At 40.9% G+C, this 288,358-nt stretch overlaps 2 protein-coding genes, 1 long non-coding RNA gene and 1 pseudogene across 4 annotated transcripts; 2 read left to right on the top strand and 2 right to left on the bottom strand.

Moving 5' to 3' along the window:
- Positions 1 to 15,568: 15,568 nt before the first annotated feature.
- LOC114641172 (pituitary tumor-transforming gene 1 protein-interacting protein-like) lies at positions 15,569 to 19,583 on the bottom strand (annotated as a pseudogene).
- Positions 19,584 to 105,816: 86,233 nt separating this feature from the next.
- On the bottom strand, positions 105,817 to 148,622 carry LOC114641141 (uncharacterized). The gene is made up of 7 exons (XM_028790244.2): positions 148,404 to 148,622; positions 147,925 to 148,254; positions 129,266 to 129,304; positions 127,094 to 127,120; positions 122,001 to 122,060; positions 112,734 to 112,789; positions 105,817 to 106,159 (listed from the first exon to the last, which is right to left on the bottom strand). Exons 1-7 carry the CDS (start codon positions 148,447 to 148,449, stop codon positions 106,052 to 106,054), a joined length of 666 nt encoding a protein of 221 aa, XP_028646077.1. The 5' UTR covers positions 148,450 to 148,622; the 3' UTR covers positions 105,817 to 106,051.
- LOC127527406 (uncharacterized) lies at positions 120,323 to 273,376 on the top strand. Its single transcript, XR_007934728.1, has 2 exons — positions 120,323 to 120,352; positions 273,293 to 273,376. It is a non-coding gene; the product is annotated as an uncharacterized LOC127527406 (long non-coding RNA).
- Positions 173,572 to 230,203, top strand: LOC114669697 (CD276 antigen-like). Of its 2 annotated transcripts, XM_051926031.1 has the most exons (5): positions 173,572 to 173,714; positions 184,438 to 184,487; positions 189,119 to 189,439; positions 196,183 to 196,326; positions 230,159 to 230,203. In XM_051926031.1, exons 1-4 carry the CDS (start codon positions 173,686 to 173,688, stop codon positions 196,320 to 196,322), a joined length of 540 nt encoding a protein of 179 aa, XP_051781991.1. In that variant the 5' UTR covers positions 173,572 to 173,685; the 3' UTR covers positions 196,323 to 196,326; positions 230,159 to 230,203. The 2 variants fall into 2 exon arrangements, with proteins under 2 accessions (XP_051781991.1, XP_028681715.1); XM_028825882.2 differs by lacking the exon at positions 230,159 to 230,203 and having other exon boundaries at positions 196,183 to 196,333.
- Positions 273,377 to 288,358: the final 14,982 nt, after the last annotated feature.

Below are 288,358 nucleotides of genomic sequence, written 5' to 3'. Positions count from 1 at the left end.
TGATTGCCAAGACTTTTGGGAAAATACCTTGTGGACTGATGAGTCAAAAGTTGAACTTTTTGGAAGGCAAATGTCCCGTTACATCTGGCGTAAAAGGAACACAGCATTTCAGAAAAAGAACATCATCCCAACAGTAAAATATGGTGGTGGTAGTGTGATGGTCTGGGGTTGTTTTGCTGCTTCAGGACCTGGAAGGCTTGCTGTGATAGATGGAACCATGAATTCTACTGTCTACCAAAAAATCCTGAAGGAGAATGTCCGGCCATCTGTTCGTCAACTCAAGCTGAAGCGATCTTGGGTGCTGCAACAGGACAATGACCCAAAACACACCAGCAAATCCACCTCTGAATGGCTGAAGAAAAACAAAATGAAGACTTTGGAGTGGCCTAGTCAAAGTCCTGACCTGAATCCAATTGAGATGCTATGGCATGACCTTAAAAAGGCGGTTCATGCTAGAAAACCCTCAAATAAAGCTGAATTACAACAATTTTGCAAAGATGAGTGGGCCAAAATTCCTCCAGAGCGCTGTAAAAGACTCATTGCAAGTTATCGCAAACGCTTGATTGCAGTTATTGCTGCTAAGGGTGGCCCAACCAGTTATTAGGTTCAGGGGGCAATTACTTTTTCACACAGGGCCATGTAGGTTTGGATTTTTTTTTCTCCCTAAATAATAAAAACCACCATTTACAAACTGCATTTTGTGTTTACTTGTGTTATATTTGACTAATGGTTAAATGTGTTTGATGATCAGAAACATTTTGTGTGACAAACATGCAAAAGAATAAGAAATCAGGAAGGGGGCAAATAGTTTTTCACACCACTGTAAGTATTCACAGCCTTTGCCATGAAGCTCCAAATTGAGCTCAGGTGCATCCTGTTTCCCCTGATCATCCTTGAGATGTTTCTGCAGCTTCATTGGAGTCCACCTGTGGTAAATTCAGTTGACTGGACATGATTTGGAAAGGCACACACCTGTCTATAGAAGGTCCCACAGTTGACAGTTCATGTCAGAGCACAAACCAAGCATGAAGTCAGAGGAATTGTCTGTAGACCTCCGAGACAGGATTGTCTCGAGGCACAAATCTGGGGAAGGTTACAGAAAAATTTCTGCTGCTTTGAAGGTCCCAATGAGCACAGTGGCCTCCATCATCCGTAAGTGGAAGAAGTTCAAAACCACCAGGACTCTTCCTAGAGCTGGCCGGCCATCTAAACTGAGCAATCGGGGAATAGGGCCTTAGTCAGGGAGGTGACCAAGAACCAGATGGTCACTCTGTCAGAGCTCCAGAGGTCCTCTGTAGAGAGAGGAGAACCTTCCAGAAGGACAACCATCTCTACAGCAATCCACCAATCAGGCCTGTATGGTAGATTGGCCAGACGGAAGCCACTCCTTAGTAAAAGGCACATGGCAGCCCGCCTGGAGTTTGCCAAAAGGCACCTGAAGGACTCTCAGACCATGAGAAAGAAAATTCTCTGGTCTGATGAGACAAAGATTGAACTCTTTGGTGTGAATGCCAGGCGTCACGTTTGGAGGAATCCTGGCACCATCCCTACAGTGAAGCATGGTGGAGGCAGCATCATGGTGTTGGGATGTTTTTCAGCGGCAGGGACTGGGAGACTAGTCAGGATAAAGGGAAAGATGACTGCAGCAATGTACAACAACAACAACAACAACATTTATTTATATAGCACATTTTCATACAAAAAGTAGCTCAAAGTGCTTTACATAATGAAGAGAAGAAAAATAAAAGACAAAATAAGAAATTAAAATAAGACAACATTAATTAACATAGAAAGGAGTAAGGTCCGATGGCCAGGGTGGACAGAAAAAACAAAAAAAAACTCCAGAAGGCTGGAGAAAAAAATAAAATCTGTAGGGGATCCAGGCCACGAGACTGCCCAGTCCCCTCTGGGCATTCTACCTAACATAAATGAAATAGTCCTCTTTGTAGTTCGGGTTTTTCACGGAGTCACTTGATGCTGATGGTCATACAGACTTCTGGCTTTTAATCCATCCATCATTGTTGGATCATCATGGTGCTTTGGGTAGATGGTGGTGGCGCACGCCACCACCAACAGGACACCGGAAAAGGAAACAGAAGAGAGTAGGGGTTAGTACAGATTTTGAATGAATAGTTATTATAATGAATTAGATATACAGAGTATCAGGATTAAATTACAGTGAAGTTATGAGAAGGCCATGTTAAAATAATGTGTTTTCAGTAGTTTTTTAAAGTGCTCCACTGTATTAGCCTGGTGAATTCCTACTGGCAGGCTATTCCAGATTTTAGGTGCATAACAGCAGAAGGCTGCCTCACCACTTCTTTTAAGTTTTGCTCTTGGAATTCTAAGGAGACACTCAGTTGAGGATCTGAGGTTACGATTTGGAATATAAGGTGTCAGACATTCCGATATATAAGCCGGGGCGAGATTATTTAAAGCTTTATAAACCATAAGCAGAATTTTAAAGTCAATTCTGAATGACACAGGTAACCAGTGTAGTGACATCAAAACTGAAGAAATGTGTTCAGATTTTCTTTTCCTGGTAAGGATTCTAGCAGCTGCATTCTGCACTAGTTGCAAACGATTGATGTCTTTTTTGGGTAGTCCTGAGAGAAGTGCGTTACAGTAATCTAGCCGACTGAAAACAAACGCATGAACTAATTTCTCTGCATCTTTCGATGATATAAGAGGTCTAACTTTTGCTATATTTCTTAGGTGAAAAAATGCTGTCCTAGTGATCTGATTAATATGCGATTTAAAATTCAGATTACAATCAACGGTTACCCCTAAGTTTTTTACCTCCGATTTGACTTTTAATCCTAATGCATCCAGTTTATTTCTAATAGCCTCATTGTATCCATTATTGCCAATCACTAAGATTTTGGTTTTTTCTTTATTTAATTTGAGAAAGTTACTATTCATCCATTCTGAGATACAAGTTAGACATTGTGTTAGCGAATCAAGAGATTTGGGGTCATCAGGTGCTTTTGATAAATACAGCTGTGTGTCATCAGCATAGCTGTGGTAGCTCACGTTGTGCCCTGAGATAATCTGACCTAATGGAAGCATGTAGATTGAGAAGAGCAGTGGACCCAGGATAGAGCCTTGTGGAACACCATATAGAATATCATGTGTTTTTGAGTTATAATTACCACAACTAACAAAGAATTTTCTCCCTGCCATGTAGGATTCAAACCAATTTAAGACACTGCCAGAGAGGCCCACCCATTGACTAAGGCGATTCTTAAGAATATTATGATCAATGGTGTCAAATGCGGCACTCAGATCTAAGAGGATGAGAACAGATAAATGGCCTCTGTCTGCATTTACCCGCAAGTCATTTACTACTTTAACGAGTGCAGTTTCTGTGCTGTGATTTGTTCTAAAACCTGACTGAAATTTATCAAGAATAGCAGGTTTATTGAGGTGCTCATTTAACTGTATAATGACTGCCTTCTCTAGAATTTTACTTAAGAAAGGCAGGTTAGAGATGGGTCTATAATTTTCAAGAGCAGAGGGATCGAGATTATTTTTCTTAAGTAGAGGTTTAACTACCGCAGTCTTAAGACAGTCTGGGAAGACCCCCGTATCTAATGACGAATTTACTATGTCAAGAACATTATCAATAAGCACGCCCGATACCTCTTTGAAAAAATTAGTTGGTATTGGGTCAAGGGCACAGGTGGAGGGTTTCATTTGAGAAATTATTTTATGTAAATCAGGTAAATCTATCCTAGTGAAAGACTTTAATTTGTTTATTATGGGGTACTGGGGTTTAGGAGGATCCTTAGTGTTGGGGAGATATACTATGTTATTTCTAATATCATTAATTTTTTGATTGAAAAATACAGCGATAGCCTCACAGGTTTTACTGGAAGTACTTAGGAGGCATTCCTTTGAGTTACCTGGGTTTAACAGATGATCAATTGTCGAAAATAAGACTCTGGGATTACTAGCATTGTTATTTATAATCTTAGAGAAATAGCAGCGCCTCTCAAGACGGGCTGTGTTATTGTATTCTGTTATTTTAACTTTTAATATTTCATAGTCAATAGTTAGTTTAGTTTTCCTCCATTTACGCTCAGCTCTACAGCATGTTCTCTTTAAATCAGACACTCTTTGGGTCTTCCATGGTATAACAATGCTAGAAGATTTTTTAACTGTCTTTGTACAGAGACATCCTGGATGAAAACCTGCTCCAGAGCGCTCTTGACCTCAGACTGGGGCGACGGTTCATCTTTCAGCAGGACAACGACCCTAAGCACACAGCCAAGATATCAAAGGAGTGGCTTCAGGACAACTCTGTGAATGTCCTTGAGTGGCCCAGCCAGAGCCCAGACTTGAATCCGATTGAACATCTCTGGAGAGATCTTAAAATGGCTGTGCACCGACACTTCCCATCCAACCTGATTGAGCTTGAGAGGTGCTGCAAAGAGGAATGGGCGAAACTGGCCAAGGATAGGTGTGCCAAGCTTGTGGCATCATATTCAACAAGACTTGAGGCTGGAATTTCTGCCAAAGGTGCATCGACAAAGTATTGAGCAAAGGCTGTGAATACTTATGGACATAGGATTTCTCAGTTTTTTTATTTTTAATAAATTTGCAACAACCTCAAGTAAACTTTTTTCACGTTGTCATTATGGGGTGTTGTGTGCAGAATTCTGAGGAAAAAAAATGAATTTAATCCATTTTGGAATAAGGCTGTAACATAACAAAATGTGGAAAAAGTGATGCGCTGTGAATACTTTCTGGATGCACTGTATGTGTTCAATAATCTTATTTCAATTATTTAATCTTATTTAATAATCTTCAGTTATATACTGAACTAGCCGTCCCCTGTGGCTCTGCCCATGCAGTAGTGAAACAGGACAAACTTTAAAGATCAATAAACAAACAGGCATCGCTAGCTAAGCGGAGGTAAGGTACCCTCCAAAACGCAGAGGTTAGAGCGACTCGAATGGTGGCTGGCGCATCAGTGAGGAGGGCCCTACCCAGCTTCCCACTCCTGACGTCACGCTTCCCACTCCCAACATCAGTCTCAGAATATATCACTCCTGGAAGTGAACTCTGATTCTTAGCTCGATGAGAAAAATCGCAAAATCAACCGGAATGTTCAAGCAAATTATATAAAAAAAAAACAACAACAACAACAACAACATTTATTTATATAGCACATTTTCATACAAAAAGTAGCTCAAAGTGCTTTACATAATGAAGAAAAGAAGAATAAAAGACAAATAAGAAATTAAAATAAGACAACCTTAGTTAACATAAAAAGGAGTAAGGTCCGATGGCCAGGGTGGACAGAAAAAACAAAAAAAAACTCCAGAAGGCTGGAGAAAAAAATAAAATCTGTAGGGGTTCCAGGCCACGAGACCGCCCAGTCCCCTTTGGGCATTCTACCTAACATAAATGAAATAGTCCTCTTTGTAGTTAGGGTTCTCACGGAGTCACTTGATGCTGATGGTTATACAGACTTCTGGCTTTTAATCCATCCATCATTGTTGGAACATCATGGTGCTTTGGGTAGATGGTGGTGGCACAAGCCACCACCAATAGGACACCGGAAAAGGAAACAGAAGAGAGAGTAGGGGTTAGTACAAATTTTGAATGAATAGTTATTATAATGAATTGGATATACAGAGTGTCAGGATTAAATTACAGTGAAGTTATGAGAAGGCCATGTTAAAGTAATGTGTTTTCAGTAGTTTTTTAAAGTGCTCCACTGTATTAGCCTGGCGAATTCCTACTGGCAGGCTATTCCAGATTTTTGGTGCATAACAGCAGAAGGCCGCCTCACCACTTCTTTTAAGTTTTGCTCTTGGAATTCTAAGGAGACACTCAGTTGAGGATCTGAGGTTGCGATTTGGAATATAAGGTGTCAGACATTCCGATATATAAGACGGGGCGAGATTATTTAAAGCTTTATAAACCATAAGCAGAATTTTAAAGTCAATTCTGAATGACACAGGTAACCAGTGTAGTGACATCAAAACTGGAGAAATGTGTTCGGATTTTCTTTTCCTGGTAAGGATTCTAGCAGCTGCATTCTGCACTAACTGCAAACGATTGATGTCTTTTTTGGGTAGTCCTGAGAGGAGTGCATTACAGTAATCTAGCCGACTAAAGACAAACGCATGAACTAATTTCTCTGCATCTTTCGATGATATAAGAGGTCTAACTTTTGCTATGTTCCTTAGGTGAAAAAATGCTGTCCTAGTGATTTTATTAATATGCGATTTAAAATTCAGATTACAATCAACGGTTACCCCTAAGCTTTTTACCTCCGATTTGACTTTTAATCCTAATGCATCCAGTTTATTTCTAATAGCCTCATTGTATCCATTATTGCCAATCACTAAGATTTCGGTTTTTTCTTTATTTAATTTGAGAAAGTTACTATTCATCCATTCTGAGATACAGGTTAGACATTGTGTTAGCGAATCAAGAGATTTGGGGTCATCAGGTGCTATTGATAAATACAGCTGTGTGTCATCAGCATAGCTGTGGTAGCTCACGTTATGTCCCGAGATAATCTGACCTAATGGAAGCATGTAGATTGAGAAGAGCAGCGGACCCAGGATAGAGCCTTGTGGAACACCATATAGAATATCATGTGTCTTTGAGTTATAATTACCACAACTAACAAAGAATTTTCTCCCTGCCAGGTAGGATTCAAACCAGTTTAAGACACTGCCAGAGAGGCCCACCCATTGACTAAGGCGATTCTTAAGAATATTATGATCAATAGTGTCAAATGCGGCACTCAAATCTAAGAGGATGAGAACAGATAAATGGCCTCTGTCTGCATTTACCCGCAAGTCATTTACTACTTTAACGAGTGCAGTTTCTGTGCTGTGATTTGTTCTAAAACCTGACTGAAATTTATCAAGAATAGCATGTTTATTGAGGTGCTCATTTAACTGCATAATGACTGCCTTCTCTAGAATTTTACTTAAGAAAGGCAGGTCTAACCCGATCTAAATCATTACGTGGTTCTGTTGTTCGCTAGCTAAGTGGAGGCCAGGTACACGTCCCGAGGCAGACGTGTGAGTGAGGAGGGCCCCGGTGCGTGTCAATTGGATTCGCACAAATAAATCGGTACCACAAACGAACTATGATACATAGCGCAATGAGAAAAGTCGCAAAATCAACCAGAATGTTGAAGCAAATTCTAGAAAAAAAAAAACGATTTAAATCTGTTAAGTAGTTCTCTCGTGAAAAGCGGACAGAAAGACAGATGTTGGATTCTATATACACAGAGATTATTTTTTTGCCTGTCAAACAAACTGCTGCAACTTTTTTTGGCAGGCCGAGTGCAAGAAAAGCAGCACTGACGGCGTTTGACCCCCTAGGTACAGATTCAGAAAAAACGGATTGATTGATAGAAATGTTGTAGGGGCCGCCTGGTGGTCCTGATCAGCGGTGAGGAAACCATCACAAGAAGAGGTATTCTGAAATTAATCATTATAACATAAAAGAGTCATTTCTATTCAGGAAAGCCCCATTGCTAAATAAAAGGAGCATTTAAAGTGAGTTCACTTTAAAATAACACCTACAGAATATTCTAACTACATTATTAAAACAAAATAAAAAAAATAACTGTATTTCATAGTACATAATTAGACGCCTATGCATTTCATTAATATATCGCCCGCACTTTTTTCATGAGGTTTATCAATTCACTTTGTAATTGTAATACCTGAGCAGAAATTTTACTATCTATCTTTAAGTTGTCGTGAAGCACTTGGAGCCAATGTTGGGTGTAAGACGGTATAAGAAACGTATAATATATAACAAAGATAGATAGATATGAAAGTCACTATGTAGCAGTGATAGACAGGCACCGAATACCTTAAAGGAGAGCTGGTGGGACTTTTCATTCTTCATTTCCTGTCCCTTGCACTCCTTTTTTTTCTTTAGAACCTTAGAACACTCTAGACGAGAACAGGCCATTCAGCCCAACAAAGCTCGCCAGTCCTATCCACTTATTTCTTCCAAAAAATCATCAAGTCGAGTTTTGAAAGTCCCTAAAGTCTTACTGTCTACCAAACTACCTGGTCGCTTATTCCAAGTGTCTATCATTCTATGTGTAAAGAGAAACTTCCTAATGTTTGTGCGAAATTTAACTTTAACAAGTTTCCAACTGGGTCCACGTGTTCTTGAGGGAGCTGGGTGGTCTTATGGTCTGAAGCCCCTGCAGATTTTATTTTTTCTCTCCAGCCGTCTGGAGTTTTTTTTTTTTTTTTTTTTCTGTCCTCCCTGGCCATCGGACATTACTCTTATTTTATGTTAATTAATGTTGTCTTATTTTAATTCTTACTTTGTCTTTTATTTTTCTTTTCTTCATTATGTAAAGCACTTTGAGCTACAGTATTTGTATGAAAATGTGCTATAGAAATAAATCTTGTTGTTGTTGTTGATGAAGTCATTTTAAAGTCCACTGCACTAATTCCCTTCATAATTTTAAACACTTCAGTCAGGTCTCCTCTTAATCTACTTTTGCTTAAACTGTAAAGGCTCAGCTCTTTTAATCTTTCCTCATAATTCATCCCCTGCAGTCCTGCAGTCAGCCTGGTCGCTCTTCTCTGGCCTTTCTCTTGTGCTGTTATGTCTTTTTTGTAGCCTGGAGATCCAAACTGCACCCAGGACTCCAGATGCTGCCTCACCAGTGCGTTATAAAGCTTTCAGTTCTCTCTCTTTGCAGATTGCCTCCTCTTTTGGCTCGTTGCTGTTATTTGTCCCGAGTTGCCAATGGCCTCTGGCTCAGATCTGTTGGTGTCCTGTAATCATCACTCCTACCAACTCTACTGGTTCAGACAGCAGCACCCTGGAGAGGTCCCAGTGCCCCTTATACATACCTATGGACCAGGAGACGATTCAGCCTTCCGCTACCCCGGGACCTCAGACAGATTCTCAGTGACATCAGAGGGCATGCTGGTCATCAGGAATGTGAGTGAGGAGGACGAAAACTTTTACTATTACTGTGTGGTGAAAGACCAAGGTGGCAAGATCTTATTTAGAAACGTTAGTAAACCTAAACGGAAAGGTAAGACTCGCGTTTCATTTATGATGTTTCTTTAAAATTTCACTTTCATCTGAGCTCTGAAAGGGGTTGTGAATATGACATTAAGGCCGTCCTTGCTTGTAATACATTTCAAATCATTTTTCATGTTAATTGTAATATGATACTAACGTACCTGCAACTTTAAATTGAAGTGAGTGTGCCCAGTAGAGCACTAGTGTCCCATTCAGGGTTGATTCCCACCCTGTGCTAAAGGAGGAACTGTAGGACTGTAAAGGATTTCAGTGTTCACTGCACAGTTCTAGTCAGAATGCTAGTAGAGGATTCAGAGAACTCCACACAGCAGCCATTTAATGAGGTTTTACTATTTAATGTTAAGTTACAGAGCAGCAGGATGTGGATTTCTGCACACAGATTTATAAGCGTGTGTGTTTTGCTATTAAATGCAGACTTTCTTGGAATATCTTTATGGTATAAAGACAAACGGCCAGTAATTCACACACAGAGATGACTAGCCGTTGTCACGCACGTGCGCATGGGAGACAACTAAAAGGCTCAAAAGACAGTAATTCCTCACCAAATCAGGGGGTGGCAGAGTGTATTAATCTTTGCTCTTTTCCGTTGACAGACCGATCATGGGAAATTCAACTTGAGTCCGATGACGTCACTTTCGGGTCCGGTATCAAGACGACATTTCCGGGTTCCTGCCAACTACGCCACTGTGAAATGATTCGGCCAACAGAGGAAAGAGTTTGGAAGAAGCCACCTATATACTTGAATTTGGCTGTCAAATAACTGCAAAGGTGGTTCAAGTTGGTACAGTTTAGTACATATGTGACTATCCGGGTTCTGCTCCACTCTCCCATCCGATTTCGGGGAACTCTTGAACCCGACACCATCGATAATGTCACCGAGATGAGCTGACAAATGAGGACAATTCTCTAATGAAGCCAGGAGATATTTCCAAAAAGTGCCAAAGTGCTTTTATTAAAACCAACAAGTGTCCAAAGTGCAGTGCATCAGGTTCAATAAATCCATAAAAACAAGTGTTCAGTGGGGATAAAAATAACAATAAATAAATCCGATAAAACCCGAGGTTAAAATGCAGTCTCATTCCGATCTTAGCCCACCTCCGTCTCTCTTTCTCCCCGGTTCATCCATAACTCCCGCAGCCGGCGGAGACCCAACAGCCAAAAGCTCCTATCAGCTGACCTCCGTCTTGGCTTCCATTAAGGACATCACTGCCAGACCGTCCGAGGTCGGCTCTCCTCCCTTCATCCTTTGCGCTCACGCAGTCGCTCCTCAGATCCCTTGGGAGGACACCTGCCCCTAGAGTGCTACCAACAAATGCTCCTTCGCGGGGCCCCAGCTCGTGCTGTCTCCTCCTTACAGATGGCCAGATCGTACTTCCAAAACAGCCATTCATGTCCTTTAACTTCCTGTTTTCTTTCTCGATCCATCTATCCATCTATATATCTCTCCATTTCCATCTATATTTCCTCTTTCCTGGTGTCGACCCGTATACATAGCCCAGTCTCACTGTGCCTTCATGGCCGCAGTGCCTTAATCACATGCCGCAGGAAGCCAATGAAGCAACTGAGAACGAACACATCCACACGTGCAGGTGCGACTCACTCCAACTACCTCATTAACTCCTCATGGTTGTGCAATTGCGCCCATGGAGAATGACACAGCTATTTGGATTTAAAACCCGGACCTTTTTTGTAAAGCTGCGGACCCACTATACCACAACATAGCATAAGAACAAACAGTATCTCAAACATGGTGGTTATATATGAGGCAGACGGGAAATGATGTCATCAGGTAGGAGCCGGAAGTGACACCCTCAGGACCGGACACGGAACTGAGGTCCTCAGGACCGCAACCAGAAGTGTCATCTTGATACCGGACCCGGAAATGATGTCATTGGATTCAAGTACAATTTCCAGTGATTGGTCTGTCAATGGAAAAGAGCAAAGATTAATGCACTCTGCCACCCCCTGGTTTGGCGAGGAATTACTGTCTTTTGAGCCTTTTAGCTGTCTCCCATGTGCACATGCGTGACACCCTGTATGATTTCCCATTGGGATTAATAAAGTATCTATCTATCTATCTATCTATCTATCTATCTATCTATCTATCTATCTATCTATCTATCTATCTATCTATCTATCTATCTATCTATCTATCTATCTATCTATCTATCTATCTATCTATCTATCTATCTATCTATCTATCTATCTTTTTCAACTAATTCAACCAAAAGACTTCAGCTACACACCTCCAGAGCTGCACTTCATTGAGGGGGCTGTCGCTTTATATGTTGGCCTGGCTGTACTATGCTTAAAATTAGGGATGGGGGAGGGTTATCTGACTCAAGTTAATTAAACCAGGTGACAAAAACCTTCAATCTAATTGGTTGTACAGTGGAGTTACTGAATCGTAGAGCTATGGAGGTCCCACAGGCGGACCCATCTCAATGGATGCTGGGATGTGCACTCTTGATTCGCTTGGCCTTTCTAACACACCCTGTGCCTGATGCTGGTGGGGTAGGTTTCAATACCTTTTGACACTGAAGTGGGTTAAGCAGGTTCAGAAAAAGGACAGACAGATGCATAAACTGTTTGAGGAGATATCAGGGAAAGGGCATCCTCAGGTTGGCACAGCACAGTCTCTAAATTCCTCAGAGCCTTCAGGAGGCTTTCATCGCCCTCAGAAAGGTTGCCAGAGGGCAGTACATACTGTGCATGTCTGCTGAGGGTCCTGGGATGACAACGAGGATGGGCAACATCACATAGAGCCGAGGACTAAGGTGGTTCAGGGAGGCGTCCTGCGGAGAGGTTCAGGGACCCAAACCAGGCGCAGAAGGTTGGCTGAAATGCCGATTAGGCGCTTCCTCGACTGCAAGGAACCCATTTGGGGTTAAACTGAGGAGATGTCCATTTTAAGGGGATACATCGGGACTGCATTTTTAAAGGATAGATACCTGCCTTGAGTTTTTAACCTCGTTTTTAAAGGATTATCGATTGAACTGTTTTAAAAATTGATTTGGCACCGTTTTTAAGGATTATCTTACATATAAACGTCTACGCGTGGAAGTGTGTGTGTCTGTCTGTCTGACCCAGAAGTGGGAGATGGAGACGGGGTAAGGACTCCAAATCTGAGGATACACAAGCAATGCCAGCACGTCAGCAGGCAAAAAAATACCTCGGAAGAAAGAGTCACTCACTTAGCCGCTATTACACAAGTGAGGCGAATACATCAGCAAAACGAAACCTCCTAGGAGAAAGATGCCCAGAGTAGTTCCTTTCAATTACCTGACATCTCTACATTTCAGTTTTTTTTCTGACGATTTCAATAGTTTCTAGGACCCCGGGCTTTTTACAGCACAGGCTTACACAGCTAGTTAATGCATGTGTAATGGATGGAGCACTGCACTGTTTAATTTGGGCACTTTGTTTTGCTTGTTTTAAATAAAAGTCACTAATCACTTTTTGCACCCACCCCTTGTCAGGCTGCACATGTCCTCATCTGCCCGACTCATCTCGGTAACGTTACAGATGGTGGTGGGTTCAACAGGCCCCTGGACACAACACCATTGCGCTGTCGCAGAGACAAGCAAAATAGTTTGCACATAGGGCAGATACACAAGCTGTGGTCTTCAATAGGAGGGCAAGGCCAGAATGGACAGGCCACCTCCAGGCCACTAGAGGACACACGGTGCTGAGTTGGACTTTAGGTATCCTCTTTATCCCACTGCTAACACCAGTGTTGCACTGTGTGCTGATCTCCGGTGCTGAACCAATTGATTTTTTGGTCATTTCATTGTTTTTTTCATTTAGGTAGCTCACTGTCTTTACAAGGTATCTTGTTTTTACCACACTAGAATGGAGATCATGTGACTGCATCGGGCTTGCTGTTTTTATGAGCTGACACTGATGCTGCGTGTTTCAATGTGAAATGGCACCTGATGCTACTGCTCAGTCAATAATGAAGTCATCCCCAGATGATTCAGGGAGCTAGCATTGCTCCACTCTCATATTCCGTGTTTGAGAAGCTGAGTTTAGTTTTGTTACGTATGTTTTACACCATTGGTGTCGAACTCCAGTCCTGGAGGGCCGCAGCGGCTGCAGGTTTTCATTCTAACCATCTTCTTTAGTGATCAATTTTTGCTGCTAATTAAATTCTTTTGCCTTAGTTTTAATTCACTTGGCTCAGACCCCTTAGTTGTCTTTTCTTCCTTAATTAGCAGCCAAACAATAACGAGAAACACAACAAGCTGTCACATGAACACCTCAGATGTGTCCATCACACAATATCTGAAAAGAAAGAAAGGTAAAGGTCTCAGTAAGGTTGATCTCTCAGGTCACCAAAACATTTTGACGTTGTTCTTAGAAAAAACAGAAAAAACAACAGTTTCAGAAATGTCTGCTGTGGCAGAATGAGAGCAGCAACAAGCCATGGAATTAAATAGCAAGTTTAAATAACAGCAAGAATCGGCTTCTCATTAAGAAAGTGATTGGAGTGAAACTGGTTGGAATTTGAAGCCCCAATTTAGCTGGTCATCTGTCGGCTCGTTTTACGTCTCATTTCTGTTTGGCTGTCATTTAATGAAGAAAAGAATCAATTCAGAGGACTGAATCCTTAAACACAGGGCTATTAAAATGAAGGGAAAAGGAGTTAATTAGCAGTGAAAACTGATCACTGATTAGGAAAAGGGTTAGAATGAAAACCTGCAACCACTGCGGCCCTCCAGGCCCCGGAGTTCAACACCCCAGTTTTACACCGATCACACTCGATAGGAGCCGGAGGTCAGTTTGGCACACCTAATCTGCTCTCCTCCTACTGCATTTGTTTTTGTAATTGCATTTAATGTGGCTTACATAATCACGAGTGATTTTTGACAGTTTTGTGAGTGTGTGAACTGTGCCTGTTTTCTGTTTGATCGTGTCACCTTCTGTAAGCAGACAATTTTGCTTTGGTGCAGGGCTGTGTTTGGTGTCACCCGCTGCATTCGGGTCCCAATCCAGGCGGTTCATCGTGTGGTGGGTGCAGCAATGCTCTGTCAGAGTACGCTCCCAATTTGAATGCTGCTCCTTATTTAAGGAAACAAGTTTAAACTATTCAGAAGCTTATAGGGGAGTTGGGTCTGCCAGGCTACAACACTTCCCTGTTCAACAGGATCCTGGACCTCCTGACAGGGAGACCCCAGACATTCCATTTTGGAAATGCCATCTCCAGCACCATCATGCTGAGCACTGGTTCCCCCCAGGGCTATGTATTCAGCCCACTATGTTTTATTTTTGTTTTGTTTTATTTGAAAACTAGACAAAGAGCCCGTTTCGACAACATAAGATGAAACGGGCACGAGTGCAACAGTAGTAAGTATAAGCACCACAAACCTGATATAGGTGTATTGAATAATAATAATTTGCATTTATATAGCGCTTTTCTCACTACTCAAAGCGCTCAGCAATTGCAGGTTAAGGACCTTGCTGAAGGGCCCAACAGAGCAGAGTCCCTATTGGCATTTACGGGATTCGAACCGGCAACCTTCCAATTGCCAGTGCAGATCCCTAGCCTCAGAGCCACCACTCCGCCTGACTGTGTAATTAGGCCTGGAGCTGTAGTCGAAATCGCCTTTCAGGCCTCTAGAGCTTTAATCAAAGTTGCCTTTCTCTTTGAATTTTTGCGGCCGTAAATCCGCCGCATGCCGCGATGTTGGTCGAAGTCGCCTTTCTCTTTGAATTTTCGCGGCCGTAAATCCGCTGCCTGCCGCGATGTCGGTCTTGTAAAGTTTTTCGGGCAGCTGCGCAGAAGTCGACTGCGTATTCCGCACCACAAACCTGATATAGGTGTATTGAATGAATGCGTAATTAGGCCTCGAGCTGTAGTCGAAATCGCCTTTCAGGCCTCTAGAGCTTTAATCGAAGTAGCCTTTCTCTTTGAATTTTAGTCGCCTTTCTCTTTGAATTATCGCACCCGTAAATCCGCTGCCTGCCGCGATGTCGGTCTCATAAGGTTTTTCGGGCAGCTGCGCAGAAGGCGACTGCGCATTCGGCTTCGGACATGCACAAAAGGCGGCGTGCGCAGAAGGCGATTGCGCATTCCACACCACAAACCTGATATAGGTGTATTAAATGAATGCATAATTAGGTCTCGAGCTGTAGTCGAAATCGCCTTTCATGCCTCTAGAGCTTTAATTGAAGTCGTCTTTCTCTTTGAATTTTCGCGGCCGTAGTCGCCTTTCTCTTTGAATTTTCGCGGCCGTAAATCCGCCGCCTGCCGCGATGTCGGTTTCATAACGTTTTTCGGGCAGCTGCGCATTCGGCGACTGCGCATTCGGCTTCGGACATGCGCAGAAGGTGACGTGCGCAGAAGGTGACGTGCGCAGAAGGTGACGTGAGCAGAAGGCGACTACGCATTCGGCTTCGGACGGACCTGAGTAAGTGAGTGAGTGAGTGAGGAGACATGGCAAATTATGTATTAAGATTGAAAAAAGTCTCTCAAAATGACTTGTGTTACATGTTCTAGAACACATTCAAATGGAGTATCATAAATTGCTTAAGTAGATCAGAAAACAATAAAGAAGAAATACAGACAGGAATGTACATAAAATGAGATCTCAGTTTGAAAAATATTCACATGGTTCTGCTGACACAGAGATATCTGCCCTTGTGGAAGTAAAGAAAACGGTACAAGAACAGAAAAAGCATCTACACAGCACAACAAGAACTAACACTTTACAAACATACAGTATGTCCTGAAAGAAGATCAAGTTGCAGCTACAAGGTTCATACTGTCACACAGTTATCACTTTCTTTTTTGTCAAATGTTATGATAAGATGGTGGGGTTCAGCTTTCAAAAGGTGATGATGTTCCCTTCATGGTTTAAATGATCCATTCTCAAATCGACTATATGGATGATCAGTGTCTCGAACAAGGCCATATATCTTTCCTCACTGTTTTGTCTTGGTACAGTAACATACCATGTTTAGTCGAAAATAAGATAGGATCTTATATTAATTTATCCATCAAAAGATGCGCAAGAGCTTATTTTCAGGAGATGTCTAGTTTTTCCATGAACAACAATCTACATTTATCCATCCATCCATCCATTTTCCAACCCACTGAATCTGAACACAGGGTCACGGGGGTCTGCTGGAGCCAATCCCAGTCAACACAGGGCACAAGGCAGGAACCAATCCTGGGCAGGGTGCCAACCCACCACAGGACACACACAAACACACCAAGCACACACTAGGGCCAATTTAGAATCGCCAATCCACCTAACCTGCATGTCTTTGGACTGTGGGAGGAAACCGGAGTGCCCTCTTGAACAAAAATCTACATTTATTCAAATACAGTCATGTCATCATCTTCTGGAACATCATCATAATTTTCCAAACCCTGAATTCCATTATGAATTTCTTGTGACTCCATTTCCTTTAGAACAATTGGCCCCAATCTCCCATGTCTAGCAATAGATCATTCTTTAAATGAGCACCTCTTGGCCATGTAGCCTGGTCGTAGTGCATTCGGATATCCAACTTCATCTCTTTGCAGAAAGCAGTAAGATTTTTGCTCTGGGACTCCTCCACAATTCCTTTCTTGTACTCGACAGAATAGCTCTTTCTATTTGCACTCATCTTGTCGGGGGGTCAAAATACCGGTATTATTTCCAGTTCATCTGTGTACATACGGTATTGGGATTTAACGCTCATCCAAAGGTGCCTGCGCCAGATCATAACTGGGACTTATTTTCGGAGTAGAGCTTATATTACGAGCATCTTGAAAAATCATGCTAGGGCTTATTTTTGGGGTAGGTCTTATTTTCAGGGAAACACAGTATTACTCTACTTTCCCCTTTTGTATTATTAATATGTAGCCTTTGTCAAAATTCCTGAAATCTAACAGACTTACCACTGTTTATACCATATAAGTTCTCCTCACCTTCCCTTCTACATTTATAACCTCAGGCAATTAGGTGCAGTAAAAGACAAGCAGGAGTTAAGTTAAACTTTAAATAATGTATTATTGGTAATATTCATTAATAATAACAAAATGCAAAGTACAAGTGAACACTGGCAACCATACAACCTGATAAACGCTGACGTGTAGTTTCAGGTGGCACATGTCATTTTAAATGTCTCTAATGAAGTCCTCGTTTTTGGTCAGCTTTCTTCAGAACAGGCTGCATGCCTGTCTCAATATGGCTGCCAAGTTGTGCTCCTCATGTCAATGCTATGACAGAGAGATTCTTCTTCATGGTGGTGGTGTGAGAGAAGAGGGAGAGGTAAAGCAAGCAAATTTATAGATTTTCTGTCCAAACCCTACAGCCAATATGGCGTCATGGTACTTAATGGCTTCAGGCAACTTTAGACCAATAGAATTCTGGTGTGACACAATGGTTTCACACCTGCCCTCCAATACCATTTATTAAGGTGACGTTTGTCAGCTAGGTAGCTGGCCTCCATGCATGGGTTGATTGAAAGGGTCCTGCAGAGAATCACTTGTTAAACTCGTTTCAGGCCCATTTCCCCAACCCTGTTGTAAAATTACATTTACATTTACATCATTTAGCAGACGCTCTTATCCAGAGCGACTTACAACAGGTTTGTTAGTTTTTTCGCATACCCCTTGGGGTCAGAGCGCAGGGTCAGCCATTGTACAGCGCCCCTGGAGCAATTACAGGTTAAGGGCCTTGCTCAAGGGCCCAGCAGAGTAGGATCTCTTTTTGGCAGTGACAGGGATTCAAACCGGCAACCTTCGGGATACCAGCGCAGATCCTTAGCCTCAGAGCCACCACTCCGCCCTTACAAACACTCAGTCCTAAAAGGGGGGGTGGGGGGGGGTTCTTAACCATCAAACCATTGCTATTTTTATCAGTAATAAACATTAGTGTTATAAATTACAAATAAAGACATACAAAACATCTATCAACTTATATGCAAAATTTCACACCACAACAATCACTTTATATTATTCTTTCTGCTTTCTTCTCCTCTGCACGCTGCTTTCTTTCTTCACGTCTTTTAGCCATTATTTCTTCATCTCAATCAACTCTTGAAGAGCTACTTCAACAACCGCAACAGTAACAGCACACTATGACACTCAATAAGATGATCCCACCTACAACTGCCATTGCAATGATGAGGGCCTCAAAGTTCACCCAGCAAACACCCCAGACGGAGGGCATATATTAGTGGAGGGAAGTAAAGTCCTCATGGGATAATCCACACATGTGTTGTTGCTGTAACACCACAGGCACGATACATTCATCAAACATTGTTCACAGGAACCCCCAATATGAATTGCACATGGTGAGATACCAAATGCTTCAGAAAATAAAAAGCAACCAACAAATAACAGGAATAAAAATGATGTTCTTTGAAGTAAAGTTTCTTCTGTAATCGTTTTTATTGACGGTTTCTCACATTGATATCTTGTAACTTGTAGCAAAGCGGAGGGGATTCCGGTAGCTTAAAAGCCTCTCCCCTTAACGCAACACGCACTCTTCCCTTCCTGATTCTGTTCTCCGGCACCATCATGATCAATTACCGCAGGGGAATGCCTTAAACGCCAACAAAACTAACGCGACCATACATGGAAGTGACGTCACATCCTCTCTTCAGACCAATTCTGTTCACTCTGCTGACTCATGATTGTACGGCTGCATACAGCTCTAACACCATCATTAATTAATTAATTAAAAAAAAAAATTAACAACAACAACATTTATTTATATGGCACATTTTCATACCAACAGTGTAGCTCAATGTTATTTACAAGATGAAGTAAAAAGGAAGTTAATATAAAACATAAACAAACTAGATTAGCCAATGATATTATACAGCATGTAACAAAGGAAATGGTAAGGTCAGATGGCCAAGAGGACAGAAAAAAATTAAAGAAACTCCAAGTAGGCTGGAGAAAAAATAAAAATGAAAATCTGCAGGGGTTCCAAGGACAAAAGATTGGCCATTCCAAACTGTTTGCAAGTTTGCAGAGGACACAACGGTGATGGGTGTCATCAGCAATGGTGATGAGTCAGCGTACAGAAAGACGATATGGCGAAGGGTGGAATGGTGCAAGTGCAGCAATCTGTTTCTTAATAAGGTGTGAAAGAACCAGCCTCGACACACATAAAAAAAGGTTTGGGGCACCCACCCGTATATTATCCCTGGCTGCAAAACGGTAATGAAAATCACACGAATGTGCATAGATTGGAGTCCAAGAGTGAACTGAGGTGCATGGAAGTTGGCTGGTCCTTTAAGGCAGGGAACCAGAAATGACGTCATTCTTGGGGTCGGAAAACCAGAAGTGGTGTCGTTAGGGCTGAATCAGGCAGAATTCCCCATATTTAGTCTGCAGAAATTACAGAAGAAGGTTTAGTGCACCCTGCCACCACCTGGCCTGACATGGTATTACCTTCCTTTGGTCCATTCAGCTTCCTCCTATGCGCATGTGTGTGACAGTGGACAAAGTCGAAAGAGATGATTGTTGTCTTCGGGAAGGCCCATGCTGTCCACACACCGCTGCACATCGAGGGCTCCATAGTGGAACTGGTGATGGGCACCAAATTCCTTGGTGTGCACCTGGAAGCTGACCTCACTCGGTCAATTAACACCACCTCCATAGCTAAGAAGGTGCAGCAGTGTCTCCACTTGTTACAACGGCTGAAGAACACAAGGTTACCTCCCCTCCAGTTCTCACCACATTCTACAGGGGCCACCAACAAGACCAGTTGTTATCACTTTGGTTCTGTTTATGAGGTCCAAAACATCAGCGTTCTTTATTTCTCCTCTCTTCATTCTATGTATTGTACTTCCATGTGTGCACTGATTGCTTGTCAACACTCACATACGCAAAGCCCATCCTAACAACTGGAAACAAAATCTTTGTGGTAATCGATTGGTAGCTATGAAAGACATTATATAATAATTAGAAAAAGTGCTATAGGATTTAGTGAGAGAGATTATAAAGCCACTCCATTGCAGAGTGAAAGGTAGATATCAATGGCACTATATAATGGATGGAAAAGGCCGCATTTGGTAGACTGAGAAATACATGTGAAAGGTGCTATACAGTATAATAGGAAAGGCACTATATACTAGATAGATAGTTAAGAGGGGCACAATTGTAATTGGAAAAAGACATGACAATGGAAGCAGTGTCAAGGTCAGAAGAGACAACGGTTTGATCTGGCAGACCATCATTCAGATAAGCAGCTTCACCATCAGCCATGGTGCTGTGCCTGCAAGAAGACAAACCCACAGTGACTAAAATGTCACCATCTTAGCACAAGCAGTCCTTTTAAGAAAAGTAAGCTAATGCAACAGCAATAAAAATGAGTACAAATTCAGAGCATCACCACAAAGGCACTATAAAATAGATAGACACTACTGAGTTTGCCAGCCCTTCTTTGGGTCTAAAAGTAGACAGGTGTCACTTGAGTCACTTTTTCCTCTGTAAATGTCTCTTATTTTCAGATACCACAATGAATGCTAACCCCAACATCAGAGGATACTCCACTTTTATGTTGTCTTTCAGACCTTTGGTCCTTCCGTGTGATGATATCTGACAGTCCAGGGTTGAGATGAGACCTGCACAACCGACATCCTGACTGCAGCAACTCCCAAACATGGAACCCTAGCAGATTTTCCAAAACTCACTTTACCAGACCACTTTCCTTAAGTTCAAAGTAGAGTTCTTAAATTTAAAAGACAAAAAAAAGCCCCTGGAGTGGCTGGACAGCAGCAAGTCCATTTTGTTCCCTGGAGACACCATTTGAATGAATGTATGGTACCAGCATTGTCATGTACTGTGAAAGGCACTATATTCCATCCCCAGGTTATGAATGTTGATTTCCCTTTCATTTCAGCCTTACCCGAGAGATGCAGCTTCACACTGGCAGTCAGGGCTTCCATTGCACTAGGGGTGCTTCTTTTGATCCTCAGCCATGCCCTGATTTATACAGCATACGTCCTGAAGAGTAAAGGTATGTTGGTGCAGACCACCACCATCTTCATGAAGGTTAATAGTCTACAAGTTAAGTGCATTTGGATACTGATGATAATATTTTTAATGTCTCCTAACAGATAGTAAGAAACAGCTGCAGGTGAGTAGTAACAGTTCATTGCAGCAAGTCAACCTGCGTTTGATATAGTGCCTTTCATAGTGAGGGTACATGAATGAAGAGCAAACATCTGGGAGTCACCATGGTCACATCCCTGCCTGGATATTCTGTTCACTAATAACAGAGGGTCGCCATTTTAAAGTGGCTGAGTAGTTGCTGATCTTTTACTGTCACAACTTCATTTCTGCTTTACCTTGTTTGATCTGAGAGCTTCTTCTTGTCTAATAATGGAAGAGGAACTGCTTCAGAAGCCAGAGCACATGCATGGGATTGGCAGGTGCAAAGACCGATCAGAATGCTTGGCATTCTGGTCCTGTGGGTATCTCTGTATGGAGGCTACCGACAGTTGCTGGGTTCTCTTTACCATTTAGCTGAGTGTTCATAAGATGAGAAGACCTAAACCCTCGTGCCTGATGACGCAGCTATATGGCAGGATCCTTCAAGCTCCTTCTCGCTCCCTTTGACCTTCTGCTTTACGGATACTCTATGCTTCCTTTCAGAAGTCTGCAGACCATAAATTGATACAAAGTCATCTGCATCACCCAGTCCTGCTACTCATTTCACGGTGAAGGACTTGCACCTTTCAGATGCCACATTGCACTTGGTGGCCTTCAGATGTTATTCTTTCCAATTTTCAGCATGATAGCTCAGTGCTTACTGCTGCTGCCTCATGGGTGCGGTGTCTAAGACTTCAAGACCTGGCCCGGCCGCTGCCTATATAGAGTTCTGTCATCAACCCTGTGTCTGAATGAGATTTTCCTCAGGTATTCTGTTTTTTGTTCCACATCCTGAAGATTAATTTATGAGTGGCAGAGGTGCTTGCCCTTACATGACCTGGTGGCTTGTCATGGGTTGGTGCCCGAAATCTCCACAGTAGGCATCTGCCCTCCATGACCCTCAACTGGGTTAAGTGAGCCAAAGTACATCATGTTGTAATGTCTCGGTATATATCGTTAGATTACACTCATTTTATCACAAAAAAGCTGACCATAAGAGGGGAATATCAATATTGAATGGGACAATGTTTTTCTCAGTAAGTATATTTCTAATGGGACTATTGACATGAAATTTACATCAGATGTCGATAACAACCAAAGTAATTCACACATACAAAGAAATCAAAACAAATAAGTCCATAAATTAAGTTATGTATAATAAAGTGGAATGACACAGGGAATAAGTATTGAACGCGTGAAGAAGAACAGGTGCAAAAGAACATGGAAAGCCAAAAAAGCAGCTGAAATCTGTCAATCCTGATAGCCCCCTATTAGTGTAAATGAATATCAGCTGCTTTAGTCGTAATTGATGCTTTCTCAATCCCAAGGTGTCACACAAGCAGCATCTCATGATGGGTAACAGCAAAGAGCTCTCTCAAGACCTTTGTAACCTTATTGTTACAAAACATACTGATGGCATTGGTGACATACGTATTTCTAAACTTCTGAATGTTCCAGTGAGCACCATTGGGGCCATAAACCAGAAGTAGAAAGAACATCATTTCACCTTAAACTGGCTGGACCAGGTGCTCCTTGCAAGATTTCTGTCAAAAGAATAATCAGCAGAGTTGTCCAAGAACCACTCGCAAGAGCTTCAGAAAGACCTGGAATTAGCAGGTCCAGTTGTTTCAAAGAAAACAATAAGTAATGGACTTGACCACCATGGCCTTTATGCACGCTCACGACACAAAACTCCACCGCTGAAGAAAAATGAATTTTGAAGCTCATTTAAAGTTTTCTGAACAACATTTGGACAAGCCAATGAAATAGTTGGAGAATAGAGTCTGGTCTAATGAGACCAAAATTGAACTCTTTGGATGTCATTGCACACACCATGTCTGGTGGAGAAATGGCACTGGACACCACCTCAAAAACTTCACACCAACAGTGAAGTTTGTAGGTGGGAACATCATGGAAGGATGAATGGAGAAATGTAGCAGGACATTCTTGATAAGAATCTGCTGCCATATACCAGGATGCTAAAGATTAAATGAGGGGGGACATTTCAGCAAGACAGGGATCCCAAACACACAGCCAATGAAACTCTCAATTGGTTTCAGAGAATTAAGAAAATTAAGCTTCTAGAATGGCCCAGTCAATCACCTGACTTGAATCTGATTGAAAATCTATGGAAAGAACTGAAGATCAGAGTTCATAGAAGAGGCCCCTGGAACCTTCAAGATTTGAAGACAGATTGTGTGGAAGAATAGGCCAAAAATACCACCTGAACAATGCATGCGACTCATTTCTCCATACAGGAGGCGTCTTGAAGCTGTCATTATCAACAAAGGCTTTTCTACTAAGAATTAAATAAATTTTAGTGAGCGTGTTCAATACTCATTCCCTGTGTCATTCCAATTTATTCCAAATAGCTTCATTTCTGGATTTGTTTGTTTTGATTTCTTTGTATGCGTGGATTACTTGCGTTGTTAAAAACATCTGGTGTAAATTTTATGTCAATAGCCCCATTAGAAATATATTTACTGAGAAATACATTGACGCATTCAATACTTATTTTCCCCACTGTAAGAAAGAAATCAATGGCTTTTCCACATATACAAGAGATGAAATCCCAAGTTCTCAGGCCCCTGGGCACCCCTGACCCAAACTCTGCCACCAGACAGAACCAATCCCAGAAAACAGTCAAATACAAGTATGTTATTCATCCAAATGCCAGTGCTTATTTGTAGGACATCAGAAACAAAATAATAACTTCATATCTGAGTAGATAGCACATACTAGATTAGATAGATAGATAGATAGATAGATAGATAGATAGATAGATAGATAGATAGATAGATAGATAGATAGATAGATAGATAGATAGATAGATAGATAGATAGATAGATAGATAGATAGATAGATAGATAGATAGATAGATAGATAGATAGATACTTTATTAATCCCCAAGGGGAAATTCACATACTCCAGCAGCAGTATACTGATAAAAACAATATTAATTAAAGAGTGATAACAATGCAGTGCAAGTTAAAAAATGCAAGGTGGAGAGTGAGAGGCAGGTATAATAGTCAATAATCTTGTATTGTGTTAACGTTTACCCCCCCAGGTATAATTGAAGAGTCGCATAGTGTGGTGGAGGAACGATCTCCTCAGTCTGTCAGTGGAGCAGAACAGTGACAGCAGTCTGTCGCTGAAGCTGCTCCTCTGTCTGGAGATGACACTGTTTAGTGGATGCAGTGGATTCTCCATGATTGACAGGAATCTGCTCAGCGCCCGTCGCTCTGCCACAGATGTCAAACTGTCCAGCTCCGTGCCTACAATAGAGCCTGCCTTCCTCACCAATTTGTCCAGGCATGAGGCGTCCCTCTTCTTCATGCTGCCTCTCCAGCACACCACCATGTAGAAGAGGGCGCTCGCCACAACCGTCAGATAGAACATCTGCAGCATCTTATTGCAGATGTTGAAGGACGCCAGCCTTCTAAGTAAGTATAGTCGGCTTTGTCCTCTCTTGCACAGAGCATCAGTATTAATAATAATAATAATAATAATAATAATAATAATAATTCTTTGCATGTATATAGCACTTTTCTCACTACTGGAAGCGGCAGTCCAGTCCAGTTCATTACTATTATTACTACTAGCAAAATACCCGCGCTTCGCAGCGGAGAAGTAGTGTGTTAAAGAGGTTATGAAAAAGAAAAGGAAACATTTTAAAAATAACGTAACATGATTGTCAATGTAATTATGTTGTTATTGTTATGAGTGTTGCTGTCTTATATATATATAATATACACACACATAAATATACATATACATATATACATATCTACATATACACATATCTACATATACATATATATACATATACACATCCACATATATATACATATATATATATACACATATCAACATATATATACACACATACAGTACATACACACACATATACATATATACATATACACATACATATATACAGTATATATATATATATATATATATATATATATATATATATATATATATATATATATATATATATATATATATATATATACACACACATATATATATATATAGCAAAATACCCGCGCTTCGCAGCGGAGAAGTAGTGTGTTAAAGAGGTTATGAAAAAGAAAAGGAAACATTTTAAAAATAACGTAACATGATTGTGAATGTAATTGTGTTGTCATTGTTATGAGTGTTGCTGTCTTTTATATATAAAATATACACACACACACACACATAAACATATATATACATATACATATATAAACATATCTACATATACACATATCTACATATATATATACATATACACATCCACATATACATATATATATATATATATACACATATACATATACAAATTTACATATCTACATATATATATATATATATATATATATAGATATAAATATAGACATACATATATACATACATACATTCATATATATATATATATATATATATATATATATATATATATATATATATATATATATATATATATATATATATATATATATATATATATATATATACATATCTACTTATTGGCTCCTGTATTTAGGATATAGTGGGTTGGATAATGGATGGATGGACATCTGTATGCATAGCCCTATTTGCCCGTTTTCGTTTTTTTTCTTTCTTCAGTAATATTTCGGTAAACCCGGAGCTTGTCAGTTCAAATCCTGGTACTGACACCACTGTGTGACCCTGAGGAAGTCACTTCACCTGCCTGTGCTGCAAAAAACAAAAGTAATGTAACAAATTGTACCTCAAATGTTGCAAGTTGCTGGAATAAAGGCATAAGTAAAATAGATAAATATGTATTATACACATAGGAACTATTCATTTATTTTCAGTCAAGTCATCTGCAGCAAACCTTTATAAATGAGGGTTTCTCCTTTTTAGATAGTGCAAACTGTTTCTTCTTCATTGACGTTTTCTCTTGGAGAGCTTTTTTCATTTCATTGAAAATTAAAGCAGCAGCTGCCAAAATATGTAGCTTTCTTATTAATTTTTCAACATTGTGTAAAATAAATGTATAAAGTAACATAAAAGCTTTAAATACTGGTTATTCTTTTACACTAAAATATTACTAAAGAGATACAAAAAAAGTAAAATGGATATGTTCTTTTTCTTTAAGGAGATTAAATATTACTGAAGAAAGAAAAAAAAAATTAAACAGCCAAATGGGGCTATGCATACGAACTTAAAAGGTTTAAATAAAACAGAAATATATATTTTATTTTTACTTGCTTAACTTGTGGAGGGTGTATCCTGTAGCAAAGCCCTAACTTTTTTCGTGAAAGCCCGTTTCAGTAAATAAGTGTTAAAAACAGGTGTAAAGATATTGACAATAAGCTAAGCAAACCCAGGAAGACATGCAATCGTTTAAATCAAGTATCATGACATCTTCCTTTCTTAAAGAGAAGTAAGGCAGTACTTATAAGCTTACATATTTATATATAGACATACATACATATATATATATATATATATCTATATCCGAAACCGTGCAACAACACTCTTGAGAATGCAACATATAGTTGAACAGAAGAAAAGCAATCTTGCCTCAAATGAATGGCAGCCTTTTGTAGGTCTATGAACTTAATTTAAACTTTAGGTTTACACGGTGCTTTCTTTCCGAAGTACCTGCACTCATGAATATGTCTGTATGTGTCAGTCGGTCAAATCCACACGCTTCGCACCGGCGAAGTACCGCTTTTAAATTTTTATTAAGAAGAAAACAAAACCTTTTTAAATTGAGGGAAAATATACTAATAACAGTTTGTTAAGGATCTGTTTTTTTGTGAAGCTGCCTTCATTCGAGTGATCACTTCGACCTGACTTGGTGGCCATCTATAAGCGTTACCTGGTTGGTAACCACTCATACAATCAGATTGTGAATCAGACTACGAATGCCGTGAATGTAATTACCCCGATCTACATGTTGTCAAATAAACGAACCACACGCCGTGGCGCAATTTTAGGGGCTTTGCCTGTAGTGCTGACGTCCGAGTTCGATTCCCGTAAGGGAGTGAAGTGAGTGGCTGGTTACCTACCAGGTAACGCTTATGGTTGGTCAGCAAGTGAGGTAACATCAGCCACGGTGCCTTCAGTTGTGAGAAGCCGATCATACAATGGTTGAAAATAGTTTACTGTCAAATAATGCAAAGAGTACGCGACACGTCTTTCCCCCTTATTCTTGGCTCATCAGGCGTACACACTCACTACACTTGCTTACGGTAATCGAACCTCGGACATCAGCGCTAGAGGGGCTTAGCAGCGGTGAAGTATTGCTTTTAAATTTTAATCAAGAACAAAAGAAAACCTCAGAGGTTCGATTCCCGTAAGGGAGTGAAGTGAGTGGCTGGTTACCTACCAGGTAACGCTTATGGTTGGCCAGCAAGTGACATAACATCAGCCACGGTGCCTTCAGTTGTGAGAAGCAGATCATAGAATGAATGAAAATAGTTTTGCATTTACCTTTTTAGTAAAAGGCGAGCTTTTAAGCCTGAGAAATCACCTCGTAAATGCACACGTTTAATTGCACATGTGTTAATATGTATGCTTACACAGTATTAAAAGACAGTCAAAAATTAACGTCATTTACCTTCGTTCCCGCGTTTGACTCGTGCTGTAGATCTCTTCCTTGTTTTTAGTTCACGTGATTACGTAGGAGGCGTGATGACGCGATACGTGACTCCGCCTCCTCCATTAGAGTATATGGACAAAAAACATGTTCCAGTTATGACCATTACGCGTAGAATTTCGAAATGAAATCTGCCTAACTTTTGTAAGTAAGCTGTAAGGAATGAGCCTGCCAAATGTCAGCCTTCCACCTACACGGGAAGTTCGAGAATTAGTGATGAGTCAGTCAGTCAGTCAGTCAGTGAGTCAGTGAGGGCTTTGCCTTTTATTAATATGTATAGATTATTTACACAACAATCATTTTTCATTATGATTAGTGTGAAGAACTGACAACTGGGGACAAGTGAAAAGCCAATGCACAGTTTGCATTAAAAAAAAAAAAACAAGACAGGTATGTGAAAAAGTAAATGCACCCCAAGATATTTTTTTTTCTTTTTTAACAAATGTGAACATATCAAGGTTTAATCTTCATTTAAACAGTATCTTTAGATAAAGGTGATGTAATTTTAAAAAAATGAATTTGCAATAAGTTATCTAATGAAAATATACAGATATGCCATCTCCATCTGTACGAAAGGTCTGTCTTTGGTTCAAATAGCTGGTATTACCCCCTGAAGTCAGCATTTCCTAGGATGGTCTAGTAGTCACTGCCCCCGAGTTCATTCCTTCATGCAGAATTCTTTCATCTGTGTGATGTCTGAGGGGTGTCTAGTGTGCACAGCCCATTTCCACCCCAAACCATACCATCATGGTTGAAGTTAGATCCAGGCTTTGACTTGGCCATCCCAGAACCCTCCATGTTCTTTCTTTTCCACCATTTCTTAGTAGATTTACTGGTATGTTTAGGGTCATTGTCATGTTGTAAGATCCCCTTTTGGTTAGGTTAGGTTCTATCCTCTGACAGATGGTCTTGCATTATCTTCAAGCCTCATCTGGTAAAACGAAAAATTCCTAGTGGATTCCATGATGGTGAGTTACTCAGTAGCCCCAAACCAGCACGTTTCCACCAACATGTTAGGTTTCCGCTAAAAATGTCTTCTGGTACTGTGGCCAAATAATTGCTATCTTTGCCTAATCTGGCCAGTGCACATTGTTCCAAAAGTCCTGATCTTTGCCTAGGTGTTCATGGGCAAACTTTTTTCTTGCCTTTGTGTTCTTTCTGGTTTCTTCCTGGCACACCTCCAATGTAGATCTAATTCCTACGTTCTCTTTGTAATGGCGGACTCCTGAACTTTGACATCAACAGTGGCACAAGCTACCTTGAGGGTCTGTGATGAAATACTTAGAGATTTATTTCAAAATCTCGCATTCTGCTTTTGTGCTGATCTTGCTGGACGGCATGATTTGGAAATCTTCTCCATTTGTAAGAGATCTTCTGAATAGTGGAATGCTGTTTCCAACTGTTTGGAGGTCTTTTTAAGCCCCTTCTCAGACTTGGACATATATAACCTTCTTTGTGAAGCCATCAGACTGCACTTTCAGTATAATAATAATAATAATAATAATTCTTTACATTTATATAGCGCTTTTCTCACTACTCAAAGCGCTCTCCACACAGGGAGTATCAGGATGGTGATAATACACACTTCAGCACCAAAGTAAATGTCTCAGGTTAAACAGGAGGATGGGTTCCTTCAAGATCCTCTGTAATGATGTTCTAATCATTTGTACATGATTTGGTGTTCCTGGTTTTAATTTTATGCAAATTAGGAAATGACAACAATAGGGGTGCACTTTTTCTCAATTAGACATTTTCATTGTTTATTTAAATTATAAAAAGGACTACAACTTGTAAACGTGGCACAAAGTTTGTTTTATCACCTTCATTCATGCATTCTGTTTAAGTGAAGATCGAATTTTGATATGTCAACATATAGTAAGAAAAGAAAAATACTTTTCATGAGGTGTGCTTACCTTTTCACATGGCTGTATACAGTGAAACTCTGAAACAGCATGACCAGGGGCGGACTGGCTATTAGGGCATTTGGGCAATGCCCGGTGGGCCGCGGACTCTGGTCTGGTCATGGGCCGGCCGTTTCATGAAATAAATTTTATGCACTGGTTACTGTTTGACATTAAAATATATTTCCTAAACTACTAAACATTATCTGTCCGGTACTGCAATTTGTATCGTCCTATATAATATACCTTATTACGTCATCAAGTTGTTTTAGTTCTCAGAACACAATGTTGCAGCGAGAAATTTGGTCAAAACTGCCTTTTGCCGATTTCTGTTTCGATACCGCTGTAGTTCGGTTAGCATATACCTGTACATTATTGCAATTTTTTTATCTCATATCTAGTATTTAAATTCTTTGATACGAAAAATTAGATTAGATTATGTATTATGAATTTTATTGTTTTCAGGTCATTGGCATGAGCGATAATTAGTGGTTTTCAGCTGCAATTATTAGAATGATGAAATAAAGTTATAAAGCACAGGATAGGAATTTTTCCTATTAGGATGGAACATTTCTAGTTTATCGTTAAGTTAATGGAACATTTCAATCATAAGAGGTTTTCATTATAACCTTGGTTATAATTTATTCCATTGTAAATGAGCAGTTTGATTATCGAGTTGAAAATAATTGTTTCATGCCAGTAATCACTTACTTTGCTTTAGGCAGCCTAACCGCATATGTGGGTAATTATTTGGCATTGAATTAAATAAACTTCTGTTAACACCCACTCATGACCTCGTCCTCATTTGACCTCATAACATTGTCGTTCATTTCAGCCATTTAGTGTCTGTTGCCAAATATGGATGAAGCAAAACAGACGAGGAGAAAAGGTGGGGATCAGAAGGCTTTGTCGCAAGTGCAGTGTGAAAGATTATTCTCTGCGTTGAAGAGAATCAAAAGCCTCCTGAGAAGCAGAATAATGCAAGAACATCTTGAGGTGTTCATGTTGATGTTGGTGGAGAAAAGTATCCAAGCCAAACTTGACACTAACAGTATTGCTGATGATGTGGCTGCTAAAAGCAGCGAACTGTGTAAGCTACTAGGGTACTGTCATTTGGACATGACATTGACATTTGACATGTACTCTAATAACGTGTGAGCCGTGTTACTACATTTTTAATTTTCATTAAATTTTATTTCTAAGCATGTCGTCAGATTTTAAGTTGTGTCTAAACAACAGTGTACAGATTAAGCTTTCCAACAGTTTAGATAGAGTTCATATCATAGGCTCATAGCAAGTAGCGAGCCGCGTACTCATCACAAATTTTAAGAAAATTAGAAGGAATAATAGGCCATTTGGGTTGACCTCGTCACCTCACTCGTTGAAGAATGCCTGGGCCAGTTTTGAGACCCAGTCTGCTCCTGAGCATGACCTGTACTAATACAAATTGGGTTACCTTCCTTCCCCACCACCGATCATGAAAATCGCAGTCACCACTTGACTTGACCTCAGGCTGTCCTCGCTAAAGCCAAATGAATGGAATGGCGTGGCGGGTTGCCCACTCGTAATGTACGGAACGGAAGCTGTTGAGGCCGACAAGTTGCTCCCTGGATATGGTGGACATGGACTAGTGTGATGGATCGCATGGAAATCAAGTATCAAATAGGCTTTACTGATAGTTACTTTTTTTTATTTCTCCATGTATTTTGGACTAACTGCTTGATAATATAATTTGGAAATTAGCTTGTTTTCTGGTCCAAGGTCTGTGCTGGGTAAACTAGCAGAACACGGCCAAAATGGCTAACATGGTCTTATTTTCATTTCAGGATGACCCTGGTATGAAGGATCCAGAAGGCAATCATCAGGTATAGATGATGGTGATTGTCATCACTGTTGGGGCTTCTCGCTCTGATCTAGGGGTGTGAGTTCTACTTACCCTGTGTCCATTTGTCCATTTTCAGTGTGTTAATAATTTTTCTCTTTGTTTCTGTGTCTACCATTGTTTTGTCTCTCTTTGGTATTATGGAGACTGTTATAGTTAAAAATGTCAAAAGGACCAGGAATTGAACAAATCAGTCATAATCTTAAACAAGTGGGGGTCAAAACTGTGCGATCAAAAGGTAGAACCAAACAACTAAACACCAAACCGAAGTCAAAAGTGTGTTATCCACAACCCTGACTAGGTAGACAGAACTTTATTTCTCCCCAGGAGGATATTTGGCTTTTTACAGAAGCTCCTTAAATAAATACATACGTAAATAGACAGATAGATAAATATATACATACCCATTATGGCCATCCAGTGGAGGTTATTCTGTCTGTGTACCATCTCCGCTAAGCCTCTCGCTGGAAATTTCCTGACTTGCTTTCTGTAAACTTCTGGAAATCCTCATTTTTTTAATTTAACTTTAGATAGATAGATCTTTATTGTCATTGTCACTTTTACAAAGGAACAACGAAATTGAAGGAATATAAGGAAATGGAGAGCTGCTCTGTGTTTGGTTCAGGGCTGGTTGTCTGGGGGTCCGCCACAAATCTTAATCCTTAATTTGCCCATTCTCTTATTCCTGACTATGTCTGTCTGTCTGGCCTTTCTCACCAGTCTACAAGGGCATCAGTAAATTTAAAACCTGTATGAACAACATTTAGGGGTGGGTGGGGGATTGGGTGTGGTGGTGGTTGGGTGTGGGGGGGGGGGGTAGGGGAGGGTGGTGGTAGAATGTTGTTCCTTCAACTATGGTTAATTTGTTTTTCTCTGATTCCTGATTATTTTTCTGCTTATTGAACTTAAAATATAAAAGAGATTACAAATTAAAGAGATTAGAAGATCTGAACACAGTTGGGAGTTTGTGCTAGGGTGGTTACTAAAGAATACAAATGAATCAATTATCATATTCAAAATTCAAGGCAAACAAAAGTCAAAAGAAACAAACCAATTTGAAAACCAGAGAGAAAACTCAAATATACATCAGAACATAAGAAATCTGACAAATAAGAGGAGACCATTCAGTCAGTCAAGACCATTGTATGGTAAGGATGCACATGTCACTCTTTATGAAGTCGTTCCAGTGATGTCCCAAAAAAAAAAACAATGATGCCCATAACAAAACAAATAAACCCCCATAGCAAAGTAATAATTTTCTTCTTTTTCAATATGAAATACAATGTAAAACTAACATTCTATTTGGATTTCTTAGTGTCCAAAACAGTGATGGGCATTTTGATTCACTTTATTGATTTTATTCTTTCAAACTATTCATCTAAGTGAATTGATTTTTTTAATTCATTTAGAGTGTGGCATGCATGGAAAGCTCCTTGTCCCCTCTGGTCATATTACAAATAGTTAACTTAACTAACCGTTCCCCATGGCTCTGCCCATGTAGTAGTGAAATCAATAAATTAAAAGCTACATGGAGACAAGTTACGTTCCAAAACACAGAGGTAGACCGACTACCCACTCCTGACTTTACGCTTCCCCCTCCCCTCTGCCCGCAACCTCTGTCCTGGATTAGCGCAAATATTTCGCTCCTGCAAGTGAACTATGATTCTTAGCTCACTGACAGAAGTGGCAACATCAACCGGAATGTTCAAGCAAATTCTACAACAAAACCCGATCTAAATCCATTAAGTAATTCTCTCGTTAGCTAGCTAAGTAGATGTAAGATACACCCTGAGGCTGGAACGTGACTGAGAAGGGCACCACCCCTCAGCCTGCTGCCTCTCTTTTTGATTTGCGTAAATAAATCGGTACTGCAAGCAAACTATGATAAAGCACGATGAGAGAGTTCACAAAATCAACCGGAATGTTCAAGCAAATTCTAGCAAAAAACCTGATCTAAATCCGTTAAGTAATTCTCTCGTAAAAAGTGGACAGACATACAGACAGACAGATGTTGGATTTTATATATATAGACATTATTTTGGTATGTATATATGTATGTGTGTGTGTGTGTGTGTAAGTGAGTGTGAGAAGGTAAAAAATAATTATTTATTAATTTATATATAACTCATAAACAATTGTCCCATTTCCATCCACAAAAGCATGCCAGCATATTTAGGATGCATAATTAAGATGTTTCATTACTGAATCACAAGCAGATGAGAATTGTTCAAATTGTAACGATTCATTTGCAAATGAAATGAACAAGAGCTGATTCTCAGGTAGTGATTTGTTTGTGAATCAAATACGTTAAGACTCGTGATTCTGGCAGGCTTTACACATCCACTTTTAACACCAAAATGAAAGACACTGACGACATCAAGCAGGACACACGTGTCTTTTAGCAGCCCTCGTTGAGCTTCCCTGATTTGATTTGTACATGCTCATGAATTGGTTCATAAGATTCCTTAAAAAGAACAAATTGTTCTCATCACTAGTTCAAAACACCCCATGCATATTAAAAATTGGTCCAGGACAACGTATGAAAAATAAATAAAGATAAATGCTTTTATCGTACAGTGAACCCTCGTTTATCACGGTTAATCCGTTCCAGACTCTACCGTGATAAATGAATTTTCGTGAAGTAGGATTCTTTATTTATAAATCGAATATTTTCGCAGTTAGAGTATAGAAAACCTGTTTACGACCTTCTAAATACGTTTTTTAACATTATTAGAGCCCTCTACACATGAAATAACACCCTTTAGTCAGCATTACACTCGTATTACCCAATATTAGACAAAATAAGAGAAAATAAGACATTAGACGTTACAAATATCATATTATTACTAGGCTCACCCGCCTTTTAAGGCGACCGACTTTTATCCTCAATTTGTGTGCGCTCCATGTGTACATCAGGCATGTAAGTGTAGGGAATGAGAACATCAAAGTGCCCATTCATAACATCTCCTGAAAACCTAAATTTTTTTATCCCCTCGAGTGCCTGTCCAAAGTCGGACAATGTCAGCCCGAATCTGTACCGCTAAAGACGGAGTTTCATGCACTAAATAAGCTATAGATGAGAATAAGCAAGCACCATCTCCCCTGATATTTACTATGCGGTGTGGCATTTGTACTCCATCAACATTAATTATTTCCAGAGACATAATTTTGTCTATTTTTCCAGCGCATCACACACAAAAGCAAGGGAACGATGGGAGCACCAGAACTCTGCTCACATCGCGTCGCTTCGTACCGCAAGCCGCAAGTAGTAAGTCTGTGATAAGCGGAGTACCGCTACGCTTTGCACTCACGGGACGAAAGAACAATCCCGACCGCTTTTATATAGTAGATTATTGTACTGTACATTTAATTACACACACACACACACACACACAACCACTAACCTATCAAGGCACGACCTCAGTAGGAGAGTCTTCAGGTGGTGCAGTATCTTCAGGTGGTGCAGTATCTTCAGCAGGTGCGTCGTTGTCTTCTTCCGCTGAAGGAGTACTAGGAGTAGGCAGTGGGTGTCTGGGTGCGCGGCTGCAGAACATCTTGATAGGCAGTTGCTGCTGCTGTTTTTTCATATGCGTGAGGAGGCTTTTGTAGGGTATTGTCATCTTTGATCATATCCAAGAGTTTCACCTTCTCCTGTATAGTAAGCATCTTCCTCCGGTGCTTAGTTTTATTGTCAGAAGGCTTAGAAAAACCAGCACGTTTAGGAGCCATCGTGGGGCTTAGATAAAAGTTCTCAGAAAGCGCATGAGTAGTGACATAAGCATGTATGAGAAAAAATCGCGATAGAGTGAAGCCGCGAAAGTCAAAGCGTGATATAGCGAGGGATCACTGTACTCGCCTTGTATTATTTCCACTTTAGCATAGCACAACTAATGTGCAGTAGACCAGTAAAATCAATCCTGTTCTCTAGACCCTGTTCATAACGTGTATCATTTTAAAAATGGGGCATGCTGCATATTTAACAAGCATAGATGCAGGAAAAATAAGCATCATGCATTTTAGGGCATTTTTGTTCTGATCAGTCAGCACCAAAGGAAAAAAAAAACTCTCAAAAAGGGTTCAGGCCTCAAAAAGAAAAATCAGGCCTACACAACATAGGCCTGGACTAAGAGTGTAGGCCTCACCACTTCATGCGGCCTATGCCCAAACTAAAGATGCAGGCTTTACGGACTATACAAGCCAAAAAGTGGGGTAAAGGTTTAAAAATCTAAACAGTTCACAAAAATGGGAAGAGAGAAAAACTGTAAAACCTCAGGCCCAGAAAAAATAAAGCAGAGTATTTTAAATAGTTAAGGATTTATTGAGGATTCACTAGTAAAGCAAAGGAAGCAAAAGTAGAAGACTGGCAGAAGAAAACAAAACCAATCCAAGAGCAAAATCGTACTGCACCGTAAAGCAGAAGAAAAAGATCACTAGCAAGGAGAACTCCGAAAAACAAATGTGAAAAACCAAAAATGGATACCTTCTGGTTTTTTTTTGTTTTTTACAGACGTGTCTTTCATTTGCACTTGTGATACTCAAGATCTTAGAATGAGAGCGAGAAGTCATCAGTGCAGAGCAGTGTCCAGGGATGTGGTGTATGTGCATCTGTCGTGACCATGTTAATGCAGACAATGGATAGTTAAGGAGGAGGGGACCGATCCATGGTGACAATGAAACAAGTAAATAATGAAACAAACAAATACATGAAGAAATAAACAACATTTATTTATGGTCACATATGCCAAAAAAGAGCACCACATATGTTTGCACTGAGGATGTTGATGGAGAAGTATAGAGAAGGCCAGAAGGAGTTGCATTGCATCTTTGTGGACCTGGAGAAAGCATATGACAGGGTGCCTCGAGAGGAGTTGTGGTATTGTATGAGGAAGTCGGGAGTGGCAGAGACGTATGTAAGAGTTGTACAGGATACGTACAAGGGAAGTGTGACAGTGGTGAGGTCTGCAGTAGGAGTGATGGATGCTTTCAAGTTGGAGGTGGGATCACATCAAGGATCGGCTCTGAGCCCTTTCTTATCTGCAATGGTGATGGACAGGCTGACAGATGAGATAAGACAGGAGTCCCCGTGGACTGTGATGTTTGCTGATGACATTGTGATCTGTAGCGATAGTAGGGAGCAGGTTGAGGAGACCCTGGAGAGGTGGAGATATGCTCTAGAGAGGAGAGGAGTGAAGGTCAGTAGGAACAAGACAGAATACATGTGTGTGAATGAGAGGGAGGTCAGAGGAATGGTGAGGATGTAAGGAGAGAGATGGTGAAGGTGGATGAGTTTAAATAGTTGGGATCAACAGTACAGAGTAATGGGGATTGTGGAAGAGAGGTGAAAAAGGAGAAGAGTGTCAGGAGTGATTTGTGACAGACAGGTATCAGCAAGAGTGAAAGGGAAGGTCTACAGGACGGTAGTGAGACCAGCTATGTTATATGGGTTGGAGACGGTGGCACTGACCAGAAAGCAGGAGATAGAGCTGGAGGTGGCAGAGTTAAAGATGCTAAGATTTGCATTGGGTGTGACGAGGATGGACAGGATTAGAAATGAGGACATTAGAGGGTCAGCTCAAGTTGGACAGTTAGGAGACAAAGTCAGAGAGGCGAGATTGCGTTGGTTTGGACATGTGCGGAGGAGAGATGCTGAGTATACTGGGAGTAGGATGTTAAAGATAAGGCTGTTGGGTAAGAGAAAAAGAAGAAGGCATAAGCGAAGGTTTATGGATGTGGTGAGAGAGGACATGCAGGTGATGGATGTGACAGAGCAAGATGCAGAAGACAGAAAGATATGGAAGAAGATGATCCGCTGTGGCAACCGCTAACGGGAACAGCCGAAAGAAGATTTTATTATTTATTTATTGTCACATATCACATTACATTTATTTAACTTTAACTTTTAACTTAACATTGCTCCATAGCTAGCAGTCACAGCAATATTAATGTCCTGCTCTGCATTGTCCTGAGCTGACTTGTTTCACTTCCTATGTTGATTCCTGATTTTCACACTGGCATTCCCATGATCCTCTGGAGGATGAATTGAGTGTAGAAAATTGATTGATGCTTACTCCTGATGGGCCTCACTGCTGATCCTCTCTGTCAATTATGCCCCTGTTGGTTTACCTGGCACTTTTCTCGTCATCTTCTGCCGCTGTCCCCCCAGACTCCTGCCTTTCCATTTTGGACACACGTATGTCATCAACTGTCTTCCTTTCTTTCCTGCAGCATTCCTCTGTTACCTCAAATGTTTCTTCTTTTAGACCTTTCTAGGTTTCCACTTCGACTCTCTGAATGCATGTTATTCTGTCTGGGTACCCTGGATGCCAGACTTATTATTGCCTCCCACAAGAAGACCCCTGAATGCGTCACTATTGACAACTGGCAGTCCTCCATCTACAACTTAATACATTTGGAGTTGTCTGTGGTGTGGATTAATGGTGCTTCCAGTAATGCAATTGAATCCTGGTCTGCTGTGACTCAGGCTTGAGTTACATTGTATGTTATGTCCATTTATTCCTGTCAATTTGTTTTTGCTTAATAAAAAGTTGATCACAAAAAAAGAATATAGAAAATTGATTGATTGAAAACAATAAAGTACAGTTTAAAGTATGGACAATTTATATAGGCAGGAGGGCAGTGGACCACTGGCTATACCATGAATCTAAATCTCATCATCTTGATTTTGTTTTTTAGATGCTGTCTTGTAAAGATGCTGAAGATTATGATGTGTGCTCCAAAGAGGCAGATATGGAGAAGAAAGGTGATCAATAAGAAAGCTGCACAATCGAGTGGAGGAAGAGTCCAGTGAGCAAATGGAGTAGAAGGGAAATCTGGGCTCAGTTTCCAGTTTGTACCATTACTTACTTAGTAGTCACTATAAGAAATAAGCAAATGTATACAGTGAATGGGTGTGTGTTTATGAAATCTCTCGTATTTAACTATTCCCTTTATTTTCCTTCTTTTTCATTATGAGGCTACAGAGCCTCCAAGCTTCCTTTCTTATCTACTGAATTCTGCATGTGCTCTTCTTATTTGATTTCCCCCTAAACGGCGCTTCACGCCTTGTTGCTTTTTGGCATTCGGGCCCTGCTCTATTCTCAGCTAGTATACCCAATCTGTGAAGTCTGTATTTTCTCCTCTTGTCCTCTTTGGTTTCCACCAGAAGTTCAGAAGACATACCATTGATGTAAACCTGTGAATGGGCCACCATTAAGGTGAATTAGGCATTCGCCAAGGGCGCAGATCATAAGGAAGTGAAAAACACAGCCGCACAGGTTAGCCTTGAGGGCCATTTTTTGATAGACATCTGAAGTGGTCTGTATTCGTATTTATTTATAAACCAGTAATTAAAAAATAATAAAGAAAATATAGAAAATGAGACAGGGTGATACATTCTCACGTTGTACTTCAAACGTTGCAGCTACCACTCACTACACACACTAAACATTTTATGGGCTTCATGTCTCTATCTTCTTATCTTTTCCGTGCAATCAGACTGCACAGATGTCTCGTTCGTCTGTCCCACCTGGTCCACTACATACCTGATGTTTTCTTGGCCTTAAGAATACTGCTAAACATTTCCAGTTTCAGAGGCAGTTGAAACTTAACAAAACTTACTTTGCACTCAAGTCTGTGTTGCAAAACAGACTTGTAGACTTGGCAACAATTTCAATTAAATATGACCTAGCTTCCACACTGGATTTGAAGGATTTAGTGCAAATGTCTGCTAAGCAGAAGACAACAAAACATAATTTTGATTCTGTAATCTATGTGTAATTTTTTTGTGTAATAAATATGCCAATAAATATGTCAATTTAAATTATTGTTTCCTTTTTCTATAATTTCAATTAAAAAAAAAAGAAGTAACTTATTTGTAAAACAATGGGGTGCACTATAATAAGCTTGGCCTAGGACACTAAATAGCCTAGGTCTGGCACTGCCTGTGAGGTTTAGGCTCGCTGTTTGAGTGACTCCGCTTGCACCATTTGTTCATCCACTTCTACTAAGGACGATAAGCACAACCAAGATGGGCTGTTAAAACATTTGAACAGTCAAAGAACGATAGAACAGAATATAAATATCGATACAATCGTACAAAAGGGATAAATAATAACCTGCAAATTAATAAAGGATAGATATGGGCTGTTGGAAATCTGAACACCATCAAATACTTTGTAAACGATTTGGTGTATAGTTCATCATATAACCAATCCCAGTGTTCAGTGTGCGTCTCCACTTCCTTCAGGGGCTGAAGAAAGCAATCCTACCTGCTGCCATACTCAGCACATTCTACAGGGGCACCGTAGAGGGCGTTCTCACCTGCTGTGTCATCGTCTGGTTTGGGAAACACAGTGCCTCTGACCGTAAGGTCCTGCAATGGATAGAAAAGATTGTTGGGTCCTCTTTAACCTCCATTGAAAACAACTTTGTAAAGCATTGTAAACGGCAAACTTACAGCATTATGGAGGACTACTCCCTCCATTCTCACAGACTCTTTATCTCATCTGGCAGAAAATACTGAAGCATCTGAACCAGTTCTGTCAGGTACTACAACAGCTCCTACCCCTTGGCGGTCCGGACTCTGAACTCTGTGCTGCCCCCTTACCATCAGATCTGCCCCTAGTAGCGAATAGATATGCAGAGCATTTGTTACACTTGCCACTGTTATTGTTTTTTATTATTAGTTTTGCAATTATAATTTGCAATATTTATTCTTTACTATCAATCTCAAATTATTACTATCTATTCACTTGCCTATTATTTATTTTTAATCATTTATTTATCTGTTATAGTATTGTATAGCTCTTTATCTGTCTTGCACTTGCCCTGTGTTTAAGTGTATGTTGCATAGTGGTGGTCCAGTTATTTTGTGCCACTATATGCTGCAATACGCTGTATGAATGGTATGACAATAAAGTGACTTGATTTGATTTTAATCTAACAGACGTACAGTTAGGTCCATAAATATTTGGACAGAGACAACTTTTTTCTCATTTTGGTTCTGTACATTACCACAATGAATTTTAAATTAAACAACTCCGATGCAGTTGAAGTGCAGACTTTCAGCTTTATTTCAGTGGGGTGAACAAAACGATTGCATAAAAATGTGAGGCAACTAAAGCATTTTTTAACACAATCCCTTCATTTCAGGGTCTCAAAAGTAATTGGACAAATTCAATAACTGTAAATAAAATGTTCATTTCTAATACTTGGTTGAAAACCCATTAGCTGGCAATGACAGCCTGAAGTCTTGAACTCCTGGACATCACCAGATGTTGGGTTTCCTCCTTTTTAATGCTCTGCCAGGCCTTTACTGCAGCGGCTTTCAGTTGCTGTTTGTTTGTGGGCCTTTCTGTCTGAAATTTAGTCTTCAACAAGTGAAATGCCTGCTCAGTTGGGTTAAGATCAGGTGACTGACTTGGCCATTCAAGAATTTTCCACTTCTTTGCTTTAATAAACTCCTGGGTTGCTTTGGCTGTATGTTTTGGGTCATTGTCCATCTGTATCATGAAACGCCGCCCAATCGATTTGACTGCTGTATTTAGCTGGATTTGAGCAGACAGTATGTCTCTGAACACCTCAGAATTCATTCGGCTGCTTCTGTCCTGTGTCACATCATCAATAAACACTAGTGTCCCAGTGCCACTGCCAGCCATGCACGCCCAAGCCATCACACTGCCTCCACCGTGTTTTACAGATGATGTGCTATGCTTTGGATAATGAGCTGTTCCACGCCTTCTCCATACTTTTTTCTTGCCATCATTCTGGTAGAGGTTGATCTTGGTTTCATCTGTCCAAAGAATGCTTTTCCAGAACTGTGCTGGCTTTTTTAGATGTTCTTTAGCAAAGTCCAATCTAGCCTTTCTATTCTTGAGGCTTATGAGTGGCTTGCACCTTGCAGTGCACCCTCTGTATTTACTTTCATGCAGTCTTCTCTTTATGGTAGACTTGGATATCGATACGCCTACTCCCTGGAAAGTGTTGTTCACTTGGTTGGCTGTTGTGAAGAGGTTTGTCTTCACCATGGAAATGATTCTGCGATCATCCACCACTGTTGTCTTCCGTGGACGTCCAGGTCTTTTTGCGTTGCTGAGTTCACCAGTGCTTGCTTTCTTTCTCAGGATGTACCAAACTGGAGATTTTGCCACTCGTAATATTGTAACAATTTCTCGGATGGGTTTTTTCTGTTTTCGCAGCTTAAGGATGGCTTCTTTCACCTGCATGGAGAGCTCCTTTGACCGCATGTTGTCTGTTCACAGCAAAATCTTCCACATGCAAGCACCACACCTCAAATCAACTCCAGGCCTTTTATCTGCTTAATCGATAATGACATAACGACGGACTTGAACACACCTGCCCATGAAACAGCAATTGAGTCAATTGTCCAATTACTTTTGAGCCCCTGAAATGAAGGGATTGTGTTAAAAAAATGCTTTAGTTGCCTCACATTTTTATGCAATCGTTTTGTTCACCCCACTGAATTAAAGCTGAAAGTCTGCACTTCAACTGCATCTGAGTTGTTTCATTTAAAATTCATTGTGGTAATGTACAGAACCAAAATGAGAAAAAAGTTGTCTCTGTCCAAATATTTATGGACCTAACTGTAGGTGCATACTGTGTATGGGACATTAGATCATCCTGTATGAGGGTACACCGAGGTACCTGATGCCTCCAGAGTCTTGCTAAAGGGACTGCATACTTGGATGAGGTCATCCTACTTAGAGCCATTAGACAAAAGGCGATATAAATGAAAAGATTAACAGACTGAAAAATGTTACATAAAGGATTTTCCCCTTTAGTGTACAACTTGCTGCGGTGGGTTGGCACCCTGCCTGGGATTGGTTCCCTGCCTTGTGCCCTGTGTTGGCTGGGATTGGCTCCAGCAGACCCCCGTGACCCTGTGTTCGGATTCAGCGGGTTGGAAAATGGATGGATGGATGGGTACAACTTGACATAATTTTAAAAGTCCCACTAGTGGTTGGACTATAAACTGCAACACTATCAGTATAATAACAGGCCCCTCCGTCGACTCAACTAAGTCAATTCATCAGCAAGAGATCACACTGAAGAGAGAGGGTAACAAATATGATGTGCACCGTTATTGGTAGTGATGAACAAACCTCACTAAAGTCGAGTTTGGCCAAAATGCGGAAATGTTTGTGAACTTTGCAAAATGGATAAAAATGAACGGGGAAGGAGACACTGAACTAGTTTTGAGTCGATTCTAATGGTGCGGTGGAGTTTCAAGTGTCCCTGAAGGCTAGGGAAGCGTTCGCCAACAGATGCTGGATTGATTATCGTGCCCAAAAATGTGACCTGATGCTGCGCTCACAGACGGTGAGTCCGAGTTGTTGAGTGGGAAATACCACATCATGACAAACTCAGCATTACAGCTCGGACAAAACAAAGTTGCCTGAATTGTCCACTGAACTCTCACCTTAGTCAATCGTTTAAAATCAAACATCAAACCTCGTCATCCTGAAATGCCATTTTTGGTCAAAATGCATTTGGAGTGAAGTGATACATATTCCATACATTTATTTAGCTCTTTATTTCCAAAAACAATGACATTTATCTTTAATAGCATTTTTGTTTGTATGTCAGTGATCTAGTATTTTTCCAAATCATCAGATGGGAGAGCCACATGAATGCTCTTTACTGGGAAGGTGAAACTTCACAACTCTGAATTCTGAACAATGGTGGACATACAGATTTGGGTCCCTGAAGCTTACACTGTTATGGGGGGAGGAGGGGGCTTTGAAATCAGCAACAAGGTTAATTTTTATTTTAATTATTATTTCGTATTGAATTACACTTCTTCTTCTTTCAGCTGCTCCCGTTAGTGGTTGCCACAGCGGATCATCTTCTTCCATATCTTTTAGCCCTCATCATCTTGCTCTGTCACACCCATCACCTGCATGTCCTCTCTCACCACATCCATAAACCTACTCTTAGGCCTTCCTCTTCTCCTCTTCCCTGGCAGCTCTATCCTTAACATCCTACTCCCAATATACTCATCATCTCTCCTCTGCACATGTCCAAACCAACGCAATCTCGCCTCTCTGACTTTGTCTCCCAACCGTCCAACCTGAGGTGACCCTCTAATGTCCTCATTTCTAATCCTGTCCATCCTCATCACACCCAATGCAAATCTTAGCATCTTTAACTCTGCCACCTCCAGCTCTGTCTCCTGCTTTCAAGTATCGGGATGCCTGACCGTTGCAGCAATAGGAACTGTAATGACATTGCATTCAGATACATGGACTTTAATATGGAGTTAGAATATTCCCTTTTTTAGCTATAACAGCTTCCACTCTTCTTGGAAGGCTTTCCACAAGATTTTGGAGCATTCCTGTGGGAATTTGTGCCCATTCACTCTGGAGAGCATTTATAAGGTCAGGCGCTAATGCTGGACGAGAAGGTCTGGCTCGCAATCTTCATTTCAGTTCATCCCAAAGGTGTTCGGTGGGGTTGAGGTCATGGCTCTTTGTGGGCAGTCAAGTTCTTCCACACCAAACTCATCCAACCGTGTCTTTATGGACCTTGCTTTGTGCACTGGGGCACAGTCATGCTGGATTAGAAAAGGGCCTTCCCCAAACTGTTTCCACAAAGTTGGAAGCATAGTGTTGTCCAAAATGTCTTGGCATGCTGAAGCATTAAGATTGCCATTCACTGGAATTACGAGGCCTAGCCCAAACCATGACAAACATCCCCACACCATTATCCCTCCTCCACCAACCTTCACAGTTGGCACAATGCAGCCAGGTAGGTAGGTAACATTCTCCCAGCATTGCCAAATCCAGACACGCCCATCTGACTGTCAAACAGATAAGCCTGATTCATCACTCCACTGAACACGTTTCCAATGCTCCACAGTCCAGTGGCACTGTGCTTTACACCACTCCATCCGACACTTGGTACTGGACTTGGTGATGTGAGGCTGGCATACAGCTGCTCGGCCATGGATACCCATCCCATGAAGTTTTTTTGTGTTTATATTAATGTCAGTGGACGTTTGGAACTCTTCAGCTATAGATTCAGCAGAAGAGTGTTGGCGACTTTTATGCAGCATGCACCTTAGCAGATGTTGACACTGCTCTGTGACTTTACGTGGTCTTCCGCTTCATGGCTGAGCTTTCAAAACACTTCTACTGTCCAATAATACCACTTACCATTGACCATGGAATATTCAGTAGGGGTGAAATTTCACAAACTGTCTTATTGCAAAGGTGCCATCCTATCACAGCACCACACTTGAAGTCAGTGAGCTCTTCAGAATGACCCATTTGGTTTCACAAAGGATTGAAACTGGAGACTACATGGCTAGGTGCTTGATGTTATACAGTCTTATGAAAAAGTCTGGGAACCCCTCTCAGCCTGCATAATAATTTTCTCTACTTTCAACAAAAAAGATGACAGTGGTATGTCTTTCATTTCCTAGGAACATCTGAGTACTGTGGTGTTTTCCAAGCAAAGATTTTTATTAAAGCAGTATTTAGCTGTATGAAATTAAATCAAATGTGAAAAACTGGCTGTGCACAAATGTGGGTCGCCTTGTCATTTAGATGATTTGAATGTCTGTCACTGCTCAATGCTGATTACTTACAACACCAAATTGATTGGATGAGCTCCTTAAGCCTTGAACTTCACAGACCGGTGTGTCCAATCATGAGATATAAAGGTATTTAAGGTGGTCAATTGCAAGTTGTGCTTCCCTTTGACTCTCCTCTGAAGAGTGACAGCATTGGATCCTGAAAGCAACTCTCCAAAGATCTGAAAACAAAGATTGTTCAGTCTCCTGGTTTAGGGGAAGGCTACAAAAAGCTATCTCAGAGGTTTAAACTGTCAGTTTCAACTGTAAGGAATGGAATCAGGAAATGGAAGGCCACAGGCACAGTTGCTGTTAAACCCAGCAGGTCTGGCAGGCCAAGAAAAATACAGGAGAGGCATATGAGCAGGACTGTGAGAATGATTACAGACAACTCGCAGATCACCTCCAAAGACCTGCAAGAACATCTTGCTGCAGATTGCGTATCTGTACATCGTTCTGCAATTCAGCGCAATTTGCACAAAGAACATCTGTATGGCAGGGTGATGAGAAAGAAACCCTTTCTGCACTCACGCTACAAACAGAGTCGCTTGTTGTATGCCAATGCTCATTTAGACAAGCCAGATTCATTTTGGAACAAAGTGCTTTGGACTGATGACACAAAAATGGAGTCATTTGGTCAGAACAAAAAGCACTTTGCATGGCGGAAGAAGAACACCGCATTCCAAGAAAAACACCTGCTACCTACTGTCAAATTTGGTGGAGGTTCCATCATGCTGTGGGGCTGTGTGGCTAATTCAGGGACTGGGGCCCTTGTTAAAGTCGAGGATCGGATGAATTCAACCCAATATCAACAAATTCTTCAGGATAATGTTCAAGTATCAGTCACAAAGTTGAAGTTACTTATGCAGGGGTTGGATATTCCAACAAGACAATGACCCAAAACACAGTTCAAAATCTGCAATGGCATTCATGCAGAGGGAGAAGTACAATGTTCTGGTATGGCTGTCACAGCACCCTGACTTGAATATCATTGAAAATCTATGGGATGATTTGAAGCAGGCTGTCCATCAAATTAAACTGAACTGGAGAGATTTTGTATGAAGAATGGTCAACAATACCTCCATCCAAAATCCAGACACTCATCAGTGGCTATAGGAGGACAGCATCTAGAGGCTGTTAGATTTACAAAAGGAGGCTCAACTAAGTATTGATGTCATATCTCTGTTGGGGTGCCCACATTTATGCACCTGTCTAATTTTGTTATGATGCATATTTTCTGTTAATATAGTAAACTTAATGCCACTGCTGAAATACTACTGTTTCCATAAGGCATGTCAGATATTAAAAGGAAGTTACTACTTTGAAAGCTCAGCCAATGAGAAACAAAAATCCAAAGAATTAAGAGGGGTTCCCACTCTTTCTCATATGTCTGTACACCTGTGGGTCTGATTGAAAAATTCAGTAAAAAGAAAATTCAATAATAAAGAGGTGTGTCCCAATATTTTTGTCCATATAGTTAGATTTATATAGATGTGGGTCCTGTTAGTGCTCTATTGTTGGATAAACAACTCAATTCAGTTCATTTTTTGTAAAGTGCTCCTCACTGAGTGTAGGCACAGAGCAAGTATACATTTTACAGATTATGAAATGCAGAATTCTACACATGAAGACACAGATTTGTTTAAGCAGAGTAAAACAAGTTTAAAAGTGATTGATATAAACAGAAACAGTTATCATTTGTCCATTTATTCATTGTTGACCTATGGATGAGAGGAAAAGAAAAACTCAGTCAGCAGCACCAATGGAGAAAATAGGCCTCTGGGGGTTCCATGGTTAACTGAAAGAGAGGAAATCAAATACAGACAGACAGTCAGATCTCTGGAGACCTCGGACAAATATCCCCAACTCCCTGCTGAACATTCTGTGCTGGGCTGATCAGTCTGATGATACAATCCTTTTATTCGATGATTCCAAATCTCTTTTATTTGAGATGACTCTTCTAGGCAGTTTGACAGTGGCATCAAGTGCCATCTCAAGACACAGAGAAGAAAAACAAAATATGAACACAGACATCCTACTCTTGTACTATACAGTTAGCTATGTAGAATGATGTGAGTTAGAATAGTAAATTATTCCATGTAGGAAATAAAATTGTAAGGTTTGAATAAATAATGGGAGGTCTGAAAATTGAGAGCACATGATAAGGACTTAGGAGTCATGGTGGACTCGACACTCTCAACTGCCAGACAGTGTTCAGAAGCCATTAAGAAGGCTAACAGAATGTCAGGTTAAATAGCACCTTGATGTGTGCAGTACAAGTCACAGGAGCTTTATAACACACTGGTGAGGTCTCATCTGGAATCTTGTGTGCAGTTTTGGTCTCCAGGCTACAAAAAGGAAATAGCAGTGCTAGAAAAGGACTACAGAAGAGTAGCTAGGCTGATTTCAGGGCTACAAAGGATGAGTTATGAGGAAAGATTAAAAGAGCTGAGCCTTTACAGTTTAAGCAAAACAGAGAAGAAGAGGTGACATGAGTGAAATGTTTAAAATGATGAAGGGAATTAGTCCAGCGGATCGAGACTGAGACTTTAAAATGAGTTCATCAAAAACACCGGGACACAGTTGGAAAATTGTTAAGGGTAAATTTCACACAAACATTAAGAATTTGTTCTTTCCAAAGAGAACCTCAGACACATTTAACAAGTGACCAAGTAGTGTGATAGACAGTATGACCTTAGGGACTTTCAAAACTTGACTTTAGATAGAAGAATTAGGTAGATAGGACTGGTGATCTTTGTTGGGATCAGTGATCTGTTCTCAATACAATACAATACAATATAATACAATTTATTTTTGTATAGCTCAAAATCACACAAGAAGTGCTGCAACAGGCTTTACCAGGCCCTGCCTCTTGACAGCCCCCCAGCCTTGACTCCCTAAGAAGACAAGAACAAACTCGCAAAAAAACAGTTGTAGGGAAAAAATGGAAGAAACCTTGGGAAAGGCAGTTCAAAAAGAGACCCCTTTAAAGGTAAGTTGGGTGTGCAGTGTGTGTCAAAAAGAAGGGGGTCAATACAATACAATACACAGAACAAAACAGAAGTAATCCTCAATACCAGTATAAAAATAAAAAATATTACAAGTACAGAGCAGAATTTAACAGTAGATGATATCACATAATAAGATTTGGATTTGTTTAGAGTCCTGGAGACCTCAGCCATCAAGCTGCCTCCCCCAATTGGCCATTCCACAGCTGAAACAGTGCTGGACCAGCCAATCTGATGAAAGGACCCCTCTACCTAATGATTCCTGAGTAGTAGTACATACAGAAAGCAACTGTCAAAGGAGGTGTTAGATTGATTGATGACTTTAAGCCCCGCCCCAAATATGAAAATATGAAAATATGATTTGTGAAAATATGAAAATATAAAAATATGAAAATATAAAAAATATGAAAATATAAAAAATATAATTTATGTAAATATAAAAATATGAAAATTTATGAAACTATAAAAATATGAACTATACCCCGCCCCTGGGGGGTTGGACCACCGTCATAATTGATCATCTCTAAACCACACCTTTTAGGGTGGGTCTTTCGTAAATCGGACACCTATCACGCCCCATTAACAATACTCGCGCCCCCGAGGTACGCCTTTATCTCTCAATCCGCCTATAGGGTTAGGGGTGAGGCGTGTCTCTCACCCCCGACTGTGGGAGGAGACGAAAGAGTTCTTGTATAAAATTCTAGTCATTTAGTGAAAACGCCACGACACACAAAAGCAAACAGAATGGCGGTCTTGTGAACGCTCCTAAGAAAGCAAACAGGGTGTCCAGAAGAACGTTACGGGAGTTACGGGAACCACGCTTCAGCTCAGTCTGGTACGACTCTAACTGTGCTTTGTGCCGGGTAGAGGTGAAAAGAAATGCTGAGGGACAGCTCACGATCGCTGTTTCCAAGAAGGAGCCTATCCTTCCTGAATATAACGAGGCCAGTCACGAAGAGGAGGAAGATAAAGAAAATGTGATAAAGGAGCGAGTGAGTGAAATTAATTTTTCTATAAAAGACTCTCCGGTATCCAGCTGTTAAATTTTTCTGGCCAGCCGAGCCATTTGACTAAAATGAGTCGTTTTTTATTCTTAACTTTCCTAGCCAGTATTTTTTCAATCCTGTAAACATCTGTGGATCCGACTTTAATTTTTTGTAATTCAGGGTCGTAAAAGGATCCTACAATCTCTTCACCATCGTAGTCTTTCAGTTTGTACACCGCCGGTTCCCTAGGTACAAGTTCAGATATGGTAAAGATTTCATCTGAAAATGTTTGTTCATAACCTTTCTCAAAAGGATGTCTGGTTTCAGACACCCTAACTGTGTCTCCTACTTTGAACTTAAACAACGGCGGACCCGGTGGGCTGGCTACGGCGTATAAGTTTTTGAAAACTTTCCAGAAATTTAACGTGTTAACATCGGAAGGAGCCATTTTTATGCTTCGATGATAACTTTTGTTGTAAGAGTATACTAGATCCGGCAATTTATCGATGTAGGCTCTTGTGTTATAAGCGCTGAAATATTTCCACATTTTACATTTTAGTGTGCGGTTAAATCTCTCCACCACAGAGGCCTTTAATTCGTTTCCTGTGGTGAAATGTTTTATTCCGATCTTCTTTAACAGCTTTTGAAAATCTCGGTTGAAAAACTCTTTGCCCTTATCGGTCTGGAGCTTCTTTGGAGTTCGACCGGCACTGAGAATGTCTTGGAAGGCTCTTATCACTTCCTTACCCGTTTTGTTCTTCAGGGGTCGTACCCACGCGTACTTAGAAAGTACGTCGATACAGGTTAACAAATATTTATAACCCAGATTATGCTCGGACGCATTTGTCATGGCCGCTAAATCCATCTGCCATTGCGAGTCTATATCGGATACATAAACCTTATTTCACCTAAAATGCCTTCTAGCGGGTTTGTGAATTGTATAAGCATATTGACCGGATAACCATTCCGACACCTGTTGGTCATTACTTTTCTGACCCGAAACCTCAAGAGCTCTTTTCAAAGAGTCTTTTCCCCCAAAGCTACCAGGATTTGCCGGGTTATAATAAACTTTTTTCAAGTAACCCTCCATCGCCGACGGTGAAAGAAAAATGTCAATGGTTTAAAAATCAAATGAGTCTTTATTGTTAATTTTCAAAACAACATTGTTTAAATTTCAAAACAGCTTGATTAAAAACATTATTAAAATTTCAAAGCGGCAGTATTAAAAAACATGATTAAAACATTTCATATCACAGGAACATTGAGTGCAGACACTTCGTCTGATTTTTCTAAGTCGTACTCCCCATAAAACCCCAAAGGTGCATCGGTCGTGTTCGGTTCAGAAAAATGTCTTTTAGAAAAGGCATCGGCTATTTCACGTATTTTCGAGTAAGAGGGATCGTCCATGTTGTGAAAGGCTTGTACAATGGCTTCGCTAATAGAATGTTCTTTTTCCAGTTCATCGACGGCATTTTGAACAAATGAATGAACCTTGTGAAAAGGCGGAAAGATGTTGAAGCAACCCAGAGTCTTTATGACCAGGCTCCTGAGCCAAGGTTTGCGGAAAACAGTCAGAACCTCTTGAAAGCGACCAACCCGATAAACAGAGTCAGGCTCAAACAGACACGTATGCTGCGTCTGGCTGGGGTGATCTATGAAACAGCCCTGACAGGTGCTTTTTAGGTCCCGATCGACTATTATGTCCAGCAGAGCCGCAATCAAACTCTTGACCAGTTTTAGAGTCTTTCGAAGTGTTTGACCCAGGGGCCCGTCAGTTTGTTCAAGGTCCATACTCTCATAATCAGCATCCCGGGACGATGGCTTCCATGCGGACAGAGCATCTACCAGTTCGTCCATGGCCTCTTCTTGCCGCATGGCCTGCACGGCTATCTCCTCAGCGCCCGTTAGGCTCCCCCAAGCATCCTCAGCAGGGACAAAAAGGTCAGGTACTGTACGGTTCTCCAGGAGACTGTCCAGCCAATACATATCATCAGGGGCGGGTAACTGAGGTTCGGGCCAATAGATCTGGTCGTTTGAGGGCATCAGAAGATCCGGCCAAGACGGTGGGTCTGAAGGAGAGTTGTTAGGAGCAGAGTACCCGGAGTTAGGTACGATGTCGTCGGGCCAAAACAGGCCGTTGCGGAGCGCCGTCTGTTCCATAGACCAACAGGTCTGATCAGGAGCGTAGCCGGCGGGGTGTTGGTTGTCACCCGACCAAAACACATCGTTGTCTGTCAGCATCTGGTCTGCAGCAGAGTAGCGGGGCTGTAGGTTAGTGTCGATCATCTCGTCGGGAGTAGAGTAAGCGGTGTTGGCTTGAAGGTTAGCCGGCCAAAACAGGTAGTCAGCGGCGGACGTATGTTCCATACCTCCGGAGCTTGGTTAGATAGATAGATAGATAGATAGATAGATAGATAGATAGATAGATAGATAGATAGATAGATAGATAGATAGATAGATAGATAGATAGATAGATAGATAGATAGATAGATAGATAGATAGATAGATAGATAGATAGATAGATAGATAGATAGATAGATAGATAGATACTTTATTAATCCCAGGGGGAAATTCACATACTCCAGCAGCAAAAAATATTAAATTAAAGAGTAATAAAAAGTGCAGGTAAAAAACAGACAATAACTTGAATAATGTTAACGTTTACCCCCTCTGGTGGAATTGAAGAGTCGCATAGTTTGGGGGAGGAATGATCTTCTCAGTCTGCCAGTGGAGCAGGACAGTGACAGCAGTCTGTCACTGAAACTGCTCCTCTGTCTGGAGATGACAGTGTTTAATGGATGTAGTGGATTCTCCATAATTGATAGGAGCCTGCTGAGTGCGCGTTGCTCTGCTACGGATGTCAAACCGTCCAGCTCTATGCCAACAATAGAGCCTGCCTTCCTCACCAGTTTGTCCAGGCGTAAGGCATCCTTCTTCTTAATGCTGCCTCCCCAGCACACCACTGCGTAGAAGAGGGCACTCGCCACAACCATCTGATAGAACATCTGCAGCATCTTACTGCAGATGTTGAAGGATGCCAGTCTTCTAAGGAAGTACAGGCGGCTCTGTCCTTTCTTGCACAGAGAATCAGTATTGGCAGTACAGTCCAATTTATCGTCCAGCTGCACTCCCAGGTATTTATAGGTCTGCACCCTCTGCACACAGTCACCTCTGATGATCACGGGGTCCATGAGGGGCCTGGGTCTCCTAAAATCCACCACCAGTTCCTTGGTTTTGCTGGTGTTCAGTTGTAGGTGGTTTAAGTCACACCATTTAACAAAGTCCTTGATGAGGTTTCTATACTCCTCCTCCTGCCCACTCCTGATGCAGCCCACGATAGCAGTGTCGTCAGCAAACTTTTGCACGTGGCAGGACTCCGAGTTATATTGGAAGTGCGATGTATATAGGCTGAACAAGACCGGAGAAAGTACAGTCCCCTGCGGCGCTCCTGTGTTGCTGACCACAATGTCAGATCTGCAATTCCCGAGACGCACATACTGAGGTCTGTTTGTAAGATAGTCCACGATCCATGCCACCAGGTATGAATCTACTCCCATCTCTGTCAGCTTGTCCCTATTGAGCAGAGGTTGGATGGTGTTGAAGGTGCTAGAGAAGTCTAGAAACATAATTCTTACAGCGCCACTGCCTCTGTCCAAGTGGGAGAGGGATCGATGTAGCATATAGATGATGGCATCTTCCGCTCCCACCTTCTCCTGGTATGCGAACTGCAGAGGGTCGAGGGCGTGTTGGACCTGTGGCATCATGTGGTGAAGCAGCAGCCGCTCCATGGTCTTCATCACATGTGATGTTAGAGCGACAGGCCGGAAGTCATTCAGCTCACCAGGACGTGATACCTTTGGGACTGGGGTGATGCAAGATGTTTTCCAAAGCCTTGGGACTTTCCCCTGTTCCAGGCTCAGGTTGAAGATGCGCTGTAGAGGACCCCCCAGCTCTGATGCACAGACCTTCAGCAGTCGTGGCGATATTCCATCTGGACCTGCTGCTTTGCTGGCACGAAGTTTCCTCAGCTCTCTGCTCACTTGAGCTGCTGTAATTGTGGGTGGGGATGTCTCTCCTATGTTGGTATCAGCAGAAGGATGTGTAGAGAGTGCAGTACTCCGAGGTGAGAGTGGGTTAGGGTGGTCAAACCTGTTAAAGAAGATGTTCATTTGGTTTGCTCTCTTCACGTCTCTCTCGATGGTGGTACCCTGCTTCGAGCTGCAGCCAGTGATGATCTTCATCCCATCCCACACTTCCTTCATGCTGTTGTTCTGCAACTTCTGTTCCAGCTTTCTCCTGTACTGCTCCTTCGCCGCCCTGAGCTGGACTCGGAGTTCCTTCTGCACGCGCTTGAGCTCATGCTGATCACCGTCTTTAAAGGCCCTTAAAGGTTCTTCGGAGCGCATCAAAATGTCGAGGACTTCTGCCACCTCAGAGGCCGAGAGAACAGGGAGACGACCGGACCAGCTAGCACCAGCTTTGGTAGGGTAAGTAGTTGAAGACATCTCGATAGGTTTTTAGGTTAATGTAGACTGGGGGAAAAGACCTCTGTATTTATCCCCACTCACTTAGGGGTGGTTGCCTCCCAGTTTTCTTCCTCCTCCTCCAAGCATGAATTATTCAACATGCTAAACTCCTCCTCCAATTTTCTTTTTATTCTTTTCATCTGGTCAGACAGTTTCCCTTGGTAAATAGCTTCATCAATATTTGGCATAAGAGCTTTAAAAAAAGTCCAGTCTTTTATAGAAAAATTAATTTCACTCACTCGCTCCTTTATCACATTTTCTTTATCTTCCTCCTCTTCGTGACTGGCCTCGTTATATTCGGGAAGGATAGGCTCCTTCTTGGAAACAGCGATCGTGAGCTGTCCCTCAGCATTTCTTTTCACCTCTACCCGGCACAAAGCACAGTTAGAGTCGTACCAGACTGAGCTGAAGCGTGGTTCCCGTAACTCCCGTAACGTTCTTCTGGACACCCTGTTTGCTTTCTTAGGAGTGTTCACAAGACCGTCCATTCTGTTTGCTTTTGTGTGTCGTGGCGTTTTCACTAAATGACTAGAATTTTATACAAGAACTCTTTCGTCTCCTCCCACAGTCAGGGGTGAGAGACACGCCTCACCCCTAACCCTATAGGCGGATTGAGAGATAAAGGCGTACCTCGGGGGCGTGAGTATTGTTAATGGGGCGTGATAGGTGTCCAATTTACGAAAGACCCACCCTAAAAGGTGTGGTTTAGAGATGATCAATTATGACGGTGGTCCAACCCCCCAGGGGCGGGGTATAGTTCATATTTTTATAGTTTCATAAATTTTCATATTTTTATATTTACATAAATTATATTTTTTATATTTTCATATTTTCGTATTTTTTATATTTTCATATTTTTATATTTTCATATTTTCATAAATCATATTTTCATATTTGGGGGCGGGGCTTAAAGTCATCAATCAATCTAACACCTCCTTTGACAGTTGCTTTCTGTATGTACTACTACTTTCCTGTGATCCTCCATCGTGGATGACTTTACCTTAGGCAGGCAAAACAACTTGGCAGGTGGGCCGTGGCACCAAGTGCCACATTTGATTACAGAGAAGAGAAACATAATAGGTGAGGGTTAATAACAAATTATAACTGTCATGTTACTTATGTTTTAGTGCCAATGACAAACAACAGAGATGCAGTTTGTACAGCTAATCAGCAGCTCTAGTTGGGGTGTACTAAACTGAAGTAATGAGTCTTCAGCCGGGATTTGAAAGCTGAGACCGAAGGGGCATCTCTTATACTAGCAGGCAGACCACTCCACAGTTTAGGGGCCCTGTAACTAAAAGCTTGAACTTCCACTGTTATTTTATTAATCCTTGGAACCATAAGCAGACTGACATCTTGAGATCTTAATGTGTGCTCTGGTTTGTAGGTCATGATAAGTTCAAACAAGTAAGCAGGACCTTGGCCATTTAAGGCTTTATATGTTAAAAGGAGAATTTTGAAATCTGCCCTAAACTTAACCGGGAGCCAGTGTAAGGATTTAAAAACTGGAGTTACGTGTTCGTATTTTCTTGTTCGTGTAATAATTTTTGCAGTAGCATTTTGGATTAACTTTAGGTTGTATAAAGAACAGTTTGAACATCCAGTGAACACAGCATTGCAGTAGTCAATCCTACTAGAACTAAATGCATGAATTAATTTCTCAGAATCCTGTTTATTTAAAAAGCGCCATAATTTTCCAACTATTTTAAGATGGAACATGATTTGGACAACTTTGTAATGTGCGCTTTAAATGACATGCTAGAGTCAAAGATAACACCGAGATTGCGGGCTGATTCAGTAAAACTAATGGGGATTCCAACTGAGTTAAATGATGACAAAATATTGTTGTGATCAGCGTCATTCCTTCAAACAATTAACATTTCTGTTTAATCTGTGTTTAAAGACCAGTAGTTCTCATCCATCCACTCCTTTAATTCACTAACACAACTAATTAAAGACAACATTGTGGAAACTTAATTTGATCTAAAAGAAAAGTATAACTGGGTATCATCTGCATATGAGTGAAAATTAACATTATGTTTCCTAATGAGAGATCCCAGTGGAAGCATGTAAAGTGAAAACAGTAAAGGTCCCAGTACTGAGCCCTGCGGGACACCATATTGAACTTCTGTGTATAATGATGGAGTACTGTCAGCACATTTCTGTACATATTGGAATTGATTTGATAAATAAGAACTAAACCAAGTGAGCACAGTGCCTGTAAGGCCAACATCATTTTCTAGCCTGTGCAGTAAAATAGAATGGTCAGTGGTGTCAAATGCTGCGCTTAAGTCTAACAATATAATTACAGTGCAGTTTCCTTCATCATAGGATTCTTAACTAGCCAGTCACTCATTTTGTATCCCATTTATTCCTGAACAGGGTCACAGGAGGTGCAGCAGTCTATCCCAGCCAGCATAGGACACAAGATGGGAACAAACCCTGGACTGGGACGCACACATTAAGGCCTATTTAGTTTTGCCAGTCCACCTAATCTTTGGACCATGGGAAAAAACCTGAGCACCTGGATTAAACCCACACAGGCACAGGAGAACACACAAACTCCATACAGGGAGGACATGGGATATGAAGCCCAGTCTCGTTACTGGGAGGCAGTAGTGCTCCAACTGCGTCACCGTATGCTCTCTGCCCATCTAGATTGTTCTAATATTCTAATACACCTATCTTGAGCAAGCCGATCACTCAGTGTGCAAGATGGCTCAAGGTAATTGTAGAATGAGTGGTCTGATGTGGGCTGTACACAGACATCTTTATTCAGATAGTATGGAATGCTCAGTTAGCTCTATCAAATATTATTTTTTAAGACTGGAGGTCTCAAGTTCAGTCCTGAAAGCCCCTTCAGCTAAAAGTTTCCAACCAATATCTTCTTTTTGTTGGACTCCTACGCTAACTAGGTAAGCTGTAGCATCACAGTTTGTGTTGCTAATTTTTTTATTTTCATAAATTACAAAATGTTTATGATAATTTAAAGACAAATTGAAATTTGTACCTACTGAAGCAGTAATGTTAATGCTCAAGAATTTTTTTCTTTTTGTTAGTAGGATGAGTACTACTACTAGTACTGTCGAACTCCGGGGCCTGGAGGGCCACAGTGGCTGCAGGTTTTCATTCTCACCCTTTTCTTGATTAGTGACCAGTTCTCACTGCTAATTAACTCCTTTCCCTTCATTTTAATAGCCATGTTTTTAAGGATTCATTCCTCTGCATTGATTCTTTTCTTCATTAAAAGACAGCCAAACAGAAATAAGACATGACATAAGCCAACAGATAACCAGAAACATTGGAGCTTCAAACTCCAACCAATTTCACTCCAATCACATTTTGCAATGAAAAGCCAGTTCTTGCTGTTAATTAAACTCATTATTTAATTCCTTGGCTTGTTGCTGCTCATATTCTGCCACAGCAAACATTTCCAAAACTGGTGATTTTTCTGTTTCTTTTTTTCTAAGAATACAGCCAAAATGTTTTGGTGACCTGAAAGATCAACCTTACTGAGACCTTCACCTTTCTTTATTTTCAGATATTGTGTGATGGGCACAGGTGAGATGCTCCTGTAGCAGCTTGTTTTGTGTCTTATTATTGTTCGGCTGCTAATTAAGGAAAAACAAAACAACAAAGGGACCGAGTCAAGTGAATTAAAATGAAGGCAAAAGAAGCTAATTAGCAGCAAAAAATGGTTACTAATTAAGATGACGGTTAGAATGAAAACCTGCAGCCACTGCGGATCTCCAGGAGCGAAGTCACCCGTGTACTAGAGACGTTCGGAGACTTTTATTTTGATACAACCCGTTGTCAGTACAGGAAGTCCTGGTTTTGCGTCCGGCCGGCTGACTTTACAGGTGGACCATTCGGTGCATCACGTTGTTACATGTTGCAAGGATACAAAGTGAGTGTCTCTTTATTAAATTACGAGTTTTCTTTTTATCACACTGTCGCGTTTTGTGCTTTTTGACAGCTTGAACAGGGACGATTGTGTGAGGTTTAGGTGGAAATTTCAGATAGAAATCGAGTCAGGCAAACTGTGTGTGTGTGTGTGAGAGAGAGAGTGTATTTGAATTTTGCGTGACCTTTTCTTTTGAAAGCGCTTTATTTTATTCGTGTGCGATTCAGAAATGCGGTGCTTTGCAATTCGTGAGCTGTCCGTTAAATTATCGGTACTGAACGACGTCTCGTGTCCGGTCTGCGCTAGCTGTGATTGCGGATACGTTTGCATTATCATTCAGATTTAAAGAGCGGTATACCGTTATTGAAAGTCTTGTTTTGTAAGGGAGCACAAAACTCTGCTGTAAGAACTTGGTAACCTTTATTTAACAAGCCCCGACTTACAGCCCCAGAACTCCATGCCTGTGCCGTGCTCCGCTCTCTCTTCCGGCTCCCAGCATCCCTCTTCCTGCTGTCTACGTCACACCCCTAACGCTTAATGGTATCCTATTTAAATCATCCCTAGAAAACACCGACATTAAACATCACTGGGGGTAAAAAAAAAACACGTTTGACTACAAAAGAAAAAAGGCATTTCGGAGGCGACGAAAGAGAGCAGTGCAGGCCCATAAAGTGCTCCGGTATACGTTTAAGGATTCGAAGGTGTCCCCCCACCCAGGGTGAAGAGAACTTTCTGAGTGCAGGAGATACATCGCTAACGTTTTATTTATTCATAATTTAAAAAAGGACCATTGCAGACAATTCAGATGTGCTGTGTTCCCCAGTTACCTCTGACATCAAAATCGAATCTGTGTCAGAAATGTGGAAAAGTCAGAATGGAGTGACCTGGTTTAAACGTGGTCCGTTATTGATTACCTGGATTGCAAGTACCTTTACAATAAAGCAGTTAGTTTTATTCAAAGTTGACTTACAAATCATGGGTACCCAGGGTACCCATGACAATATGTATATCATGTTTCCACAACTAGGTGGCTCAATGCTAGCAGTGCTTGGGCTCAAGTCCCAGGTGCACACAGCTTGAAGTTTGCATGTTCTCCCCGTGTTTGTGAGAGTTTTCTTCGGATCCTCAATTTTTTTTCCCCACAGTCCAGAGGCGCACAGGTTAGCTGGACTGGCATTGGCAATGTGTGTGTGTGTGTGTCCACCCTGTAATGGGGTTATGTGACTTACTAGGTGCTTAGCCCCCCCCCACCCAACCCCAGTTAATGCAGCTACCCCCTTGTATTACTGTGCAGTGAAAGGGTGGGTTTGACCTCCATGAACAAAAGTGTGTGGCGAGGTGAGGGTTTCCCACAAGATATCCATGAATGTCAAAACACATAACGGTAGGAAAAGGGACAGGCCTCCTGGAAGATCACCTGAAACCAACCGGGGGGGGGGGGGGGGGGGGGGGTCTTTAACTCGCACCTCCAGATGAATTTGTCTTGCTAAAAATCTGATTTTTTACATATATAATATTATAAAAGCCTATATTCATCAATATATTATCGCGGATATCTATTATATTATATATAAGATAAGTAAGCAATTTAATTTTTTTATCTACCATAAACATCCTATATTTATTTTGTGGATTCTGTGGCTCTCTGCGGTTTTTGTTTATTCATTAAGGAAGGAAATGTCATTTGTTTCGCAGCATCGTAGCAAACGTGTTGGTGTTGGAATTTTTTTGTAAAAAACTAATGTGTTTTTTTTTTTTTTTTTAATATAATCAAAAAAACTAATTTAATTAAGTTATTGAAATCAAAGGTAAAGTGTAGACCAAATATTACCTGTTCATTTGGCTTTTGCCATATTGATAAATAAATCTCAAGAACAATCATTGAAAATTGCTTGAATCAATTTGGACACGGCCCGTTTCTCACATGGACAACTTTTATGTGTTCAAGGGTGGGATGTCCTAAGAACCTTTATATATTGGCTAAAGATGGAAAGACTAAAAACATTGTATAGAACAAGGTACTTAAGTAAACAATACAAGCACATTAGTGAGTCTTCATTGTTTATTTATTTTTATTTTTAAAGTTGTGTTTTTTTTTTTTTTATTATTTTTATAAATTATATTTTTCTCAAACAATTAAAAAAAAAAAAAAAAAATTACAAAAACTTTATTTTCCTCCCAGGCAACGGCGGGTATTTCAGCTAGTACAATATAAAATGTAGAAACACTTGCTACTGGTTTATATGCATCCTGGCTTCTATGTGCTCCCAGTGTTGTTTTGACGTGTACTCTGAGCACGTCTTCAGAAATTAATACAATGCGTGTGAGAGTTGCAGTACCAGCAAAAATATGGGTGGCGTGCGTGTGTATAAGTCTTGGCACGTGACATCAGCATCGTTGTTTACTATCAACATCTGACGGCAGGCTTATAGCTTCAACATCTGCATGCTTCGATGTGTGATGAATGGATTGATGCAGTGAAGAAAACCATCAAACTTAAATGCTGACGTGCAGGTGTCTTCATGGTGCTTTTCTTCATCTATTTGTTGCATAGGCAATACAGCTGTCACATATTCCCCATGGTAATGACGTGATAGGTTTAAAAGTATCACATACTGTCTTGACATTCTGTGTCGCTGTTAGCATCTTTGATCTAAAGCCTCTTGATCTGTGACCCAGTCCTGCTGCTGCTTCTCTGTAAGTTTAATCTGATAAGAGAAATGGTATAATCTAGTGGAGCAGAATTCTGACTCCAAGGGTCCATTTATCAGTAACTTGCAAGGACATGGAAAATAAAACTAATCAGCTACTTCAGTAATTAACATGCAAATAATTTTTTAGTTTTAACATCTTTCTTCCCTCAACTCACAACACAGTGACACCGGTCGTGGCACAGTGGTAGTGCTGCTGGTTTGCAGTAAGGAGATTGTGGGTTCGCTTCCCGGGTCCTCCCTGTGGTGGAGAGCGCTTTGAGTAGTGAGAAAAGCACTATATAAATGTAAAGAATTACTATTGTTTCCTCTAGCTTTTCTTAAATGATGCACACAAGTATAGACAGTATCTGTTTCCTCAAGCTCATGGGTTGTGCAGCGTTAAGTATATCCCTGGCCTAAAAGACACTGGTATGTAAGTAGTTACATAAACTGGGTTTCATAAATATCAAAGTACAATGCCTGGGTTGAACTTTTAATGTGTGGCAGAGAGGTGTACCCCCCAGTGTAACAAGTGGGTTGTTTATTATCTTTTGGGGGATTTCAGTTTAGGGGTTATATAGAATCTGTCAAAGTTAATTTGTCAAAGCCAGTTCAGGATGGTCAGAATAGCTTTATTATTGACATACACGTGGAGTCACCCATTACAAGGAAGGAGGTGACTGAATTATAGCTGTTGATTACACTTCTGAAGTACACCTTAATTGCAGACGTACCTGATTTAGTTTCATTTTCCATGTCCTTGCAAGTTACTGATAAACAGACCCTTGGAGTCAGAATTCTGCTCCAGTAGATTATACCGGTTCTCTTATCAGATTAAGCTTGCAGAGAAGTAGCAGTGGGACTGGGTCACAGATCAAGAAGCTTTAATTAAAATTGCCTGCTGTGAGTTCGAAAGGCAAAGGCTAATAGTCAACACCTACAGCTAACAAGGATATAAGTAATTCAATATGCAGTATAAGCAAATAGTGAAAGTAATATTTAACAATATAAAGTCAATGCTAACAAATGACATGTCATGAACTACCCGATTTATCCTAGCATGTGCACATTTTACATTTATTATTGTACATTTTCTGTCCAGCAACTGAGAAATTAAGAAGAGAAAGCTGAGGGTTCTTACAAACATTTTAACAATATGTTAAATTATTGAAATAAACTTATTACATAGAAGTCTTGTCCTTAGAAGAGTTATTCATTACACAAAAATTGTGTAAGAAGTTTGCTGTTCTTTCCCAAATCCTTCCCTTTTTCATAAATTGCTTAAGATATTGTTGTTCTGTGCAGGTCATAGATGGAGCTGACGAAGTTTGACCGGGGCAGGGTGGTGGGAGCGTTATTGGCAGGGAAGACACAGAAACAGATTGTTGAAATCTCAGGTTTACCGGAATCTTCAGTGAATAAAGTCATTGCTGACTGGAATCAAGGACTCATTGATGTAAGCATCTTTTCTTTTTGTTTCATTTGTGCAAGGAGCATTCATTAGGTAGTGCTGGTTAAGAGGATATTGCTCATTTATATCTGTTGCTATCAGAAAATACATTGTAATTGTAGTAGTAGGGTGATGTACCACATTAGCCATTATGGATGCAATGAGAAGTGAAGTAAAATGACACCTTGTATTGGCTAACTAAAAAGATCACAATATGCAAACCTTTGATGCAGCTCAGGGCCCTTCAGTAAAGGTATAATACATTGAAAACTGAGCCATTGAAAACTCCTAGGTGGAACTTGAGTTTAAGTTTCAGTCCCACTAAGCCCTGCAATACCAATGAAAACTCTGCAGTAAAATGCTGTATATATAAATACTGTATATAAAGGCATACAGATTATTTCATTAATTGATATTTCATTATTTTAATTATTACCTCTGCTCAAACAAAACTTAAGTGTGTTGTATTGTTGATTTACTGCAACATCCACCTTCCTTAACACTAGACTCCCTGAAGCCTACGAAAAAACTCGTAATCCCAGCCCACCTTAAATCCCTTCGCACCTCTCTATCAGCATCTTTTGTTTTGAAAATGTGTGTCAATCAGCACAAGCAGCAAACCCCCAGTGAACTGGGTAAGTATAGGATGACAGGAAATGCAAGAAACGCAACAGTAAAAGCGGCTCACTACTCAAAACATTTATTCTGGGAAGTGGCTAGGATCGAACCCGCGACCTCTTGATTATTAGTCAGCAGTTCTTACCATTGTACTACCAAAGCAGTCGTGTCAACAAAGTACCCTATCCCAATTTCTTTTTTCTTCGGTTATAGCCTTGTTGTACTTGTACCTTTGTTGAAAATGTTTATTTGATATTTGGACTTCAGTCTTCACACATTATACACTTCATGTTAAAATTTTGTCGTTAATACTTGAACATGAAAGAAGTTTGTGTTTTAGGTATGTGTTCAAAATTTCTTGTATTTCCTGTCAATCTACACTTGCATAGATCTTTGTAGACACAGAACACACAGTTAGCCTCACTGGGTATTTTTTCTAGGCTGTGGAGGAAGAATATGACAGTTGTTAGCGGCAGTGACCTTTCTCAGCCCTGGGTGGTATTACACACCTGGAAAGAGCTTGGATGGTGATCCTCAGATGGTGCCTATGTGACACCCCTGAATATCGAACCAAAAACAATGAATTTTTTTACCAACAAAAATGTAATAATGTGTAACAGAAAGATGTAAATACCAAAATGTCAACATAAATACAGTAGGAAAAGTCTGAGTGTCCACTTATGTACTCATGCAGATTTAGTAGATCATGCACTCCTGCAGATTTCACATCCTTCGTGTGATACATTTCGAGACAGTCACCAGCGAGAGAGTCAAAGCATGTCTCTTTACGCACTTTTCTTATAATGTTTTTTCTGTCGCTTGTGGATAAGAGAATAGAATATCAATGCCTTATTCACACGCTGCTCAATGTGTTATTAGGGTCCAGCAATGAAAAGCTTAAGTGACTTCCACATTTCCTCAGCCACAGACGGTTACTGTATTGTGGACAGTGCTTAGCGGCCTACTGTCTTTCTTGTCCTCCTGCTTAATTGCAGTCTTTTTATCACATAGAGGCTGCTCCCTGCTTTAGCTTTACCCAATTGAAGTCACTAGGCATACTGCAGCGGTTCAGTTGTACAGCGCCGTATGAATCAATTTCACTCTCTATGTCAACATCTGATGACCAATTCACATTGTCATTGTACTGACTAAGAAAAAGGGAGATATTAAAAAAAAAAAATAGTGAGGAACAGGAGAAAGAACGGAGTCAATGGCAAAGCAAAATTCAAAATTGAAGGTCAAAAGATAATCGTCAGAGCCAAATCCTAAACCAGCGACAAAGAACAGAGCCTTGTTTCAAATAACCAGTAATCAAGATCAGAAAGAATCAAGTAGTTAGTGTCTGCCCCATCTCGGATAGTGGTGACTGGTTTTGGGTGACCCTTATACTGGCTCACAAACAGTACAGCCCCATTGCATCGTGGAAAAATCCCAGTGGAAACGGGTGACATAAATTCCACAAAATGAAGGCACTGCTTCAACAATTGCACTTGATTGCTACCTTGCTTAGGCGATTTGCCCTCGATTCACCAAGGGTTCTTCACCCTTTGGTGGGCCATGAAGTTGTTTTCTTGGAGAAAAAGTGAGTCACTACACCAAAAATGTTAAACACTTTTCTAGACCGTTGTGTTTCACTGTGGATTTTGCTCTGTGCTTCATGTTGGGTCCTGTTGAATGAAAGTGTCTGTCCTCATTTCTCTCTTTCAGCCTAAAACAGGAATGTACGTTGAGCCGAACCAACAAGATACAGAAGTTAAAACAGACATTGGTAAGAAGAAAAAGAAATGAGGCCTCATTGGGGAAGCAGTTGATGGACTCTGTTGGAACCCAATGTTTAAAGACATGATTATGGAACAGTGGACAGAAGTAAAATGGACTGCAAGCTTGAGGCTGCAGTGTTCCGATTCCAAGAAGATGTGATGGGGACTCCTGGTTGGAAAACTTCAAACTTTTTGTTTAGGCCCTTTTTTGTGGTGGTGGTGAATTCAGTGAAGTGGAATTGGGCACAGTGAACAGTTTTCAGTTACTGTGTCACTAAATATGTGGCCTGACTGAATTTGTATGCATGTTTTCTACCTTTGAAAGCCACATCTGTTTTCTCTGAGGTCAGGTTTCTTTCATTCATTGACTGTTTTTGAGGTTGGGGTGTCATTGATAGGCAGATCTGAGTATCCCCTCCATTTGAGTCGAGGTCAGTGTTACAGTATTGCAGTGGTCTCAAACTCCGGTCATGGAGGGCCGCAGTGGCTGCAGGTTTTCATTCTAACCCTTTTCTTAATTAGTGACCTGTTTTTGCTGCTAATTAACTCCTTTTGAATTCATTTTAATTGTATTGCTCTTGAAGACTCGGACCACTCAATTCTTTCTTTCTCCTTAATTAGCTGTCAAACAATAATGAGATACAAAATGAACCAAACAATATGTGAAAATAAAGAAAGGTGAAGGTCTCAGGAATGTTGATCTGCTCAGGTCCACAAAACATTTTATCTCTTAAGAAAAGAGAAAATGTCTGCTATTACACAATGAGAGCAGCAACATGCCATGGACTTAAAGAACAGGTTTAATTAACAATGAGACTTGGCACCTAATGAAGCAACTGGTTGGAGTGTGAGGCCCTGACTTAGTTGGTGTTCTGTTGGCTCACTCACTTCACATTTCATTTCTGTTTGGGTGCCATTTAAGGAAAGAAATGAAGCAATTCAGAGGAATGATGAAGAATTTCAGGGGAACAAATCTTTCTTTTATATAAAAAAATCTTGGGACGACACGTGACTTTCTTAGAAAGACACTTTCACATCCTGCGAGACAAGACTTTGTGCCATGAGATTTAACCACGCCCGGGACCGGAAATAAAAGACAAAGAGTAGATGACAAAGTAGAACATCATAAAGAATTCAAAAACGTTGGTATGATACACATGCACAGCAGGTCAGAGATAATGGAACTAGGAAAATTTGAAAGTCTCAAAAAAAATGATAGTAAAGATCACATTAGCTCAAACAAACAGAAATTATTACTCGGTGAAATAACGTAACAGCAAAAAGAGATCGAATAGTGTTTCTTCCCAATCAAGAGGCATATCCATGAGAATTTAAAGATGTGTTGTTTGGTGAACGTGAAATCCACATATGCTGTCACGCTTGGGTCACGGAGTTACACAGATACACAGGAGATTTTAGAGACAGAAACGTTATTGAAACACTTCAAACAAACATAAGTCTCTTTCAGGGGTGAATCGAGCTCCGTGTGTAGTTGGAGGGGACAGTTCTGTCTCTCAATTAAAACAATAGAAAATCTTCCTCTTCATAGGGGCGTGCCTCGGAAGCGGGACTCCCAACCGGAGCAGAGGATGTCTGGAGGAGAAGAAAGATGAGGCAGTGAGAGAAAAGGACAGCTGCTGTACAGGCTTTTAAATGTTCGAAGCGCTGCAGCAGCAAACCAGCAGCAGATCGAGCAAAGAGGAGGAAGAAAAAAAAACTTATTTGTTTCCCATTGTTTAAGAGGGGTTTCGCAGGTGTGAGCGAGCAGGGGGTGAAGCCCCCTAGTCTTAAAACCACAAGTCAATCTGAATGAAGGGAAAAGGAGTTAATTAGCTACGAAAACTGATCAGGGTTAGAATAAAAACCTGCAGCCACTGCGGCCCTCCAGGACCGGAGTTTGAGACCACTGCAGTATCGTGGCACCCTTTACAGAGCAGATTGGTCCCTAGGAGACACTGCAGCTCAGTGTTGGGTGATTTAGCCTTTACAGCTCTGGAGATTGGGACCATTTTCCTGGTCCTGTCACCATTGACATGCAGTTTCTGACCATTTCCATGTATATTCTATTCAGAGTATCCCACTTTCCTTCCACATCTTAAAGAAGTGCATCTTGACATAATCAATATCACCCTGGAGTGAGTTGAGTGTAATTTTGTACCTGCTTGTGCCCCGTGATGGGCTGGTGTCCTCTGAACAGTTGGTTCCTTCCTTGGCTATGAAGGGAATGGAAAATGCTGGGTTAATAAAATGATGATTAAAGTCTGTAAACTTTCATAAAAGACTCAGTTTTGTACTTGAAACACACATTAAAGAACTCAGATGTTTGAAAACAGTTTGTAAGAAGGTGATGTATGCATGACATGAATCGAGTGGAAGTGATTTAAAAAATTCTGACTGCACACAGTTTTGCTTCAGAATTTTCTCTATATCGGCATCAATACAACCTAAAATGAGATCAATTTGTTTGTGTCAAGTCCTAAAACTACATGAGGAGACCCTACTTAAACAAATGATGCAATAATATTGTGTGTTCATGTATTTAATGAAGAAAATTATCCGGTGTTATATATTTGTTGTGTGAAAAAGTCTGGGACTCTCTAGGATTATCAGTTGGGTATTTCAATCAATGTAGAAGGCTAACCCTTATTGAAAGAACACCCATCTTGGTCTTCACTATCCGTCTCATCTTCACCACACGGGTTGGTGGAAGTGCATCATGCCTAAAGCAAAAGAGGTTACTGAGGACCTCGGGAACAAAAAAGTTGACGCTCACCAGACCACTGTCGGGCATATTGTGTACAAATGGAGGAAATTCAGCACCATTGGTACCCTCCCCAGGAGTGGTCGACCAGTAAAGAACACTCCTAGAGCAAGGTGTACAATATTCTCAAAGAACCCTTGGGTTATGTCTTAAGGATCTGAAGGCCTCTCTTGCAACGCCTAAGGTCGTTTTTCATGAGTTCACCATCAGGAGAACACTCTTCAACAGGGGTGTGGGTTGAAGGTTTGCAAGGAGAAAGTCGCTACTCTCTAGAAGAACATTGCTACCCTTCTAAACTTTACTAAGGACCACATGGATAGTCCAGAAGGCTTTTCTGCGGATAGAGGAGTTCAAAATAGAACTTGGATGAGAAGTGCTACATTTGACGATAAGCAAACACTACATTCCGGCATAAGAACCTGTGAAACGTGGTGGTGGCAGCATTACTATGGTTTGCTGACTCTGGATCAGGATGGCCTGCCGTCATTGCTGAAAGTATGAAATCCGAATTGTACCAGCGAATACTATCGAAGAATGTTAACTGAAGTTAAAAATAACTCGTGCATTAAGACAACAAAACTAAACACACAAGTCATTCTACCAAAGAATGGTTCAAGCAGAAGAAATTTCCATGTTTTGGAACAGCCGAGTTAAAGCCCTGACCTTAATTCATGAGAAATGTTATGCAGTGCTGACCAACCTTTAGCAGAAACGTTTAGCTGGTGTTACTGCTGCACAAGGGGGTCACACCCATTACTTAAAGTGAAGATTTATACTCAACGTGTGTAACACTGGATCATTTTCCTCAATAAACAAACATTAAATGCTTTTTTGGCATTTGTTTAATTGTATAAAAATCTGATCATGTTGTATTGTTACAGTCGATTACGTAAAAATGGAGAAAATTCTAAAGGGTTCACAAACCTGGTGGCACCACTCGATCTGTCAATGATATTTTTTCAGTGAGCTCGTTTTCAGTCTAATAGACTTAAATGTGATGTACTTTTCAGTTTGGACAGTTGGTGCAATGAAACCGGCCACAAGATGGCACTGTCTGCCAGTTTTCATCTACTGAGATGAACAGAAGTAAGTAAAATGTATTTATGAAGCGCCTTTCGTAGACGTGACACCACAATACACTGTACAACAAAAAAAAACACAAGTGCCATCCAACTCTAACATAACTAGAAAAATGAATAGAAAAAATAAAACAGAAGTACAAGAACAAACTAATAATAGAGACCACTCGGCTGTGTTCAAAAGGCTGCTTAAACAAAAATGGCTTATGTTGTTCACTAAAAGAATCAACTGACTCAGCTGGGCACAGTGCTAATGGAAGACCATTCCAGAGCCTCGGTGCAAAGGACCAAAAAGCACAATCGCCAGATAGCTTAAGGCGGGTACGAGGGGTGTCTAAGATGCCCTGTTGCCCAGACCTGAGTGCCTGAAAGGCTGTATGGTGGTGCAGGAGGCCAGTGATATACTCGGGGGGGGGGGGCCTTGTCCATACAGAGCTCCATAGCAAATTTTATAACAAATTCTTTAATAAACGAGAAACAGGTGCAATGCATACAAAATGCATTAATATGCATCCTATGACTAAATCGAGTTAAAAGCTTATTAGCTGCATTTTGGACTAACTGTAGCTGAGAAACAGAGGATTTATTCAGGGCATTACAGTAGTCAAGACACGAGGAATTAAGAGCATCTCCAGTTCTGGTGTTAAGACTTCTTCTTTGTTCGGCTGCTCTTGTTAAGGGTTGCCACAGTGGATCATCTTGTTCCGTATCTTTCTGTCCTCTGCATCTTGTTCTGTTTTAACCACCACTTGCATGTCCTCCTTCACCACATCCATAAAACTCCTCTTAGGCCTTTCTCTTTTCCTCTTGCCTGGCAGCTCTATCTTTAACATCCTTCTCCCAATATACCCAGCATCTCTAATCTGTTAAGACCACAGACCTCAATTTAGAAAGGTTTCTTAAATGAAACAAACTGGAGCAGCGAACAGACCTTACACATGAATAACCACCAGATTACACAAGTTTCACTTGGCAAGTGGAGAGACAGAAGTTGTCTTGAGACTAAATCTCAGAGTGAAGGCAAGGTGGAGCATTTGGGGAAAGGCGCTATGAAAAAATAAAATGAAGTGAATTGTCATCATACAGTTAGGGCCTCCTTGGCCATTTTTAATGTTCACTGTTCGTTGTAAAACTGTTAATGTTTTGCATGTAGGCAATTGACATGTATTCTTATACGATAATTGCAATGTTGGTGCACACTTTTCGTGTGATGGGCTTCTCCTGCCAGTGTTTCTTCCTCTTCTTGTTTCAGCTGCTCCTCTTAGGGGTTGCCACAGCAGATCATCTTCTTCCATATCTTTCTGTCCTCTGCATCTTGTTCTATTACACCAATCACCTGCATGTCCTCTCTCACCACATCCATAAACCTTCTCTTAGGCCTTCCTCTTCTCTTCCCTGGCAGCTCTATCCTTAACATCCTTCTCCCAATATAATCAGCATCTCTCCTCTGCACATGTCCAAACCAATGCAATCTCGCCTCTGACTTTGTCTCCCAACCGTCCAACCTGAGGTTACCCTCTAATGCCCTCATTTCTAATCCTGTCCATCGTCGTCATACCCATTGCAAATCTTAGAGCTGGAGGTGGCAGAGTTAAAGAGGCTATCTCCTGCTTTCTGATCAGTGCCACCGTCTCCAGCCCATATAACATAGCTGGTCTCTCTACGGTCCTGTAGACCTTCCCTTTCACTCTTGTTGATACCTCTCTGTCACAAATTACTCCTGACACTCTTCTTCGCCCATTCCACCCTGCCTGCACTCTCTTTTTCACCTCTCTTCCACAATCCCCGTTACTCTGTACTGTTGATCCCAAGTATTTAAACTCATCCACCTTCGCCAACTCTACTCCCCTCATCCTCACCATTCCACTGACCTCACTCTCATTCACACACATGTATTCTGTCTTATTCCTACTGACCTTCATTCCTCTCCTTTCTAGAGCATATCTTCACCTCTCCAGGGTCTGCTCAACCTGCTCCCTACTGTCGCTACAAATCACAATGTCATCAGCAAACATCATAGTCCAAGGGGACTCCTGTGTAATCTTATCTGTCAATCTGTCCATCACCATTACAAATAAAAAAGGGCTCAGAGCCGATCCCTGATGTAATCCCATCTTCATGTTGAATGCATCCGTTACACCTACCACAGACATCACCACTGTCTCACTTCCCTCATACATATCCTGCACAACTCTTCCGTACTTCTCTGACACTCCCCACTTCCTCATACAATACCACATCTCCTCTCAAGGCACCCTGTCAGATGCTTTCTCCAGGTCCACCCATACTTCTCAATCAACATCCTCAGAACAATCATTGTATCTGTGGTGCTCTTTCTTGGCATGAAACCATACTGCTGCTCACTAATCATCACTTCCCTTCATAACCTAGCTTCTACTACTCTTTCCCATAAAGTCATGCTGTGGCTCATCAATTTTATCTCCCTGTAGCTACTACAGCTCTGCACATCCCCCTTATTCTTAAAAATCAGTACCAGTACACATCTTCTCCACTCCTCAGGCATCCTGTCTTGTAACTCTTCACTGCCTCCCAGTCCCTGTCTTACCTCCTCCCTGAACTCAACCTTGCCGTCTTCCTTATTCAGCTTCCACCATTTGATCCTTGGCTCTGACCTCACTCGCCTCTTCTTCTTGATCTCCAACTTCATCCTACAGACCACCATCCTGTGCTGCTTAACTACACTTTCCCCTGCCACCATTTTGCACTCTTCAATCTCCTTCAGATTGACTCTTCTGCATAGGATATAATCTACCTGTGTGACTCTTCCTCCACTCTTATATGTCACCCTATGTTCCTTCCTCTTCTTAAAATACGTATTCACCACAGTCATGCCCATCCTTTTTTGCAAAATCCACTATCATCTGACCACCTGCATTCATCCCCTTGACACCATACCTACCCATCACCTCCTCTGTTCCCTTCATCAACATGTTCCTTGGGTACACTATCCATCACTTCATCCAACTCACTCCAGAAATCTTATCTATCGCACACCAGGCTTGTGGGGAATATGCACTAACAACATTCATCATCACACTTTCAATTTCCAGCTTCATAATTATTACTCTGTATGACACTCTTTTCACCTCTAAAATACTCGACATACTTTTCCTTCAGAATAACTCCTACTCCATTTCTCCTCCCATCCACACCATGATAGAACAATTTGAATCCACCTTTGATCCACCTGGCCTTACTCCCCTTCCATTTAGTCTCTTGCACGCACAATTTATCAACCTTCCTTCTCTCATCATATCTGCTAACTCTCTTCCCTTACCAGTTAATATGCCACCATTCAAAGTTCCTACCCTCAGTTTCACTCCCTTTACCTTCCTCCTCTCCTCCTACCTCCGGACAAGTCTCCCCATCTTCTTCTCCTTCTTCGGCCAATAGTAGCCCAATTTCCGCCAGCACCCTGTTGGCTAACAGTACTGATGGCGGCCGTTGTTAACCCGGGGCTCACCTGATCCGGTATGGAAATCTGTATTGTTGTCCGCATATTGATCTGGCAAAATTTCACACCAAATGTCCTTCCTGATGTAACCCTTTCCATTTATCCAGGCTTGGGACCGGCACAAAGAAACACACTGGTTTGTGGCTGGGTTTCCTGCCAGTGTTTCTACATCACCATAGTCTGATTTTTTTCAGTGAACATAAGAACATCAGAAATCTAACAAATGAGAAGAGACCTTTTAGTCTATTTGTCACTCATTTGTTTAGCTAGGAGCTAAGATGTCCCAATATCTCACGTAGATTTTAAAGGTAGTTAAGGGTTCTGCTTCAACACAATGATTCATTCCCACAGCTCTTTGTGTAAAGAAGAGCTTCCAGGCTTCAGTTGTAAATGCACTTCCCCTTCATTTCCACTGATGTCCTTGAGTTTGTGATTCATACTTAAGCTGAGTGAATGTTGCTGGATCTCCTTTATGGATGTCATTGAGAATTTTGTAGACCAGGATGAGGTCCCCACACTGTCTCCTCTGCTCAGACTAAACAGATTTAATTCTCTTAGTCTGTCACAGTAGGACATGTCCTTCAGTCCCATGACTGTCCCATAATTGCTCTCCTCTGCACAGGTTCAGGTGCTGCTGTGTCTAGTAGTGTGGAGACCAGAACTGCACACAGTATTCCACATGTGGTCTCCATAATGTTATTTACTTTGATCGTAATGTCCCCTGATGTATACAGTATGATACATTTTTTATATTAAAAACTAACATTTTATTTGCCTTTTGAATTGCTTCTGCATACTGCATAGACAATAAAAATGTTTTGTCAACATAAACCCCAAAATCCTTTTCACAGGGCTGTTCCTGTTGCTCAGTGTCTCTCATCTTGTATTTTTAGCTGATGTTCCTTTTGCCCACATGTAGCATCATGCGCAAGTTTCACAATTTTATTAACTGTAGCTGAATCAATGCCATTAATACAAATTATAAAAAGTAATGAGGGTCCGAGGTTCAGATCTCCTGAGAGACTCCACTGATGACCTCATTCTCTTCTCATCTGGGCTCTTTGTTAACCAACAGGAGCTGCAGTTTTGTAGGTTAACCTCTGGTGCTAATGGCTTCTAGTTTCAGATTTAATCTTCAGGGTCAGACTGAGTCAAGGGCTTCTGGAAACCAAAGCCAGTTCTGCTGTGTGCGTTGCTTTTGTCAACTGCTGCTGTTGCCAGTTTCAAAAATGTAAAAGATTGTTTTGGCAAGATCTTCTCTCTCAACCACATTTTGGCTGTTAGTTTGTATGTTATTTTCCTATGGGTGCTTTTCTAATTGATTTCTTATTATAGGTTGCATTATTTCGCGCTGTATAGAAAAGTTCTCTTTGAGATTAATAAAGTTGACCTAATCTAACCTAAGTAGGACTTATTGGTTTCTAATTACTAGAATCCTTATTGTCTCACTTCTTGATGATCTGAGTCACATTTGCAACTTTCCATTCCTCAAGTACTTCTGCCTTTTTAAGGGACTGCCTGTGGACCACCAGGGGTATGCACCACTGCACAAACCCAACACAGACAGGTGTGGGACACAAGTTCAAGGCACACACGTTTTTTTAATTTTCTTTTTTCTGTCGTGGGAAATGCCTTCTCTCTCCGACACATTCTGGCTATTATTTTGTTTGTTATTCTCCTATGGGTGCTTTTCTAATTGATTTCTTATTATAGTTTGCATTATTTTGCATGGTACAGTAAATTTCTCTAGAAGATTAATAAAGTTTACCTAATCCAACCTAAGTAGGACTTATTGGTCTGTAATTACTAGAATCCATATTGTCTCACTCCTTGAAGATCGGAGTCACATTTGCAACTTTCCAGTCCTCAGGTACTTCTGCCTTTTTAAGGGACTGCCTGTGGACCACCAGGGGGGCACACCACTGCGCAAACTCAACATAGACAGGCATGGGACACAAGTTCAAGGCACACACGTTTTTTTCATTCATTTTCTTTCTTCCATTGTGGGAAACACCGTCCCCTGTTTCCCACAGGCAGAACACAGTTCAGCACAACAAAAACACACAACAAACTCTTCTTCTTTCTCTTTTCCTCCTTCACTCCTCCAGATGAGCTTCATCTACTCCCAATGGGCTCCCAGAGTAATGGCTGCTGGCTCCTTTTATAAGGCACCCAGAAGTGCTCTAGGTGCTCGTTATTCCACTTCCATAAGGGGTCAGCAGCAGCTGTAGAAACCCCTGGTGGCACCCACGGATCCCAAACAGGGCCCTATCAAACTCCAGCTCCCATGGAGCCCTGTGGGAGTCCGAGGCACCGCTGCAACCTGAGGGGGCTGCCACCTAGTGCTCTGTAGGAGGTAATGCTCAGGATAGTGTAATAAGTGTATAAGTTTAATATGTCACTGTGCTCTGTGCAAATATATTTTATAAATCTGCCTTTTTCTACTCACATGCACAATTTACCCACAGCCAGATTTAGCACAGGGGTTCACCAAATAAGAACTGCTAGGCTAGCATTATAAGAAAGTACAGTTAGGGACAACTGCAAAATGGGCAATCAGACTGAGAACCATTATATACTATTGTTTGTCTGTCAAAGTCAGCATGAAACTGTATCCTCTTTTGCCTTGTTTCGAATTGCATGTTCACTCAGTGGGGTTCTGCACATGAAGAAAGAGTATAAACCCTTGGAACATTGCCCGGCACACCTTTGAAGCCGACAGATGGATGGGAGATAACGTCATCCAATCCTGAAAATCCTTCCAACGTAGCAGCGAAAATGGCAGACTATACACATCTGGCCCCCGCTGGCTTCCTTTGTCTGTTATGTAGCGTAAGTTGTCAATAAACAAAGCTGTTATTTCTTCAATGTGATTTCTTACCGCGGTATCACTAAGGAAGGGGTATCGTCTTTTTATATTATATCTATATAGTTTTGGGTTATGTAACTATTCAATTACAAATGAACTAATTTCCAGGGAGCTAACACTCTCTGCTGGATACAGATACGCTTTCTTCCCTGGCTCTTCGAGCGTGGAGGCATCCCAGCCATCTGCCTCATGCCTAATAAAGGTTTATAGATGACGTCTTTCATTTCTTTCGGTAGGAATTTCTTTTGTAAATTCCCATCAGGTCCAGGGGTTTTATTGGTCCTCAATGTATTGAGGGCTTGAAGCACATCTGACTCTTCTGTTTTAAAAGCTATAATCTCATAGCTATAAGCTATGTTTTCACTTCTGTATGGGCCATTCCACTTGTTTCTTCCTTTACAAATATGTCAGTTGTGAGGGAAGCTGGTTGTCAGGGAGCCCGAAACGCCAGCACGAATACACGCAGAGTCCCAGGTTCAAATCATCAAGTGGTTTATTCCACACAAAGTAGGAAAGCACTAACTACAAATCACTGGTCTCTCTCTTTCCTCAATACCTCTCTTCTTGTCAGGTCTAGTTAAGTGTTGCTGTACATCCTCCCAGCATCCAACTCGCCTGGACAAGGAAGTGCAGACCCTTTTAATTGATGGAAGTACTTCTGGGTCACGTGGAAGTCCTGTGAATTGGGGAGCACATCTCCCTGCAATGCCCTCTTGCAGCTCCTATAGACCACAGCAGGGCTGTGTTGCCGGACTACAACTCCCAACATTCCTTGCTGGTTCCCGAGTGGGCGCCAGTATGTAGGGCTGATGCCATCTAAGTCCCCAGTAACATCTTCCACTTCTGGTGGGCTGTCCAAGCATCATCTCTGGCCATCTCTTCTGGGTCTGGCCCCTTTCTTTTCCTGGCCGGGATGCATGTCTGCCTGCCATGAGCCTCCCAACCCCTCTTCTGATCGGGATGCCCATCCAGCCCATGTAACATATACACAGTGAAAGTATTCTCTTGGTCACCTGACCCAAAGGGCAACAATTGCAAGAAGGAAAAATGTGCACAGTGTCAAACATACTCACATTCAAGGCATCAGCTCGCCATTTTTGCCAGACGGTCACAAGTCATGTTTACTACATTGCAAGCAAAACTGTCCTCCCAGTAGTCCAGCGAGTTTATTCATTTTGGTCCATCACAGCAGAGAAAAGAGCAGAAATTTCATTTAGTGGATGCTTACAAAAATGAGAAAAACCTCACCTAGACAGTATTACACAGTACAGAAATCATTCAGCAGAAATGTGTTGGGGAAACTGCAGCAGCATTTCTTTCGGTAGCACATTTTCATACAAAGAATGGCTCTCAAAGTGCTTTACACAACGAAAACGTTATGAGAAAAGAAAAACAAATAAGGTTAGGCAACAATAATAATGAATAAGTAACAAAGACAAACTAAATATATCTATAGAATCTTATAAAACGTAGGTATGTAATTAGTAGAAGAGTAGTGTCTTATCACACACGTGTACATAGGAGGCAGTTGAAGTATTCACAAAGGGATAATTCCATGCCAGACCAGGGGGTGGCAGAGTGCGTTGATCCTTCCTCTTTTTCATCGGCAGACCAACCACGAGAAATTTTGCATGGACTCTGTGACATCATTTCCAGTTCCAGTCCCACTGATGTCATTTCCTGTTCTGGCCCTATGACGCCACTTGTGGTTTCAGGCTCGATGACATCCCTTCCAGGTTACTGTACCAATGACATCACTTCCTCTGCCTTACTTTAAAACCACCATGTTTGCCTATCTGTGTTGTTCTATGTTGGATTGAAGTTTGTCAATTTTGAACCAAAACCTTCACATTCGGCAGCCTTTTTCAAGTACATGGGCGGCTGCCCCCCAAACCTTTTCCTGTGTTGTCTGAATTCTTTCACAGTCTTTATATACAACTAGTTGTGTAAGCCTATGCTGTAAAAAGCCCAGGTTCCTAGAAACTACTGAAATCGTCAGAAAAAAAATTGAAATGAAGAGTCGGCGGTTTTGTTTTGCAGACGTGCTCACCTCCATTGTCTATCAGTGGCTAAGCGAGTTTCTTTCTTGTTTCTCTATCCTCGGGGGTTTCATTTTGCCAATGTGTTTGCCCCCCTTGTCTATCAGTAGCTAAGCGAGTTTCTCTCACGTTTGCCTTTCCTCAGCAGTTTCACTTTGGCAACGGGGTCGCTTTCTTACATCTTCATGCTATAGCCTCGTACTTCTCTCTTCTTCCAACTCGTTAACTTCGTGGCTGTCTGGCTGGCTCTTTGCACTTCTGGGCAGACACACACACTTCCACGTGTAGACGTTTATATAGAAGATATGACATGGAAAGTCTCTAGGGGTGACTCCAGTGATAAGGTCAAATGGTTGGGAGGACAGAAAAAACGTAAACAAATCTGCAGGGGTTCAAGATAATGGCCAAGGGACCCCCACAGAGCATTCTACCTCACATACATGTTCTTAAGTCGTTCCCCCGTTGTACTAAGGTTTCATCTGAGAGGATTTGATCTCGTGGTGCCTTGAACAGGTGGTGGTGGCACAGAACAACCTGGAAAGAAAGCAGAGAAAAATGAGACTCATAAAGACTGGAAATCCCTGAAGAGTATGATAATTCAGTGCCCATATAGTCTATTATGAGTACAACTAAAAATATAGCCATGAAAAATCCAAATTAAAATAATGGGGTTTTAGCATTTTTTTAAAAAAAATTCACAGTATTTTTGTGGCTTATCTCCATTGGTAAAGTATTCCAGCAAAAGGCCGCCTCACCACTCACCGCTTCTTGTAAGCTTGTGTGGGATTGATCAATTTAGTCAGCCCACACGGTACATGTGGTTGGTGAATAATGTGGGCGTTGTCTCTTTGACAGACTAATTCACCCACGCGTATAAATCGGCCTAGATTGGGTCACAAGCCCAGTGTGTGTGAGGAGAGCAACAGCTGACTGGGAGTTACAGTAAGGAATCAAAATCTGTGCCTCAAATGTTCACTTTTATGTGGTAGGCTTTAATTATTTTAAAGGGACTTGTTATGGGAATTTTAAGTATTTCTATACATGTATTTTTTTTAAGAGACAAGGTGTTTTAACTAATTGTAAGTTTTATTTTGTAGATTCACTGGGGCTTATCACGTTTTTCTTTACTTTTTGCAATATTGTATTGTTAGATTGATTTGCTGTGTGTTGTTGCTGCACTGTTTGTTTATAGATTTTGTTTATTATCATTTCACTGGTTTTTGGGAGGTTTGTGGGGTTTTATTGCACATTACGAAGTTCATTAGCATTCACGGTCTAACAGAAGACTTGACGAGTTGTATTTACTATTATTTATTATATATTATTATTATTATATATTATTTATTATTTATGTTTGTGAATTTCCCATTGGGATTAATAAAGTATCTATCTATCTATCTATCTATCTATCTATCTATCTATCTATCTATCTATCTATCTATCTATCTATCTATCTATCTATCTATCTACTTGTTGTCTGTAATAAATGTTATTTATATGACTCTTGTGGACGAAGACTCAGACAAGACAGCAGGTGTGGTTATATAGCAGCTTTATTCTTCAGCGTCACAGTGAGCAGAGTTTCAGAAAGCAGGCAATCAATATTACTTGACAGCGTCAGGGCTCTTCTGAACCCCGTCTGTCGGTGGGGGCAAAGTTTTATACCCCTAGAATGCGTGATTTAATATCATTATGGAATGCAACAGTCGACACTTTTATCTTACACAATCCTTGAGCCAAGTATTATCTCAGACCCCAGAGTTTCTTCTTCTATCTTCACCACAAGTTCAACGCCCCTTATGCAACATTACTTCTTGGCCCTTTTGTTATGGCGTTCAGATGTAAATAGAGGAAACGGGATAAGGCAGACTCATGTGTGGAATGCTTAGACCTTGAGTCCCTTGGACAAATATTTTTCTGTTTGCTCATCAAAGCATGCTTTTACATAATGTATGGTTTCATAAAGCTTACTTCTGCTTAACTTCTCAGACATGGATTAGTACAAGGGAACGAAGAGAACATTCATCTTCCACACTCTACAGTCACGGCCAAAAGTTTTCAGAATGACACAAATATGAATTTTCACAAAGTTTTTATGATGGCAATTTGCATCAACTTCAGAATGTTCTCAAGAGTGATCACATGAATTGCAATGAATTGATGCAAAGTTCCCTTTTGCCAAGAAAATGAACTTCATCCTAAAAAAAACACTGCATGTCAGCCCTGCCACCGAAGGACCTGCTGACGCCATATCAGTGACACGGGTGAGAGAAGGACAAGGCTGGAGATCACTCTATCATGCTGATTGAATTACAATAGAGAGAAGGCCTCAGGGCACCCAAGAAAGTCCAGCAAGAGCCAGGAGCATCTCCTAAAGTGGATTCTGCCACCAGGGCAGAGCTTGTTCAGGAATGGCAGCAGGGAGGTGAGAGGCGAAGACTTTTGGAGGATGGCCTGGTGGGTGTCAAGAAGGGCAGCAAAGAAGTCAAGAAAACCATCAGGGACAGACTGATATTTTGGGGTTGGACTGCTGAGAACCTCACAAATGCTCTTCAGAATGAATGGGCACACATTCCCACAGAAACACTCCAAAATCTTGAGTAAAGCCCTCCAAGAAGAGTGGAAGAAGTTGTTATAGCTGCAAAAGGTGGGCTGACTCTATTTTAAAGTCTAGGTATTTGAATGCAATGTCATTAAAGTCCATGTTGGTGTAATGGTCAGGGGTCCCAATACTTTTGTCCATATAGTGTACATGTTTCTAATTTAGATTTCAACCCATCTTAGATGGGCAGCACAGGTAGTTTCTAATAATTAGTAAACATTCCTAAAATCCTATTTTCACTGTCATTTTGGGGTATTGAGTGTTACTTGATGTGTAAAGAAAAAAATGATTTTAAACAATTTCTGGAGAAGGGGACTTCTGTAAGCAGACGGTTCTGTGGCCGCACAAGTGCCTGCAATCAAGGAGCACAGGGTCATGGAGTTCTACATGTCTTGAGAAAGTAGAAGCCAACGTCCTGTGTAGATTTGCCGCTAGGGGTAAATTAAGTTTATTAGCTTGCCAGAAAAAATAAAAGCTGTAGGAGAGTTAGGGGTCCCGGCACAAAATGTTACAGGAGTACTTACTGGAGGGCGAAGAGTTGAAACTGTATAGAGGAGACCAACAAGGTGCAATTTAGGACTTAAGGGCATGTCATACTGTGATGGACTTCAAGAATTAAACCTGTTTGGTCTGAGCAGAGGTGACTGCATGGGGACCTCCTCCAGGTGTTCAAAATCCTCCAAGGCACTGATAAAGGAGATCCAGTAGAATTCTTTTGAATAAACAGTGAATCACATACTTGATGACATCAGTTGAAAATAAACAGAAGTGCATTTAGGACTGAAGCCTTCTTTACGCCGAGATTTGAGAGAATCTGGAGTGAGCGACCAAGACATGGAGAAGAAGCAGAAACCTTGAGAACTTTTAAGAAGAATCTGGATGAGACATTAGGACGGCTTAGCTGTTAAATATTGAGGTGGATGGACTGGCATCCCAGCAGGGATGGACCCTACACCCTTGCCTGGCCTGGAGGCCAATATAATGGGTTGTCATGAAGGCAGGTTCAAATTTCCCCAGAATGAAGGTGAGCATGAAGGGTCACTGTGGTAGTGGGTGCACTGGGTCTGGTGTACCAACAGCCAATAATGGATGCCCTGGATTTCCTAGTCAGCAGGCCAGAAATTTGGGATAGTGGGAGACTGTCTCCCATGGACAAATCATCCGCCCATACACATGGCCCCACTATGGGGCTAGCATAGGAGTTGTGGTCCTATTGGGCTGCACTGTTAAGTTCTATGAGAAGCTGTCATGAATGGAGTGCTCCAAGGCTAAGAAGGTTCCACCTGACCCAGAAGTGCTTTTCAGGAGTGTCAGGCCCTCGGGTCCTCACCAGATAAAACTGGCGGACCTCAAGTCCTTGATAAAGGGACCGAGGTCAGTGAGGCAGTAAGAGAGGTGCAATTTGACAAAAGGTACAATAAATGGCTAGAACAGTCCAAACATTGGACGTAGCAAAAAGGCAAAGGAGAAAAAAAAGGCAAAGGAGAAAAAAAGGAGAAAAAAAAGGAGAAAAAAAAATCCAATAGCTTCTAGAATGTACTAAAAATGCACAAAAAAAATATCTCAAGCAACAAAACAACAAAATTATTGTGAAAATTACACCAATCCAATTGTTGTTCTATTAGGGTCCTTCACATTTCTATTGTTAACAGACTCCTGGTCTCAAGCAACCCTGGACGTCCTACCCTTCACTCACCTTATCCTTTTCCCCCTTTGCTACTTTCCCGATAGGCTTTTATAAGTTCACTTAGCAATCAGCTGACAAGGGACACCCGTTCCCCTGTCTTGCGTCTCATGCCCGTTTAAACCAGGGAGTTATCCGGGCGAACGCTCACTTGTTCACCAGATGCTGCTAGTTTTTGCTCACGTACACTTCATGAGGGATTCTTCAATTGCACATCCTCAGCTGGCAATAAAAGCAACAATATGTGTATATATATATATATATATATATATCTATACTAATAAAAGGCAAAGCCCTCACTGACTGACTCATCACTAATTCTCCAACTTCCCGTGTAGGTAGAAGGCTGAAATTTGGCAGACTCATTCCTTACAGCTTACTTACAAAAATTAGGCAGGTTTCATTTCGAAATTCTACGTGTAATGGTCATAACTGGAACCTGTTTTTTGTCCGTATACTCTAATGGAGGAGGCGGAGTCACGTATCGCATCATCACACCTCCTACGTAATCACTTGAACTAAAAACAAGGAAGAGATTTACAGCACGAGTCAAACGCGGGAACGAAGGTAAATGACGTTAATTTTTGACTGTCTTTTAATACCGTGTAAGCATACATATTAACACATGTGCAATTAAATGTGAGCATTTACGGGGTGATTTCTCAGGCTTAAAAGCTCACCTTTTATTAAAAAGGTAAATGCTAACTGTTTTCATTCTGAAGGGCACAAACCACGTTGGATTTTGTAATGATAGTTGATTAGTAAGGTCTATTAAGGGATACTTACAGAATGATTAGTAATGCGTGTGAATGCCGATGCAAGTAGGAGAATGGGTGTGAACTAAAGAACGATTAGTAACTTGTACAGTAAATGTCTCTAAAGTCTGTCTATTAAAAAGTTATTATATCTTTCAATCCTGTGTATTGATTAAACTACGAACCTAACAAGATCACTACATGGTGTCAGAAGTGACGGATTGGAAGAGGAATGTGAAGAAGAGGTTCAGCTTTTGAACGAGTCGCATGTCTGTGAGTAACCCGAAAACGTGATCAGAAAGCGCTAAGACGTTCTAGCAAAAGAGAAAAAAAAATATGGAAGGATTACAGCCCCCACCAAATATCCAGTTAAAGGGAAATATAGCAGAAAATTGGAAAAGATTTAAACTGAGATTCGAGTTGTATCTTGCTGCGATTGAAGCAGATAGGAAAAGTGAAAAAATGAAAGCGTCTATGCTTCTACATGTAATTGGCGAAAAGGCGCTAGAGGTGTATAACAATTTTCAGTTTGAAGAAGATGGAGACAATATGAAATTGAACAAAATAGTTGAAAAATTCGAAACGTATTGCAACCCAAAGCTCAATGTGACGTTTGAGCGGCACAAGTTTTTTTACATGTTTCCAGAAAAGCGGAGAAACAATAGACCAGTATGTGACGGAATTGCGTAATAGGAGCTGTTCTAAGAAGAAACCGTCAAGACATTAAAGGACCAATAACCTCTAATCAGAACACTAACACCAGCGAAACAAGTATTAACGAGAAAACAAGTATAAATCAGGAAAAAACATCTCAACTGCAAACACAATTAACCAGAATATCAAAATGTCAAGTAAAACCACCAGAACGACTCATTGAGACATGTTGAGGATTAAAGGAACATTTTCAATTAAGAAATGCTGAATTCCTTTAACAGTTGTGCTTTTTATACATAGTTTGAATGCTGGATGTATGCCTGAAATGTTCTGGATAGTTCAGTTGTTTGAAGTGATAAAGAATTAAACGTGTGCATTTACGGAGTGATTTCTCAGGCTTAAAAGCTCGCTTTTTATTAAAAAGGTAAATGCAAACTGTTTTCATTCTGAAGGGCACAAACCACATTAGATTTCAGCCATTAAACGCGCAAAAATGTCGGTACACCAGATAAATAAGCGCAACATATTATCAGTTGTATTGTATGCTTACAATACATATAGAAATGTATTAATCGTTAACTAATAGTATCAGATGGTGTTTTTCGACTCGCGCCTTGATTTAAACGATTCCATGTCTTGGTGGGTTTGCGTAGCTTATTGTCAATATCTTTACACCTGTTTTTAAGACTTATTGACTGAAACGGGCTTTCATGAAAAAACTTAGGGCTTTGCTACAGGATACACCCTCCACAAGTTAAGGAAGTAACAATAAAAGGTATATATTTCTGTTTTATTTAAACCTTTTAAGTTCGTATGCATAGCCCCATTTGGCTGTTTTAGGTTTTTTTTTTTCTTCAGTAATATTTAATCTCCTTAAAGAAAAACAACATATGCATTTTACTTTTTTGTATCTCTTTAGTAATATTTTAGTGTAAAAGGATAACGAGTATTTAAACCTTTTATGTTACTTTATAGTTATTTTACACAATGTTGAAAAATTAATAAGAAAGCTACATATTTTGGCAGCTGCTGCCTTAATTTTCAATGAAATGAAAAAAGCTCTCCAAGAGAAAACCTCAATGAAGAAGAAACAGTTTGCACTATCTAAAAAGGAGAAACCCTCATTTATAAAGGTTTGCTGCAGATGACTTCACTGAAAATAAATGAATAGTTCCTATGTGTATAATATATATTTATCTATTTGACTTATGTCTTTATTCCACCAACTTACAACATCTAAGGTACAATTTGTTACATTACTTTTGTTTTTTGCAGCACAGGCAGGTGAAGTGACTTCCTCAGGGTCACACAGTGGTGTCAGTACCAGGATTTGAACTGACAAGCTCCGGGTTTGCTGAAATATTACTGAAGAATGAAAAAAAAACAAAAACGGGCAAATAGGGCTATGCATACAAATGTCCATCCATCCATTATCCAACCCACTATATCCTAAATACAGGAGCCAATCCCTGCCAACACAGGGCACAAGGCAGGAAACAAACCCCGGGCAAGGTGCCAGCCCACCGCAGGGCGCACACACCCACACACACCCACACACCAGGGACAATTTAGAATCACCAATGCACCTAACCTGCATGTCTTTGGACTGTGGGAGGAAACCGGAGTACCCGGAGGAAACCCAGACAGACATGGGGAGAACATTCAAACTCCACGCAGGGAAGCGAACCCGGGTCTCCTAACTGGCACCTTTCACTGCACCACCATAATGCCCGCATACAAACTTAAAAGCTTTAAATAAAACAGAAATATATACCTTTATTTTTACTTCCTTAACTTGTGGAGGGTGTATCCTGTAGCAAAGCCCTAAGTTTTTTCGTGAAAGCCCCTTTCAGTCAATAAGCCTTAAAAACAGGTGTAAAGCTAAACTTGCAGCACCGCTATTCAATTACACTTGCCTAACGCCTCTCCTAAGGGGAGATACTGTGGGATCTGGGTATCAGTCACAGCACCAATCACAGGCCCGATTAGAAAGCGGGAAGCTGTGATTTGTCATCTCCCTCCCATGTAACAATCACAGCCCGTGTTACAACGCACTATGTATGTATGTATATATGTATATGTGTGTGTGTATGTATGTGTATATATATATATATATATATATATATATATATATATATATATATATATATATATATATGTATATATATGTGGATGCGTATATGTATATATATATATATGTATGTATATGTAGATATGTGTATATGTAGATATGTATATATATGTATATGTATATATATGTTTACATAACCTCTTTAACACACTACTTCTCCACTGCGAAGCGCAGGTATTTTGCTAGTATATATATAAACTAGGGGGCTTTGCCCCCTGCTCACTTCGCTTGCCAACCCCTAAATTGCCAGTGCTACGCGCCGTTGTGAACAGGGGGGCTGAATGCACCCCAAGGAGATGCGGTTGCTCCTCTGAAACCACACTTAAACAGTGATACAATGGGAAACAAATAACAGTTGTTTAGTTTACCTCCTCTTTGCTCGATCAACTTCTGGATTGCTGCTGCTGCCGTGCTGCGTGATCTGCATCTCTGTGCAGCGCTTCGAACATTTAAAAGCCGGTATAGCAGCTGTCCTTTTGTTTCACTTTCTTGTCTCTCTTCTCCCCCAGACATCCTCAAACACTATGCGATCTCTTTTCGCTGTTCCATTATTTCATCGAGTAATATTTTCCATTTGTTTGCGATATTGAAATCTTTCCTCTCATTTTTTGAGACTTTCAAATTTTCCTACTTCCATTATCTCTAACCTGCTCTGCATGTGTATCATGGGACTTGCTTCTAAAGGTTATAAGTATGACTTGACTTGTCCATCTTGCAGGACATGAAAGTGTCTCTCTGTCTCTCTTCCAAAGATCACAACTCATCGCAGGAAAAAGTCTTGTATCATCACAAGATTTTATTTACAATAGAGAGATACAGTGGAACTTCAGTTTGCGAGTAACTTGGTTTACGAGTGTTTTGCAAGACGAGCAAAAATTTGTAATAAATTTTGACTTGATAATCGAGCGAGGTCTTGCAGTACGAGTAGTATGTATGCGCTTTGTCTGCTGAGCGTCATGTGATCACAACTGAGCTGATGGTTCTTCTCTCTCTCTCACTGCGGGATTGTGGGCAATCGTCTCCTATTCTCCGTCTGAGTCGGCGTGCCTCACTCATATAGTCAACATCCATACGAGTGTATACTGTTTACTGCAGCATTAGCATTGTGACTGTGTGTGTGCGCGTGTGCTCGCTCACTCGCATGTGTGTGTATGTGTATGTGTGTGTGCTCGCGCGTGTGCGTGTGTTTGTGTGTGTGCTCGCGCGCGTGCGTGTGTATGTGTGTGTTCTGTGACGTGCGAGTCCCCTTCTTGCACCCTAAAACACGAAGCTGAGTCTCAGTACTTTAGCAACACCAGCTTTATTCAGCTTGAAACAGCAACAGCGCGGTTATTTATTGTAGCGGGATCTGCCGCGCTCCTGTACAAAGACACAGCAGTCAGGCAGGGCCCTGTGCATTTATAATGTTCCTTGTTCCTTGTATCACACATCGACAGCAGGCGAACTGCTACAGTGCTGGGAGACTGCGATTGCTTTGGGACACTCTTCCACGTGTCGTCCCGTTGGGTGCAATCCCACAAGAGTTTAGAAAGTCACTCACACCAGCCATGATTCTTTTCAAAGGTAAAGTGCAAGTTAATTTGTTTTATGTATTTTCACTTTATATTTTGTATTAATCATTTTTATATGAATAGTTTTGGGTTGTGGAACAAATTATCTGAGTTTCCATTATTTCTTATGGGGAAATTCACTTTGATATACGAGTGCTTTGGACTACGAGCGCATTTCCGGAATGAATTATGCTCGCAAACCGAGGTTCCACTGTATATAAAAACCTCTGGCTAGGACATTGGATATCTCTGAGTCCACGGTTCTTGAGGCTGGTCCTCCAATTAGCTGTGAACCACCCAATCTCACTGAGATTGCACAGGTGGTGAACCAGCTGGGTTGGGGGAGGCTGCAGGGATCTGTGGTATCTACGGTGAACTTCTCCAGGCTGGTGGTAAGGCTGTCCTCCTGGCATTGCAAGCAATCTTTGCTTCCATTTGGGAGACTGGCATCATCCCAACTGACTAGAAAACGCGACTTGTTGTCCCTATCTGGAAAGGGATGGGTGATCGCCTGGATTGCAGCAACTACAGGGGAATAACACTGCTCTCGGTGCTGGGGTAAGGTCCTTACTAGGGTCGTCCTCAATAGGATCCGTGATCACTTGCTCACCTACCAGCAACCGGAACAGTCTGGTTTTATGCCTAAGAAGTCGACCACCAACCACATCCTGGCACCGAGGGTTTTCATGGATCGTAAACGTGAATATCGGCAGAGTTTCTTTTCAGCCTTTGTTGATTTTCTTAAAGCGTTCAACTCAGTTGACCGAGCTGCCTGTGGGATCCCTTCGAGGTTGGTACTGGTACTGTGAGTGCTGTGCAGACTGGAGAACCTCTGTGTTTTTCCCAGTTGATTCTGGGGTCCATCAGGGGTGTGTTCTGCTCCTACTCTGTTCAATGCTTGTATGGACCGGGTATTAGGCAAGGTCGTGGAGTCCAGCGGCTGTGATGCATCTGTTGGTGAAGAAAGATTCACGGACCTTGAGTTTGTCAACCATGCAGTGATCTTTGCGGAGTCAATGGAGGCTCTGTTTGGGGCGCTCGAGAAACTGAGTATCTGGGCTTGCGAGTGTCCTGATAAAAAACAAAGATCCAGTAATTTAATGACCTCTTGGGCACGGCCATCAGCAGTGTGTCTGTCTGTGGAGAAAGTGTTGACCTCATCAAGAGGTTTACTTACCTCAGCAGTGACATTAATGTTTTTGATGACTCTTCCTATGAAGTCAGTAGACAATTGGGAGAGCATGGAGGGTCATGAGGTCGCTGGAACGGGGTGTGTGGCTCTCCCGATATCTATGCAAAAGGATGAAGGTCCAAGTCTTTAGAGTCCTGTTGCTCCCTGTTTATGAGACATGGACACTATCCAGTTACCTACGACGAAGACTGGACTCCTTTAGTACTGTGTCTCTCCTTGGGTACCGTTGGTTTGACTTTGTGTCAAATGAGCAGTTGCTCATGGAGTTCCGAATGAGGCACATGACCTGCATTGTGAGCGAGCGTCAGTTACGGCACTATGGCCATGTGGCGCGTTTCCCCGTTGGTGATCCGGCTTGTAAGATCCTCATTGTTGGTGACCCGAGTGGCTGGACCAGGCCAAGGGGTCACCCATGTAACACCTGGCTGCGGCAGATAGAGGGTCATTTCCGGAGGGTGGGACAAGACTGCCTGGGGGGTTGTCAACCAGGATCCCGAGTTGTTTCATCTTGTGGTGGGTGTGGCAACACGCTGTATCAGTGTATACTCCCCAACTTCACTTGACTTGACTTGCAGTCTTTAAGGCTTTATTGCAGTTCCCTATTCTTGCTGCCTTGAAATCCCCAGCAGCAAGCAAGCACCTACTGAAGAAACAGATGAACATTTGCTGATACAACTCCCCGAGAGCCCATCGAGGAGAGATGCCACCAACGCTATCTAAAATCCTCCCAAGACGCGTCACCTGGGGCCTCATGTATAAATGGTGCGTATGCACCAAAATGTTGCGTGAGAACGTTTCCACGTTCAAATCACGATGTATAAAACTAAACTTGGCGGTAGTTCATACCCTGTCATACGCAAGTTCTCTGCTTGGTTTTGCAGACTGGCGGCACCCAGCGTCAAAGCAGTGCTACTGTTTCTGTGTGGTTATCCTTTCTTTTTTAGATCCAAATCCCTGACGCGGCTTTATAAATACACTAAAATTAACCGCATATTGTTTATTAGTTTAATGCATATGATTGTAATTAACCAGTAACAATATAATGGTCCACAGAATGGTCAAACTATTCCAAATACCATAACTGCTTTAACGTTGGTACTCTCACTTCACCTTCTTCATCTTCTTTCAGCTGCTCCCGTTAAGGGTTGCCACAGCAGATCATCTTTTTCCATATTACTCTCACTGCACCACTCGGAGTATTTGTATCACTGTATCAGAGAGTGAATCACAGCTTTACAGCAGCTGATCGGATAGAAAATTATCATAGAGTATCAAGCACACGCTGCCTCAGCCATGCTATCTATTGAACTGCTCTCATAAGGCAAACGCTTCAGAGCCTTTCTGGTACGAACCTCGCAGTTCAGAAACAATTTCATCCCAAGAGCTCTAAACGCACTCAATTAGTTCATCAAGTGCTCCTTGTAGAACTGTTTGTACTTATAAGTACAATCACCTCACTGTAAACTTGTGATACAGTTATAATATTGCACAACTTGAGCCACTTTATGAAGTGCATATTTACATATGATGACGATATCATTTTTAAAATGAAATGCAGCAAAATATGTTTATTATACAGATAAAACTTTAACTTGATTTAAATAATCTATATTGTTAATAATTAAACATGTGAGGACAGCGCTAGTGAGCCGCTGGTGCTCCGTTCACGGATTGTTCCTGCCTCGCGCTGTATTCTTGCAGGTGCTGACGCGACACTAGAAGGATAGATGGATAGAATAATTAAACATGTACTACGAAGATACTTCAATGTTCCTTAAATGTTTTTAAGAATCTGCGTTCTAAGCTTACAGATGGCTTAACGTCTATTACAGAGCTGATTGTGTGGCGATTGGGTATTTGGAGAAAGAAAAGTAAGGACAGGAATTGGAGGTTAGTACGTTTGAAAGAGACAGTACTGCTACAATAAAGAATTTCATCGAAGGTCGCGCATGGTGCAGCAAGCATCTTGCGTGAGACATGAACAAGCACTGTGCCACCATGTTCCCATGTTTAATAACATGTTTTAACTCCTATCATCATGAAAATGATATCATGTATACATCTCAGTATTTTAATTATTCAGAAAGCTGTAATATCACAAATGTAATGGATTCCGTGTCCTGTCGGAGGAAGAGAAAGCCCTTTTAAGAAGCACATAATGATTCACACACATAGAGCACATAGAAGATCAAATACAAAACAAAGCATTTAACGTGCTACTTTGGTTACGATGGGATTTGAGAAACTAGTACATTAAACAATTTTAAGATGAAGTTTATGATGTTCTACTTTAAGGACAAAAAAAATTATGTGATTAAAGTGGAAATTTAGATATTAAAGTTGACATTTCATGCTTTTTTCACACTGTGTGCCTTTTTTTTTTCTCTGTACCCTAATAAGCTTTCATATGACACTCAGGCGGTGGGCTACGACTCGTCTTTTTATGGTGACTTTGATATCTGACAACTTCTTTTTTATTTCGGGCACTGTGCGACTTTGTGAACTTGAGGTTTCGAGTTTCTCCGACACGCTATGTCACTCAATCAGCTTCCTTTTGTTGTTTATACCACTGTTTAAACCAACAAATAGTAAGTTTTTCTTTGCCTCCACTTGGTATTTGCTGAAATTCTATTTTCCCTCTTTCTTTTGCCATTGCCTTTTCACAGAAAGCTGAGCTTAAGGCCAATTTATATTGATTTGCATATTCAAAGAGGCGTAATTCTGGGAGGAGTTGGGGCGGGACAGAATGCGCGTGCATGTGCGTTAATTTTCACGCTGATCGGGATTTATGTAGCGGAAGAACATGGAAGGTGGCGTTCACACAGATTTATGCAACTGGATTTTTTTGTGCGTAAGCACATTTCCACTTTTGTGCTTACGTCATGTTATAGTGTGAATTCTACGCATGGCATTATGCATGAGGCTCCTGGTGACCACTGACTTTGTCCTACACTCCTTCATGTGCACCAAAAAGGATGCAGCTATGCGCCATTTCTCAAAATTTTATTTATATTACCAAAGATGGACAAGTGTTAAGCATTCCATGATGGAAAGAGCCTGTGCTGCATATGCGCTCGGCTTCACTGAACACACTGCTGACTCTTTCCAACTAAGATTACGTAAATGAAGGCTCAAGTCAACTAATGTGACACAGGCTTAAGTTGCTAAACACACCTTGTAAAAATACTGCAATAGACAAAGGAAGAGTTGGGGTAACTTCTGGTTTTCCCTATTTAATGTCCGAGAGATTTTTGCTTACAAAAACAAAGTAAGGGTGCAAAGAAATTACGTCACTCAGGTTGTGAAATGATTGCTTGCTCCTTTGGCATCTTTTTTTGAGTTTTGGTCAGCAACAATGAGAATTCCTGGAGTTGATTGGTATTTGCGATTGTAAAACGTTATAGCATGAGTCCCTGGGAAATATCTCCTCTACTCGAAAGCAGACCGAAACCACTTTATTTTAAGTACTGTCAACAACAACATTTATTTCTAAAGCGTGTTTTCCTACAAACAATGGAGCTCAAATGGCTTTACAAGATGAAAAAAGAAAAATATAAAAGATTAGGCAATACTATGTAACAAAGAATAAAACAACTCCGGTATCCTCAAAGTCTTCCCAGTATCTCCACTCAGTCCCATACCTACAAGGCTCGTCTGCCTGATGACTGTGTTACACACATGCAACTTGAAGACTTTTCTAAAGGTAGTTCTACCCTGAGTTTGGGGGATGGCACTGTTGCCTAATTCTTCTCTGCCTTTCTCTTCTACAGATCTGATGTTTGGCATTCCCAAATGATGTCACTTCCTGGCCCCACCCCTTCCAGTCTGGCTTTCTCTTAAGGTACCGACCAAGGGGTGTCAAACTCTAGACCTGGAGGGCCGCCGTTGCTGCAGGTTTTCATTCTGACCCTTTTCCTAATCAGTGATCAGTTTTCCCTGCTACTTAACTCCTTTTCCCTTCATTTTAATAGCCCTGCTTTTAAGGATTCAGCCCTCTGAATTGATTTGTTTCTTCATTAAATGGCAGCCAAACAGAAATGAGATGTGAAACAAGCCGACAGTTTATCAGCTAAACTAAAATTTCATTCCAACCAATCTCTTAATGTGAAGCCGATTCTTGCTGTTAATTAAACCCGTTATTTAATTCCATGGCTCATTGCTGCTCTCCTTCTACCACAGCAGACATTTCCAAAACTGTTGATTTTCGTTTTTTTTAAGACCACAGTCAAAATGTTTTGGTGACCTGAGAGATCAACCTTACCGAGACCACCACCTTTCTTTATTTTCAGATATTGTGTGATGGGCACAGGTGAGCTGGTCATGTGGCGGATTGTTTTGTGTAAGGAGCCGAGTCAAGTTAATTAAAATTAAAGAGAAAGAAATTAATTAGCAGCACAAACTGGTCACTAATAAAGAATGAAAACCTGCAGCCACTACGGTCCTCCAGGACCAGAGTTGGACACCCGTCATGTGACTCCAGTCTTGAAAGACCTATTGCAGATTTTCTTGTTTTTTCCCCAATTATGCAGGGTTCGCCTTCATGGTGCCCCAACACTTCATCTTTGTCTTGTCATATCTTTACAGTCTCTATTGTATGCCCTGTGTGTATTGTCCAAACTGTTACAGTATAATACGCATTTTTCTTCTACCGTCCGACTTCATTGCCCTTCATATTTACTCTACATGTTCAGTGAGGCTGTGGCTTCATTTAACTTCTAAAGTACTTTCTAGTCATTCTTGCTGTGAAATGTGCCTTCACTGTGTAAGACAGATTGATTGTAAGTTTATTCCTGAGACCCCGTATGCCAGAGAGGCAATTTTTCATGCAGAACAATTATACAGTGGTGTGAAAAACTATTTGCCCCCTTCCTGATTTCTTATTCTTTTGCATGTTTGTCACACAAAATGTTTCTGATCATCAAACACATTTAACCATTAGTCAAATATAACACAAGTAAACACAAAATGCAGTTTGTAAATGGTGGTTTTTATTATTTAGGGAGAAAAAAAATCCAAACCTACATGGCCCTGTGTGAAAAAATAATTGCCCCCTGAACCTAATAACTGGTTGGGCCACCCTTAGCAGCAATAACTGCAATCAAGCGTTTGCGATAACTTGCAATGAGTCTTTTACAGCGCTCTGGAGGAATTTTGGCCCACTCATCTTTGCAAAATTGTTGTAATTCAGCTTTATTTGAGGGTTTTCTAGCATGAACCGCCTTTTTAAGGTCATGCCATAGCATCTCAATTGGATTCAGGTCAGGACTTTGACTAGGCCACTCCAAAGTCTTCAGTTTGTTTTTCTTCAGCCATTCAGAGGTGGATTTGCTGGTGTGTTTTGGGTCATTGTCCTGTTGCAGCACCCAAGATCGCTTCAGCTTGAGTTGACGAACAGATGGCCGGACATTCTCCTTCAAGATTTTTTGGTAGACAGTAGAATTCATGGTTCCATCTATCACAGCAAGCCTTTCAGGTCCTGAAGCAGCAAAACAACCCCAGACCATCACACTACCACCACCATATTTTACTGTTGGTATGATGTTCTTTTTCTGAAATGCTGTGTTCCTTTTACGCCAGATGTATCGGGACATTTGCCTTCCAAAAAGTTCAACTTTTGACTCATCAGTCCACAAGGTATTTTCTCAAAAGTCTTGGCAATCATTGAGATGTTTCTTAGCAAAATTGAGACGAGCCCTAATGTTCTTTTTGCTTAACAGTGGTTTGCGTCTTGGACATCTGCCATGCAGGACGTTTTTGCCCAGTCTCTTTCTTATGGTGGAGTCGTGAACACTGACCTTAATTGAGGCAAGTGAGGCCTGCAGTTCTTTAGACGTTGTCCTGGGGTCTTTTGTGACCTCTCGGATGAGTCGTCTCTGCGCTCTTGGGGTAATTTTGGTCGGCCGGCCACTCCTGGGAAGGTTCACCACTGTTCCATGTTTTTGCCATTTGTGGATAATGGCTCTCACTGTGGTTTGCTGGAGTCCCAAAGCTTTAGAAATGGCTTTATAACCTTTACCAGACTGATAGATCTCAATTATTTCTGTTCTCATTTGTTCCTGAATTTCTTTGGATCTTGGCATGATGTCTAGCTTTTGAGGTGCTTCTGGTCTACTTCTCTGTGTCAGGCAGCTCCTATTTAAGTGATTTCTTGATTGAAACAGGTGTGGCAGTAATCAGGCCTGGGGGTGGCTACGGAAATTGAACTGCATTTTGTGTTTACTTGTGTTATATTTGACTAATGGTTAAATGTTTTTGATGATCAGAAACATTTTGTTTGACAAACATGCAAAAGAATAAGAAATCAGGAAGGGGGCAAATAGTTTTTCACACCACTGTAGTAATGTCACAGTGTGAAAGGTGTAAAACCACAGTTCACACTCTTGTATGACAACCTCCTCACAATGGCAGGTACAAAGTGAGTCAGATGTCCACATATAACTGCTCATCAAAACCAAAGCTCATAAAGTAAAGCCCGAACACAATCAGGTGTTTAAAAAAGAGAAACACCGGAGACAAAAATAACAAACAACACCGGGCTTAGATAAAATAGGGCAACATGTGCAATCTGTGTAAATGTGGATCTCGCTGCATGTCAGCTGTCTAACATGAGAGTAGGCGGAAGTTCTCTGCTGCACAGGCAGCTCTTTCCATTATAACGCTGGTCAGGACCACAGATGACTTGCGGTTTGTCAAATGTGTCACGTGGCAGAAATGAGAGGGCCATGTGAAGAAGTGAGACCGGGTGTCTGTGTGCGCCCCTCTCACGTCAGGTGCTCTCAAGTGGTTAAGTGATCAAAACTCAGCACTAAGCACATCTAGATTCAGAAACCTGTTGGATGATGAACACAGATAACTGAAGAGGAAGAGCGAGAGGAGCTGTGAAACCACACTTGAGGGGGGCTGCTTTCCAAAATCTGTAGTTGTTTGTGCTTTGCATCAGAAGCCCACATTGTGCAGAAAATGTCTCCTTTCCTTTTCAGCTTCTCTGTCATGAAATATGATACCACAGGAGGGATGCCATCTCTGGAGGGCATTAGGCGTACTGTAGTGGAGACCCTTTTGCTCACATCACAAGAAAGGATCCCACATACATTTTCTTAACCTACTGATCTACACCAGCAGCATCAGACATGTGGCAGGAACCACTGTAAGACACAATGACAGGCCATCAGATTGAGAAATTCACTTCTCATGGGCCCAGATCGATAGATAGATAGATAGATAGATAGATAGATAGATAGATAGATAGATAGATAGATAGATAGATAGATAGATAGATAGATAGATAGATAGATAGATAGATAGATAGATAGATAGATAGATAGATAGATAGATAGATAGATAGATAGATAGATAGATAGATAGAAATGTATTTGTTTCCAGGGTACTTTTTAGGGAAGCTCAAAATTAGACACACTCACACACACACTGTGGTCTGAACACACGGCAGAATAACTAAAGAGAAAGAAAACGTCTAACTCAGCATTTCAAATCCCAGTGAGGTGCTTAGCAGACCTATTGCTGTTGGTATGAAGGACCCCCAGTCGTATTTCTTAACAAACCTTTGCTAAATAATTAATTAGCTGAAAGTCCTCAGTGTCTCTGTGTCACAGAGAGGATGTGCAGCTTTGTTCATAATGGCAGTCAGTTGTGTCGTCATTCTCTGCTCTGTCACTACCTCCAAGGGGTGCAGAGGGCATCCCATAACCGATCCTGCCCTTTTAATCAGCTTCTTGATTTGGCGGTCCTGCCTTGAATTGATATTACTGCCCCAGCACACCATACTGGCCATCACAGAGTTATAGAAGATATGAAGGATGTTACTAACCCAAAATGAAGGTGTGAAGTCTCATAAGAAAAAAATAAAGCCTGCTTAGGCTTTTCTTCTCTTGTTCCTCTGTGTTATGAGACCAGTCCCATATGTCATTGATGTGGACCTTCGAGAACTTGTAGGAGTGGACCACCTCTATGTCCACGCTCTGAAAAGTGACTGAACATGGAGGCTGTTTGGTGTGGCAAAAGTCAATAAGCAGTTCTTTTGTTTTGCTGATGTTAAGATACCCCCTGTCTCATCCCCTTATCGATACCCCCCATTAGTGCAGAATCATCTGAGAATTTTTACAAGTGGCCTGACCTGCTGTTCTATTTCTATTTTGAGGTGTGCAGAGTGAAGAGTAAAGCAGACAGGCCTGTTCATGTGATGCTCCAGTGTTGCTCACACAGTCCTTGAGTCTCACAAAGTGAGGTCTGTCTGACAGATGGACACCACAGACTCTACCACTTCCACATCTCTAAATTTCCCACTTTAAAGGGATGGATGGATGGTTTTGAAGGCACTGGAGAAATCAAAAAACAGAATCTTCAGAGTGCTGCCGGCTTTCTCCAGGTGAGAATAAGCCTTGTTGTGCACATAGATAATCGCCTCCTCCACTCCAATCTTTGTCTGTTAGGCAAACTGCAGTGGGTCCAGGTGGTCTCCCAAAACAGAACTCAGGACCAGCATCTCAAAGGGCTTCATGATGTGAGATGTCAGTGTCACTTGTCTTTAGTCATGAGATGAAGAGGCACCTGCCTTCTTTGGAACAGGAACAATGTTTTCCACAGCAGTGACACTTTCTGGAGCCTTAGTGACACACTGAACAGGTGACACAGGACATCACAAAGTTGGTCAGCACAGGACTGACTCTCCATCTACGGTTTTTCCTGTGTGTATAGCTTCCTCAGTTGTCTCCTTACTTGGTCTTCAGTTATGGACACTAATGGTCTGAGGTGGACTTTTCACTGGCCATTCCAGCAGTTGCTGATGTAGTGGGGAAGGTGTGGAATGACTGGTCATTGAAACAGGGTGGAAGTGAGAGGGGAAAATGTATTAAAAAATGGTTCATGGTGTTTGCTCAACTTATAGACATTAATGCATGACTTTAGAGGGAATATACGAGACTGCACACCTTCAAGTGTGATACGGATCTCAATTTTCGGTTGATAATAAAACAGCCATTGTTGTTGAACTTGTCAGAAAATCTTAACGTTCCCAACCAGAGATGTACAAGATTTGGGTTAATTAGCTTTTGGGATGTTTTGTTTCTTCTAGCGTGGGTGTGATCTCTATCTCACTGAAAATATGAAAGGGTGGCTGTAATCATAATGTGCAGGAAGCGTGGGTGAGAAAGAGTAGCTGAAGAACTGCCTACTGCCTGAGAGGATCATTAGACACTTGTGAGTGGACATTTGCTAATTCAAGGGGGCCTTCAAAAAGAAGTCAGGACAACTTGAAATAATGTCTTGAACAACTTGAGACATCTCAAACGCGTTTCGAAATATCTCAACATGATGTCCTCCTTGTTTTTAGATGCCTTAACAATAGAATGCAAGACTTGTTGAAAACGGGAAGTTTTACAGTTAGTTACAGTAGAGGGCTTTCAGACCCCTTCACTCTCTCCAGACTTTTTTTAGTAGATAAATGTGCCATTTTTGCTCATCAGTCTGCACTTAATAACCCATAATGTCAAACAGGATTATGAAAGGTTGGCACAGTGATTAAAAATCACAGGCTGAAGTCTGTCATTCCTAGACGTATTTCAGACCCTCCATTTAGGACTTTGAGGAAGCCCCTGGGCAACAAAACCAGCTTTGAGTCTTCTTGGTTTATTACCAAAGCCTTTGTACCCCTGGATTTGGCCAGTTGATCCCTTTTGTTCTTAGATCCTCTCAGACTCCATTAGATTGGGTTTTAAGAGTCAATGAACTGCCATCTTTGGGGCTCTCCACACATGTTCTATGGCAGGGGTGGGCAATGTTGGTCCTGGAGGGCCACAGTGGCTGCAGGTTTTTGTTCCAGTTTCTAAATGATGAGTCAATTATTGCTGATGAAGTGCTTATTGCTTAAGTGACGTTTTGATGCTTCATTTTAGTGGTCTCGCTTTTTAAAGTTCCCCACCCTTAATTGCTTATTTCAGTCTTAAACAGCTGCATTCAGTGTTTTAAATTGTTCCTTATCAGCAATAAGATGTAAATGCCAGCAGTTCTCCATCTTGCTTGTTTCCATTTCCATCTGTGTGTGTTCATCACGCTCTGTTTGATTTAATAAAACACTGAATAGAAAAATGATCTGTTTTAGGTTTCAAATCATTTGGATGATATCCTTGGCAAGGAACAAATCTACGATATAAGAACCTTACATTGCAGAATAACAAGCCATAAAATTAAATAAAGTCTGAGATTGGCAAGATATTGGTTTCTAATGAAGCAAATGGGTTGGAATGAAAACCTGCAGCCACTACGGCCCTCCGGAACTGACATTGCCCACCCTTGTACTATGGGGTTTGGCTGGGACAATCAAGCACACTTGGAGTCCTGTCCTCAAGACACCCCACCATGGGTGGAAACCAACCGAGGATGTGATCAAGGGATTATATCTCTCTGCTGACTGGGCATTCTCCAGAAAGAGCTGCAATCTGTAGCTGGGGAAAGGGAAGTCGGGGCTGACCTGCGCGGTGTGCTGCCATTTATAACTTGACCAGGCAAAGCAATTTCAGAAAATGAGAAAACAATTGATTACAAGAAATATTACAACAACTAATTACTATGGGTATTATACAGAGTTACTGCTGTGTTATTGCATGTCTTACTTTTTTAAAATCTTGTCACACTGGTTTTTTTAATTGTATTTATTTGTCACTTTAATTATACAGTAACACATCTTACAGTCATATGAAAAAGTTTGTGACCCCTCTCAGCCTGCATAATAATTGACTCTCCTTTCAACAAAAAAGATAACAGTGGTCTGTCTTTCATTTCCTAGGAATATCTGAGTACTGCGGTGTTTTCCGAACAAAGATTTTAGTGACGCAGTATTTAGTTGTATGAAATTAAATCAAATATGAAAAATTGGCTGTGCACCAATGTGGCTCCCCTTGTCATTGTGCTGATTTGAATGCCTGTCACTGCTCAATGCTGATTACTTACGACACCAAATTGGTTGGATGAGCTCGCTAGGCCTTGAACTTCATAGACAGGTGTGTCCAATCATGAGATATAAAGGTATTTAAGGTGGTCAATTGCAAGTTGTGCTTCCTTCCCTTTGACTCTCCTCTGAGGAGTGACAGCATGGGATTCTCAAAGCAACTCTCGAAAGATCTGAAAACAAAGATTGTTGAGTCTCCTGGTTTAGGGGAAGGCTACAAAAAGCCATCTCAGAGGTTTAAACTGTCAGTTTCAACTGTAAGGAATGGAATCAGGAAATGGAAGGCCACAGGCACAGTTGCTGTTAAACCAGCAGGTTTGGCAGGCCAAGAAAAATACAGGAGCGGCATATGAGCAGGATTGTGAGAATGGTTACAGACAACCCACAGATCACCTCCAAAGATTTGCAAGAACATCTTGCTGCAGATGGTGTATCTGTACATCGTTCTACAATTCAGCACAATTTGCACAAAGAACTTCTGTATGGCAGGGTGATGAGAAAGAAGTCCTTTCTGCACTCACGCCACAAACAGAGTCGCTTGTTGTATGCCAATGCTCATTTAGACAAGCCAGATTCATTTTGGAACAAAGTGCTTTGGACTGATAAGACAAAAATGGAGTTATTTGGTCAGAACAAAAAGCACTTTGCATGGCGGAAGAAGAACACCGCATTCCAAGGAAAACACCTGCTACCTACTGTCAAATTTGGTGGAGGTTCCATCATGCTGTTGGGCTGTGTGGCTAGTTCAGGGACTGGGGCCCTTGTTAAAGTCGAGGGTCAGATGAATTGAACCCAATATTAACAAATTCTTCAGGATAATGTTCAAGCATCAGTCACAAATTTGAAGTTATGCAGGAGCTGGATACTCCAACAAGACAATGACCCAAAACACAGTTGGAAATCAATAAAGGCATTCATGCAGAGGGAGAAGTACAATGTTCTGGAATGGCCGTCACAGTCCCCTGACTTGAATATCATCGAAAATCTATGAGATGATTTGAAGCAGGCTGTCCTTAATCGGCAGCTGTCAAATTGAACTGAACTGGAGAGATTTTGTATGAAGAATGGTCAACAATACCTCCATCCAGAATCCAGACACTCATCAAAGGCTATAGGAGGACAGCGTCTAGAGGCTGTTAGATTTGCAAAAGGAGGCTCAACTAAGTATTGATGTCATATCTCTGTTGGGGTGCCCAAATTTATGCACCTGTCTAATTTTGTTATGATGCATATTGCATATTTTCTGTTAATGCAATAAACTTATTGTCACTGCTGAAATACTACTGTGTCCATAAGGCATGTCAGATATTAAAAGGAAGTTGATACTTTGAAAGCTCAGTCAATGGGAAACAAAAAAATCCAAAGAATTAAGAGGGGTTCCCTAACTTTTTCATATGACTGTTGTGGGGTACAGCCTGGACACAGACAGGTAGACACGATGATTTCACCACACACATGTTTATTCATCCTAATCTTTACAAGGAAAGTGCACAAACCCAGTGCCTCAGCACTAATCACCCCTCAAGTCCTTGGCCACAACACAATGCCTTCTAGTCTCTGGACCGCCTCCACTCCTCTCTACCAAGCTTCGTCCTCTTCCACCCGACTCTCGCCCCCGACTGGAGGGAGGCGGCCCCTTTTATACACCCCGGATGGGCTCCAGGTGCATCCTAAGGGCTTCTGTAGCCACACCCCTTTGTGGCGGAAGCTCTGTCCATGTATCCGGAAGTCCACCGGGTGTCCCCAATACTCTTCCCACCAGCACTTCCCGGTGTGGCGGAAGTACTGAGGTCCAGGGCTCCCAAGGCATTGGGGCGCCCCCTGGCGGTGACCACGGGCCCCTACAGGGTTGAGCTTCCAAGCTCTGTACCCGTGGTCCCCAAGGCAACCAGGAAGGATGCCCCCTCGTGTCCTGGAGAGGGCACAAGCCCTCCTCCGCTCCTCCTGGGCATCCCGGCCGGGCGACAAACCCAGCCGGGTGCCACACTGTATATATATAAACTTCTATGAGTGGAAGTGTGTGTGTGTCTGTCTATCTGGCCCAGAAGTGCGAAGCTACAACATGAAGCTAAAAGACAGAGACTCCATCACCAAAGTGAAACCTCCGACAAAAGAGAAACTCGCTTATCTGCTGATAGACAATGAAGGCGAGCACATTGGCAAAACAAAACTTCTGAGGAGAGAGAAACTCACTGAGCTGCCGACAGACAACGGAGACGAGCACATCGACAAAACGAAACCTCTGAGGAAAGAGAAACTTGCTTAGTTGCTGATAGACAATGGAGGCGAGCACGTCTTCAAAACGAAACCTCTGAGGAAAGAGAACCTGACTTTTCCGCTAATGCACAACCGATGCGATTGATTGATTGAAGTGCCAGAATCTATGGTTTCTAGGAGCCTGGGCTTTTAACAGCATGGGCTTACACATCTAGTACAAGATAAAATGTCATTTTCTGAAGCTGATTGGATTGATTCCATCATTACGTGGCATGGAAATCAGTACAGGAAAGTAGGTTAAAGTGGTATGGAAATGTGATGAGGAGAGAACCAGAAATATATGAGCAAAGAGTGATGGGAATGGACATGCAGGGGAAGAGAAAAGTGAGGAAGGCCAAGGTGGAGTTGAATGGATAAAGTGAAAGACGATCTGGAGGAAAAAGGGTCAAATTGAGGAGGCAGAGCTGTATGGAGAAGGCTGATCAATCACTTTGGCCCCACATAGAAGAAGATGAAGAACAAGATCAAATGTCATTTAGTCAATTTGATGCAGAGATACTGCAACTCACATATTGCAGTGCACAGTCATGGTCAAACGTTTTGAGAATAACACAAATATTAACTTTCACAAAGTTTGCTGCTTCAGTGATTTTAGATCTTTGTGTCAGATGTTTCTATAGTGTACTGAAGTAGAATTACAAGCATTTCATAAGATTCAAAGGCTTTTATTGACAACTAGCAAAATACCCGCGCTTCGCAGTGGAGAAGTAGTGTGTTAAAAGAAGTTATGAAAAAGAAAAGGAAACATTTTAAACATAACATAACATGATTGTCAATGTAATTGGCGTGGCTTATTTTAGTATTGAGAGTGAATTTGATGATTGTAAAGAGTTTGATTAACTTATGATTATAAATGTAGTGTATGAGAAATGCACATTTTTAGGATGCAAGGATCTCGTTGTAAACAACGTTTGCAGTTCTGCCCTCAGTCTACAAAATGACCGAGCTGTCTGCTGATCTTACTCTTGAGCATGCAACGTACAGTTGGCCATGTGAGAAGCAATCTTGTGTCAAGTCAATGGTAACCTTTTACAGAGTCTGGCCCTGTGACTTATTTATTGTCATAGTGAAGCAGACCCTTACTGGAAATTGGAGGCGTTTGAATTGGAATGGGAGGTCAGAGGGTAGGAGAGGGTCTCCCCTGAGCCAGTTCTAGTGAAGACAGTTGCCTCAATGAGGTTCTTGTGCAGAGATTTCATCTGAAGCCTGCTGCCATTACAAAGGTTTGGTGGTTGTAAGTTTCGTGGAAACATAATTGGTGCACCGACCTTCAAAAGTGGGAGGCATGCCTGGAGGATTAAGAGTGTGAAGAAACTAAATGAAAAGGCAGGAGTCACCAGCAGGAAGACGTGAAGCAAGGCCAACAATAACAGGCTTGAAGCAGCGGAGTAAAGAAGAAGGGAACAGTGAGCACAACGAACAGCTGAGGAAAGTAAGGAAACAAATGAGGAGGCACATGAGAGCGGGATGTTGTTAATGTATATAGGCAGGGTGCCAACCATGTGGTAGGTGCAAGGAAAAAGGAAGGGGGACCTGGGGAGGCCCTTGTGTGTCTCTGCCATGAAATAAATGCTCTGTTAACGGAAATAAGGAATGAAACCACCAAAAGGAGAGGTCAGTTCCAAAAGTTCCTTACGGCATAATGGTGAGAACCGCCCAAAAGAAGATGTTATTTTCGAAAGTTTGTAATGGGGCACGGCACGAAATGAAACATACTTAACGTTCGTAAGTACAGTGTAAAGGATGAGCATGGGAAAACTGGGCTTCCTATGTATATTGGAAATCACAGAAATAGTGAGTTGGGGTTTCTCCTATCTGTATATACAGTTTAGGGGTTGCACCCATTTCCCCCACTTGGGTGTTGCAATAGGACATGGAACATACCTAACTTTTGTAAGTACACAGCAAAGAATGAGCATGCAAAATTTTAGCTTCCCACCAATATGGAAAGTGGGAGAATTAGTGAGGAGTCAGTGAGGGCTTTGCCTTTTATATGTAGAGATACATTAAGTTTATATCAATCAATATTTGCAGTGTTGGCCTTTCTTTCTTTTTCAAGTCTTCTGGGCCAAATCCTGACCAACGACAGCCCATTCTTGCAGAATCAGTGCTTGGAGTTTGTCAGAATTGGTGGGTTTTTGTTTGTCCACCTGTCTCTTGAGGATTCTCAATGGGATTAAGGTCTGGGGAGTTTCCTGCCCATGGACCTCAAATTTCAATGTTTTGTTCCTCAGGCCCACTTAGTTATCACTTTTACCTTATGGCCCGGTGCTCCATCATGCTGGATTGTTCATTGTTGGTCACCAGACTGTTCTTGGGTGGTTGGGAGAAGTTGATCTTGGAAGATGTTTTAGTCCCATTCTTTATTCATGGCTGTGGGATTGGGGTACCACCAGTGCAGAGCTCGCTCAGGAATGGCTTGGAATTGTCTGAATAGCATTGAAGAAGTAACTGTTTATCTTTAAGAAATGTTAGCAAAGACATTTTTAACTGACATACAGCTTTATGTCACAATGATTGCACTAATCTTTAGAGCAGACTGCGTTAAAATCTGAAAGCAGACAAGCACAGACCAGCTAATAAGGGGAGGCCTGGTCTGAATTAAGCTCATGTCTACTGTATTTTTGCTCGTCTTTTACTTCTTCTTTTTAAACGTGATAATCAGCACTTGCATTTCACCCACTTTGAACTTCAAGGCCGATTCCCTAAATAGGCTGCTTGCTGTCTCTGACTGTACAATGCGCTCCGTAAACTAACAGCTCATGTCGACTCACAGATAAGGAGCTAAAAAGTCATTATAAAGCTTGAGCTGCCATTGTCTAATAATAGAAGAAATAAACTTGTGTCTGTGAGCTGTTCTGAACTCTAGCATGTTTATTTGAGTCATTCACTTCTTTTCATTTTAAAGTAAAGATATATTTCTACATCAAAAATTACAAAAATGCAGAAATCAAAAGCTTCCACAGCCCTGAGTGAGCCCCCAGTTTAGAAGTGTCTCTCTCATGATCTTCTACAACTCTATGAAGGACAGTATAATTTTCAGCTCTGTGCTATACTGGGCTGCTAACATTACTTCAAAAGAAGTCCACTGAATCAACAAGGTCCTTAAAAGTGCAAGCTCGGTTGTAGCAGCACCCCTTAAATTAACTACGAATTGGGGGTCCACATTCATGACAGGTTGGAGTGGTCTCGTAACACAGAGGAACTATAGAAATAACTTCAGTGCTGTTCTTCCTTAGGACACTGCATTCCTTTAACATGGGTAGTGATGTCCTTCACATCTCTTATAACTCTGTGATGGCCAGTGTGCTGTGCCAGGCTGGAAACATCACTTCAAGAGATGCCCACCGAAAGAACAAGCAGATAAAAAGGACAGGCTCAGTTATGGGACACACACTGGACCCCCTGGAGGTCGTAGCGAAGGAGAGAAATTAAACAAAACTGAGTGCCATTATGACCAATGCTGCACATCCACTCTCTGACACACCAACAATGAGGACTTTCAGCCAACAAATCATTCATTAGAAGTGTGCATAGAAACGCGACTGATGGGCTCATTTATAAAAACAACAATACTCCTGTATATATTGCTTTTTACTCTCTTTCTCTTGGGTAGGGGTTGAATTATACTTTGATTTGATTTGTTATGTTTGACTTGACCGTGTGGAATGTTATCTGCTTGTAATTAAAATCAATTAAAAAGTTTTATTAGTTCTCTAGTGTGTGATTAGACCATTGTGGGAGTATATACACATATACATGAGCCTAATTTCACCCTGGGGACAAAAAAGATCCATCCATCTACAAATCAAAGGAGACCCAATAGTACTTTGGCATTGATGAGCTTTGGGTGCTGCCACTGGGGATGCTGGGGGATGTAAGACTGATCAGCCATCTTTTGTGTTTCCACGCTTCAACCGACATCTGGAATACTAATCACCCACTGGATTACAGTTCCTTTCTGGATTTATGTGCTTGTCTTGTGCCTGCTTGTTCACGCAATTTCGTTTGGGTTGGTAAAAGTCTTTGTCTGGGGAATGCTCCCAGTTTAACTGGAACTGGAACACGATAGGACAAAACTTTCATAAGATTCAGAACACTGCTCACTTGCACCATCATCACATCTGTGGAACTGGATTGTTTGTGGACTGCATTGTGAGTGTTAATCATTAACCGCTTTTATTCTGTGCTTTGTTAAGGTGTTTTTTGTGCAGTTGCAGCATCTGTTAAACAATTATAACAATTGGGGGTTATACAGGAACCGGGGTGGGCTTTAGCATACGTGTTGTTTGCTTAATAATTATTTTTTGTGCCTTATTTCTTTAATATGCTCTTTATTTTCCATTCATTTGGACAGCTGGTTTACATGTCTCTGTGTTTGAATGTGCAAGCCGAGTCAAGCCAGGGTGTGCACCTGGGGTCCCCATAATGAAATAAACAAATCACCATTTACAGTTGGTGTGAATGTGTCTATCTATCTATCTATCTATCTATCTATCTATCTATCTATCTATCTATCTATCTATCTATCTATCTATCTATCTATCTATCTATCTATCTATCTAGTGCCTTTCACTCTATCCTATCTATTATATATAGTGCCTTTCATATCTATCTATCTATCTATCTATCTATCTATCTATCTATCTATCTATCTATCTATCTATCTATCTATCTATCTATCTATCTATCTATCTATCTATCTAGTGCCTTTCACTCTATCCTATCTATTATATAGTGCCTTTCATATTATCTATTTTTCTAGTGCCTTTCACTCTATCCTATCTATTATATAGTACCTTTCATATCTATCTATCTATCTATCTATCTATCTATCTATCTATCTATCTATCTATCTATCTATCTATCTATCTATCTATCTATCTATCTATCTATCTATCTATCTATCTATCTATCTTGCCTTATTTTAATTTCTTATTTTGTCTTTTATTTTTCTTTTCTTCATTATGTAAAGCACTTTGAGCTACTTTTTGTATGAAAATGTCCTATATAAATAATTGTTGTTGTTGTTTCACATCATTTTTAATATATTAAAAGTAGCAGCGACCCTAGCACTGACCCCTACTGGACACCATAATTAACATCCCCGAATTCTGATAGGTTTCCTCACACTATAACTTTCTGTTTCCTTCTAAAACTCTACCCATGAACACCACTGTGATAAGACAATCAAATAACAAACATATCTTTATCTTAGGATAATAATAAAGAATACTTCTCAGATTCTGTCATTTTGGGGTGCCTTGCTCGCCTCCTGTCCACTTTCTGACTATCGTAAAGAGGAGATGGGCCCCAATTTCATGCTGTGAAAAGATAATACGTATTCTTGCAAACACTTCCCATCTTTGACTTGGGTTGTACTTCAGTAATATTTATCCACCCAATGTTTCTCTGTACTGTATATTATTTACTTTGTTGTCATTGAAAGGTTCCATTGTATGCTGTTTTTTGCCATCCAATTAGATTGCTGGTCTGGACCGGCCACACACGCGCACGCACACGCACACGCACACGCACACGCACACGCACACGCACACGCACACGCACACGCACACGCACACGCACACGCACACGCACACGCACACGCACACGCACACGCACACACACATACAGATAATAGCATTTTGAGGTTTACTAACAGAATTAATAGATTTTTCTGCAAATCTTTACACTTAGTCAATTAATTTTATTGCACAGCAAGTTTCCTCTTCAGCTGGTTACAAAGGAAAGATGATGCCAAAACACAAGGTAACGTGGAGCACTTTTAGATAAATGGAGGAGAAATCCTGGCTTTGAGTTAAAGCACAAACCTCACTTGCTTTGTTATCTAGAGGTGCAGTTCCAGCGTATTTGTCTGCTTTTGTATTCACACACGTCACATTGGCCCGTTTCTCAGTTCTAGTTAGGTTTGTGATTAATTACGGCATACACTGAAGTGATATTTTCACTTAGTGTTCTCTCCATGTTCTGAAATGTTGTGACATTACTATTGTTCACAAAGTGCTCCTACAAATTAAAAAAAACATAAAAAAGAGTAATTTAAGTTAAAAGAATCAATCAAAAGGATATTAGCTACTCTACCAATCTTATTTACTTCTTCCACATTCATTAATATGTGCCCATAATTCAGATTGTATGATTTTTTTAGTGCCCTCCATACATAATGTTCGGGACAAAGACCCATTTTTCCTTGATTTCCCCCACTGCTCCACAGTTTTAAAAGAGCAAATCAAACAATTCAGACATTGTGATCAAAGTGCATGTTGCAGACTTTCATTTGCCGACATTTCAGTCACACAGCACTTTTTCTTCATGTTCCTGTCATTTCAGGACCCCATAATGTTTGGACGTCTGTTAAAGCCTTTGTCATATTTAGCACTTTGTCACATATCCCAGCATGCAATGACTACTTGAAGTCTGCCGTATATGGACATCACCAGGTGCTGAGGGTCTTCTCTTGCGATGCTCTGCCAAGCCTCTAATGCAGTCATCTTCAGCTCCTGCTTGTTTCAGTAGGCTTGTCGTCTTAAATTTTCTCTTCAGAATATGGAAGGCCTGCTCAATTGGATTTAAATCAGGTGACTGGCTTGGCCATTCAAGAGTTTTCCAATTTTTAGCTTTGATAAATTCTTGTATTGCCTCAGCAGTGAGTTTGGATCATCATCTTGTGTAGGATAAATTGCCGTCCACTGAGCTTGGAGGCCTTTACTGGTACTTGAGCAGATCAGATGTTTCTACACACCTCAGAATTCTTTGTGCCATCAGCAGTTCCATCATCAATGAAGAGAAGTGTGCCAGGAATGTGCCAGCCATACATGCTCAAGCCATAACACCCCTAGCACCGCCATGTTTAGCATATGAGGTTGTCTGTTTTGGATCTTGGGCAGTTCCATGTTGTCCTCACCATCACTCTGATGAGGTTTATCTTTGTCTTGTATCCACAAAACCTTTTCCCAGAATTCAGCAGGCTCTTTGAAGTCCTTTTTCTCCAATTGTAGTCTGGCCATCCTGTTTTTGTGGTTTGCCTCTTGCTGTGTGACCTCTGCATTTCTGTTCATGAAGTCTTCTGCTGATAGTCGTCTCTGATACGTCCCCATCTGACCCCTGAAAACTGTTTCTGCTCTGTCAGACAGGTGTTTCAGGATTGTTCTTGACTATAATCTGTCATCAGCAGTGCTGGTCTTCCTTGGCCTTCCGGTCCCTTTTCTGTTTATTGAGCCCACCAGTGTGTTCTTTCTTCTTCATGATATTCCAGACAGTTGATTTTGGTCACCCTAAGGTTTTTCTGATGTCTCCAATGGTTTTATTCTTGTTTTTCAGCCTCCTAATGTCTTCTTTCACTTTCATTGGCACAACTCTTGTTCACATGTTGATCAATGACAATGCCAGACTCCAAAGGGGGAACCGCAAACTGCGGTATCTTATGAAGCCATGAAACCCACCTAAGGGAATCACAAACACCTGAGATGCCAATTGTCCCAAACATTATGGAGGACACTGCATTTTGTTCAGCTCTTTTATGCTTTGTTCAAGAAATTATTGGAAAAATACTTCCAAACTGAAATTACTATTATACTTTTGCAACAAACATACAGTCACGTGAAAAAATAAGTACACCCCATGGAAATTGTTTACCTTTTTAACATATTAACATATTAGACATACATTTAACATAATAGAATAAGCAAACAGTAAATCATCATGCAAACATTGTCTACAGATAATGGTGATATACGTGAATAAAAACATAAGGACAATTTGTGTTTCAACCATTTATCCAAAAAATATCAATAGATGTAATGGTCTACTGAGGAAAAAGCAAGTCCACCATTCAGTTCAGAGGCTGCTATTGTCCCCATTAGGAGGAGTAACTAATTGTAAGCCAGGGGTGTCCAATTCTAGTCCTGGTGGGCCACAGTCGCTGCAGGTTTTCATTCTAACCATCTTCTTAATTAGTGAGCCGTTATTGCTGCCGATTAACTTGTTTTGTCTCAGTTTTAATTGATGTGACTTGGAACCCTCAGCTGTTTCTATTTCCTTAATGGGCAGCCAAAAAATAATCCATTATCCAACCCACTATATCCTATCTACAGGGTCACGGCGGTCTGCTGGAGCCAATCCCAGCCAATACAGGGCACAAGGCAGGAAACAAACCCCGGGCAGGGTACCAGCCCACCTCAGCCAAACAATAACGAGACAACAAAACAAGCTGTCACATGACCATCTAACTTGAAAACAAAGAAAGGTGAAGGTTCTCGGTCATGTGCGTCTGCCCAGGTCACCAAAACATCTTGACGGTGGTCTTAGAAAAAGCAGAAAATCAACAGTCTCCTGTGGCAGAATGAGAGCAGCAACAAGTCATGATATCAATTAACAGCAAGAATTAGCTTCTCATTAAGAAACTGGTTGGGGTTTGACATTCCAGTTTAGTCGGTCATCCATTGGCTCGTTTGACATCTCATTTCTGTTTGGCTGTCATGTAATGAAGAAAAGAATCAATTCAGAAGACTTAATCCTTAAAAACAGGGCCATTAAAATGAAGGGGAAAGGAGTTAATTGGCAATGAAAACTGATCACTGATTAGGAAAAGGGTGAGAATGAAAATCTGCAACCACTACGGCCCACCAGGACCGGAGTTGGACAACCCTTTTGTAAGAATTTTGCATAACTGCCACCAGTCTCTGACATCAGCTCGGCGATATTTTAGCCCCAATGCCTTCAGCTGTGACTGGTTTAAATCCCTTCACAATATTTCAATGGGATTCAAATCATGGCTTTGACTCGGCCAGTCCATAACTCTCCATTTCTTTTTATTTGTAGCCATTTCTTGGAGGATTTGCTAGTGAGCTTCATATCATTATCCTGTTGAAAGGTCCATTTTCAGTTCAACTTAGGCTTTCAGACAGATGGCCTCACATTCTCCTAAAGCACACTCTGATGTGATGCCGAATTCACAGATGACTTGATGACTGCAAGCTGTCCAGGCAGCAAAGCAACCCCAAACCACATTTCCACCACCGTGCTTCAGAGTCACTTTTATGTTCTTCTTCCGAAATGCTGTCTTCAGTTTGTGCAAGTCTTGCTCACCTCACATGCAGGTCACATTTGTTCAGTCTCTTTTTGATTGTAGTTGTGTGCACTTTGACACCAACTGTTGCAAGAGTTCCCTGCAGATTCTACAATTTAATTTTGAGGTTCTTGGAGACTTCTTTCACTTAGACTGAGGCTGTGGTGTTCAGTAGGAAAAAAGTGGACTGTCCACTCTGAGTGGGTGGTGAGTTACTGCCTCAAATGGAATGGTTTACATATCTCAGGGCCTTGTTCACAAGTGAGGGGAAAAGGGATGGTGAGATCCTTAGATGGATAGGGGCAATGAGTGCAGTTTTGCAGTTGCTATACCGTTGTGTATTGGTGAAGAAAAAGCTGAGTCAGCAGGTGAAGCTCTCATTTTACCTGTTGATATTGCAGCAGTGCTACCACTGGGAAGGACTTCATTTCCCAAGAGCCCCAAAAAGGTATTACCCTCATTAGATGTCTGAAATGGGTGCAGGGGCTGCTGGGGACAAGAAAGTCCAGCTGGAAACTTGAAAAGGGGCTGGCGATTCAGCAAAAAGGAAGGCCTGTGTTTCTGTGCACCCTTGTGTCCCGTCAAATGTAACCCCTGTGAAATCATTTATACCCTGGATCGATGGATGAATAGTCTCGTTGCCTTACTGTCAGGTGTATAGTAGTGGATAAGTCGTCATGCGTCTTCAGAGGGAGCGCTCCCACAAACCTCACCCTTCGCCACTCAGGACTACCGGTAGGACTGTTTAATTAATTTCTTACGGAAGCTGTTCCTGGGATTGTCGCCATCGTGTTTACTTCATATTATTTTGTCCATTTTTGCTGCATTGGAACTGTGTTAAGGACATTGTCGTGTTTGTTGTGAGGTGTTTATTATTGTGTGTTGTATTTGATATCACCGTAGGGGAAGAGCAGGGTTAACTGATTATTTATTATCTATATTTACTTGCCGTTTAATATATTATTTACTCATTTATTTGATTTGCGTCTCTGTCTGTGAGTGTGTGCAGGTCAGGCCAAGGCTGGGTTTCGATCCTGGAATACCCACCCAAAAAATAAATACATTACCGTCCTATAGATGGTGTGAATCTGAGTGGCACCAAACTGCTATAATATATTTCCTTACCCTCACCTATGATCATGAGCTTTGAGTAATGACCGAAAGAATGAGATCATGGGTACAAGCAGCTGAAATTAGCTTATTCTGCTGGGAGGCTGGACTCACCAGTAGAGATAGGGTGAGAAATGCAAACATCTGGGAGAGGATCGGAGTAGAGCCACTGACCCTTCGCATCGAGAGGAGCCATTTGAGGTGATATGGGCATCTAATTCAGATGTCTCATGGATGTGTGCCAAAATAGTTTTTACAGGCATGTCTTGCTGGGAGGAGTCCCCAGAAAAGACCCAGGCCTTGCTGGAAGGGTTATATCCCTCAGATGGCCTGGGAATGCCTTGGGATCCCACAGTAAGAGTTGGAAGGCGTGGCTGGAGAAAGAGATGTTTGGGGCTCACTGCTAAGACTGTTGTCCCCATGACCTGGTCTTGGATATGCGGTGGAAAATGCAAGTCCTGGACAAATTAGCATTAGAAGTAACCTACAAAACTGGATCTCTAGTTGGTTACCCAGCAGGAGACAAAGAGAACATAAAAGAGGAGAACTCTCCACATGGAGTGAGATCATCAATGGAGTCTCTCGGGGGTCTGTTCTTGAACCCTCATTACTTTTTCTCATTTATATTAATGACAATGATTCTTGCATAGTTAGTATCCTTGTCAAATTCACAAATAACAGTAAAATTGGAGGGATGGCAGACACTGAGGAGGCAGCAGAAAGAATTCAAAATGACCCCGATAACCTTCAGAACTAGGCGAATACCTGGAAAATGAAGTCTAATGTAGAAGAGAGCAAAGTGCTATGTGTGGACAAAAAGAACAACAATGATAAATACAAGATGGGAAACATTGAGCTACAGGAACCGAAAACCGAAAAGGATTTAGGAGGTTAATGTTGACACTTTCACCAACTAAACAATGCAAAGAATCAATTAAAAAGGCAAATAACACGTTAGGTTATATCATGAAAACTGTTGAATGTAAGTCAAGGGACGTTATGTCCAGACTGTATAATGCACTAGTGAGACCACATCTGGAGTACTGTGAGTATTTCTGGTCACCACATTACAAGAAAGACTGTGCAGAGGAGAACAACCAAGTGGATCATGGGACTGAAGGACATGTCCTACTCTGACACTCGGAGAATTAAATCTGAGGAGACTGAGTAGGGACTTAATCCAGGTATTCAAAATCCTCAAAAGCATTGATCAAGTAGATCCAGCAACATTCTTTCAGCTTATGGAAGAATCAGGCACTCAAGGACGTCAGTGGACATTCAATGGAAATGCATTTAAGACTGAAGCCAGGAAGCTCTTCTTTACACAAAAGAGTTGTGGAACTCTGAAACAATCTACCAAGAAATTAGAGCATAAACTTCAATAACCTTTAAGAAATATCTGGATGAGATGTTGGGACAGCTTAACTATTAGCTAAACACACGGGCTTGATGGACGGAATGGTCCCCTCTAATTTGTCAAATGTCTTATGTTCTTATGTTGTAGCGGTTGTTTGAAATTTACACCACTTGTAGATGGTTTCCCTTATAGTGGAATGATTGATTTCAAGTAATCTTGAAAGCCTATTTAAATCCGTTGCCAAACTCCACAGGCATCCACAATGTTTTATCTGAGGGTCTTAAAGAGAACTTTTGATTTTGACATGGTGACACCCCACAAGTCAATAGCAAAGAGAACACCGGATCCTCAATATCTGTGGTTTAAATAAGACAGTCAGGTCCACCTGCAGACTCCATAAGGAGGTTCTATCTATCTATCTATCTATCTATCTATCTATCTATCTATCTATCTATCTATCTATCTATCTATCTATCTATCTATCTATCTATCTATCTATCTATCTATCTATCTATCTATCTATCTATCTATCTATCTATCTATCTATCTATCTATCTATCTATCTATCTATCTATCTATCTAATCATGGGCACCTCATCTAGAACATCTGTTATTAATTTGATGGATTTGAAGTGGCGATTAATGGAGAGATGGGCTTACTTTTTTCAAATGAAATATCATTTTTGTTCTTTTAGATGTTGAGAATGAATACACTATGTCAGTTTGATGCATCATTTGTTCAAGTATATCACCTTTGCACTGTCTGCATGAAGATCTACTGTTTGCTTGTTCAAATATGTTGAAAAAGTCAACAATTTCCATGGAGTGAACTTGATTTTCCATACGACTGTATAAAAATTTCATTTTCAGGAAGTGTGTGCCTCGTACACCACACAACATAACTTATATTTTCTGACAATGAAATTAAAGCTGAAGAAAAACCTGCACAACAAGCAGACAGGCGACAGTTCCACATTTCTATAACATCCATGGCCCTCAAGGATATTTGGAAAACAACATGTTGGTTTTAGTAAGAAGTTGTTTACCTGAGCATCGCTTTTGTTTGACACGCAGCACTTCAGTCTTTTTCTGGTCATGCAGCCTTATTTGAAATAAATAAAAAGTCAAAAAAAAAGAGGATTGCACGTGAGAGAGTTACAATTATTTCAGGTTAACAAACCAGTTATTTTCTTTTACAGCTGTTTATCATGCAGTTTTTTCCAAAGTAACTTACAATTTACACACATTCTGGTGTAGAAGTACAAAGCGTTGACATGGACAACCAAATCATGGCTACCTGAGTCTAGTTGTGACTCTAGTCTTTAGAAGAAATAGGCAGAGTCTACTCATGACAAGCACTAAACAATTTTGCTTTTCTCTAGTACAAAAACAAAAAAAAGATGACAATATCATTTTAGCTAATTCCACTCAGAAAAACCCAAAACAGTTATATAAGTAAATGCTGTTAGAAGAAGATGATGTGACATGAGAGAGAAGAAAAGGACAACAAAAATGAAGTGGTATGACAAGCACATTCTCATTCTGTGTGTGTTGGCTTTAGTTATTGAATTGAAGCTCCTGGTAAGCACCTCATTTCTTCTTATAATCCACTTTGTTATAGAAAGTCTTTTTTTTTAAAGAGGTAGGTGGGCTGCCACCATCAAGCTTTCTATTACCGTAAATGTTAAGATTTGATCTCACAAAACCACAGTAGACTACAAGCTAAAAAACAAAACGTCAAATGGTGGTCGTGAACCACTTCTCTTTCCTATCGTTGCTTATCTTCTGCTTTTGTTACTCATTCTGTACATAGTTGAACTGTTGCCAAGAGCCTTTTAATGTATTCCTAACAACAACAACAATAATAATAATAATAATAGGGCGGCATGGTGGCGTAGTGGTAGAGCTGCTGTCTTGCAGTTAAGAGACTTGGGTTCACTTCCCGGGTCCTCCTTGCGTGAAGTTTGCATGTTCTCGCCGTGTCTGCGTCGGCTTCCTCTGGGTGCTCTGGTTTCCCCCCCACAGTCCAAAGACATGCAGGCTAGGTGCATTGGCGATCCTAAATTGTCCCTAGTGTGTGCTTGGTGTGTGGGTGTGTGCCCTACAGTGGGCTGGCACCCTGCCCGAGGTTTGTTTCCTGCCTTGCACCTTGTGTTGGTTGGGATTGACTCTAGCAGACCCCCATGACCCTGTAGTTAGGATATAGCGGGTTGAATAATGGATGGATGGATAATAATAATAATAGTATAAGGATAAATCAAAAAGTTAACACAATTTGAAAATAACACGATAACCACAATGGATAGAAGCGGATACAATTCAAGACTGTTGCAATGGCTTATGTGTTGTTTGAACAGGCACAGCGCAGTGCTCCTCCATTAGTCAAGTTCAAGCCAAAATCAAATAGACATACAGGGTGCTGGTCATAAAATTAGAATATCATGACAAAGTTGATTTATTTCAGTAATTCCATTCAAAAAGTGAAACTTGTATATTAGATTCATTCATTACACACAGACTGATGTATTTCAAATGTTTATTTCTTTTAACTTTGATGATTATAACTGACAACTAATGAAAGTCCCAAATTCAGTATCTCAGAAAATTAGAATATTGTGAAAAGGTTCAATATTGAAGACACCTGGTGCCACACTCTAATCAGCTAATTAACTCAAAAGCCTTTAAATGGTCTCTCAGTCGAGTTCTGTAGGCTACACAATCATGGGGAAGACTGCTGCCTTGACAGTTGTCCAAAAGACGACCATTGACACCTTGCACAAGGAGGGCAAGACACAAAAGGTCATTGCTAAAGAGGCTGGCTGTTCACAGAGCTCTGTGTCCAAGCACATTAATAGAGAGGCGAAGGGAAGGACAAGATGTGGTAGAAAAAAGTGTACAAGCAATAGGGATAACCGCACCCTGGAGAGGATTGGGAAACAAAACCCATTCAAAAATGTGGGGGAGATTCACAAAGAGTGGACTGCAGCTGGAGTCAGTGCTTCAAGAACCACCACACACAGATGTATGCAAGACATGGGCTTCAGCTGTCGCATTCCTTGTGTCAAGCCACTCTTGAACAAGAGACAGCGTCAGAAGCGTCTTGCCTGGGCTAAAGACAAAAAGGACTGGACTGCTGCTGAGTGGTCCAAAGTTATGTTCTCTGATGAAAGTAAATTTTGCATTTCCTTTGGAAATCAAGGTCCCAGAGTCTGGAGGAAGAGAGGAGAGGCACAGAATCCATGTTGCGTGAGGTCCAGTGTAAAGTTTCCACAGTCAGTGATGGTTTGGGGTGCCATGTCATCTGCTGGTGTTGGTTCATTGTGTTTTCTGAGGCCCAAGGTCAATGCAGCCGTCTACCAGGAAGTTTTAGAGCACTTCATAAAGTTCGTCAGCAGCAGGAAGCATGGAGATGCAGATTTCATTTTCCAACAGGACCTGGCACTTGCACACAGTGCCAAAGCTACCAGTACCTGGTTTAAGGACCATGGTATCCCTGTTCTTGATTGGCCAGCAAACTCTCCTGACCATAACCCCATAGAAAATCTATGGGGTATTGTGAAGAGGAAGATGCAATACGCCAGACCCAACAATTCAGAAGAACTGAAGGCCACTATCAGAGCAACATGGGCTCTCATAACACCTGAGCAGTGCCACAGACTGATCGACTCCATGCCACGCCGCATTGCTGCAGTAATCCAGGCCAAAGGAGCCCCAACTAAATATTGAGTGCTGTAGATGCTCATTCTTTTCATGTTCATACCTTTCAGTTGGCCAACATTTCTAAAAATCCTTTTTATGCATTGGTCTTAATTGATATTCTAATTTTCTGAGATACTGAATTTGGGACTTTCATTAGTTGTCAGTTATAATCATCAACATTAAAAGAAATAAACATTTGAAATACATCAGTCTGTGTGTAATGAATGAATCTAATATACAAGTTTCACTTTTTGAATGGAATTATTGAAATAAATCAACTTTGTTATGATATTCTAATTTTATGACTAGCACATGTAGATGCTCCGCTATGGGATTGTTGAGCAATGTGCCATCGTCAGATTTCTTCAGACAGAGGGAGAGAAACCTGTTGAAATTCACTGAACGATGTTGGCTCAGTATGGAAGTGAAAACAGCAGGACTCTATAAAAAGTTGATGAATGGATGAGGTTTAAAGCAGGAAGAACAGGTACAACCAACCAGGCTTGAGCTGCTCGACCATCAACATCATGCACACATAGCAAACGCCTTCATCAGAGAAGACTGACGGATTATGCTGTCCGCTCTTGCTACAAGGTTGGATGTCAGCTGTGGATCCGCACATGGCAGAGTGCTTGATGACCTGGGGTACCGTAAAGTTTGCACAAGATGGCTACCCAAACAGCTTTAAGCCAACATCCTTTAGTGAATTTCAGCAGGTTTCACTCCCTCTGCCTACAGAAACCTCATTACTGTGTGTTCATGTTCATTTCACCTTGGCTTCATCACACTGTTCCAGCGTGGTGTGGAGGTGTCACCTGCTGCACTTGGGTCCCAATCCAGGTGGTTTATTGTATGGTGGGTGCGGCAATCAGCACATGCTCCCCACCGCTCGCTATCTTCAGTTAGACTAATGGCAGAGCATTGTACTGTGTGTGTTCGAACTATCCATAAGCCATTGCGAAAGTGTTGTATTGTGTCAGCTTCTATTTGTTGTGGTTATCATGTAATTTTCAAATTGCCTTTACTTTTTGATTTACTCTCATAATAATAATAATAATAATACATTTTATTTATACAACACCTTTCCCAGTTCAAAGGGCTTTCATCACTATCTTAGAACATCTGAACGGCACTATTTCTAAATTATTTCAATGTGGGCCTAACTACAACCCCAATTCCAATGAAGTTGGGACGTTGTGTAAAACGTAAATAAAAACAGAATACAATGATTTGCAAATCCTTTTCAACCTATATTCAATTGAATACACTACGAAGACAAGATATCGAATGTTCAAACTGATAAACTTTATTGTTGTTTTGCAAATCTTCACTCATTTTGAATTTGATGCCTGCAACACGTTCCAAAAAAGCTGGGACAGGGGCAGCAAAAGACTGGGAAAGTTGAGGAATGTTCTGAGGAATGAACATTCCACAGGTGAACAAGTTAATTGGAAAAAGGTATTTCTCATGATTGGGTATAAAAGGAGCATCCCCAAAAGGCTCAGTCGTTCACAAGCAAGGATGGGGCGAGGTTCACCACTTTGTGAACAACTGCATGGGCAAATAGTCCAGTAGTTTAAGAACAACGTTTCTCAACGTACAATTGCAAGGAATCTAGGGATTTCATCATCTACTGTCCATAATATCATCAAAAGATTCAGAGAATCTGGAGAAATCTCTGCACGTAAGTGGCAAGGCCGAATACCAACACTGGATGCCCGTGACCTTCGATCCCTCAGGTGGCACTGCATTAAAAACCAACATCATTCTGTAAAGGATATTACCACGTTGGCTCAGGAATACTTCAGAAAACCATTGTCAGTTAACACAGTTCGTCGCTACATCTACAAGTGTAAGTTAAAACTCTACCATGCAAAGCGAAAGCCGTATATCAACAACACCCAGAAACACCGCCGGCTTCTCTGGGCCCGAACTCACCTGAGATGGACTGACGCAAACTGGAAAAGTATGCTGTGGTCTGACAAGTCCACATTTCAAATTGTTTTTGGAAATCATGGACGTCGTGTCCTCCGGGCCAAAGAGGAAAAGGACCATCCGGATTGTTATCAGCGCAAAGTTCAAAATCCAGCATCTGTGATGGTATGGGGGTGTGTTAGTTCCCATGGCATGGGTAACTTGCACATCTGTGAAGGAACCATTAATGCTGAAAGGTACATACAGGTTTTGGAGCAACAGATGCTGCCATCCAAGCGACGTCTTTTTCAGGGACGTCCCTGCTTATTTCAGCAGGACAATGTGAAGCCACATTCTGCATGTGTTACAACAGCGTGGCTTCGTAGTAAAAGAGTGCGGGTACTAGACTGGCCTGCCTGCAGTCCAGACCTGTCTCCCATTGAAAATGTGTGGCGCATTATGAAGTGCAAAATACGACAACGGAGACCCTGGACTGTTGAGCAACTGAAGTTGTACATCAAGCAAGAATGGGAAAGAATTCCACCTACACAGCTTCAACAATTAGTGTCCTCACTTCCCAAACGCTTATTAAGTGTTGTTAAAAGGAAAGGTGATATAACACAGTGGTAAATATGCCCCTGTCCCAGCTTTTTTGGAACATCAAATTCAAAATGAGTGAAGATTTGCAAAACAACAATAAAGTTTGTCAGTTTGAACATTCGATATCTTGTCTTTGTAGTGTATTGGGATTAATAAAGTATCTATCTATCTATCTATCTATCTATCTATCTATTCAATTGAATATATGTTGAAAAGGATTTGCAAATCATTGTATTCTGTTTTTATTTACGTTTTACACAACGTCCCAACATTGGAATTGGGGTTGTACAATTAAGCAATTTTCTGGTGAATGTAGTTCATTGTATTGGTAATGCAGTCTTGAAAAACTAAGACAATTAGGAACTACCCAACCACTGACCTATAACGCTAGTCCTAAACTCACAAGATGCTTGCTGGCCAGGATCTGGCAGACCTTAGAACAAAACCAGCCTGTCATGCAAGCAGATTTCTGATGCTTCTCCTGAACACCAGGCCACATCCCAAAATGCTGCTTCACGAGAACATCCTCTTCCTCTGGCTTTCACCTTTAGAACACATCTGGCCAAATCGAAACTGGCAACCACTGAGATGCATTACAATATAAAGGTGTCAAACAAGACAATCCAGATATCTTAAATTTATTCTACGTTCAGGCCATTCTCAAGATCTCATAGTCCCGTATGAAATTTACTTTACTTTTGAGCGGTTAACTTTTGTGGCAAATACACGGCACGTACATTTCCGATTTGTGTTTTTATTGATCATGCTGGGTGCCTACCCCAGAATCATCAGGTACAAGGCTGGATTTGCCCTTTGATGAGGTATTGGGCCATCGTGACATACTGTCTGTGATGCCCTGTGTCTGCAGCCAATGGGAACCGATCACTTCAAAACTTCTTGTAGTTCATAACCGAGGGTGGACTAGGGCAAGTGAGGAGATGAGTTTCCAAGTGCAAAAAATGACATATTTATTAGAATCAAATGTGTGATTGCTCAAAAATAACCAAGTGAATAAATATTTTCACAAAACCGGAACTATTGTTAATGCAATAAATAATGAAAACAAAGTTAAAATTTATTTCTTCATCATACAGACATCCTAATGTGGTCTTCCAGAAAAAACCCCATTGCAATTGTTTGTTACTTCACCGATTCAAAACACTAGCGTCATCCTAAACACCCCACTTATCCCTTTCTGTGGAAACCTGGAACATAGTTCCTCTGATCGGAAAAACACTTCTTATCTCCTCTGCTGTCCATCAGCGGACTTGACCTAAAGCACAGAACTCGGTTCCCATCAGCTCTCCCTCTGAAGCCTCCTTCGGTACTCGCAGAGAGTCAACAAAAGCCCTCAATCTCCCAGGTCCTTACTCCAGCGAAGAAGGTCTGACTCTATATTCGGGAAAGACACTTTACACTCCAAAGAGTATTTTAACAGACTGAGCACCCACACACCATTCCTTTAATATTTTATTGCTCCTTCTTTCTCTACTCCTCCATTTTCTTCCTTTACAACTTGTTTCAGTGCTTCACTATGTATCACCTCAGGTGTTAATGAGGGATGGTTGCATTAATCTCTCAACGACACTTGTATATTTAATTAGCCTAAACCTCGATTAACCACTCTGTGTCAGGACATCTTTTCACAACAACTACACTAACATTTGCAACATGGCAAAAACAATTTTTGAAAATGGCCCTGTGACATCAAACAGTACCAGACTTTCACACTGGTTTGGACAGTATTGAGCATTAAAACACCAAGTGGTCAAACATGCACATCTTTGATAAGTGAGAGGAAATTAGGATCAGCAGGACAAAAGCATCTTTTGCTGGAATCTACCTTTAGCAGTGTTTATTTGATTAATGGTGCCTAGCTGAGCCATATTTGTCATCCGGAGAAAAATCCAGGCAGATAGGGGCAGAACATGGGCACCTCAAATACAACAATTCAGATGTAATATATCTACAGACATATGAAAACGTTTGTGAACCCCTCTCAGCCTGCATAATAATTGACTCTCCTTTCAACAAAAAGATAACAGTGGTATGTCTTTCATTTCCTAGGAACATCTGAGTACTGCGGTGTTTTCCAATAAAAGATTTTTAGTGACGCAGTATTTAGTTGAATGAAATTAAATCAAATGTGAAAAACTGGCTGTGCACAAATGTGGGTCCCCTTGTCATTGTGCTGATTTGAATGCCTGTCACTGCTCAATGCTGATTACTTGGTGTGTTGAGCTCGTTACGCCTTGAACTTCATAGACAGGTGTGTCCCATCATGAGATATAAAGATAGTTAAGGTGGTCAATTACAAGTTGTGCTTCCTTCCCTTTGACTCTCCTCTGAGGAGTGACAGCATGGGATCCTCAAAGCAACTCTCCAAAGATCTGAAAACAAAGATTGTTGAGTCTCCTGGTTTAGGGGAAGGCTACAAAAAGCTAACTCAGAGGTTTAAACTGTCAGTTTCAACTGTAAGGGATGTAATCAGGAAATGGAAGGCCACAGGCACAGTTGCTGTTAAACCCAGCAGGTCTGGCAGGCCAAGAAAAATACAGGAGTGGCATATGAACAGGATTGTGAGAATCACCTCCAAAGACCTGCAAGAACATCTTGCTGCAGATGGTGTATCTGTACATCGTTCTACAATTCAGCACAATTTGCACAAAGAACATCTGTATGGCAGGGCGATGAGAAAGAAGCCCTTTCTGAACTCACGTCACAAACAGAGTTGCTTGTTGCATGCCAATGCTCATTTAGACAAGCCAGATTCATTCTGGAACAAAGTGCTTTGGACTGATGAGACAAAAATTGAGTTAATTGGTCAGAACAAAAAGCGCTTTGCATGGCAGAAGAAGAACACTGCATTGCAAGGAAAACACCTGCTACCTACTGTCAAATTTGGTGGAGGTTCCATCATGCTGTGGGGCTGTGTGGCTAGTTCAGGGACTGGGGCCCTTGTTAAAGTCGAGGGTTGGATGAATTCAACCCAATATCAACAAATTCTTCAGGATAATGTTCAAGCACCAGTCACAAAGTTGAAGTTACACAGGGGTTGGATATTCCAACAAGACAATGACCCAAAACACAGTTGGAAATCTACAAAGGCATTCATGCAGAGGGCGAAGTACAATGTTCAGGAATGGCCGTCACAGTCCCCTGGCTTGAATATCATCGAAAATCTATGGGATGATTTGAAGCAGGCTGTCCATCAAATTGAACTGAACTGGAGAGATTTTGTATGAAGAATGGTCAGAAATACCTCCATCCAGAATCCAGACACTCAAAGGCTATAGGAGGACAGCGTCTAGAGGCTGTTAGATTTACAAAAGGAGGCTTAACTAAGTATTGGTGTCAGATCTCTGTTGGGGTGCCCACATTTATGCACCGCAGAGTGGTGGCTCTGAGGCTAGAGATCTACACTGGCAATCAGAAGGTTCCCGGTTCAAATCCCGTAAATGCCAATAGGGACTCTGCTCTGTTGGGCCCTTGAGCAAGGCCCTTAACCTGCAATTGCTTAGCGCTTTGAGTAGTGAGAAAAGCGCTATATAAATGCAAATAATTATTATTATGCACCTGTCTAATTTTGTTATAATGCATATTGCATATTTTCTGTTAATCCAATAAACTTAATGTCACTGCTGAAATACTACTGTTACTATAAGGCATGCCAGATATTAAAAGGAAGTTGCTACTTTGAAAGCTCAGCCAATGAGAAACAAAAATCCAAGGAATTAAGAGGGGTTCCCAAACTTTTTCATATGACTGTATAATGTATAATCGTAAAGAGGCCTCTTCAAAACCACCTGCTGTGTTATAGGAAGCAGTCATAAGAAAACTGAAACGTTTTCAGCTTTTATAGCTTTAGTAGGGAACAACTAAAACCCTCAGGATTGAAGTATCACATTGAGTAGCTTATAGCACTGAAATGTACCAACAGCCACAAAAGCATGAAACCACTTAAAAAAAGTCAAACAAAAGAAGAAGATATACAAAACAGAAAATGTGCAGCTAAGACAGAGGACACAAAACTAAAGTGATACTTTACAAAGTCTAGGGATTAAAAAAATAATTATAGAAGAGCAATTATGTGCACTTACCTAACAATACCAAGAATAGGAGATTGAAAAATAATGAAACAGCAAGAGCAATTTTCACACCTTAAAAAAAGTGTAGAGTAATATTTTAAAAACAATGCAAAACATGAAAGTTTTATTTTGTTAAAAAAATATATAGATATACTTAGGCATATAAACATACTGTATACAGCTACAGTTATTGTATATACACTGATCAGTCACAACATTAAAGTGCTGAGAATGGACACAAATAGGTGAACATACACAGGCCTGGTCCACAACAGAAATTAAATCCTGCTGGACTTCTTTACATTCCTTGCTTTGTACCTCAATAAATACAAGGCATCGCCAATTTTAAATTTTGTGTTTTAGTTTTGTTTATAATGTGTGTTTTATCTATTGTTCAGTGTCCTTGAGTGTTCAGAAAAGTGCCTACGAATAAATAAAATGTATTATTATTATTATTATTATTATTATTATTATTATTATATTCTAACAACCCAATTGTTCTTCATTCACTCAGAATATGAACCAATGTAGGAAGCATTTTAAGATAAAGAATCTTTTACCTGTGGCACCTCTGCATGAGAACCACTCTTTCTCACCCTCTCAAACGTGTGCAGTTTTTAATATCAGGAAAACATTTGGGATTAAATCCCTTAGGGATCTGTACATAGACACCGTCTTTGCATCCTACGAACAATTACACTCCAAATTTAACTTTCCAGAAACACATTTCTTTCACTATCTTCAAATTAGAAACTTTGTCAAACAGAACCTGACCAATTTTCCTCACCTCCCACCTCCCTCTATATCCTGGAAAATATATTGCTCACTCTCAAGGACTCAGACAGCATCTCTGTAATATATAAAATTATTTTACAGTCCCTCCCTTTCAAAGATCCAAGAGGACAATGGGAATAGGATCTCTCCCTCAACATTTCAGAAAAGGAGTGGAAGGTAGAAATGCAGAGAATTCACTCGAGCTCCATATGCACAAAGCATACAATTATTCAACTTTAAATTATATATCGAGCACATCTCTCTCGCTTAAAACTGTCCAAAATGTTTCCAGGGCGAGATCCTAACTGCGAACGCTGCAATCAAGTTCCAGCCTCACTGGGTCACATGTTCTGGGCCTGTACCAAATTAACATCATTCTGGACCAACATCTTTAAATGCCTTTCAGACGGCCTTGGGATCAAAATCCCTCCTAATCCACTAACAGCTGTGTTTGGTGTTCTTCCAGATGGGCTTAAAATGGAGAAGGACAAACAAACTGTGATCGCCTTTACTACACTATTGGAATGTAAACTTATTTAGATAGATAGATAGATAGATAGATAGATAGATAGATAGATAGATAGATAGATAGATAGATAGATAGATAGATAGATAGATAGATAGATAGATAGATAGATAGATAGATAGATAGATAGATAGATAGATAGATAGATAGATAGATAGATAGATAGATAGATAGATAGATAGATAGATAGATAGATACTTTATTAATCCCAAGGGGAAATTTACAATATTTTGCTCAATTGGTAGAATCCTAACTCTCCTCTCCTAAGTCAGACGGTCACTGATGTTTTATATTATTTGAAATTGGAAAAAATCAAATTCGCACTTAGAGGATTTGTGCAGAACTATTTCAAAACCTGGCAGGATCTCATCAATAACATTTTAGAATAAGCTTTTAAAGCACTGAGGAAGCAGATTCTCTCCCCTCTTTTACTCCATTTATCTTTATTCATTTATTATTTTATCTATTCATTTGTTTTTACTAGCATAAAGATTTACTCTGCAGGCCTAGCTCTCTTTCTCAGGAGTGAGCGTTGATTTGTTTTGAACCTTTTTTTTCTGTTTGTAAAACTCAAGTTATGTGTATGGAGTGTTATTTGATTTTAATAAATTCAATAAAATTAAAATACTAACTAACTAACTAACTAACTAACTAACTAACTAACTAACTAACTAACTAACTAACTAACTAACTAACTAAATAAATAAATAAATAAATAAATAAATAAATAAAATATATATAAATAAATAAAATTAAATAAATGAATAAAAAATAAAAGCGCTGACAGATGAAGTGAATATCATTGATGACTGCATCACAATGGCACCTGTCAAGGGGTGGCATATATTAGGCAGCAAGTGAACAGTCAGTTCTTGAAGATGTTATGCAGGTCTTGTGGGATGTTCCCAGTATGCAGTGGTTAGGACCTACCAAAAGTGGTAAAAGGAATGACAACCAGTAAACCAGCAACAGGGTCATAGGTGCCCAAGGCTCATTGACGTGTATCTGTTGCAATCCCAGAGAAGAGCCACTGTGGCAGAAATTGCTGAAAAAAATAATGCTGGCCATGAGAGAAATGTGTCAGAACACACTGTGCATCATGACATAGCCACAGACCGGTTAGTGTGCCCATGCTGACCCCTGTCCTTCGCTGAAAGCAAATACAAATGGGCACGTAAGTGTGTCAGAACTGGACCATGGAGCAATAGGAGAAGGTGGCCAGATCTGATGAACTAGTTTTCTTTTAGATCATGTGGACAGCTAGGTGCGTGTCCACATGACACGCACATAACCTGGGGAAGAGATGGCAGCAGCAGGATGCACTATAGGAAGAAGCCAAGCCAGCAAAAGTGGCGTGATGCTCTGGGCAATGCTCTGCTAAGAAACCTTGGGTCCTGGCATTCATGTGGATGTTACATTGACATGTACTACCTACCTGAAGTATTTTGCAGACCACGTACAACCCTTCATGATAACAGTAGATTTCAGTAGAATATTGCACTGTGCCACACTGCAGAAATTATTCAGGAATGGTTTGAAGAACAGGACAAAAAGCTCAAGGTGTTGATTTGGCCTCCAGATTCTCCAGATCTCAATCCAATTGAGCATCTTTAGGATTTGCTGGAAAAACAAGTCCAATCCATGGAGGCCCATCCTCGCATCTTAAAGGCCTAAAAGGATCTGCTGCTAACGTCTTGGTGCCAGATACCACAGGACATCTTCAGAGGTCATGTGGAGTCCATGCCTTGATGGTTCAGAGCTGTTTTGGTGGCACAAGCGTCTCTTTAAATTGTTATCTTCATGATGCCCTAGATATGTTATTTCCTCTCTGAAGTATCACTCATGCCACTTTTTAAAAAATGTTCGCTACTTCTTCCTGATTTTAAAATGCTGAACATGTAAAAGGATGCAATAGCTTCTGTGGTTTATAAGAAATGACTACAATGGTTTATGTCTAATGTAACAGTCAGTAGTACAACAATGAATTTCATTACATACCTGGTGAGGAGATAATCAGCCTCAGCCAATTATTGACCACATGTGCAGGCACATTTGTTACCTTCATTTATCACATGATTATTTTTTTGTATCATTTTCCATTGAATCATTAAACCAATGCTTTCTAAATTGTTTCCTTGGCGTCAAACCTTACTGAAAGTAGACAGGTTGATTGCTGAGTTTGAACAGGTTAACATATTCTGTTATGGGTATTGTGGCGGACGTCCGGGACCCAAGCCCAGCCGGGATGCCCCTTTGGCACTGAATCCGGGGGAGCAGCCATGGGAGGCTTATTTCTCCCCCGGAACACTTGGTGACAGCCTCCTGGGTTGCATCGGGGCCACATTTCCGGAAGACCGGAGCTCATCCCTGTTGGGCTCTGTGGTCACCACCAGGGGGAGCTGCACGGCTTCCTGATCCCATGTGGACTGGAATGCAGCCACACCCAGAAGTGCAGCCTGAATTAGGTCAATCATCACCTGAAGCACTTCTGGGTGGGCTATAAAAGGAGCCTGCAGCCACTACTCAGGGCGCCAGAGTCGGGAGGAGGAGGAGGACAAAGCTGCCTGGGAGGAGTGGAGGAAGAAGAGTGTGTGTTGGTGCTTCTCTTTTGTGTGTTGTGGCAGGTGGCCGGGTGTGGTCATCAGCCGCCTGCCTATTTAAGGAGCCGCCTCCTCTCACTCAGGGCTGGAGTCGGGTGAGGAGGTTGACGAGGTCAGAGAGGAAGTGGCGAAGAGAGGCCGGAAGAGTGAGAGAAGCCTGGACTTTGGGAGACTGCTGGGGTTTGTGTGGCGGTGCACTTATGGACTGTTGTAAATAATACTTTAAATAAACGTCAGGTGATGGCTGTGAAGGTGTCTGCCTGTCTGTGTCCGGGTCGCCCTATTCCACAGTGTTTTTGGGGACTGTGTAGGGCATGTGGGACACGAGGAAGACGTGAAAATAAATTCTTTTTGTTTCATTTTTACGTGCCTCCGCTGTCGGTCTGTGTCGGCTCGACGCCAACAAAACACTTTTGCCACAGTATAATGCGTGGTTTTATATTTTTCTAGTATGTTTTACATTTTTAATTACCTGTATGTATGTATGTACTCTGAGATCTTTTCAGCAAATTGTGTTCTATGCATCCATTCATTGGCCAAACATCTTAAACAGATTCAGATTTGTAAGAAGTCACACCTGTCTCAGCAGTGCAGGGTTTAAGAGACGAGTCAGTCCTGAAATGGTTGACAGTTGATTGCAGGGTAATTTTTAAAAATAAATACAATTAAATTCTTCAATCTATCCATTTTTTTCTGCTTGCTAACTCCAATAGAATATTGCAGAGGGCCAGACCCCATCCCAATAGCACTGGGTGCAAGAAAGGAAACAGCCATGGGACAGAACACCAGTCCACTGCTGGGGCCACTCATACAGCAACACCTTCACACAGAGCTAAATCTGCTACCCTTCATTGGTAATTTGGGAGGTAAACCAGACTACAAAAAGGATAAATCATATCGAAATGAGAATAAAGTGAAGGTTTCTCACATACAATAACATTTAATTCAGGTAAGCAAGAAGCAGACTGAAACATCCAAACCCAGAGCTGCTAATGAGTGATCAGAGGTAGGAGACAGAAAAGCTCATAACAGAAATTAACCACATGATGGCCTGAGGAAATGAACCTGAGGATCAGTTTGGAGAGATCCGGGACACAGTTTAAAGCCACTCTTATTGAGTGTACAGTCAGGAGGAGAGCAAGAGAGAAAAGACGAGGGCCGAGGATAACAGAGAGCAGAAGCGAGAAAGGCACATAAGTGCTTACCTTCATGATATGACCCATTTTCATTTCCTGCAACCAATTATAATGAAAAATATTAATCTCCCCCCACAACTTCATTTTTATACCAGTTCACAAGGGCATAATTTCCCCCAAGAAAATTCAATTTTTAATTTGATAGACTTGATGAGCTCTATAGAGTATCTTCCTCTGAAAACATTTAAAGAACAGAATATAGCAGATAAGGTGAGAGACAGTCCAAAGAAATTATTGCAGTATTTTAGTAGTTAACGGACAGTCAAGGAGGAGGTGAAGTGCATCAGGAATAGTAAAAGAGAATTAAACAAATTCAGAAAAGTGAAAGAGTGGATGCTCTAAACTCCAGAGGTAACAGGGACTACTAAGGAGGTATTGAGGGATTTGGAAATTATAGAGGGAGAAGTGCTGCTCAGATTAAATAACCTGAAATCAAACAAATCACCAGGACCAGATGATATTTATCCTCGTGTTCTTAAGGAGGCTAGTGAGTACAAATATAAACCCTTGACACAAATTTTTAGGAAGTTACTGCGCACTGGGGAGATTCTGGAGGACAGGAAAATGGAAAATATCATCCCATTATATAAAAAGGGTGACAGGGCAGATCAGAGCAACTACAGGCAAGTAAGCTTAACATGCATCACAGGAAAATTAATGGAAGGAATTATAAAGGAGAAGATTGAGCAACACCTGGCAAGGACAGGAGTTATTAGGAACAGTCAGTATGGGGTCAGAAGCGGGAGGTCGTGTTTTATTAACATGCTGGAATTCTATGAGGAGGCAACAAAAGGATACAACCAGAGTGGAGCAGATGAGATTATTTATCTGGACTTTCAGAAAGCATTTGATAAGGTGCCACATGAGAGGTTGGGCATCAAACTAAAAGAAGTGGGAGTTCAGGGTGATGTTTTTAGATGGGGGCAGAATTGGCTCAGACACAGGAAGCAGAGGGTGATGGTGCGAGGAACCTCATCAGAATTGGCTGATGTTAAGAGTGGTGACCAGCAGGGGACAGTGCTAGGGGCTGCTGCTATTTTTAATATATAGAAATGATTTAGATAGGAATATAAGTAACAAGCAGGTTAAGTATGCAGATGATGCCAACATGGGTGGATTGGCAGATAATTGAGAATCTGTTGAATCATCACAGAGGGACTTGAACAGCAGACAGGGTTGGGGAGTTTTGTGTCAGATGAAATTTAATATCAGTAAATGTAAATTATCACATGTAGGAAATAAAAAAATGTTAGGTTTGAACACACAATGGGATGGCTGAAAGTCAAAAGTACTCTTTATGAGAAGAATTTAGGAGTCGTAGTGGACTCTAAGCTATCAACTTCCTGTCAGTGTTCAGAAGCCATTAAGAAGGCTAACAGAATGTCAGGTTATATAGCGCCTTGATGTGTGGAGTACAAGTCACAGGAGGTTCTGCTCAAGCTTTATATCCCACTGGTGAGGCCTCATCTTGAGTACTGTGTGCAGTTTGGGTCTCCAGGCTACTAAAAGGACATAACAGCGCTAGAAAAAGTCCAGAGAAGAGCAACTAGGCTGATTCAGCGGCTACAGGGGATGAGTTATGAGGAAAGATTAAAAGAGCTGAGCCTTTACAGTTTAAACAAAAGAAGATTAAGAGGTGACATGACTGAAGTGTTTAAAATGATGAAGTGAATTAGTCCAGTGGATCGAGATGGTGACTTTAAAATTAGTTCCTCAAGAACACTGGGACACAGTTGGAAACTTGTTAAGGGTAGATTTCACACAAACATTAGAAAGTTTTTCTTTATACAGGGAACCACAGAAACTTGGAATTAGTGACCAAGTAGTGTGGTGGATAGGAGGACTTTAGGGACCTTCAAAACTCGACTAGATGTTTTGTAGAAGAATTAAGTGGATAGGACTAGTGAGCTTTGTTAGGATGAATGGCCTGTTCTTCTCCAGATTTTTCTAATGTGCTAATATTCTAATAAGGCAGGCAGCAGGAAGATTTTAAAATTGATTGGGAGTGGTCCATTCCATTCAGTTCCATTCAAAATCTAATCATGCTGCATTGAAAAGATGTGAAAGGCATTGAATCAATGTTATAACCAGATTAGATTAGAAGATCAGAAAACCATGCATCTTCTATAATCCTTCTTCCACCGTTCTAGCAAATAAAAACATGAATACATGGATTCTTACCTTTTACAATGTGTGTCTGTTCTTTGTCTTCTGGTTTATCTTCAAGAAAACAAATATATTTTAATAAATTATGATAAATAAAATTTTATTCGGAGGATATGAATGCTTAAGACAGTTTACATTCACTGAAGCATGAGGTGTAGCTGATATGACCATTCACACATCCTTCTGTTATCCAAACCAAGCTGTGGTCACTGGTAACAAACCTTGAGTGGGATACATCATAGGGCCCACTCTTTACACACCAAGGCTGGGCCCACTTATAGAAACATCAATCAGGAATTCCAGAATTTGACTTCACAGTTTCTTCACACAAGACGTGTCTAAGGCTCTTTACATTACAAAAATATATGAAGAATATTTGAATATAATTATATAAAAAAAACAACACAAGAATAGTGAGGAAAAAGATTATGGAATATATAAACCAATATAGCTTAAATAAATTGGAAATTCTTGATCAACAATGAATAGGATTTGGAATTTTTTCCTGACCATAGCAGTATGCAAACCTAACATCAGCACAAACAAGGAACTGGTTATTGATTTTCACCGCTCTAAAGAGCCTCTGTGTTCGGTCACTATTCATAAAGTCAATGTAGAGGTGATGCCCTCCAACAAGAACTTAGGGGGTCCATATCAGTGACAGATTGAACAGGTCTCAGAACACAGGAGGCACACTCTTGGAACACTTTTAGCCAGGGGTTCATTCCACCATGGTATGCTAAAAAGCAACTCTGGGGGTCTTTTCTCCCCATCAGGCAATTCAGTGCTTCCACCCAATGTACTCATTAAGTTTATTTATTTAATTGCTTGTTTGTTTGGTTTGCCTGTTTATTGGTTGATTGATTGGCTGTTTTATCTATCCTGTAAGTCTGCATCTTTGTTTTCTATGTTTCTGCTGCTGTACGCATTTGAACTCCCCCTTGGGATCAATAAAGTTTTATATAATCTAATCTATAACTAGATGGGCCCTATCATTCCCTACAAAAATTAAACATATTACAATATACCCAAAAATGTCAACATATCTATCAGTTTAATATAAAATACATGGGTAAAATTGTGTTTTTAAGATTTTACTTGAAAAATAAAGAAACATATAATATATTTAATATAAATATATAATATGTCAGAAGGGGACCTTGTTTTTCGATTTCAACCCAGTTACTGATTGTGTCAGGGTTGTCTGTGTAGGTATTTGCTGTCTTGCAAAGGAGTCACCGCTTTGAAGTCTGGCCTTGGAGGATGTCTGTATTTACCTGGAATTAACATGTTTGACAATATTGGTTTCTAATCAGCAGATCTGTACTCATTAATGGTTGGTAACAATACACTTTGTTAATTTGTGTTTCCATTAATTGTTAAACCCAGGAAATTTAGATGTGCCATTGATTGATTGTCCAGGACTGACAACAGCAGGGACTGAAGTAGATTTAAACTCCTAGGCAGCAGAAAGCAGGGAGGACAGTCCACAGAAAACGCTGCCAAGACACTCGGACAGAGCACAGGGGCTTGCAGGCAGACGAGGGTACCTGGCTGGCACGACGTGAGGCACAAGGACGGCAACACTTCCAGGGAGGAAGAGACAGCTCCACAAAGAGACGCCGGAGGTGGGTTCAGCGAGAGGGGGAATCCGCATGAAAGGACCAAGCGAAGCTGACAGATGAGAAATGAGGCGTGCCGAGGTCCCAGCCACACAAGGAGCCCAGAGTGGAAGATAAAGGAACAATGAAGAGACGCTGACGGGGATTCAACAATTTGACACAACTTCTGTAGGGGAACGAGTGTTCAGTGAACAGAGTGCATCCGTGGACAGTTGAACAATTAAGTGTTGGGGTAACACAGTGCACCAACTGGACTTTGCACCACTAAAGGTTGTATCCTCCAATTCTTGTTTTTAACAGACTTTTAGAGTGTGGACTGTGTATTTTCCTCTTAAAACAAAAGGAAATTAATTCCTGATATGTTTAGGTTTTGTTATGTTCGTTTATCTTTTTAATGTACCTTATATTGTCTTGTGTAATAGAACTTACTGTTGCTTTTTCTAAAATTACTGTTGTGTCTTTCATTGTGTGTTTACTCACCGCCCAATTTAAAGAAACCTGTGTGCTATTATTGGTAAATTTCAGGAGTTCCCAGTCTCTTAATAAAACTGGGTGGCGTAGTCGGATATTTAAATGGTGTCTAAGTTAGATTACCTGTAAGTGTGACCAGACACCTGTTACAAATATAAGAAACACTTAATATATTTGAACAAAGATATTTCCATAAATATTGTGTATAAGACAAGCAATACACTTTGTGTTCAGACATCTGTATTAACTTCTTTGGCTTTTCTTTTTCCTGGAAAAAATTAAACACAATGAAGTCCCCGTAACTCAGCAGACGTCGTTCAAGCAGGCAGCTGCGTTGATTTCTAGGCTGCTATTTATTCCCGACTGAAAGAACTGCATATTTTCAGGAAACACCTTACTCACTCCTCACTTTAGACAGTAAATTATAAACAACAGTTCAGCACTGTAAAGAGATTATCCGCTATGAATTTTACAATATCCTATACAGGATAAACAAGTCACTTGGCAGAAAATATGTTTAATTTATATATCTTCAATAATACATTCTGGAAATGAATAAGTCAACTATCAGGCTAACAAAAAAGGTTGGGAATATTAGAGCATTGGCTCTTACGCAAAAGCAAAATTAGACATTCTCATGTAGCACATCAAAATTTAAAGCAATAAGCTTGAACTAAAATGACAACTCAACAGGAATGTTAAAGAATAAAAAAAAAAATTAGATATAATTTGCTTGAAAATGCCTAATTTTAATTATTATTTAAAAACCAAGAATTGTACTGAGGACAGAATATTGCAAGTGACAAACTTAACTTAGCTCACAGTATGTCTCCTTGGTTAATATTAGAATTTGTGCTGTCACAGAGCAGTATGGTGTTTAACATATCTATATATAAAAAACACCTAGGAGGTATCGATTGGATTGTATTTTTAATGTTGAGTTCTTTTACGATACACCACAGAATGCAGTTAACAGCCTCTATCTTTTAACTTTCTCTGTCGCCCTCACTCCTCCTCTTGCAAGCTCTGTCTCCTTCCTGCCGACTCTGGCTCGTCCAACGGAGTGAAGCGGCCCCTTTTATCATGCCCTGGATGTGCTCAGGTGATCCATTATGACCTTTCCACAGCACTTCCTGGTGTAGCGAAAGTGCTGCATGAACACCCGGAAGCACACCAGGTGTCCCTGGAATTCCTTCCACCAGCCCTTCTAGGTGTGGCGGAAGTGCTGCCACCCAGGGCTCCACAATCCTCCGGGCATGCCCTGGCGGTAACCACAGGCCCCAACAGGGTTGAGCTTCCATGCTCTGATCCCGTGGCCCCCATACAGTCCAGGGCAGCTGCCCTCTTGTGGTCCAAGGGAGGTATGGTCCCTCTCCCGGGCCTTTGAGGCATCCCGGCTGGGCATAACCCCCAGCCATCTGCCACAATATACCCTATTCAAACGAGTCCACACTCATTGTAATACTAAGGAAACAAAAATTAATGAGAGACGCTATCTCTTCCACCTTTTCACCTCAAACGGATACTCAAAAACATTCATTAATCGGAGCCTACACAGGAGACGCCAAATGAATCAGCAAACAATCGACTTAAATCAGAACCCCCACCCCACCTGGCACTCACTCCCTTATCACCACAAGGTGTCAGAAGGCACAGCGCGCATCCTGACCAAGTGGGGCATCAGAATAGCACACAAACCCACGAACAATCTGCGCATGGTCCTGTTTAATGCTAAAAACAAGAAATCGACAGCAGAAACACGAAACGCAGTTTATAGTATCCCATGCAATTCTTGCTCAGCTGTATACATAGGACAAACGTCAAAAAGAATCTCAACACGTGTACAGGAACATCGCAATGCCATCAGAAGAAAGGACGCACTATCTTTGATATATGCACATACTAAATCGACAGGACACACATTCAACTGGGACAACGTAAAAGTAAAATTTAAGGCCAGTACAAAAAGCGCCAGAGAGTTGGCCGAGTCTTGGCTATCAGATGAAAACGCCATCAACAGACACTTGGACATAAACCCAGCATATGCTAACTTAAGAAGAACATGTACATAATAAATAAACTATACAAACCCCCCTCCCCCCCTCTTGATCATACGGACTTAGTCACCTCCCCCCCACTCAATGTGTTACTATATATTGCCTTTGATTATTATAAGTCTAAGCATTATCCTCTGATGAAGACCCCTATAGGGGTTGAAAGCTCAGGAATAAAAACTACTTTATGATACGTGATTCATTTTTTCTCCCTTCGTGGATCTCCAGCTGCAAATAAATATATATATATATATATATATATATATATATATATATATATATATATATATATATATATATATATATATATATATATATACATATACATATATATATATAGATACTGTATATACAACAATACAACAACAATGAAATGACCACAAAACAGGAATGGTTTAACAGGTGGAGCCCACTGACATTTTTCCCTCCTCATCTGTTTTGTCACTCGTTTTGCATTTGGCTGCGGTCAGTGTCACTACTGGTAGCATGAGGCCATACCTGGACCCTACAGAGGTGGCACAGGTAGTCCAATTTCTCCAGGATGGCACATCAATACCACGTGGCATTGCCAGAAGGTTTGCTGCGTCTCCCAGCACAGTCTCAAGGGCATGGAGGGGATTCCAGAGGACAGACAGGCAGTTAACTCTAGGAGAGCTGGACATAGCCCCTCATAGGTCCTTAACCAATCAGCAGGGCTGACTGGTATCTGCTCCTCTGGGCAAAAAGGAACATGATGAGCACTGGCAGAGCCTACAAAATGACCTCCAGCAGGCAGGCCACTGGTGTGAATGTCTCTGACCAAACAATCAGAAACAGACTTCATGAGGGTGGCCTGAGGGCCCAACGTCCTCTAGTGGGCACCGTGGAGCTTGTTTGGCATTTGCCATAGAATACCAGAATTGGCAGGTTCACCACTGGTGCCCTGTGCTTTTTATAGATGAGAGCAGGTTCACCCTGAGCACATGTGACAGAGGTGAAAGGGTCTGGAGAAGCCATGGAGAACGTTATGCTGCCTGTAACATCGTTCAGCCTGAGCGGTTTGGTGGGGGGTCAGTGATGGTCTGGGGAGGCTTATCCATGGAGGGACGCGCAGACCTCTACAGGCCAGACAACGGCACCTTGACTGCCATTAGGTATCAGGATGAAATCCTTGGACCCATTGTCAGACCCTATGCTGGTTCAGTGGCTCCTGGGTTCCTCCTGGTGCACCACAATGCCTGGACTCATGTGATGAGAGTATGCAGGCAGTTCCTGAAAAATGAAGGCCCTCCCGCTCACCTGACCAAAATCCAATAGAATACCTCTGGATGAGACATTATGTTTCGGTACATCCGACACCACCAGGTTGCACCTCAGACTGTCCAGGAGCTGAGTGATGCCCTGGTCCAGATCTGGGAGGAGATCCCCCAGGACACCATCCGATATCTCATTAGGAGCATGCCCTTGGGTGGGGAGCGTGGGAGCATACAAACTACTGAGTACAATTTTGAGTTGCTGCAATTAAATTTCATCCAAATGGACTAGCCTGCTTGCCACATCATTTTTTCCCTTCAATTTTCGGGGTGTCTTAGAATTCAGCCCTCTGTAGGTTGATCAGTTTGATTTCCATCAAACGATGTTTCATCGTTTCGTTCCTAACACATCACCATATCAGCCCATAGCAGTAGAGATAGCCAGAAGGATTTTTTCCAATTGAGATCTGATCTGTTTTCAAAGTTTTCCTTTGATTTTTTTGAGCAGTTATATATATTGTCAGAAAGGCTCTATATTGCGGCCAACCCGGCACAGACAAATACAAATATTTTTTATTCTTCACCCGTGGACGCATGTCTTCCCCGTGACCCACAGGCAATATACAGTCCCAAGCACTAATAACCACCAGTACAAGCACTTTTCTTCTCCTTGGCACCACCACTCCTCTCTAGCCACCTTGTCCTCCTCCACCCGACTCTGGCTCCTTTTATAGTTCACCTGGAAGTGCTCCAGGTGTTTGATCACCGAGTTCCGGCTGCACTTCAAGGTGTGATGAATCTGTTGCCAACATGGGCTCAGGAATCCCAAACACAGGACCCCCTGGCAGTACCTGTGGGACCCAACGGGGCTGCCCCCAACTCCAATTCTCAGGGACCCTGTGGGAAACCGAGACACTACTCCAGCCCAGGGGGGAGGCCATCTAGCGTCCAGGGGGAGGTATTGCACTGTCCAGGGCTGTTCCCTCTGAATATAGTGTGCAGGGGCGTCCCGGCTGGGCATGGATGCCAGCCGACTGCCACAATATATATAGAAATAAATATTTTTAATTTTCTCATATTATTCTTAATAATCTACTTCCTTTTTGAACTGTTGTTTTCTTGTCTAGTTTCTTTTTTAAACTTTTTTGTTTTAATTTGCTTCAGGTTTTAGAACATAAGAACATAAATTTGATTAATGAGAGGTGACCCTTCAATCCATCAAGCCCGCTTGTTTAGCTAATAGGGAAGCTGTCTTATATCAGTATCTCATCCAGATTCTTCTTAAAGGTCGTCAAGGTTTCTGCTCCATGTCTCAGTAGTTTGTTCAGACTCCCACAACTCTCTGTGTAAAGAAGATCTTCCTGATTTTGATCCCATATGCACTTCCCTTTAATTTCCACTGGTGTCATCAGTGTACCTGATTTTCACTTAAGCCCTGTGACGATGCGGGTTCGCTCCATGCTCCCATTCAGCTTCTGGGAGCCCTTGAACCCGACACTGTCTGTAATGTCACCGATGAGCTAGGCAGTGAGGCACGGCAATGAAGCAAGGTGATGGTGCAAAAAAGTGCCGTGCTTTTATGAAAACCAACAAACAAAAAAACAAAGTGTCCAAATTAAAGTGCAGTGCATCAAAAATCTTTAAATAAATAATCCATTAAAACAGAAGTGAATCTGTGGAATTTAAAATCCAATAGAACAAATCTTTAAAAAAAACAACGAGGTTAAAACAATGACTGGAAGCTGTCCTTTAACTGAAAGCCCGGTGCATTCCTACTGGTGACTCCCCTGCTTCTCCTGTCCAGACTTTGCACAAGAGGAGCCACCCTACCTGCAGCTCACATTCTCTCTTCCTTCTCCTGCAGGTCTGTTCGCCTCACCGATCCCTGGCTCCGGTGGGCTTCACCAGACCTTGACATAGGCTCCCCCAACGACCAGGGTGCTCATGGTAGGGGGGGTTCATTTCCCAAGTCCCGACTCCTGCTGCCTTCGCTGGCCTTATGAGGTGAGCCATCCTCCTTCTGGTCACTCCCGCTCTTCAACATGCTCAGCAGGAGCGACCACCATCGACTGCCCTAGGTGTTGGTGAAAGACCCCGCTAGGGCTCACTGTTCAGCTGCCCGCTAGCCTGCGCTCACTTGTTCTCACTCTCTTGCACCAGCTTTCCTCTCACCGCTTTCTGCCTTCTTCTCTTGCAACCTCCATTCACTTTTCCTTTTCTTTCTTTTAGTTCCTCCCTAGCTGCCTCGCGCTTCTATTTATCACGGGGACGTGGATCAGATGTGGCAATTAGCAGCTTCTGGGAACAATTACGGAATGCGGACGACTCCTCACCTGTGAACTTAAGTGAGAATCGCCCGCATCACTAATTCCCCGAGAACTGATCCGCCACATTACCACGACCTCCTTTCTAAGCCGCAAAGGCGGCGATTATTTATTTAAAAAGTGGCCTTTTTGACTTGAGCTGTGGACCCGCTACACCACAAGCCCTTTATTGTAATTTACTTGTTCTGTATTGTATGTTGTACAAATCTGAACTGATGGTCATGTCTCTCCACTGTCCAAGTACCGTACATTCCCATCCCAGTTTCTTTCAGAATTTGCCATATCTGTTCAAAACCCGATTTAACAAATTCCACTTTAACAGTCTTACTTTAGCCCAGTTAATATTCAGGTAACTGAAGTCATCTTTGATTATAAAACGTGTTTTTTCCACATTGATGCCATTATCTGTAATGGAGGAGGAGAGGAATGTTTTGAAGCAAGTTATCTTACTAAACACACAATAATAACACAATACCAGCACAGAACTGTTTTTGTCATACTGTGTGCTTATGCCATCTGTTGACTTAGGAACACAATGAAATGCCTAGTTGTCCTAATGAAATAAAATGCTCTCATTTAGGGTTGTCATTATCATCATTCTGCCTCGACATTATTTCAAAAGAAGAAAGAGAAATGCAAAAGCAAATGACAGCCTACATGCTGAAATGTTAAATTGAAACAAATATTGGAATATCAATGCACAGTACTCAATGGGTTTTTTCAAGTTTCAGCCATCCCAATTGTGCAGAAATATCACATTTCTACTTCCTACTTGTAATTCATAACATTTACTTATATTACATTTCACCTGTCACAAATCTGCCCAATCCTGTATGTTGTCTAAGTCTCTCTTTAGTGATTCAGCTTGTTCTAGATTATATGCCACCTACTATGGTATCATCTGCAAAATTAAACAAATATTTATTTTACTGTTATCAGATTGTTTATGTACAGTATGTTTAAAAGAGCAGTGTCCTCAGCATTGACCCCGGCTGGACACCACCATTAACACCACTTAATTCTGAAAACGTTCCCCTCACCACAGCCCTTTGTTTCCTGTGTATGAATCACTTTTGTACCCACCTACAGAAGGTACCCTGAATCCTCACTTCTTTTTTGATCACTAACTTTCCATGTGTCACCTTATCAAAAAACTTCTGAAAATGCACATAAATAATATCGTATGCACCTCTCTGATCATTTGCTTTTGTTGCTTCCTCATGGAATTCCAGCATGTCAGTAAAACACGACCTCCCTCGTCTGACCCCATGCTGACTGTTCAGTAAAACTCCTGTACTTGCCATCTGCTGCTCAATCTTATCCTTAATAATTTCTTCCATTAATTTACCTGTGAGGCTCATTAAGTCTACTGGCATATAATTGCTTGGATTTTCCCAGTCACCCTTTTTAGATAACAATAATAATATTTGCAATTTTACAGTCTTTCGAAATTTCCCCAGTGTCCAGTGACTTAGTGAAAATGTGCATTAAGGGTTTATCTGGACTCACTAACCTCCTAAAGCACTTCAGCCTCAACAATTTCCACATCACTAATACCTCTTTAGTAGTCCCTCTTACTTTAATAATTTCATAATAATAATAATTGAAAATGTACTTTATTTGCCATATACAATTTTTGGAATTAGGAATTTGTCATTTTTCACATACAGTTAAGTCCATAAATATTTGGACAGAGACAACTTTTTTCTAATTTTGGTTCTGCACATTACCACAATGGATTTTAAATAAAACAACTCAGATGCAGTTGAAGTGCAGACTTTCAGCTTTAATTCAGTGAGGTGAACAAAACGATTGCATAAAAATGTGAGGCAACTAAAGTATATTTTGAACACAATCCCTTCATTTCAGGGGCTCAAAAGTAATTGGACAATTGACTCAAAGGCTATTTCATGGGCAGGTGTGTTCAAGTCCGTCGTTATGTCCTTATCAATTAAGCAGATAAAAGGCCTGGAGTTGATTTGAGGTGTGGTGCTTGCATGTGGAAGATTTTGCTGTGAACAGACAACATGCGGTCAAATGAGCTCTCCATGCAGGTGAAAGAAGCCATCCTTAAGCTGCAAAAACAGAAAAAACACATCCGAGAAATTGCTACAATATTACAAGTGGCAAAATCTCCAGTTTGGTACATCCTGAGAAAGAAAGCAAGCACTGATGAACTCAGCAACGCAAAAAGACCTGGACGTCCACGGAAGACAACAGTGGTGGATGATCGCAGAATCATTTCCATGGTGAAGACAAACCCCTTCACAACAGCCAACCAAGTGAACAACACTCTCCAGTGGGTAGGCGTATCGATATCCAAGTCTACCATAAAGAGAAGACTGCATGAAAGTAAATACAGAGGGTGCACTGCAAGGTGCAAGCCACTCCTAAGCCTCAAGAATAGAAAGGCTAGATTTGACTTTGCTAAAGAACATCTAAAAAAGCCAGCACAGTTCTGGAAAAACATTCTCTGGACAGATGAAACCAAGATCAACCTCTACCAGAATGGTGGCAAGAAAAAAGTATGGAGAAGGCGTGGAACAGCTCATTATCCAAAGCATAGCACATCATCTGTAAAACACGGTGGAGGGAGGCAGTGTGATGGCTTGGGCGTGCATGGCTGCTAGTTGCACTGGGACACTAGTGTTTATTGATGATGTGACACAGGACAGAAGCAGCCGAATGAATTCTGAGGTGTTCAGAGACATACCGTCTGCTCAAATCCAGCTAAATACAGTCAAATTGATTCATGATACAGATGGACAATGACCCAAAACATACAGCCAAAGCAACCCAGGAGTTTATTAAAGCAAAGAAGTGGAAAATTCTTGAATGGCCAAGTCAGTCACCTGATCTTAACCCAACTGAGCAGGCATTTCACTTGTTGAAGACTAAATTTCAGACAGAAAGGCCCACAAACAAACAGCAACTGAAAGCCGCTGCAGTAAAGGCCTGGCAGAGCATTAAAAAGGAGGAAACCCAACATCTGGTGATGTCCAGGAGTTCAAGACTTCAGGCTGTCATTGCCAGCAAAGGGTTTTCAACCAAGTATTAGAAATGAACATTTTATTTACAGTTATTTCATTTGTCCAATTACTTTTGAGCCCCTGAAATGAAGGGATTGTGTTCAAAAAATGCTTTAGTTGCCTCACATTTTTCTGCAATCGTTTTGTTCACCCCACTGAATTAAAGCTGAAAGTCTGCACTTCAACTGCATTTGAGTTGTTTCATTTAAAATTCATTGTGGTAATGTACAGAACCAAAATTAGAAAAAAAGTTGTCTCTGCCCAAATATTTATGGACCTAACTGTACCTCAACATAGTCTCCAGAGAGTTTTGCGGTCAGAGCGCAGGGACAGCTATTTGTACGGCATCCCTGGATCAACTGCAGATTAAGGGTCTTGCTCAAGGGCCCAACAGAGTAGCACTCCTTCTGTCAATGCCGGGGTTTGAATTGGCAACCTTGGACTTACCAGCTCAGATCCCTTAGCCAATAAGTCAATAGCCTCCCCTCTATGGAGGTTATTGACTTCTTCACACATGTAACCTTCAATAAAGTGCATGTTCAACGCATTTACTATTTCACTGTTTGCACTTTGCTTTTGGAACGTATTCAGCCCCATTTTTGTTCTATCAGATGTTGCTACTAGGGAATCCATTCCTGGATGGGTTTATCCATTCCCAGGAATTTGGGAATCCTGCATGTCATTCCCAGGAATCCCGGGCTCCCGGGAATGACACAGTGCACGGGCATCTCACATTTGAGCAGTTTTAGAGCGAGCGACACTTATTTTTAATAAAACTACTGCAATATGTTGACACCAATAAAAGACTAACCTTAACTACAAGCAGTTCATGCTGCCATACAAGTACATATATCTACTTAGTTGCAGTAATAATAGCGTAGAAAGCACAAAGTGTCGTGCGTGCGGTTGTCCAGGCGAGAACGCACCTTCATGCAGAAGTACACCAGCTGCTAAGAAAGCACGCTCTTCCTCCACTGAAGTAGGTGGCACAGTCATCAGATACTGATTCACTTGTTCTAAACAACGCCCGCGCTTGCCGTTGCTCTGAAATATCGCCATTTCAGCTTTTACTGATGCATCCAGTTTCTTGTCATCATTCTGTGATGACAAGTTTCTTGATAATAACAGACTGACGTATTGCAATTTCAAGTTGCTGTTCAAACCTGTTGTCTGATGAAGTGCAAGCTGCAGCAATGGAGCCACCTTAATTATTTTCAAGAATAACTCTGTTATTTCTTGATCGATTTTTACACTTTTACACACTATATATGCAAGCTTGGCTGTTCCCATTTAGGCGGGAGTTCCAGCAGTTTCATTCCCGGGATGCTACACATTATGGCCAAAGGGCTCTCAATTTGTGTGAAACAAGTTTCTCTGGTCTGATGAAACCAAGATTGAACTGTTTCGCCTCAGTTTTGGCATCATGTCTGAAGGAAACCAGCCACCACTCTTCATCACTACTGTTCCAACAGTGCAGCATGGTGGTGGCAGCATCATGCTGTGTGGTTGTTTTTCAGTGGCAGGGATTGGGAGAGAAGACAGGATGAACGACAGCTGAGTTAAGGAAAGTAAAGGGATATCTTTAATGAGAACCTCCTCTAGTGCACTCTGGATCTCACACTGGACTAAAGGTTAATCTTCCAACTGGACAACTCGTCAACAATGGCCAACGCAAGAGTGGCTTGGGACGACTCTGTGAATGTTCTTGAGTTGCCCAGCGAAAGACCAGACTTGAACCCAATCAGATAACTCTGGAGAGACCTAAAAATAGCCCACCACTGACAGTCTCCATTGAAACTGACAGAGTTTAAGAGGATCACCAGAGAAGAATGACAGAAAATCCCCAAATCCAGGTGTGTGAAGCTTGTCATGTCAGACCCAAGCAGACTCCAAGGCTGCCAAAGGGGCTTCAATGAAAAACTGAATGCAGTGATCTGGCAGTTGTTAGGATCTGAAGTAGTTGTGTCAAAGTGATATTTCAGTTTTCCATTTTTACTAAATTTGCAACAATTTCTAAACTGCTGTTGTCACTTTCTCATTCTGGGGTATTGAGTGTTGCTTAGTGAGGGAAAATGTTAATTTAATTATTTTAGCGTACGGCTGCAACATAAATGCGAGAAAAGTGAAGAGGTCTGCACTCTTTGTGAAGGCACTGTATATTTTAATCTCCCTTTACTCCTCCTGGTGCACTGTCACCTCCTCCTTGACTTTTCTTTTGCTTCTAAAATATCGAAAGAATCCCTTTGGGTCAACTTTCACCTTTTCTCAGTATTTCTCTCTGACTCTCTTTTAGCCTTCCTAATATCCTTTTTAACTCTTGCTTTCTTGCTGTCATATGTCCCACAGTTAGTACTTGAATTTTGATTTGATTTCATATACTTTAATTATCCATCCATCCATCCATTTTCCAACCCGCTGAATCCGAACACAGGGTCACGGGGGTCCGCCGGAGCCAATCCCAGCCAACACAGGGCACAAGGCAGGAACCAATCCTGGACAGGGTGCCAACCCACCGCAGACTTTAATTATCCCCAAGAGGAAATTGTCTTTTTGCATGACCTATGGGGGTCAGAGTCCAGGGTCAGCAATTGTACAGCACCCCTGGAGCAGTTTTCAGGTTAAGGGCCTCACTCAAGGGCCCAACGGAGTAGGATCTCTTCTGACAGTGACAGGATTTGAACCGGCAACCTTCCACATATCAGCACAGATTCTTAACCTCAATTAATAGACTTATATGACATTACATATAATTCATCTTTAAACCTGACACACTCAGCTGTTTCCATTCTTAAAGACTTAGGCAGTTTATGTTATTTACACTGGATCTGCTCAATGTTTCTTCTGCTAAAATGTAATGTAACTCTTAGTTTTTGAATATTAGTTTTGGTGGCTCTGAGGCTAGGGATCTGCACTGGCAATCGCAAAGGTTGCCAGTTCGAATCCCATAAATGCCAGTAGGGACTCTGCTCTGTTGGACCCTTGAGCAAGGCCCTTAACCTGCAATTGCTGAGCACTTTGAGTAGTGAGAAAAGCGCTATATACAGGTGCTGGTCATATAATTAGAATATCATGACAAAGTTGATTTATTTCAGTAATTCCATTCAAAAAGTGAAACTTGTATATTAGATTCATTCATTACACACAGACTGATGTATTTCAAATGTTTATTTCTTTTAATGTTGATGATTATAACTGACAACTAATGAAAGTCCCAAATTCAGTATCTCAGAAAATTTGAATATTGTGAAAAGGTTCAATATTGAAGACACCTGGTGCCACACTCTAATCAGCTAATTAACTCCAAACACCTGCCAAAGCCTTTAAATGGTCTCTCAGTCGAGTTCTGTAGGCTACACAATCATGGGGAAGACTGCTGACTTGACAGTTGTCCAAAAGACGACCATTGACACCTTACACAAGGAGGGCAAGACACAAAAGGTCATTGCTAAAGAGGCTGGCTGTTCACAGAGCTCTGTGTCCGAGCACATTAATAGAGAGGCGAAGGGAAGGACAAGATGTGGTAGAAAAAAGTGGACAAGCAATAGGGATAACCGCACCCTGGAGAGGATTGTGACACAAAACCCATTCAAAAATGTGGGGGAGATTCACAAAGAGTGGACTGCAGCTGGAGTCAGTGCTTCAAGAACCACCACGCACAGACGTATGCAAGACATGGGTTTCAGCTGTCGCATTCCTTGTGTCAAGCCACTCTTCAACAAGAGACAGCGTCAGAAGCGTCTCGCCTTTGGACTGCTGCCGAGTGGTCCAAAGTTATGTTCTCTGATGAAAGTAAATTTTGCATTTCCTTTGGAAATCAAGGTCCCAGTGTCTGGAGGATGAGAGGAGAGGCACAGAATCCACATTGCGTGAGGTCCAGTGTAAAGTTTCCACAGTCAGTGATGGTTTGGGGTGCCATGTCATCTGCTGGTGTTGGTCCATTGTGTTTTCTGAAGTCCAAGGTCAACGCAGCCATCTACCAGGAAGTTTTAGAGCACTTCATGCTTCCTGCTGCTGACGAACTTTATGGAGATGCAGATTTCATTTTCCAACAGGACCTGGCACCTGCACACAGTGCCAAAGCTACCAGTACCTGGTTTAAGGACCATGGTATCCCTGTTCTTGATTGGCCAGCAAACTCGCCTGACCTTAACCTCATAGAATATCTATGGGGTATTGTGAAGAGGAAGATGCAATACGCCAGACCTAACAATTCAGAAGAGCTGAAGGCCACTATCAGAGCAACATGGGCTCTCATAACACCTGAGCAGTGCCACAGACTGATCGACGCCATGCCACGCCGCATTGCTGCAGTAGTCCAGGCCAAAGGAGCCCCAACTAAATATTGAGTGCTGTACATGCTCATACTTTTCATGTTCATACCTTTCAGTTGGCCAACATTTCTAAAAATCCTTTTTTTGCATTGGTCTTAATTGATATTCTAATTTTCCAAGATGCTGAATTTGGGACTTTCATTAGTTGTCAGTTATAATCATCAACATTAAAAGAAATAAACATTTGAAATACATCAGTCTGTGTGTAATGAATGAATCTAATATACAAGTTTCACTTTTTGAATGGAATTATTGAAATAAATCAACTTTGTCATGATATTCTAATTTTATGACCAGCACCTGTAAATGCAAATAATTATTATTGTTAATATGAGCTGTAAGTGCATTATAATAGCTTTATTTTATAGCCACTAGATCCTAACAGTTGAGTCACATATACCTCCTCAGTCCTATCCTGAGTATTGCAGAACACTAATAGTCTTTAAATATTTCTTATTAATTTGCCCTAATACACTCTTAAAAATCCTGGTTCTTTAATTTCACTTCATGGTTCTTTACTGGGTCATGTGATTTCTTGTAGCACTATCACTTGACCGAGCACCATTTCACACTGGAACGGGTTCTCTGCATATGAAGTTGATTCTTTGTGTTTTGAAAAGCTTCCCAATATGCAGAAAAAACTTGAAATCTTCAATGTAAGCTACACTACATAACAGGACACCAACAAATTAAGATAAATGGCACGTAGCCTGAGTTACTGGACATATACAGGTGTAAAAAAGGCGCTATATAGGTGCCTGACCCGACACCAGATTCACACGGAGGCATGTGTAAAATCCATCCATCCATCCATTTTCCAACCTGCTGAATCTGAACACAGGGTCACAGAGGTCTGCTGGAGCCAATCCCAGCCAACACAGGGCACAAGGCAGGAACCAATCCCGGGCAGGGTGCCAACCCACCGCAGGACACACACAAACACACCAAGCACACACTAGGGCCAATTTAGGACTGTGGGAGGAAACCGGAGAGCCCAGAGGAAACCCACGCAGACACGGGCAGAACATGCAAACTCCATGCAGAGAGGACCCGGGAAGCGAACCCAGGTCCCCAGGTCTCCCAACTGAGAGGCAGCAGCGCTACCCACTGCGCCACTGTGCCGCCCTTCATGTGTAAAATAAACAAACTATTTATTTTTTTCTTCACCTGTGGGTGCTTGTCTTCCCCGTTTCCCACAGGCAGTATACAGTCCCCAAGCACCAACACCAAGTAAAACACACAAATAAGCACTCTCTCTTCCTCTACAAGTATGTGCTGGAGTATGTGAATTTCCCCTTGGGATTAATAAAGTATCTATCTATCTATCTATCTATCTATCTATCTATCTATCTATCTATCTATCTATCTATCTATCTATCTCAGGAGTCCCAGCTGCAGCACCCCCTGGCGGTGCCTGCGGGACCCAACAAGGCTGCACCCAACTCCAATTCTCATGGATCCCGGCAGAAAACCAAGGCACTGCTCCAACCCAGACGGGCGGCCATCTAGCGTCCAGGGGGAGGTATTGCACCGTCTAGGGCTGCTCCCCCTGAATATAAAGTGCAGGGGCATCCACCTGCCATAATAGTATGAGCCTTTTTAAAGTTGTGGCCCATTAGTATTTCACAAATCTATTCCCATCCAGTCAGGGTTATTTACTGTGTGGAGCCTGTTACAGGTCTAAATGAATAAAGGTTCTTTCTGGAACCTTCACGTTGATGCGTCTTGTGGGAACCAAAAATGGTTTGTCTATCACATTGCTCTGAAGAACCAGTGATTTTTAAACAGTGTAGAATTACTTTTAACTGTTTTAGTTATTCAATTTAACCCTATTTAGTGAGGCTTCACCTGGAGTAACGTGCAGTTTTGGTCTCTGGGCAAAGAACAAAGACAAAGCAGCACTGATTCCACATGATCTGCCATTCCTCCCAGTTTTGGTTATATAATAAGAGTTGTCTACTGGAATAAATAAAACTCACTCAGGCCTAGTGAGTTTAGTTCTAAGATCAGCAATTTCACAAAACTATAAAAAAAAATAAAATAAATAAATAATAATAATAATAATAATAATAATTAAATAACAATTCTTTACATTTATATAACACTGAAAACGCTTTATACATTGAGTGAGGAGCCACTTCGACCACCACTAATATGCAGCAACCACCTGGATGACGGCAGCCATTTTTTTGCACCACCACACATTAGCTGTTAAGTAATAAAGCGGAGAGAGACAGTGAGCCAATTGGAGAGAGGGGGGATGATTAGGGGGTTAGAATGACCAGGCCATGGTGGGCAGTTTAGCCTGCACATTGAGATACGCCCTACTCTTTACAAATGATGCCCAGTGATCTTTAATGAGAATCAGGGCGTGAGTTTTATGTCTCCTCTATAAGGATGGTGCCATTTGTATAGCCCAGTGTCCTTGTCACTACAATGAAATCCACATTCAGACCTCAGGGTAAGTGCCCCCTGCTGGCTCTTCAAGCTTTTCCTAGATGGTCTCCCATCCAAGTACTGGCAGGGCCTGAACATTCTTAGCTTAAGGGGGACGACCTCGTTTTAAAGTGCAAGTGGTATGAAAACTAAATGCATGTTGTTAAAAACGTGTAATGCAGTTTAAATTACATAAGATAAATAAAACATTTGATAACTATACAATACAATTACACACACAGAAAAAAAGCCACCAAAATCTGAAATCACACAATATTTGGTTCCCAATAGATCCACCCACATGAAGGTTCCATAAAGAAATTATTTATTTAGATCTGCAACACAAATAGCCATGAATAGGTAATAACAGATTTGTGGTGGGTTTCTGAATGTAACTGGACCCTACTTGCATTCAATCGCACAGGTTTTCTAGATGTGATGGTATCCTGCTAGGTAGCCTATTGGACATTAAAGATTTCTGTTTTGTCCACAAATTAGGAACCTTTTGTAAGCCCAAGAAAGCCAACTTCATATGAAAAGAATCCCTCCCAGAATGGAATGTGTCCTGGTAAAGCACGGGGTCTTGCTGTCCCAGTAAAGTGTCATCACACAATCAGGATTTGTAAGAGTGTATGTCAGACTTACTGTATGTTCTAAAATTTCAGTTCAATGATAACCTGAGTAAACGTAGAGCTTTGTGAAAGATATTAAAAGACACAATCTGTTTGAAAGCTTTGTCTATACCTCACAGCTTTAAGGATGGTGCACTTAATGAGAAATAATTTAAAATTAAGATAAATTAAAAGAAATGAATTGCTTTGACAAAATACCTTGCATAAAGTCTAAAAATGCCATTGAGAACAACCGTGCGGGTCTGTTTAGAGTTAAGTAAAATATTAGGCCTTACAGTGAATAGACAAATTAAAACGAGGTATCCATCCATCCATCCATTATCCAACCCGCTATATCCTAACTACAGGATCACAGGGGTCTGGTGGAGCCAATCCCAGCCAGCACAGGGCACAAGGCAGGAAACAAACCCAGCCCACCGCAGATTAAAACGATGTAAGAATGGTAAATACTTCACTGTGAGAACTGAATGGTTGTATCTATGAGCTCTAATTCGTATAAAAATAAAACAAACATGACGCGATTTATTATAATGCATGCCTTACTTTTCCTTGAAGTGTTAGTAATGTTTCTAAAAAAGATCTCGCAGTTTTTGTCTTTCTCCACACAGTAATAGTAGGAGTTCTTGTCCTCTTCTGTCGCATTTACAATGACCAGTGTGCCGTCCGTTGTAACTGAGAATCTGTCTGAAGTCCCGGGGTATCGGAACGTGTTTTCGTCATCAGGCCCGTAGGTGTGTAGAACCGGCACTGGGAGCTCCGCAGGGTGTTGCAGTCTGAACCAGTAGATCGTAGAGTTGGTGTGTTCACAGAACACCGACACGTCTGAGCCATGCGAATAAAAACTCAGAAAAGGAGCGCAGAGAAATCCATGCCCTGAAAATTAAAATAACATCAGAAAGGAAGAAAGGAGTTACCTGCGTGCTAATATTCAACACAAACGACAAGCAGTGAAGAAAAAGCAGATGCGTACAGCCTTTATACAAACGCTATTGCAGTTTCATTAATTAATGATAATTACTTACACAGAACACATACTGAGGCGCAATGCAGAAACTCGTTTATGTCCATTGGTTAAGGAATGCGATTAAAAGGCGACGGCAGGTTCTTATGATGTTATTTTCAAAGACATATTTATAACAGCAACGGCAGACTGTTCATCGACAAGCACGAGTTGATCTGAAAGAAAGCGAAATCGGGATCGCCCGACAGAACAGAAAAACTGATGCGGTTTTGATCAGGGCGGAGACTAAAGGAAACTACAATGAGAAAACTCATTAGCGCCAAAGAAAAATAATAAATCAGTGGCTTTCAGAAGTACGGAATAAGCATTTGAAAATGTCTCCAGTTTAAACGTTATTCTTTCAATCAAAGCATTTGGGATCGACTAGACAATTTTTAGATTGTGTGATAGCCCTATACTGAACAACTAACAATACACGGCATCAAAGAGATACTGTTCATTTATCAAAAAGAAAAACAAACAAACAAACAAATAACTAAAATAAATATTGAAAACAACCCCTGAAGGACATTGGTCTCACACTAGCAATTCCCCGTTTATATACACAAGTTATAAAGTTTCTGATCAGTCAATACATTTACTGCAACAAATATTGTGACATAGAAAACATTGTTTATGAATGTGTAATAACTGTGTATACAGTATGTGTTCCATTTTCGGCATTATTTCCTAGGCATTCCACACAATGGCAAATTTCACACAATGACGGTAACATAAACGTTTACTACACTCATGGAGCAAATCATTAGGAGCACTACGCTGATACGGGGCAGAGCCTCCTCTTTCTCTCAGAACGGCCTCAATTCTTCATTTAATCGATTTCACAAGATGCTGGAAACATTTATTTGAGATTCTGGTCCAAGTTGACATGGCTGAAACAGGCTCTATCTGCAGATGTGTGAGTGTATATATATATATATATATATATATATATGTGTGTGTGTGTGTGTGTGTGTGTGTGTGTGTGTGTGTGTGTGTGTGTGTGTGTGTTAGAATACCAGTCCAGCACAGCACACATTTATTTATAGTGGCTCTTCTCCCTCGCTCTCCACAAAAGCACAGTTTACAGCACAGTTCTCAGCACAGTATATACTTCTCTTCTTCTTTCATTCTCTTCCTCTCTTTCTCTCTCTGTCCTTACACCTCCACTCTTCCTGGCAAGCTTTTGTCCACGTCCTCCCAACTCTGGCTCCCCAAGTTGTGGCAACTGGCCCCTTTTATAGAGCGCCAAGAAGTGCTCCAGGTGTTCAGAGATCTTCTTCCAGCAGCACCTCTGAGTGTGGCAGAAGTACTGCAACACAGGGCTGAGCAATCATCCAGGTGTCCCCTGGAGGTGGCCACGGGCGCCAGCTGGGTTGAGCTTCCATGCTGCAAACCTGTGGCCCCTCTGCAAGTCAGGGGAGCTGCCCTCTATCATTCTGATGGAAGTAAAGCTCTGAATATGCTCCCTCCTGTGGTCCTTCCATTATAGGGGTGTCCCGTCCACCATAACATACACACACATATATATATATATATATATATATATATATATATATATATATATATATATATATATATATATATATATATATATATATATACATATATATATATATATATATATATAGTGGCAGATGTCTGGGGAACTTGCCCTACCTGGGCACATGGAGAAGGGAAGGAGTGGGAGAGGGGCAATATCTCCACCAGGATGCAATAGGGCAGCCCCCCTGGATTGCATCGGGGCCACAGGATTGGAGCATGGAAGCTCAACCGTATATATAGTCAAATAAAAAAGTCTGGGAACCCCTCTCAGCCTGCATAATAATCAACTCTACGTTCAACAGTAAAGATAACAGTGGTATGTCTTTCATTTCCTAGGAACATCTGAGTACTGCGGTGTTTTCCGAACAAAGATTTTTAGTGACGCAGTATTTAGTTGTATGAAATTAAATCAAATGTGAAAAACTGGCTGTGCAAAAATGTGGGTCCCCTTGTCATTGTGCTGATTTGAATGCCTGTCACTGCTCAATGCTGATTACTTACGACACCAAATTGGTTGATGAGCTCATTAAGCCTTGAACTTCATAGACAGGTGTGTCCAATCATGAGATATAAAGTTATTTAAGGTGGTCAATTACAAGTTGTGCTTCCTTCCCTTTGACTCTCCTCTGAAGAGTGACAGCATGGGATCCTCAAAGCAACTCTCACAAGATCTGAAAACAAAAATTTTTGAGTCTCCTGGTTTTAGGGGAAGGTTACAAAAAGCCATCTCAGAGGTTTAAACTGTCAGTTTCTGTAACTGTAAGGAATGGTATCAGGAAATGGAAGGCCACAGGCACTGTTGCTGTTAAACCCAGCAGGCCAAGAAAAATACAGGAGCGGCATATGTGCAGGATTGTGAGAATGGTGACAGACAACCCACAGATCACCTCCAAAGACCTGTCAGAACATCTTGCTGCAGATGGTGTATCTGTACATCGTTCTACAATTCAGCGCAATTTGCACAAAGAACATCTGTATGGCAGGGTGATGAGAAAGAAGTCCTTTCTGCACTCACGCCACAAACAGAGTCGCTTGTTGTATGCCAATGCTCATTTAGACAAGCCAGAATCATTTTGGAACAAAGTGCTTTGGACTGATGAGACAAAAATGGAGTTATTTGGTCAGAACAAAATGCGCTTTATATGGTGGAAGTAGAACACCACATTTCAATAAAAACACCTGCTACCTACTGTCAAATTTGGTGGAGGTTCCATCATGCTGTTGGGCTGTGTGGCTAGTTCAGGGACTGGGGCCCTTGTTAAAGTTGAGGGTCGCATGAATTCCACCCAATATCAACAAATTCTTCAGGATAATGTTCAAGCATCAGTCATAAAGTTGAAGTTACACAGGGGTTGGATATTCCAACAAGACAATGACCCAAAACACAGTTCGAAATCTACAAAGGCATTCATGCAGAGGGAGAAGTACAATGTTCTGGAATGGCCGTCACAGTCCCCTGACTTGAATATCATTGAAAATCTATGGGATGATTTAAAGCAGGCTGTCCATCAAACTGAACTGAACTGGAGAGATTTTGTATGAAGAATGGTCAACAATACCTCCATCCAGAATCCAGACACTCATCACAGGCTATAGGAGGACAGCGTCTAGAGGCTGTTAGATTTACAAATGGAGGCTCAACTAAGTATTGATGTCATATCTCTGTTGGGGTGCCAAATTTATGCACCTGTCTAATTTTGTTATGATGCATATTGCATATTTTCTGTTAATCCGATAAACGTAATGTCACTGCTGAAATACTACTGTGTCCATAAGGCATGTCAGATATTAAAAGGAAGTTGCTACTTTGAAAGCTCATCCAATGAGGAACAAAAAGCCAAAGAATTAAGACGGGTTCCTAAACTTTTTCATATAACTATATATATATTAATAAATAAAATCTTGGGTCGAGACATGATCTTCTTAGAAGACACTTTAATGTTCTGTGAGACAAGGAAATGAGACAAAAGGACAGCTGCTGTACAGGCTTTTAAATGATCGACGTGCAGCACGACATGCAGATCACACAGCACGGCACAAGCAGCAGCAGTAAGCCAGCTGATCGAGCATACAGGAGGTAAAAAAATGTATTTGATTCTCATTATATCACCATTTAAGATGGGGTTTCCAAGGAGCGACCACATCACCTTAGCGTGCATTCACCCCCCCACTTCACAACATGAGAGGCAGAGACACTAAGTGGCTGGCATGTATTGTGCCCCTTTGGGGCGGGAATAACTCATTCACTACAGCTTTATTACTTTCAAATACCAAGAAATAAAAAATGAATGAAAATGAAAATAACAATCTCTTTAAATTGTACATCCAGTTAACCAAACCCAGGGGTTAGCAAAGCCCCCTAGTGTATATATATAGGATGGCGCAGTGGGTAGCGCTGCTGCCTCGCAGTTGGGAGACCTGGGTTCACTTCCCAGGTCCTCCCTGTGTGGAGTTTGCATGTTCTCCCCGTGTCTGCGTGGGTTTCCTCCCACAGTCCAAAGACATGCAGGTTAGGTGCATTGACGATCCTAAGTTATCCCGTGTGTGCTTGGTGTGTGTGTGTGGGGGGGTGTGTACTTGTGTGTGTCCTGCGTTGGGTTGGTGCCCCGCCCAGGGTTTGTTTCCTGCCTTGCGCACTGTGTTGGCTGGGATTGGTTCCAGCAGACACCCGTGACCCTGTAGTTAGGATATAGCAGGTTGGATGATAAATGGATATATATATATATATTGTGATGGACGGCCAGCGTTTCAGTCTGGCCGGGACATCCCTGAACAGAAAGAAAGAGGAAGAGCAGGCTTTTTAGGACACTGCCTGGGACACTAGATGGCAGCTCCCCTGGGCGGAAATGGTTCCCCGGATTCCCTCAGGGCATCATGGGACATGGAGTCCATTTCCTCAGCCCTGTTGGGTGACGTGGGTGCCGCCAGGGGGAGCTCACAAGGAACCTGGGGACTTCTGCTGTTATTACGAACCGGAAGTACTTCGGAGGCACGAGGACAGTAGCCCGCAGTACTAGTTCTGGGCTACTTAAGGAAGGATGATGAGGAAGGAGACAAAGCCTGAGGAGGAGTGGAAGCAGATGGACTGGTGGCAAGAATGGACTGAGTATAGGTGTGGTGCGTTGTTATATATATATACTGTATATATATATATATATCCATCCATCCATCCATTTTCCAACCCGCTGAATCCGAACACAGGGTCACGGGGGTCTACTGGAGCCAATCCCAGCCAATATAGGGCACAAGGCAGGGAACCAATCCTGGGCAGGGTGCCAACCCACCGCAGATATATATATATATATATATATATATATATATATATATATATATATATATATATATATAAAAGGTTGGGCCATTCAAGTGTTCATCACTGTGTCCTATCACTTTTTATTTGTTTTTGTTTTAATAACACAAAGTGTTCTGTCATTGAAGGCAAAAGTTGGTTAAGTTTAGTAAGCACAATTTTTTCCCGTTCGTCTGTCTTGCATGTCTTCAACTTTCCGGGACATTTCTTTCTGTATTGTACACGCAGGTCAGGACTGCATGCAGGTCAATCTCATACTTGCAGTCATACACTTGTAATCTGGCCAGAAAAATGGAGGAACTTCCCTAAAATAAATGAACAGGATGGCTGTTTTTTTTCCAAAAAATATTTGAAATGTTGATTCATTGGGCCACAAAACACAATTCTACTGTTCTGCTTTCCATCTCACATGAGACCAAGCCCAGAGAAGTAGGTAGCGCTTCTGGTCAGTGTTGATATTTGGCTTCTGCTTTACATAGTAAAGTGTTCATCTGTGGATGCCACAGCGAATGGCATTAACTGACAAAGGTTTCTGGAAGTACTACCAAGCCCATGTCATGACATTCATTACAGATGCACTGTAGAGGGTGAAATGCTCCAAAATCCTACCAATTTGTCTTTAGGGAATGCTGCTTTCAAAGTGCTGAATTATTTACTGACACATCGTTGGCAATTTGGCGAGTCAGGTCCCATCTTTGCTCTTGAAGGACTTTGCCTTTTTTGGAGACTCCTTATCCAGGTGCCTCTTCACCTCATGATTACAGATCAGTGACCCTTACATATTATATCATGAAGACCTTTGAGAGGCTGGTCCTGGACTATATGTGCCCTATTATGGTAGACCACCTGGACCCTCTGCAGTTTGACTAAGAGAAAAAAAATGGAGTAGAAGATTGGATAATCTGTCTGCTCCACAAGGCTTATTCTCACCTGGACAAAACTAGCAGCACTGTGAGGATTCTTTTGTTTAATTTCTCCAGTGCCTTCAATACCATCCAGCCATTCTTGTTAAGGGGTAAACTCAGTGATATGCTGGTGGATGAGCCTGTGGAGTCCTGATAATGGACCATCTGTCAAGCAGATCACCATCTGTGAGACTCAGGGACGGTGTGAGCAACACTGGAGCACCACAGGAACAGGCCTGTCTGCTTTACTCTTCACTTTACATCTCTGACTAGAAATATAACAGCAAGTCAGGTCACTTACAGACATTTTCAGAAGATTTTGCACTTGTGGGGTTTATTGATAAAAGGGGACGAGACAGTGGAGTAGAGTCAGGGTGAGAACTTTGTTTCTTGATGCAGAAAGAATTGTCTACATCTTAACATCAGCAAAACCAAGGAAATGCTTATAGACTTTCACTGCACCAATGTCTGCTCACAATTCAGGTACTTGGGGGTACACATAATTGACAGGTTGGACTGGTCTTAGAACAGAGAAGAACTATGTAAGAACACTCTTACAAATAAAATTACCAGAATGATTCTTCAGAGGGATGCCATAGGGGAATGCTTTTTGGTTCTCAAAAGACCTATCTGCATAAGGGTTCCAGAAATAACCTTTCTTTATTTTGATAAGTTCCAGGTTTTCTTAATATGTTAGTGTCCTTCAGCCTAGAATTCTTTAAAGATTTTCAGTTTTTCAAAGCAGAAAGAACTTCATATGCAAAAAACCCATTCAGAATAAAATGGTTCTTGATCAAGCAATGTAGCTATAGGGAACCACACAACCCTGTAAAGAACCATATAGTGACATTAAAGAACCAGGATTTTTAAGAGTGCACCCTGTAATAGTGTGATCCTTTTCCGTTAAAGATATGGGTTAAATTTCCTCTCTGTGTGTTCATTTTGATCTTATTATAGTCATGTTTTCATTAGTCCTAAAATATAATTTACTGCCATTATGAATATTGTAGCACCGCACAGATACAACCTGACAGATAGCGTTGCTACTAGTGATGGGAAAATAAAGCCTTGTGAAGTTTTGAGGCTTTCTTTCTATTTGTGCTGAAAAAGATTTAAAGCTTTGAAGCCTCAGCCCCAGTGTGAACAGCGACATCTGGTGGTTGACTGAGGTCAAGGCAGGCTCTCAAGAGCACAAGTGAAGCATCACTCACTGTTTCAGTCTCATGTCACCTGTAAAAAATCAGAAAAACCTTTGTTCATTTTATTCCGATAAGGGCCTTGTCCATTTATACTATTTCATGAATACACAATCATTAGACATTAAATAATGAATTTATCTAGTGAGCTCTGCCAGCGGCTGCCCCATAGGGTTGCGCCACGGAACTACAGGTCCCAGCATGCCCAGTGGGTGTCCGTGTGGGAATCCTAACCCAGGAAGCCAGCCATCTAACATACCAGGGGAGAAAATATTCAGCAGAGCTCATCTTCTCCAGCCCTTCCATTGCACTGACCTCCTGGATGAATACAAATCCTTAAAAGGGTAAAAGATATCTCTTTAAATTTTTGGAGAATGATAATGTTTTGGGAAGATGCGTTGATTTAAACATTTATAATATGAGTATCCCATTTTAAGCATAAGGGGTGTTTACAAAATGTTATGAGGTGTAAGTTTTGTATGCTCCATGGTAAGTTATTAGGTGATCTGGTGCTGCTCTATCAATTTGGTATTAAGTGCTTTGATTTTGCTCTGATTCTCTTTACTTTTTAGTGATGGCATATTACTAGGGGGAGTCAAGCTAAAGTTAAAAAATGGAACGAGCCTTCACAAAATAGATTCTGTCATTTCTCAATGTATTCTCCATCCTTCTCAATGCACTTATCCTGTATTCCAGCAGAATAAAAGGGAGGGAGAGATGGAATTTCTGATGGGCAACTGTGTTTCTTTGCCATAGTTTTACTGTTAACTTAACAAAGAGAAATATGTATGTCTTAAGTTTTAATTTCCCCCTGGGGACAAATAAAGTATCATTTGTAACAAAGGCATTATATTGGTGCCTGACCCGACACAGACTCACACCGGAGGCACGTATAAAAACCAAAGAACTTTTATTTTTCTTCACCTGTGGGGCACATCTTCCCCGTGATCCACAGGCACAACACAGTCCCAAAGCACCACACAAAACACCAAACTCTTCTCCTTTACACCACCACTCCTCCCCATCAAGTTTCATCCTCCTCCTTCCAACTCTGGCCATTGAGTGGTGGTTGCTGGTCCCTTTTAAAGTCCACCCAGAAGTGGTCCAGGTTGTTGACTGCCGAGATCCGGCTGCACTTCCGGGTGTGGCAAATACACCGCCCATAAGGGCTGAGGAGTCCCAGCTGCAGCACCACCTGCCGGTGCCTGCAGGACCCAACAGGGCTGCACCCAACTCCAATTCCAATGGAGTCCTGCGGGAAACCGAGGCACCGCCTCAAGCCCGGAGGGCTGCCATTTAGCATCCAAGGGGAGGTATTGCAAAGTCCATGGCTGCTCCCAATGAACATATACCGAAGGGGCGTCTCGGCCAGGCATGGACTCCGGCCGTCTGCCACACAGTCTGTTTTAGTTTGTGGTAGACATTTAACATTTTATTAAAGAAAGAAACATCCTCTAACAGGACAATTCAGTAATCAGGCAGGAGAAAAGCTGTTCATGGTATCTTTTAATTACTCCTCAGCAAAATGCCTTGGAGGGAGCATTCAGTTTGTTACAGAAGGGTCAGAATGATAAGAATCTACTTCCGGTAGAGCGAACGCTGGTGGGACTCGTTGCCGCTGCTCGCCGGTAACTTTTTCACAATTAACTTATGATCTAATGGACTAAGCCACTCTTTTCATTTTGGGCAGATTTATTCGTTGAGTTTTATTCTTCAGTCATTTAAAAATAGACTGATTTCTAGTTCGACTGGTGATTTGGCTGTGTATGGAGTGTTTTCAGCCTAACACTGCTTTGAGACTTACCTGGCTCTGTTCTTTGGACATCTGAGTCTGCATCTTAGCTTTCAATGTGGACCGGTAGGATATTGTCACACGTGTGAGTAGGAGGCAGCTAAAGGGCTTGAGTAGTGGTAATATCATATCTGACCAGGGAGCAGCAGGGAGTACTGACTGTCTTTCTCAGTTCCTTGCAAACCCTTCCCAGGAAATCTTACCCTGGTGGGCAACACCTTTGATGATGTCAATTCCTCTCTGGGGCTTTCAAGCCGCCATCTTACCTCCAGATAGCCATTTCTGTTTTGGACTCAGTGTTGTGAACATCTCTGTTCTGATTCTTGCAACTTTGCAGCCAGGATATATAATATACGGGAGGCTGCACCAAACCTTTATGATGTCTCAAGTCTCATCTTTGTTACAATATTTATTTGGTTCGTGTTTGTTTGGTCCCTCCTGTCTCTCGCTATCCAACCTGCAACAGGCCTGCTTCAGTACTCAGCTGCTGAGCTCCTCCGACTGCGCTTCCACCTGTCCAAGCCTACATTGACCGGGCTGTATCTCCACCCAGACATTGTATTCCTCCCTTGTCGGAGATACATCCACCATGGGTCTCGCCAGAGTCTCCAGGCTGACAGTTCGAAAATAATAAATTCCATCTGGTCCAGTTCTCGATGTCCTCCACGTAATTTAGGCAGAGTCGCTGACCACACTGTGTTAGCCAGCCTAGCCCGGTCAGCTAACACCATTGCTAAATGTGATAACGCCATTGTTAACTTCGGTCTGCTGACCATCTGCTCACTTATGAGCAAGGGGCATCTCATCGATGATCTCCTCACTGATCGTAAATTTAACTTTTTCTGTCTAACCGAGACATGGCAACAACCTCATGACTTTTCCCAACTTAACAAATCCACTCCCCCGGGGTTTGTTTACATCTCTCAACCCCGTGGCTCTGGGCGTGGTGGAGGTCTCGCGTTAATGTATCGTGAGAAGTGGAAAGTTCTGCCGCTGTCTGTTCCTACCTTCAGTTCTTTCGAATCTCTTGTGTGTCAATTAACTGGACCTGTTCCTACTATTATTGCAACTGTTTACTGTCCCCCTAAATCAAATAATGACTTTCTGAATGACTTTGCTGTTTTCCTTACACACTTATCTACTGTTTCATCAAACATAATACTTCTGGAGGATTTCAATATACATATGGATAATATCAATGTCCCTATTACTAGAGACTTTACATCCTGCCTTGAGAGTTTTGGATTCCAGCAGCACACTGATGTTCCCACTCATTCCAAAGGACATATCTTGGACTTGATTTACTGTTCTGGAGTTGCCCCGCTTGATTGTACTGCAGATGAACTCCCCATAACTGATCACTTTCTTATTTCATTCAATGTTAAACTTGCCCTTTCCAATACTAAGCTTTCCCGTCTCATGTCTTTCCGTAATATTAAGAATATTAACTTTGACTCTCTTTCCTCTAGTATCAATTCCCTTATGGACATTCATAATTTATCCACTCCTGAATAACTGGTCTCACACTATAACACTGGACTCAATGGTATTCTTAACTCTCTAGCTCTGTTAAAAACTAGATAGATAGATAGATAGATACTTTATTAATCCCAAGGGGAAATTCACTACTCCAGCAGCAGAATACTGATAAAAACAATATTAAAATAAATAGAGTGATAAAAATGCAGGTATAACAGACAATAAATTTGTATAATGTTAACGTTTACCCCCCCGGTGGAATTGAAGAGTCTCATAGTGTGGGGTGGAATGATCTCCTCAGTCTGTCAGTGGAGCAGGACGGTGACAGCAGTCTGTCGCTGAAGCTGCTCCTCTGTCTGGAGATGATCCTGTTTAGTGGATGCAGTGGATTCTCCATGATTTACAGGAGTCTGCTCAGCGCCCGTTGCTCTGCCATGGATGTCAAACTGTCCAGCTCCGTGCCTAGAATAGACCCTGCCTTCCTCACCAGTTTGTCCAGGCATGAGGCGTCCATCTTCTTTATGCTGCCTCCGCAGCACACCACCACGTAGAAGACGGCGCTCGCCACAACCATCTGATAGAACATCTGCAGCATCTTATTGCAGATGTTGAAGGACGCCAGCCTTTTAAGGAAGTACTGTATAGTCAGCTCTGTCCTCTCTTGCACAGAGCATCAGTATTGGCAGTCCAGTCCAGTTTATCATCCAGCTGCATTCTCAGGTATTTATAGGTCTGCACCCTCTGCACACAGTCACCTCTGATGATCACGGGGTCCATGAGGGGCCTGGGTCTCCTAAAATCCACCACCAGCTTCTTGGTTTTGCTGGTGTTCAGGTGTAGGTTGTTTGAGTCGCACCATTTAACAAAGTCCTTGATGAAGTTCCTATACTCCTCCTCCTGCCCACTCCTGATGCAGCCCACGATAGCAGTGTCATCAGCGAACTTTTGCATGTGGCAGGACTCCAAGTTGTATTGGAAGTCCAATGTACAGTATATAGGCTGAACAGGACCGGAGAAAGTACAGTCCCCTGCGGCGCTCCTGTGCTGCTGACCACAATGTCAGACCTGCAGTTCCCGAGATGCACATACTGAGGTCTGTCTGTAAGATAGTCCACGATCCATGCCACCAGGTATGAATCTACTCCCATCTCTGTCAGCTTGTCCCTAAGGAGCAGAGGTTGGATGGTGTTGAAGGTGCTAGAAAAGTCCAGAAACATAATTCTTACTGTACCACTGCCTCTGTCCAAGTGGGAGATGGATCGGTGTAGCATGTAGATGATGGCATCCTCCGCTCCCACCTTCTCCTGGTATGCGAACTGCAGAGGGTCGAGGGCGTGGCGGACCTGTGGCCTCAGGTGGTGAAGCAGCAGCCGCTCCATGGTCTTCATCACATGTGACGTCAGGGCGACAGGCCGGAAGTCATTCAGTTCACTAGGATGTGATACCTTTGGGACTGGGGTGATGCAAGACGTTTTCCAAAGCCTCGGGACTCTCCCCTCTTCCAGGCTCAGGTTGAAGATACACTGTAGAGGACTCCCCAGCTCCAACGCACAGGCCTTCAGCAGTCAAAACAAGAATGTACCTTTAATCTGAGTGGTCATTGGTGGGATTGAAATGTTTACCAGCTACTCTATATATAAATGAACCTGGGTGACAACACAAGCTGCTCTCTTAAGACTAAGCAGACTTGCTATGGAGAGCCCTGCTGCTCACATAATGAGCCTTCACCAGTTGGTTTAAATAGAGGATGTCTTTGGATTTCATTTATAGCAATGACTCAAGACATTTAGTAAGTATTTTCCACAGCACAGATGCATTGCCATACCAGACTGCCATGGACAAAGTGGGGATGCTTTCAATGACAGTTCTTGGAAACTGAACCAGCACTGATTGGGACAGGTTAAACTGTACAAAGCAGTTCTGTTTTCATTCCAGTTCAGACTGTGAGTGATAGTGGGTGACAAGAAATTGGAATGATTCCACTCTGTTGACAGTGACAACATGTTTAACTAAGGGTGCAGGTGATGAGGAGTTCCTCCTAAAACTACGCCGTTGCTCCACCATTCTCTGATATTGCACCCCATCTGTCAACAGGCTAATCATGGTGGTGTCATCAAGAAACTCAGCAGTGTAACAGATGGGTCACTGAAGGTGCAGTTGTTGGTGTAGAGAGAGAAAAGGAGAGGATGCAGAACACAGTCCTGAGGGGTTGCTGTGCTCACGGTCAGGGGCCTGACTGTTATTTGGATACTTTTTTCATTAGTATTACCTTACAATTTCCTTACCTATTCATCTATTGAATAAAAACAATTCAGGACTTACGGTATTGAGATATTATATAGGTTGGTGGTCCACAACTGAAATGTAGATGGTGTAACAACTAGAGGGCACCATTGAGTCCCAAACCACAGACACAGCAATTCCTAACACAATTCCAGGTTCAAACACTTATGAAAGAAACAGCCGGACACACAACAAAGGTTTTGGGCAGCCACCTGTATAGTTTCCTTGGCTGCAAAAGGCTTTAAAGTAAAGTACAATGTGTACTGGTTAGAGTCCAAAACAGAACTGTTAAAGTATGGAGGATAGATAGATAGATAGATAGATAGATAGATAGATAGATAGATAGATAGATAGATAGATAGATAGATAGATAGATAGATAGATAGATAGATAGATAGATAGATAGATAGATAGATAGATAGATAGATAGATAGATAGATAGATAGATAGATAGATAGATAGATAGATAGATAGATAGAAACTTTATTAATCCCAATGACGGGTTTTTATAGCTGATTCATAAGAAGTGACGTCTTTGGGGCCGGGACAGGAAGGATTTCTCGTGTTTGGTCTGCGGAGAGAAAAGAGAGAGGTTCAGTGCACCCCGCTGCCCCCTGGCCTGATGTGGATTTGTCGTTTTCTGGTCCCTTTGGTTGACTTCCAAGCGCCTGTGTGTGACACACTTTTTATTCGACAAGATGCCTTCTTCACACAAACACCAGCAAATTAAACCAATAACAATTCCTCCTTCCTCCTCCAAAAGAGCGTTGCCCACTGTCTACCTACTCTGACTCAATATAACTGAGGCAGCAAGCTTCCTTTTAAACTAAACCCAGGGACCTTGACCATGCAGAAACCAGGGCAGTCTTCCCAACAGGGCTGCATTTCCGGCCTGATCGGGTTTAACTTTGGGGTTAACACTGCCAGTTGCTGTATGGGGAATCCCCCGATGAGCCCATTCAACTGATACTTCCACTATGGCCTCCAGTCTGGGCATGAATCCTTTCTTTATCCCAGCCAGGATGCCTGTCCTTACTCACTGGCATCTTCAATGGAAAAATGGTCCTTAAATGTAAAAAAGTATGTGAACCACTGTGTTAGTCTTACATGTCTGGCCCCGGGTGTCTCAAACTGTGATGGTCTCAGAGACATTAAGGGACCTGGACCATGCAGAAACCAGGGCAGTCCTCCCAACAGGGCTGCATTTCCGGCCTCCAACTCTCATGCCACCTTGCAGGTGTCCTGATCGGGTTTAACTCTGAGGTTAACACTGCCAGTTGCTGTATGGGGAATCCCCCGATGAGCCCATTCAACCGATACTTCCACTATGGCCTCCAGTCTGGGCATGAATCCTTTCTTTATCCCAGCCAGGATGCCTGTCCTTACTCACTGGCATCTTCAATGGAAAAATGGTCCTTAAATGTAAAAAGTATGTGAACCACTGTGTTAGTCTTACATGTCTGGCCCTGGGTGTCTCAAAATGTGATGGTCTCAGAGACATTAAGACTCAATATTTTTTCTTTTATCAGATTCCTGTTGACATCAGGTCTTGATGCTTGGAGATACAGTAAAGCGTTATTGTCAAATTATGACAAATTACCTGAGATGTTTTCTATCTATTATAAAAAAAAAAGTTTGGAAGGCTTGGAAGGAGATGATACGTGATTTTCTCAGAGACACTTTAACATTCTGCGAGACAAGGCAGTGAGACAAAAGGATGGCTGCTGTACAGGCTTTTAAATGATCAACGTGCAGCACGACAAGCTGAAAACGCAGCTCGGCAGCAGCAACAGCAACCCAGCAGCTGATCCGACCACATCTCCTTAGCGTGCGTTCAGCCCCCCCCCCCCCCCGCCCCCCAACAACAACAACATTTATTTATATAGCACATTTTCATACAAAAAGTAGCTCAAAGTGCTTTACATAATGAAGAAAATAAAAATAAAAGACAAAATATGAAATTAAAATAAGACAACATTAGTTAACATAGAAAAAGAGTAAGGTCCGATGGCCAGGGTGGACAGAAAAAACAAAAAAAAACTCCAGACGGCTGGAGAAAAAAATAAAATCTGTAGGGGTTCCAGGCCATCAGACCACCCAGTCCCCCCTGGGCATTCTACCTAACAGAAATGAAATAGTCCTCTTTGTAGTTAGGGTTCTCATGGAGTCACTTGATGCTGATGGTCATACAGACTTCTGGCTTTTAATCCATCCATCATTGTTGGAACATCAAATTCCAAAATTTTAGAATTCCAATAATGTGGGTGGATGTTCTTTACAAATATAAAGACATCACAAAGTTTATAATACGACACTATTGTTCTGTGCTTTCACTTGACACATAGGCATCATCTCTCATTATCTCTCACTGTCTCCATGAGGGCCGTATTGGGACTGTCCTTTGTCACGTACCATTAGGACGGTACCTTTCCTCCCCATGAGGTAACACTTTATTTAATTCACACACACAGATCCTGAAAAACATTTTATTAACAAGTACATGGATTTATTTTCATTTCACAAAGAAGTTATTTTTGAACAGAAATGTAATATTATTTGGAAAAGAAAAACAGAAAAGAAAACACACACCAAACAATAAAAGCAATGTTGTTCTGTATTTGATGAATCTATCAACAATTCAACCAAAGTTTTAAAATATAATATTCAAAATATTATATAAAATGAATGTTTTAATTATGTTTATTCTGAAAATAACCAATTATATAAACTTTGAAAAAGAATATAAAAAGTAGGTAAGCGTCAAAGAAATATGGTTCTTACTATAAAAAGGCAATAACATCATCAAAAAGTGAACATTCATGGTTTATTATTTGTGCTTTACCTCAGCAATGTGTCTGAAGCTGGGGTGGAATATATCTATTAAAAAATAAAAAAGTAGATTAAAATGGACCAAAATAAAGTACAATTCTGTTTTTTATCCACTAGAGGGCAGGCAGCCCTTAGAGAGAGAGAGAGAGAGTCATTTGAAGAAAAAAGAAACAAAAACTATTAAGTGCCCTGTTTCAGCCATGGTTTCATCCCAAGCTGGTGTTTAAATCCTTGTTTTATTTATTTTTTTATTTATTTTGTTTCTTCAGTTTATGTTAATATTTTACCTTTGTTAATTATTTCCATTATTCTGTTTTGTTATTATTATTTTTATTTTTTAGTGTACTGTTACTTCTATGTATCCATACTTGTGTTTAGATGTTTCTTGTGCCTTGTGGGTGGTTTCCCAAAGAGGCAGGGCCACCTGTCCATCTCTGCCCAAGGGCTGCCATCAGCCTTATAAAGACTGAGGAAATACGCAATTCCTTGTGGTACACTGGCAGTGGTAAATTCTTGAGATCACATCTTATCTATTGTTGATTTTTTTTCCTGATTTCAGACCTTATATGCTCTGTTTTTGACTTTGTGTTTTTGGGACTTGTTTGCCTTGGATTACCTTTGTTGTTTAATATAACTTTTTCTGGACCTTTTATACTCCTCTGAGCTTTTTGTGCTACAGAACATTTTGGAAAATAAATCTTCCATTTTATAAAGATCCTTTGTCTGCCAATTATGTTTTACAAGCTGAAGGCTTATTGATCCTTCAACTTGTGAATTTTTTCACAACAGTTTTTGGGACTTTGTGCTAAGGAACTCTCCAGGACAATGGTCCCATACAGAAGCTCAATTTATCTCTTAGTAAGGTAAGTAAGATCCGAGGAGATGACCCAATAGAATTTTAGATATAGTATTCCTTTATTTGTGTGACATCATGACCCAGAAGTCAACACTTCTGCTTTACATCTCCCAAGAGGTTAGGACTTGAATCTAGCAATACCTAAATGAAGTTTACATGTTCTCCAGTGTCTATATGTATCATCCAATGTCTAGGATATGTTCTACGTTAATTTTCAACTCTAAAGTGGTTCAGTTTGAATGAATTTGGCTGTGTATGTGTAACTATGTCCTGTAACTGACTAATGTCCCATTTACTCTAGAGTGAAGTTCTGCCTTGTGCCCAATGTTGCCAGTATAGGCATAAGCGATATGCAATGCTGAAGTGCATAAGAGGGTTGGAAAGTGTTTTCTGAGAAGTTTTTCTAAATTGATATTGGAACACACATTATCTTAAACTGACGGTATTATGTAATTATTCTAGCATTGTAAAGACCTTGCTATCCTGTTTAAGACTGGACAAGGTCTCCTATTATGTTTTAAACTTTAACATATTCAGATCCTGCTTCTTTATTCCACACCTTAGTGTTTTTGTCTGTAAAGCGAAAAATGCTTTACTCCATACTCCTTGGTGCTGAGAGATGTGCTGACATCACCCTGGCAAATGAGAGAGAAGCAGCCGAGAGTTGCTAAGAGTTTCTGTGTTTTCTGTAGTTTGAGAGTTAATTAAAAAATGCATTTTTAATGCATTTTGCTCTTATAAACGTGTGACTTGGTTGCCAATAAGGAACCCTGTGGGAATTTTTAAAGCTTTCTTTCCCTTTAGAAGGTTTTTTGTTGCCTGCACAGGAGCAAAAGCAGCTGGGTGTTTGATGATGCATATGGATAAGTTACTAGTTACTTATTAATTTGTATTTGAACTGGCGCTGATGGGGCAGGGCAGAATGCAGCAGTAGCTGACACCAGAATCTGTAAGTAAATTAGTAAGTAAATACCCGGCGTAGTAACAACAAACAGTTAATAAATAACAGAAACAGGATTCCTTAGTGGGGATAAAAAAGGCTGTGGCTGACTTCAAAGCAATAAAGGGAAGACTCTGTGCTATGTAGGAAGGCGGCCCGTGTTAAGGTGATCAGGTACAAGCAGCTGTACAGTAGGAACAAACTAGACAGTCAGAAATGAACTTGCACCGGATATACAGTAAGTGAGATTTCTTGATTTAGCAGTTCTTAGTGATCAGAAATGTAGAGCAGTTAAGAAGACGACAGCGTAAGGGTTCATTAATATGGGGGAATACAAACAATGAGAGTGGAGAGCTTTTATGTGAGAAATAAGAGGAGCGCAAATTTAGGAGAACAGACAGAGAAAAGTGAACTTAACTTTGTAGAAGGACAAACTGAAGGCAGCTGAGAGAGACAATATTACAGGAGCTTAAGGGGCCAGAAAATGTAAATTAACTGTAGAAGTTTTTTAATCTAATTTCTTTGGCTTCATTTTTGTTTTTAGTTTAATCATTTAATTTAAATCATTTAAATTTAATATAAGAAGAGCTGAGCAGTTTCACTACATCCAAAATCAGATTTTAACAATGAGGCCAGTGCAATGCAAGTCCTGTTGGATGTTGGACATTTTAGATGATGGCTTAGAGGAGCCAGTCAGATAGTGTGCACCCCTAAGGTGGTGCGGGAGGAGACTCCAGACCAGACAGATAGAGACAGGTGGGTCACAGTCACAAAGCATAAGATAAAGGGTGCACACTGTCTGGAGGCATCAACCCCAGAATTAGAAGAGTCAAACCGTTTTCAGGTCATTGTGTAGCTGGATGGTGTCTCTGAAGATTCTGAGGTGATAGAAATGGATGAGGAGCCCCAATGGTCCACCTCAAAACCAGTTTCCTGAAAGAGAGAGTTAGTGATAGTGAGGGACTCAATCATTAGGGGGACTGAAGAGCACATGTGCTCCAGAAACAGAGAGTTTCGCATGGGGTGTTACCTTCCAGGTGCACAGGTGGGAGACTTCATTGGATGGGTGGATAGGCTCTTGGCAAGAGCGGAGGTGGATCCAGTTGTCATTGTCCATGTTGGAACAAATGACATACATATGGGTAGTCTGTCAGTTCAGTGATCCAACTGTAAAGAGTAAAGTGCCAGGCTGAGGAGCAGAACTGACAAGGTAGTTTCCTCTGAGGTTTTGCCTGTGCCATGTGCCAGTCCAGGTAAGAATGAGGAGATTAGAAAGCTTAACGTGTGGCTCAGGATTAAAGGGTATATGTTTATGGGGAATTGGGACTTTTTTTGGAACCTGTTCCTCTATGATGGGTTACATCTGTACCAGAGGTGTATGATTAGGCTAGTCAAAGATTGTTTCAATTAGGGTATTGCAGGGGAAGAGAGTTTAGGACAGGGCAGGTTTAGAACTGTACATATGGGAACAAACAAAAGTGTAGAAATAAAAATGCATACTAATGTAAATTCCAACTAACGTTTAAATATAAAAATAAAACGAGTAGCACATTAACGAGAGCTTGCCTTAATGCTAGAAGTATCAAAAGCAAGTGAGTGATTTGAACCTGTATGTAGCAGAGTATAATTACGATATTACAGCAATAACGGAAACCTGACTGAAACCTGAATCACCTTTTAGGAAGGACAGACAGAACAGAAAAGGAGGTGGAATTGATGTTTATGCCAAACAGAATTTAAATGTAAGTCCTCTTCAGTTGGAGGATGAGCCCCATCTTAGTGAGGACATCTGGCTTCGCCTGGAAAGCATTAGGGAAACAGGCCTTATTTTAGGAGTGTGTTATAGACCACCCAATGCAGAAAATAATTTTAACACACATCTTTTTAATAATATTAATAAAGGCAAAATATTATACTTATGGGGGAACTTTAACTACGCAAATATTAACTGGGATAACCTTGCAGATGGAGGAGCACAAGAGCAGGAGTTTTTAGAAATAATCAGTGACTGTTTTTTAACACAGCATGTTAAAGCACCAACACGGGGTGAAGCCTGTCTGGATTTAGTATTTTGTAATAATCAGGATAGAATTGAGGGTGTAGAGGGGATTGAACCACTAGGGTCACGTGACCACAATGTAATACAATTCTCTGTTGTTTTAGAAGAGCGAGGATGCAAAGACTAAAACTGTTAAGTTTAACTTTGGTATGGCAGATTTTGAGTAGATGCGACAAAGTCTAATGAGGATAAACTGGAATAAACTTTTAAGTGTGGAGACAGTCGAGTGGAACAGGTTTAAAAACATTTTACATAAAATGCATGACAGGTACATACTAAATTTGGAATAAAAAAAAATCCACAGTAGTTTAATAAAGAGTTAAAAAAGAAGCTGCAAAGGAAAAAACATATAAGACTAATGACTGCAAAGTGAATCGTAGAGCGTATGAGAAAATGAGAGCGACCATTAAGAAGGATATCAGGGAGGTTAAAAGACAGTTAGAGAGGAATATAGCAGATAAGGTGAAAGAAGACCCTAAGAGATTCTTTCAGTATTTTAGTAGTAAAAGAACAGTCAAGAAGGAGGTCAAGTGCATCAGGAATAGTAAAGGGAATTAAAAGATACAGACAGTGAAATAGCAGATGCTCTAAACTCTAATTTTTCTGAGGTCTTCACAAGAGATGAAGTGGAAAAACTTCTATCGGTAAAGTGCTGCTCAGATTAAATAGACTGAAATCAAACAAATCAACAGGACCAGATGATATTTATCCTTGAGTTCTTAAGGAGGTTAGCGAGTATACAGTACATATAAACCTGTGGAAATTTTGATGGACCGTGACATGGTAAATATTATCCCACTATATTAAACATTAGGAAGTTTTTCTTTACACAGAGAACCACAGACACTTGGAATAAGCTACCAAGTAGTGTGGTAGAAAGGAAGACTTTAAGGACTTTCAAAACTCGACTTGATGTTTTTTTAGAAGCATTAAGTGGATAGGACTGGTGAGCTTTGTTGGGCTGAATGGCCTGTTCGCATCTAGATTGTTCTAATATCCTGCATTAATGATTATTTCTTTCAGCTCTCTTCCTTCTTATGCTGAGAAGTTCTTCAAAATTCATGCATTTCCACTACATATAGTATGTTGCTATTATACATAATGTTGCTTTTCGTGTACTTACTAAGGTCAGTTGGTTTTTCCTACAAATATCTTGAGTTCTGTGTTCAGATCCCATCCCAAATACTACTTATGTGCAGTTTGCCCGTTATTCCTTTGTATGCATACTCCAATGTTCCTACAACATCCAAAGGTTACCGTATAGTTTCAGAACATCTGGTTCCGCTGCAAGTTTCTATCAGGCACATACAGTATACTGTAGGTGTCAAAGATGCTATCATCTGCTCTCATGCTCCACAGAGCCTACTCCCACTCGGACAAAGCCAGCGCCACAGTCAGGATGATGTTTTGTGACTTTCTGTCTCATCAACTGAGGTAAAAGCTCAAGGTTTTGAAACTTGATGCCCCCACAATCTCCTGGATCATGGACTACCTGATAGCAGTTTTGTGAGGCTTAGGGACTGTGTGTCAGAAATGGTGGAGTGTAATACTGGAGCAGCTCAGGGAACTCTCCTGTCTCCCTTACTGTTCACCCCTCTACACATCAGACTTACAGCACAATACCAGCACTTGCCACCTACAGAAATTCTCAGATGACTCCTCCTTCATACGCTGCATTGATAATGGAGATGAGTCAGAGTACAGGAAGGTTGTGGATGACTTTGTCTTACGGTGCAGGAAGAACAACCTGCAACTCGACATCAGTGAAACAAAGAGCTGGTGGTGGACTTCTGGTGTTCCATGGAGGCTCTAAAACCAGTCACCATTCAGGAGGGGGACATGGAAGTGGTGCAAAGCTACAAGTACCTAGGCATTGACATAAACAACAGACTGGACTGGTCTGACAACACAATGACACTAGACAAGAAGGGTCAGAGCAGACTGGACTTGCTAAGGAGACACAGGTCTTTTAATGTGTGCAGCAAGCTGCTGGAAATGTTCTACCAGTCCATAGTAGCCAGTGTGGTGTTCTATGCTGTGGTATCCTGGAGAAGAAACTTGAGCCAAAAAGAAGCACAATGGATGAAAAAAATTATCAGGAAAGTCTGCTCCCTATCAAGAAAAACCCTGGAGGATGTTGTAGGAAAAGAGGATGGTGGCAAAAGTGGATGTCATCATGAAAACTCTACTCCAGGGGGTGCTATCTTGGAAAGGCACTACATAACCAATAGATAGACATAGGGATAGATAGACAGATATGAAAGGCACAATATAATCAGCAGATCGACAGGTAGATACTAAAGGCACCACATGATAGATAGATAACTAACTTCTTCTCCCTTCATTTACTGTAACTTGCCCTGTTTGTTAAAACTTGGTCCTCTGAATTGCTTCTTTAATCCTTAAATTGCAGACAATCTAAAATGAAGTGTGAAGTGAGCCTACACATGACCAGATGCATTGGTACCTCAAACTTCAAACAACTTCATCCCAACTAGTTTCTTAATTAGAAGCCAATTCTTGTTGTTAATTAAATCTGTTATTTAATTCTACGGTCCATTGCTGCTCTCATTTTGCCACAATAGACAAAAGTTTTGACTTTCCTTTTTCTAAGAACATCATCAAGTTTTTTTGTGGATCTGAATAGATTAGCATTCCTGAGACCTTCACCTTTCTTTATTTTCAGATGTTGTATGATGGACACAGACTGCTGGTCATGTGCTGGCTCCCTTTATATTCCATTGTTGTTTGGTTGCTAATTAAGGAAAAAAAGAAATAATAAAGGGGTCTTAAATAGCAAGTCAATAAAAATGAAGGCAAAAGATCATTAGCAGCAAAGCTGGACACTGATTAAGAATATAATTAGAATATCATTTTTCACAATTGTTTTTAATATGATTAAATAATAAGGGGGAAAAATTGAAAACATTTACAAAAGGTTGTGTCATAGAGACAAAATAGTCGTTACTGAAAGCATAAATTTGAAGTGAATAAAGTTCCAATAATAAGCAAAGAGATGAGTCAGGTAATGCGTATTGGCCAAAAATGCAGAATAAAATACCTCTAAAACATAATTATGTATATTAAATAAGTGGATTCCTATGATACCAAACTGTGGTCTAATCATTATTATAATGTATATGTGTCCTGCATTTGTGACATGTATTGTCAGTTGCTGTGAATCTGAGATAGTCCCATGCTAGCAGTGGATCAAAAACAGGCTATGTATTTTATTACTAATCCTCAGGTCTTAGTGCTGTCTCATTAAACGAGATTAGTACCAAGCTTAACTAAACCACAGCTAGTCTTGTTTTGGCCTCATGCTTCTCCTCAGTTTGCTTAGCTGCCCATTGGATTGCCCGTTAATGGCGGTGCATTGCAAAATAATGCCTTGCCCTCTCTCAAGTAATGATGTCCAGTTACACATTCCTCCAGATTTAAAGGGGCAGAGCACAGAGAAAAGTACATCCTCGTGTAAACTAAATAAAAAATAACTGAAATTGTTAAGCAACATCAGGCCGAAATGAGCGTCATTGGCATTTTTTGTAAATGTTACTTACTTCAGATATGTTGAAACAGTGCAGATCAGCGGTATCAGCTAGGGATGAGTCACCCATTCAATGAGTTGGCATTCCTTCTCTCACCAGCAGCAGGGGTACCTATAAAAACAGCACGCAAGCGTGCAATGTCCTAGAGAGACTGCTATCTAATACAGCAACGGCAAGCAGTCCTTTTAAGGATAGCGAGCCACCTAAAAGAGCAAAGAAGAGAATAAAGAGGAATTGATACTTGTCATTATGTGCCCAGCTTTTCAGTCACCAAAGCTTACTTAGTCTGAGATGGGACAATATTCTTCAAGAATATCTAATCACAGCACAAGCTTCACAGCTAAGCACTATCACTAAATAATACATCAGAACATTAAAACAATCTAGACATGAACAGGCCATTCTGTCCAAGAAAGCTTGCCAATCCTATCCACTTATTTCTTCCAGAAAAAAATCAAGTCAATTTTTGAAAGTCCTTAAACTCTTACTGTCTACCACACTACTTGGTAGCTTATTTCAAGTGTCTATAGTTGTTTGTGTAAAGACAAACTTCTTAATGTTTCTGCAAAAATTACCCTTAACAAGTTTCTGTGTCCCAGTGTTCTTGATGAACTCATTTTAAAGTCACCGTCTCGATCCACTGGACTAATTCCCTTCATCATTTTAAACACTTCAGTCAGGTCTCATCTTAATCTCCTTAAAGCTCGGCTCCTTCTGTCATTCCTCTTTGTTCATCCTATGTATCCCTGAATCACCCTAGTCGCTCTTCTCTGGACTTTTTCTAGTGCTGCTATGTCCTTCTTGTAGCCTGGAGACCAAAACTGCACACAGGACTCCAGATGAGGCCTCAGCAGTGTGTTATAAAGGTTGAGCAGAACCTCCTGTGACTTGTACTCCACACATTAGGGCACTATATAACCTGACATTCTGTTAGCCTTCTTAATAGACGAGTGTGCATACATATAATTAATTACAATAGCTAAGCATGTCGTATGACTTCATCTCCATTATGCATGTAAAGGCTCATGCAAGGTCTCCTTTGTTTTACAGCTTTGGTGCAGTAAACTTGGTCAGATTTTAAAAGTCCTTATAGGAAAATGTTTGAGCAACTGTAAACCCACAAGGACAAAAATAATAATAAACTGAGGATCGCCTATGATTATCTGTAATTTACTTTATGAGGGGTAAGCTAGAGATCTATTATAGTAGCAGATATCAAGTATGCAAAAATGTGTGAAGCTTTGCAGATGCTAACAAAATGCAAACTTAATGAGCTTAATGTCTTGCACCCTGTCCTCACAGGTGGCGCAGTAGTAGTGCTGCTGCTTTGCAGTAAGGAGACTGTGGAAGATTGTGGGTTCGCTTCCCGGTTCCTCCCTGTGTGGATAGCGCTTTGAGTACTGAGAAAAGCGCTATATAAATGTAATGAATTATTGTGTTGGCTGGGATTGGCTCCAGCAGACCCCTGTGACCCTGTGTTAGGATGTAGCGGGATGGATGGATGGATGTCTGTATTGATCACAATAACACCATTCCTCCAAAATGACTGCCTGGAGTACCACATGATTCATCCATCTGTATTTTCATGGGCCAATAAACAGAGTGTTTAAATGAATCAATGTACATAAAGCAACCAGCATGGAAGAAATTACAGTTTACGTTAGAGGAAAATAAAAAGTGTATTAGGTACCGATCAGTTGGCTTTTGGACGTCTTTAATATTTTCACTGTGGAAAAAGTACTGCAACTCATAGGTCTGGCTGTAGTGTTCAACAAGTAAGTACACCATATTTAGTATTTACTATTAACTATACTGTGTTTGCACGCTTGCATGTCTTTTAAGATCACTCAAGAAATTATCAGAACCACAAAGAAACAAAATAAGAAAAAAAATTGCAATGTTGTCATTTTCTTCTCTGATATAAATTGGACTTTCCTGTTGCCTGTGTCAGTGTAGGGAAATGAAGAGAGCATTCTGGGAAACGGAGAGCATTCATTCTGAACCAAATTTTGATGAAAGGTGGCAAACAGAAAGCACATGTTTAATGAAAGATTTAAAACAGCTGACAAGGGGAGTCATAGAAGACAAAGGTGATGCCCAGATTGTCAGTTTCAGTAAACCAGTCAGTATTTTATTTTTATTATTAGTACTATTATTGGGTGGCACGGTGGCACAGTGGTAGCGCTCCGGCCTTCCTTGTTGAGTGTTCCTTGTTTGGAGTCTGCATGTTATCCCTGTGTTTGCGTAGGTTTCTTTCTGCAGTCCAAAGACATGCAAGGTAGATGAATTGGTGCTGCTAAATTGGTGTCTGTGTGCCCACCTTGTGGTGCTTGGGCACCCTGTTCTGGTGTTGGTTCTGCCTTGTGCCCGATGCTCGATAAGCTGATTAGTAATGCATGGATTTCATTATTAGCTTGTAAAAAGCCATTTCACTTATGGTCAGCAGGTGGCAATGCACCACAGTAGTAAGAGAATTTTAAAGTTCACACACAGTTTTATATTTTGTTCATTTTTGGCACACAAGGACTGCTGAACAGTTGGCTGAACAAAACCTTCGGAGTAATGTTGAGGATTATATTAAAGAAGGCAACGTAAGTAATATATTACAATTGAATTATTTTGTAGTGTGTTTGTGATGCCTGGTCTTCACAACAGTTTTCCATTGTGAATGTTATTTAAGCTTGTGTTTCTGTATTTTCAAGTTTTCCGTAAACTTTTTAGACATTAAACTAAGTGTTCTGGATATGATATATATTTTCCTGTGAAAGAGGAATGTACTCTTAGAAGATGACATTAAATATTATGGGTCTGTTTATGCACCATAAATTTTAAGGCATATGATTAGACGTATGAGTAGGTTAGTTGAGGACTATTTAAACTAGGGAATGCAGGGAGTTTAGGACAGGGTTAAAACTATACATGGAGGAAAAAACCAAAAATAAATAGTAATGTAAATTCTAACCCATAATTTAAATGTAAAACTAAAATGAGTAATGCATTAAAATAGCTTATCTTAATGCCAGAAGTATGCAAGTCTTCTTCAATTAGATCAGGGGTCCTCAATCACGGTCCTGGAAGGTCGCAGTGGCTACAGGTTTTTATTTCAACTCGTTTCCTAATTAGAAGACAGTCCATGCTGATAATGAAACTTGGTATTGAACTGTTTGGCTTGTGTTCACCCAAGAGCAATTTGAATTGCACTGTAGAGTTTCTTTCTGTGAGAACATTATCCACGTGTTTTGTGGACCAGAAGAGATTTAAACTTAACGATCCTTCCAATTCCCCTCTCATTCCTTTCTAAACATTTTTTTATCACAGATACTTCATGGTAAGCACGTTAGCTGGAGAGCTGCTGGTTTATTGGATAACTGCATCTCATTGTTAACTAATGTCTGATTAAGGAAACAGGCAACAATTAAAATTTAAATGCAGCTGCTAAAATCTATCCATCCATCCATCCATTATCCAACCCACTGAATCCGAACACAGGGTCACGGGATCTGCGCTGCTAAAATCTAAAATAGGAAATTAAGGGTTCTGAATGGTAACAGGCAACAGAACTCAAATTAAGACCAAAAAACATATTGCGTTAATAGTAAAAAAAAAGGGATCTATTTAAGAAATTGGCAAAAGTGTAAACCTGCAGCCATAGCAGATGTCCAGGACTGTAACTGAGGACTTCTGAGCTACTGAGGAACTAAACTTTATATTTGATGAATGAAAGCACCAACAAGGCATAGAATTAAACACCAGCTATCATTATCAGCAAGGACTGAGTTCTAATTAGGACACTACGGCCCTCCAGGACCGTGATTGAGGATCCCTGAACTACATGATGAGCCCCATCTTAATGATGATATGTGGCTTCCCCTGAAAAGCATTAAGGAAAGAGGTCTTATTTTAGGAGTGTGTTATGAAGACAGTAATTTAAACACACATCTTTTTCGTAATATTAAAAAGGCAAAGTTTACAGGGAGATATTATAGTCATGGGGGACTTTAATTATCCAATTATTAACCGGGATAACCTTGCAAATAGTGGAGCACAAGAGTTTTTAGAAGTAATCAGTGATTGCTTTTAACAGAGCATGTTAAAGCACCAACACAGGGTGAAGCCTGTCAGGATTTAGTACTATAGAACTATAATATAGCAAACAAGGTTTTAAAATAAACATAATGGCAAATAACATATAATTTTAATAACATAGTTATGTATATATATGTTAAAATAAAAATCTCTAACAAATAAAATACCAAGTCCAAGGCTGGGCAATATAATGGATGCTTACTGAAAATAAGAAAGATTTTGCTCATTTGTTAAACACACGGAATGCTAAAATAAATACAGCAATCCAGTCACCTGCTTCTGTCTCATTCAGCCATCAATCAAAACAAAAGCAATGTGACAGTCATGTGACAACACAAGTCAGGAAGTGATGAGTCGGATACAAAAGAAGGAGAACAGCAGGCACCACACTGTTACTCTGCACCATGCTGCATGAATCTAAAATGTTACAACACAATAGCCACAATCACAACACCCCTCAGGCAATGTCACTTAGGTAAAGCCATTTATAAAATCACCAGGAATGATTTTACAATGCTTTTCACACAACTTAAAGTAGTTACTGTAGTGCACAGTCTGCTTCAGTAACTATGTGGAGAAAAGAGAAGAGTGGAAGGAACAAACTCCAGGTAAAGAATACATTCGTGGAAGGTGGCATTATCACAGCAGACTTGACAACAATTAAAAGAGTGTTTTCTTGGTCTAAAGCTGACATGACTGTGGCTGGAAGGAGCCATGTAACATGGAATTTGATTCTGTGAGGTGCCACAGTAAGACAAAATGATTCTATGATTTGACACCCACTGCACACCCAACCAACCTGGAAAGGGGGTCTCTTTTTGAATTGCCATTCCCGAGATTTCCTCCATTTTTTTTCTTGTCTTCTTAGAGAGTCAAGGCTGGGGGAGGCTGTCAAAAGACAGGGCCTGTTAAAGCCCACTGCGGCAGTTCTTGTGTGATTTTGGGCTATACAGAAATACATTGTATTGTATGATTTATGTGTGCATCTGTCATCTAACCACTGTATCTGTATGTGATTCTGTTTGCATGTTATAAGAAAAAGATGTAGGCCAAGGCTTTTATGTGTTTTGAGTCACATTCAGTCACTAGAGTTTGACAGGTAATGCATAGTCAGATCAATGATTTCATGGCATACTGACTGCTCTGCTGTTTTATCAATCATTCAGCTCAGCATCATTTGTTACAAAGTGTGGCAGAACATATCCATTGATGTAACAGAATGGAACAAACTAAAGGAGTAAAATATGCAGCCTGTAGCTACAGTGAAAATGTTGGTTAGTGATTCACCCATGAGTCTGTGAGAAGGCAAGCAAACAGGAAACATATCTTTAACTCAACCACACCAATATTTATTTCTGTATATCACAGAAGTACAAAGAATGTAACTCAAAGTGCTTTACAAGATGTCAAAGAAGTAGTTACAAGAAAAGAAAAACAAATTAAACTTGAGAAGAAGATTAAAGAATAAGTTAAAAAATCAAACATAAGCTTACATAACATAGGTACATAATTAGTAGAAAGGTAGAGCCCTTATATAGATAGATAGATAGATAGATAGATAGATAGATAGATAGATAGATAGATAGATAGATAGATAGATAGATAGATAGATAGATAGATAGATAGATAGATAGATAGATAGATAGATAGATAGATAGATAGATAGAAACTGTACTTTATTAATCCCAATGGGAAATTCACATTCTCCAGCAGCAGCATACTGATACGATAAATAATATTAAATTAAAGAATGATAATAATGCAGGTGAAAAACAGACAATAACTTTGTATAATGTTAAATGTTAACGTTTACCCCCTCGGGCGGAATTAAAGAGTCGCATAGTTTGGGGGAGGAACGATCTCCTCAATCTGTCTGTGGAGCAGGACAGTGACAGCAGTCTGTCGCTGAAGCTGCTCTTCTGTCTGGAGATGATACTATTTAGTGGATGCAGTGGATTCTCCATAATTGATAAGAGTCTGCTCAGCGCCCGTCGCTCTGCCACAGATGTTAAATTGTCCAGCTCCATGCCAACAATAGAGCCTGCCTTCCTCACCAGTTTGTCCAGGCGTGAGGCGTCTTTCCTCTTAATGCTGCCTCCCCAGCACACCACCGCGTAGAAGAGGGCGCTCGCCACAACTGTCTGATAAAACATCTGCAGCATCTTATTGCAGATGTTGAAGGAAGCCAGCCTTCTAAGGAAGTATAATCGGCTCTGTCCTTTCTTGCACAGCGCATCAGTATTGGCAGTCCAGTCTAATTTATCATCCAGCTGCACTCCCAGATATTTATAGGTCTGCACCATCTGCACACAGTCACCTTTGATGATCACTGGGTCTATGAGGGGTCTGGGCCTGCTAAAATCCACCACCAGCTCCTTGGTTTTGCTGGTGTTCAGGTGTAGGTTGTTTGATTCGCACCATTTAACAAAGTCATTGATTAGGTCCCTATACTCCTCCTCCTGCCCACTCCTGATACAGCCCACGATAGCAGTGTCATCAGTGAACTTTTGCACATGGCAGGACTCCGAGTTGTATTGGAAGTCCGATGTATATCAGCTGAACAGGACCGGAGAAAGTACAGTCCCCTGTGGCTCTCCTGTGCTGCTGACCACAATGTCAGACATGCAGTTCCCAAGACGCACATACTAAGGTCTGTCTTTAAGATAGACCATGATCCATGCCACCAGGTATGAATCTACTCCCATCTCTGTCAGCTTGTCCCTAAGGAGCAGAGGTTGGATTGTGTTGAAGGCACTAGAGAAGTCTAGAAACATAATTCTTACAGCACCACTGCCTCTGTCCAAGTGGGAGAGGGATCGGTGTAGCATATAGACTATAAACATACTATATAGCATTGTATTCTAGATTTCTGTAGAGGAGTATGATGATAAAGTCAAATGTCTGTGTGGACAGAGAAAAACAGAAACTCCAGTGAAGGAGGAAAAGAGACCACCTAGCACCCACCTATCACTTCTACTTTAGCACTTCTACCTAACACAAATGTTCTTAAGTGATTCCTCATTGTTTCCAGACTTTGTCCCGGAGGAACTGACCCAGCAGATCTTCTGGACGGCTGAAATCTGTTCTTTCCAGTTTACTTTTGTTGTCACAAACATGCCCTAAAAATGTGGAATACTTCCTTTAATTGAAACCTTTGCTCTTTTAACTTCCTTGGCATGACTCAGGCTCAGAATTCTATGTAAACATGGTTAGGTCCGTATCAGACTCTGGGTGATATGCTTTAGTGTTTAGCCTGAATAACTCTTTGGGCAGTACTCTGCGCCTGTCTAGTGGATAAAATAATATTATACCGCAAAAATTATAAATTTTTCAATGTGTTCTGCCACTTTATGATAACATCCATCCATCCATCCATCCATCCATCCATCCATCCATCCATTCTTTTCCGCTTATCTGAGGTCGGGTAGGGGGGCAGCAGCTTGAGCGGAGATGCCCAGACTTCCCTCTCCCCGGCCACTTCTTCTAGCACTTCCGGGGGAATCCCAAGGTGTTCCCAGGCCAGCCAAGAGACATAGTCCCTCCAGCGTGTCCTGGGTCTTCCTCTGGCCCTCTCCCGGTTAGACGTGCCTGGAACACCTCACCAGGGAGGCATCCAGGAGACATCCTGATCAGATGCCCGAGCCACCTCATCTGACTCCTCTCGATGCGGAGGAGCAGCGGCTCTACTCTGAGCCCCTCCCGGATGACTGAGCTTCTCACCCTATCTTTAAGGGAAACTTTATGATAACACTGTGGAGAAAATACAAGCAAAGTGACAACTTTTATTGGCTAACTAAAAAGATTACAATATGCAAGCTTTCGAGGCAACTCAGGCCCCTTCTTCAGACAAGATGATAACACTGTGGTAACTTATCCATATTCATGAGTGGGACGGAGCCATCAACCAAAAACACAATAGCAAATGAAAAGCCATAAAGCAGAACAAACTGAAACTGGTCCACTGCTTGAATGAAGCAATTGAAATGTTGTGAATTCGTCATCAGACATCAGGAACTGACACCTGTTTGGTAGATTTCGACCAGCCAGACTTAGTTATGTTTGTATTTGGTATCAGAGTCATATTAACAATCCTACACCTCCTCATTGTTTGGGTAACTCTGGTCTGAAAGAGTCCATGTCATTGTGCTCTGAGCTGGTGATGATCCTGTAAACAAGTTACAAGTCTAACTTTGGGGATTAGCATCATTGCAGTAGGCCTCAGAGTGCTCTAGAATTGCAGCGGATCAAGACCAAGACTAAGTGCAGTTGGATTCGGCTTTTAGGAGTCTGAGATTGGGAACAAAGTTGCATACTAACTTATGCCACATTGTGAACAGGTTTAACAGGCTTATTACGGTGGGTAATGTTAAAAAATAAATTTTATCACTAAAAAAGCACAGATATGGCATTAAAAATATCAAAACCATATTTCATATTTATATTTGGACAGAAGTGCAGCTTGATACTGATTCAAATATATTTAACTTCATTCCACAGAAAGAGACATATGATGCATATATGGTGCAATTAAAGAAACATAAAAATACGGATCAACATACATTTAAACATTAATCTTCAGTAAAAAGATGGAGAGTCTCTGTCTCTAATTAAGAAATCACTCAGTCACCAGTTCAAACAGTGAGAATTAAAAAATGCTGTTAGTTTCATCCATACTGTACCCCTTTGGAGTTTTGTGGAAATATCTTTGCAAGTGCAGTTCTCCAAATCTGATATGAGATCTCTCACAATGTGTATCATATACAGCTTTTTCTGTATAGTGGACTTTGCACTGAGGTGAGACATTCTTAACGAATATTGTCCAGACTCTGACTATATGCTTTGGTGACAGTGGGATTAATTTGGTTATTGTGAAAAGCTGTGTGTGAACTCTTCTGTATTATCTACTGTATGTTATTGAGGAAAATTAACTATAGCATGAAGATTAAGACCTCCACAGGTTACAGGGTGTCACATGCATATATATTTGAGAAGGTGCCACATGAGAGGTTGGGCATCAAACTAAAAGAAGTGGGAGTTCAGGGTGTGGTGCGTCGATGGGTGCAGAATTGGCACAGACACAGGAAGCAGAGGGTGATGGTGTGAGGAACCTCATCAGAACTGGCCGATGTTAAGAGTGCTGACCAGCAGGGGTCAGTGCTAGGGCTGTTGCTATTTTTAATATACTGTATATAAATGATTTAGATAGGAATATAAGTAACAAGCTGGTTAAGTTTGTGGATGATACCAAGACAGGTGGATTAGCAGATAATTTTGGAATCCGTTATATCATTACGGAAGGACCTGGAAAGCAGACACGCTTGGGCAGATTTGTGGTAGATGAAATTTAATGTCAGTAAATATAAAGTATCGCACATAGGATGTAAAAATGTATAGAAAGATATTCAATGGGGGTCTGAAATTTGAGAGCACACCTTATGAGAAGGATTTAGGAGTCGTAGTGGACTTGACGCTATCAACTTCCCGACAGTGTTCAGAAGCCATTAAGAAGGCTAACAGAATGTCAGTTATATAGCGCGTTGATGTGTGGAGTGCAAGTCACAGGAGGTTCTGCTCAAACTTTATAACAAAGTTTCATCTGGAGTCTTGTGTGCAGTTTGGGTCTCCAAGCTACAAAAAGGACATAGCAGCACTAGACAAAGTCCAGAGAAAAGCGACTAGGCTGATTCAGGTCTACAGGGGATGAGTTATTAGGAAAGATTAAGCCTTTACAGTTTAAGCAAAAGAAGATTAAAAGAAGACATGATTGAAGTATTTAAAATTCTGAGGGGAATTAGTCCAGTAGATTGAGACTGTTATTTTATAATGAGCTCATCAAGAACAGGTGGACACAGCTGGAAAGTTGTTAACGGTAAATTTCGCACAAACATTAAGATGTTTTGCTTTACACAAAGAACGATAGACACTTGGAATAAGAGACCAAGTAGTGTGGTAGACAGGAAGACTTTAGGGACTTTCAAAACTCGACTTGATGATTTTTTGGAAGAAATAAGTGGATAGGACTGGCGAGCTTTGCTGTGGTGAATGGCCTGTTGTCGTCTCAATTGTTCTAATGTTCTAATTTACACTCTAAGAATATTACATATAAAAAAAAGTAAAGAAAAAAAAAAGAGCCAGGAGTGAGGTCTCCTTCAGAGATTTAACCGCATACCCGTATTGTGTGACCGGTGAAAAAAAAAGTCGTCAATGCTATTGAGAGAGGGCGAGATGTTAAAAATTTCATGACTGTAGCCGCAATACAGCCACTTTTAGGAAGGAGTGAAATTTCTAGGGGATACTTTTCAGGTTTGCTGGAGACATCAGATGAAATCTGGAAATATTCTGATCTTTAAGATCTGGACTTAAGGGGGCTTGGGTGATTATTTTAGCAGAGGTGATGTCAACATCCTAAAAATCCTGTTGTGCTACAGTCAAATAGTATCACCTATTGTTCAATGCAGTAACATGCAAAATATAAATAAATGTGATCTTACGATCACTATAACTAATCAAAAGCACTGACATATCTACCTTAAGAAAGATAAAATAGATGCTTTAATAACCTCTCGTCTAGATTACTGCAATGCACTTCTTTTTGAAATTAGCCAGGCCTCCATTGCTCGCCTACAGCTGGTGCAAAATGCCGCTGATTGATTTTTAACTGGTGCATGTAAGCAAGAGCACATTACCCCTATTTTGGCTTCCCTTCACTGGCTTCCAGTTCATTTTTGAATCCATTTTAAGATCCTTGTATTTGTTTATCAATCCTTTAATGGTTGTGCCCCATTTTATTTGTCGGAACTGTTGCACCCTTATGTACCATCTCGGCCTCTCAAGTCAGCAGACCAGAGGCTTTTACTTGTCCCTAAGACACGATGCAAACTCCGAGGTGATCGGGCTTTTTCAGTTGCAGCTCCAAAACTCTGGAACAATTTGCCAATTGCTGTCTTTAAATCTTATTTAAAAACTCACTTTTACTCCTTGGCCTTTTAACCCAGTATGATATGTTAACTATCTCTGTACTTTTTAATTATGAATTTCTTCAGCTCTTATGTGTTTGTTTTTCTTTAATCCTTTGGCTATTGTGTGTCTGATATGTTGGGTTTTATTGTACAACACTTTGTTCAGCCTTGATATTGTTTTTAAAGCGCTTTATAAATAAATAAATATTAGTTTGCCTTTGACAATACTGATAATTAACCAAATAATTCTGTAAGGCTCCTATTTTCTTTACCTTACCTTTCTCTGTTCTAGGAGGGGGTCTCTAGCCTTTAGACTTGTATCAAGTTAACTAAAGCATACATACTCACTTTAAAAACAGAACAATACAATTTATTGATAAACACAAGGATTATAGAAGTACGGCATGATAAATGCACATATATATTGACATATAAGACTGCATGCAGACACACTAGAGTGACAAACATATAATACTGAATAGGCTGACTGGTATTTAAAGTTCTATTTTACCTAGGCACAGATAAATAGTTTTACGATACCAAGTCTTTAAGTGGAGGATTCTTCATGTGTTGGAATTCACTCGTTCTCTTTGCTACCTGATCCTTACAGGAGAAAGTAGGGTGAAATGGCACCTACTTTTTCTTGTATCAATCTATGGCTAACACGGTACAACACTCTACTGCTATGGATCTTCCTGATCCTTGTCAGTACGATGCTACTGCTGCCATTAGGCCCTTTGCTGTTCTGTCCACAACTTAGAGAAAATTATTCCTTTCTGGCACAAGAGTTTAGATTCTGAAGTTCCCTTCTTGAAGCAGTGGCTGCTTCTCAGCCACTGTTGAGCCTGGCAAACTGGATCTCAGCTCTCAGGTTCACAAAGAAATGAGGTGAGTTTGTCGGATTCACCTCTCCAAGGCTCACCACTTTTTCACTTTCAGAAGGTCATTTGGCATATTTCTCTTTCCCTGAGAGAATCTCCGGGGAGTCCAGCGAATATCCCAGAGAGACAGAGAGAGAGAGAGAGCTTCTTCAGGATGGTGCAGAGAGTTTTAATATTAGGTTGAACCTTCTCCTGATTGCATTAAAGTCACTTCCAGTTACAAAATCAGTTTCTTCTAATAGATGGGTTCTTCTGTCCTTTTTAGTTATCATCCCTTGAATTAGAGGCCTTTCAGGCTCAAGAGGGGCCTCTGTAGACAGGTCAGGTCACCTCTGATTTACACCTTTGTTGTCAGTGGAAGTCCAAGCAGATCCTGCTAAAAGCTGGAGTTCAGCCACTTAATCTGGAATGCAAGTCGGGGTTTTATGAAACTGGATGACTGCATCCCTTTTAAATCTTAACAGGCCTGGTGTGCCTCAAAAGCCTTGAAGAATGAGTCATGCCCCCTTTGCCTTACACTGTCATTATGATAAGAATCCTCTATCTGGGCCACAGTGTGGTATTGATTTTTACTTATTTGGGTCCTCAGATTTAAAAAAAATTAAGAATCCCTGATCTACCGGGTGCAGCAAGCATGGCCTGCTAGGGAAAGATGGAATGCCATGGTGGAGGCTAGACTTCAGGCGGAAATCCGTTTCGGTGTAAAAATTCCTGATACCAGAATCTTAATTTAATGTAGACCTTTTATCCATCCATCCATTTTCCAACCCGCTGAATCCGAACACAGGGTCATGGGGGTCTGCTGGAGCCAATCCCAGCCAACACCGGGCACAAGGCAGGAACCAATCCCGGGCAGGGTGCCAACCCACCGCAGTAGACCTTTTATTTAAATTGATAAAACAATACGCATCCCAGATCATGCTGCCATTGCTAACTAACCCATTCTTCTTTAGTTGCTCCCATGCAGTACTTCTCTTGTGAGGACCACTCTTAGCAATCTGACAGGTTGGTAACTCTGAAAAGTACGCAAGCATGTAAAGACTCTCGAGCTAAAATACAGGAGTGCTACCCATAGTGTCACCATTATGTCTGACATCCATAATATGAAAATAATTAGTAACATAACGGTGAGAAAGTAAATGATACATTTTAGAATATTTTTCAACTTAATTTAACAGCTAAAGTAAATGACAAAAAAAGGTGTTATCAAAATAGCAACAGAGGTTCCATTTTGAATTATTCTGTTTGGAATTTCAGTTTTAGTGTGTTGGCTGTTAGAAAAAAAAAATTGAAGTGGGTTTGACAATCTGATGTTATGATATCTATGAAATATATAATAAGCCTGAAATATATTTTCATTAAAAGCATGCTTGCTTTGTTTTGTCCAGGGTACTTTTCTTTCCATGTTTCATTCAACTGAGTTGCCTTCATCCCAAAGGTATGGACACTTTAACGTTACTCATTACTATTTTGTTTGTTAAATTATATGTTGTTCATGTAAGTTCATAATACCTGTTCATCTTTCCATACAACTCTTCAAATTTAAATCCACAGTTTGGAACACATATACCGTTTAAGGCCTTGCAGTCCTTTACAAACAAGTATTCCTGGTCTAATTTAGTTAATGGGCCAAAATAACTTAAACTTGAACTTCCGTCCTCCAAGGACATAACTCTGGGGAAGGAATCTAGTTATGCTGCCACATTTTACAAAAGGAAAATCTTCATGTTAAAAGTGATGACATTTTAGCAGCTTTAGGGGATTTGAACAACTTCTGTTCAGCAAGGACACAAAAGGAAAATCATCTTTTTCTGTTACTGCCTAAGAACGTTTTGGAAGCTTGGACTGTCTGGTCCCTTTCCTTATGACTTGACCAGACCGAAAAATCTAATTCCATCAGCACATGTGAGTGAGCAAATTCATGTTTTTGAAGCCCAGTTCTTGCACTTCCATTATATATTATTGAGATGTCAGCTCTTTATTTGTTCATGGGGGAAATTTGGGTTTTTACAGAAGCTCTTTAAATAAATAAATACGTAAAAATAGACACACACTTTGGTCTGAACACACACAAGAATGACTATAAAGCAAGAAAATTAAAAAGACAGAAATGTTCTGACTTGCCAGTCCCAGTCCCAGTGATGTGATATACAGAAATATTGCTGTCTGTATAAAGGACCCCCAGTCACATTTCTTGACGCACTTTTGCTGAATAATTAGTTGGCTGAAAGTCCTCAGTGCTGGTGTGTCAGATAGAAGATGTGCAGCATTGTTCATAATGGTACTTAGTTTTGTTGTAATTCTGTGCACCACTACGACCTTCAGGGAGTCCATGATTGTGCCCCATAACTGATCCTTCCCTTTTAATTGGCCTGTTGATTCCGTGGGCATCTCTTGAATTGAAGTTGCCAGCCCAGCACACCACACTGGCCATCACAAACTTGTAGAAGATGTGAAGGATGTCACTTCTGACATTAAAGAAACTCAGTCTCTGTTGTAGCATAATATGCACCGGAGATTCTCACCTTGAAAGAAGGCTCTAGGAGTCGAAGGATAGGCAAACAGAGTAATTAGTTTTATTGCAATAAACAATAACGTGAACTCAACCCAATTAAGCCAAGCTGAGTTGAGCTCCGAACAAGCCAAACATTACAGCTTATATAATCATTTCTTATCATTTCGAACTCACTTGAAGCAGCTCATTCGCTGCTCATTTTGACTCCCCACTCCAGCTGGCCTCTTGCAGGCCCTTTCTGTGGCCACCAATATTTCTTGTAACTTGTCCCTCATTATCATTTCTTCCCTTATTTCCTATCCGGCCCTCAGCCGGCAGGTGCTCCCCGTTCTCTGACTTAAGGATGTCTCCATTCATCACTCGCCCATACATGACTTTTTATTTTCCATATCTCCTAAGGAAAAAGGGCCTACTCTGCCCTCCCTTCTCAAGTTCCTCTGTGTTGTGAGACCAGCTCAACCTGTTGTTAAAGTGGACCCCCAAAATCTAGTAGGGGTGGACCACCTCTATATCCACTCCTTGAATAGTGACTGGACATAGAGGCTGTTTGGTGCAGCGAAAGTCAATCACCAGTTCCTTGGCTTTGCTAATGTTAAGCTGTAGACTCCTCTCCTCTGTTTCACCTCCCTTATCATAAGTGCAGAATCCCCATAAGTGCAGAATCATCTGAGAATTCCTTCTACTGATCTGACCTGCTGTTATATTTCTAGTCTGAGGTGTAGAGTGAAGAGTAAAGCAGACTGGTGCTCCAGTGTTACTCACACAGTCCTTATGCCTCACACACTGGGGTCTGCCTGACAGATAGTCCATCATCAGGACCCCAGAGGCTCATCCAATTTCACATCTCTGAGTTTCCCCCTTAACAGGGATGGCTGGATGGTATTGAAGGCACTGGAGAAATCAAAAAATACAATTGTCACAGTGCTGCCAGCTTTCTCCATGTAAGAATAAGCCTTGTGGAGCAGACAGGTAATCACTTCCTTCCTTCCAGTGTTTGTCTGTTAGGCAAACTGTAGTGGGTCCAGGTGGTCTACCACAAGAAGACTCTTATAGTCCAGGACCAGCCTCTCAAAGGTCTTCATGATGTGAGATGTAAGTACCACTGGTCTGTAGTCATAAAGTGAAGAGGCGCCCACCTTACAATGCAGGATGTTTTCCACAGCAGCGACACTTTCTGAAGCCTTAGGGACAAACTGAACAGATGACAGAGGACACCATGTTCTGAAATTTCAAGCATCACCTTTCCTTGCCTTTTCTTTTGCTGTGGTATTTTTGCTAGATACTTGCCATGCACTCAATGCTGCCAAAATAGACTTTGGCCTCTCGCGATTCTGAATTCAATTATGTTCTGTTGCTTCACAGATTAAAGATTTTGTAGCCTCTGAATGGTAGATATAAAGCTGTCTGTGCAACTCACTAAGGTACTGTCTTGTCCAGTGTTTCTCAACCTTTAATGGTATTGTGACTCAGATTTTCTTATGTAAGTGTATTGGAAACCCACAAGGGGTAGTCCCTCTAGTGCAGGGGTGGGCAGATTCAGTACTGGAGGGCCGCAGTGGGTGCAGGTTTTTGTTCCAAGCCAGTTACTTAACAAGAAGCACTCATTGCTCAAGTAACACTTCTGCTTCACTTTAGTTGTCTCGCTTGTTAAGATTTTGAACCCTTATTGCTTATTTTAGTCTTAAACAGCTGTAGTCTTGGTTTTTAATTGTTCCTTATTAGCAATAACATGCAAATGACAAAAGAAACCAGCAGTTCTCCATTTAGCTTGTTACCATTTACACCTGTTTGTATTCATCATGCACTATTGGGTTTAATTAAATACTTGGAAGGAAAGTGAAGAGAAAAAAGTGAAGCACTGAGAATTACTCATCTGTTTTAGACTTCAAATCATTTGGATGATATCCTTAGAAAGGAAAACAAATCTAGGATATGAGAATGGCCTTACATAGTAGAGTTAAAGCACTAGCAAGCTTTAAATTAAATAATTGACAAGGATTGTTTTTTAATTAAGCAACTGGGTTGGAGAAAAAACCTGCAACCACTGCGGCCCTCCAGGACTGAATCTGCCCACCCCTGCTCTAGTGAAATTGAATATGGTCATGAGAGGAAGGTCCCTTTTGGTGGAGGAATCATTGACGAGTAAGGGGGTGTATGTATATTATATATATATATATATTGTGACAGATAGGGGGCGTTGTCGTCCCCTTGAACCCTCAGATCAGACGCCAGACACCAGATAAAAGTCCAATAATTATTTTTATTGGTACAATACAGTGCACCAAGCACCCTTCACTCCACAATACTCATAAATCAATACAATCCTATTAACAATAACAATCCTCCATTCCCAAACACGTTGTCACCCTTCCTCCCGACTCAGCTCACTGCTGGGATCTCCCATAGTCCTTTTATACTTCTTGACCCGGAAGTGTTTCTCTTCTCACTGTCCATGTGACTGGCAACACTTCTGGGTCGGATGAAAACTCCTTTTCTCTTCAACCCGGAAATAAGTCCCAGTCACATGGACAGAAGAAATGACGTACTTCTGGGCTGTAGGGAAAATAGTCCTTGATCCTCCCTGCAGCGTCCTCTGGAAGCCCCCATGGTATCCAGCAGGGCTGTGAATAAACACTCCATTGTCCATGGTTCCCTGCTGGCATTCGGGGCACCTCCATGCTGCAGGGAGGGCTCCATCTAGCGGCCTGGGAGTATTGGCTGGGATGAATGGCCGGCCATATACCACAATATATAGTGGAAAAGGCGCTATATAGGCATCGACCCAACACAGACTGACAACTAAGGCACATGTAAAAATAAACAAAAATATTTATTCTTGTGTTCAGCCATGGGGCACGTCTTCCCTGTGTCCCACAGGCCCTACACAGTCCCAAAAACACCAAAAGAAAAAAACAACCTTCTTCTTCTTCTTCTTCTTCTTCTTCTTCTTCTTCTTCTTCTTCTTCTTCTTCTTCTTCTTCTTCTTCCTCCCAACTCTGGTGCGCTAAGTAGTGGCTGCAGGCTCCTTTTATATCCCTCCTGGAAGTGCTCCAGGTGGTAATTGGCCTAATTAGGCTGCACTTTCGGGTGTGGCTGCATTCCAGCCCAAATGGTTTCATTAAGCCGTGCAACACCTCCGGGTGGTGGCCATGAAGCCCAACAGGTCTGAGCCTTGAAGTCCCACCTCTGTGGCCCTGACGTAACCCAGGAGGGCTGCCATCATGCTTTCCGGGGGACGTAGTGTGCATCCCATGGCTACTCCCCCAGTCCCAATGTCAAAGGGATGTCCCGGCTGGGCATGGGTCCCGGCCGTCTGCCACAATATACAGTATATATAATTATTAGTGTGAGCTTCCACAATGACAAACTTCAGCTGTGCAGTTACCTCCCCGTGGATTTTCATTTTTGATTTTTACTTTTGATCTTTTGTTAAACCATTTAACACAGTAAAACAGCTTTCTAAATATGTTTGGTTGAATTTACAGAGGTTTTCTTTGAATACCTCTAAAATGATATTTTTACTGAGTGTTCCTTTTTTTCTTTTTGTTTTCAAGTTTTTGCAGATAAAACTGTCATAAGTGAAGTTGGAACTGATGCTTTATTGCCATGTAGTTATCCAGATACTCCTGTCAGTAATGCAAAGATTTACTGGCAAACTGCTTCTGGAAAACCTGTGCACTATTTCATCGAAGGCAAAGATAATCTAAACAAGCAGGAGCCGGAATATAATGGAAGGACTCGACTTTTTCCCAGTGAGCTGCAAAAGGGAAATTTTTCACTTGAATTAAAACATCTGACCAAATCGGATCAAGGAGTTTATGTTTGCATCAATGTCCCAATCTCACAAAAGCAATATATTGAACTTATTGTTAAAGGTGAGTGGCATTTTGTTATAATTTGTATTTTTTTTCTTTAATTTAATTAACTATGAAATTTTACCAAATTTCCAATCAATCGCAGACCTTACTGTTTCACCTATGCATCCTTTTTGATAATTTCAAAACTTGCTCTACTTCTCCAGTAACAATATAGAGTCTACTATGGCGGAGTGGTGGCTCTGAGGCTAGGAATCTGCACTGGCAATCGGAAGGTTGCTGGTTTGAATCCCGTAAATGCCAATAGGGACTCTGCTCTGTTGGGCCCTTCAGCAAGGTCCTTAACCTGCAGTTGCTGAGCACTTTGAGTAAATGAGAAAAGCGCTATATAAATGCAAAAAATTATTATTAAAAAATTATTAAATTATTATTATTGAGCATGGGAAAGATGCTATATAAATAAAATGTATTATTATTACTGATTAGTAAAACTAAACAAGAGAACAATGTCACAATGTTGGAGTTACCACTAGTGATCCAGTGTAATTTACTGTAGACCAAGCTGAAAAAAAACAAAATAAATTAAAAAGAGGCAACTCAATAAGTAACAACACATAATGATTATAGCTGGCATTTGCCTCACACGTATTGAAAGTGGTGAGGTGGTTTTGGAGTCAGGTCACTAGTTTCCTTTTGGGTCATCATTAGTGAGAAGCAAACTCCGCTAAATTTGCTTCACCTTAAGATCTGTAAAAATGCAGAAATGTTCTGAAATCTCTGGAAACTCTGCAAATTGTATTGAACAGTTAAGAAGAACCTGAATTGGTTTTGAGCAGATTATAACGGTGCAGTGATCATTCAAGTGCCCCCGAGGGATGCGGAAAACATCTTCCAATTATGTTGGAAATTATTGTGACCAGAAGTGTGACTTGAGCTGTAAGGATCTGAGTCCATAATCCTCTGACTCCATTATCTCTCTGTATGACTAACTAACACCCACAGAGCCTGTGGTACAAGGGTACATGGGATCAGCTGTCCGTGTCACTACCCTATCTGCACTACATAGCAAGGAGCATTACATGCTTATTACAGAAGTGAAGACACAACACACAATGAACTTACAGAGCATTTTCACAATATTCTCTTTACAGTCATCTAATGTACACTCTAATGAAATGTTTTTTATTTTATTTTCTAATTTATTAATTTAAATGCATACAGGGTGCAAACCCAACTAGAATACTGATCTGGTAGTGACATCAAAAATACATGTATATGCCATAAATTACTTATGTATGTGCAAAGCAGATCGGGCAGCACCATAAAAATGTGAGGTGGAGTTTACTTGTAATACGTTTGTGTGACACAAATTGGGCAGATAGCACAACATGACTGCTACAGCACTGTGATATCACGTAACACATCACAGGGAGTGGGCCGGGGGAATTTGTTTGAGCTGACCATACGACTCAGATACTCTGCGAACAAGGTCACTGGTGAATGCAGCAAATTTGCTATCTGAATCACTTTTGGGGGATGTTGCTGATCAACAGTAGTCATCATCTTCCTTGATGAGAGTAGCAGAAGGAAAAATGGGTAAGTGGTGGTGTTAAACCCACACACTTCCATGGTGTATCCACTGAAGCAGTCCCCATAAGAGGTGCTCCATTGTTTGTCATTCTCATCATTACTTACTTGCCTGCTGCTTTCTTGAGATAATTGTCTTTCTCTCCGCCAGTCTGTGCATTTGCTTTTCATACAACAGTCCGTCTCTTGCCGAAACTATATGGGCAAAAGAATTGAGACGCCTGACCCTTATACCAACATGGACTGTAATGACATTGCATTCAGATACATAGACTTTAATATCAAATTGGTCCCCCCTTTTATAGCTATAACAGCTTTTGCTCTTCTTGGAAGGCTTTCCACAAGATTTTGGAGGGTTTCTGTGGGAATTTGTGCCCATTTAGCCTGTAGAGCATGTATGAGGTCAGGAACTGATGTTAGATGAGAAGGCCTGGCTCACAATCTTCACTCCACTTAATCCTAAAGGTGTTTGCCTTGGTTGAGGTCAGGGCTCTGTGCAGACCAGTCAAGTTCTTCCACACTGAACTGATCCCACCATGTCTTTACGGACCTTGCTTTGTGCACTAGGACACAGTCATGCTGGAATAGAAAAAGGACCTTCGCCAAACTGTTTCCACAAAGTTTGAAGCATAGCATTGTCCAAAATGTCTTGGTATGCTGAAGCATTAAGATTACCCTTCTTTGGAAGTAAGTCGCCGAGCCCAAACCCGGAAAAACACACCATTAACCCTCCTCCACCAACCTTCACAGTTGGCACAATGCAGCCAGATAGGTAGGTAGATACCATTCTCCCAGTTTCCACCAAACCTAGGTTAGCCCAACTGACTGCCAAACAGAGAAACATCACTCATCACTCCATAGAAGACGTTTCCAATGCTCCACAGTCTAATGGCGGTGTGCTTTATTCCACTCCATCCGATGCTTGGCACTAGACTTGGTGATGTGAGGCTGGCATGCAGCTGCCCAGCCATGGAAGCCCATTCCATGAAGTTTTTTTGTGCTTACATTTATTTTAGTGGAAGTTTGGAACTCTTCATCTATGGAATCAGCAGAAGAGTGTTGGCAACTTTTATGCATCATGCACCTTAGCAGTCGTTGACCGCATTCTGTGACTTTACGTGATCTTCCACTTCATGGTTGAGCTTCCTAAACACTTCTACTTTCCAATAATACCACTTATCGTTGACAGTGGAATATTCAGCAGGTGTGAAATTTCACAAATTGTCTTATTTATAAAGGTGGCATCCTATCACAGTACCACACTTGAAGTCACTGAGCTCTTCAGAATGACCCATTTTATTTTACAATTGTTTGTCAATGGAGTCTGCATGGGTAGGTGCTTGATGTTATACGCCCGTGGCAATGGGTCTGATTGAATTCAATAATTAAGAAGTGTGTCCCAATACCTTTGTCCATATAGTGTATGTTAATCTATGAAACCATTATTGAAGTATACATAAAAGCCAATTCTTCACAAATAAGTGAAACATGTCAGCCATCTATAACTTCAATCCTGCCTGCATGTCAGAAGAGAGGATTCAGGTATGGACTGATCACAATAAAGACATTCCTGATGGTTTCAAGGAGACTGTCTGTAAAGTTATTTCTGATTTCTAAAGTGGCCCAGAAGTTGAAAGACACTTCAAACTTTTGTTTTGTTTATTTTGTTATAAACTTCTTGGGGAACGGAATAAAATACAGTAATCCCTCGCTATATCACGCTTCGCCTTTCGCGGCTTCACTCCATCGCGGATTTTATATGTAAGCATATTTAAATATATATCACGGATTTTTTGCTGGTTCATGGATTTCTGCGGACAATGGGTCTTTTAATTTCTGGTACATGCTTCCTCAGTTGGTTTGCCCAGTTGATTTCATAAAAGGGACGCCATTGGCAGATGGCTGAGAAGCTATCCAACCACAGCGCGTATTACATATTAAATAAAACTCGGGCACATTCGCACCCCTAGAGGATACGGCCGCTCCTTAAAAAACTCTGAAAGATTACCTTCACATTGCTCTCTTTCTTGCTGGGCTTACATACCTGTATGGCTGCTTTGTCAAGCGATATGCTTCCCGCACTGTGCTTCGCATACTTAAAAGATCAAACAGTACGTATTGATTTTTGATTGTTTGCTTTTCTCTCTCTCTCTCTCTGACATTCTCTGCTCCTGACGGAGGGGGTGTGAGCAGGGGGGCTGTTCGCACCCCAAGACTATATGGACACTCGTCTACAAAAGGCTGAAAGATTACCTTCACGTTGCTCCCTTCTGTGCAGCTGCTTTGTCAAGTGACATGCTTCCCGCATGGTGCTTCGCATACTTAAAAGCTCGAAGGGCACGTATTGATCTTTGATTGTTTGTTTTTCTCTCTCTCTCTCTCTGACATTCTCTGCTCCTGACTGAGGGGCTATTCGCACACTGGCCTAGAGGATATGGACACTCCTCTAAAAAATGCTGAAAGACTACCTTTACATTGTACATCCTTGCAGCTGCTTTGTCCGGTGGTGCTTCGCATACTTAAAAGCCAAACAGCTCTATTGATTTTTGTTTGCTTTTCTCTCCCTCTCTCTGACATTCTCTGCTCCTGATGTGCACTCCTTTGAAGAGGAAGATATGTTTTCATTCTTTTAATTTTGAGACGGAACTGTCATCTCTGTCTTGTTATGGAGCACAGTTTAAACTTTTGAAAAAGAGACAAATGTTTGTTTGCAGTGTTTGAATAACGTTCCTGTCTCTCTACAACCTCCTGTGTTTCTGTGCAAATCTGTGACCCAAGCATGACAATATAAAAATAGCCATATAAACATATGGTTTCTACTTCGCGGATTTTCACCTTTCCCGGGGGGGGGGTCTGGAACGCAACCCCCACGATAGAGGAGGGATTACTGTATTTCAAATGGATAAAGCATTGCCACGTGTGGCACTAATCCACGAGTGTCACAGAACCATAAAAAAATATTTAAATAAATGGAATGATGTAAACACAGTACTTCAATACCAAAGGAGTCAAAATACTTTTTAAAAACTGTTTATGTGAAACAATAGGCACACATCAATGGATGGATAAAAGCAGGGAATTGCACAAAGCAGTGAAAGAATTTAATTGAAATACATCTCTTGCGGCAGAGCTGAATCCATTCATGTGTCAGGTTACAGCACATGTAGCTTCACGTGCTCTCATGGGCTTTGTGCACATTTACTGTTCCTGTTCCACCTGGTATTATTTCTATTGGGGGTTAAAGGTAACTTTCTTTCATATTCCACAGTGGTAGTGCTGCTGCTTTGCAGTAAGGAGACTGTGGAAGATTGTGGGTTCGCTTCCCGGTTCCTCCCTGTGTGGATAGCACTTTGAGTACTGAGAAAAGCGCTATATAAATGTAATGAATTATTATTATTATTATATTCCCCAACTCCGTAAGCTAAGCCAGAATCCTTCCAGAGGCCTGCTGGTCACGTACCCAAGCTAATGGATTTTATTACTGAAGAAGTTCCTTTGAAAGCACCTGCAGGTCATTGGTCTCCAGTCATGAAACACTTTCCACATATAAATAATAATAATAAATTTTGACATGCTTTTACACTGTAGATGTCACATGGGTTGGACGGGCATTCCGGCCAGGAAGGAAACAGGAAGCAGACCTGGAAGGAAGAGATGGATGGACAGCCCCTGTAAAAGAAGAGATATTGCTGGGGAGTTTTTATTCCCCCAGCACGCTAGATGGCAGCAGTCCCGGAATATCCACACCCAGTGGGAAGCCAGCAGGGCATGCCGGGAAATGTAGTCAAGCAGGGCAGCCCTGCTGGGGCCACTGGGTGCCATGAGAGGCTGCTGCAAGGAGACAAGCTTGCTTATATAATGGACTTCCGTGTGACCCAGAAATGTTTCCATTGAGCAATCGCCTTGGCACCGGAAGTACTCCCGCGTTTGTAATAAAAGGGACCGCACTCCCTTATCCTCCCTTAGCCGGGAGGTAGTGGAGCAACACTGGACTGGAGGAGAGAGGTGCAGTGGTGAGATAATTATTGTAGAGAGAGAGAAACCAGTGTTTTTGTGCTTGTTGTGGCATATTTGAAGGGAATTTGGTCAATAAACTAACCTTTCTTTGCACCAGGGACTGCGCTTATGTGTTCGTATCGGGGTTTGGGCTGGCTGATGCCATCACAACACATAGAGAAAAAGGTTGCAGATGACATACACAATATACTGTTGTGTGTTAATGACAGGACAGAATAGCAGTTGTGATGAAACACCACCTTGTTTTATAGAGCAAAACTCTTCAAGTTTCAATGCAAATTCAATTCTGAGCAACAACAACAACATTTATTTCTACCCGCACGTTTTCATACAAATGATGCAGCTCAAAGTGCTTTACAAGATGAAGAAAGAAAAAAGAAAAACTATAAAAATAAGATTAGGCAATACTAATTAACAAAGAATAAAGTAAGGAGGACAGAAAAGACAAGAAACTAGAGAGCTGGAGAAAAAAAAACAAAATCTGCAGGGGTTCCAAGACCACATGACCACCCAGCCACCTTAACATCAATGATCTCAATCAGTTCTCGTGGTTTTCAGGTTTCACATGGAAGAATTAGATGATGATGGTCATATAGACCTCTGGCCTTCAATCCATCAATGTAGGGACAGCACTGTAATCACAGGAAACCAAAAAGAGAACAGCAGAGAAGGTAGGGGTTAGTACAGATTTTGGAGCCTCGAAAAAATGATAATTAAATGCATATGCAGAATATCAGAGTTACACTGAAATGAAGCTCTGAGAAAGCCATGTTAAAGTAATGAGTTTTCAGCAGTTTTTTAAAGTCCTCCACTGTATTAGCCTGGTGAATTTCTATCGGTCAGCTATTCCAGATTTGAGGTGCATAACAGCAGAAGGCCGCTTCACCACTTCTTTTAAGTTTAGCTCCTGGAATTATAAACAGACCCTCATTTGAAGATCTAAGGTTATGATTTGGAGTGTAAGGTGTCAGACATTCTGAGATATAAGATGGAGTGAGATTATTGAAGGCTTTGTAAACCATAAGCAGGATTTTAAAGTCAATTCTAAATGACACAGGTAAAACATTTTGATCATCACTGTTTAAGATTACTACTACTACTATCATTCAAAGTGTAATTAATAAATGAAATTCATGAATTATTTAATTCTTTATTGATGGTGTCTGAATTTTACAATTGAAGTTTTATGTTTTTCACAGATGTTGAAAAGAAAACTACACCTCAAGGAAATTCCACCAAAGAAGTCAGGGATGGAAACGGCAGTTCCCAGATAAAAGTGGAAGTTCCTCTTCTTATTCTTCTAGTATTATTTCCTGTAGTTCTTCAAGAATCCATGTGAAATGGTAAGCAGTGTTTGATGCGAATGTCCTTTTCTTCATTTATAAGAAGGAAACAAGGAGCTCGGGCTCTTCGATACCCCAGGTACCTGGCCTGGAGACAGTCTGTGCGAGGTGTCATCCTGTGTCTACGTGGGTTTTTCTCAGTGTACTTCACTTTTTCCACTCCATCCCCAAATCTTCTAACTGAGCCCCATATACACTAACTGTGTGTAGGTGTGTGACTGACTAGCACCCAGTCCAAGTCTGGAATAGGCTTTAGATTACTGCAACTAAATTTTGGAATAGGTGGGCTAGAAAATGATTGTGTAATGATTAGAGTTACAATTTATGTTTAAAATGAAAACCATCCAGTTTGAATACGATTTCAGGTTCTGAGCATGCATAGATTTTGTTGAAGGTGGTCTATTCAAATACTACCCCTTAGGATGTGGGGTGTTAAAATTCACTTAACAGAATGAAGATTGAAACACATTTTAACAGCTGAATTTTAAAATGCATCCATTTTTCACTTGATTATATTCATTGAACATTTTTATAATCCCAGCTTTCATATGGGACTCTGCACTGGCAAATGAAATGAATCTGCTGAAATGAGATTTAAATATCAGAACTTGCTTCAATAAGCTATCCTTAAACCCAGAAAAATGAAAAGATTTGTCTGCGTCACACAGCATTGAAGGGAAAAGAGTTTCCAAAGTGCAAATACATCACAAGGCACAGCTGCGCAACATTAATTCACATCAGTACAGTTTACATATTTGTAAATTACGGTGACATTACAGGAGAAATCTACAAAAATAATAAAAGCAATTATTTTCTACACAGAAGCATAATTCAGTCATCCCATCCTGATTGCATGTAGTTACGCATTCCACAAGTTTCAGGCATTTTTGCACTCCATTCTATAAGCACAGGAATATAGATAGATAGATAGATAGATAGATAGATAGATAGATAGATAGATAGATAGATAGATAGATAGATAGATAGATAGATAGATAGATAGATAGATAGATAGATAGATAGATAGATAGATACTTTATTAATCCCAAGGGGAAATTCCCATACTCCAGCAGCAGCATACTGATAATAACAATATTACATTAAAGAGTGATAACAATGCAGGTATACAGACAGACAATAACTTTGTATGATGTTAACGTTTCCCTGGGTGGAATTGAAGAGTCACATAGTGTGATGGAGGAACGATCTTCTCAGTCTGTCAGTGGAGCAGGACGGTGACAACAGTCTGTCGCTGAAGCTGCTCCTCTGCCTGGAGATGATCGTGTTCAGTGGCTCCAGTGGATTCTCCATGATTGACAGGAGCCTGCTCAGCGCTCGTCGCTCCGCCACAGATGTCAAGCTGTCCAGCTCCATGCCAACAATAGAGCCTTCCTTCCTCACCAGTTTGTCCAGGCGTGAGGTGTCTTTCTTCTTAATGCTGCCTCCCCAGCACACCACCGCGTAGAAGAGGGCGCTCGCCACAACTGTCTGATAGAACATCTGCAGCATCTTATTACAGATGTTGATGGATGCCAGCCTTCTAAGGTAGTATAACCAGCTCTGTCCTTTCTTACACAGAGCATCAGTATTGGCAGTCCAGTCTAATTTATCATCCAGCTGCACTCCCAGGTATTTATAGGTCTGCACCCTCTGCACACAGTCACCTCTGATGATCACAGGGTCCAGGAGGGGTCTGGGCCTCCTAAAATCCACCACCAGCTCTTTGGTTTTGCTGGTGTTCAGGTGTAGATGATTTGAGTCGCACCATTTAACAAAGTCCTTGATTAGGTCCCTATACTCCTCCTCCTGCCCACACCTGATGCAGCCTACGATAGCAGTGTTGTCAGCGAGTTTTTGCACGTGGCAGGACTCCGAGTTGCATTGGAAGTCCAATGTATATAGGCTGAACAGGACCGGAGAAAGTACACTCCCCTGCGGCGCTCCTGCTGACCACAATGTCAGACCTGCAGTTCCCAAGACGCACATACTGAGGTCTGTCTTTATGATAGTCCACGATCCATGCCACCAGGTATGAATCTACTCCCATCTCTATCAGCTTGTCCCTAAGGAGCAGAGGTTGGATGGTGTTGAAGGCGCTAGAGAAGTCCAGAAACATAATTCTTACAGCACCACTGCCTCTGTCCAAGTGGGAGAGACTGAAGAATCCATCTCTAAACTAATTAGCAACCTCATGCAAAAGGTAGAGGCTGGTCTTTGGTGGACTGCAGAGAGAGAGAGCGTGCAACAGTGCAAAGTATGATCGTATTTTTAGAACATCAGAACACTCTAGACGAGAACAGGCCATTCAGACCAGCAAAGCTCGCCAGTCCTATCCACTTAATTCTTCTAAATTATCATCAAGTCGAGTTTTGAAAGTTCCTAAAGTCTTACTGTCGACTACACAACATTACTTGGTAGCTTATTCTTTCGTTTTTTGTTTAAAGAAAAACTTCCTAATGTTGGTGTGAAATTTCCCCTTAACAAGTTTTCAACTGTGTCCCCGTGTTCTTTATAAAATCATTTTACAGTCACCCTCTCGATCCACTGCACTAATTCCCTTCATAATTTTAAACACTTCAGTCAGTCTTCATCATCTTTTGCTTAAACTTATTCATTCCTCATAAGTCATTCCCTGTAGTCCTGGAAGCAGCCATGTTTCCATATGCTCAGGTGCAGACCCATTGACTAATCTGTAGGCAAGCATCAAGGATTTGAACTTAATGCGTGCTGACACTGGGAGCCAATGTTGTGACCTGAAGAGAGGACTGACATGAACCCATCTTGGCTGGTTGAATACAAGATAAGCTGCTATATTCTGAACCATCTGCAGAGGCTTGATATCACATACAGGTCCTCCTTCTAGTAGTGATTTGCAGTAATCCAGACGTGACAATACCAAAGCTTAGACCGGAAGCTGTGCTGCAAACTCAGTCAGATAATGTCTGATTTTGTGGATGTTGTCCAGAGTGAATCTGCATGAATGGGAGGCATTTGAAATGTGGTCAGAGAGAGGTAGCTGCTCATTAGTCACCAATGCTTGACGCGCACAGCAATAGTGGGCTATCCTGCAGTTCTGTGTAATGAGAAACAAAGTTTCCGTTTGTATCAGCTGCATTACTTGTACCGCGTGACTTCCCAACTTTGGTTTAGAATTTCCTGTAATACGCTGCGGATTGCAAACTTGTGAACCTGTTTTGTATAAACAGGAAGTCAGACACAATTGAAGCTGGTGGCGGTGTGTCTGTGTGTATGGTTTCTATTTCTGAGGCACACTGAAACACTTCAGACCGTTTTAAGAGAATATCTTTATCACTTTTATTTTACAATTTCCTGTCTTGTATTGTTTTGATGTGCTTTCTTCTGTGTTTTGAAAAGGGTTTTGTTATGCTGAAAACCTTTAAAACGAGTGGAAATTCACATAAATTGTGCTGCCTAAATATCTGTACAATATAACATGATGACAGGATTGACTGAACTTTATATCCATCCATCCATTTTCCAACCCACTGAATCCGAACACAGGGTCACGGGGGTCTGCTGGAGCCAATCCCAGCCAACACAGGGCACAAGGCAGGAACCAATCCTGGGCAGGGTGCCAACCCACCACAGGACACACACAAACACACCCACGCCAATTTAGAATCACCAGTCCACCTAACCTGCATGTCTTTGGACTGTGGGAGGAAACCCACGCAGACACGGGGAGAACATGCAAACCCGGGAAGCGAACCCAGGTCTCCTAACTGCGAGGCAGCAGCGCTACCACTGTGCCACCGTGCCGCCCCAAGTAATTATAATTTTCCAAACATTTCTCATTCTATGATACACTTCTTAAACTTGTGAGTTTGTTTATTAACCCAATATGTCATGTGTCTCAGTGTCTGTCTTAACCACATCACCTGACAAGTCTGCTGTTTGCTTTTCCTCATTCTGGAACTCCCAGCTATGTTGGCCAATTTAATCTCTAACACTGCAAATCCACATTTACAAGCAATTTTAAATTTTTTTACAATTAAACTGCAACAAAACTGAACTTCTGAAAATTGACACTAAAGTGCCACTTAAGAAAATGAGCTCCTTCTCAGTCACTCTTTTCAGTGAAACCTTCTTCTAATGCAAGGAATCTTGGTGTCATTTTTGATTCCTCCCATTCTTACTTCACCCACATAAACCACATTAAGAAACTTCTTACTTCCACTTACATCACATATCCCATGTTTGCTCATTCCTCTCCTTTTCTGGTGCTGAGAAACTTGACCATGCTTTTATCACATCTCGCATCGATTATTGTAACTCATTACTGTCAGGTGCTGCGTTTAATCCTATATCACAACTCCAGTTGATTCAAAACTCTGCTGCATGAGTCCTGACACAGATTAAAAGTCCTTTTCTTCAACCCAGAAGCACGTCGTTCCTTCCGATCATGTGATCATGACGCACTTCCAGGTTATAGGGCACGTAGCCTTCTGTAAGCCTCCCTACAGTGGCTCCTGGTGGTCCCTATGGTATCCAGCAGGGTTGTTTATAACAACTACAATGTCCATAATGCCCTGCTGGAATTTGGGGACCTTCCATGCTGCTGGGCGAGCTCCATCTGGTGGCCTGGAGGTGTGGACCGGAATATTTGGCCAGCCATCCCTCACAGCAGAAATATTTGTATCCAATGTTATATACACCCTGCTGTTTAAATAAGTGCTTTGAGCATGGGAAAGGTGCTATATAGATAAAATGTATTATTATTTATTATTATTATCATTATTATTTTAATTTAACCCTTGAGATGTGATAAGTGCAACACTCTTGCCATGGGAAGATTTAATGGCGTAGCTGGAGGGGGCCTTGCCCACCCTACCAGATGAACTATGTTGCTAAAATAAACCTCAAATAAAAGTTTTTTTTTTTCTCATTAGATTTTTTAAAGACCTCTTTCATTTTATATATATATATATATATATATATATATATATATATATATATATATATATATATATATATATATATATGTGTGTCAGTATCAATGTCAATTTATTTATATAGCACATTTAAAACAATATAGGAATGCTGTGGCCAAAGTGCTTTACAATAATAGAATAAAAGAAAATAACAAACAAATAACATAAATAACATAAATAGAAATAAAAATATATGAACATAAATAAAAATAAAATAAATGATAAGTAGAAGTAATGTTATATAATCACAATGAGTAAACCACCAGTATTACTGAAGGTCACGGAATGCAAGTGAATAGAAATGAGTCTTTAATTTTGTTTTGAGCAGTTCAATTGTAGACGACTCCTTTATATGATGAGATAAAGATTTCCACAGGCGAGGAGCAGCAGCTGCCAAAGCCCTGTCCTCCTTGGTTTTACACTTGGTATATACAAGTATTAATAATGAACAGATATGATAATTAAACCTTTTTGTCCTAAGCAACTCTTTCTGGCACATCTCTGCTCTTTAAAATGAATAGAGAAATATGCTGTGCGACTTTGATCAAGGATTACTCTGTAGCGGTTGCCACGTCAATGTTGTCTTTGGTGTTGTCATTTCCCCTTATTGTTGGTAAATATTTGTTTGACTGTGTTCGACTTACCCCAAAGTTGAGGTCAGATCTAAACTTTTAGGGAAATGATGTACTGTGGACTGACCAATGGGATGGGCAGGATATCGGTTAAAAGAAACAGGAAGGCCCAAGCAGAGGGAGGAATTTTCAAAAATCAGAGGAGCTCAATAATTGCAGAAAGAGAGAAGTTTTTTAGCTGGAGGAAATGCAAACTACCAGCTGAAAGCCTGTTTTGTACCATCCAGAAATGGAGACCTGTTGCAATATGAAGATAGTGGAAGAATAAAATGTATTTTATCTGGAAAGCTGCCCCATCTTCTGTATGGCATTGAAATGACCTGTGTTTAGGTCCAGAGTCTCATCCGTTGTTGGAGATAGACGTGTAGGAAGGGGCTCCATTAGGAGCTGTGTTATTTTAACCTTTTTTTATATAATATCAAGATATTCTGCATCCAGAGGGGATTTAATAATACTATATGCAAGCACAAATAAGCATGAGTAGCAATCAAATGGCTCAGAAAGAAAAGGAAAAGGCAGCAAAAGCCTCATCAAAGTCTAAACCGGCCCTAAGTTCACAGTATGGCCTCCCAGAGACTGACCTAGAATAGACAGGTGAAGGTACAGACCAGCCAGGACCTGACACGGCAGAGCATTAGTGGGAGGAAAACTGCGAGTGAGGTGTTAAAGGAATATCCATCAATTCCAGGAGGATCGTTGGAGTCGAGTATGGCCTTTTCATCCCCACTGTCAACTGCAGCTAATTTACCCCGTGAGTCTCCTACTGAACTTGCAACTCTACGGAGATCAGGGAAGATCAAAACTCACTCTCCTAGCTGAAAGTAATGATCGCCACACTTGGGGGGAACCTAAATGATATAAGACAAGTTGCAAAGATGAGCAATAGAAAATAAAGAATGAAATAAAGGTCCTAAATGAGAAAAGTGAAAAACTGCATCAGGATACAAAAGCCCTGGAGCAACATTCAAGTACTAAATTTACTACAACCTTTACAGAAATGCTATTAATAATTGATGAAAAAGTAGAGAGAATACAAGTAAGTCAGAGAGTAAAATTAAAGTACTTCTTTCTCAGCTTGAAAATGTTAAACAAACGTTTATTACCCATATTGAATGAGTTAAATAATCAGCTTCCGCCAAAAAATTAAAAATCAACGGCTGCAAAATTACAATGTAAAGTATATGTGGTCAAACTGGCAACACTGGAAGACAGATATAGAAGGAACAACATCAAGAACTGAAAGTCTTCATGAAAAATGGGAAACTCCAAACCCAGTGAGATTCATAACTAGGACAGCAAGATCTTTTTTTAGCCTTCTGAGTATGTGGATCAAATGCCTTCAAACCAAAAATCCTAACTTGTCTGTTTTGAGAAACTACAGGAGAAAATGAGAGCAACACTCTTTTTGTTTTATCCCTTATACACCAATAATTGTTAAGTATAACAATATGCTCCACAACTGTATGACTTGGCAAAAATATGAAATCTATGTCAAAGCTGTCATATGTACAATGTACTACCTTAACCTAACACTACAAAATGTCAACAAAACTTCAGAAAAAATATTTTCATGTCCAAATAGTGAACTTTGTGAGCTGGAATGTAAAGGGTTTCAATCATGAATTAAAGAGAAAGAAAGTACTCTCTCACTTAACAAGTCTAAATGCCAAAATAGTATTTTTACAGGAGACTCACTTATTAAGCAAAAGAAAGATAGATAGATAGATAGATAGATAGATAGATAGATAGATAGATAGATAGATAGATAGATAGATAGATAGATAGATAGATAGATAGATAGATAGATAGATAGATAGATAGATAGATAGATAGATAATTTATTAATTTCAAGGGGAAATTCACATTCTCCAGCAGCAGCATACTGATACAAAAAAACAATATTAGATTAAAGATTGATAATAATGCAGGTAAAAACAGACAATAACTTTTTATAATGTTAACGTTTAACCCCCCGGGTGGAATTGAAGAGTCGCATAGTTTGGGGGAGGAACGATGTCCTCAGTCTGACAGTGGAGCAGGACATTGACAGCAGTCTGTCGCTGAAGCTGCTCCTCTGTCTGGAGATGATACTATTTAGTGGATGCAGTGGATTCTCCATAATTGATAGGAGCCTGCTGAGTGCCCATCGCTCTTCCATAGATGTTAAACTGCCCAGCTCCATGCCAACAATAGAGCCTGCCTTCCTCACCAGTTTGTCCAGGCGTGAGATGTCTTTCTTCTTAATGCTGCCTCCCCAGCACACCACCGCGTAGAAGAGGACGCTCGCCACAACCGTCTGATAGAATATCTGCAGCATCTTATTGCAGATTTTGAAGGACGCCAGCCTTCTAAGGAAGTATAACCGAGGAAGTATAAAAGAGAGTGGTCTGGCCAAATTTTTCACTCTAGCTATACAAATAAAACCAGGGGTGTGGGAATCTTAATACACAGAACTATCCCATTTGTAGTTTCAGATACAATATCTGATTCTGAAAGGTGATATGTCATGGTGATGGGCAATTTATCTAATACTAAAAATATTTTGATTAATACCTATGCACTTAATGTGGATGATAGAGCTTTCTTCCAAAATGTATTTGCATCTATCCCTAATATGAACACTCACAAAATTATAATGGCTGGAGACTTTAATTGTGTTTTAAATCCAAACATGGATAGATCCTTGGATCCAAATGCAATAACATCCAATGCTGCAAAGATAATTACACAGTTTGTAAAGGATCATAACCTGTATGACCCATGGAGATTCTTCAATCCTAACCTAAGAGCATACTCCTTCTTCTCACCCATACATCATTGTTACTCAAGAATTGATTATTTCCTAATAAACAAATAATTTTTGACCACTATTAAATTATGAAATTACAACGCTATTGTTATCATGGAGTTTAAATTACTCTGTCCTACACACTCATCTCATAGCTGCCATTTTAAACCCCTGTCATTAGCTTAAGAAAACTGTACAGAACTGTACAGAATTCATATCCAAGCAAATTGATTATTTTCTTCAGATAAATGCTTCCTTAGAGGTCTCACTAGGTACAGTATACTCTGAGATAATCTGAAGGTATTTTAAGAGGGCAGATTATTTCATATGTTTTTCACAAAAATAAACTGGAAACCAAGAAGCTGTCTGAGTTAATCAGTGAAATTACAAGACACTATCTAGAATATGCTAGGTCTCCAAATGGGGCACTCTATAGGAAAAGAGAGATTGTGCAATTAGAATTTAACCTATTGACTACTAATGAAATGGAACAGCTTATCTTTAAATTGCAACATCATTATTATGAACATGTAGGAAAGGCAGATAATATCTTAGCCCAACAAATCTACAAGCAGGAAGTCTGTAATGCAGTAACAACAATTAACAACACAGTTGGAGATAAAATTACTGACCATAAAAATATAACTTTCACATTTAGAGTTTACTTTAGGTCCTTATATACTACTAAGTTTAAAGAAGAAGAGACACAACCTAATGAGTTTCTTGATTCATTAGAGACACCACAGCTAGATAATCTTATTGAATGCAGAACTGAATAAACCTCTGACACTTTCAGAATTACTAGATGCTATAAACTCAATTCAAGCTAAAGATAAAAAAAATTCTACCTCAGACTTTCACCAAGCATTAATTACCATCTTTCTTGAGAAGAACAATGACCCTAAAATGTGCATCATACAGTCCAATCACTCTTCTGAATAACGATGTTAAGATACTCTCCAAAGTTCTAGCAAGAAGGATCAAGAAAGTGCTTTCTTCTGTAATATCACAAAACCAAACAAGATTTATTAAAGGGAGACACTTAACTTCTAACCTTTGACAGTTGTTTAATAAGATATATTCTTGCTTTATATATAACAATCCAGAGATCCTATTATCTTTAGATGCAAACAAAAAAAAAACATTTAATATGGTTGAATGGGACTACCTATTTAAAATTGTTTCCAGGGCAAGGTTCAACCTGTGTATGTTGCAGTCGAGCTCCAGCCTCATTGGACCACATGTTCTAGGTGTCAACCAAAATTAACAACATTTTGGAGAAAATCTTTGTATGCCTATCAGACAGCCTTTGTGTCACAATCCCTCCTAACCCATTAACAGCTGTGTTTGGTGGGCTCCCAGATGGGCTTAAAGTGGAGAAGGACAAACAAACTGTAATTGCCTTTACTTCACTATTAGCATGTAGACTTAACTTGCTCAACTGGAAGAATCCCACCCCACGACTCTTAAGTTAGTGGGTAACCGATGTTCTATATTACTTGAAATTGAAAAAAAAATCAAATTCTCACTTAGAGGATCTGTTCAAAACTTTTTTTAAAAATATGGCAGAATCTAATCAATAACATTTTAGAATAAGCTTCCATTTCAGGGAAAATGATACCCTTCTTTTCTTGCTCCTTTTATAGAGTTGCTTTGGTTGCTGGCTCCTCTCTCCTTCTCTTGGGGGGAGGTTGAACTTTGCTTTGATTTGTTAAATTTGACTTGATTGTATGGAATTTTATCTGTTTCTAATTAAACTCAATAAAAAAATGAAATGATCTGTTTTGAGACTGAACTTGCATATCATCAGGATTAGTATTTATCGGACTTCTAATTGCCAGTTGTGTTGTTTTCTGTTGTTTCAAGCTTGTCTTGTGTTTGGAAATTCTGTACATGTGTGTTACTCTTGCATTTTGCAGTCTGATTACAATATAATTACAAAGATTAAGTGTGGGGTGTTTTTTTTTTTTTTGGGGGGGGGGGGGGGGACTGGTGTAGAGATTTTTAAGGCCCCATAATCTTAAGAAATAGTCAGAAGCGATCAGGTACCTATGTGATTTGGACAATTGCCCAGCATTTTTGGGGGATCAGTATAAGTTTACTGTTTAGCCTGACAGAGGTCACTTCAACTTGTGTATTTTGTATACTGTATTTATACAGTATATCAGATAGTGGCCCTGTAGGCAAAACAGATCCTTAGTACAAGTGGTACAGCAATCTGAGCAGATCTCAATCACACGTCACATGCAATGTTACGATCTCTCATTGTCTTAAATTACTTATGTCCTTTCAGAGTATAATCTGGACAATTTGTGCATGAGATCAGAGGTTTTGATACTCCAGATTCCTGAATATTTGGCCAGAAATCATGTGTATTTGGCATATTTACAAAGTAAATGTTCTTTTTACACTTTACACAACTTCATTTTGTTCTCCCAATGAGTGCCAGTATTTTACAAATAGAGTCTAGTAGCGGACCACCAGAGCTCTGCACTGTTGAGGAGGTTGTCGCTTTACAATATATGTAAGTGATGTTAGACGATACGTCCAGTTTCACTATGGTTAAGATCAGGGTTAGACGATACTCCTATTTTAGAGCTTTGGTAGTTGCCAAGTGTTTCCCAGAATGCATCACAGCATGCTCGTTGGTAACATCATCGGAGTGATGGCTTGAGATAGTCCACAGCAGTTTTAGGGTATCCCAGTTTGATGGATAAATTCTATGGCAAGGTGCTAAAAAAAATCTTTATTTTGGCCCTTCTCGGTTATTGAGCCTCTGTTGTTGTCTTTTGAGTTTGATTTCTGTTTGACATTTTATTTTTGACACTTGAATATGTTGTCTCCTGGTTTAAACCTTTGTCCAATCTCTGACTACATTTCTTCTGGTCATTTTTTATTTTTTTTGCTTTTCTTGTCCGTCATGAGTCAGTACACACACACCTTGTGACAAAATATTTAAAAAAACAAAAATTTTGCAAAAACTCTCAAAACAGCACAATCCCTCAAACATACCTTAATGCATCATGCAAAAAAAACTTTTTACCTTTGGCTTTTTTTCTTTTTTTTTATTCTTTTCAATAAACTCTGTAAAGATACTGTGTTTTGGATTGTCTCAAAAGCCAGCGTTTTACAGTCACCCTCCTCCCTGACTTGTAGTTTTGTATATTTTTGGGACATTTGTGAGGTCTTAAAGCTGGCATCTCATTTTTAGGACTGTGTAGGCCAAATCCTACAAGTGGTATTTGAAGGAAGTGTGCCTGGGATAAGTCCATACGTGGCCAGGTCATTGAAGGTCATGGTCTGCTTCCTGGGAATTTTAGTATGCCTTACACCTTTCCTGTATGTGTATATCATCTTTACTTCCCATTCAACTGTAAAGTTTTTAAAATATCATTGAGTCAAACTTAAAAATTACCAAAGTACTGTGATTTACTACACTGTTTGATAACATCTGTAGTTCTTTCTGTGAAGGTACCACTTGAACATCTTCTGTTATTTCAGTTTTTTTCTAGTTGAGGACGTCATTTTAAAATAATAGCGGGTGTCCACCATATTAGTTCCTTACATTGTTTTGAATGCTTCCTTATCAGCTTCCTTAAAATGGAAAAGTTAAACTCCTTTCATTTTTCCTCACAGCTCATGCCTTATGGTTTTGAAATCAATCTACTCACCCATTTCTTCCCTTTCTTTAACAGTGTTATTATTTATACTTTTGTAATATGGAGGCTAGAAACAGCACAGATATTAGCCATTCTTCTCCTGTAGCCAAAACCTAATGGCATTGCCCTTGCTAAATTTGCAGCATCTCAACCAAAAGGTAATAACTCACAAAAGGGGTATGCAATTTATCTGCCCACACATGCAGACAGTCAATAATGTACCACTATGGAACTTCAACTAGTGGTGTAACTAAACAACTAACTAAAAATATATTATTACATCAATAAATACATGTAGATTAATTAAACATAGCTTTCAGAAGTGTGTACAGAAGAACTTAATGGCTGAGAACGTTATTTCAATGTTCTGCACCAGTTCTTATTTTATGGAAATTGTAGCCAGTCCATTAACACTGTCCTGTGTCCTTGCACTGCTAGGGTCAATCAAAATGCCCTCACTTTGCCCTTTTTGCGACTGCTCAGTCTCTCTTTCTAACAAGACACAGCTGTTATTGCTGTTCTGGGAGCAGTGCCCTCTACATCCACTGTTGCTTGCAGCTAAGCAAGGTTTCTCCTGTACAGTACAAAAATGAGTTCTGAGCTACACTCATTGAGTAAATTCTTAGGACCACTATACTTCTCAGGGCCCCCTTTTGCTCTCAAAACATTAACGATTCCTAGGGATATGAATTACACGACTTGTTGGAATCATTCCTTTGAGATTCATTGTCCATGTTGACATGATTGCATCATGCAATTTCTGAAGATTTGTCAGCTGCACATTCATGGCGTGAATCTGAAAGGAGTTCTGTTGGAGTGACTGGTAAAGCCACTGAAGAACACTGGACTCACTGTTATGTTCATGAAAACAGTTTGCTTTGTCACATGATGCTTTATACTGTAATGGCGGAAGTAGCAATTAGAAGATGGGTAAATTGAAGCAATGAATGGATGAACATGGTCAGAAGTGATACTGAAATAGGCCGTGGCATTCAAGCGATAATTGTTTGCCATTATCGTGCCCAAGGTGTACCAAGAAAACATTCCCCACACCACTACACACCACCACCTGGACAGTTGACACAAGGCAGGTTGGGTGTGTGGATTCAAGTTTTTGGGACCAAATTTTGACCAAACCACTTGTGTGCCTCAGCAGAAGTTGAAAATCATTACACCAACCGTCCAGTTTGATGAGCCTGTACCGACTGTAGCCTCAGCTTTCTGTTCTTGGCTGACAGGAGTGGACCCTAACATGGTCATCTGCTATTGTAGACCATCTGTCTCAAAGTTTGACATTTTGAGATGCCCTTCTGCTCACCACAGTTGGTTAACTGAGTTACCGTAGCCCTTTTGTCAACTCAAACTAGTCTGGCAATTTTCTCATGAATAAGGCATTTCCAGCCACAGAACTACATCTTACTGGATGTCTTGTGTGTTTCGAACCATTCTGAGGAAATTCTGGAGACTGCTGTGTATAACAAATCCAGAAGATCGTCAGTTACAGGAATACTCAAACTAGCCAATCTAGAACCAACAATCACACCACGGTCCAAAATCATGAAGGTCGCATTTTTTCCCCTTCCGGTGTTTGACATGATCATGAACTGAACCATCTGGCCGGTGTCTGCAGGAGTTTGTGCATGGCACTGCTGCCACATGATTGGCTGATGAGATAGCAGATGTGTAGATGGTTCTAGTAATTTGCTGAGTGAGGGTATGTGTTAGACAACCTGTCATCACTAACGTTCTTTAGGACTCTAGGGTGAATGTTATTTGATTTATGATACTGATGTATTATGTTGTCTTTTTAATCTTAGGAATAATTAATTTAACATCATCAAATCACTCTGTGTTTCCTTAATATTCCATGTCATCCGTTCCTTGCTAATTAATTACACAAAAGTGAAAACTTCAGAAAAAAGCAAAAATTAAATTGCATTTTTACATCTAATTTATTTCCACACTACCATTCTTAATTTTCTTCACATCATTTTTGTGCGGCAGACTTCTACAGGGGAAATTCTGAAAATGAAGTCTCAAATTTCACATTCTCAGCAACTGCCTTTTTGGTGGAGTGAGCAGACACACTAGATGTCAACTCTTATTACATTTTGAATAATTTATTGTATGATGCTACAGAGAAAGGTTGATGTAACATTTTCAGAAATGTAACATACAAAAGTTACAACAGGTAAAACTATCTGACAGCCGATTGACTACGGAAATTGTGGGGAACACTTTTGACAGTTGTGGCACCAACAATCAAAATAACACCGTCCCTTAAAAATAATCAGGTACCTTTGCTTTCAAATGCAAATCATCGCCTTTGTCTGCACTTCTGCATTCGGTAACAGAAGATATTGAGAAACAATCAGCCATGATCTCAAGTGTTATTTTACAACAATGGGGACGATACAATATCATGGAAGTGGCTGGAAAACAAAATTTGATCTCTGTAATACTAAACCTTTAAAGAAGTCTGACTTAAGAATATCTGCACACTGTGAAGTTCGAACTGACTTCCATTTTGAGAAAGCAATGGATATACAGTGTAATAGAGAATGAGACAGAACAGCGTAAAATATTGTCAGTCTACCAGAGAAAAACCCATTTCATAGCGACAATGCTAAAGAACTACAGTGAAAAACAAAAAGACTTCGAACAAGTCCATTCAGGATTAGTGTTGATCCTTGTCATTCATATATCTGAAGACCTTACCTGGAACCTCAGCTGCTCATCTGACTTCAAAAGATGACAACAATAACTTTACTTCCTGTGACAGATGAGAAAGGTTAAATTCCTCCATTCTGTTTTACAAGGATGTTATAAGGAGTGTGCTGACTAGCTCTATCATGGTGTAGTACGGGAACTGTAGTGCTATAGATCACAAGTCATGAGGATTGTTAAGACGGCTGAGAACATCATTGGCGTGTCTCTCCCTTCCATACAAGACACGTACTGTACATCACACGCAGCCTCCGCCAAGCATCCAGCATTGTGGCTGACCCTTCACACACTGCATACAGTATGGGCATTTTGAGCTCCTGCCATCTAGCAGATGGTATCGCAGCACCCAAGCAAGATTATCTAGACTGTGTAGCAGAGTCTTCCCCTACACCGTCTGACTCCTCAGTGCCTTAGCACCCCCTCACTGTTGAACTATTACACTATGCACTATTTACGTCTTTGAAAACTATCCAAATCAAATACACACATTGCACTTTCTGAGAGATAAACAGTCACTACACTCTAGACATATGTTTATTATCTGATTATATTGCACTTTGGTAATGTTGCTACTGTTAAGCTGTTACTGATCCAGTTATAACTGATCTTGCTAGACTTTGCCTTACCATTGTTGTTACTTGTCTTGTCTATTTGCACTGTATATTGTATTTGCACTAAATGCACTGTATGTACAATCTCTCACTGAAACTTCTCAATTTCTCATCTAACATTAGTAACACATTATATACATTGGAGTACAGATGAGGTTGTGATGTGAGTCTGAACACGTGGATTAAGATACATACACAAACATTAAGCTATTGTCAAATTGTCCATGCACTCAGGAATAGCTAAAATAATGAGCTAACCTAATTAATATTACTGCTACGATGATCACTGACAAATACCTTCAGTAGATGATGTTTCAAAGGTTGTCATCTGTCATTCATCCACAGTAGACTCCAAAATCGTTCCCTTTCCAGAGTACGAGGTGAGACACAAAAATAATCGGATTGGTAAAAAAAATAATATTTATTGAGGAATTACAGCATTTTAAACATTGTCATCCTCTATATACTTCCCCTTCCTATCTTTACACCAGTCCATACGTATCTTCCATTATTGAAACAGTGCTGGAAGTCTTTTTGCTTGAGGCTCATTCTTGCTTGAGGCTCATCTACAGGCTTGCCGTTTGTACCTTGTGTTCCCTTCAGGTCACTTTTGATTTTCAGGAACAATTAAAAATCACAGGGAGCTAAATCGGGCGAATAGGGAAGATGATCGAGGACAGGAATGTTTTTGTCAGTCAAAAACTGCTTTACGGAAAAAGAGAAAATTCATGAAAAATTTGATGTTGATTTGCTGTTTGGTTTTTTTCACCCAACATTATCCTGGCAACTTGTGCAGCGATTGTTGTGCAAATACTGACTGGGCTATTCACAGGACATACCTAGCCAGTCATGGTTTGAGAAGGTGTGTAGGAGGGGATATAGTTCTATGATTCATGTCCAGCCGACCTCCAGACGGTTTTCCAGGAAAGCCCCAAGCCCAGTCCAGTTATTATTGTGTCTCACCTCGCATGTTGGTCTGTGATCAAGAATGGCGTCCAGCATGCCAAACTGAACCACTTTTACTGTTATGGCCTTTCAGTTTTTTGTTTTCTTGTTTTGTTTTATCACTGCTTTGCACTGTGTTTAATCTCCAACTCAGCCATATGTGACAAAGTTTTATCAGCACGGGTGGCTAACTCCAATTCCTTTTGAATATCATCATCCCCAAACACAGCTCTGTTTGCTGTATTTAGCTGCATCTTCACCGATAACTCTCCAATGTCAAACTACTAACAGATTTGTAAGGCAGCTCCAGCCAATCACCACAATCCATCACCCAAGACCCACCCAGAAAAGTTCCCAGTGGAGCGAAAAGTACCTACACTGGAGTAGGAGTTAAAAGAGGCCCAGGAACTTGAGTCCCTGGATTTTTAAAAAGTTCCTGACTCCCGAAAAACACATCATTTATAGGTTCTGAGCTTTTTCCCCTCATTTCTGCATTTTTTCCCATCTTAGACATAACTATAATGTCTTTACCACCATGAGGGGACTGCACTGGTAGTCTTTTGTGGTCTTGTTTTTTAATTTGTAATGTGATGAAAATCTCTGCTCCTGTTGACAAGCTCATCTTTTTCCTACTGTTAGTTTTATTCATGTAGTAGTGCTATGACAGACAAGCTGTTAAAAGTTAAAAGCAGGTACAGCAAGCAGGTTTTGACTGAATGTTGACTGAGCCTTTTATTATTTTTATTTATTTATTTATTTTTATATCAACAGGTGAACAAATCTACAGTGAGACAAAAAAGTCCACCCAGAACAAATGGCTCTCCTCCACAAAGATGTCTTCTGATACACAGCTAATGGCAGCAGGATGCCAGTGAAAATTATTGCTGAAGATTTTAGCAAAATATTTGACTGCCATTTATCCTACAGTCCTCATTGTGGGTCACTCTGGCTAATTCCTAGTTCAAAGTATTATTTTATTTTCACTTATGGCGTACATAGTATACTGAAGGGTCTGCAGGCCTGAGAAGCAGCTTCTGGCATCAGTGCTGGTAAAGGAAACTGTTCATTCACTTTTAAAATTTTAACCATAAATATACTTTATTTCTTTCTAAACACAAACCATAGCTTCCATTTTTAAAAAGTACACAATAATCTACACAACTGCAGAAACAAGGGTTCAAACCCTGGCCCTGTTCTTTATGCTCCCTATGTGTCTTTCTTCATATCCTCTCATTTTATTTCCACATCCTATAATGCTCAGGTTAGATAAATCAGCCCTGCATGCCTCATGCATTGGGCTGGCATCCAGTCCACAGTTTGGTCTTTGATTTCAACTGGAAACAGCTCCAGCCCCTTGAGACCATGATATTGGATAGATGAATAAAATAAAAATAAATGAACAGTGAGACAACTATGAATATGCTAAAAAGAAAAAGTGTCAATTTGATTTGTTTAAGAGGTTAGGAGCCTGTGCTGATACAGTGCATTGCATTGCCGCACTCACCACGTGACAAACCACCTCAGCATCCCAGATTAGGACCCGAGTGCAGCTGTGCAATGGGTGACACCTCAGCAGCACACCAGTTCAAATTGAATGGTACCAATGGGAGGTTTTTTACGATGGCTGGAGTGCCAATTCTGCCACCCACCCCCAGGTTTTACCCTACAGTTTGGAGGGCCTACTTGCAGGGCTGGATGAAGATTAACGTCATGCTCAGGATGAAGCACTTGCAGGTTAAGAGCCTTGCTCAAGGGCCTAACGGAGGTTAATACCTACTGGTGTTTATGGGCTTTGAACCGGCAACCTTCCGATTACCAGTGCAGATCCCTAACCTCAGAGCCACCACTAAGGTCACCATGAATGAATCATTTTGGCTTTGTAGTTTCTACTCTTACTATTGTACTGTTATATTTCTGAGGTAGCCATGATAGATTGGCCATACAACTCTGTGAAGATGATTACTTGTGTTCTGTTCTGCATATTGTATTGTATTTACCCCATTTTTTGACATCCATTGTATGCTCAACATACCTGGAAGAGATTCTCTTTCTGAATTGCCTTAATAATAATTCTTTGCATTTATATAGCGCTTTTCTCACTGCTCAAAGCGCTCAGAAATTGCAGGTTAAGAGCCTTGCTTAAGGGCCCAACAGAGCAGAGTCTCTATTGGCATTTACAGGATTCGAACCGGCAACCTTCTGATTGCCAGTGCAGATCTCTAGCCTAAGAGCCACCACTCCACCTGTTCACAAGCTTTCTTCCATTTTTTTTTCCCTACAGGGGTATTTTTTGGAGATTTTGTTTGTCTTCTTAGGGAGTCAAGGCTGGGTGGCTGTCAAAAAAACATGGGGTTGTTAAAGCCCATCGTGTCACTCCTTGTGTGATTGTTTGTTGAATGGGTTTGCTGATACTTTGAAAGTGAATTGAAAATTACTAAGGAAAGGCTCAGATATTCCCATACTTAATAATAATAATAATAATACATTTTATTTATATAGCGCCTTTCCCATGCTCAAGGCACTTACAGAATATAATAAAGAACGGCAGCGTATACAGTATATAGCATTGTACTAAATCAGATAAATAAATAAAGAAAATTAGGACAGTGAATTCTGAAAAAAAAAAAGAAACAGACAACATAATTGATGGTCTCGCACACACACACAGGTTATATGAGCATCTTGACATGGAGGTAAACTGAGAGAAGGGTAATAAAGTCAAGTAGAACTAAAAGCCTTCCTGAACAGATGAGTTTTGAGTTGTTTTTAAAAGAATTCATGGAGTCAGCTGACCTGATTAATGTCGGTAGGTCATTCCAGAGTCTGGGCGCTATACAGCTGAAGGCCCTGCTGTCACCATGGAGTGTAGATTAGTGAGGGGCACAACAAGATTGCCAGAATCAGAGGACCTCAGTGGGCGGACAGGCACATAGTGATGGAGAAGGTCACTGATGTAGTTGAGCTCTAATAGATGATATGATTCAGTCTGTGATGGTGGCTCAACTGCCCTCTGCATTTTTGTTTGAGAGCTCCATGTCCATTACAGGTTAGGCAGCAATGCAAGCAACTGGTTGAGAAGACAGGTGATTGAAATGATTTTATTGGTGGGACTGAGTGTTAAAAATGTTTAAAGTACACCAAAATGGTGCCTCATATAATAGCAGGAATTGTGAAAGGAAAATACAGTCAAGACTGACTCTTAGCCAACACAGGAGAAGCGTACTTGATAAACTCCATCACTAAATTCTAGTTTTTGAAGCCTGGGTTTGCCAGGTAAGCCTTAAACAAACACTCTTTTTATCAGTGGTGCCCAAGAATGATGTTCTCAGTTCAAAAGGTTCTTCTCCATCACGCACTTTGATCGTTTTTTTCTGGAGCGACCGTCTATCAATAGAAACTCTTTTTCCAGGGTTTTTGCAGTCAAAGAATCCATTTTTCTTATTAGAATGAAGTTTTCTGTGCTCTATGGTGTGCTGTTTCTTCCCAAGGGATACCGTACGGTTAGTGGGCAGAGTTACGGAGATCAGAACCTGAAAATTAATTTGTGACAGGTGAAAAGGGTGGCTTGATGTGGCACTTCATTATCTGAGTTCACACATAAACTCTTATTTACCATTTTGCTAAAAAACTTTTTTTGTTTTCATACTTTAATTTACGACCCTACCTCTGGCCCTTGTCCTTGTCCTAGCCTTTGTCCCAATGTCTTGGTTTTGTCTTCTGTATCCGTTTTGGATTTTTTCGCTACGTCTTCATCACATCTTTTCTTCTGATCAACCACAATAAAACCTCTCTTTTTTTTTCAGAATCAGTTCTAAAGTTTAATCAACTTTTCATATTAACATCTTGAAATTTTCCTGACATTTTGAACCAGCCAATTTAGTTTCACTTGGATGTGTTGCTTTTGATTTCATTTTGCTCTTGTTCTTTCATTTTCTTTTTTTTTAAATCTTTTTAATAGGCACTACCACTGTATGTTGTTGTGACTCTTCCGTTGTCAATAGGGGGCATAGTTTGTAAAGGCGACATTGGTGTAACATTACTTAAGTCTCCACAACAACATATATGCTTGTGTCCAAGTTCGTGGAAACAATTAGAAAATCTCATTGTGACTGTTTTGTTCTGAATACACATTTTATCCAGGTTCCTTGTAACTACAATATTGATTAAGTATTGGGTTCAGTCACTTGATCTTTGATCACCGTGTTTTTGACACTTGCTATGTTTTGTCTACTTATCCTAACTACTGTCCCTATGGCTTGTTGATCTCCACCTCTTTAGAACATTAGAAAACTCTAGAAGAGAACTGGCTATTCAGCCCAACAAAGCTCAGCAGTTTTATCTACTTAATTTGTTCAAAACAACATCGAGTCGAGTCTCTAAAGTCTTACTGTCTACCACACTACTTGGTCACTTATTCCAAGTGTCTGTGGTTCTCTGCCTGAATTAAAACTTCCTAATGTTTGTGCGAAATGTACCCTTAACAAGTTTCCAACTGTGTCCCCGTGTTCTTGATGAACTCATTTTAAAGTCACAGTCTCGATCCACTGGACTAATTCCCTTCATAATTTTAAACACGTCAATCAGGTCTCTTCTTAATCTTCTTTTCCTTAAACTGTAAAGGCTCAGCTCTTTTAATCTTTCCTCATAACTCATCCCCAGTAGCCCTGACTCAGCCTAGTCGCTCTTCTCTGGACTTTTTCTTGTGCTGCTATGTCCTTTATGTGGTCTGGAGACCAAAACTGCACACAGGACTCCAGATGAGGCCTCACCAGTGTGTTATAAAGCTTGAGCAGAACCTCCTGTGACTTGTACTCCACAACATCAAGGCGCTATATAACCTAACATTCTGTTAGCCTTCTTAATGGCTTCTGAACACTTCTGAATGGCAGAAAAACACGATGTTGTAAGATGTTGTAAGCACACAACTGGAACAACTGATGTTTCAATTATAGCACATGAGTATTTTGATGTTTCAATTATAGCACATGAGTATTTTGATATTTCACTTATAGCACATGAGTAATTTAAGGTTTCTTTCATGGATGTTTTGATAGTTTTTGCTGAGACTCCATACGAGCTCATTGTATCAGTGTTTATGTAATGTTTGCTTCTCATGAATGCTAGAGATTAAGCATTTTTCTCAATCATCACTGCAGAACATGTGGTCATTTTAGGTCATTTTAAGCAATTAGAAAAGGCACTTTATACCATTTGATCAATTTCAAGTACAGTATTTCTACAAATGAAGGGGTGTCACATGTACACTACAGCCTCATATGAAGTATCCAAATGTCAAGGCAATAACACTGCTTTGATTTTTAGTAATAGGGATGTCTACAATGAAGTATTTATTTGTAATAAACATGTAAAGAGAATCTGTATAAACAATGTATAGAGTTAGAATTGCCCTATTTTTCTTAGACTAATCTCTTGATAACCAGAAGTAGCATTTTTGTAATGTGATCGTTATTTGTAACACAAATGGAACAGGGGTGCTAAGTGAGTTTGTTTGTTTCCTTATATTTTTACAGGTTGCAGGCTTATTTTGTACTAATAAAGTATTACATTTTGATATGCATATGAAATGAGACAGCCTGTTTGCATTCTCAAAATTAAGTAACGCAGAACGTTCATTTTGTATTACAGTTTTATGTAGCAGGTGGTTAAGGCAAAAGCCATAGAAAAGTGTCCAGCCGTATGGGAAACTGTTTGACAAAATGAAATGCCAGTCAACATGGAAAATATGCTGAAATGTGATGCATAATGTATGTCAATTTTCTCCTGTCACAATCAAAAAGAAATCAATAAAATTATTAATTGTTTTTCAACACAGCACCTAATGAAACATTTTGCATTTGTTCCTGTATCTAGCAGGGGGCGCTAGCTCCCTTGTTGGAATGAGTTCTTTTGTAATTGTGGCATATTACATAACCTGAATCTATATAAATTTAATATAAAAAGGCGATACTCCTCCCTTAGTGATACGGCGGTAAGAAATCACATAGGAGAAATAACTTAGCTTTCTTTAATGATTATTTACACGTCATAACAGATGAAGGAAGCCATGACAAGACCTTTGGGAGTGGGGGCCCGATGTGTAGAGTCTTCCATTTTCGTCGCTGCGTTGGAAGGATTTTCAGGATCGGATGACGTTCTTTCCCATCTGTCTGTTGGCTTCAAAGTGCCGGGCAATGTTCCAAGGCTTTATACTCTTTCTTCATGTGCAGGCCACCACTTCGGTGAATCATGCCATTCCAGACAAAGCAAACAGAGGATACAATTTCATGCTGAGACTGACACACAAAAATAGTACAAAATGATCATCAGTCTGACTGCCCATTTCGCAGAAGTCCCTAACTTTCCTTGTCTTAAAATGCTTGTCTAGCAATTCTATATGATGACTCACTGTGCTAAATCTGTGTCCACTGTGCATGTGAGTAGAAAGAAAAGTAGATTTATAAAATATTTTTGTACAGAGGACAGTGATATACTAAACTTATGTTTTAGTTCCCACAATCACGGGTTAATCGTGCCAAAATTAAATTAAATCAAATGACCTATCAGCATCAATGGGCAAGGGTGACTGTAAGTTTAAATGCAACAATCTAAAATGAATAAATATTGTAATGAGACGGCAAAAAAATAAAAAGTTTTTCAAGTTTTAGAGGCCAGCTAAACTACAAAGCAGAACAGTGGAGGAACATTGTACCTGATGCCTCGGAGCAGTATTAAATATACTAAGGAGGAGGAGGCAGCAGAGCTGTGACTGGTAACAAAAGAATCAAAGTGACATATCCATCCAGGGGCAGACACATCAGGCAAAAGAGCAGCTGAAAGTCATAGGGGGCGAAATTCCCCAAAAAGGAAGCCGTTCAACCAGAGCTTTGGGTCACGTATTGCTGAGAAGCTCGTGGACCATTTCTGTGCATGTCCTGAAAAGGGAAAGAAGTCGGAGTGGCATGTTTCAGGGCCGTAACACAGAGACTACCTCAGCATGTGGTCTTGTTGTAGTGGTGTGAGTATGTCACAACCCAGGGATATCTTCAGTGCATGTATACTTGCATTAGCGGTGAACGTACGGCATGGTCCAGGGTCACAAAACCAGATGATGAGAAAGGTGTTCCCTTTAGCCTTTAACAGTGACGGTATATACTGTCACAAACTTGACTCCAACTCATAGAAAGGTTTGGGGCAGCCACCCTTATAATTGATTTCCTGGTTGCAAAGTTGCTTAAATGAATGCAGCACTGAAGTGCACAAAACCGAGTCCAAAACAGAACTGAGGGAATGGAGAAAAGGTGGAAGCTTTTAAAGGGGAAGACAGGAAGTGAGATCAAAGGGGACGGGCTCAGGAAGGTCTTCAGCCATAGGTTCGAGCTCGGATGTGACATCAAAGGGGCCGGCATGGTCTCCTTCCATAGGCTCGGTCCCGGAAGTGACGTCAAGAGGGCCAGGTGGGATCTCCTGTGAATGGTCTACAGGAAAGGGAGAAAAAGAGTCAGTGCACTCTGCCACATCCCGGTATGACTCGGAACTGCCCTTACCCAAGCCCTTTAGCTGCCTCCCATGCGCATGTGTGTGACAATACATAATTACATTTTCACAAAGTCCCAGTCCTGTGACATACCTAAAGACAGAGCACGTCCAAAACAAAACAAGCCCACCAGCAGTGGCGTTTGAGGATAAAAATTGAGATATCTATTGCCGATACAGTCCAAACACTATAAGCATAAAATATAGTCTTTAACAGTCTTGAAATAATAAGATAGTAAACCCAGGAAATGGTGTTAAAAAGTGGCTCTGGATAAGCACAGTAAGCCCTAATACAATAATAACAATAACTATAAGCCAAGGGTATGATGTTAAACAGTCTCCTTTAAAAAAATAAAATTAAAATTAATTAAAAGTTATTAATTTAATGTCTTCCACCCATACATACAAATACACATATAATTTTAATTAAAACATAAACAGAAAGTGGCCGAGAAGTGAAAAGGATGTGTAATTACGGTACCAGTATCATTGCAAATGGATCAGACAGCCGGTATGATCTTCTTTGCCATGCCATGACAGGGTGTGACTCACGATCGTATTTCAAAAAAGTGTCGGGATCAGCTTTCTTAGCTCTTTTTCTGCTTCCTCCGTAGTGGTAAAGATATAATGCTTGCCTTGAATGTCCACTTTCAGTTTGGCAGGATACAAGAGGCTCTATCTGATCTCGGCTTTCCGTAAGCACTGTTTAATGTTGTAAAACGTGGCTCGTTTAGCAGCTGTTGAGGGTGAGAAATAAGGGGAGATAAGAATGAGGTTATTTTCAAATATAATGTCTTGTTTCTGTCTGTTTCATAATTACATTTTCAAGAAGTGTATTTTTTTCACTTTCACAGTTTGTCTAAATAAAAATCTAACACTCTACCTTTTTATTCTATGTCAAAGTTCAAGTGTTTTCTGGTAAGCTAAAAGAGGGTCGCCAAAATATAATAGTAATTCTTTACATTTATATAGCTCTTTTCTCATTAATCAGAGGACATGTTGGGAGCCACTTCATCACCACTAATGTGCAGCATCCACCTGGATGATGTGATGGCAGCTCTTATTGCTCCAGCCAGCTCACCACATTCGCTATTCAGGTGGTGAAGTGGTGAGAGATATTTAGCCAATTAGAGACAGGGGATGTTTAGGGGCCCAGAATGACTAGGCCATGGTGGGCAATTTAGTCAAAACATTGGGATACACCCTTCTCTTTATGAAGGATGCCAGGGATCTTTTATGACCACAGAGAGTTATCACCTTGATTTTATGTCTCATTTGAAGGACATCACCATTTTAATGGCACAGTGTCAGTGCATTTGTATGACAGAGACTGTGGCATTGGGATCCATGTTCAGATTACAGTGTAAGCACACCCTGCTGGCCTCACCATCACCTCTTCCAGCAGCAACTCCAGCTTTTCCAAGAAAGTCTCCCAGCAAACTGGCCGTGCCCAAACATGCTTAGCTTCAGGTGGATGACCTGTTCTGAAGTGCATATGCCATGGCTGCTGGCTTGCAGTACGGCTATAAGCACCAAGACTGGGGAGATGCAAAGTCAAACTGATATATTTTTTCCTCGCTGAAGGAGGGACAGTGAAAAATTTAATGATTAAAGACCATGTGGTCAAGAAACGTGCCAAGTTCATACCAGAAGATGAAATGATCGATTGACAAACCCCAAAACATTAATAGAAGACTTCAAAGCCATAGATTCAAAAAAAGAATTTAAAGATTTGCTTGCAATTGCTCACAGAATCCTAATCGCAGACAATTTGAGAGCATACTTGTCAGGTCCTGTATATGGTTGCTGTGATGGCTTCACCCGTCGCACATTCCTGGGGAGTTCTGAGTGTAGGTGATGCCAACAACAGAAAATGGTGGCATTGTATGAAAATAAAATACAGCCATTCACTGACTTACAACTCCATTTGGGACCAGCCATTTGTCCATATATTGGTTACAACATGCACAGGTCAAATAATGCAAAGAGTATGCGACATGTGTTCCGCCCTAATTCTGAGAGGGAGTGCAGCAGAGTGTGTATGCCTGATGAGCCCAGAATTATATGGTTGAAATAGTTTACTGTCAAATAATGCAAAGAGTACGCGACACGTGTTTCGCCCTAATTCTGGGCTCATCAGGCGTACACACTCTACTGCACTCCCTCTCAGAATTAGGGCGGAACACGTGTCGCATACTCTTTGCATTATTTGACAGTAAACCATTTTCAACCATTCTATGATCTGCTTCTCACAACTGAAGGCACCGTGGCTGATGTTAGCTGACTTGCTGGCCAACCACAAGCGTTACCTGGTAGGTAACCACCTATACAATCAGATTGTGACACAGACTACAAATGCCGTGAATATACATATATATATATATATATATAAATATATATATATATATTTATATATATATATATATATATATATATATATATATATATATATATATATATATATATATATGTATATATATATATATATACAGTGGTGTGAAAAACTATTTGCCCCCTTCCTGATTTCTTATTCTTTTGCATGTTTGTCACACAAAATGTTTCTGATCATCAAACACATTTAACCATTAGTCAAATATAACACAAGTAAACACAAAATGCAGTTTTTAAATGATGGTGTTTATTATTTAGGGAGAAAAAAAATCCAAACCTACATGGCCCTGTGTGAAAAAGTAATTGCCCCCTTGTTAAAAAATAACCTAACTGTGGTGTATCACACCTGAGTTCAATTTCCGTAGCCACCCCCAGGCCTGATTACTGCCACACCTGTTTCAATCAAGAAATCACTTAAACAGGAGCTGCCTGACACAGAGAAGTAGACCAAAAGCACCTCAAAAGCTAGACATCATGCCAAGATCCAAAGAAATTCAGGAACAAATGAGAACAGAAGTAATTGAGATCTATCAGTCTGGTAAAGGTTATAAAGCCATTTCTAAAGCTTTGGGACTCCAGCGAACCACAGTGAGAGCCATTATCCACAAATGGCAAAAACATGGAACAGTGGTGAACCTTCCCAGGAGTGGCCAGCCGACCAAAATTACCCCAACAGCGCAGAGACGACTCATCCGAGAGGTCACAAAAGACCCCAGGACAACGTCTAAAGAACTGCAGGCCTCACTTGCCTCAATTAAGGTCAGTGTTCACAACTCCACCATAAGAAAGAGACTGGGCAAAAACGGCCTGCATGGCAGATTTCCAAGACGCAAACCACTGTTAAGCAAAAAGAACATTAGGGCTCGTCTCAATTTTGCTAAGAAACATCTCAATGATTGCCAAGACTTTTGGGAAAATACCTTGTGGACTGATGAGTCAAAAGTTGAACTTTTTGGAAGGCAAATGTCCCGTTACATCTGGCGTAAAAGGAACACAGCATTTCAGAAAAAGAACATCATACCAACAGTAAAATATGGTGGTGGTAGTGTGATGGTCTGGGGTTGTTTTGCTGCTTCAGGACCTGGAAGGCTTGCTGTGATAGATGGAACCATGAATTCTACTGTCAACCAAAAAATCCTGAAGGAGAATGTCCGGCCATCTGTTCGTCAACTCAAGCTGAAGCGATCTTGGGTGCTGCAACAGGACAATGACCCAAAACACACCAGCAAATCCACCTCTGAATGGCTGAAGAAAAACAAAATGAAGACTTTGGAGTGGCCTAGTCAAAGTCCTGACCTGAATCCAATTGAGATGCTATGGCATGACCTTAAAACGGCGGTTCATGCTAGAAAACCCTCAAATAAAGCTGAATTACAACAATTTTGCAAAGATGAGTGGGCCAAAATTCCTCCAGAGCGCTGTAAAAGACTCATTGCAAGTTATCGCAAACGCTTGATTGCAGTTATTGCTGCTAAGGGTGGCCCAACCAGTTATTAGGTTCAGGGGGCAATTACTTTTTCACACAGGGCCATGTAGGTTTGGATTTTGTTTTCTCCCTAAATAATAAAAACCACCATTTACAAACTGCATTTTGTGTTTACTTGTGTTATATTTGACTAATGGTTAAATGTGTTTGATGATCAGAAACATTTTGTGTGACAAACATGCAAAAGAATAAGAAATCAGGAAGGGGGCAAATAGTTTTTCACACCACTGTATATAGTTGATTTCTATGTGTGAACCATACCTGTGCTGTAACTCGGACAAATTAGATAGATAGATAGATAGATAGATAGATAGATAGATAGATAGATAGATAGATAGATAGATAGATAGATAGATAGATAGATAGATAGATAGATAGATAGATAGATAGATAGATAGATACTTTATTAATCCCAAGGGGAAATTCACATACTCCAGCAGTAGCATACTGATAAAGAAAATATTAAATTAAAGAGTGATTACAATGCAGGTATACAGACAGACAATAACTTTGTATAATGTTAACGTTTACCCCCCCAGTGGTATTGAAGAGTCGCATAGTGTTGGTGAGGAACGATCTCCTCAGTCTGTCAGTGGAGCAGGACGGTGACAGCAGTCTGTCGCTGAAGCTGCTCCTCTGTCTGGAGATGATCCTGTTCAGGGGATGCAGTGGATTCTCCATGATTGACAGGAGTCTGCTGAGCGCCCATCACTCTGCCACAGATGTCAGACTGTCCAGCTCCGTGCCTACATTAGAGCTTGCCTTCCTCACCAGTTTGTCCAGCCGTGAGGCGTCCATCTTCTTTATGCTGCCTCCCCAGCACACCACCGCGTAGAAGAGGGCGCTCGCCACAACCGTCTGATAGAACATCTGCACCATCTTATTACAGATGTTGAAGGACGCCAGCCTTCTAAGGAAGTATAACCGGCTCTGTCCTTTCTTACACAGAGCATCAGTATTTGCAGTCCAGTCTAATTTATCATCCAGCTGCACTCCCAGGTATTTATAGGTCTGCACCATCTGCACACAGTCACCTCTGATGATCACGGGGTCCATGAGGGGTCTGGTCCTCCTAAAATCCACCACCAGCTCTTTGGTTTTGCTGGTGTTCAGGTGTAGGTGGTTTGAGTCACACCATTTAACAAAGTCCTTGATTAGGTTCCTATACTCCTCCTCCTGCCCACTCCTGATGCAGCCCACGATAGCAGTGTCGTCAGAGAACTTTTGCACGTGGCAGGACTCTGAGTTGTATTGAAGTCCAATGTATATAGGCTGAACAGGACCGGAGAAAGTACAGTCCCCTGCGGCGCTCCTGTGCTGCTGACCACGATGTCAGACCTGCAGTTCCAGAGACGCACATACTGAGGTCTGTCTTTAAGATAGTCCACTTAATTGAGTTAAGTTAAACTGCGATAATATCCCTTGAGTGGTGTGTTTAAGAAATGTGTTTTATTATTATCATTTTTTTTTTTTTTTGTTGTTTCCTATCCATGATTGTGTGGAGTGATTACATGGTGGTTTCATTTAAATAATTAATTAAAGGAGTGAGTGTTTACAAATCATTACTTTGAAATATTGTAACAGCAGGGATAAATATAATTGTTTCATTGGACCCATTGGTTATTAAAATTTATTGGGATGTGTTTAATATGGATCCCACCAGCAAAATTTCATCCTATGTCATAGGTAACGTGCCAGTTCAATGGTGGGAGAGCTACATTTGTAAAAAGTCAAGCTCTTCATAAAGTTGGAGTACTGACTCATCTAGGTGGTGGGCCAGTAGTGGAGCTGCTCCAGGCCTCATTAGCTGCTGGAGTGTCATCATTAGCTCCCTCCTGCTCCAGAGCATGTGAGGTTTGCCTAAGGAAGTCAACAATGTAATTTGTGGCCATTTTATTCTTTCAGGACCAACATCTGTCAAAGATGCAGATAAAGAACAAAAATATTTGGTTATCACAATGAGTGAGAGATTATTAATGATATAAAAAAATCCAAGTTCAATGATCACAGTAACAATGAAAGAATATTTGTATATACTCAGTATTTAAAATGAACAGCTATTCACACCTCTTAACCTACGAGGAAACGTTTTCAGCAAGATTACAGTTTCATCTCTCATAGCTTGGTCAATTTAAGTCAACTAGAATGGGCAATGATGAGTCCATCTCTGACCATCAGTGTCCATGACTGAAGACCAAGTAAGGAGACAACTGAGGAAGCTACACACAGGAAAAGCTGCGGAACCAGATGGAGTCAGTCCTCGAGTTCTTAAGTAGGTCTGTGCTGAGCAACTTTGTGGTGTCCTCTGTCACCTGTTCAGTCTGTCACTAAGGCTTCACAAATTGCTACTGCTGTGGAAAACATCCTGCATTGTTCCTGTTCCAAATAAGGCAGGCGCCTCTTCACCTCATGACTACAGACTAGTGACACTTATGTCTCACATCAAGAAGACCTTTGAGAGGCAGGTCCTGGACTATATGAGTCCTCTTGTGGTAGACCACCTGGACCCTCTGCAGCTTGCCTAACAGACAAAGATTGGAGTGGAGGAGGTGATTATCTGTCTGCTCCACAAAGTATATTTTCACCTGGACAAAGCTGGCAGGACTAGGAGGAGGATGTTATTTGACTTCTCCAGAACCTTCAGTACCATCCAGCCATCCTTTTTAAGAGGTAAACTCAGAGATATGGAAGTGGATGAGCTTATGATGTCTTGGATAATAGTGAGCAGACAACAGTTTGTGAGAGTCAAGGACTGTGCGAGCAACACTGGAGCACCTCATGAAGTGGCCTGTCTGCTTTACTCTTCACTCTGCGCACCTCAGACTAGAAATATAACAGCATGTCAGGTCACTCAGATGATTCTGCGCTTATGAGTGGTATTGATGTATTGATTGAGGTGGAGATGTTTGTTTCTTGGTGCAGAAATTGAACTGTCTGCTCTTTAATATCAGAAAAACTAAAGAACGTTCGCTGCCTCAGAGTCTCCATATCCATTCACTATTCAATGATTGATTTTTTACCCTCACTTGTGACACCAATTTTCCCAAACATTATGGTTCCTTAGAATAGTGGGACCATGTAATAAAAGTGTTATCATTTCTACATGTTGTGACCAAAATGTCTGCAAATCCCTTTAAATGAAAGTCTGCAATGTGCACTTTAATTATGTGATTTGTAGTTTTAAACTGTGGAGCAGAGGGGGAAATCAAGGAAACATATGTCATTATGGAAGGCACTGTATACATGGTTTAATAGGAAGAAATAAAGATTCCAACATCAGGATAAAACACGAAAAAGTCTGTCCTTTGCTTTCACTCCTCTTTAGGCCCCTGAAAGGAACTCCTAGCACTTAGAAAACCTCAATAAGAATCCTCATCTGTTTCCTTTCTCCCCAATCCCCAGGACAGAATGAGCAGATAGATAGATAGATAGATAGATAGATAGATAGATAGATAGATAGATAGATAGATAGATAGATAGATAGATAGATAGATAGATAGATAGATACTTTATTAATCCCAAGGGGAAATTAATTATTCAATTAGTCAATTAGTCAATTCATAAATTAATTATTATCTTATGATCCAGCAATTGCGGAAGATGTAGCACATGTATGACAATATATGTATGACGATAAAAGAAGTGATCCAAACAATATGAAGTGGCGCCTTTCTGACTTCTCATTAAATGTCTGCTGGGTCGTGTGACTTCCTTGACTCTGTGTACTAAATTCTTTGTACCAAGGCTAGCTTGATTAGACAAAGACAAGCTTGTCTTTTAAACTCTTTGCACACCACATTTAAAAGTCTATGGGGTGTTAAACTTAATCTCCTGGTAATGCCCTGAGATTTCCTAAAATAAGGCTCTGATCTTCACAGACATTAATTACACCATGGTTCTTGTTTAACAGTCTTTACCACTATTTCAAAGCTCTGAGGTCACCAGCTGGCAGGCAGGCAGCCTCGTAATAAATAGCTGAGCTGAAATAAATACGAGTACAGAAGAGAAGTGGGGGAGGAGGATGACGGCCAGCCTTACATTAGGAACAGGCCATTTATTCACTGTGTTTAAAGGTTTTCAGTGTGCATCAGTGGTGGACACACACTTTCTTTCGGTCATTGTGATAGACATTCCGAACTGTGCATTTTCTGTCTCATGTCTTCAAGCGCACAACAAAATTTCTAAATGTCCCGTTTTGTCATTGGCTCTTCCCCTTCTTTTCCTGTTATTCCCTGCACTGTGGACTGAAAGAAACCAGAATAAAATTAGAAACAGCTGGAAACCCCCCCCCCCCCCCCCCCTCCACCCCAGTCCCCGTCTGGGAAACAGCACTGCTCCGGGACATATCAGACACGCAGAGGTGGGCAGACGGACTCTCTTTCAAGGTTCTACTGCCGACATACAGTGGATTCTGAAAGTACTGAGGCCACTTCACTTTTTGTTATGTTGCAGCCTTGTGCTAAAATCTTTTACGTTCATTTTCTCCCTTATTAAGCAACACTCAATGACCCAAAATGCCAAACTGAAAACAGAATTTTAGATAGCTTTGCAAATGTATCAAAAATTAAAACTGAAATCTCACATTGACACAAGTATTCAGACCATTTTCTACCTTCTTCTTCTTCTTTTGGCCGTTAGGGGTTGCCACAGCAGACCATCTTCTTCCATATCTTCCTGTCCTCGTCATCTTGTTCTGTTACCCCCATCACCTTCATGTCCTCTCTCACCACATCCATAAACCTTCTCTTAGGCCTTCCTTTTTTCTCTTGCCAGACCATTTTCTATTATTCTTAAAATTTGGCTCAGGTGCATCCCATTCTATTGCTCATTGTTGAGATGTATCTACACTCTGTTTGTAGTCAATTCAGTTGATTGGACCGATTAGGAAAGGCACACACCTGTTTATGGATGGTCTCCCCTGACTGGATCTGATGATTAGCTGTGCAGACTGCATCTCTGTTGTTAGTCATTTGTACTAAAATACAAGTAATATGATATTTCTGAATGGTTGCTAACCCTCCGATCTGCGCCACAACCACCTGATCAAAGCTCCATGATGTCCCTACATTGATGGATTAAAGGCCAGAAGTCCACATGATCGTCATCATCAAGTACTTCCATGAGAACCCTGAATACAATGAGGACTGACTGAGGTCATTTATGTTAGGTAGAATGCCTAGAGGGGGCCGGCTGGGTGGTCTCATGGTCTGGTACCCATGCAGATTTTATTTTTTCTCCAGCCGTCTGGAGTTTTTTTGTTTTTTCTGTCCTCCCTGGCCATCAGATCTTACTCTTATTGTATGTTAATTAGTGTTCTCTTATTTTAATTCTTATCTTTCTTCATCATGTAAAGCACTTTGATCTACATTATTTGTATGAAAATGTGCTATAGAAATAAAAGTTGTTGTTGTTTCCTTTCTTGGTATCCTCATGTGGCTCTTGGTGTCACCGCTCTACTACCACATTGTTTGCCCACCAATGGAAAAGGCATCTCAGATAAAGCAGAAATGTAAATATTAGGTAGAAGAGTCCTTTCATCTGATTGGTTGGTCCAGCACTGACTCAACTGTGGAATGGCCAATAGGTGTAGGCGGTTAGTTGGCCGAGGTCTCCAGCACTCTGACTGTGTCCGGCTTGTCTGACTCCTGTTCTACAATCTGGCTGTGGTTCTACAATTATCTGATGGACAGATGTTGTTGCTTTCATTTATGTTCATTAGTTTCTACTTTTCTTTTGATGCATTTGAACAAATCTGTATCCTCATATGTGATAGTCCTGCATTTAGTGAGTGGTGTCACCTGTTCCTGCATTTTGCCTTGAGAGTTGTCACTCTCTCTGTGCCTGCACATTGAGAGGAGAGCTGTGCAAGAACAAAGCAGTTTGTACTGTTGTATTGTACTTCTGAGGTGGCCATGATAGATTGGCCATCAAGCTCCGTGAAGAGGTTTACTTGTGTTCTCATTAGTGTGTTGTATTTAATCCATTTTTTGACACCCATCCAACCTACCCGGAAAGGGGTCTGTGTCTGAATTGCCTTTCCCCAAATTTTTTTCCATTTGTTTTACTCTAAAAGGTTTTTGTTTTTGGAATTTTTTCTTGTCTTCTTAGAGTGTCAAGGGATGGGGCTTAAAAACAGGGCCTGTTAAATCCCATCGAGGCCTTCCTTGTGTGATGTTATGGCTATACAAGAAATAAATTGTTATTGTTATTGTGAGCAAATATCAAGCCATTAGGTGAGCTTAAAGACAGTGGTAGAAGGAGAATAGGTGTCCTGGCCAGGAAGGAACATGTTTTCTTACCCAGGTGGAATGCTTGAACATAAGAACAGACAGCTGGACAAAGAAGTGACTTTGTGCCCAACTGGAATAATATATAAGAACTAGACATTACAATAACGGGCGCTAGAACAGTAGTCCATAAACATTAGTAGGAACAGTCTATATTAACTGGCAAGGGACCTTTTACCTCATTACATTTTTTCTGTAAAATGCCTGTAATTTTCTCTGACAGTAATACTGGCTTTGCTGTCCGTAATATGCGTTTAATTTTCTGTCACAACAGTGAGCAATCAGCAGATTCTCCCCAGCAACTGATGTAATGTGCGCAAAAATAAATTTACTTTTACTTTACACTTCACCGGGCCAAGCTTTCTTAATCACAAATCTGACATCCTCAGAGTGAACACTTGCACAACAATGGGGAAGCTGGTCTCCGCGTCTCAGTACCCGATTGGATTTTTCGTGTTTTCTGTTTTAGGTCTTACCTCATTTACCGAAATCCGATTGGATCTGCCACGCGATATTTTATAGGTCCCGCCCTCTCTGTCTTGTGTGACGCGTCAGGCAGCCTTTGAAGCAGCGCACCGTGCCCCGCGCATGCGCTAAAATAATGCTTGGACTAGCAAAAGCCAGAACTGCAGAGCAGTTCCATCCCCCATACGACAAGTGGCAGTGATCCTCTTGTGGCAGCACAGTTAGGACACCCCCATGGGTGCTTGAGAGTCTGAGTCTGGAAGTTCAGCCCTGGTTGCAGATAGAGGGTTCTATCATGGGAGGACCTCCCCACTTGCAGTGTTCCACTGGAAGTATTCCCCGGTGATGATTGACCTCCAAGGTCAAAGGTCAACCTAGTAAGGTCAAGGTCAAAAATAAAGTAACCTGTAGCCTGAAATTTGGTACACATATACTGTGCTGAAACTCTGCACTACAGCTTTACATTAAAAAATTAGAAAAAAGCTGCCTTCTCCCATTCTTCCATATTGGGGCGTCCTGGCTGGGTTGAGATGCTGGCTGTCTCTTACAATAGATAGATAGATAGATAGATAGATAGATAGATAGATAGATAGATAGATAGATAGATAGATAGATAGATAGATAGATAGATAGATAGATAGATAGATAGATTATATTGCCAAAAGTATTGGGACACCTGCCTTTACACACACATGAACTTTAATGATATCCTATAGGCTTTAATAAGGAGTTGGCCCACCCTTTGCAGCTCTAACAGCTTCAACTCTTCTGGTTAAGGCTTTCCACGAGGTGTAGTGTGAGTGTGTTTAGGGGAATTTGTGACCAAGAGAGCATTTGGCAGCCTGGCTAGCTGACAGTCTCTGTTCATCCCAGAGGTGTTCGGTCAGGTTGAGGTCAGGGCTCTCTCTGTGCAGGCCAGTCAAGTTCCTCCAAACCAAACTCGCTCATCGATTTCTTTGTAGACCTTGCTTTGTAGATAGATAGATAGATAGATAGATAGATAGATAGATAGATAGATAGATAGATAGATAGATAGATAGATAGATAGATAGATAGATAGATAGATAGATAGATAGATAGATAGATAGATAGATAGATAGATAGATAGATAGATAGATAGATAGATAGATACTTTATTAATCCCAAGGGGAAATTCACATACTCCAGCAGCAGCATATACTGATACAAAAAACAATATTAAATTAAAGATTGATAACATTGCAGGTAAAAACAGACAATAACTTTGTATAATGTTAACGTTTACCCGCCCGGGTGGAATTGAAGAGTCGCATAGTTTGGGGGAGGAACGATCTTCTCAGTCTGTCAGTGGAGCAGGACAGTGACAGCAGTCTGTCGCTGAAGCTGCTCTTCTGTCTGGAGATGATACTATTTAGTGGATGCAGTGGATTTTCCGTAATTGATAGGAGCCTGCTGAGCGCTCTTCGCTCTGCCACAGATGTCAAACTGTCCAGCTCCATGCCTACAATAGAGCCTGCCTGTGCACTGGTATGTGCGCATACAGTAATGTTGCCATCCCCAAACTGTTCCCACAAAGTTGGGAGCATGAAATTGTCCAAAATGGCTTTGTATGCTGAAGCATTAAGAGTTCCTCTCACTGGAACTAAGGGGCCAAGCCCAACCTCAAACCATAATAACCCCCTCCACCAACTTTTACACTTGGCACAAAGCAGTCAACTGAGTCCCGTTCTCCTGACCAGACACGTCCATCGGATTGTGTGATTTGTCACTCCAGAGGACACGTCTGCACTGCTAGAAAGCCCAGTGGCGGGTGGTGGGCTTTACACCACTGCATCTGACACTTTGCATTGCACTTGGTGATGTCAGGCTTGGCTGTGGCTGCTTGGCCATGGAGACCCATTCATTCCAAGAAGCTCTGTCTCTACACTGCACTGTTCTTGAGCTTTTGGAGATCTGTAGCTATTGACTGTATTGGTGACTTCTGCACACCTCAGCATGCGCTGTCCCCGCTCTATGATTTCATGTGGCTTACCACTTCGTGGCTGAGTTGCTGTTCTTCCCAATTGCTTCCACTTTGTTATAATACCACTAACAGTTGACTGAGGAATATTTAGTAGGGAGGAAATGTCACGAATAGACTTATTGTATAGGGGGCATCCTATCACGGTACCACGCTGGAATTCACGGAGCTCCTGAGAGCGACCCATTCTTTCACAAATGTTTGGCCATCTGCATGCCCAGAGGCTCGATGTTATACAGCTGTGACCATGGAAGTGATTAGAACACCTGAATTCAATGATTTGGAGAGGGGTCCCAATAATTTTGACAGATAGATAGATAGATTGTGTATTTGTCACCAAGGGGAACTAAACATTTTGAAGAAGCTCAATATATATAAAGTTTGGCATCCAAGCTGAACAAGGATCCTTACCTAGCTGCAAGGCCAGTGTAATGGAAGGGTTGGGGAAGAAGAGCACTTCTGAATATTTTCTCCCCCAGTATGCTAGATGTCAGCCTTCCTGAGTTAGGATTACCACATGGATGCCCACAGGGCATGCTGGGACCTATAGTTCTGTTGGGGCTGCCAGAGACAGCTGCTGGGATTTATAATCCCAATTTTCAGGGACTTCCAGAAGTTCTTTCAATGGGCGATACTCAAGCACCAGAAGTACTCCCATGTCATAGATGAATGTAGCTGCTCAACCTCATCCATGCGAGTTGGAGTAGAGTGTGGAGGACAAACAAAACCCACCTAGAAGGTGTAGAGGAGAACAAAAGGGAGAGAAGGGGAATTGTGTTTGATTTATGCCACTCGTTAAAGCCTTTATGGAAAGTATTTTGTGCAAATAAACATTTAATTTACACCAGGACTTGTGTCTGTGAGATGTGTCTGAGGTTTGGGGTGCTGCAATATGCTGAGGTGGTCACTATATAGATATATCCCCCTTGTGCCACCTAAACAGCTCTGAGCCATTGAAGCATTGACTGCAAAAGCCATCTTAAGTTGTCCTGTGGTAACTGCACCAAGATAATAGCAGCAGATCATTTAAGTCCTTTTAAGATGCAAGGTGGGGGTCTCCTTGGATCGGACCTATTTTGTGAGCAAATACCATAGATCCTCTGTGGAATTTGGAAGCCAACTCAACACTTTGCCATGTAAATTTTGCTTTGTGGTAGGGTGCATTATCACTGCTGAAAGAGGCCACTGCCATCAGGGAATACCATGAAGGGGTGTATGTGGTCTGAAACAGTCTTTAGGTAGGTGGTACATGTCAATGTAACATCCACATGAATGCCATGACCTAAGGTTTCCCTACGTTTTCTACAAAAAATAATGTGTATTATGTCCTGCGGTGGGTTGGCACCCTGCCCGAGATTGGTTCCTGCCTTGTGCCCTGTGTTGGCTGGGATTGGCTCCAGCAGACCCCCGTGACCCTGTGTTTGGATTCAGCGGGTTGGAGAATGGATGGATGGATAATGTGTATTATGACTGCCAGAACTCTGTAAGCTCATATCAGGAAATCATCGCACTTAAGTTTGCTGATGTGATAGAAATCCCAAAATGCATAGTTCCAAAAACACTTTGAAAAATGCCCACTAGAGGGAGATATCATCATCAAACCCTGTTTAGTAATAGGGCAAATACAAAGTTTTTTATAAAATAAAAGCTTTACTTTTAACAAAAATTATCTGTCACTATACTGTGAAGCTCTAAACAGCACAAAAGACATACAGAGTAATGCCACATCTGAAGTCCTGGGTGCAGTTCTAGTTACCAATGTACAAGTAAGATATCACAGCACTTGAAGCCATGCAGAGCAGAGCAACCAAGTGCATCATGGGACTTAAGGTCATGTCGTATCGTCTCGAGCAGGGAAGACTGAGTGGAACCTCATGCAGGTCTTCAGAATTCTCAAAGACATTGATAAAGTCGATCCAGCAACATTCTTTCAGATTAAGGAGAAGTGCATTTAAAATTGAAGCCAGGAAGCACTTCTTTACACAAAGAGTTGTAGGACTCTGGAACAAGCTAACGAGACATGGAGTTGAGGCAGAAACCTTGAAAACATTTAAGAAAAATCTGTTTGAAATATCGGGACAGCTAAGCAATTGGCTAAACAATCGATCAACAAATTCACTGAATGGTCTCCTGTCATTTGTCAATATTCTTCTTACTTCATGGACAAGTGTCTGTGTGTGTGCCTGTGTACCTCTGTGCCTGCCCGGTTACTTTGTTTCTGTTATATTCCACTTGGTATGGCATATGTTAAAGCAGTGTTAAAGGTTGTGATAACACCATCTGTTGGAATGAAAAATACAATGACATGCCTTACAAAATAGACTGTGCACTGCAAATGTTAACGCCAAATACACTGAGGTCAATATTGGTTGTTTAGATATCAACCTACCTTAGATGGGTAGCACAGCTAGTTAAATCATAAAACAAAAAGGTATGCAAATGCACACAATTACTTAGTCAATTATATAAAATACAGGCTGCCCCAGTTATATTTCATCCAAGGTTCCTCCCCTGGCTTGGATTCAAATGTGTGTTTTAGGTTTTGAATCATTTATTTATGTTCATAATTCTTTGGTTTATTATCTGTATTGTTTACTATGTCTTGGTTTGGCTTCTTGTGGATGGTTCCCCAAAGAGACTTTTAGTTTCAGGAGTTCCCTCTAGCAGCAACCAAAGACCCCAAGAGTACTGTCCCACAGGACAGCAATTGTCACCTGCCTTGCGGGTATCATAGCTCACTGAGGCTGCCACCTACTGTGCTGGGGGAGCCAATAGACCGTAACAAATTCCAAAAAATACAGGCTGCTTACCCCTGTCCCTCTGGCCTCCCAACTGGGTAAGGAACCTTGAATGATCCTGGCCAAGACGCCATGCTCAGTGTCCATGACAGTAGACATGTTCTTAAGACATGTAAGCCACTTCAGTTTTTCTACTTTATTACAATCCAACACTGCCAAAGACACACGTGTTAGATGAACGAATTGTAACCTGGATCTGTGTGTGAATGTACGTGTTTGAGTTGGCCCTGGGATACACAGACACTCCATCCAGGATCAGTTTGTGCCTTGCACTTAATGTAATTTATGATTTGTGTCTTTCTAGTCATTTCTGGTGTGATGAACGGCCGGCATTTCAGTCTGGTCAGAACGTCACTCAACTAAGAGAAAGAGCCTTTTTAGGACACTACATCCCCCGAGATGCTAGATGGCAGCTCCCCTGGATGGAAATGGTTCCCCGGATTCCCGCAGGGCAGCATAGGACATGGAGTCCGGTTCTTCAGCCCTGTTGGGTGCCGTGGGTGCCGCCAGGGGGAGCTCACCAAGAACCCAGGGACTACTATGATGACGTTAACCCGGAAGTACTTAGGAGTCATGAGGACGGAAACCCGCAGTACTTCCAGGACACCTGAAGAAGGCGTTTGACCCAGAGACGGAATACTTCTGGGTCAGAGACTTTAAAAGGACTATGGGAGTGTCACGGAGCTGCTGGGAGTTGGAGGAGCGTATTTGTTATTGATTATTGCATTGATTTCTTATGGGAGAATAAAGTGTGCAGTGCTTTGTGCACTTTATTGAAGAAAATATTAAAAGAATCTTCTTGTGCTTTTACACGTGTGTCTGGGACGTCTGTCTGGTGGGTTCAACGGGCTGCTATAGAGCGCTTTATTCCACACTGGGTTTTGTTTTAGATACAACAGGATGAATAAGTCAGCATTACTTTTTAGACATGGAGCTACTTTTAAGAACCCATATTGTACTTTTTTTTGATCAGTTGGAAGAAGTTTGTTTACTGGTTTGTGCTTTCATGGTTCCAAGCTTTCTTGATGGACCCTAACTATCAAGTAAAGCCTTCAAACTGCAGAATATAAAGAGTTAACCAGAAGACATGACATATTGACCAATGAATAAGCGTCTTTCGTTTCACACCTGCTGCTTTAACTGCTGAACGTTATGACATTTCAGTTACAGATATGCACGTTGCTGCAGTACATTCAAACAGATACCTCAGAATGAACAACTGATATCTGAAAGAGCACAACACTCTGGTGATTATGATAACACTGAAAGAAACCTTAAGATATCTACAGTTTGGTTCAAAACATCTCCAAAACTATTGCAACCTGCTAAGATCAAACAAAATGAGCCAACATGAATTTATGAATTAATTTTAAGCTTGTATGAGATGGAGTTGAAGAAGTTCTCTTGACTTCACTGTCCCTGCAATTGCAATGGAACACATTTTGAAAAATAATAGGAAGTCCGAAATTGAAAGACTTGGGTGTGTTCACAGGAAGTGAATCTTTTAAAGTTGAACTACTGCTCCCTCTGCTGGCCAATTATTAAAAACTAAATTGGTCTTTTATAATAGCTTACTAAGCTCAAGTCATTTCAGAAAGATCACTATAAATGTCCAAAAGAAGTTTAAAGTGTGTACTGTAATTTAACTTGTCCACAGCACATTGTAATCCAGGGGTCTCAAGTATAAAACCTTCCTTAGATTTATACTAAACATTTGCTTAAGTTTGAAAGGCAAAAACAGCAGACATATTAAATGTATAAAATCACATGCACACCATGTCCCACACGAGTTTCTTTATAAATCGGAAGAGAACATTCAACTATATGTTTGTGCATGCACCTTTTTTCCATGTGCTTTTGCCATTGTCTTTTAACAAAGCACTGAACGAAAGGGGCTATTTATATTGATTTGCATATTTTAATTCTGGGACGAGTCAGGGTGGGGCTGCAGGCTTATGCACTTGCATTAAATGTCACGTTCATTGGGATTTATAAAGGGAAAGTTCATGGAACTCGGTGTGCGTACAGCTTTATGCATCTGGATTTTTGTGCATACACACATTTCCAGTTTTGTTCATATGCTATAGTCAAGTGTGGAGTCTATGCTTGGCATTATACAGGAGTTCTTAGACATAAACAGTGACTGTTTTTTAAACACAGTATGTTAAAGCACCAATGTGGAGTGAAGCTTGTCTCGATTCAGTAATTTGTAATAGTCAGGATAGAATTGATGGTGTTCTATCATCTCCGTCACATTGCCCGACTCCATCCATTTCTGTCCTTGTCTGATGCTCAAACTCTGGTTCATTGTTTCGTAACATCTTGTATTGATTACTGTAATTCCCTCTTCATTGGCCTCCCTCCATAATCTACACAGAAGCTACAGGACATTCAGAACTCCGCATCTACACAAAGCGTTCTGCTCACATCTCCCCTGTTCTCTCCCAGCTTCACTGGTCACCAGTGCCATCAAGGATTAAATTCAAGATTCTGCTTCTCACCTTCAAAGCCCCCCTTCTACCTCACTCAGCTCCTCACTCCATACACTCCTTGTTGCTCTCTCAGGTCCTCATGCAGCCATCTCCTTACTGTCCCACTCACCAGACTCTCAGGTCCTTCGGTGTTATGGCTCCCTCAACTCTGAAACTCTTCTTCCTCAGTTTCTCCGAGTTTGATCCTCTTTCTGCACCATTAAATCTCAACTCCAAACGTTCCTCTTCTATGAACTTTTGTCTTCTGTGTATTTTGTTTTCTCTGTATGTAAAGCGACCTTGGGTTTGTGAAAGGCGCTCTATAAATGCAAATCATTATTATTATTATTAGAGGTGATTGGACCAATAGGGTCAAGTGACCATAACATAATACAGTTCTGAATGTTTTGTAAGATTATAGATGCAAAGACTAAAATGATTATGTTTTAATTTTGATTTTTTTGAACAGTGTATCTATTTTTTTCAATTTTACAATGGACTAAAAATGTAAATGTGGCCTGATGTTTGTTATATTACATCAGTTTTACGTATTGATACTGTATAAATGAAGAGAATATCTTGATATGTTCACAGTGATTAAAAAAGAAAAAGCATTCTGTGGGGTGTACTTACATTTTGAGATGTACGTACATAATCAATATAAACCAATAATTTAAAAATTAATAAAACAATTTGGACAAAGAAATGTATAATAAAAAATAGAAGATATAATCAGCAGCAAATTTTGAATGTCAGACATATGCGAGTAGTATCTTCAAGGCTCTGAAATTAAATATAATTCACCTCTGGACCAAGGGTCAGCACTGTCACTAACTTCTCAACTTTCCTTTTGCCTTCAGAGTGGATGATGGCCGGTCAGAAGCGTCATAAGTGTCAAATCCTCTAACGTCATGAAGATTGCACCTCTTCCGTCTCAGCCTTCATTTAAAAACAGCGATGCCAGGAAGCTGACATTCAATTAGAAGCCTGCAAATGTGAAAAGACAACTCTCTCTAGTAAGCCACTCTTTTCTGTGAAGAAGATGATGGACTCACCCAGTCCCTTTAGCCATTTTTATCTGGTTTTGTTTCATGTTCTTTTATAGGTTTGTCTGTTACACAAAGATTAATGAGAAAGCAGGAACACTGGAGTCGGAGATGGTTGCGCCATGAGAATGTGTTTCTTAAACTTCATTATTTTTTTTTGTTACATATTGAGCTTTTTTGTTTTGATGAACATTTTGGACCACTCACCCAGACATCGATTTCACCTTCTGATCCTTTCATAAACAGACTTTTACTACCTTATTCCTATGTAGTACAACCCTATATAGAGGAGGAGCGATCAATGGGAGAAACCAAAGGATGAAATAAAAACAAAAAAGAAACCACCAAAGCCCCTCCAGCAGCATGGGACTGGTTTCACATCTCCACAAAAACAGAACCTGAAGCAGACTTTCTGATTCCCCTTCCCACTTTCTCTCCCAACCTGGAATCCAGTGGATTTGTAGTAGGGATTCTTGAAATCCAAAATGGACTGGGAACCTAATTGGTACTTGAGTTTTGCCCACCACAATAGTCTGTGGCCTCCTTTTCTTGCATACTCATGTAATGTTCCCTACCAATTTCTAAGTATTTCAGTATATGACTGATGCTGCCCTGTCCGCTGATTCTCTCTGATACGCCTCCACCCTCATTGTTCTCCTGACGCTCACCAGCTGTGCTTGTTTACTCTGCAGGTGCAGAACTTGTATGAGATTTCATTAAAAATTAAAGTTGTGAGTGTTGTAATGAAAGGTGTGACATTTCACCCTGTTTTTAACTGAAGACTAAACAGTCACAAAGTTCTGATGAATAGAGATGTTGGATATTGTTTGGTGCTGAGAGCTCCTTCTCTCTCTGCTGCAGTCAAGAAAATGGCCAGTTTTCTGTGATTTTAGGCTGGTGAAATCAGAAGGTTTCAAAGGTAAACCTGGGGGTTGGTGTGCAGAACTGGCACTCCAGCCACCATTAAAAACCTCCCAGTGTTCCATTCCATCTGAACTAGTGTGGTGCTGAGGTGTCACGCGTTGCACGGCTGCACTCGGGTCCTAATGGATCCTGAGTTGGTTGGCGTATGCTCCTAAACACCAAACCCAAACTGATGCTTGTAAAATCAGAAGGGTTGAGAGGTAGGCGAATTGGTCTTCTCCCTAGCTGAAGGTGAAAAGGAAGATGTCTCCATGTTACACCCAAATCTTTCTTCCAGTAAACTCCTGAAATTCTGCACCACAAGAAGTAAACTTAATGTAAACAATGGAAACCAGTGTAGGATTTAGGTATGGGTGACATGGGCAGCCACCCACGGGGGTGCAGGGCACACGTACCAAAAAATTCAGAATGATGATTACAGCCTGAGCAGGTCAGTCTATTAGGGGTACTGTTCACAAAATGTAAGGGGCGCTCACTCCAGTTACGAAACACCAAATGGTGCGTGCTCTATAAAGTCTGCATTGTGTTCACAGAGGGGCGCGATATTATGTAATTGAAAAGGGCATGGGCTCCGGATACCGAGGGGCACCTGGGTCATCGAAGTCAAGTAATGCTGTTTACACACCGTCACTTCAGGGGAAACGTTTAGGAAAGCCAGGAGACATGTGCTTTGTAAATTTTGCAGTATGTACACAGAAGGGCACCATTTATATAAATGAAGGGCTGCACACTCTGGACACAAGGGGCACTGCCAAATCCCATACCCCCTTCCACTCCCACACCTGGGGTTCCAAGTGGTCTTCGACTGGCACTACCACATCGACAAAGGTAGGTTTTGGCCCTTACAAACCTTTATTCGCTGCTTAATAAATTAATAACTAATATTAACTAATGTGTGCATGTGTTCGCAAGCTTAATAGATGAGACTCCAGGACAGTAAAGACTTTAAATGCTGACTATTGTTTTCTTCTGAAAGGGGTCAATCATCGCAATATCATTGCACACTCTAAATTGGAAATGTTGAGCTTTAATTTTGGAATTTATTTGTTGTTTGAGGGGTTTGTGACATAACATTTTTGGTTTCTTTTGTTTGTGGAATTGTTAATACACTTGTATATATTAAGTAGCCCCCCCCCCCCCATGGCTCCGCCCGTGTAATAGTGTAACAGGACTGTGAGGAGAGCCCAACCCGGCTCCCTGCTCCTAACGTCACGCTTCTCCCTCCCCTCGGCCTACAGCCTCTCTCTTGGATTATTGTGTATATATCACTCCTGCAAGTGAACTCTGATTCTTAATGCGATGAGAGAAGTTGCAAAATCAAACGGAATGTTCAACCAAATTATATAAAAAAACCTGATCTAAATCCATTAAGTAGTTCTCTCATTTGCTAGCTAAGCGGAGGTAAGATACTCCCTGAGGCTGGTGAGTGAGTGAGGAGGGCATCACCCCCATCCTCTCGGCCCGCTGCGTCTCTCTTGGATTCGCACAAATAAATCGATACCGCAAGCGAACTATGATCCATAGTGCAATGAGAGAAGTCACTAAATCAACCGGAATGTTCAACCAAGTTATATAAAAAAACCCGATCTAAATTCGTTAAGTAGTTCTCTCGCAAAAAACGGACAGACATACATACAGACAGATGCAGGATTTTATATATAAAGAGATGATCATTGGGTGCTGTTCTGGGATTTTTGGTGAATGTTGTCACATACTTGTGACTGGGAGGCAGCTAGAGGCCCTCAATAATAGTAATACCACACCAGACCCAGGGGTGGCGAGCTGCACTAACTTTCTCTCTCAACCCTCTGCAGACCATCCACGGGAAATCCTGTGAGGTTTCCGGCACCATTGATAACATCACTTCTGGTACCGGTGACACTAAAGATGTCACTTTCAGTCCTGAAGACATCACTTCCTGGTCTGGCACTATTGATGACGTCACTTCTGGTCCCGATGACATCACTTCCTTTACTGGCCTTTAAAGCCGCCATCTTGCCTCCATACCATCAGTCCTGTTCTGGACTCTAACCCGTGATCATATCTCAACAATTTGCCCATTTTGCGTCCAGGGCAAATTATACGGGTTGCTCCCCCAAACCTTTGTGATGTCTCTTTGTCATTTCTGTAACAATGGATTAAACAAAAACGAGAGATGGTCACTGAGTTCTAACTAGTTTTTAATTTTATTTGAAATATTGGTGCAAATGAGAGCAGCATTCTGATCGTGGAGTTGTTTTGGATAGTTGCATTCCTGGGGAGGGATACACCCTAAGGTTGCATTTGAAAATCCCACTACTAACACCACACGTAAGTGGAATAATCACGACCCGTTGCTGAATAACTAGCAGGATCTCAGTCCATCCCTGGTGGGTACACTCTGTGATGATGCATTATTAGTTAACATGGACATCTTCTTTTATAATACGCTACCATGATTGTTCATTTGTCTGTCCATGACTTTAAACCCCCTGTAGCTCGCAAACCGGTTGACCTATTGACCTGAAATTTGGTACACATATACTACATGACCTCTGTTGTCCGCTTTTGGGGTGATGATTGACCTCCGAGATCAAAGGTCAACCCTGAAAGGTCAGGGTCAAAAATCAAATGGCCTGTAGCTTGAAATTTGGTACACATATACTACGCTGAAACTCTGCACTACAGCTTTATATTTAAAGAGAAGAGTTTTGGAATTAGTGCTCTTTTTATTTTTATTTTATTTTATTGTAGAATCAACTCTCGGCAGCAGACCACCTTCGCTGTCACTTCCCCTACCTCTCCATATCTCTAAATCATTCTTGAGGCAGATTGAAGACTTAAGTGCCAGCTTAAGTGAAAAATTAAGGAAAACGTACTAAGTAACTGTAACACAAACACTGACTTAATCAGTTTTAATGTGAAAAGATGCCGAGGAAAGAAGAGAAGATGCGGGTCACTAGGGTGGAGAAAAGAAAAGCTGCTCAGGGAGCAGCAAGTGCATCAACCTCTGAGCAAACGAATGCTAAACCTACAAAGAAAGAGGAGAAAAAGTATAAAGAATGCACTCAGCATTTACGACAGGCTGATGCAGAGTGAAACAGAATTGCTTGAGCAACTGAGAGCAAACAACAGACCATACAACGAAGACAGGCCGACACTGACCAAAAGAGAATCACAAGAGCAAATTTAGATTGAGGAAGAGGCTAATCGACGTCAGCAATCTCTGGTCAAACGCGCCAGAATTGCAAAGGCAAATGAGACAGAGCACAAACGGCATTGAGCGACAACAACGAGACGCTGATCGAGTGACAACAGCTAGAACAAACATGACCGATGACCAGAGAGCATATCGTTTAAGACAAAACACTGCAAGGTGCAGCTTACAGTGTGCTGTTACAGTCACCTGTAGCTCCCAAACCATTTGTCCTACTGACCTTAAATTTGGTACACATATACGGTCATCGAAGGTCAAGCTCAAGGGTCAACGGAGTATGGTCAAGTCAAGTGTATTCACTGCATGTTATCTATAAATAATATTTAACAATTAATAGTGGGTGTGGAGCTACATGACAAAGCTGGTCATAAAAACAGCCAGTTCAGAGTGTGAAAAAAGTGGGGAAACGGATTGAGAACACCTGCCTGTAAGTATTTTGAAGCCATTTCTCCATTGCTAATATTCAATGACTTCGGTGAGAAGCATGCCGGTGAGTCTCGGGAAGGATATTGGGTTGGATCGGCTCATAGAGTTGGGAAAAATAAGGTGCTGTCTCTGACACCAAGTGAGCAGTGTGATGAAGAGCCTGTGGCATAAATGTATGGAATTGGGACCTGAAAGATGAGAGTGTGTCGGGCCAAATGAAAGATCAGGGTAACAGCAGTAGGAATGGACGGTAACTAAGGAAGCAGACAGCAGTGTTGGCCACCAAAGAACCAAGTATCCTTTTAAGGGCCATTCATTTGCCCTGAGTGATGAAAAAGTTCCTCTCTCTCTTAACCTAAGCACCATCACAATACTAGAATTTTAAATAGCTTTAATAATAATAACAGATATTTGCTTTCAGTAAGTAAAAGTAAATACAAGCGTACATCAAAGATAATCCTGTGCCTGGCTTATAACTAGGAACGACATTGAGGTGGTGCAGCTTTTTACCTGCTTGCCTTCAGAGACCAGTGCCCGTATTCATCAAGCATCACAGAATTACTCCTAGCAATTCCACTAAAAGTCTGACTAGGAAAGAAATTCAAGCTACGTCAGAGTGTGACAGGAGATAAAGTTATAAAATGTTCCACAGGCACAGACAGAAATTAATAGGAGTCCATGGTTAAGTATGAATGTCATCCCCTGAGCCACAAAGTGGAACTCATGAAGCCTGTGGCCGGGGAGTGGAAGGACAGACTGGGAAGCCAATCAAGTTGTCCCTTTTAATCGTTGCAAGACAAAATAAACAAAAATAAAATGATTCCTCCTTCTTTGAGGTTTAGGAAAATCTCGTGCTCCACCATTTACCTTCTTCCCCTTAAATATAATATTAATATATTATTAATTTTCACTGTTATGCTGATGACACCCAGCTCTACCTTGCTAGTAAATCCACCTCCTCTTTTCCACCACCTTCGCTTATTGACTGCATTGCTGAAATTAAATCCTGGTTTTCTTCAAATTTTCTTAAATTAAACAGTGACAAAACTGAGGTTCTCCTCATTGGTTCAAAATCATCATTATCCAAAACCAATAATTTTTCTCTTATTATTGATAACTCTGTTGTTTCCCCATCACCTCAGGTGAAGAGTCTGGGTGTCATCCTCGACAGTACTCTGTCTTTCCAATCTCACATTAATAACATCACCCGGTCTGCTTACTTCCACCTACGTAATATTAATCACATTCGTCCCTCCCTCACTTCTCATACCAGTGCCATTCTTGTTCATAGTCTTGTCACTTCTCAGCTGGACTACTGCAATTCACTCCTCTTTGGTCTCCCGAATAAATCTCTTCATAAGCTTCAGTTAGTCCAGAATTCTGCAGCACGCATCATCACTCAAACCTCATCTATTCACCATATTAACTCCGGTCTTGCAGCAGCTTCATTGGCTCCCGATTAAGTTTCGAACTGATTTTAAGATTCTGCTTTTAACATTAAGGCCATTGTGGACAAAAAAGGCACACTGACAGCAAGCAGATAATATTTCTTTAGTTTACATTTACATCATTTAGCAGACACTCTTATCCAGAGCGACTTACAACAGTGTTTGTTAGTTTTTTCGCATACCCCTTGGGGTCAGAGCGCAGGGTCAGCCATTGTACAGCGCCCCTGGAGCAATTACAGGTTAAGGGCCTTGCTCAAGGGCCCAGCAGAGTAGGATCTCTTTTTGGCACTGACGGGGATTCAAACCGGCAACCTTCGGGATACCAGCGCAGATCCTTAGCCTCAGAGCCACCACTCCGCCCACGGTTCTCTATTTAGTTCTCTTTATTATTCATTCGGAGTCACAGTAAGTAGAGATTCAAAGAGCATAACTTATTGCCGCGAAGCTCAGCTTGAACCCCGAATAAAAATTAGGAGGGGTTTTTTATAATTCAGCATCTCATGATTAATAAGACAGAAAAACATCCTTATCATCTACGTAGAGTTACACAATATGTCTGTTGAGCTAAGCATTATCTGTGTTCTCAAAGCTAAGCACAGGAGAGACGCCTTTGCATAAACTACATGTACTTTCTGCAGCCTTGTGACCTTGTCCCTGAGAAAGGAAAAAACAAGAAACAGCTTACATTTTATTCATGTGGACACTATTTCTCCTGAACCCTGGAATAACATATTTTTGTTAGTTCATAAGCCAAAGCGTCTCTTACTGGCAAGTTACAAAATAGTTATTATAAAAATTATAATTTACTAAACACACAAAATACATGGTGCTGAGGAGAACATTCTTCTTCTACTTCTTCTACACCATTCATAACCTCGCCCCTCCATATCTATCTGACCTTCTTCATGTTGCCATTCCCTCCCGTAACCTTAGATTCTCTTCCTCCACCCATCTGACCGGCCCTCTCGCCCGTCTAACCACCACGGGGAGCAGAGCATTCAGCCGTTCTGCTCCCAAGCTCTGGAATTTATTACCTACCAAGCTCAGAAACATCAAATCATATTAATTCTTCAAATGTAAACTTAAAACACATCTGTTTAAAATGGCTTTTTCTTTTTCTTTATGATTACAGTGGTTTTGTTTGGTTTTAATTTTTAGATTTTTTGATGTTTTAAGTTGTTTATAATTGTGTCTTTTATTTATTTTATTTATTGTTTGCTCGGTGTCCTTGAGTTCTCTGAAAGGCGCCTTGTATAAATAAAATGTATTATTATTATTATTATTATTATTATTATTATTATTATTATTATTATTATTATTATGTGGCTCGTTCGGGTCTTCAGACAAAAAGATGCCTCTTTCTTAATCAGCGCGTCTTTTATAAAGAATCTTCCGGAAGAGGCGGGGCTAAGTGCCCTTACTGGCCAGCTTCTCAGAGCTGTGTCAGTGGTATCCCCCAATCTCATCTCAGCGGGTTATTAAATACCTTTCTCCAGGTACGTGACAGATGTTTTGCAGTTTCCCTGGAAATCATGATAATGCTTTGTAGTTTTCTGAAAACTAATACAAGGCTTGATAATAATAATAAAAATAATAATATTTACAGTAAAGGAAAACATAATAACGTAGGACATTGCACTTCGCAGCAACATTTTGAATAATATTCCTGCCTATATGGTATTAGTAAAGCCACTCTTTCTAGACTCCAATTGGTTCAAAATGCGGCTGCAAGGCTTTTAACTGGAAGCAGCAGAAGCCAACACATTACACCGATTTTAAAAACCCTACACTGGCTGCCGGTTAGATTCAGAATTGATTTTAAGATACTCCTCTTAACCTATAAGGCACTAAATGGTCTCGCCCCTGCCTACTTGAGTGTCTTGCTCCATCGTCACAATCCCCCTCGTGTTCTTAGATCCGCAGATCAGCTGCTCCTAACCGTTCCCAAGGCACGTTTTAAAGCTCGTGGTGAAAGGGCTTTTTCCGTCTGTGCACCCAAACTCTGGAACTCCTTACCTTTAGTGGTTAGGCAAGCCGCTTCAGTCGCCACATTCAAATCACACCTAAAAACGCACTTCTTCACATTGGCTTTTAATTCTTAACCTGTCTTCTTATTCCTACAGGTGAGGGGACGCTGGTGCACACATGTTGTTGCCGCTCCTCCCTGTAAACAACACTTTTCGCAAAATTCGCCTAATTCTACACTTTCTTACGTTTGTTTTATTTCTTTTATTGTACGTATAGTTCGTGGATACAGCTGACTCGAATTGTATGGATTTGGCTTATATTTACAGATTTTATGGACTCTACTTTGACTGGGGACAGCTGAGTCTGTGGATCACGGGACGAGAACCTTCAAGCATTTCTTTGTGCCTGGCAATCTAGGACCTCGGGATGATCTGTCTCCGTGATTATATTTAATTCGCTTTGCTGATCTGCTCCCGTTTCATCTTATAGTACTATACGACTGGGAACTGATCTGATGTTCTTATTAACCTGGCTATTGGCTCCGGGACGATCACGCCTGAAATTACCAAGCGTTACTGTTTGTGGCTGTGTATTGGAACCTCCAACTCCTGCTACGCTTTCTGCTGATTGCTATGGCTGCTCATCTACGCTACCACACCCGCCTGTCCTACCGGTTCCACTGTACTGTGCTGCTTCTCCACTGCTGTTCAGATAAGTATTACTCCGCATCATGCTAAAATACTCTCATGACAAACTCCTTCATATTAAACAGTTTGTCCAGAGCAAATGGTCTGACTGCAACATCCTAAAGGACGCCGGTATTTTGCAGCGCCCGAAATATATACATCGTGGGTCAGGTCGCCGCCACCGCCAGGCTGCGAATGAAAAGACCACCGGCAGCATTTGCTCAGGAATACGCCGTCCTTCTCATGGCCCTGGAAATAGAATTGTCAGTGTGCCAAATTTGCATTATGTGGAAATAAACCCTGATAGCGGCTCTGTGCAGAAAGAAGCCTCATTATGTAATATTGCACTGTTTAACTCGAGGTCTCTTAATGGCAAAGCATTGGTGCTGTCAGAACTCATCACTGACACCAAACTTGATATTCTGTGTTTAACGGAGACTTGGCAAAAACCAAACGAATTTACGTCTCTCACAGAGGCGACTCCAATTGGTTTCACTTTCCACTCAGAGCCTCGCAGCTCAAGACAAGGCGGCGGGCTGGCAGTAATTATCAGAGAAGACTTAAACGTTAAAAGAATCCCAATTGACTGTCCATTGTCTTTTGAGTGCCTGGCTCTTAAACTAATAACGGAATCAGGTCCTGTCTCACTCATTGTTCTTTATCGTCCCCCAAAATACAATGCATCCTTCTTATCCAATCTGATTGAACTTTTGACCCACCTAAGCTCTCACTCTCAGAGAATTATCCTTCTTGGTGATTTCAACATCCATATTGACACCCCCACATCTAAACTGAGAAATGAATTCCTGTCCTTACTGGACTGTTTTGACTTGACACAACATGTTGATTTTCCAACCCATTCTGGCGGTCATATATTGGACCTGATCTGCACTTCTGGACTATCTGTTGCCAACATTTACAGCACTGATTTGGGACTCTCTGACCATAAAGCAGTATTTTTCACTGTCTCATTACCTCTCCCACCTCTTACCTGTAAACGACAAATTTCTTACAGAAACCTTAAAAATATCTGTCTCTCTATCCTTTCTGGATCCATTTCTGATCTTTTACTGTCTGCACCTATTCCACCAACACTAGATAGTTTTGTTGACCACTATAACTCAGCCCTTCACTCAGCATTAGATAAACCAGCTCCTTTAAAACATAAGGAGGTTTCCTTTAAGCGCTCAGCTCCTTGGTATAACTCAGAATTGCGATCTATGAAAGCAGCTGGCCGACGCCTTGAGAGAATGTCACGTAAGACTGGCCTCACCGTGCACATCCAGGCTTTCTCTGACCACCAAAGAGCTTACAGAGAAGCACTAACTTCTGCCAAGAACACCCATTACGGCAGAATAATAGAAAGTGGCCACGATAACACAAGGGTTTTGTTCTCTGTAGTTAATAAACTACTCGAACCCGCATCTGGTCCAACTACCTCTTCTACTGAAGTCTGTGAGGAATTCCTCCACTTTTTCCGTAACAAAATTAAAGATCTAAATAATTCAACTAACATAAATACATCATCTGTTTATATCTCTCCCTGTTCTCCCACTCCATCCAGCTCCTTCTCTAAGTTCTCACCAGTCACATCTGCGTTTGTTAATAACCTGCTTTGTAAAATGAGGCTGACTACTTGTGTACTGGACCCCATGCCCACCACACTACTTAAATCCTGCCTTCATGCCATAATCCTAACTGTTACAACAATAATAAACTCATCCCTTGACACTGGCTCTGTGCCGCTCACTTTTAAAATTGCTTCTGTAACCCCAATGTTAAAAAAGTCTGGCCTTGATGCTGACAGTCTTAACAATTTCCGGCCTATTTCCCACTTACCTTTCCTGTCAAAAGTTCTTGAGCGTGTTGTAGCTTCCCAACTCACCAATTACCTAAATTCTAATAATTTGATGGAACCCTTTCAGTCTGGTTTCAGGGCGCGGCACAGCTGTGAAACTGCTCTGCTACGGGTAACCAATGATTTGCTTATGGCAGCAGACTCTGGACAAACCAGCATATTAATTCTGTTAGACCTCAGTGCAGCATTTGACACTGTCAGACATGACATTCTACTGTCCAGAATGGAGAACATGCTGGGTATCTCTGGCACTGCCCTCCAGTGGTTCAAGTCCTATCTGACTGATAGGCAGGAGTTTGTTAGTCTTGGCAACAGCAGATCCAGCTCAGCGCCAGTCACACAAGGAGTCCCTCAAGGCTCTGTCCTCGGCCCTCTTCTCTTCTGTATTTACATGCTTCCCCTTGGCCATATTATCCGTAGCTATGGACTGGGTTATCATTTTTATGCAGATGATACTCAGCTCTACTTCAATGTTAAAAGTGGAACTTCATCAGAGCTTTCTCAGCTCACAACCTGCCTTAGTGAAATTAAAACCTGGATGGAGCAGAACTCTTTAAAATTAAATTGCAATAAAACTGAACTCCTACAAATTGGGACTAAAATGCAACTTAATAAAATGAGCTCCTTCCCAGTCCATCTTGGCAGTGACCTCATCAGACGTGCCTCTACTGTAAAAAATCTTGGTGTCATTTTTGATTCCTCCCTCACTTATTCCGCCCACATAAATCACATTAAGAAACTTTCTTACTTTCACCTCCGTAACATATCCCGTGTTCGCTCCTTCCTCTCCTTCTCTAATGCTGAGAAACTTGTCCCTGCTTTTATCACATCCCGCATCGATTATTGTAATTCCCTACTGGCAGGTGCCCCTTCTAATCTTATATCACAGCTCCAATTGATTCAAAACTCAGCTGTAAGAGTCCTTACTCGAACCAGCAGCAGCGAGCACATCACACCCATCCTGCTCCGCCTTCACTGGCTCCCTGTGTCTTACAGAATCGAATATAAAATCCTACTAATAACCTACAAAGCCTTAAATAACCTCGCACCAAACTACATCAGTGACCTTCTCCATCACTATGTGCCTGTCCGCCCACTAAGGTCCTCTGATTCTGGTAATCTTGTTGTGCCCCACACTAATCTACACTCCATGGGTGACAGCAGGGCCTTCAGCTGTATAGCGCCCAGACTCTGGAATGACCTACCGACATTAATCAGGTCAGCTGACTCCATGAATTCTTTTAAAAAACAACTCAAAACTCATCTGTTCAGGAAGGCTTTTAGCTCTACTTGACTTTATTACCCTTCTCTCAGTTTACTTCTCTGTCAAGATGTTCATGTAACCTGTGTGTGTGTGCAGGCCATCAATTATGTTGTCTGTTTTTTTCTCAGAATTTACTGTCTTAATCTTCTTTATTTATTTATCTGGTTTGTACAATGCTATATACTGTATATTCTGCCGTTCTTTATTTATTCTGTAAGTGCCTTGAGCATGGGAAAGGCGCTATATAAATAAAATGTATTATTATTATTATTATTATTTCCACTTGCTTTTTGCTATTTCTCTGTTTTATTGGGTCCCCTGACCTGTTTTTAGTGTCTCTGTTTTAATTCTCTCTTAATGTTTGTTTTTAATATTTTGCTTTTAGTCTTGCTTGTTTTAACTGTACAGCGCTTCGGTCAGTTGTAATGCTGTGTTTTTAAGCGCTTAACAAATAAAAATGGTATGGTAATATTGTAACAAGCAGTGAGTTGGAAAGACCAAGACACACATACTGAATGAGAGTCAAGTCTAATAGCAGGCATTTTTATTTAACAATCAATCAATGATCCAATGCTCTTACACATACACATTAAGAAGTTCATTTGTATTCACATATTAATGGATACCTAAAAGAGTTGTATTATATTTGTTTATATTTTATTTGTAATACATTTTATTGTATGACTCCTTACAGAAATAAGCATTTATTATATTAAAGGCTGGACCAGTGCTGCACATGAATGATCTTTCACCAACATAGGGCTGGACAAACAGCAGATTGCATATTTTGTGCACAATCTATTTGAAGATGTTTGTGTCAATTGTCAATGATTGGATGCTTGAGGGCGCTGTTGCCCAGTGAAACCCAACAGGCAGATGCAGACACTGGTTTAAAAGCACCAAGAAGTAATTAAATTTTTTCTCGAAAGTGCCCCAAAGCACCTCCACCACCAAAAACAATAAATCAATAATCACAACAATACAATAATATTCCTCCTCTCCTCCCAGCAGCTCTGTCACACTCCCTCCCAACTCCGGCTCAGCTTACTTGGTCTCCCATAGTCCTTTATATAGTCATTGATCCGGAAGTGCTTCTCCTCTTCTGTTCACGTGACTTGTCAGCACTTCCGGGTCAGGTGGAGAATTATATTTTTCTTCAGCCCGGAAGTACTTCTGTTCATCCGTTTCCATGGCTAAGGAGTACTTCTGGGCTATATGGGAAATAAAAATCTCTGCGTCTCCCTGCAGCGTCACCCAGCAGCACCCATGACACCCAGCAGGGCTATGAAGCCCAACTCCATCTTCCATGATGCCCTGCAGGAATCCGTGGCACCTTTAGATCCTGGATGTGTCGGCCAGGATGAGCTGCCGGCCATCCATCACACAATATATTAAAAGAAATTTATGTTTTGAAATATTTAAGATATCGTCATTAAAATATATATTTGATCCGTATATAATTTATATCATATTGCAAAATGTCCACATTTTTCAGGCATATTGCACTATTTTTATTTTCATCAGGGACTGATTACTAAATGACACTATTTGCATGTTACCTACTTGTGTGTATTCATAAACAGTGGCATAATTAATCAGCAAATTAAACCTAACAAAAAAATAAAAAGCAAAAAAAGAATTTGCATATATCTAAATTCCTGCTTCATTCAGTAAACATTTAGAATAACCATTTTGTAATTCATGCTTTGTTTGATATAGCTTGTTTACTTATGGTAGGAGTCCAATTAAAAGTAGAAATTGGTTGACATGAAAAGCTGCAGCCACAGAGGCTTACAGGACAGAACTGGCTTCTCGAGAACTCGATGGGACCATCTGTACATTCATAGCACCCAGGTAAGAGGTCCGCATTCAGCCCACACTGAAGTAGTAAGGGGATTCCATGAGATATTCTCTGAATGCGTGATTCGTCTGTTTAATGCGCTGGTCCCTCTCTGGGTATTGTACTAGCCTTGCGCACAATGATTGCTGGACTAGGCTTCAACTTCCCCATCCGCTGCTTCGGATAGCGGGATATAGAAGATAGATGGATGAATGGAGGATATGCATGTCCTAACTCTAATCATTCGCCATATCTTATTGCTTAGTATATGAATAAGATGTTCGCATTCAGCCAACAACAGACTACTAATGGAACATAGAATTACTGCAGAGGTTTGTTAATAATTTGTAAATTTCTACATAATTAACTATGTAGTTTAAGTTTTGTATGTTTTAAATGATATATTTAGCATACAGTAAAATTTTTATTCTTACTTATTCCCAAAGAAAATGATTCTGTACATTCATTATGTTAAAATTTGTGACTTCTGCTTTTCCAATGAATTGGGAATATTTATTCTTCTCAACAGGAATATTCTTGTATCCTGTTAAAGTTTAGCTAGTTAATAAAAAATACATTTATTTTTTCTCTTGATCTATTGTATACCTGTTTGATATGGGATTCATAAAATGTGTTTAATGTATTTCATGCACCATCTGTTGGAAGTACAAACGTATATTGTACTGTGTAAATAAAAGAATATGTTTAATTATGATAACACATTTGTGTCATCTTATGGAATGAGAGAGACATAGCAACCGGACGGACACACAGACAGGCATAAAGAAACATATCCTTTTATTAAGATGATGTTTTAACAGCCCATCTTGGTCATGTTCATCACTCTTAGTGGTAATGGATTCAGCAAGTGGAGTAAATCCTTCAGGAACAATTCAAACATTTACTCCAAAGCCAGCTGCCATAACTGTTTCTTTTGAATTACTGGTGGAAAGCAAAGCAGACAAGAGGAGAACAAGAGGAGAATATGGAGATTTTACCCAATGGCCATCCTGGTTGAGAACAGAACAGGGTTGGGAGTTTCCAAAGTAAAAAAGATGTGAAGAGCCACTTAGGAGGAAATCCAATAAGAAGAGCACATGCAGTAGAGATACGGGATTCTGTAGATGAGAAGGAAAGACTGATGCTTGAATGCTTTGGCCCATAGTCTCTAAATAAAAAAAACGAGGAAAAAAATATTGAATTGTTAAGTAAGGATGGCTTATAAACACGCAGCGTAACACATCCTTTTATTTCTTGTAGTCACTGCTAAGTTAGTAGAGGCGCACACACACTGGAAACCAAGCCGAGATTTCCCTTCTTCTCTGTCTGCTCACTGGCCTCATGGCAGCGGTTTCTTCTCTCTTTCCTTTGTTCAGTTAGTTGTTCTCCTTGTCCCTCTTGATAGTCGCCTCTTTGATGCACACATCATAAACTGCAGTGTCTTTATGAGACAGCGTCTGAAAAACAAAATCAGGATGATGAGATTTTGTGGCACATCCAGTGGTCCACTACCCTCCTCCCCTATATAATTTGTCCATACGTGTACTTTATTTTCCATCAATCCATTTTCTGCCCTCAGTTAATCCAGTAATAATAATAAAAAAATATGTATATGGCACCTTTCCCAATAAAGGATGATGGGAATGCTGGTGCATTCAGAGAGGTAAAAAATATTAACCAACCTGGAAATAAACACTAGTCACTTCAGTACCACTAGCTATGGAGGAATATTTCTGTAAAATGTGCCAATAATATCATGAAATATACTGTATGTAATTTATTGCTCATTTCTTAAAGTATTTATTTACTTCAGTTACACTTCATGCACCATGAAATACACTTTGAAGTCAAAAACTGTAATTTTCACTCATCAACATACTAGGGCTCAGTGACTAGTTGAGGAATTCTCCAAGACCCGTCAGTTTATTTCATAATTACCAAGGCAAGGAAATCTCCAGCTCAAAGCTGTCACTCTGTGTGTGTCCGTGGTGAATATGAGTGCAAGAAAAGGGGCACAACGCAGCTACTTTGATTCGAAACACTCCAAGTCTTCATCTGAATGTCTGCTGTGAACTATGGAGTAGCAATGAATTGTGCAGATTGTGCAAAAACACAAGGGCCTACAAGCTTGAGGGTCCCTCTTAGGGCCATATAGATTTAAAAAAAAAATTGAATAACCTAAATCACTTGCACAGTTCATTGTGTTAATAATTCACAGTTTCAGTGGCATGTTTGCACCATCACCGGGCCAGTCCAATCCAATCCATGGTGATATTACGTATTGAGTAGGACTACAGTTTTCACGAATTTAGATTTCGAGAGTTTGGGGGCTTTGAGCCTAATTGGAGGCACAACACGTCCTAGTCCGCCTTACAGAGAAGTGCACATTCCCAAATTTGGTGACCTTTGGTGTGCCATAGCGGACGTGAATGGAAGAAGTTTTTAAGGTAGTCACATGAATAATGTAAATATGGATTATTATCATATATATAAACGTTTATGAGTGGAAGTGTGCGTGTCTTTCCGGCCCGGAAGTGAGAGGTGGAGTCGGGCTAAGACCTCCACCACCGAGAAAACAGAAATTCACTTAGCTGCTAATAACATAAGCGGGGCAAGCACGTCAGCAAAACGAAGAAAGAGAAAGATGCTTAGCTGCTAACGTCGGCAAAACGGTATCCTTTTACTTTTCCTCCCACCGCTAATCCTCCTAGGAGAGAGATGCCTAGAGAAGTTCCTTTCAATTACCTGACATCTCTACATTTCCATTTTTGTTTCTGACGATTTCAATAGTTTCTTTTTACAGCGCAGGCTTACACAGCTAGTTGTAAATAATTGTTACTTTTGTACTATAATTTGATGTCAACAGTTTTCGAAATTCAAACTTGTAAACAGAAAATCATAGCAATTCTGTTGTTATGTTATGGTCCTCGTTAGTCAAAAAAACGCTGAATATTTGAACAATTTGACGCTTTTTATGCTCTTGCCATTGTGAAGGACAGCCGGGTCCCATGCCCGGCAGGGACGCCCCTGCTGCATCTGTTCCGGGGGAGCCACCATGGGCAGCTCAGTACCTCCCCCGGGACGCTTGGTGGCAGCCTCCCTGGTGGACGATGATTCCCCAACCTGGCGCAAGGCTCCATGGGAGATGGAGTCCTCCACAGCCTGGTTGGGGGCTTGGATGGCCGCCAGGGGGAGCTGCATGACGTCTGCAGCCCAACTGGTCGACTTGTCAGCCCCAATTAGGGCCAGGTAATCAAGCACCTGGACCGCTTCCGGGTGGGATATAAAAAAGGGCCAGCCACAACCACTGAGAGAGCCAGAGTTGGGAGGAAGGAGGACGAAGCTTGTGGTGGAGTAGTGGGAGAGAAGCAGTGTGGTTTGTTGGGCTAATTGGGACTGTGTTGGGCCTGTGGGACACGGGGAAGGCGTGCCCCACGGCTGAAGAGTAATAAAAGAGTCTTTTATTTAAGTACGTGCCTCTGCCTGAGTCTGTGCCGAGTCGGGCGCTATATAGTGCCTTTTACAACTGCCGTAGTCGGCAGGATCCCGGTCCATCCATTTGGACCGGAACCTGCAATAAATTTTGTGCAGAGACCCGGCGTAGCGACCTTCAACAGCGTGAGGCACGTGCTCGACTCAGCTGCACGGAGAGCGCGCTCCCGTCACAGCTACAAGCAAGCAGGCACGGCCCAGAGAGGACAACACTGCGCAACGAAGCACGCGCACGCACGCGGCGGGAGCCGGCAGCTGTAAGTTAGCACGCGCAGCACAGCTCGAGAGGCGCGAGGCGTGCACACGCGGCAGGGGCCGCAAGCCGGCACGCGCAACACAACGAGAGTGCACTGAAAAGCCCACCTGCGGCAGGAGCCGCCTAACACCGCGCAATGGGGAGGAAGAAAGCCAGGAGGACACAGACAGACGGACATCATATTCAAATCCACCACACGTTTATTGTACATTATATTTACAATGTCCAAGTGCACCAACCCAGTGCCAAAGCACCAATCTCCCCCAAAGTCCAGGCTCTCACACTCTCTGCCTGCTCGTCAGGCCGCCTCCTCTCTCCTGCCTCCAAAACCTTGTCCACTCCTCACCCAACTCCAGTCCTTCTTTGCAGGGAGGTGGCCCCTTTTATAAGTGCCCGGATGGGCTCCAGGTGATCCCTGACACTCCCTAGACACTCCCTTGTGTGGCGGAAGTGCCGGCTGTGTTCCCAGAAGCCCTCTGGGTGTTCCCAAACTTCTTCCCCCCAGTACTTCCTGGTGTGGCGGAAGTGTTGGGGTTCCGGGTCCTTCAGGCATGGGGGCGCCCCCTGGCGGAGACCACGGGCCCCTACAGGGTTGGGCTTCCAAGCCCTGCACCCGTGGCCCTTAAAGGAACCAGGGCGGCCGCCCCCTCGTGGTCCGAAGGAGGAATAAGCCCTCCTCCTGTCCTCCTGGGCGTCCCGGCTGGGCACCACCCCCAGCCGCGTGCCACACCATACAACGCCATGTCGGGCAGTAGCAGCAGACCTGGCAAACATTATAAGAGTGGTGCTGCTAAACGTCAGGCACGCCTGCAGCAGGAATTGAAAAACGCTAAGCTTACTGGGATTTCTACCCTTCTCAAAACTGAGCGAGGGCCAACGGTAGGAACTGAGAATGCTGATGCCAGTGAATCGGTGCAACGGCCGCAAGCAGGTTATGCAGACAGTGCAGTGAGAGAAATGGTTGCAACTATCAAGTCTGGAAGTAGCGATACAATGGTTTTAGATCAGGTGCTATCTGCTGAAACCATTAAAAATGCAGAAACTACTAAAGACAAACAAGCAATATATATGAAAAAACAATCGCCTATCAACAAGGCAAATTTCTTGGAACCATTGACACCTGACTTTATGATGTCCATTTATCTCAGAACTTGTGTCAAACGGGTTGATGGTGTAGTAGTATCCTGTCTGCCGGTGTTGTCGTTTTAATTTGTTACAAATTGAAATTACTTCATTTTGTAGCACAGAATAGTTTCTACTTTCTAGCTTATGTTACTTTTAATCATCTTCCTTCACAAAGTTGTCTTGGTAAAGAAAGTGGGTCCACATCTTACATATATTAATTTACTACTACTACTACCTACACATCCCACATTCCATTCACACAATTTATTTTATTTTTGCTAACTTACAGCTGTTATAATAAAATGATTAAAAAAGTTATTACAAATTCCATTTAGAGAGCCAGTTGGTTTGTCACCAATGTGTGATCGCATAGTGATACGGTCCTGGTCACCACTTACCAGCCGGCCCCTAGGATCTAGTTGTGAATAAATTGCTAACAGTTATGTTAGACAGGAGGGGTCCACCTCAGGGCGCTGCACAGGGGCCTTCAGCAAGCTAGCTACGCCACTGGCTGAGAATGTGGCACTCGATGGCTGATGATTTATGTCCACTCTATAGACGACTCACCAATCCTAAGACTGCACTCGGTAAAGCCTAGTGGGTGTAAATGACAATGATTGTGTTTGCTCTCTGGTGTTCACAGTTATGACAATACAGTCAGAGTAAATGTGAGGTTGAAAGAATTGGCAGCTACAGTACATTCAGATGAACGCTTTAATGTGCGCTCAAGCTAAACAGTGTGTCATCACACCAAGTAAATAGGTGTGACCTTGAGAGATGCTCTGGACACAGTGACTCCCCTTAAAACAAAAGTGATCAAAGCACAAAGAAACTCTCGCTGGTTTAACGAAAATACTCGAGTTCTTAAATTAGAGTGTCGAAAAGTGGAGCGCAGATGGAGAACAACAAAGCTACATGTCTTTCAAATTGCATGGACAGAGAGTGTTAATAAATATAAAAAAAGCTCTCTTTAAAGCTTGCTTAGAATACTATTCTACAATAATAGATAGCAATAATAAAAATCCTCGGGTACTGTTTAGAACAGTGGCTAAATTAACAAATGGGAATTCAGCTCTATAGTGCAAAATACCAACAGATATTAGCAGTACAGACTTTATGAAATTCTTCAATGAGAAAATTAAAAATATAATATCCCAGATCTCAGCATCACAATACAAACCGCACACTAGCTTAGCAGATCCTGCCTCACATTGCATTCAGCACTTTAGTAATTCTAATCCTGTAACTGAGCAGGAAGTCTTAACTTTAATTTCGAAAATGAAAATCCACTACTTGTTCCCTGATCCAGTGCAGCGCCTATTCTAAATATTATCAATAGTTCATTATTGCATGGCACAGTACCTGATACACTAAAAGTGTCAGTCATTAAACTATTACTTAAAAAGTCAGACCTAGACCCACACATACTAAATAATTATAGGCCTATTTCAAATTGGCCCTTTCTCTCTAAAAAACTAGAAAAAGTAGTCACCAGTCAGCTTCAGACATACCTTACGCATTACAATTTATTTGAGAAATTCCAGTCTGGTTTCCGCACTGGTCATAGTACAGAAACGGCACTAAAGCAGGTTGTAAATGACATTCTGATATCCTCTGATGAAGGAAACTCCACTGTAATTATGTTGTTAGACTTAAGCGCAGCGTTTGACACCATCGACCATTCAATTTTACTGAACAGGCTAGAAAATGATGTTGGGCTTACAGGCACTGTGCTCGCTTGATTTAGTTCTTATTTATCAAATCAATTCCAATATGTACAGAAATGTGCTGACAGTACTCCATTATTATACACAGAAGTTCAATATGGTGTCCCACAGGGCTCAGTACTGGGACCTTTGCTGTTTTCACTTTATTGGGATCTTCCACTGGGATCTATCATTAGGAAACATAATGTTAATTTTCACTCTTTTGTTATGTAAGATTTTGCATATAACTTGATAAATATTTTGTATGTCTTTATTTGTAATTTAGGCAAAGCAATGTAATTTAGTGTTACGTTACTGAGTGTTAGGGGTTGGACAGCGAATCTATAAATCTACACATCACCATTTAATCAGGTTGTATGGTTGCCAATATTAAAATGTACTTTGGATAATGTTATTATTTATGAATATTATCAATAATACATTAATTAATACATTATTATTAGAAGGGAAGGTGGGGATAAGTTATATACTATCTATCTATCTATCTATCTATCTATCTATCTATCTATCTATCTATCTATCTATCTATCTATCTATCTATCTATCTATCTATCTATCTATCTATAATACCTTATAAACAGTGGTAAATCTGTGAGATTAGGCATTCTGACAAAGGCTACTTATTAATAATACAATAGGGGAAACTAGAGCAATATATTACTCTACCAAAACAAAACACACTCGTATGCAGATGACACCCATTTATACCTTATATTTAGATTAAATTAAGTTTCCCCAATGTTGTGTTTAATTAGTTGTGTTAGTGAATTAAAGGAGTGGATGGATGAGAACTACTTGTCTTTAAACACAGATAAAACAGAAATGTTAATTGTTGGAGGGAATGACGCTGAAAACAACGATATTTTGTCATCATTTAACTCAGTTGGAATCCCCATTAGTTTTACTGAATCAGCCCGCAATCTAGGAGTTATCTTTGACTCACTCTAATGTTATTTAAATCAGATATTACAAAGTTCTCTAAATCAGGTTTCTTCCATCTTAAAAAATGTTGGGAAATTAAGGAGCATTCTAAATAAACATGATTGTGAGAAATTAATTCATGCATTTATTTCTAGTAGGATTGACTACTGCAATGTGGTGTTCACTGGATGTTCAAACTGTTCTCTATACAGCCTCCAGTTAATCCAAAATGCTGCTGCAAGAATTATTACAAGAACAAGAAAATACGAACACATAACTCCAGTTCTTAAATCCTTACACTGGCTCCTGGTTAAGTTCAGGGCAGATTTCAAAATCATCCTTTTAACATATAATGAATTAAATGGCCAAGGTCCGGCTTACTTGTCTGAACTTATCATGACCTAGAAACCAGAGAGCACATTAATATCTCAAGATGCCGGTCTGCTTATGATTCCAAGGATTAATAAAATAACAATGGGAGGTCAAGCTTTTAGTTACAGGGCCCCTAAACTGTGCAAAGGTCTGCCTGCTACTATAAGAGATGCCCCTTCGGTCTCAGCTTTTAAATCCCGGCTGAAGACTCACTACTGCAGTTTAGCACACCCTGCCTAGAGCTGCTGATTAACTGTACAGACTGCATCTCTGTTGTCAGTCATTAGCACTAAAACATAAGTAACATGATAGTTAGAATTTGATACTAACCCTCACCTATTCTGTTTCTCTTCTTGGTACTCAAATGTGGCACTTGGTGCCACTGCCCACCCGCCAAGTTGTTTTGCCTGCCCAAGGTAAAGTCATCCCTGATGGAGGATCACAAGAATTGTGGGGTAGAGGGGTCCTTTCATTGGATTTGCTGGCCCAGCGCTGTTTCAGCTGTGCAATGGCCAAAATGGGGGAGGCAGCTTGATGGCTGAGGTCTCCAGCGACGTCATGTATAAACGGTGCGTACGAACGTTTCCACGCTCAAATCGTGATGTATAAAACCTAAACTTGGCGTAAAGCCACACATATTTCCACGGTACCTCATACCCTGGCGCACGTAATTTCTTTGCTCGGTTTTGCAGACTGGCGGCACCCAGCGTCAAAGCAGTGCTACTGTTCCTGTGTGGTTACCCTTTCTTTCTTAGACCCACATTCCTGACGCGGCTTTATAAATACACTGAAACTAACTGCATATTGTTTATTAGTGTAATGCATCTGATTGCAATTAACCTGCAGCAATATAATGGTCCAGGGAATAGCCATAGTATTCCAAATACCATAACTGCTTTAGTGTTGTTACTATCACTGCATCTTCTTCTTTCAGCTGCTCCCGTTAAGGGTTGCCACAGCAGATCATCTTTTTCCATATTACTCTCATTGCACCACTCGGAGTATTTATATCACTGTATCTGAGTGGGGAATCACAGCAGCAGCTGATCGGAAAGAGAATTATCGGTATACAGCATCAAGCAGACGCTGCCTCAGCCACGGCAAAACGCTTCAAAGCCTTTCCTGTATGGACCTCGTTTTTCAGAAACCGTTTCATCCCAAGAACTATAAACACACTCAATCAGTCCATCAAGTGCTCCTTGTAGAACTGTTTGTACTTATAAGTACAATTACCCCACTGTAAACTTGCACTACAGTTATAATATTGCACAACCTGTGCCACTTTATAAGGCGCGTATTTACATATGATGACGATATCATTTTTAAGATGAAATGCAGCAAAATATGTTGATTATATTATACAGGTAAAACTTTAACTTCATTTAAATAATCTGTATTGTTAATAATTAAACATGTGAGGACAAAGTGCCGCAGCGCTCGCTAGTTCACAGATTGTTCCTGCCTTGCGCTGTATTATTGCTGGTGCTGGAAGGATAGACGGATAGAATAATTAAACATGTACTACGAAGATATTTCAATGTTCCTTAAAAGTTTTGAAGAATCGGTGTTCTAAGCTTACAGATGGCTTAACGTCTATTACAGAGCTGATTGTGTGGCGATTGGGTATTTGGAGAAAGAAGAGTAAGGACATGAATTGGAGGTTAGTACGTTTGAAAGAGACAGTACTGCTGCAATAAATTATGTCATCGAAGGTCGCGCAGAGGAAGCCTCATGCGTGAGATATGAACAATCACTGCGCCACCGTGTTCCCGTGTTTAATAACATGCTTTCATTCCTATCATCATGAAAAAGATATCATTTATACATCTCAGTATTTTAATTATTCAGAGAGCTGTAATATCACGAATGTAATGGATTCTGTGTCCTGTCAGAGAAAGAGAAAGAACGGAAGCACGTAGTGATTCACACAAATAGAGCACATAGAAGATCAAATGCAGAACAAAGCATTTAACATGCTACTTTCGTTACGATGGGATTTGAGACATTAGTAAAATAAACGATTTTAAGATGAAGTTTATGATGTTCTACTTTAATGACAAAATAAACTACATGATTAAAGTGGAAATTTTGAGATTAAAGTTGATATTTCGTGCTTTTTTCTACTGTGTGTCTATTTTTTTTCTCTGTACCCTAATAAGCTTTCATATGACACTCAGACGGTGGGCTACGACTCGCCTTTTCATTGCGACTTTGATATGTGACAACTTCTTTTTTATTTCTTGATTTCTTTATTTATTGATTTGCACATTCAAAGAGGTGTAATTCTGGGAGGAGTTGGGGCGGGACAGCAGGCGCGTGCACGTGCGTTACTTTTCATGCTGATCAGGATTTATGTAGCGGAAGAATGTGGAAGTTTGCGTATGCACAGATTCCTGCATCTGGATCTTTCAGTGCGTACGCACATTCACGCTTTTGTGGTTACGCCATGTTATAGTGTGAGTTCTACGCACGGCGTTATACATGAGGCCCCAGGACTTCAAACAAATCCAAATCATATTATGTGATATCATCTACTGTTAAATTCTGCTCTGTACTTGAAAAAGTTTTATTTTTATACTCTATTGAGGATTTGTTCTGTTCTGTGTATTGTATTGTTTTGACCACCTTCTTTTTGACCCCCACTGCACGTCCAACCTACCTCGAAATGGGTCTCTCCTTGAAAGGCCTTTCCCAAGGTTTCTTCCATTTTTTCCCTACAAGGGTTTTTTTTTAGGATTTTTTCCTGGTCTTCTTAGAGAGTCAAGGCTGGGGGTCTATCAAGAGGCAGGGCCTGTTAAAGCCAATTGCAGCACTTCTTGTGTGATTTTTGGGCTATACAAAAATAAATTGTATTGTATTGTATTTTAGAAGGTGAAAACCACTCCTTGTAAGTGACATCTTCATGCTGGTGCTGATGGACAGCCACAGAAGATGCAGATTTCTGTACCCAATACACGAGAAACAGTAAATGTGCCTCATGACACTAATCACCATGGACAAGGCTGCACAGCATTCACTTTCTGATAGCACGTATAAGCGAACAACTAAAGGAAGTCAACATTGCTGTCTGATTAAACGCGCCGTACCAGAATGCAGTATTTTACCACATTGTACACAGAGACCGCAAAACACCTAAATACTTTTGGATGAATATTATTTGACAAACACTATAGGCTGAATATTTGGAGTAATGAAATAGTCAAAATACTAGAAGGACATATAAATGAATCACTCAGGAACAGAAATCTTAGCTTTTCATTTTCATTTTCATTCAGAATCTCTTCTTTGTTCACTTTCTTCACAAATCTGCACATAATAATAATTTTTTGTATTTGTCTAATATCTTCACACCAAAACCCAAATTGCTGCAGAAAACAGAAAACAAAAATCCTTGCAAACAATCACATGAAAAAACACGCACACAGGCCATGACCTTCACTAGCCAGCCCAGAAGTAACTCTCCACAATCCAGCCAGTCCCCAGCTGCTTCAGGCAGACTTCAGCCTAAGCAAGCCTTAAATGGGGAAAAGGCTTTTCACTTTGTGTCCCGACATATCGTAAGATGCTTCTCAAGGAGAGAAGCTATGAAAAATTCTGGCCTGGAGATCAGAAAAACAAAGAATCTTTATAAACAATGATATTTATTCACAAGAACAGAAAATACATCAAACACTCTGAAAAAAGTGAATAGGTTTTGCTAGAGCAACCAAGTTCCAGCACAAAAGTCAAACAGAAAAGCTGAAAATGTCAGAGAAACCATTATACGCATATGACAAATTCATCACTAACTAGGTCCTCTTCTCTGACTTAGGGTAATAGTGGTGACACTAGAGTGATGTTACCTCTTGGGATGTCACCCCCAGGACACAGGGAATTAATATATATTTAAGGGGGCAGAATACAAATAACAGATATATAATAAATTCAAATCAAAATGTGGCAAATGCTAACTCAAAAAATGACAGTAAAACAATCAATTTGGCCTCAGGGGTTAATAAAAAATCTCATCATCATGATCATAAATGAATAAATACAAGTCAGGAAATGAACTCTAGCCATAACGTAACATAACATAACATAACATAACATAACATACGGAGCCAAAAAATGACAAAATGGAAAAGAAAATGGAAGTGGGGATAAACAAATATAATGTGGAAATAAATAACTTGCATAAAATTGAGACAAATGCCCACAAAAGGACAAAGATGCAATCTGAATATTAGAAAACCTTAAAATACCAAAAACTATGGAATAAATATGATATTAAGTATATAATTAAGTCAGAAATCTTAGAAGTAACAGTAATGTCATTGTTTTACTGGTCAGAACTTTCCCACAATTACTACCATTTTGTGTTAGATATAGACCTCTCATTCCTATCATGAGCTTGCGACATCACGACACATTCATTTTATCGCACCAATTTAAGGTGGCAATATGCCATTCATAATATTCTAATTTTTGGATTCGAAAATAGGGCTAAGGATAGCAGATTTGCTATCAGGACCTCTGTATGCTTGTTGATCTCCAAATTTTGATCCCTACCTCTGATTTATGTGTTCATGATCTGGTCTCATTCCCATCTCACATGTCTTTTTTAGCGGTAACAGTCTCCATTGCATCAAAAAAAGACATAGCAGTGGTAGTGTAAAGGAAAACCTCAAGTCTCAGGTTTAGCACTGTCCTTGTACACAATGGCTCTACAGACTCCAGCAATTTGTAAAAACATTTTATTTCGCTAAAGTACATGTTAAGAGTAATGTTGCGCCTATTGCCTGCATTGTACTGCAGATTGCTGACGTGCTAACATTTCTTTGTTTGACAATGATTTTATAAGGTAATGTGATGAAACCAATGCTTTATTAGTGGATATCTGAGAAGTACACGGAAATCACGAAGGCCCATACCTTAAATTGCATTCTAAGACAGTCTCTCAATTAAGCCGATGTTACCTCACCTGTCTTTTGACCAGGGGGTTGTCAGATATGCTGATCGTGTTGCTGCACCATCTTAAATTATCCAATTGTAAATCGCAGCCCATTTCTCAGCGATGCTTTTCAGCATTTAAGAAGTTTGGTCTCGAGAAAAGTGAAGCCAAAATTAAGGAAGGTGTTTTTTGTTGTTCCTGAAATCCGTGAACTGATGCTTGACAAGGAGTTCGAAAGGAAACTGAAGCCCACTGAATCAGCAGCATGGGAAGCATTTGTGTGGGTTGTCCAGAATTTTCTTGTCAGTCACAGAGCATTATGTCAATTTCCCCTTGGGATTAATAAAGTATCTATCTATCTATCTATCTATCTATCTATCTATCTATCTATCTATCTATCTATCTATCTATCTATCTATCTATCTATCTATCTATCTATCTATCTATCTATCTATCTATCTATCTATCTATCTATCTATCTATCTATCTATCTATCTATCTATCTATCTATCTATCTATCTATCTATCTATCTATCTATCTATCTAGAGCAGAGAATAATGCTAAGCTTGTGGAAAATATGCTGAAAGCGTATCAGCTTATGGGAGCCAGAAAATCACTGAAGACGCATTTTGTTACATTCTCATCATGAATTTTCTCCACCAAATCTGGGCGATGTCAGCGATGCAAATAAGAAAATATTTCATCAAGATACAATCATATGAAAAAGTTTTGGGAACCAGTTTGGAACTCATATGAGAAGCCATTTTTGCACACTTCATCACTTAGAGGCAGGGCCGGATTTATATGAAAAGAGGCCCTAGGCTATTCCACTTATGAGGCCCTTTCACCTTCCATTTTTAAGTTTGTAAATTACATGAGAGATAATAAAATTTTGCTAACAATTTGAATGTAGGCCCCTCTTGATCTTGAGGCCCTAGGCTGAAGCCTAGTTAGCCTATAGGAAAATCCGGTCCTGCTTGGAGGCACCACTTTGTGAGTCTAAGTGGTCTACCACTTTGTGGCTGGGTTGCTGTTGCTCAAGTCTTCCACGTCACAATTAATAGCACTGGCAGTTGAGTAGGGCAGATACAGTCATATGAAAAAGTTTGGGAACCCCTCTTAATTCTTTGAGTTTTTGTTTCTCATTGGCTGAGCTTTCAAAGTAGCAACTTCCTTTTAATATAATATAATATAATATAATATAATATAATATAATATAATATAATATAATATAATATAATATAATATAATATAATATAATATAATATCTGACATGCCTTATGGAAATAGTAGTATTTCAGCAGTGACATAAGTTTATTGGATTAACACAAAATATGCAATATGCATCATAACAAAATTAGACAGGTGCATAAATTTAGGCACCCTAACAGAGATATGACATCAATACTTAGTTGAACCTCCTTTTTCAAATCTAACAGCCTCTAGACGCTGTCCTCCTATAGCCTTTGATGAGTGTCTGGATTCTTGATGGAGGTATTTCTGACCATTCTTCATACAAAATCTCTCCAGTTCAGTTAAATTTGATGGCTGCTGAGCCTGGACAGCCTACTTCAAATCATCCCATAGATTTTCGATGATATTCAAGTCAGGGGACTGTGACGGCCATTCCAGAACATTGTACGTCTCCCTCTGCATGAATGCCATTGTAGATTTCGAACTGTGTTTTGGGTCATTGTCTTGTTGGAATATCTAACCCCTGTGTAACTTCAACTTTGTGACTGATGCTTGAACATTATCCTGAAGAATTTGTTGGTATTGGGTTGAATTCATCTGACCCTCGACTTTAACAAGGGCCCCAGTCCCTGAACTAGCCACACAGCCCCACAGCATGATGGAACCTCCACCAAATTTGACAGTAGGTAGCAGGTGTTTTTCTTGGAATGTAGTGTTCTTCTTCCGCCATGCAAAGTGCTTTTTGTTCTGACCAAATAACTCAATTTTTGCCTCATCAGTCCAAAGCACTTTGTTCCAAAATGAATCTGGCTTGTCTAAATGAGCATTGGCATACAACAAGTGACTCTGTTTGTGGTGTGAGTGCAGAAAGGGCTTCTTTCTCATCACCCTGCCATACAGATGTTCTTTGTGCAAATTGTAGAACGATGTACAGATACACCATCTGCAGCAAGATGTTCTTGCAGGTCTTTGGAGGTGATCTGTGGGTTGTCTGTCACCATTCTCACAATCCTGCTCATATGCCGCTCCTGTATTTTTCTTGGCCTGCCAGACCTGCTGGGTTTAACAGCAACTGTGCCTGTGGCCTTCCATTTCCTGATTCCATTCCTTACAGTTGAAACTGACAGTTTAGACCTCTGAGATGGCTTTGTGTAGCCTTCCCCTAAACCAGGAGACTGAACAATCTTTGTTTTCAGATCTTTGGAGAGTTGCTTTGAGGATCCCATGATGTCACTCTTCAGAGGAGAGTCAAAGGGAAGGAAGCACAACTTGTAATTGACCACCTTAAATACCTTTATATCTCATGATGGGACACACCTGTCTATGAAGTTCAAGGCTTAACGAGCTCATCTAACCAATTTGGTGTTGTAAGTAATCAGCATTGAGCAGTGACAGGCATTCAAATCAGCAAAATGACAAGGGGACCCACATTGGCGCACAGCCATTTTTTTACATTTGATTTAATTTCTTACAACTAAATACTGCGTCACTAAAAATCTTTGTTCGGAAAACACCGCAGTACTCCGATGTTCCTAGGAAATGAAAGACAGACCACTGTTATCTTTTTGTGTTGAAAGGAGAGTCAATTATTATGCAGGCTGAGTGGGGTTCCCAAACTTTTTCATATGACTGTATAAAGGTGATGGAAAACTGATATCGGGGAAAATGGGTGACTACTGTTGGTTCTCGCAAAGAGAGACGGATGTGCAATACAAACGTAAAAGCGAGTGCCTCCAACATTTTTGGGTACGCAGACCTGACTTTTATATTGAGGTAAATTGACATAAATTTGCTTTAACATGTCTCTGGTATCGTCTTCTGGTTTGTTTTCAGAAAAAAACACATCAAAATAATTTTGTTGGGACATAGTCCAAACTCCAGATATCGTGTTGATATATTATATTGATATTTAAATGTGTCAAAACAGCAATGATGTGTATCTCAAAAACCTGACATCTGGCTTAATTCTGATTTCATATATGAAATCAGTGTAAAAAAATTAATAAAGAGCTGCTCTGAAATTCCCAGTAGCAAACAAAAAATATTTTTTTGTAGACCACTGTAATTGTTTCTTGGAAGAAAGAAGAGACAGAGAAGCTATGCTATCTAGTCAATCAAGAGATGCAATCCTTGGCATGGAGATAATCCTAACCCTGGCTTTTACCGACAGCCCCCATTGACAACAACCACCATCACCCGTACCTGATAATCGCCTTCCAAATCCATCATACCAGGTTTGTCCTGAAAATGAAAATATTAACAGGTTAGCCATTTTACCCTTTATATGGGAGAAAGGTGATCCGCTGTGGCAACCCTTAACGGGATGAGGAGGAGGAGCAGAAGAAGAAGAAGCCTTTCTTGCTAGTTTATCCCAAAACAGGCTTTGACCAGAAGGCACATTGTAACTCTTCAGATTCGGTTATGACAGCACACAAACAAAAACTTACGTTCAAATTGGAAATTGAGACTTTCTTACCACAGGCAAAAATTAACAGTGTTAATTTAAAACATCATGTGTGTAAAGGATATCAATACAGTCTTACCAAGGATACACTTTTTAGGACTACTTTAATAATTTAAGAAGTCGATTTATTGGATATGCAGGCTGAAAAGATCTGTGGATCCCAGGCACAGAGACGTAAAAGTCAGAGGGGCACTCATGAAGTTTAAACCACCCGAGTCTTAGAAATTGAAACCAGGTGCACTGGTAAAGATTTTACACACCCAAAAAGGTCTGTGTTTTAGTAAGACCAGAAGCCTTTGTAAGGTTGGATGGCTAATTTATTAAATTCGACTAGCAGCACCTGATGTTAACCCTGGTGAGAAATTTAATGGCACAACCATCAAACCCTCCTAGAGACAATTAAAATGAATTTAATGTATTTCAGGGCTGAAAATCTGGGAAACGGTACTGTTGTTAACACTTTAAATTCGGGCGCATTATTTTGGATCCAACAGCAGGGCCTGAACAATAATGTAACATTTTTAAAAAACGGTATAAAATCATTTACTTCCTCATTACTGTAATTAATGAACAGTGTTTTGCTGTTAAATTGCCATTATCACATACCCTGATACCACTTTGAAATAGATGGTGGCACAACTACTGCGATACAAAAAAACACCTGCCCCAATCCCAGGCCCCCATGGCTTTCTAGAACGTCCTTATTCAGTTACATGAAATATAATGGACAGGCTAAATGAGAGGGTGTTTTAACTTTCAAACGACAAAACATTCCACCTGGTATGTTTTACACTTTGCTCATTTCAGAATTTTTATTTTTGCAACTATTGGTGTTGTAATATGGACGCACAGTATCATTTCTGACCAAGGAAAGTCTGTCCTTCAAAATGATAACATAGGTTTTTTTTACTGCTTCAATGCAGTAAAACTAAAAATATTACTTGTTATCACTTATTAAGGGGATGACAATTGTCTGAGATTCTCCAAAGGGGAGGAATGATGATCGCTCTGAGAGGTACAACTCGCCCCTCTCAGGATGATGTTTGCTGGTGATTCTGGGTCTCACAAACATAAAAATCATAAAATTAGATCATGAGAAATAAAAAGAGAACCACCGAAATAGAGAACAAATGCACCCACCCTGAGCTTTATAATGAGAGTATTCTAGGTGTCTTCTAAAGTTGTTTTCTTCCACTGTATTTAAACTTCATGATAGGTGTTGGCCTGCAGTTCCTCAGTTGGTTGAGTTAGGATATTAAACAGAGACAATGTTGACAGCGGTCGAAGGCTGGTTTGCGTTTCCCCCCAATCAGGGCATACATGGATGATATGACAACAATAACAACAACAAACGCATGCACCAAATGTCTGTTGAATAAACTTCAGGAAAACATCAAGTGGGCACGAATGGAATTTAAACCCAGCAAATCCCGCAGTATCTCCATAGTCAAAGGCCAGCTTACCAATGAGAGGTTCCAGGTTAACAACGAACCAATACCAACAGTTCTGGAGAAGCCTATCAAAATCCTTGGCCGTTGGTATAGTGCAGAGCTCAAAGACTCCAAGCAGGTGGAACAACTCAGGCAGGATACAATCAACGGCCTAAATAAGATCAATAACACTGCCCTTCCAGGGAAGCTGAAACTGTGGTGCTTTCAATTTGGGCTACTGCCCCGACTCATGTGGCCAATTTCTATCTATGAGGTCACATTATCCCAGGCCAACCGGCTGGAGAGACTAGTGAACGCACAAGTGAAGAAGTGGCTTGGGCTGCCGAGGTGCCTCACCAGCATTGGCCTGTATGGTAACGGAGCCCTCTCTCTGCCAATTTCAAGCCTGGTGGAGGAGTACAAATACGCGAAATCAAGGCTGGAAATGACTCTCACAGAATCCCGGGACTCAGTTGTCAGAGGTGCTGCTCCAACCCTAGCAACAGGGAGGAAATGGAAGCCATCGGCAGTAGTTGCGGAGGCAAAGGCTGCCTTCAGACACCGGGATGTAGTGGGGCATGTCCAACATGGTAGAGGGGGCTTTGGATTCGAAGCAGTAACACCCGCATGGCAAATGGCTACTCCAATGGAGCGGCGGCAAATGGTGGTGGAGGAGGTCCGCCGCCAGGAGGAAGCAGCCAGGTGTGCCAAGGCGGTCTCCCAAGCCCAACAAGGCCGCTGGATGAAGTGGGATGGCGTGGAGAGGAGGAAAATTACTTGGAGCAAGATGTGGAGCATGGAGGCTAATAGACTAAGTTTTATCATCAGCGCCACATACGACGTCTTGCCCTCCCCAACCAACCTACATCTTTGGCATGGAAAGGATCCAGCATGTCCCCTGTGTGCTATCCCAGCAACCCTCAAACACATACTGGTGGGTTGCAAGACCAGCTTAACTCAAGGAAGATACACCTGGTGCTGAGATGCTTGGCTGCTGAAATTGAGAACAAGAGAATAAACATTAACGCCATGCCTCTACAAGCACAAAGTATCATCCGACAGAGAACAACCTTCATGCGGGAAGGGGAGAAACAGCGGACCAAGCCTTTACTCCAAGATAATGGTCCATTGAACCCAGCCCGGGATTGGGAGTTGCGAGTGCACCTCAATCAGAGGCTCACTTTCCCACCCGAAATTGCGACAACTAACCTGCGTCCAGATCTTGTGCTCTGGTCCAAGTCCTGTTGGCGTGTCTTCATCGTTGAGATGACAGTCCCATGGGAGGATGCTATCGATGAGGCATTCGAACGGAAGAGGCTGCGATATGCCAGTTTAGCAGCTGAAGCAGAGGGGCGGGGCTGGAACGTCAAAGTGTGGCCAGTGGAGGTGGGATGCAGAGGGTTTGTAGCCAGTTCCACCACGAGGCTATTGAAGGAAGTAGGGATCAGAGGGCAGGCTCAAAGGAAGGCAATTAAAGAGCTTGCCACTGTAGTGGAACGGAGCAGTCACTGGCTGTGGCTGAAACGTAGGGACTTAACATGGGCTGCCAATTGATCGAGTGGTGTCACCATGCTACATACACCCGGGCCTGATCAACCAGGGGTGGGCCAACCCCGGCGGAGGGTGTCTTGTGATAAGCGGCCGAAACACCCAATGAAGTCGGGGCACACAACTGAAGATGTGTCGCATTGGTTTCACCACGCAATTCTGTGGCAAATTTCACTCCATTCAAGATGACTTCTCCTTTCAACTGTTGTGCTGAAGAATTAGGGATTTTAACAACTAGTCCTAGTAAGAATCCTATTATTTTGTCATTAACATTAATTGCAGTTTTACAAAGCTTTAGATAACCATGCAAGAAAAGGAGGAACAATGCAAATGGAAATGTAACAACAATAGTGAACCAATGTTATTTATTGCCAGAAGTAAAGAATTAAACATTTATGTCACCGAATTATATATTATTTTCTTACAAAATTTTAAGATGTCCTTTGATCAACATTTGCAAAACTTTAACAGACTTTAAATATCATTTGATATCCACCTCAAAGGTTACAACAGACAATTTTGATTTATGAATATGAACTATGGAATATGGCATGATCATAAAATTCCACCTTTGAACAAATCAGCGTGTGACATTTTCTGCTCAGCTATACAGTCATATGAAAAAGTTTGTGAACCCCTCTCAGCCTGCATAATAATTGACTCTCCTTTTAACAAAAAGATAACAGTGGTATGTCTTTCATTTCCTAGGAACATCTGAGTTCTGCGGTGTTTTCCGAACAAAGATTTTTAGTGACGCAGTATTTAGTTGTATGAAATTAAATCAAATGTGAAAAACTGGCTGTGCACAAATGTGGGTCCCCTTGTCATTGTGCTGATTTGAATGCCTGTCACTGCTCAATGCTGATTACTTACAACACCAAATTAGTTAGATGAGCTTGTTACGTCTTGAACTTCATAGACAGGTGTGTCCAATCATGAGATATAAAGCTATTTAAGGTGGTCAATTGCAAGTTGTGCTTCATTCCCTTTGACTCTCCTCTGAAGAGTGACATCATGGGATCCTCAAAGCAACTCTCCAAAGATCTGAAAACAAAGATTGTTGAGTCTCCTGGTTTAGGGGAAGGCTACAAAAAGCCATCTCAGAGGTTTAAACTGTCAGTTTCAACTGTAAGGAATGGAATCAGGAAATGGAAGGCCACAGGCACAGTTGCTGTTAAACCCAGCAGGTCTGGCAGGCCAAGAAAAATACAGGAGCGGCATATGTGCAGGATTGTGAGAATGGTTACAGACAACCCACAGATCACCTCCAAAGACCTGTAAGAACATCTTGCTGCAGATGGTGTATCTGTACATCGTTCCACAATTCAGTGCAAATTGTACAAAGAACATCTGTATGGCAGGGTGATGAGAGAGAAGCCCTTTCTGCATTCACGTCAGAAACAGAGTCGCTTGTTGTATGCCAATGCTCATTTAGACAAGCCAGATTCATTTTGGAACAAAGTGCTTTGGACTGATAAGACAAAAATGGAGTTATTTGGTCAAAACAAAAAGCGCTTTGCACGGTGGATGAAGAACACCGCATTCCAAGAAAAACACCTGCTACCTACTGTCAAATTTGGTGGAGGTTCCATCATGCTGTGGGGCTGTGTGGCTAGTTCAGGGACTGGGGCCTTTGTTAAAGTCGAGGGTCAGATGAATTCAACCCAATTTCAACAAATTCTTCAGGATAATGTTCAAGCATCAGTCACAAAGTTGAAGTTACGCAGGGGTTGGATATTCCAACAAGACAATGATCCAAAACACAGTTCGAAATCTACAATGGCATTCATGCAGAGGGAGAAGTACAATGTTCTGGAATGGCCGTCACAGTCCCCTGACTTGAATATCGTCGAAAATCTATGGGATGATTTGAAGCAGGCTGTCCATCAAATTGAACTGAACTGGAGAGATTTTGTATGAAGAATGGTCAGAAATACCTCCATCCAGAATCCAGACACTCATCAGTGGCTATAGGAGGACAGCGTCTAGAGGCTGTTAGATTTACAAAAGGAGGCTCAACTAAGTATAGATGTCATATCTCTGTTGGGGTACCCACATTTATGCACCTGTCTAATTTTGTTATGATGCATATTGCATATTTTCTGTTAATCCAATAAACTTAATGTCACTGTTGAAATAGTACTGTTTCCATAAGGCATGTCCTATATTAAAAGGAAGTTCAGCCAATGAGAAACAAAAACCCAAAGAATTAAGAGGGGTTCCCAAACTTTTTCATATGACTGCATCTGCCCTAATCAACTGCCAGTGCTATTAATGTGACGTGGAAGACTCGAGCAACAGCAACCCAGCCACAAAGTGGTAGACCACTCAGACTCACAAAGTGGTGGCGCCAAGTGATGAAGTGTGCAAAAATGGCTTCTCTTATGAGCTCCAAATTGATTCCAGAAGCAACAACTTCATGGAAACTGTGCTGTGGGAGCTTCATAGAAGAGTTGCACACAAGCCTAAGACCATTATGTATAATGCCAAGCACTGGCCATTAGAATTTATAGCAGAGGAAATGTGTTCTTTGAAGTGATGAATCACACATCACTATCTGGAAGACTGATGGACCAATCTGGGTTTGATGGATGTCAGGTGAACACTATCTTCTGGAGTGCATATTACTTACTGTAAAGTTTGGTGGTGAAAAAGTGATAATGACAGGTCTTGGGTTCAGCCCCTTGGAATCAGTGAGGGATCATGTAAACGTTCCAGCAAACCAAACCATTTTTGTGTGCTTCAGTTTTAGGAAAGGTCCTTTTCTCTTCCAGTATGACTGTGCTCCTGGTCGATAAAGACATGGAGGAATTTGAGTGGCCTCCGCAGAACCCTAACCTTAATGTGACTGAATACTTTTGGGATGAATTAGAACACCAATTGTGGGCCAGGTCTACTCACCTAACATCAGGCACCTTTCCTCACAGATGATCTTTTGGCTAAATGGGCACAAAGTCCCACTAACACAATTCAAAATCTTGTAGAAAGAGAAGAGTGATGGAGGGCCAGCTCCATATTCATGTCCATGGTTTTGAAATTTGATGTCCATGAAGCTTTTATAGATGTCATGGTCAGGTATCCACAACATTTGGCCATATAGTGTGTTTTAGTGACACCTCATGTAGTATGAAATATGCCTTGAAATGAAAACTGTCAATGTCACCTGTGAAAGCTGAGAGTGTGGACTCTAGTGAACACTGTGTTTTGACCGGTCAGCACTCAGTAGAGGAGATGCGCACAGCTGCAACTTTTCACATGCATATGAGCCACAGGATTTTCCAGGGCAAGCAAAGCATCTGCTCAAAGTTATGACTGTGCACATCCGTGGTAGGTACAAGAAAAAAAAAACAAAATGACCCAAAATTACTGCACTAAGCAGCTATTTTATTTCAAGGAGACCTGATTCCTCATCCTCTCTGGAGTCTTCCTCTAAAGTGTCTAGTTATAAATATGGCACTTGATGGTGCCAAAGACTGATGAACAGGTTGTTTCTGGCTCATAGCAGAATCTGGAGAGGGGGTCCCTGATGTCTTTTCAGATCCAGGGGCCAGGGACTTAGTATTTGTCCCTGTGTATGTGTGGAAAAAACATGATTTCTGTTGTATATAGCACCTCTAATAGTGAGCTCTATCTGTGATACAACTTCAGTGTCACTTAATTATTTGCTGACGTAACATCTCATTAGATTCTTAAACTCACTATCCTGGGCTGAATTAAGCACGGACTTTGGACAAATCACCAGGGGCCTCATGCATAACGCCATGCGTAGAATTCGCACTATAAAAGGACGTAAGCACAAAAGCCGAAATGTGCTTACGCACAGAAAAATCCAGATGCAGGAATCTGTGTGTTCGCCAACTTCCACGTTCTTCTGCTCCATAAATCCCACCCCAACTCCTCCCAGAATTACGCCTCTTTGAATATGCAAATCAATATAAATAGCCCTTAAGCCCAGCGTTCTGTGAAAAGGCAATGGCAAAAGTACGAGGAAAAATAGAAGAATTTCAGCGAATACCAAATGGAGGCAAAGAAAAACGTACTATTTGTTGGTTTAAACAGTTATATAAGCAACAAAAGGAAGTTGATAGAGTGACATAGCGTGTTGGAGAAACTCGAAAGCTCAAGTTGACAAAGTCGCGCAGTGCCCGAAATAAAAAAGAAGTTATCACATATCAAAGTCGGTGTGAAAAGGCAACTTGTAGCCCACCATCTGAGTGTCATATGAAAGCTTATTAGGGTACAGTGAAAAAAAAAGGCACACAGTGTGAAAAAAGCACGAAATGTCAACTTTAATCTCGAAATTTCCACTTTAATCACGTAGTTTATTTTGTCATTAAAGTAGAACATCATAAACTTCATCTTAAAATCGTTTAGTTTACTAGTTTCTCAAATCCCATTGTAACTAAAGTAGCACGTTAAATGCTTTGTTGTGTATTTGATCTTATATGTGCTCTATGTGCCTGAATCACTACGTGCTGTTCCTCCAACAGGACACAGAATCCATTACGTTCGTAATATTACAGCTCTCTGAATAATTAAAATACTGAGAAGTATACATGATGTCATTTTCATGATTATATGAGTTAAAGCATGTTATTAAACATGGGAACACAGTGGCGCAGTGATTGTTCATGTCTTACAGCATGATGCTTGCTGCGCCATGCGTGACCTTCGATGAAATGCTTTATTAAAGAAGTACTGTCTTTTTCAAACGTACTAACCCCCAATTCCTGTCCTTACTTTTCTTTCTCCAAATACCCAATCACCACACAATCAGCTCTGTAATACACGTTAAGCCATCTGTAAGCTTAGAACGCCGATTCTTCAAAACTTTTAAGGAACATCGAAATATCTTCGTAATGTTTAATTATTCTATCCGTCTATCCTTCCAGTGTCGCGCCAGCCACAGCATGAATACAGCGCGATGCAGGAACAAACCGTGAACGAAGCTCAAGCTCGCTAGCGCTGCGGCACCATGTAGTTAAAGTTAAAGTTTTATCTGTATAATATAATAAACATATTTTGCTGCATTTCATCTTAAAAATGATATCGTCAACATATGTAAATACGCGCTTTATAAAGTGGCTCAGGTTGTGCAATATTATAACTGTATCATAAGTACAATTACCTCACAGTAACTTGCAAGGGTGCAGTGAGAGTAACAACGCTAAAGCAGTTATGGTATTTAGAATAGTTTGACCATTCTGTGGACCATTATATTGTTACAGGTTAATTACAATCACATGCATTAAAGTTATGAACGATATGCGGTTAATTTCAGTGTATTTGATAAAGCTGCCGTCATGGATGTGGATCTAAGAAAAGGTAACCACACAGGAACAGTAGCACTGCTTTGACGCTGGGGGACGCCAGTCTGCAAAACCGAGCGGAGAACTTGCGTACGACAGGGTATGAGGTACCGTGGAAATGTGCGTGGCTTTACGCCAAGTGTAGGTTTTATACATCGCAATTTGAACGTGGAAACGTTCTTATGCAACATTTCTGGGCATATGCACCGTTTATACATGAGGCCCCAGGCCACAGTTGGGCACATACCAACATTAATCATTAATCAATCAAACTCACCAATTTATAAACTGCTCAGAACTTTTAAAAGAACATCAGATCTCAATGGGAAAAAAATCCTGCTGGATATCTCTACTGATATGGACTGATATGGTAAAGTGTTAGGAATGAAAGGATAGAAATCAAAATGATCAACCTACAGGGGGCTGAATGAAAAGACACCCCGAAAATCAAAGGGAATATAATGATGTGGCAGACAGGCAGGCAGGCGAGTCCATTTTGGCGAAATTTCATTGCAGTAACTCCAAATTGTACTCAGTAGCTTGTGTGCCCCCTCGATGCCTGACAACATCCTAATGAGACCACAGATAGTGTCCTGGAGGATCTCCTTTCAGATCTGGACCAGGGCATCAATGAGCTCCTGGACAGTCTGAGGTGTCAGATGGACTGAAACATAATGTCCCACCCAGAGGTGTTCTAATGGATTGAGGTTAGGCGAGTGAGCGTGGGGGCCAGTCAATGGGATTAATTCCTTCATCCTCTCGCCAGGCATTGTCGTGCACCAGGAAAAACCCGGGAGCCACTGCACCACAATAGGGTCTGACAATGGGGCAAAGGATTTCATCCTGATACCTAATGGCAGTCAAGGTGCCGTTGTCTAGCCTGTAGAGGTCTGTGCATCCCTCCATGGATATGCCTCCCCAGATATACCATCACTGACCCACCACCAAAGCGGTCATGGTGAACGATGTAATGTTCTCTACGGCTTCTCCAGACCCTTTCATGTCTATCACATGTGCTCTTGGTGAACCTGCTCTAATCTGAGAAAAGCACAGGGCACCAGTGGTGGACCTGCCAATTCTTGTATTCTATGGTAAATGTCAATTGAGCTCCATGGTGCTGGGCAGGCAGTGAGCACAGAGCCCATTAGAGGATGTCGGGCCCTTGGTCCACCCTCGTGAAGTCTGTTTCTGATTGTTTGGTCAGAGACATTCACACCAGTGGCCTGCTGGAGGTCATTTTGTTGGCTCTGGTGGTGCTCAACCTGTTCCTCCTTGCTGCTGATTGATTAAGGACCTTCTACGAGGGGCCCTGTCCAGCTCTCCTAGAGGAACTGCCTGTCTCCTGGATCTCCACCATGCCCTTGAGACTGTACTGGGAGACACAGCAAACCTTCTGGCAATGATACATATTGATGTGCCATCCTGGAGAAGTTGGACTACCTGTGCCACCTCTGTAGGGTCCAAGAATGGCCTCACGCTACCAGTAGTGACACTGACCATGGCCAAATGAAAAATGAGTGACAAAATAGAAGAGGAGGGAAAAATGTCAGTGGCCTCCCTCCACCTGTTAAACCATTCATTCCTGTTTTGGGGGTCGTCTCATTGTTGCCTCTCTAGTGCACCAAAGCATCTGAAGCTGATGAACAAGCTCCTCAGCTACTTAGTTGACCAGATCAATAGCCCACAAGTTTCATTAACTTGATGCTATACTCGGATTTAAAAGTGCTCCTTTCATTTTTTTGAGCAGAATATTTAGGATGTGGCTGGAAAAGCAGAAAATTGATGAAATGCTCATGCAGACCCAGGGATAATGTGGAAACTGCATATAGGCAGGGGCTGGGTGTGGGATTCAAATCTCAAACTGAAAATATAGAAAGAATAAAAATCAAAGGTTTTCAAGTACAACCTGGTGTCTAAATGATGCAAGTCCTCCACTGCAAAATGAGGAAGAGAACTTGGTGCAGAAGATGACTTTGTGTCATTTTAGGTCTGCAGGACCTCTGAAGGAAGCAATCAAGAGAATCAATGAAAGAGGAAACAGAGAAATCCAAGGGCTTAAAGAAAGGGACAACAAGCTTGAAGAGTCAGTCCTATGAAATCACCAAGAATGAGACTTTAGGTCTTCTCATTTTCCACTTGTGGTTTTAAACGTTCAACTAAATTGCGACACGAGCTTAGCAACTGTCACACTGACCTCCATACAGAGCTGCCCACAGGCTTAGAACGCCAGGTAGCCTGATCTATCTTTGTATCAGCCAGTCCCACACATGTGGTTTGTCATGCAATGTAGTTTCTTTATCTTTTTTTTTAAAAAATGTCAAAAGCTCCAGAAGAGACACTGACATGAAATAAAGTAAAGCAGATATTAAGTTGTGACATGAAAGAGTGGCTGACCTGACGGTAAATGAGTAGCAGCCACTCAACAGCATTAAAATGGCGACCCTCTGTTATTAGTGAATGAAATAAGGTATCCAGGCAGAATGCAGACACAGAACGCGGCACCATTCTCCGGTTTTTCCTTTTCTTTCATGTGCCCTAATCATAAAAGACACAATATCAAATTAAATTAGACTGGCTGCAGTGGACTGTCACTACTCACCTGTAGCTGTCTCATTGTCTTCGGTTTCTTTAATGTCTTGCTATCTGTTAGGAGCCATTAAACACATCATTGTCAGTATCCATCTGCAAATAACCTGTAAGCTTTTACCTTCATGAAGTTGGTAGTGGTCTGCTTCTACATACTTTTACTCTTCAGGACACATGACATATAAATGAAGGCATGAATGAAGATCACAAGAAGCAACACTAGAGCAATGGAAGCCCAGACTGACACTGTACAGCTGCACCTCTCGGATAAGGCTGAAAATGAAAGGGGAATCAAAGTTTTAGACATTGGAGATGGGATAAAGTGCCTGTCATGGTACAGCTCAATGAGGTATAAGACATTCACAGCACAGGGTTGCCCAACTCCAGTCCTGGAGGGCCGCAGTGGCTGCAGGTTTTCATTCTAACCCTTTTCTTAATTAGTGACCTGTTTGTGCTGCTAATTAACTTCATTTGAATTCATTTTAAGTGGCTTGTTTTTTAAGATTTGTTCCCCGGAATTTGTTCATCGTTCCCCTAAATTGCTTCATTTCTGTCCTTAAATGGCACCCAAACAGAAATGAAATGTGAAATCAGTGAGCCAACAGAAGACCAACTCAGTCAGGGCCTCAAACTCCAACCAATTTCACTCCAACCAGCTGCTTAATTAGGTGCTTCTTATTGGTAATTAAACCCGTTCTTTAATTCCATAGCTTGTTGCTGCTTTCAATGTGCAGTAGCAGACATTTCCAAGAACTCTGTTAAAATGTTTTGTGGACCTAAGCAGATCAACATTTCTAAGACCTTCATCATTCTTTATTTTCACATATTGTGTGATGGACACAGTTTGATGGTCCTATTTTGGCTCATTTTGTACCTCATTATTGTTTGGCTGCTAATTAAGGAAAAAGAAACAATTAAGGGGTGCAAGTCTTCAAGAGCAAGTCAAATAAAAGTAATTCAAAAGAAGTTAATTAGGAGCAGAAATAGGTCACTAATTAAGAAAAGTGTTAGAATGAAAACCTGCAGCCACTGCGGCCCTCCAGGATCTGAGTTGAGGACCCCTGCTGTAAGGCGTTTCTTTGCTTTCAAGTCATTCATTCAAATTTTGCTTCCTGTGAATGGATCTGCTGCTGTCCAGTCACCCCGGTGGACTTTTCAAAGATAATAAAATGTTGTGTTTTGTATTCTTATAAAGAATTTCAGTCTGAACTCAGGAAAGTGGTTTGGTGAAAGTGAACTTTTAGAAGATCTGCTAGGTTTACATGTGGTGGAGTCAGTGTGGTCAGAATGTCAGGTGTCTCAACCCTGGACTGTCAGATATCACACTGAAGGACATAACGAATGGAAACAGCATAAAGCTGGACTCACCTCTGTTGTTAGGCTTAACTTCATTAGCAATATCTACAATAGAAAAGAAAATTAAGTGAATTAAAAGAGGGAGAAGTGACTTAAATGAATGTTGCCCACTTTTAGTCACCCTTCAGCCCTGGCGATTATGCTACCTGGAGTACATTGGGCCCATGCTCTGCTGACATGAAGGTTGTTCCCTCCTCCCAGAGGTAAACAGGACTACTAAAGACGTACTGTGGGATTTGGAAATTGTAGAGGGAGAAGATTAAATAAACTGAAATCAAACAAATCAGCAGGACCAGATAATATTTATCCTCGAGTTCTTAAGGAGGTTAGTGAGTACAAATGTAAATCCTTGACACATATTTTTAGGAAGTCACTGCACACTGGAGAGATTCCAAAGGATTGGAAAATGACAAATATCATCCCGTTATATAAAAAGGGTGACAGGGCAGATCCAAGTAACTGTAGGCCAGTAAGCCTAACATGCATCACAGGAAAATTAATGAAAGGAATTAATAAGGATAAGATTGAGAAACACCTGGGAAGGACAGGAGTTATTAGGAACAGTCAGCATGGGGTCAGAAGAGGGAGGTCGTGTTTAACTAACATGCTGGAATTCTATGAGGAGGCAACAAAAGGATACGATCAAACTGGAGCAGATGAGATTATTATCTGGACTTTCAGAAAGCATTTGATGAGGTGCCACATGAGAGAATGGTCATCAAATTAAAAGAAGTGGGAGTTCAGGGTATGGTGTGTCGATGGAGGCAGAGTTGGCTCAGACACAGGAAGCACAGGGTGATGGTGTGAGGGACCTCATCAGAATTGGCTGATGTTAAGAGTGGTGATCAGCAGGGGTCAGTGTTAGGGATGCTGTTATTGTTAAAATATATAAATGATTTAGATAGGAATATAAGTTACAAGCTGGTTAAGTTTGCAGATGATACCAAGTTAGGTGGATTAGCAGATAATTTGGAATCCGTTATATCATCACAGAAGGACTTGGATAGCAGACAGGCTTGGGCAGATTTGTGGCAGATGAAATTTAATGTCAGTAAATGTAAAATATTACACATTGGAAGTAAAAATGTGAGGTTTGAATACACAATGGGCGGTCTAAAAATCGAGAGTCCACCTTATAAGAAGGATTTAAAAGTCATAATGGACTTTAAGCTATCAACTTCCCGACAGTGTTCAGAAGCCATTAAGAAGGCTAACAGAATGTCAGGTTATATAGCGCCTTGATGTGTGGAGTACAAGTCACAGGAGGTTCTGCTCAAGCTTTATAACACACTGGTGAGGCCTCATCTGGAGTCCTGTGTGCAGTTTTGGTCTCCAGGCTACAAAAAGGACATAGCAGCACAAGAAAAGGTCCAGAGAAGAGCGACTGGGCTGATTAGAGGACTACAGGGGGTCAATTATGAGGAAAGATTAAAAGAGCTGAGCCTTTACAGTTTAAATAAAAGAAGATTAAGAGGTGACATGACTGAAGTGTTTAAAATTATGAAGGGAATTAGTGCAGTGGATCGAGACTGTTATTTTAAAATGAGTTCATCAAGAACACGGGGACACAGTTGGAAACTTGTTAAGGGTAAATTTTACACAAACATTAGGAAGTTTTTCTTTACACAAAGAACGATAGACACTTGGAATAAGAGACCAAGTAATATGGTAGACAGGAGGACTTTAGGGACTTTCAAAACTCGACATGATGTTTTTTTACAAGAAATAAGTGGAGAGGACTGGCAAGCTTTGTTGGGCTGAATGGCTTCTTTTTGTCTAGATCACTGAAAAGCAACCTTTTTCGAGTTGCAGCGCACTAAATCCAAAAATTTTCTTTCGCGGCGCACCTGAGGGCCTGCCCATAAATAAAGTCGTGACGACACAATCTATGGACAATCGCCAATAAGAACAGTTAATTTTACAAGTTTGAAAGACATTTTATTAATAAAGGAATCAAAGGATAAATCTTAAATTTAATTAATGTGAACGTTGAGATTGTTTTTCAGCATATATGAGATTGATGCAAGGATCAATTTTCGAAAGACAGATGCGCATTTCCTTGTCGATCATTTGAAGTCTCTCGCGTTTCTTAGACTTCATTTACGTAAGTGTTGAAAAACCTTGCTCACAGAGATAAGAGCTTCCAAATGGTAACAGTGATTCGACGGCCTTGTTACTGAGTTTAGGAAATTTGCTGCTCAAACACAACCAAAACTCAGACAGCTCCTTTTCAGCAAATAATCCTTTGAAAACGTTTACTGTATTGATCAGCGGTGTCAGAGCGAAAATAAGGTTAATTTTTCTATAGTAATATTCAGACGATTAAGTGCTGAGAGCTGCAGCTACAGCGATACTCTCTCGTCGGCAAGAGCCGAAATGTAGCGTTCATATTTTCTTGTTCTATATTTGCTCCACCTTCTTCTATCCGTACAGTGAGCGAGATCTTCTAACAACAAGACTTTTTAAGTCTCACGAGATGTGTTTTTGACACCACTGGTGTTGATATTATGATGAATGGTGAACAGCGAAAATTTTAACTTGCATTCAAAATAAATACATTCGTTTATTCAACAATCTGATTAACCGTTATCTGTTTTTCCAACATAATTTTTTTTTAAACATTATCTTTTTAATCAAGCCAAAAGTTCAAAAACACTAGCAATTTTAAATATTTTACAAAAGTTTTTGCGGCACCAGTTGTCCGACAGTGGTCTAGATTGTTCTAATGTTGTAATGTTTCCCAGACGTTTAGTTCACAGTTGAGCAGCTGTTCAGTGCTTGACTTATAATGCAGTGAACACGTGTTAATCGGGATCAACCAGTCTGGAATTGCAGACGTTGATTTAATTTCCAGTTGTTCTGGAAGCAGCTGATCCACTGCTGCAATGCTACACTAAAGCAAGACAGCATTTCTTTGGAAATCCAGAATGATCTAATCTCTCCGTCTGGAATAGGTCAATGTCCTTCAGTGGTTCTTTGTCATTTGGTGTGGCCTTCTGTTACTGTGAGCATTGATTCTTTTTTTGACTTCTTGAATTTTTGCTATTGTTCTTGGATTCTGCTCTTGTTTCTTGATTGCCTTGGATTGTCTTTTAGGCAGTCCTTTTGTCTAATTTTGCCCTTTCTTCTTCTTCTTTTTTTTATATAGTAAAAATACGGCCTTCTTTTATGAAGATTCTTTGTGATTATCCAAAGTTTTTTTTATGGTTTTCCATTTCTTTGAGAGGAAGAGATTTGAACTTAAAAACGTATTCCCCATTCTGGGGGCCTAGGAAGCCCTAAAACGTGTTTGTTAAGTTGGCAGGTCAGGCTGCCTTTGGTGAAACATTTTCTCAGCAGGCTTTGGAAGGCCCTGTCCCACTGTACGGGTGTTTTTTGAAGCCTGAAACCATCTTGCCATTTTGTGTGCTGTTCCATTACAACAGATACTCAATGTCTTCTTTGTAAAACAAAATCTTGACGTCCTATTAAAAAGAAGGATAAGCCTGTTTAAGAAAAGCTTTTGAAATACACACTGCTTACACACACACCAGATAAGATGTGAGCTGGCCACAGTGCAGCTAGAAATACTGCTAACCGTGTCCACCCAATGGTAAATTGATACAGATATGAAAGAAACAGAAAAAATCAACAGATCACCAAGACGTAACCATCTGCCTTATAAGCTGCTATCTATACTTATTGTGCCACAATGCCTGGAATCATCCTTGTAAAAACTAAAAAAATAAAATACAAATAAGAGAGACACACAACCACATCACAGACACGCACATGCTATCTTTCTTCTTTTCTAATTCTATACTATACTATACTATACTATACTATACTATACTATACTATACTATACTATACTATACTATACTATACTATACTATACTATGAAGCAGTACTGCTATGGAGCTACTGATTATAATGTTAATAAGAACTTAATAATAATAACACCACTTATCTGTGGCTGAAACCAGATGTAGTGCCTTGCGAAAGTATTCATCCCCCTCAGTGTTTGTCCTGTTTTGTCACATTACAATCTGGGATTAAAATGGATTTTCATTTGGATTTTATGTTATGGATTTAAGAATATAGTCCAAACTGTAGAAATGGAATGAAATTAAAATTCCTTGTATATATAATAAAAAACAAGTAGGAACTGAAAAGTACATATGTATTACTCCCCTTTGGCATGAGACCCCTAAGTAAGATCTGGTCCAACCAGTCAACTTCATAAGTCACATCATTAGTTGATGAGTGTCACCTGATCTGCCACATGATGTCCTGTTCTGAAAGGCCCCTGACTCTGCAACACCACCAAGTAAGCAACATGAAGATCAAGGAGCACTCCAAACAGGCCATGGACAAAGTTGTGGAGAAGTACAGATCAGGATTGGGTTACAAATAAATATCCAAAACTTTGGCTATTGCATGGTGCACCATTAAACCCAATATAACAAAATGGAAAGAATATTGCATCACTACAAACTTGACATGAGAAGGCCATCCACCAAAACTCACAGACCAGGCAAAGAGGGCATTAATCGGAGATGTAACAAAGACACCAAGGAGAACATTAAAGGAGCTGCAGAAATCCATAGTGGAGATTGGGAGTATCCATCCACAGGATCACTGTAAGCCGTACAGTCCAAGGAGCACTCCAGATAGGTCAGAGACAAAGTTGTGGAGAAGCAGAGATCAAGGTTGGGTTATTAAAAAATATCTCAAAACTTTGAATATCCCACATACCGTTAAATCCAGAATAACAAAATGGAAAGAATATGGCACCACCACAAAACTGAGAAGAAAAGGTTGCCCCCACGAAACTCAAAGTCCGGGTAAGGAGGGTATTAATCAAAGATGCGACAAAGACACCAAGGAGAACGGTGAAGGAGCTGCAAAGATCCACAGCGGAGATGGGAGTATCTTTCCATAGGACCACTTTAAGCCGCACACTCCACAGAGCGGGGCTTTAAGGAAGAGTGGCTAGAAAACTAAAGAATAAACCTAAGAAAGCATGTTGGGCATTTTCCAAAAGCATGTGGCCGACTCCCCAAACACTTGGAAGAAGTTTCTCTGGTCAGATGAGACTAAAATTGACCTTTTTGACCATCATGGGAAATGCAATGTGTGGCACAAATCCAACACTTCCCATCACCCCAAGAACACCATTCCAACAGTGAAGTATGGTGGTGGCAAAATCACATTGTGAAAACTGGTCAGAACTGAAGGAAAGATGGATGGCACTAAACACAGGGCAATTCTTGAGGAAAACCTTTTTGAGTCTCCCCAGGGATTTGAGACTTGGATGAAGGTTCACATTCCAGAAGGACAATGAATGACCATCAACATACTGTTATAACGACACTGGAGTTGTTTAAAGGAAAACACTGAAATGTCTTGAAGTTCAGACCTCAGTCCAATGGAGAATCTGTGACAGAACTTGAAGATGGCTGGACACCAAGTAGTTTGGCCTTGAGGAATGGGTGACAATCCCAGTGGTGAGATGTGTTAATCTAATGGAGACATTCAACCAGAGACTTGCAACTGGAATTGCAGCAAGAAGGGGGCTCTGTAAAGTATCAACTTGGGGTGGTGAATACCTATGCACACCAAGGAGGGGGGTGAACACTTTCACAAGGCAGCGCTATGTCCAGGTTGAATAGAAATACCTGGTGAGCGTTTCGACTTATGAAGTGTTTGAGAAGTACCTGATTGGCCTTCAGAAGTTCAAATTAGTGACTGACCACAAACCCTTAGTTACAAAGACTTCTTATGAATCCTGTAAGATTTCATTTAACTATTTACTATGTTCCAGGTAAGACATTGTTGGTGACTGACGCTGCCACAAAAGTTCACTGAAAAATGTGATGCAGTATATTAGGTGAGAGTGGACAGATTATTTAACTAATATACCATCTACAATGAGAGAATATTTTCTCATCAAAAGCCAACTGTCTGAGCATGCTTGAATTATCACAAAAGGAAGCCATACGGTAATTCTGGAAGTTCTGACAGGAGAAATCCAGGGCTGAGTGCACGATGCACATCATGGTCTAACAAAGTGTAGAGAGCTAATACATCTGTTTGGTGGCCAGATAAGTCATCCAAAGTGACACGAAGGTTCTGTCTTGCCACATTTACCTTGAATTGAGATGCACACAGCTGAAAGAACCACTTCTCTTAAACCTTAAACCTGACCGACCATGGAAAAGACTTGCCGTAGACCTGTGTAAACATAACAAGCACACTTATCTAAATGTGTCAGATTTTTACTCAAGATTCCTGGAGATATTTCATAGTCAACAACCACTGCCTCACAGGTCATCCTAAAGTTAAAGTCAGTCTTTGCAAGATTCGGTTCCCCTGTTGTTTGAGACAATTTAGACAAATCTCAACAGATTTTTAGGACTTCTCTGTTCAACTTCCAGATTGCAGTTAAGAAAGCTAAACATTATTTCTTCGCTGATTTAGTATCCCGTCATTCTAAGAATTCTAGGGTCTTATTTAATTCAATTAATGCAGCCATTCACCCTCATTCTGTGACGGGATTAAATAGTACTGTTCTTTCACGTGAGCAGTTTCTTTCATTCTTTGTCAGTAAAATTGTTACAATCCGCTGTGGCATTGTTCCAACTGGCTATGAACTTCCTACTGTTAATCATGGCATTGTCTTGGAATCTTCTGATCTTGTCTCACTTTCACAGTTAAAAAGTCCTATTGACACCCTTAAACCAGCTCTCAGTCCTCTTCATGTTGTACCACCACGACTCTTAGTGGAAGCCTTTGATGTTTTGGGTCCATCTTTACTAGCCATTATCAATGGTCCTATTAGTGAGGGAGTTGTGTCCTCATTTTTTAAACATGCTGCGGTGCGCCCCTATCTAAAAACGGCTGAATTAGATCCTGGAGTTTTAGCCAATTCTCGCCCGA

This window comes from Erpetoichthys calabaricus, chromosome 4, assembly GCF_900747795.2.
Source record: "Erpetoichthys calabaricus chromosome 4, fErpCal1.3, whole genome shotgun sequence".
NCBI classification, from domain to species: domain Eukaryota; kingdom Metazoa; phylum Chordata; class Cladistia; order Polypteriformes; family Polypteridae; genus Erpetoichthys; species Erpetoichthys calabaricus.
This window is presented reverse-complemented; position numbering and strand designations above follow the sequence as displayed.

Bases quoted from the DNA above. Each gene is read 5' to 3' on its own strand.
- LOC114669697 (XM_051926031.1), top strand. From the start codon at position 173,686: ATGTTGAGGATTATATTAAAGAAGGCAAC. The intron at 184,488-189,118 runs GTATGGACACTT...TTTGTTTTCAAG, and splicing joins GAGTTGCCTTCATCCCAAAG to TTTTTGCAGATAAAACTGTC. The intron at 189,440-196,182 runs GTGAGTGGCATT...TGTTTTTCACAG, and splicing joins TATTGAACTTATTGTTAAAG to ATGTTGAAAAGAAAACTACA.
- LOC114641141 (XM_028790244.2), bottom strand. From the start codon at position 148,449: ATGGACATAAACGAGTTTCTGCATTGCGCCTCAGTATGTGTTCTGT. The intron at 129,305-147,924 runs GTAAGGCATGCA...GTTTTCTTGAAG, and splicing joins TACTAACACTTCAAGGAAAA to ATAAACCAGAAGACAAAGAA. The intron at 112,790-122,000 runs GTAAGTGCACAT...ATTTCAAATAAG, and splicing joins CCTATTCTTGGTATTGTTAG to GCTGCATGACCAGAAAAAGA.